General features: G+C 38.0%; 1 protein-coding gene across 2 annotated transcripts; it reads right to left on the reverse strand.

Moving 5' to 3' along the window:
- Positions 1 to 3882: 3882 nt before the first annotated feature.
- On the reverse strand, positions 3883 to 149090 carry Nrt (Neurotactin). 2 transcript variants are annotated; one of them, XM_073980656.1, is made up of 4 exons: positions 148355 to 149090; positions 54084 to 54126; positions 9178 to 9887; positions 3883 to 6029 (listed from the first exon to the last, which is right to left on the reverse strand). In XM_073980656.1, the coding sequence occupies exons 3-4, from the start codon at positions 9791 to 9793 to the stop codon at positions 4090 to 4092; spliced, it is 2556 nt and encodes an 851-aa protein (XP_073836757.1). In that variant the 5' UTR covers positions 9794 to 9887; positions 54084 to 54126; positions 148355 to 149090; the 3' UTR covers positions 3883 to 4089. The 2 variants fall into 2 exon arrangements, with proteins under 2 accessions (XP_073836757.1, XP_073836759.1); XM_073980658.1 differs by lacking the exons at positions 54084 to 54126; positions 148355 to 149090 and adding an exon at positions 37072 to 37720.
- Between the last annotated feature and the right edge of the window lie 83901 nt (positions 149091 to 232991).

The following is a 232991-nucleotide window of genomic DNA, read 5'->3' on the forward strand; positions in this document are numbered from 1 at the left end:
AAAATATTTCTATCCGTTCAAAAGTTACAGGTTTTGATCAAGAAAAAAACGATTCTGAACCACTGTGCGTCGTGGATGGGGCCGTCGTGGAAAACGATCCGAGACACACACGTCTTTACAATTAACATTTGCCATATATTTTTTAATTTTATGTGGCAGATAGAACATGAAATGGTTCATGCGAATCTGATCTATGTCTCGAAGAAATATTACTATATGTATATTTTATAGCAAATAGTTTGATTCCTTCGAGAAATTGTTCCCTGAAATTGCATGAACAAAATATTTCGGAGGTCCTTAAAGTGGTTTTTAAAAAACCTTCACAATTCAGATCCTTTTTTTAAAACTAACCGATACATACTCTCACATTTGTCTTTTGATACTAAGCGATAATTTAGAACATGAACAATTGGCAACTGCTATAAAAATAATGATTATCGTATCTAAAAAAACATTTTTTCGGAAGTTCATTTTAATATTAATTTTAATCAGTATCTCGTTGGAGTCGAGCTTAATGATCGAAGTGTTTTTGCAAGTGAAAAAGGAATGCCGTAGATTTAAACACACACAACCACCATTATGTGACTTGGTTTCGCTGTTGGTAGCAGCTCATCAGACATCTGAATTCGTAAGGTGTAATTTTTCCTGCTTATAGGCAATTGTTTCAAGAAATATGGAAAATTATACAGTCGTAGTTGGGACCGCGGTCACAACCAACTACAGAAAATTTCAAAAAGAAGGGAGACGTGTATTTGCAGTTATGTTTTGCGATAAATTTTTAAATTTTGTCTGGGAGATCGTACATAAAGTTGTCCGATGTCCACATTCGAATCTGATATTATGCAATATTACTATATGCAAATTTTATACCACATCGGTAGATTCGTTCGAGAAGTTGTTCCTTGGAATTGCAGGAACAAAAAATTCCGATAGCCCACGAAGTGGTTTTTCAAAAAACTTAGCGATTCAGCTCTTTTTACAGAAATAACCATAGTAATACCCTCAATACTATGGTTATTTCTGTTAAGTTTGTTTTCCGTTTGTAACGCATAGATATAATCATCATTTGTGACCCTATCCTTATGTACTTGATGAGGATAAAATTCTGAGTCCATCTAGCCATATCAGTCTGTTGCAATAACTTTAGCGTCCCCAAATCTAGAACGTTAAATTTTTGCAACCGAGTATCGTTTTCCCATACACAGGTCAAGTTCGAATTTTCGGTGTTTTGAGGGTTTTAGCTACAATTTTTAACCGAACCATCTGTGATTTAACATTTAAGGTTCTTAGGGGTCACAACACTGCTCCACCAAAAAATTTCAACATAGACCCATTTTCGGTATTTTGAGGATATTAGCTACAATGTTTGACGGAACTACCCGTAATTTGACATTTGAGATTCACAGTATTCAAAAAACGTTCTAACTGAAAATTTTCAATATAGTTCCAATTTTTGGTATAGACCCCATTTCACATACCTCCCGATTTTTGGTATTTTGAGAATTTAGTTGCATTTCGCTACCGAATTTGCTGTAATTTGACATTTGAAGGATCTAGTATTGTACACAACAATGCTCTGACAAATGTCAATATAGGTCCATGTTTTGGTATCGGTCCCATATAACGGTGCCTCCCTGTTTTCGGTATTTTCAGGCTTTTGGCAATATTTTTTGACGGAACTACCCGAAATTTGACATTTGAAGTTCTCTGCAGTCACGAAACCATTCCAACCAAAAATTGTAAACAATGGTCCATGTTTTGGTATAGCCCCCATATAACTGAACCTCCCAATTTCCGATATTTTAAGGGTTTAGCTACATTGTTTGATGGAACTACCCGTAATTTGACATTTTATGTTCCCTGCAGTCACAAAACTTTTCCACCAAACATTTTCTAGTTCCACACTTTGATATAGCGCCCGTATAAAATTACCACATGCCACGGTGCTCTTGAACCAAATTTAAATGGAAGGAGCTTACACCTGGGAAGTGTTTGCGGATTCTGAAACTACAATGTTCATAGATAAGAAAAATCAAAAAACAAAGAAATCGCCGGAGCGCTTTTTAAATAAATCGCGATTCAAGTTGACATTTATAAGGGTTTCTTAGGTTTCCATGATTTTGGTTGAAAACCGCAAGTCCTATCGAAAATGTTGTAGCTATGGAAGATTGACTTTTACCGTTATTGCGATATAGAGGTTAAAATTAGGACAATGGATTGACTGCATCGATACGACTTGCGGTTTCCAATCATTTTGTTTGTTTTTTGAGTTTTCTCATCTATGAACATTGTAGTTTCAGAATCCGCAAAAACTTCCCAGATGTAAGCACCTGCCATTTAAATTTGGTTCAAGAGCACCGTGTTGCTGGAAAAGAATTTTTAAATTAGATTATTTAAGCATTTGGATTATACGTGGTCTAACAGATTTTGCACCTAAAATTGTGGACAGGTAAGGAAACTACTTATTCCATTTTGGTTAAGAATATTTTATGCTCGAGGGTATACAAAGTTTGACCCCGGCCGAAGTTAACTACCTTTTACTTTTTTTATACTAAGCGATAATTTAGAACATGAACAATTGGCAACTGCTATGAAAACAATGATCGTATCTAAAAATAAATCATTTTTTTTCTAAAAGATTTGCCTATTAGGGCGAAGTTAATTTTAATATTAATTTGAATTAATTTTTCGTTGGAGTCGAGCTTAATGGTCGAAGTTTTTTGGAAGGGAAAAATGAAAGCCGAAGATTCGAACCCCCATAACCATTATGGTTTCGCTGTTGGTAGCAGCTCATCAGACAACGGTTTTTTCCATATTTACTGATTAAAATTTTTCTATTTGATATTGGTTTTAAATGCACTCGAAGTTAAAAAAAATGTTTTGAAATTTTAAAAAAAGTTAAATAAAATGTTTGGATCCAATTTTTAAACAGTTGCCATTTTTTTTTTTAATTTTTAATATGTATATATGTATATCGTTATATATAAAAAGAAAACATTTGTTTGTATACTTTTAAAGTATGTTTTGTGTTTTTTATTGGGTGTATTGTTGTTGTTATTATAATCATTGTTTGTTTTTGTTGTTGAGTTTTTTGTTTATATATAAATTACATAAAAATATGTATGTTGTTGTTGTTGCATGTACGTTGTTGTTGTTGTTGTTTATATATCTCAATTATAAATTTTGCATAAGTTATTTAATATTTTTATATAAATTTGTTTTTGTTTTTTTAGTTCATAACTTATTAAATATATATAATTTTTTGTTTTTTTGTTTAATATAAAAAATGAAAATAATATTAATAATAGTAATAATAATATTTATAGGTATAAAATTAAAAAAAACTTATTTTTAAAAAAATGTACAAAATTTTCTTTAAATGCTAATTTTTTGTTTTTGTTTTTTTCTTACTTAACTAAGGACAAAAATTGTTCTTATTTTTTGTTGTTGTTGTTGATGTTTCGAATTTGTGAAGAAGAGAATTACACGCACACGGATTTTGTTTATCATTGTGGGGGGAAGGGGAGAGGAGGTGGAGAATGAAGTTGAGGAAATGAGCAATTAAAAACTTTTTTTTTTATAAAAAAAATAGGAAAGTTAAGAGGGCAAGGATTCAAGGAAATTGTGTGTGGGTTCCTCTCCGTAATCATCATCTTCTTCTTCTTTTCTTTGCGTGTATTTGCAATTAGCCCTTTTCAAAAAAAACGTTAATCACTCTCAAAAGCCTTAAGGAAGGAAAGCAAATTAAAAACTGGAGATTCATGTTGGGGGCCCTTTTAGAGAGCATTAAATGTGATTGCCACTGGAGTTATTCCCTTAGCTGTTGCTGCTGCTGGTGTAGGCAGGAAGAGTGGTGAGTGGTCTTACGATCTCATATTGTTATTTTCTTTTGTTATTTTTGTATGTATCGTATGTATGTATATATCAATAAATCAGTCAAAAAACATCAGTCGTGTTGTGAACTTGGGCCAGCTGCCGCCTCCTTGTATGCCTGCTTACATTTCTGGTCTTTGGGAGGTTGTTTTCCTTGCGTTTTATGATCTCTTAAATCGTAATGGTGATGATGGTGGTTTCGTGGGTTTCGTTCGTTTAATCAACACGAGCATAACGCGGTACAATATCATTACTTATCCAGAAATTACAATTGGCATGATCTTCTTGGGAGAGGGGATCTTGACCCACATCTATAACTCTTCGGCGTGGATCATATGAGGGTACATTACCGTGGGCAACATAGTAGTAGAACAGCTGTTGCATTGATGAAACAAATCGCCGCTGTTCCACGGTGTGGGGTTCATAGCGACCCAAAATTGCCTGAATATCAGCATCCACTGTGGCCAACTGATCTTCACCCTCACCCTGGCTAACCACATAGAAGGGCACTGAGGGCTGGAGACGGGCATTTATCAACAATGGACAAACGGTGCGGATATCAGTGATCATGGAAACCAGTGATCGGTAGTTGGTGGCATTGTAACGTTGTATGGCCTCCTCGGTTAAATTCAAGGCTCCAATTTTAGAGTTTTCCAAAAATGAACGAATCTCCTCGGCTGTCCAGTTACCGTAACGTTTGCGCAATGAATCAGTGTGCGACTCGTGGGCAGTTGTACCCATCACCAAGAGAGGCTTGCCGGTGTGTTCTTTGTTCCAGCTTTGGGCGGGGTGTTCCTTTAAGATGTCGCCATCCAAAACCAACCATTCGTGGTGGGCTGTGGTATTCTCCTCGGCGGCTGGGATATCAGCAGGGAAATGTAACCAAGTGTCGGGTATGGCATCCCATAACTTTTCAGCTTCCACGCTACGCATACAGGCCACATCTTTGCAATCCAAAGCTTGAACCAATTCCTCATTACGTTTTTCAGATTCTGACAAAGGCTTGCCGGGCAATATGGCCGAGGCGGAGGAAATCCAGGCGCGAGTAAAGAGACCTTCAGCTTTTTTCGAAGTGATCAAGGCAGAAACCAAAGTGGCACCAGCACGATGACCCAACAGGGTAACCGACTTTGGATCACCGCCAAAGTGACGAATATTCAAGTGGATCCAATTCAGGGCAGCAATAATGTCGGAGAGGGCATAATTACCCGAAGTGTGGGGATAGGTGTCCTTGGTCAACATATCCAGGGCCAAGAAACCAAATGGTCCCAAACGGAAATTGGGCCGTACAAAGATGACATCATGGGATCGAGAGAAACGGGCAGTGGGCCTGAGTATACCTGGCGAGGGACCCATCAAGGTCTCCGCACCAATCATAACCACGACGGGTAGAGGGTTTTCATAGCGTACATGTGGTGTAACCACATCCAAATACAAACAATCTTCATCACCCACCACTGTGCCATTGCCCAAGATCTGAGTGCACACCTCACTGGTATTGTGGGCCTTCAGCGTGCCATTCCAGCACTCGTCAATGGATTCTATGGTTTTGGCTGGGCGCCATCTGCGCTCACCTACTGGCGGCAAGGCATAGGGAATGCCACGGAAAGCAAAGGCCCCATCCTCTTTTAAGCCCTCAACCATGCCACAACCGGTAACGGCATCCATAAAACGTCCTTCGCGTATGGGTGGTGAGGTTTGTCCTTCATGTGACAGGACATAACCAATGACAGCGATGAGCAGGACAAACAGTAATATACCCAAGGCAATTAATGCATCATCCACTGAACATCTATAGCTGCGCAAACGTTGGCAAAACGATATGGGCTGTTCCTCATTGTCATCGGGTGATTTTTCATCACTGGAGGCTTGTTTGATTTCACCGCTGGGTGTTTTCTTTAGCTTGCCAATGTCATCGTTGCCGTTTTTGGTGGCTGCCTTGTCCACCACATCTTGATCTTTTAGAGAGTCGTCCAATGTTTCCATGGAAGCCAGACCGGCCTTACCCATGCCCAGTTCAACATCATCATCGGATTTTTTCTTGGGAACCATGTTGGCAATGGGCAGCTTGATGGCATTTAGCAGGCCGCGCTTTTTTGGAACACTGTCGCCGGCAGCATCAGCATCTTCGGCTGCAGCAGCTTCTGCGGTGGCTTCTGTAAAGGGAAAGGGAAAAAGGGGGTTTGGTTAGAAAAATTTTCAATTTTGTGTCACAAAAATTAAACAGCTCTTTGCTTCCCAAATATCAACATATAATGGAAGGCCAGAGACTCACGGTGCGCCGGAAGCAACTTTAAATGGTGCTTACACCTGGGAAGTTTTTGCGGATTTTGAAATAATTCGCAATCAAAGTTCATCATCATTTTTAGGGGTTCTTTAGGGTTTTCACGATTTTGTTTGGAAACCGCCATACCTATCGAAATTGGTTTGGAAGAAATGTTGTAGCTATGAAAATTCTCCACAAGATTGAGTTTTATGATTTTTTCCTAGCTTTTACCATTTTCAGGATATTGAAGTTCAAATTGGGACATTATTGCCCTAACTCCATTAAATAAAAATAAAAATTTTTAGAGCCTTTTTAGGTATTTACGATTTTGCTTGAAAACGGAAAGTCCTATCGAAATGGGGTTGAAGAAAATCTTATAGCTGTGAAAATTTTCTATAAGACTGGCTTTTGCAATTTTGTCCTAGGTTGTACTGTTTTTGAGATATATAAGTTTAAATTGGGACATTGTTTTAAAGGCGGACGATGGAGTTAGGACAATGTCCCAATTTGAACTTCGATATCTTAAAAGTGGTAAAAGCTAGCAAAAAAATCACAAAGGTCAATCTTGTAGAGAATTTTCATAGCTACAACATTTTCTCTAACATCATTTCGATGGGACCTGCGGATTCCAAGCTAAATCGTGAAAACTTAAAAAACTCCTAACAATTTGAATTTTTATTTGATGGAGTTAGGCCTATAAAGTCCCTATTTGAACTTCAATATCTCCAAAATGGTAAAACCTAGGAAAGCATCACAAAGGTCAATCATGTAGAGAATTTTCATGGGTACAACATTTTCTCCAATACCATTTCGACAGGACCTGCGGTTTCCAAGCAAAAGCGTGAAAACTTAAAAAAACCCCTAAAAATTTGAATTTTATTTGATGGAGTTAGGGCAATATTTTCCCAATTTGAACTTCAATATCTCGGAAATGGTAAAACCTAGGAGAAAATCATAAACGCCAACCTTGTTGAGAATTTTCATAGCTACAACATTTTCTCTAATCTCATTTCGATAAGACTTGCGGTTTTCAAGCAATATCGTCAAAATCTAAAAAAAACCCTAAAAATGTGAAATTTCATTTGATGGAGTTAGTGCAATAATGTCCCTATTTGAACTTCAAGATCTCGGAAATGGTAAAACCTAGGAAAACATCACAAAGGTCAATCTTGTGGAGAATTTCCATAGCTACAACATTTTGTCTAATCTCATTTCGAAAGGTCTTGCGGTTTCGAAGCAAAATCGTGAAAACCTAAAAATTTTAAATTTTATTTGATGGAGTTAGGGCAATAATGTCCCAACTAGAACTTCAATATCTCGGAAATGGTAAAACCTATGTGAAAATCATAAAGGTAAATCTTGTAGGGAATTTTTATAGCTACAACATTTTCCCTAATCCTATATCGATAGGTGCTGCGGTTTCCAAGCAAAATCGTGAAAACCTAAAAAAAATCTAAAAATGTGAATTTGTATTTGATGGAGTTAGGGCAATATTGTCCGAACTTGAACATCAATATCCCAAAAATGGTAAAACCTAGAAGAAAATCATAAAGATCAATCTTGTAGAGAATTTTCATACCTACAACATTTTTCCTAATCTCATTTCGAACGGACCTGTGGTTTCCAAGCAAACTCGTGAAAACCTAAAGAAACCCAAAAAATGTGAAATTTTATTTGATGGAGTTAGGGCAACAATGTCTTCATTTGAACTTCAAAATCTCGGAAATGGTAAAACCTAGGAAAAAAAGACAAACTATAATCTTGTGGAGAATTTCCATAGCTACAACATTTTCCCTAATCTTATTTAGATAGGTGTTGCGGTTTCCAAGCAAAATCGTGAAAACCTAAAAAATTCAAAAAATTAGAATTTTTATTTGATGGAGTTAGAGCAATAATGTCCAAACTTGAACTTCAATATCTCGGAAATGGTAACACCTGGGAAAAAATCTCAAAGGTCAATCATGTGGAAAATTTCGATAGCTACAACATTTTATCTAATCTCACTTCGAAAGGACTTGCGGCTTCCAAAGAAAATCGCTAAAACCCAAAAGACTCTAAAAATATGAAATTTTATTTGATGGAGTTAGGGGAATAATGTCCCAATTTGAACTTCAATATCTCAAAAATGGTAAATCCTAGGAAAGCATCACAAAGGTCAATCTTGTAGAGAATTTTCATGGCTACAAAATTTTTTCTAATAACATTTCGATAAGACTTGCCGTATTCAAGCAAAATCGGGAAAACCTAAAAACCCTAAAAATGTGAAATTTTAATTAATGGAGTTAGGCATATAAAGTCCCTCTTTGAACTTCAATATCTTGGAAATGGTAAAACCTAGGAAAAAATTACAAAGGTCAATCTTGTGGAGAATTTCCACAGCTACAGCATTTTCTGTCATCCCATTTCGATGGGACTTGCGGCTTCCAAGCAAAATCCTGAAAACCTAAAAAAACCCTACAAATGTGAAATTGTATTTGATAGAGTTAGGGCAATAACGTCCCAACTTCAATATCTCGGAAATGGTAACACCTAGGAAAAAATCACAAAGGTCAATCTTGTGGAGAATTTCCATAGCTACAACATTTTCTCTAATCCCGTTTTGAAAAGACTTGCCGTTTTCAAGCAAAATCGCTCTGGCTATTTGTTTTGTTTTTTGATTTTTCTCATCTATGAACAAAACTTCCCAGTTGTAAGTACCTTCCATTTAAAGTTGGTTCAGGCGCACTGTGGCCTCTTTGCAACTCCCTGCTTCGTTCTTCTCTATAATTTAGCTTCTTCACAATCTTGTGAAGAATTTCCATAGCTACAACATTTTCCCTAATCCCGTTTTGATAAGACTTGCCGTTTTCAAGCAAAATCGCTTCGGCTATTTGTTTTGTTTTTGATTTTTCTCATCTATGAATAAAACTTCCCTTCCATTTAAAGTTGGTTCAGGCCCACCGTGGCCTCTTTGCAATTCCCTGCTTCGTCCTCCTCTATAATTTATCTTCGGAAAGCAAAAAGCTGCTTGAGTTTTTTTTGGCCCTTAGCCCACTTACCACTTTTGTTATCCGCCTCATTGTTGGCCGCCGATTGCTGTTTATTCTGCTTGTCAGCCGGTTTGCGCACAAAGAAGCTACGCAAACGCTCACCGAAATTCTTGCTTGGTTTCTCCTCCTGTTTCTTGGTGGATTTTTCCTCCGGCTTTTGTTCCTGTTCCTCTTTTTCTTTTTCCAGCAATTCACCCTCGGCCCCGTCACCATCACCTTTGGGTTTATTTTTAACAAAAAATCCTGGTAATTTTAGGCCGCCAATGGGTATCTTTTTGGGTTTAACTTCACGTTCTTCGCCAGACATTTTGCGTTCATCACCTTCAGTGGCACCACCGCCATTTGTTTTATTGGCCTCCGTGGCATCCTCTGGTATATCAATGATTTCTTCTTTTTTCTTTTCCACACTGGGCGAGGAGGCTGGAGTCTTTTCCGTTTTATCTGTTGTCGCCGCCGTCATTGTGGGTGTTGTTGGCTTGGAACCACTTTTGCTTTTTGTATCCTCTGCTGCGGGCTTTTCGTCTTTTTTCTCTAGCATTTTATCGGTTTCCTTGGGCTCCTCGGCCACTTCTTGTTGTGTGGTGTTTTCGCTCTGGGGGATCTCTTTTTCTTCTTGTTCTCCCATGATGATGATTTTGTTAGTGGTTTCTGTGTTCTTCTGCTGTTCCTAAAGGTTCGTTTACTAGTCTCTTGATGATGTTTCCTTGTTGAGTGTCAAGCTGTAATTGAAAAGAGAAAGCGGGAAAATTAGTTTTCGTTTGGCTTGGTCAAATTACAATTTCAAGATCAGCTGTACCTTAAAGCAAGTAGTTGTTGTTTTTGTTACTATTTTTAGAAAATTAAGGGAAATTTAGCTAACGATCTAGGATCGATGTATCACGTTTGAGTGCTGTAACTAAAATGACTAACCTAATCTCACAACAAGCCAGCTTTATATGTTCATCCCCTAATCTTTTGGTTCTCTTTCTTACTCTCTCTCTCTCTCTCCCGCTCTCACAAGGATAATGGCATTCCTCCCCTATTTGCATTACGCTGTAGTACGTGCAAGGATTTTGTTACCACCACCATGTTACCGCCTAGGCTGTACCTTATCTCTGTAGTTTGTTAATCCTTATTGTCTTACTATCTTGTATCTATCTACCTGAAGTACCTGGAATGCCAGCAAGCATTGTTAGCCTCAATCCAGGTAACAAATAATAAAAATAATAACAACTTGTATTTGTTGATTACAACAATGATGATGACGATGATGTTGCAACCAACATACGTACGGAATATGTGCCATAAGAATTTTCAATTGTGGGTTTTTGTTTACTTTTCGTTTTTTCCTCTCTTTTGTTGTTTCCCCATTTTGGAAAACTCGTAATATGGAGGGAAGTTGGGATGGAAAAATAATTATTAATTGTTTTGTGATTTTTCCCAAAACGTAACAGCCATAAAACAAGGGAAGAAATCAAGATAAGAAAAATTTGTATTGTATAGCCAGCTAGACAAGACATTAATTTTCAAAAAAAAATCCAAGGTAACAGAGAGTCAGAGAGACGGACGAACTAGCCAGCTGATAGCTTGAAAGTGCCACAATCAGTGACGTTTTGTTTTTTGTCTTTTGGATGAAATGATTTATGATGCGTTTTTTATTATTGGAAAATTGTTTTTTTTTTCGAAGTCGAAATATTGGTTAACGGTTTGAAAATAACTTATTTTTAGACGTAACCTAAACCAACTTAATTAGAAATCAATGTTTTAAGGCGTAATTGAGAAAAATCAGCAAATCATCCCATTGGTCTGGCCACCGGGCAGAGGAAAATTAATTGATTTTTAAACGAATTTCTTAATTATGAAAAAATTGAAATTTGAGGAATTAATTGATTTTAAAATGAATTTCTTAATTAATAAAAAATTGAAATTTAAGAAATTAATTATTTTTTTTTGAAAATCAGGAGGAACAAATATATATATATATATTTTGTATTTTTTTAAATTCAATAAAAATGTAATTTTAATGAAAAATTTGTATAAATTAAAATTTAATAAAGTAAAAAGTTGTTGTCAAAATATAAGAATTTTTTAAAAAATTTAAATTAAAAAATATTAATTCAAAAATATTAAATTTTGACACAAAATATTCACATAAAAAAATCTTATCCAATTTCCCTTAAAAGAAATTTTTAGAATTTTTAAGAAAAAATTTTGAGAATCAATAGATAAGTTGATTTTGAATTTAAAACCCAAAAATAAAATATATTAATTCAAAAATATTAAATTTTGACAAAAAATCTTTCTCCTCAAAGACAATTTCCATTTTTTCGAAAATACATATTTTTTTTTTAAATTTTTATTTTATAAAATATGTATGTATGTTATTATATAATAATTAAAAAAATGTTTTCGAAAAAATATAAATTATCTATAAAGAAATTTTTTTTTCAAAATTAAATATTTTTAATTATTAAATTTTTATTTTTGGGTTTTAAATTCAAAATCAATTTATCTATAGATTCTCAAAATTTTTTCTTAAAAATTCCCTTTAGGGGAAATTGCAGAAGAGTTTTTTTTTATCTGAAGATTTTTTGTCAAAATTTAATATTTTTTGAATTAATATATTTTATTTTTGGGTGACGGAAGATACCAAGCAACGGTCCTGACCGGTTTTAACATGGCAAAGCACAGGATTTATCTTGGTCCCTCTTTCATCTCAAGTAGACACTGACCTCCCCGTGGTGTCACCTGGGGAACTGCCTTTAACACCCGTTCAAGGTAGTGAGCTAACATGTGCCGCGCGTTCTCCCATAAGAACGTTAAAAACTTGGGTTTGGGCGTCGGGTTAGTACCCCTCCCCTAGAAAAAACAGCCTACTATGAAAAAACGAAAGAAAAGAAAAACAACCCCCTCTAAAGTTGACGAACCCCGCAAACGTTTTAAGGACCATGATCTGCGAATCTGCACCTGGAATGTTCGCACTCTTTATAGAGAAGGTGCAGTTTTCGCATTGGCAGACGTACTTGAAAATTACAAGGCCGATATTACTGACATACAGGAAATACGATGGATTGGGAAAGACGTCACAACAACACCAAAAGGTGACGCACTGTATTATAGCTGCCATGACGTAAAGCATGAGTTTGGTTGCGGATTTGTAGTTAGTCGGAGACTAAAAAATCTGGTATCCAGCTTCACTCCAGTAAATGAAAGACTTATTGCAATTCGAATAAAAGCTAAATTCTTCAACATCAGCTTTATTTGCGCTCATGCTCCCACTGAAGAAAAGGACGAACAGACCAAAGATATATTTTACGAGCGCTTAGAAGAAACATATGACAGTTGCACTGCCCATGACATTAAAATCATTCTAGGCGATTTTAATGCCAAAATTGGAAACGAGAATATCTTTGGCCCAACAGTCGGGAAATTCAGTCTCCCCAGTGAAACATTTGACAATAGTATGAGGCTGATAGAATTTTCAGCTGCAAAAAACATGGTAGTTAGCAGTACCAGATTTAATCATCTCGATATTCATAAGGGCACCTGGCTGTCTCCAGATAAGAAAACAAGAAATCGAATTGATCATGTTGTGATAGATGGAAGACATTCATCGAGCGTGTTGGATGTACGATCGTTCCGAGGCGCAAACATTGATTCGGACCACTACCTTGTTGCAGCAAAGGTACGTACCCGTCTAAACGTTGCAAATAAAGCACGAACAGACACAACGCGGAAGTTGGACATCGATAGGCTGCAAACACAACAGATAGCCACTGCATATTCCACTCAACTAGCCCAATTGCTTAACGCGAGCACTCCTTGTCCCGATAACATAACAACACAATGGCAACATATTGCCCACTCCATGCAAACAGCCGCAAAATCCATACTTGGATTCCAGAGACCTCCACAAAGGAATTCATGGTATGACCAGGAGTGTCGTGCTGCTACCGAAGAGAAAAATGCGGCATATAGAGCTATCGTACAATCAGTAGCAACGCGTAGCGCACGAAAGAGATATCAGGAGAAAAGGAGAGAAGAGAAACGTCTTTTCCGCAAGAAAAAGAGAGAAATGGAAAAGCGGGAGTGTGAAAAAATCGAGATGTACAGGAGCCAGAATGAAGTCCGAAAATTCTACCAAAGAGTGAAACATCAAACAGATGGCTTTGGTACAGGCACATCCTCCTGTAGAGACCAGCAAGGTAATCTGGTAACAGATACAGATAGCGTGCTCAGGATATGGAAGGAACATTTCTCCAATCTGCTGGTATCCAATAGTAGCGAAGACGATGATACCACAGATCCAATCCCAGAAGATGGTATTGAATGTATACCGCCCGGCCAAGATGAGGTAAAAACAGCAATCAACCGGCTGAAGAATAATAAAGCAGCAGGAGCCGATGGCTTACCAGCCGAGCTGTTTAAAAACGGAGGCGACGCGCTGATAAGGTGTATGCATCAGCTAGTTAGTACCATCTGGCAGGAAGAACGCGTACCCGACGATTGGAACCTGAGCATCCTATGTCCCGTCAACATGAAAGGAGATAAGACTGTATGCTCCAACTATAGGGGCATAAGTCTTCTCCCTATTGCCTATAAGATAGTGTCAGGGATATTGTGCGAACGACTAAAGCCAATGGTCAACGAAATAATTGGACCATACCAATGTGGTTTTAGACCTGGCAAGTCCACCATTGACCAGATATTTACCCTGCGGCAAATCCTGGAGAAGACCCAAGAGATGCAGATCGACACCTACCACCTTTTTGTCGATTATAAAGCAGCATTCGACAGTCCCCTCCGATCAAAGGTATTCCATGCAATGTCTGAATTTGGTATCCCTGCAAAGCTCATCCGGCTTTGTAAGATGACTAGGTCCTCAGTTAAAATTGGAAAGAATCTCTCCGAAGAATTTTGTACCAAAAGAGGTTTCAGACAAGGACACAGCCTTTCGTGTGACCTATTCAACATTTTGCTGGAAAAGGTAATACGATATGCAAATGTCAAAGGAAATGACACAATTTACACTAATAGCCACATGTTACTTGCTTATGCCGATGACATAGACATCATGGGACGATCAGTAAAGGAAGTAACTGAAAGGTCGAAGCAGAATCTGCGAAAGTGGGTCTGGCGGTAAACGGCGAAAAGACCAAATTGATGGTGTCGACGCGCAAACCGTCCATAGAGCTCGGACCAACTGTGGAAGTTGGTACCTACAATTTTGAGGTAGTTAAAGACTTCGTCTACCTCGGCACTGCCATAAACACAACAAACAACATCAGTTGTGAAATAAGAAGAAGAATTGTATTGGCCAACAGATGCTAATATGGTTTAAGTAAGCAATTTAAAAACAAAGCCACATCTCGTCAAACAAAAATAACACTATACAAAACGCTGATACTACCCGTGCTAATGTATGGCTCCGAAGCATGGGTACTTGCGCAAGCAGATAAGGCTGTGCTTGGTGTGTTTGAGAGGAAAATTCTTCGAAAGATATACGGGCCGATTTGCGTTGACGGTGAATATCGACGTCGTATGAACCACGAGCTGTATCTGCTATACAACGACATCAATATTGTTAAACGTATCGAGATGCAGCGATTGCGTTAGCTAGGCCATATATTACGAATGGGCGATGATGAACCCGCTAAAAAAGCGTATAAATTCGAGCCACATGGCGGTGCACGCAGAATTGGCAGGCCTAAGCTTCGATTGAGCATACACGTGGATGCAGAAATGAAAAGGCGCGCTATTCCATAAAGTCAAGCGAAAAACAGAGAGGAATGGAGATCTTTTCTTAGTTCGGTCTATGGAACAAATGTTCTGTAATGGGCCAACTAAGTAAGTAAGTAATATGTAAAGGGTGTTTTTTTTAATTAGATAGAACTTTAAATTGTAAAAAGTAACACAAAAAATTTAATTTTGATAAAACTTTTTTTTTATTTGTTTCAGTATACTCTGACAAATCATCATGAATAGACTCACGCTTGAACAACGCTACGAAATTATCCAAATTTACTTTGAAAATCAGTCGTCGATTCGCCCGTTGTTTTATCGCAAAATTGTGTTCAGCGATGAGGCGCATTTTTGGCTTAACGGGTTTGTTAATAAGCAAAATTGCCGCATATGGAGTGAGACCAATCCACAAGAGACCCTACAGACTCAATTACATCCAGAAAAATGCACCGTATGGTGCGGTTTTCACGCTGGTGGCATAATCGGATCTTATTTCTTCAAAAATTAGGCCGGAGCTCGCGTTACGGTCAATGGAGATCGTTACCGCACCATGATCAATGATTTTTTGTTTGAAAATATGGATGACATTGATCCGGAGGAGATGTGGTTTCAACAGGATGGCGCTACGTGCCATACGGCGAACACAACCATCGACTTATTGAAATCAAAATTTGGCGATAAGTTGATTTCGAGAAGTGGACCTGTCAATTGGCCTCCAAGGTCGTGCGATTTGACACCTCTCGATTATTTCCTGTGGGGCTACGTGAAGTCACTGGTTTATATTGATAAACCAGCAACAATTGATGCCTTGGATGCCAGCATTGTTCGTGTTATTCGTGACATACGACCAGCAGTGCTCGAAAAAGTGGCCAAAAATTGGACGTCCAGAATGCACTTCGTCAAGAACAGCCGCGGTGCCAATATGCCCGAAATCATTTTCAAATGTTAATGTTACGTATTGATCTTTCGAATAAAAAAAGTTTGATTACAATTTAATTTTTTGTGTTATTTTTTACAATTTCAAGTTATATCGGGCTTAAAAAAACACCCTTTATATGTATTTTAAATGATCGCATTCCTTTTCATAATTTTGAACGATCTTTTATCGGCATAATTAAAAAATCTAAAATAATTAATTTAGCCATGAATTAAAAATAAAAATTGAAGTATTTTTAATTATTTAATTGCCCAAACTAGGCCAATCATATATAATAAAGCTATTTTTGGCATGATAAACGACGAAGAGACCCTATTGCCATTACTAATTGACCTTTACAAAAAAGAAGAATGAAATGATTCATTAGCTGCATTACATTGCTATTTTTTCTCTCTTGTAATAAATTGCGTCAATTTGTAAATATGATTTGGGATTGAGATACATACATACTGTATTGAAAAAAGTAATTTGAAATATAATCTCTGTTTTCAAAGAACCCATCTGCCACCCCTTGCTATACACAGGAAAGAAAAACAAAAAGGTTCTCAACGAGAAAGTTCAAGTTGGGATATTTCTTAATTTCTAGATAGAAGACCAAACACCACTCACGGTGCTCTTGAATCAAATTTAAATGGAAGGTGCTTACACCTGGCAAGTTTTTGCGAATTTTGAAACTACATAGATATGAAAAAAATTCAAAAAACAAAAAAATCGCCTGAGCGCTTTTTAAATAAATCGCGATTCAAGTTGACATTTTTAAGGGTAGTTTAGGTTTTCTCGATTTTCCTTAGAAACCGCAAGTCCTATCAAAATGAGACCGAAAAAAATTTTGTAGCTATGAAAATTCTCTACAAGATTGACCTTTACGGTATTTTCGTAGGTTTTAAAATTTTCGAGATATTGAAGTTCAAATAGGGACAATGCAATGACTGTATCGCCCCTTTATAAAACAATGTCATGAAGGGTGCGCCTTAACTAACTTTTAATGAAACCCGCTTACACAGGGCAAGTTTTTGTGAATTCTGAAACAGCAATGTTCATCGATGAGAAAAATTCAAAAACAAGAAAAAATCGCTGTAGGGATTTTTAAATAAATCGCGGTCAAAATTCACATTTTTAGGTGTTTTTTAAGGTTTTCACGATTTTGCTTGGAAACCGAAAGTCCAATCGAAATGGAGCTAAAGAAAATGTTGTAGCTGTGAAAATTCTCTACAGGATTGATGATTTTGATTTGTTCTCAGGCTGTACCATTATTGAGATGAAGAACCGCAGGTTACATTTTAAGGTTTTTTTGTTAGGGTTTCGCGATTTTGCTTGAATACGGCAAGTCTTATCGGCATGGGACCTGAGAAAATCTTATAGCTGTGAAAATTCTCTACAAGACTGGCTTATGTAATTTTTCCTAGGTTGTACCATTTTTTTAGATATATAAGTTTAAGTTGGGAAATTGCTGTCATGACATTGTTTTATGAGGAGACGATACAGAATTGAATTTGAATTGTCCCAATTTCAACTTCTATATCTCAAAAGTTGTAAAACCTACGAAAATATCATTAAGGCCAATCTTGTAGAGAATTTTGATAGCTGCAACATTTTCTTTATTCCCATTTCGATAGGACTTGCGGTTTCCAAGCAAAATCGCAAAAACCTAAACAACCCCTAAAAATGTCAACTTGTATCGCGATTTATTTTTTATTAAAGCGCTGCGGCGATTTTTTTTTGTTTTTTGATTTTTCTCATCTATGAATATTGTAGTTTCAGTATCCGCAAAAACTTCCCAGGTGTAAGCACCTTCCATTTAAATTTGATTCAAGAGCACCGTGCACTTCTTCTTCAAGAATTTCAAAATAATTATTTTTTTCAATGAACCAAATATAAAATTGGACTTGAAAAATGTGCTTTGTTATTTCTTCTTTAGAAAAATTGAAAAATGTACCCTTCCCCCTTTTAATTCACAACAAAATTTAAAATAACTAAAAGTTCAAAAGTGACCCTAATTAATTACACAAAACTACAACTTGTCGTTGTAATTAACAAGAATTTGTTGAGCTGAGCATCATTGGTGGCGGTCGGTGGTGGTGACGACACCACCCCGGCAACAGTGTGTGTCATCACCAAATCATGATTGTCCAACATAGGATTTTTCCAAAAGGGGGGAAGGGGGTAAACAATAATAATGGCCACAATTGGGAAATAGAAAAAAAAACGAACGAACTACAACACAAATTATCAGCAAAAGAACGAACGGTTGTAATGCACGCAATATGTCATGCCATTAAATAGTCTAAAAGAACTAAGCTGTTCTTGACAACAACAGCAACAACAACAAATTGCAGCAATAGATGGGAGTATCATTGAAACGGATTAACCCAGAATGAACCGAAACCGAAATACAAACACGACAATAAAAAAATCATTGGGTACTAAACACAAAATATCGCTTAATATTTAGTGGCTTGAGAGCAGAGGCAGCTAAAACGCCTCCTCTCTCCGGCTCTTTAACTTGTTACATGCTAAGATTTTTTCCATGGAATGCAATCTCACAAAACAAAACAAAAAATGGGCTAATCAAACAGATCATCACTTTTTACGAATTACAACAACGAAAAAAATATAAAAATTAGGCCAAAGTAATTTATTACTGCCACATAAAATGGAAGAGAGGTCGATCGTTGGTTGCTTGAATTCATTGATCGATTGCCAGCCAAGCTGTTGTATTTCAAATTCAAACATTGATTGCAACTCCATCAATTGCCTGCCATTGGAGCCATAAAAAAATGTTGTTGCTGTTGTTGTTTTGAGGAATCATCATTAAAATCCAAGTGGAAATGCCATTATCCGCACGACACAACAGCAAACAAACGGCAGCAGCAGAGGCAGTTCATGCCATGGCGTATAAGTTAATATATGGCGGAACATAAGCGCCTCCACCCAACTCCCCTTTTTTAAATAACTGTAAATGGAAGTAGGAGTTCAGCCATGGTTTGCAATTACTTTAGCAATGGAAATGGGCAAAACAAAACAGAATAAACACGAATCCGAAACATAATTCCTTCTCCATAATGGAAAAACTGCCTGACATCACATACCACATATTTTGTTGTTGTTATTACTACTATTATTGTTGTTGTTCATAATATATGGAAAAAGGAAAATGCGACATTATGTTTTCTTTTTTGGCTGGCATTGTTTGGTTCTGGCGCCAATTTAATGTTGTTTACGTGCGGCACCTTTTTGGCGGTTGACTTTGGAAACGCCTCCTGCTGGTCTCCTCGCATGGCTATTAACAATTCCCTGACATTAGTTTTTTGGTTTAGCAACAATGTCCATTGTGACTATGCAACAAATGCTACCTGTTCTTTCGAAATTAAACAACAACAAGCACGACATGATATGCTAACACCAGTAGCTCTGCTTGTAAAGGAAGTTAATTGCCAAAAATTGTTACAAGTGTAATTGTTTGACGGCGCGACCTTTTGCCACAAAGGCAATTTTTATGCAAACAGTTCTAATGGAATGAATGTCAAATGGTGCAGTATAATCTTCATGACAGACATGTAATTAGAAGATACATACTCGCATGAATATTCTGGGAAACGCAAACCCTGAGGTGGGAGAGAGAAAAAAACAATTTGAGGGAACAACACTGAAATTGTCTGCCAAAGGTCAACTTTAATAATGATGGTGGGTGTCTAAGGTCATTATGAGTCACCGAAACAGGAAACAAAAATTGGCAAAGTTAGTTTTTTTTTGGATTTTATCATATTGTAATGATGCAAAAACGTTCTCAGTTGCAGATTAGACGGCAAGGTAAGAAGTTTGAAAGGAAGGAAATTAAGCCAATTTGGTAATTATTACAAAGAAATGAACTAACGTAGATAACATTATCCACAAACATGGACAACTTTATCCACAAAACGTGGACAAGTTTATCCACAGTTCATTTTATTTTTTCCACAAAAGTGGATAAGTTGATCCACAAACGTGGATAAAATTATCCAGATTTGTGGATAATATTATCGACCTTTGTGGGTAAACTTGTGTGGATAAGTTTACCCAAAACACGTGGATAAGTTTATCCACAATCTTGGATAAACTTATGATAATATTTGAAGATATACTTTTCAAGTTTTGTGGATAAAGTTGTCCACGTTTGTGGATAAAATTACCCAAGTTTTTGGATAAACTTATCCACGTTTTTGGGTAAACTTATCTACGTTTGTGCATAAACTTATCCACGCTTGAGGATAAACATATACATGGTAGAGGTTAAAATTATCCAAATTTGTGGATAAACTTATCCACTTTAGTGGATAATTTTAAACTTATCACGTTTTGTGGCTAAAATTATCCACGTTTGTGGATAAACGTTTATCCACAAACATGTGTGGATAAGTTTATTCACAAAAGTGGATAAGTTTATCCGAAAATTTATATAAGTTTATCCACAAACTTGTGTGGACGAGTTTATCCACAAACTTGTGTGGATGAGTTTATCCACAAACGTGGATAAGTTTACCAAAAAACGTGGATAAGATTATCCAAAAACTTGGATAATTTTATCCACAAACGTGGATATGTTTATCCTCAAGCGTAGATGAGTTTATCCACAAAAGTGGGTAGGATTATTCACGAATGTGGATAAGTTTATCCACACACGTGGATAAGTTTATCCACAAACGGGGATACGTTTATCCACAAACGTGGATAAGTTTATCCACAAACGGGGATACGTTTATCCACAAACGTGAATAAGTTTATCCACCAAAGTGGAAAAGTTTATGCACAAACGTGGATAAGTTTATCCACAAACGAGGATACGTTTATCCACAAACGAGGATACGTTTATCCACAAACGTGGATAAGTTTATTCACAAAAGTGGATAAGTTTATCCGAAAATTTATATAAGTTTATCCACAAACTTGTGTGGACGAGTTTATCCACAAACTTGTGTGGATGAGTTTATCCACAAACGTGGATAAGTTTACCAAAAAACGTGGATAAGATTATCCAAAAACTTGGATAATTTTATCCACAAACGTGGATATGTTTATCCTCAAGCGTAGATGAGTTTATCCACAAAAGTGGGTAGGATTATTCACGAATGTGGATAAGTTTATCCACACACGTGGATAAGTTTATCCACAAACGGGGATACGTTTATCCACAAACGTGGATAAGTTTATCCACAAACGGGGATACGTTTATCCACAAACGTGAATAAGTTTATCCACCAAAGTGGAAAAGTTTATGCACAAACGTGGATAAGTTTATCCACAAACGTGGATGAGTTTATCCACAAAGGTGGATAAGTTTATCCACAAACGTGGATAAGTTTATCCACAAACGTGGATAAGTTTATCCACAAACGTCGATAAGTTTGTCCACAAAAGAGGATAAGTTTATCCACAATGTGGATATGTTTATTCACAAACGTTGACAAGTTTATCCACAAACGTGGATAAGTTTATCCACAAACGTGGATAAGTTTACCCACAAACGTGGATAAGTTTATCCACAAACGTGGATAAGTTTATCCACAAACGTGGAAAAGTTTATCCACAAACGTGGATAAGTTTATCGACAAACGTTGATAAATTTATCCACAAACGAGGATAAGTTTATCCACAAATGTGGATAAGTTTATCCACAAACGGGGATACGTTTATCCACAAACGTGGATAAGTTTATCCAGAAACGTGGATAAGTTTATTCACAAATGTGGATAAGTTTATCCACAAACGTGGATAAGTTTGTCCGCAAAAGTGGATAAGTTTATCTACAATGTGGATATGTTTATCCACAAACTGGGATAAGTTTATCCACAAACTGGGATAAGTTTATCTACAAACGTGGATAAATTTATCCACAAACGAGGATAATTTATCCACAAACGAGGATAAGTTTATCCACAAACGTGGATACCTTTATCCACAAACGTGGATGAGTTTATCCACAAAAGTGGATATGTTTATCCATAAAAGTGGATAAGTTTATCCACAAACGAGGATAAGTTTATTCAAAAATTTGGATAAGTTTATCCGCAAATGTGGATAATTTTATCAACAAACGTGGATAAGTTTATCAACAAACGTGGATAAGTTTATCCACAAACGTGGATAAGTTTTTCCACAAACGAGCATAAGTTTAAACGTGGATAAGTTTGTCCACTAAAGTGGATAAGTTTATCCACAAACGTGGATAAGTTTATCCACAAACGTGGATAAGTTTATCCACAAACGTGGATAAGTTTATCCACAAACGTGGATAAGTTTATCCACAAACGTGGATAAGTTTATCCACAAACGTGGATAATTTGATCCACAAACGTGGATAAGTTTATCCACAAATGTGGATAATTTTATCCGCAAACGCGGATAAGTTTATCCACAAACGTGGATAAGTTTATCCACAAACGTGGATAAGTTTATCCACAAACGTGGATAATTTTATCCACAAACGTGGATAATTTTATCCACAAACGTGGATAAGTTTATCCACAAATGTGGATAATTTTATCCGCAAACGCGGATAAGTTTATCCACAAACGTGGATAATTTTATCCGCAAACGTGGATAAGTTTATCCACAAACGTGGATAAGTTTATCCACCAAGGTGGAAAAGTTTATCCACAAACGTGGATAATTTTATCGACAAACGTTGATAAGTTTATACAGAAACGTGGATAAATTTATCCACAAACTTTGATAAGTTTATCGACAAACGTTGATAAGTTTATCCACAAACGTTGATAAGTTTATCCACAAACGAGGATAAGTTTATCCACAAACGTGGATAAGTTTATCCACAAACGTGGATAAGTTTATCAACAAACGTTGATAAGTTTATACAGAAACGTGGTAATCCTATCGTTATGTGCATTTCACCAAACAGCAGGGACACTGTGCTACGAACAACCTAACTGTCATGCAATTTTTTGTTTAGGTTTCAAATGACACATAAATTGTGTGACACTAAATTATCGATAAAAATAACACAAAAACAAATCTCATCGATACACAACAAATGTAAACAAAACCAAACTATTTACGCGAAAACAACAAAAAACACTTGTAAAAGAGGTGTAGACAAAATTCCAGAGATACTGAGCGCGGCGACAAATGATATTAAACAGATGCCCACACCCACACAACAAACGAATGAAAGATCCTTAACAACAAATTCTACAGTAAATAGGGATTTATTATAAACAATGTCAAGAACTCGATCACCACTACCTCGCCGGCAAATCAACATCCAAAGAGCCTAATGAACAATTTTTATAGCTTCGCATGGCTGGCTGACTGGCTCCATGAAGTTCTTGCTGAAGGGTTCCTTCTACACAGCACCACGCAAAACAACGGGGGTCTTCGCCTCTTTTTACACTTGCAGTGCACGGCATAACATGGGCCCTTTTCTTCATGAAATGATGATCATTTCAAATGGCATTTTGTGGTGTAATCATCAACATTGGTTCATTTGAATTATGCCGGAAATGAAAGATATAAAACACTTGACCGAGACCCTTATGTTGTGGAGTAACATGCCACAACCGCCACCACCACCAACCACTACTACCTCCTTTAACACGTTCCAATAAAAATAAACATGCCATGAGATATACTGCACCACAAAAAATGGACATGTGGTGCATCATCACGCACACATCATCACTTGTTTGGCATCCATCGACCAACCGACCCAATATCTATCATTTTGGACATTTGGTGTAACCACCTTCTTTTTCATTTCATTGTTTTTGGTTTTGTTTGTGTGATAAGTAAACACTTGTCGTCGTTTGGTCGACCGCATTCCCGCAGGAACATCACTTTTTTGGAATTTTTGGGAATTTTGTAATTTTTGTTTTATTTACATTGTGTTCCCTTTTTGGCGGCTCATTTGTTTGCATAAACAAAACACACAAGATCGCGGCATAAAAGAGAGCCAGCCAAACAAAACATTGCACTTGTGTGCGGATGATTCCCCTAAATGTGGAATGTAAACAAATGAGGGAAAGGTACTTTGTTTTTGGGGTTGAATATCCATTTTGTTTTCAAAATAATTTACAATAATTTTGGAATAAATTTGAATATCTCAGGAGAGGGGGAGCTCATGACTTTATTTTATTAGGGTTTAATGAAAAGTTATAAATTATCTGAGGGCCTCTTGAGTTTGAGGTTAAGGCCCTTTAATAGCAGGTATCGGTATGCACAAAAGTAATATGTACTCTTCTCCATCTCCCCTTAATTGTTTGTTGTTTGTAAAGATAAGCGGAAGATACAATTTTAATTACATCCTCAATTTTGGTTAATAGAATTGAAATGTAAACGTATGAGATTTAAGAAGACATAAAACAATAAAATTTCTTTGGAAAAAAACGGGGGTCATTTGCCTCGAACGTTAACATGCAATCTGGAAAGCAACTCTTGGGTGCGCATTATTTACATAGAACATTATTAGGCTGTGGATAAGTAGGTACATATGTGTCCTTCTATGGATAAATTGATTCTATAATAGAATCTATGGATAAATCCATTTCTATGGATAAACTTACCCACATTTGTGGATAAACTTTTCCAAGTTTGTGGATAAACTTATCCACGTTCGTCGATAAACTTATCAACGTTTGTGGATAAAATTTCCAAGTCGATGTATAAAATTATCCACAATTGTGGATAAAATTATCCACATATGTAGATAAACATATCCACATTTGTGGATAAATTTATCCACGTTTCTGTTTTGTGGATAAAATTATCAACATTTGTGGATAAAATTATGCACATTTGTTGATAACTTATCCTCGTTTGTGGATGAATTTATCAACGTTTGGGGAATAAATTTATTCTCGTTTGTGAATAGAATTATCCACATTAATCTTACTTATTCACGTTTGTGCGTAGGATACTCCACATTTGTGGGTAGACTTATCCACTTTTCAGGATAAAATTAGCTACTTTTCTGGATAAACTTATCAACTTTTGTGGATAAAATTATACGCATTTGTGTGTAAACTTATCCGAATTTGGGGATAAGTTTATCCATGTGCTTGGAAACAATTATCCACGTTTGTGGATAAACAAATCCATCATTGTGGATGAAATTATCCACGTTTGCGGATAAACTTATCCACGTTTTTTGATAAAATTATCCACGTTTTCGGATAAACTTATCCACGTTTTTGGATAAAATGATACACGTTTGTGGATAAACATATCCACCATTGTGGGTGAAATTATTCACGTTTGTGGATAAACTTATCCACGTTTTTGGATAAAATTATCCAATTTGATGGAAGGGTTCTTTGTTTCAATACAAAGAACTAAGAGAACCTCAGCATTTACACTTTCATACGGGTAAAATGCGCCTCATCGAAATAATGGTTTTAGACCCCAAGTATGTTTGGACGAAATGTGTTTCAGACAATTTGGAGTCGATTGAGCAATGTCCGTCCGTCCGTCTGTCTGTCTGGCTGGAGCGCACGATAACTCTCGAACGGATGAACCGATTCAGTTCAAATTTTGGCTTTCGTAATATTTTGCCCAAACTTAGTTTAAGTTCGAAGATGGGCTATATCGGTCCACTCCTTCCGGTATCTCCCACACAAAACTTTGAATATGTTCGGAAATTTTGTGCGCACGATAAGTCCTGAAGGGAGTAACCGATTTGGTCCATACTTTGCACATCCTGAAAAGTGTACCAGACATAGATAAGGTTTCAATGTGGATTCAATCGGTCCACTACTTCGTGTACCTCCCACACAAAATTTTGGAAAAGTGGGGTTTAGGGCCATCTCTCGAATCGCTTTGATTTTTGTTTTAGCAACTTGTATTCACTGCCCCCCATACGACGGTACAAGTTTCATTAGGGGCAAGTCCATACTTCCTGAGAAAATAGCATGAAAGTTGCAAACAACACCGTGTGAGGTGGTTGGAGCGCAAGATAACTCTAAAACTTATATTCCGATTCGGTGTAACATTTGGCTTTAGTAATATTTTGTCCAAGCATAGTTTAAGTTCGAAGATAAGCCTTATCGGTACACTCCTTCAGGTACCTCCCCCACAAAAGTTTAAAAATGTTCGGAAAAATTGTTCGTACGGTAACTTTTGAAGGGAGTGGCCGAATTGGTTCATACTTTACACATCCTATTATATCTACCAGATATAGATCAGGTTCAAATATGGACTATATTTGTCCACTCCATCCGGTACCTCCCACACAAAATTTCGGATAAGTTCACTTTAAGACCTGCCTCAATTACGATGGTAAACGTTTTTTCAGGGGCAAGTCCATACTTCTTGAGCAAACATCCCGAAGGGTGTAAAAACCCCCTATGGCGCCATATGTAGTGGCTGGAGATCCACTTCCATAACTGTCAATGTCGATCCATTCTTTTTAGTATCTCCTCCGAACAAATTTTGGTCTCTAATCCTAATGAACATTTTAGTCGGTTCAAACTCCCAAAATTTAGTTTTAAAAAAATTTTATTTGAAAAAAAAAAAATTGTTTCAATATATACAGACTGAGGGTATATCTCTGTCGGCAAAGCCGACTGATACTTTTTTACTTGTTTTTATGATTGGATTACAAAACTGATATAAAATCTCATATATTAGAAAAATGTCAATTTGTGTAAAAAATTATAATTAAAAATAAAAAAGTAATCAATAAATTAGAGTTTTGGCCAGTTTTCTGAACCATTGCGCGTCGAAAGAGGGGCTCGAGCAGTACCTGCTGTAAAAATTTCAAAACTATCGGAGAGGTGGTCTTAAAGGGCGTATTAAAGAAAATAGGTCCGAAGGAATGGACCTATATACACCTTTTTCAGATGTAATTCGAATAATTTTACTTGTAATTCGAGAATTTTATTTGTAATTCGTAACATTTCATTTGTAATTCGAATTATTCCAGTTGTAAATCGAATTATTCCATTTGAAATTCGAATTATTTTATTTGAAATTCGCATTATTCCATCTGTAATTCGAATTATTTTATTTGTAATTAGTAAAATAATTCAAATTACAAATGGGTTAATTCGAATTACAAATGGAATAATTCAAATTTCAAATGGAATAATTCGAATTACAAATGGAACAATTCGAATTACAAATGAAATGTTACGAATTACAACTAAAATGTTTCGAATTACATCTGAAAAAGGTGTAGTGCACAGGGGCTGAATTTACTCCAAATTGTCTGGAAATGTTGTAAAAAGTAATCAATTGACGAGAAAATTCCATTTTAAATTTATTTTCATTAATTTGATTTTCTATTTTGCTTATCTCAGTTCAACTCCATTAAAAAAATCACAATTACAATTTAAGTCTTTTCGAAATTAGCTCCTACACAATATTGAAGTCCAACAAAATAAACTAAAGAGCATAATTTTCAAATTACTAAAGAGTTATTTTAGCACCAACCATCTCTTACCTAAACTATAGCTCATTTGTTCTATGGTAGAGATGTTGTAGTCCCTCTCTTCACATCAATAATACAACCTTCTCCATATTAAAGACAAATTAAAATCTACACTTCAATACTACAAGTTCCGTTAGCGGCTTTGCTTTTTTTGCCAACTTACCCACAAAAGAAGAAAAATAAAAACAACAACAACAAAATACTTTACAAAAGGAAGAAACCAGAAACTACTTTGAAAAAGTTTTGTTGGCGTTTTGTTTTCAATGTGTGGTGTTTGTTTCGTTTCTCCTTTAACCGAAAGGAGCCCCCCTAGAGTCAGGCCAAAGGGAAAACTACGACGAGAAGTACTTTGTTAAAGAAGAAATAAAGAAGTGGAAAGAAAAACTAATCTTTGAGCCCGGCAACAACAACAGCAGCGACAGTAGTAGAGGCAATGTGAATAACCTTTTTCCAGAGATGACTGTTGGTGGTATCCCGACAATAACAACAACAACGACGATGATGACTACGTCGACAACGATGACACCAAAAGACAAAAAACGAAATAAACCAGAAAAATTGGAAAAAAGGAATTGCGCTAGGCAGCAGCCAAGCAAAGCAATATGAGGCAAAGGCATGACAGACAGACAGATATGACGATAGACAGCCATACAGTCAGTCAGTCCAGCCAGCCAGCCAGTCAGATCTACAGACAACAATTGTGACACACAAATGTCGTATTTATGCGAAATTTGACACACATACAGACATACATACATACATATGTATTTATAGGCGAATCAGGAATACAAACATACCACCAACCAACCAATCTATTTGTAGGGATAACTGTTTATATGGACAATTTTTCATAAAGGAATCTACAACATTAGGGTGGGTCAAAATATGAAAAGATTTCACAATTTGAAAAAAAATTATGAGCAAAATTATTGAGAACAATAATACAAAAATTCGTCAAATTTCTCAGGTTATGGGAAAATAACTTCCTCGGATTTTGACTAAAAATCAACAATATGGTTGTATGTATTATGCAACAAATGGGACACGGTGCTCTTGAAGCAACTGCAAGGTGCTTACACCTTAGAAGTTTTTGCCGATTCTGAAACCAATTTGAACTTCTATATCTCAATAACGGTAAAACCTACGAAATTATCGTAGAGATCAATCATGTAGAGAATTTTCATAGCTACAACATTTTCTCCTGTCCCATTTCGATAGGACTTGCGGTTTCCAAGCAAAATCGTGAAAACCTAAAAAACCCCTAAAAAGCCAACTTGAATCGCGATTTATTTAAAAATCCAGCAAAAAACTCATTACAAATTCTCTTCTAACCCATTATTTTAATAAGGGTATGTCACCGGAAATAAGTATTTTTTTCGGCCAGTAAAAGCAGATGTGGATTGCTGTGGAACGATTCGAAAATCACAAATCGATGTTTGAATTTAGCAAAGAACTTACGGCAGATGTATCCTCAACAGTTGATGGATATTTATGGGAAGACAACGAACGGGCTTGTTGATCCAGACTTGGTTGGATCAGCCAGCCATAGCACGGAAGAAGTCTTGCGACAACGACAATCTTCCGGTTCTTCTACTTTCTTTAGCACCATTTCTAAAGAAGGTAGGAAAAGCTGTCATCCTTTTTTTTCTTTTTATCTCAATATTGACTATATACCTATAGTCTGGGAAAGAAGCACTAGTAGTACCTAGTAGCACCGATGCTGATACTCGCCTGCGTGAAAGCTTCCCTATTATCGCCCTTTGTGAAATTGTTCGAATATTCCGTGCTGCGATTGATCATCGGGGGTCATTGTAACAAGGAGAATTCTGAGACACTGTCAATTTGGATTTCGGGCTAAACAGTCAATGATGCTTACATACGCCAATGAGATCCTATTAGCAATGCATGGACCCTTTGGGAACACAGTAGAAAGAAGTCTGAATACATACACGCAGAGAAAAATATTTTTCACTTTGTTGGAACAATAATATCTATTTTTGTTCCAACAATTCATTTGTTTTGTTCAAGCATTGCAATTGCAAATCCAAAAATACCATCGTTTACAATATTGTAAAAATCATTGACAATACCTATGGTAGGAACTATCATAATCTAGAACTTTACAAAAACTATTGTCAGCCCAGAAAACCTGTTACTGAAATTTTTGATTTGATCGTATATAATTCACGTATACACTTTCCACATAACTTTGGTATAAATGTCACGTATAATATTATGAGCATTGACAGGTTTTGCCAGGTCTAACTAAAAAGACAACAAATTGAATGAAGAAACACAACGATTGGAACCTGAGCATCTTGTGTCCCGTCCATGAGAAAGGAGATAAGACTTTATTCTCCAACTATATGGGCATAAGTCTTCTCCCTATCGCCTACAAGATAGTTTCGGGGATATTTTGCTAATGACTACAGCCCATAGTCAACGAAATAATTGAACCAATTGCGGCTTTAGACCTGGCAAATACACCATTGACCAGATATTTACCCTGCGGCAAATCCTGGAGAAGATCCTAGAGATGCAGATCGACGCTTACCACCTTTTTGTCGATTATAAAGCAGCCTTCGACAGCCCGTTACGTTCAAAGGTATTCCAAGCTATGTCTGAATTTGGTATCCCCGCACAGCTCATTCGGCTTTGTAAAATGATTATAACTGACACAAGATCTTCAGTTAAAAAATAGGAAAGAACCTCCCCGAAGAGTTTTCTACCGAAAGAGGTTTCAGGCAAGCAGACAGCCGTTCGTGTGATCTTTTCAACATCCTGCTAGAAAAGGTTATACGAGAGGCAAACGTCAAAAGAAGTGACACAATCAACACCAATAGCCACATGTTAACTGCTTATGCTGATGATATAGACATCATGGGACGATCTGTAAAAGAAGTAACCGATACTTTATGAAGGTCGAAGGAGAATCTGCTAAAGTGTTTCTGGCGGTAAACGGCGAGAAGACCAAGTTGACGGTGTCGACGCGCAATGCGTCCATTGAGATAGGACCAACTGTTAGAGTTGGTTCCTATAATTTTGAGGTAGTAAAAGACTTCATATACCTCGGCACCGCCGTAAACCCAACAAACGACATCAGTTGTGAAATAAAAAGAAGAATTGTATTGGCAAGCAGATGCTAATTTGGCTTAAGTAAGCACTTCAAAAACAAAGCCACAACTCGTCAAACAAAAATAACGCTTTACAATGAAACTACCCGTGCTGATGATGTATGGTTCCAATGCCTGGGTACTTGTACTAGCAGATAAGGCACTGCTTGGCGTGTTTGAGAGAAAAATTCTTCGAAAGATCTACGGACCAATCTGTGCTGATGATGAATATCGACGTCGTAAGAACCACGAGACGTATCGAGATGCAGCGATTGCGTTGGCTAGGCCATATCATAAGAATGAGCGACGAAAACCCGCTAAAAAGGCGTATAAATACGAACCGCCTGGAGGTGCACGCAGAATTGGCAGGCCAAAGAATGGATGGCACAAACAAGTGGATGAAGAGATGACAAGGCGCGGTTTTCCAGAAAGCGAAGCACTAAACAGAGAGAATTGGAGATGTTTTCTTAGTTCGGTCTATGAAACAAATGTTCTGTAATGGGCCAGCTAAGTAAGTAAGTAATACCACTGCGCTCATCTTCCAAGCAAATACCGCAACATAAGGAATGTCATAAAACCACAACAAATATGAAAAGAAAACACAAATAACGACCAAAAACACTTCTCAGATTGTGGTGTAACTCAACTATCAAAACACAAAGAAGAATGAGAAAGGAGAAACAAATAAAGACAAGAATCTCATGATGTACATACACAAAAAAGAACAAAGATAAAAAACGGCATCGGATACCGAGAGAATAAAAAAATTGTCCAAGAAAAGAGAATAATATTGTACAGCCGACAAAAACTATTGTTGGATATGACAACAACTCTTGTTGGATATGACAAAAACAATTATTGCTGCGATTGATCATCGGGGGTCATTGTAACAAGGAGAATTCTGAGACACTGTCAATTTGGATTTCGGGCTAAACAGTCAATGATGCTTACATACGCCAATGAGATCCTATTAGCAATGCATGGACCCTTTGGGAACACAGTAGAAAGAAGTCTGAATACATACACGCAGAGAAAAATATTTTTCACTTTGTTGGAACAATAATATCTATTTTTGTTCCAACAATTCATTTGTTTTGTTCAAGCATTGCAATTGCAAATCCAAAAATACCATCGTTTACAATATTGTAAAAATCATTGACAATACCTATGGTAGGAACTATCATAATCTAGAACTTTACAAAAACTATTGTCAGCCCAGAAAACCTGTTACTGAAATTTTTGATTTGATCGTATATAATTCACGTATACACTTTCCACATAACTTTGGTATAAATGTCACGTATAATATTATGAGCATTGACAGGTTTTGCCAGGTCTAACTAAAAAGACAACAAATTGAATGAAGAAACACAACGATTGGAACCTGAGCATCTTGTGTCCCGTCCATGAGAAAGGAGATAAGACTTTATTCTCCAACTATATGGGCATAAGTCTTCTCCCTATCGCCTACAAGATAGTTTCGGGGATATTTTGCTAATGACTACAGCCCATAGTCAACGAAATAATTGAACCAATTGCGGCTTTAGACCTGGCAAATACACCATTGACCAGATATTTACCCTGCGGCAAATCCTGGAGAAGATCCTAGAGATGCAGATCGACGCTTACCACCTTTTTGTCGATTATAAAGCAGCCTTCGACAGCCCGTTACGTTCAAAGGTATTCCAAGCTATGTCTGAATTTGGTATCCCCGCACAGCTCATTCGGCTTTGTAAAATGATTATAACTGACACAAGATCTTCAGTTAAAAAATAGGAAAGAACCTCCCCGAAGAGTTTTCTACCGAAAGAGGTTTCAGGCAAGCAGACAGCCGTTCGTGTGATCTTTTCAACATCCTGCTAGAAAAGGTTATACGAGAGGCAAACGTCAAAAGAAGTGACACAATCAACACCAATAGCCACATGTTAACTGCTTATGCTGATGATATAGACATCATGGGACGATCTGTAAAAGAAGTAACCGATACTTTATGAAGGTCGAAGGAGAATCTGCTAAAGTGTTTCTGGCGGTAAACGGCGAGAAGACCAAGTTGACGGTGTCGACGCGCAATGCGTCCATTGAGATAGGACCAACTGTTAGAGTTGGTTCCTATAATTTTGAGGTAGTAAAAGACTTCATATACCTCGGCACCGCCGTAAACCCAACAAACGACATCAGTTGTGAAATAAAAAGAAGAATTGTATTGGCAAGCAGATGCTAATTTGGCTTAAGTAAGCACTTCAAAAACAAAGCCACAACTCGTCAAACAAAAATAACGCTTTACAATGAAACTACCCGTGCTGATGATGTATGGTTCCAATGCCTGGGTACTTGTACTAGCAGATAAGGCACTGCTTGGCGTGTTTGAGAGAAAAATTCTTCGAAAGATCTACGGACCAATCTGTGCTGATGATGAATATCGACGTCGTAAGAACCACGAGACGTATCGAGATGCAGCGATTGCGTTGGCTAGGCCATATCATAAGAATGAGCGACGAAAACCCGCTAAAAAGGCGTATAAATACGAACCGCCTGGAGGTGCACGCAGAATTGGCAGGCCAAAGAATGGATGGCACAAACAAGTGGATGAAGAGATGACAAGGCGCGGTTTTCCAGAAAGCGAAGCACTAAACAGAGAGAATTGGAGATGTTTTCTTAGTTCGGTCTATGAAACAAATGTTCTGTAATGGGCCAGCTAAGTAAGTAAGTAATACCACTGCGCTCATCTTCCAAGCAAATACCGCAACATAAGGAATGTCATAAAACCACAACAAATATGAAAAGAAAACACAAATAACGACCAAAAACACTTCTCAGATTGTGGTGTAACTCAACTATCAAAACACAAAGAAGAATGAGAAAGGAGAAACAAATAAAGACAAGAATCTCATGATGTACATACACAAAAAAGAACAAAGATAAAAAACGGCATCGGATACCGAGAGAATAAAAAAATTGTCCAAGAAAAGAGAATAATATTGTACAGCCGACAAAAACTATTGTTGGATATGACAACAACTCTTGTTGGATATGACAAAAACAATTATTGTAATTAACAAAAAACGATTGTTGGACTCACAATACTACATGCGGAATCTAACAATATCTTTACAATACATATTTTGCTCTTCGAATATTGTTGGATCAATCAGATTTTTTTCTCTGCGTGTATATATGTAGTTGCACTCGGTAAGTGCTTCAATAAACGGAGACTGAACCTCAATGTTGGAAAATGCGAATCTGTGGTTTTAAAGGCAAATTCAAGTCTACAGCAAAGAACTTCCGGAGATACATTTAACCATCAAAGTTGATAATAAATTAATATGATATTCATACAGGATGAAATATCTTGGCATTATCCTACACGACAGGTTCGACTTCTTCTGTCGAAGGCTAAAAAGATGAATTTTGATTGCCAAAGGTTGTTACGTATACGAGGATGTAAAACTGTCACCTACTCTTTCGTACTGGAAATGAGGATATTGGCAGCAAGCTTAGGAGTGAGGCCAACAATTGATATAAGTATAGACGTCCGCCCGACAGAGACATCTATGTAGAACGCTATAGATTTCAGCAGAATCGATGCTTTTATGAATTTTTAAAAGACATTCACAGGTTTGAATGGAAAAGCTTTAAGACTTTCCTAAGGGTTGATAGAAGAACTTCTAAAGCAGTTCTGCGAATATCAGACCATTGATTGGTCTTGCGAAATACTTACTAAAAGTGGTCTATAGACAACCGACATTTTATAGGCCGTGCAAAACGTCTTCTATCTATATATGAGCTCCTAACAAAAACTGCTAAAGGTCTTCTATGGATAGACGGTATTGGCAAAAGCTTTCTAATAGTCTTCTGTAAATTGAAGACTTTCTAATGATCTTACAGGGCACTTTAATCAAGGAAGCTTAACTAAGACCTTCTTAAGCTGTTCTATGATAAGAAGCCCTTCTAAAGGATTTCTTTAGATAGAAAAACCTTCTAAAGACCCATTATAGATAGCACGTTTTGGCCTAAGTTGCTAATGATCATCTGTAGTTAGAAGGCGTTATAAAGGCCTTCCCAAAGTGCTTATAATGCCCTTCTATCGTCAAAAGGCCTCTTAATAATCTTACAAAGGCCTTCCAAAGGTCTTCCGAGTGTTTCATGGTTAAAAGACATGCCATAGGCTTCTTAAAGATATTCAAATGGCCTTCTAACGAGTGTACACCTTGTAAAGATCTTGCTAGGGACCGTTTAAAGTCTTGGCATGACATTCCTTCTAATGATTTTCTGTGGTAAGAATGCCTTTTAATGACCTTCTAAAAATCATCTATGTTTAGGAAAGCAAAGGAATCTTTAAGGTGTTTTCTAAACTGGACTTTGTTTGAAGTCATTCAAAGGGGTTTCGTTAGATAAAGAACCTTCGAAAAGTCCTATATAGATAGCAGACCTGGATCTTCTGTAGACAGCAGACATTGTAGACACTCTAAATGGGTTTAGTTAATAGCAGACCTTTTAAAGGCGCAACAAAAACCTTCTAAGTGTCTTTTATAGGTAGCTGATCTTCTAAATGGCTTGCCAAATTCCCACACAGAAAAAAAATCCGGCCATAAAAAAAATTATCATATTGACGAAATTCGATAAAATTATTTGATCACAAACTAAAAATACAACTGATAAAATATTTCACATATTGACTAAAATATTTATCGATTTTTTATATTGAAATGATAAAATGGAATATGTAGAATATTTTGATAAATATTTTTGTTAATATGTGAAATATTTTATCAGTTGTATTTTTACTTTGTGGTCAAATAATTTTATCGAATGTTGTCAATATGACAATTTTTTATCGCCGGAAAATCGATAAATTTTTGAGAGAATCTTTGAATTTTTTTTATTAAATGGCTAAAATTTGTTTCTGTGTATTAAAGTATTTTCATGGTTAGCAGATTTTCTTAAGGTCTTACCAAAGATCAAATAATTTTCTCTCAAGGATTCACATTCGAAATTTTGCCTGTTAGGGCAAGGACCATTTAATGATAATTTTTATTAAATTTTCTTGTTGGAGTTTAGATGTTTTGCAATTGGAAAAGGAAAGTCGTAAATTGAGCCCATACAACTACCAAATTATGTGACCGGATTCGCTGTTAGTTGTTGGCAGCACATTAGACATATCGGCTGTGGGAGTGGTTTCCCTGTCATCGAACTTTGTTTTACTGCCACGAATATTTTTCAGTTCAATCTGCATGGCTTCCATAACAAACGCTTTTTAGCGCAGTCTTTGGAAGTTAAGAGTTTGGTTTTGAACGCTAACACGTCGTGACATTGTTCTAGTCCAAAACACTCTTAAGATTTTTCTATTTTTTATTATCCAAGTTCCTAGATGGAACATAGACCCACAAGGTCCTTCTATGGGTAGAAGATTCTCTAAAGGTCTTTCCAATAAACAATTTGTATGGTTATAAGACCTTCTAATGGCTTTCTTAAGATAGAAGGTCTTCTAAAAGTCATCTAAGGGCAGCAGACCGGCTAAATATAGTCTTCTATGAGTAAAAGACAGTCTAACGATCGTATACATTTCTACCTTGGATAGTAGAACTTCTACAGGCCCTCAATGGTTGGAACATCTTTATTAAAAGAAGGCTTCCTAAAAATGCTCCATGAATAGAAGACCTTTTTAAAGGTCTTCATTGGATAGAATAACTTTCAAAGTTCTTCTATGAAAAGAAGAGCCGCCAATAGATCTTCGATGGATAGGAAACCGACAAAAGGTCTTCCATGAATTGTAAATCTAAAATTCTTCTAGTTACAAAATATTGTCTAAGGTATTCTTTAGATGGAAGGCTTTATAAAGATTCCCCATAAAACTAAAAAATATTTGTCCAGAACATCCCTGAAAGGGCAAGGGGAGGCTTCTCTTATATGAATGTGGGTACACCCCTATTCATATTAGTTCATTTATATTGTCGACTCCGAACCCTGAGGAGTTTTTGCAACAGATGAACATTTTTATGTTGTCTGGCCGGAGAATCGAACCTGGCCACAAATTGTGTAAGGTAGGCCTCTTAACCGATATAGATGGAATACCTTATGCAGGTCTTTTTGTTTCAAGATTTTTACAGATTTTATTTTTTCTTCAAAGGGATTTCTTTAAAAAAGATCTAGAAGTTTTTTTATGGATAGAATTTCAAAATATGTACCTATAAATTGTTAAAAACAATCAGAAAAGTTTTGATTTCGTTATTATTTAAATTCAAAAACGTATTCATTCTTCTAAAGATCTTCCGGAAGAACTTTCACAAATGCTTAATGGATAGAAATTTGAATTAAAAAAAAAAAAACAAAAAATTATAAACCTTTAAAAACATGTCAAATGATTTTGATTTTCATTAAATCCTAAAATTTAAAAGTTCTATAAATTTTTTTATTTAAAAAACATTTACGGAGGTTTGTGGCAATTTTGGGCCAATATCACAAAGTAAAGCAATTTACGATTTGATATTTCAAAACATTTTAAAATTATTTTCATTTGTAAACAGCACCCTAATGTACGCATCCAGTAATTCTGAGATTTGTGTATGCATTTTCAAATTAAGTATACTCAGCGAAAAAGTCCGGATGATTTTTCTAGTTAGAATTTTTTTTAAGTCATTAAGGATAATTGGTTTCGTTTTGTTTTTATTTTGAAAAAAAAAAAATCAAAAAATTTCAAATTTATTTCCACTCACTTTAAAAGACAGTTCCTTGAATTTATTTCGGTATCACTCCGCTTTAAATTGGTATTTCATTCACTTTATCTTTGAAGTTGCACTAATAATTTAAAATTAACTAATTATTTCTACTATTTGTTGATAATTATTTCAATTTTTTTTTGGTTTAGTTATTTTTCCGTTATTATTTCTTTAACTTTGATTTTTTCTTTAGTTTTATTTTCTCTACTTCACAGCACCGATCCGTCGAACACCCTGCTGGAGTGTGGTGTTGTTCAATAGCGGGTAGCAGAGTTACTGTACACAAAAACGCTCAGTTGTTGTTCTCTTTTTGGGGAGTTTTTATTTTTTTCGGTTTTGGCAAATTGTTATGTTTTGACAATTTTAAGCCTTGTTTTTCAACTTTGTTGTTTTGTTTTTTCTCTTTGTCGTATTATGTTTTTCTCATACAACACTTTGTTGGTTTTTCTTTTGGGGGGAAATTTTCTCTATTGTTTGGCAGGAGCACACAACACAATGTCTTATTCTTCTTTTTGTTTTTATTTTGAAAATTTTTATTTCTATCTACAATCTATTCTTCATTCTTCTAACCGAGATTTTTATAGAAACGTACCGTTCCGTTCCAGAGCGTTGTACAAACTATTTACCGGCGCACAATCACCAGAAATAAGTAAAATTTTCTTTAGTCCAAAAAACACACAACAGGCAGCGAGAAGAGAAGTTTTTTTCAGTTGATTTCGGCAGAGTGTATGCTATGCTGTATGTGTGAGAGTGTGTGTGTGTGCTCGCTTGAGTGTGTATTGCTTATTCCAGAACAATATCCCACCATGCATCCAAACATCCAGTCATCCATCCAAGCAACCAACCATGCATGCATTCAACCAACCATCCATCCATCTATCCAATCATCCACACTCCAACGATGATACACACACACACGGTTTTTTTCCATTCTGTGTGTCCATTGGAACATAACAGAGCTCACGCAAAACTCTCGCACACAACAGCAAATGAAGAAATTAATGCAACTGAAGAGACTCGGTGCATTACGAATCGATAACGAGGGGTGGAATTGGAAATTAAGGCCATGTTTGAATATTAGACCTTCCATAGGTCTTCTTGGAACTGAAGACCTCCTAAAGTTCTTCTATAGACAGTATACCTGCTAAAGACCTTCTAGGGACTGAACATCTTCTATGGACAGAAGACCCCTCCTAAGGCCCTCCAATGGACAGAGGACATTTTAAAGGTCTTAATTTGGACAGAAGATCTCTTAAGCATCTTCTAGGGATAGACGACTTCTAACGGCTTAATAAGGGTCTTCTATGGACTGAATACCTTCTAAAGACCTCCTATAGAGGGAAGACCTTCTAAAGGACAGATGAACTTCTAAAAGTCTTCTATGTATAAAGAGTTTCTAAAGGTCTTCTAGAACAGAAAACTTTCTAAGGGGGTTTTCTGGACAGAATACCTTCTAAGGGTCTTCTATGGACAGAAGACCTTCTAAGGGTTTCTATGGAAAGAAGACCTTGTATGCATCTTCTGTGGGCAGAGGACGTTGAAAAGCCTTCTGTGGGCAGAAGACCTTTCTAAAGTGAAACAAAAGACCTTCCTAGGTCGTCTAGAGACAGAAGACATGCTAAAGGTCTACTAGGAACAGAAAACCTTCAAAAGTTCAAATATAGACAGTTGTCTTTTAGATGGTTTTCTAGGGACAGAAGACTTCTAAAGGTCAATTGATGACAGAAAATCTTCTCAAGGTCTTCTATGAACAAGAGACATTCTAAAGGTCTTCCATGTACATAACACTTCCAAAATGTCTTCTAGAGACAGAAGGCCTCCTAAGGGAGGTCTAGGGACAGACGATTTTCGAAAGGTCTTCCTTGGATAGAAGACCTTCTGAAGAAATTCTAGACACAGAAGAAATTCTAACGGACTTCTAGGAAAAGTGGTCTTCTAGGGACAGAACACTTTCCAAAGGTCTTCTATGGAAAGAAGAACATCTAATGGTCTTCTAGGAACGGAAGACCATCTGAAGTTCTCCTAGAGGAGATAACCTTCGAAAGGTCTTCTAAGGACAGAGGATCTTCTAATGGTCTTCTAGGGATGGAAGACCTTCTAAAGGTCTTCTAGGAGGGTTTTGCGTTCTAAAGGTCTTTTAGAGACAGAAGACCTTCGTAGGTCTTCTATTGACACAATACCTTCTAGGGGCCTTCTATGGACGGATGACCTTTTCTTCTTCTCGTCTTCTAGGAACGGACGACTTTCTAAAGGTTTTCTAGGAACGAAAGAACTCCTAAAGGTCTTCTAGGGACTGAAGCCATTCTAAGAGACTTCTATGGACAGAAAACCTTTTAAAGAACACCCTTCAAAGGTCTTCTATGGATAGAAGAACTTCTAATGGTCTTTTAGGAACGGAAGAGCTTCTAAAGTTCTCCTAGAGCAGAAGACCTTTGGAAGGACAGAGTATCTTCTAATGGGTTCTAGGGATTGAAGACCTTCTGAAGGTCTTCCAGGAGGGTCTTGCGTTCTAAAGGTCTTCTAGGGACAGAAGACCTTCGTAGGTCTTCAATTGACAGAAGATCTGATAATGGCCTTCTAGGGATGGATGACGTTCTAGAGCTCTTCTAGAAACGGAACACATTCTAAAGGTTTTCTAGGAACGAAAGAGCTCCTAAAGGTCTTCTAGGGACTGAAGACATTCTAACGGACTTCTATGGACAGAAGACCTTTTAAAGGTCTTCTAGAGAGAGAAGATCCTCTAAAGATCTTCTGTGGATAGAATACCTTCTGAGGGTCTTCTAGGGGCACAAGACATACTAAAGGTCTTCTAAGGACAGAAGAATATATAATGGTCTTCTAGAGACTGAAGACCTAATCAAGGTCTTCTAGGAACGGGAGATCTTCTAAAGGACTCCTAGGGACAGAAGGTATTCTGAACGTCTTCTAAAGGCCTTCTAGAGACATAAGAACTTCTAAAGGTCTTCTAAAGACTGGAGGTCCTCTATTGATCTTCTAGGGACGGTAGACCTTCTACAGGACAGAAGACACTCTAAAGGTCTTTTAATGAACAGAAGACCTTCAAAAGGTCTTTAGGGACTGACGATATTCTAAGGGCCTTCTATGGATAGAAGATCTTCTAAGGGTCAATTATGGACAGAAGACCTCCGGAAGGTTTCCTAAGGGCAGAAGACCTTCTAAAGGTCTTCTAAGGACAGAAGATCTGCTAAGTGTCGTCTAGGGACGGAAGACCTTCTAAATGTCTTCTAGGAACGGAACATTTTCTAAAGGTATTCTAGTGACAGATTACATTATAAAGATCTCCTAGGGAAAGAAGAACTTCTAAAGGCCTTCTAAAGACAGAAGTCCTCTATTGGCATTCTAGGGACGGAAGAAGTTCTAAAGGTCTTCTAGAAACGGAAGACATTCTAAAGGTCAACTAGGAACAGAAGATCTTCCAAATGTCTTTTAGGGACAGAATACATTCTAAAGGTCTTCTTAAGGTCTCCTAGGAGCAGAAGAAGATCTTCCAATGTTCTTATAGGGACGGAAGTACTTCTAAAGGTCTTCTAGGAACGGGAGAACTTCTAAAGGTCTTTTAGAGACTGAAGACATTCTAACAGTCTTCTAGGAACGGAAGACCAATCCTCTAGGGACAGAAAACCTTCCAAAGGTCTTTTAGGAACAGAATACATTCTAAAGGTCTTCTTAAGGTGTCCTAGGAGCAGAAGAACTCGTAAAGGTCTTCTAAGGACAGAAGATCGTCCAATGTTCTTCTAGAGACGGAATACCGTCTAAAGGTCTTTTAGGAACGGAAGATCTTCTAAGGGTCTTCTATGGATAGAAGACCTCCTAAGGGTCTTTTATGGACAGAGGGCCTTGTCATGGTCTTCTATCGACAGAAGACCTTCTAAGGTTCTTCTCTGCACAGAAGGGTATTCTATGGACTGAAGATCTTTTAAGGGCCTTTTATGGACAAATGACCTTCTAAGGGTCTTCTATAGGCAAAAGATCTTCTATGGACAGAGAGCCTTCTAAGGGTCTTCTCTGGACAGAGAGCCTTATCGACAGAGCATTTTATCGACAGAAGACCTTCCAAGGGTCTTCTATAGGCAGAAGATCTTCTAAGGGTCGCCTATGGACAGAAGATCTTCTAAGGGTCGCCTATGGACAGAAGATCTTCTAAGGGTATTTTATGGACAGGGGGCCTTGTCGGGGTTTTCTATCTACTGAAGACCTTCCAAGGGTCTTCTCTGGACAGAAGACCTTCTAAGGGCCTTCTATAGACAGAAGTTCTTTTAAGGATATTTTATGGACAGAGGACCTTGTAGGGGTCTTCTCCGGACGGAAGACCTTCTAAGGGTCTTCTATGGACAGAAGACCTTCTAAGGGTCTTCACTGGACAGAATACCTTCTAAGGGTCTTCAATAGACAGAAGAATTTCTAAGTGTCTTTTATGAACAGACGGTCTTGTCAGGGTCTTCTATCGACAGAATACCTTCTAAGGGTCTTCACTGGACAGAATACCTTCTAAGGGTCTTCAATAGACAGAAAATCTTCCAAAGGTCTTCTATGGACAGAAGACTTTGTAAGGGTCTTTTATGAACAGACGGCCTTGTCAGGGTCTTCTATCGACAGAATACATTCTAAGGGTCTTCTATATACAGAAGATCTTCTTAGGGTCTTCTATGGGCAGAATACTTACTAAGGGTCTTTTATGAACAGACGGCCTTGTCGGGGTCTTCTATCGACAGAATACATTCTAAGGGTCTTCTATATACAGAAGATCTTCTTAGAGTCTTCTATGGGCAGAAGACTTACTAAGGGTCTTTTATGAACAGACGGCCTTGTCGGGGTCTTCTCTCGACAGAATACCTTCTAAGGGTCGTCTCTGGACAGAATACCTTCTAAGGGTCTTCTATAGACAGAAGATCTTCTAAGGGTCTTCTAAGGACAGAAAACTTTCTAAGGGTCTTTTATGAACAGACGGCCTTGTCAGGGTCTTCTATCGACAGAAAACCTTCTAAGGGTCTTCTCTGGACAGAAGACCTTCTAAGGGTCTTCTATAGACAGAAGATATTCTAAGGGTCTTCTATGGACAGAAGACTTGTAAGGGTCTTTTATGAACAGACGGTCTTGTCAGAGTCTTCTATCGACAGAATACCTTCTAAGGGTCTTCTCTGGACAGAAGACCTTATAAGGGTCTTTTATAGACAGAAGATCTTCTAAGGGTCTTCTATGGACAGACGGCCTTGTCGGGGTCTTCTAACGACAGAATACCTTCTAAGGGTCCTCTCTGGATAGAAGACCTTCTAAGGGTCTTCTATAGACAGAAGATCTTCTAAGGGTCTTCTATGGACAGAAAACTTTCTAAGGGTCTTCTCTGGACAGAAGACCTTCTAAGGGTCTTCTATAGACAGAAGATATTCTAAGGGTCTTCTATGGACAGAAAACTTTCTAAGGGTCTTTTATGAACAGACGGCCTTGTCAGGGTCTTCCATCGACAGAATACCTTCGTAGGGTCTTTTCTGGATGGAAGACCTTCAAAGGGCTAGGCAGAAAATCTTCTAAGAGTCTTCTATCGACAGAGGACCTTCTAAGGGTCTTCTATGGACAGAGTGCCTTATCAGGGTCTTCTATCGACAGAAGACCTTCTAAGGGTCTTTTATAGACAGAAGATCTTCTAAGGGTCGTCTATGGACATAGGGCCTTGTCAGGGTCTTCTATCGACAGAAACTTTCTTAGGGTCTTTTATAGACAGAATATATTCTATGAACAGAAAAATATCTAAGGGTATTTTATGGACAGAGGGCCTCCTCAGGGCCTTCTACCGACAGAGTACCTTCTAAGGGTCTTTTCTGGAAGGAAGACTTTTTAAGGCCTTCTATGGACAGAAGACTTTCTAAGTGTATTCTCTGGACAGAAGACACTCTTAGGATCGTCTATGGACGGTAGACCCTCTAAGGGTCTTCTACGGACAGAAAATTATTTAATCGTTTTCTATGTAAAGGTCATATATTGGTAGAAGAATTTTTAAGAGTCTATTATGAACAGAAGACCTTCTAAAGATGTTCTAGAGACAAAGGCCTTGTAAAGGTCTTCTACGGACTAAAGACCTTCTAAGTGTCTTCTAAGGACAGAAGAATTTTTAATGGTCTTCTTGAGACAGAGATCTTCTAAAGGTCCCCTAAAGACAGATGTCCATCTAAAGGTTTTCTATGGACAGAAGACCTTCAAAGGTCTTTTATGGACAGAAGATCTTCTAAAGGTCTTCTAGGGTCAGAAGGCCTTGTAAGGGTCTTCTAGAGTTATAGTACCCCCTCAGGGTCTTTTAGGGACAGAATACCTCCTATAAGAGGTTTTCATTCAACAGGAAACCCTCTAATAAAACTTCCCACCATTAACTGGTAGCCCTCGTTAATTTCTCCCTGGAAATCTTTGATTCTCTGCATGTACTTTTTCATCTCAGAAAAAAAATGCTGAGGCAGTGTTTCTTTGCTACTGGAAAAATAGGGGATGTTTTGGATTATGTTGACGCACAGAGACAAATGAGCGGCGCTTATGCTTGGGTATTATGTCTCCCCGGTGGTTTGTGTTCGTTCATTCCAATTCGAAGAGATGTTCCAATATGCTATTCTGTGTGAGTGTGTATTTGTGGTGTATGAGTGTGTGGTACTATAATATTCAGCTTAATGTTGTTGAATAAACTTCAAACTACGAATCTGTATCTGGGGACCCATATTTGTGTTGGTTGGTTCTGTGGAAAATTGTAATTGCATTTGTATGAGTTTGTAGCTGTATCTGTATCTGAGTGTGTGCGTGTGTTTATGTTTTTAATAAATGTTTGTATGTAGTGAATTAAAAGCCACCCAATTTTTATTTGATTACATTTTGTTTATGTTAAACGTAACAGAGAAATAAAAAAATGGGAATCCACTGCCAGTGGATGGATGGCAAGAGCGAGTGTGAGTGAGAGACTCCCCAGCCAAACAAAAAAGGGGAGTCCGTGTCTACTGCTCAGCAGAGTTGATAGTTTATGATGCATGTTGTTTATATCAGCCTCGGCAATAGCACCCGCCATTACCCACACACACTCAGACATGTATAAAAATTACCGCGTAATCATGTTATTGAATCCTCAATAATTACATTCTTCTTCAGACACAGATTTTGATTTTCTTTTTTCTGGTTCTCTGTTGTTGTTTTTGTGTTCTTCGATATTATCCAGAAATTATTATTATGATTATTGACAGCCAAGGCAAACATGCGTTCGGTGTGGCTTGGCCATCGGCAAAGGCATATTTCATATTTTCCTGCCTGCCTGCATGGAAAACCGTTGCACAAATAATCTCTGCATTGTATTTGTACAATCGCCAGCAGGCGAGCCAAGCCAACCACACCCTGAGATTTGCTGAGGCGCATTTTGTCTGCATGTGTTCCATGTTGGCAATAAAATATCGCTTCAATTTTCTTTTCAAGTGTGCCAATAAATTTTTGCCTAATTTTTCAGGGTCAATATTGTGGATATTGCGGATTTGTGTGAGGGTTAAGGTGGCTAAATTAAATGCCGTCTGCTCGTAATTGGTGTTTAGATATGGGTGTTTTGGAAAAAAAAAGGATTTTTAATTTTTAGTTTTATAATACTACAGGGATTGAAGCATCGGGAAGCCGTTGAATTAGTGAGGTTCCAATAAATGATCGAAATGGAGCTATAGCACAATATTCCAATGTTTTTAAATGTCTTCTTTGACTAAAAGACTTTCCAAAGGCCTTTTATGAAGAGAACAGCTTTTGAAAGTCTTCTAGGAACCGAAGACCATCTAAGGGTCTTCTATGGACAGACAACCTTCTAAGGGTCTTCTATGGATAGAAGATCTTCTAATAGTTCTCTATGGACAGAATGCCTTGGGGAACACCTTCTGGGGATAGAAGAACTTCTTAGGGTCTTCTGGAGATAGAAGATCTTCTAAGAGTCATTCGTGGGCAAAGAACATTCTTAGGATCTTCTCTGGACAGAAGACCTTCTAGGGATCTTCTATGGTCGGAAGATCTTCTTAAGGTCTTCAAAGGATCTAAAGATTTTCTACGGACATAAGATCTTCTAAAGGTCTTCTTGAGATGGAAGATCAACCAATGATCTTTTTCCGAACAGACTACCATCTAAAGGTCTTCTAACGGCAGAAGACATTCCAAAGGTCTTCTAGGATAGAATACCTTCTAAAGGTCTCCTAGAGACGGGATACCTTCTAAAGGTATTTTAGGAACAGAAGGCATTCCTTCTGCAGATAGAAGATCACCTGAAAGTTTTTGTAGAAGATTTGTTTCTTCGACTAGAAGACTTTGTAAAGGTTTATGTCGACCTTTGGACCTTGAAAACCCTTTTAAAGGTATTGCAATAGATGGGAGATGTTCTCTGAGGAGCGCATTCACACGATAATTGTTTACTGCATCCTTGTGAATGCTATTCAAACCTAACCTTGAGGTACTCCTCTCCTGAGGACTCTACCGTCATTTTAACGTCCATCCCTCCATTTTCCTTACAAGGGGTTAGACTTATTACAGTCCAGTCCTTAGTAAGGAGACCTAGGTTCTGGAGCTCCAGCATCCTCAGCAGAAGTTCCTTGTCCACGGGGGGTGGGGGAACACATGCTGGGAATACCTTCACTGATGGAATCTCCGCTACAGAGAACGCGGCAATTTTTGCCCCCTCCCAAAGGTCGTTAAAGCCATTAACAGTCTTCTTAAGGTATTCTTGCTCCTGTTGAGACATTTGATGATCTTAACTCCCTTCTGAAGGAAGGCACCGCCAAACTGACGGTCACCCTGATCTACCTCAGTGGACACAATAGCTTAACGAAGACGAGTCTCAAAGGGCAACCAGTAACTTTCGCTGATTTTCCCGAAGGGGTCACCTCTGTCAATGATTGCAACCAGGAGATCGTCATCGGTTGCCACTGTGGCCGTTTTGGCATAGAGTTTCCTACATCCTTGATCACGGGCCTTGGTAGCAGCTTTTCCCGAGGAAGTGCACGCATTCTCAGTACTGGTGCTACTTCCCTTGGCTTTGCGATCAAGAACGCCAGCATAGGAGTCCGCCGTGTTGACCGCCTGGGAGATCATCGTCTTCTTTGGCGAAGGCTGTGGGCCTTCTGAAGAGCGAACCCGCTTTACAGTCTTTGGCAGTGAGGACTTGTTCGCCTTCTCAGAAGTCGATTGTGCCCCAGACGAACCTTCCATCGTGACTCCCGAACAGATTGCGCGGGTCTCCGAAACCTTTTGTTCTTCCGCTTTACCCTCGTCAGTTGGGGTCACCTTCCCCAGTTGACTACCATTACAAGAGACTTTTGGTGTCGGATTACGCCCCTTATCCTTTTCCAGTGCTTCTGATCCGGGTTCGGCTTCGGAACAGCTTTAGGTTCCACCTTACTACCAGAAGCAGGAGGCTTCACCTCACATCTCTTTCGAGTCTTTGGCTGTAGCAGCGACAGGGTCTGGGAGGAAGATTTTGTCCACCAAGAGTTCACATCTGGGTGCGTTAGGATAAGTTCTTTCGAACTTCCTAACGTACTTGAGCTTACTCTTGATGAAGGTAATCTCCCTCCTTGAATGCGAGTTCGCGTCCCTCCCCACGAACTTGCGCAGATACGCGATCGCACGTTTATAGTACCTCGTATCTGCAGCCTCTTTGGCGGATATTGCATTTAAGTCGGTGTCCGTCGATGAAGTCTCCTTGGATTCCCCAACGCAGGCCGGAGACTTAGGGTCAGTGGCTATTGTTGGAGTTTCCGTTGATTCCTCATCGTTGGCCATCGACTTAGAGTCGGGGGCTGTTGATGGATCCTCTTTAGATTCTCCACCAACATCCATTGACTTAATTGCAATCTGCCTCCGAAGCTTAGTATCGGCGGGTGCCGATACAGGACTCGACTGGATCCGATTTGTTAGGGATTGCGAACCAAGGTCCACAACCTCTTCGACCACATCACCGTCAGTGGACATGTCATCATCAGACCTCCTAGGTGACTCAGCTGGGTTCACCGTAATGTCCAGTTCGTCGTCAGTGAGGGTGAGATTATTTACCATGCCACCAGAGGAGGCATGGTCGGAACAAGTCTCTCCAGTTGGTCAAAGAGTTCCCTACTCTGTCTCTCAAGACTGTCTCCGATAACTTTGGGATTTCCGTGTATATCGTCCCCGCCCTGTCAGCCGTGGACTGATTGACACCAGTTATGGCTAGAGCGTTGTCCTTTGGAATCGCCGGTTCGTCAACTGTATTTCGGAATACATGGCTTTCAAAAAATGAGTTAGAGAATCCCACCAAAGAAGGCATTTGCAACATCATATATTGTAAATTGTGGTGGTGCCTCCTCGGCAGGATGAGATGTAATGCGAAGTAGTACTCTTCTTTTCGCCCTGACACTCAAGGGGGTGCTGGACAAATTGTCGATTAAAATAATTTGCACACTTCTTTGGAGGTCGCCAAACGTGACTGAAGTCTTATCTTTCTTCTTTCCAGAGTTCGAGAGTGGCTTTACAGTTGCCCACAATTCACTAATTCCGACTTCAATATTGCAACTCTTCATATGATCTAACCACTTGTTCCGCTTGTCCTCACTGATAAATCTATTATCTTCTAGTGGCAGCAACCTGACTCTGGGGTCACTGGGGTTGTGGAGGCAAACTTAATGCCAAATGTCAGCCATTTCGGAGGGGTATTGAGGGCACAACCTTCAAAATACCAGAAATCCGGGGGTACCGTTCTATGGGGGATATATGAAGACGTGGACCTATACCGACAAATTTCAGGGGGAAAGTTTTATACCCACAATGAAGACAAAATGCCAAATTTCAGTCATTTCGGTGGGATATTGAGGCCACAACCTTCAAAATATCGAAAATCGGGAGAAACCATTCTATGGGGGCTATATGAAGACTTGGACCTATGCCGACAAATTTCAGGTGGGAAGTTTTATACCCCCAACGAAGACTTAATACCAAATTTCAGCCAATTCGGATGGGTATTGAGGGAACAACCTTCAAAATACCAGAAATCCGGAGGTACCGTTCTATGGGGGCTATATGAAGACGTGGACCTATAACGACAAATTTCCGGTGGAAAGTTTTATAACCGCAACGAAGACAAAATGCCAAATTACAAACATTTCGGAGGGATATTGAGGCCACAACTTTCAAAATACCAGAAATCCGGAGGTACCGTTCTATGGGGGATATGTGAAGACGTGGACCTATACCGACAACTTTCAGGTGGAAAGTTTTATACCCACAACGAAGAAAAAATTCCAAATTTCAGACATTTCGGTGGGATATTGAGGCCACAACCTTCAAAATACCGAAAATCGGGAGGTACCATTCCATGGGGGCTATATGAAGGCCTGAACCTAAACCGACAAATTTTAGGTGGAAAGTTTTATACCCCCCAAGGAAGACTTAATACCAAATTTCAGCCATTTCTGAGGGATATTGAGGGCACAACCTTCAAAATACCAGAAATCCGGAGTTGCCGTTCTATGAGGCCTATATGAAGACGTGGACCTATACCGACAAATTTCAGGGGGAAAGCTTTATACCCTCAACGATGACTAAATACTTATTTTCAGTCATTTCGGTGGGATATGGAGGCTACAACTTTCAAAATACCGAATATCGGTAGGTACCGTTCTATGGGGGCTATATGAAGACTTTGACCTATGCAGACAAATTTTAGGTGGATTGTTTTATACCCCCAACGAAGCCAAAATGCCAAACTTCAGACATTTCGGTGGGATATTGAGGCCACAGCCTTCAAAATACCGAAAATCGGAAGGTATCGTTCTATGGGGGCTATGTGAAGGCCTGAACCTAAACCGATAAATTTCAGGCGGGAAGTTTTATACCCCCAACTGAGACTTACCAAATTTCAGCCAATTCGGAGGGATATTGAGGGCACAACCTTCAAAATACCAGAAATCCGGAGGTACCATTCTGTGGGGGCTATATGAATACGTGGACCTATACCGATAAATTTCAGTTGGGAAGTTTTATACTCCCAAGTGAGACTTAATATCACATTTCAGCCAATTCGGAGGGATATTGAGGGCACAACCTCCAAAATACCAGAAATCCGGAGGTACCGTTCTATGGGGGCTATATGAAGACTTTGACCTATGCCGACAAATTTCAGGTGGATTGTTTTATACCCCCAACGAAGACTAAATACCAATTTTCAGTCATTTCGGTGGGACATTGAGGGAACAACCTTCAAAATACCAGAAATCCGGAGGTACCGTTCTATGGGGGCTATATGAAGACGTGGACCTATATCGACAAATTTCAGTTGGGAAGTTTTATACCCACAACGAAGACTTAATACCAAAGTTCAGCCAATTCGAAATACCACAAATCCGGAGGTACCGTTCTATAGGGCTATATGAAGACGTTGACCTATACCGACAAATTTCAGGTGAAAAGTTTTATACCCACAACGAAGACAAAATGCCACATTTCAGACATTTCGGTGGGATATTGGGGCACAGCTTTCAAAATACGAAAATCGGGAGGTACCGTTCTATGGGCCTACATGAAGACGTGGACCTATACCGGTAAATTTCAGGGGGAAAGTTTTATACCCACAACGAAGACAAAATGCCAAATTTCAGACATTTCGGTGGGATATTGAGACCAAAACCTTCAAAATACCGAAAATCGGGAGTTACCATTCTATGGGCCTACATGAAGACGTGGACCTATACCGACAAATTTCAGGTGGAAAGTTTTATAGCCACAACGAAGACAAAATGCCAAATATCGGTAGGCACCGTTACGTGGCGCAAAAGTAAACATTTGTTTTTTGGCTGTAATTTAAAAAAAAATTAAAAACTTTGATTCTTATTGCGGATTATTTTTATTTGGCCTTTTAATTTTTTTTAAATCAAGTCGAGAATATGATTTCAGATAACACAGTTTATTGTCATTTGAGCCCTTTTTATGACATTTTCCATCACTTTGGCCAAAACTTCCGGCGATATGTCCTCACATTCTTGACGGATATTGTCTTTAAGAGCTGTTGACATAAACCCGCAACTTCAAAAAGCCCCATAAAAAGAAGTCTGGAGCGGTCAAATCAGGCGATCTTGCTGGCCAGTGCAAATCGCCAAAACGGGAGATTAGGCGGCCGGGAAATGCATCCTTGGTTGTGGCACGTGCAGTGTGTGCCGTTGCACCGTCCTGTTGGAACCACATGTTTTCCAATCCCAATTTATCAAGTTGCGACAAAAAGAACTCATTGATCATTGCTCTGTAGCGCTCACCATTCACAGTAAGCGTTTGACCCGCGACATCTTCGAAGAAAAAAAGGGCCGATGACTGCTCCAGCGAAAACAGCACAGCGACTTTGAGCGGGTGTAATGGCTCTTCATGGGTTACACGCGGATTTTCAGTGCCCCAGAAGCGTAAATTTTGCTTATTTACGTACCCGCTAAGCTGGAAATGCGCCTTATCACTCATGATTATTTTTGATGAAAAATCAAATGTCACCAATATTCCGCGTTCTGAAGCAGTGTAGCGTAACATTGTTTACTAACGTGTATTTCGCATGTATTTACTACACAAATGCCAAAACAGAACTGACATTAGGGACCAATCGCAAAATTTATAGCATTTTCTGATAGGAGGATTAATTTTGGGCCACCATGTACTAATATTTTCCTCAAACTTAAATCAATTTCGAAGATGGACTATATCGGACTTCTGGTACCCCCCTCTCACAAATGTTCAAAATTTGTGCCTAGGCACACTTTAAGGCCTGTCTTAGGATGGTTTTGAAATATTCGTCGAAGGCCTTCTCCTTGATTTTTATTACAACGATATAGGTAATTTTTTCGTGGGCCAAGTGCATGTTACCTGATATAATGACTCTAAAGCTCTAAAATGCCTACTCTGACCAACTAAAATGGCTATTCCTAAACCAGGATAACTATCGAAAGGAATCACGTCCAAAATTATATCAGTTCCAATGTGGGCTATGTCGGTCCATTCCTTGAGACACTTCTTCCACAACACTTTTGCGCTCTAATGTAGTGTAAGGCCACTTATCGGATCGTATTGAAATTTTAACATTGTGATAAAGACTTCATCACCATATTTATTGCTATTTAAAGCCAATATTTCCTGTGTTAAGGACCCCGAAATGTCCCAATATTTGGAGCCATAACTACATACACCTCTCGAACTAAAGTTTTCAGATGTTACAACATTATACTTTTATTCTTCATTTTTCTCTTGAAGCCCACTGTTTATTACTAATTCACATTGGAAATTTTTAAAAAGCCTTTTTTACCTAAAAAATTGGCTATAATCCTCTGCTGCAGAAAGGTAATGATTCGAATCGATGTTTTTTTCTCCGAGCGATGATAGTACGTCAATCTCAATCGATTTATGCCTCTTCCATCTATCACAACATTGTCAAAATAATAAGTTTATGTTTTATTTTCTATTTCACAATGACCTGAGTCTTCTTTCTATTGGAAAATGCTCACTACCATAAATTCCCTTCAGTAAAATACAATTTGTCCTTTAATCACTTTTTCGTACAAATGCGAAATTTTACGATGATAATTTGTAATTTTTCAATTGCAATTACGCCAAAAGGGAAACGTAAAATGCCGAAGTCGTAAAATTTAACACAAGAAATTATAAATCAAAACAAAACATTAAAGAGTAGTCATCTCCCTCTGGGTCCTTTTACTGAACGTATCTCTCCCTCTCGAAGTAAAAGAACTTCCATTAGATATGAAAGGGGATGGATTATGTATCCGTATACCAGGCGAGGGTATTTGCCAATGTAGTTGAAAGTGGATTATTTGCCATTGTCGCGTCGTTGTTTTTGTGTATCACAGAATGTGAGAATATCTGCGGCAACACAAAAACAAGAAAAGTGGATGAAAATTGCCATTCGTCATTCGTTGGGGGATAATAACGACGATGATGACGAAGACAACAACGTGCACAGAGCCAGATAAACCTCTTTTTTCCCTATAGGAACAAAAAATAAAATAAAAACAACAAGTAAGAAAAGCGTTAAGTTCGGTCGGGCCGAACTTTTTATACCCTCCACCACAAATTTCAGCCATTTCGGTGGATTAATGTGGCCACAACCTTCAAAATACCGAAATTCGGAAGGTACCGTTCTATGGGGGCTATATGATGGCGTGGACCTATACCTACAAATTTCTGGGGGAAAGTTTTATACGCCTAAAGAAGACTAAATACCAAATTTCAGCAATCTCGGTGTGATAATGAGGCTAAAACGTTCAAAATATCGAAAATCGGGAGATATTGTATTATGGGGGCTATATCAACACGTGGACCTATATAAACATTTTATGGTAGAAATGTTTCTTAGCCTCTGGGAACACAAAATACAAAGTTACAGCCGATTATTTGGTCAAATGGGTTTAATACATTCAAAATATATTAAAATGACGCGTACTTTATAAGGGGCCTTATGTGGGGGCTATACCAAAACGTGGACCTATATAACCCAACTTTGGTAGGAATGTTTTCTGGCCTCTGAAGACACAAAATACCAAATTACAACCAATTCTGTGGTCAAATGGGTCTAATACATTCAAAATATATTAAAATGACGCGTACTTTATATGGGGCCTTATATGGGGGCTATACCAAAACGTGGACCTATATAACCCAACTTTGGTAGGAATATTTTTTGGCCTCTGGAGACACAAAGTACCAAATTACAACCAATTCGGTGGTAAAATGGGCCAAATATCTTAAAAATACCTTAAAACGACGACGCGTCACGCGTCATTTTGTATGGGGGCTATACGAAAGCGTGGACCTACATAGCCCGCTTTCAATACCAAAAGTCCTACGTAAATATAACATATTTTCCCAAAATTTCATCAACCTACGTCAATCCGTTCGGACGCTAGAGTGATTTCCACAGACGGACAGACGGACAGACGGACGGACATGGCTATATCGATGTAGAATTGCACGCTGATCAAGAATATATATACTTTGTGGGGTCTACAATGATTATTTCGAGTAGTTACAAACGTAGTGACAAACTTAATATACCCCCATCCTATGGTGGAGGGTATAAAAATACTGAATAATAAATGAAAAAATGACTCATTTGATTACGGGCTGTTTTGTTGTTGCTGTCTTACATTTGTTATGATATCCCGACTGGGAAACAAGAAATTTGAAAAAAAGGGAAAAAGGAACCAACAATAAGATTGTGATGCCGATACCTTCTTCCATCAACACCTCTCGTGTTGTATTTGTTTATATTTTTATTTTTCTTTGTGTAATTTTCTGGGCTGCTGTTTGTACTCCTTGCCACCACATTCAGCCGAAAGGTGTTAGTATGTATGTGTGGTTCCTGGAGTTCCATCTTTTCATTTCCAATGCAAAAGAGTTGCTGCTGTTTCCTTCTGCTGCTGCCTATGATGAGTTCTTTTTAACATCTGTCAGCGAAACTTTACACATTGCGGCGCATTGTTTTGTTGGTTGGATTGATTTTTTATTTGGAATATTTTGTTTTGTTTATATTTTTGGTTTTCATCAAAAATCAACAAAAACACGCGCACAACCCAACCATTGAGACACTTGTAAAATGCTGTGGTATGATGAGAACCCCATTCGGATGCTAAATATGTGCAATGATTCTTACAAAGGAACTACGACGATGGGTAGTTATTTACAAAAAATATTTTTGTTTTTTTTTTGATCCAGAATCATGTGAAGTATGCATCAACAATGCACAGTGGGGCAAAAAAAATATTTTTTAATAGATATTCTAAAAGCTTTCCAAATCTGGAACAATCCCAGTGTCGGTTACCACCTAAGAATTGGATCTACCAAGCTAAACTGGAAATGTATTGACTTTACTCAAGAAAGGGTTCGCTGGTAGTATGTGAATGGAAAGCATGCTACAAATCTGCCAAATTAAGCCCAAGTCATAAATGAAATGAACGTATTTACCAAAGTAGTGCAGAATTACTTACCTTTCTCAGATATTTTGTGTTAGGTGAAGTCCACAGTTTTAGTCTGTAATAAAAGGAAAATAATCAATTATTGACATGAAATGAAAGGACAATTAGTCCATATTTATATTAGGCAATTTTCCTTGCAGCAATTGTCAGTTCGCTGGAGAGAGAGAGGTGAAGCATATGCTAACCCTTTGCCTCTCAACACCCTCTCTCACCGAAAAACTGACCATTGCCGCAAGGAAAATTGCCTAATGTAAATATGGACTAAGTCAATATACATACATTTGTAATTTACGAGTTATTCAAATACGAAGCAAAGTAATTTAAAGCAAGTAAAAAAAGTATCAATCGGCTTCGCCGACAGAGATATACATACCCACAGCCTGTGTTAATTGACACACGTCTTTCCCAAAAGCGTATGCATTTAGGGGATTTTCAGAATTTTGACCGACAAAAATGTGGATTTGTATTAAAGTTCGAAAGTTTTGCGGGGGAGGTACCTAAAATAATAGACCGACATAGTTCATTTTGGAAGTGGGTCTTATTTTGGAAGTCATTCGTCTCGACAGATATCGCGGCCACCAGTTACTTCAGTTGGTTTTTGGAGCATTTTATCAGGAAACATGGACTTGTCCACAAAAAACATGTTATCGCTGTAAACAGCGACACTAGGAGTACCTTCGATGAAAATTTCCAAAAAAATCCTAGAACAGACCCTTAACCGCTCTTAAAAACATGTTGGACATTTGTGTGGGTGGTAGCCTAAGGAATGGACCGATAGAGCCCACTTTTGGACATAAACTTACTTACTTACTTAGCTGGCCCATTACAGAACATTTGTTCTATAGGCCGAACTAAGAAAAGATCTCCAATTCTCTCTATTTGTTGCTTCGCTTTCTGGAATACCGCGCCTTTTCATCTCATCATCCACTTGTTTGCGCCATCTATTCCTTGGCCTGCCAATTCTGCGTGCACCGCCAAGCGGTCCGTGTTTATACACCTTTTTAGCGGGGTCATCATCGCTCATTCTTATGATATGGCCTAGCAGCAATCGCTGCATCTTGATACGTTTAACAATATTGATGTCGTTGTACAGCAGATACTGCTCGTTGTTCATGCGACGTCGATATTCACCGTCAACGCAGATTGGTCCATAGATCTTTCGAAGAATTTTTCTCTCAAACACACCAAGCACTGCCATGTCTGCTTGCGCAAGTACCCAGGCTTCGGAGCCATACATCAGCACGGGTAGTATCAGTGTTTTGTAGAGCGTTATTTTTGTTTGACGAGATGTGGCTTTGTTTTTAAACTGCTTACTTAAACCAAAGTAGCATCTGTTGGCCAATACAATTCTTCTTTTTATTTCACAACTGATGTCGTTTGTTGTGTTTACGGAGGTGCCGAGGTAGACGAAGTCTTTTACTACCTCAATATTATAGGAACCAACTTCCACAGTAGGTCCGAGCTCAATGGACGCATTGCGCGTCGACACCATCAACTTGGTCTTCTCACCGTTTACCGCCAGACCCACTTTAGCAGATTCTCCTTCGACCTTCATAAAGGTATCAGTTACTTCTTTTACTGATCGGCCTATGATGTCTATATCATCAGCATAAGCAAGTAACATGTGACTATTGGTGTAGATTGTGCCACTTCTTTTGACGTTTGCCTCTCGTATAACCTTTTCCAGCAGGATGTTAAAGAGATCACACGAAAGGCTGTCTCCTTGTCTCCTTGGACCTCGTGTCAGTTAAAGTCATTTTGCAAAGCCGGATGAGCTTTGCGGGGATACCAAATTCAGACATGGCTTGGAATACCTTTGAACGCAGCGGGCTGTCGAAGGCTGCTTTATAATCGACAAAAAGGTGGTAGGTGTCGATCTGCATCTCTTAGGTCTTCTCCAGGATTTGCCGCAGGGTAAATATCTGGTCAATAGTGGCCAGGTCTAAAGCCGCATAGGCTTTAGTCGTTCGCACAATATCCCTGACACGATCTTGTAGGCAATAGGGAGTAGACTTATGCCCCTATAGTTAGAGCATACAGTCTTATCTCCCTTCTTGTGGACGGGGCACAGGATACTCAGTTTCCAATCGTCGGGTACTCGTTCTTCCTGCCAGATGGTGCTAACTAGCTGATGAATACACCTTATTAGCGTGTCGCCTCCGGTTTTGAACAGCTCGGCTCCTGCTGCCTTATTATTCTTCAGCCGATTTATTGTTGTCTTTACCTCATCTTGGCTGGGCGGTATACATTCAATACCATCTTCTGGGATTGGGACTGTGGTATCTTCGTCGTCTTCGCTGCTACTAGATACCAACAGTTTTGAAAAATGTTCTTTCCATATCCTGAGCACACTATCTGTATCAGTTACCAAATTACCTTGCTGGTGTCTACAGGAGGATGCGACCGTACCAAAGCCATCAGTTTGATGCTTGACTCTTTGGTAGAATTTTCGGACTTCATTCTGGCTCCTGTACATCTCGAGTTTTTCGCACTCCCGCTTTTCCATCTCTCTCTTTTTCCTGCGGAATAGACGTTTCTCCTCTCTCCTTTTCTCCCTGTATCTCTCGTGCGCTACGCGTTGCTACGGATTGTAAAGTAGCCCTATATGCCGCATTTTTCTCTTCGGTGGCAGCATGACACTCCTGATCATACCATGGATTCCATGGTGGAGGCCTTTGGTATCCAAGTATGGATTTTGCGGCTGTTTGCATGGAGTGGGCAATGCTTTGCCATTGTGCTGATATGTTATCGGGATGAGGAGTGCTTTGATTAAGCAATTGGGCTAGTTGAGTGGAATATGCTGTGGCTATCTGTTGTGATTGCAGCTTACCGATGTCTAACTTTCGTGTTGTGTCTGTTCGTACTTTGTTTGCTATGTTTAAGCGGGTGCGTACCTTTGCTGCAACAAGGTAGTGGTCCGAATCAATGTTTGCGCCTCGGAACGATCGTACATCCAATCTCAACCGCAACCAAACTCATGCTTTACGTCATGGCAGCTATAATACAGTGCGTCACCTTTAGGTGTTGTTGTGACGCCTTTCCCAATCCATCGTATTTCCTGCATGGCAGTAATATCGGCCTTGTACTTTTCAAGTACGTCTGCCAATGCGAAGACTGCACCTTCTCTATAGAGATTGCGAACATTCCAGGTGCAGATTCGCAGATCATGGTCCTTAAAACGTTTGCGGGGTTCGTCAGCTTTAGAGGGGGTTGTTTTTCTTTTCTTTCGTTTTTTCATAGTATGCTGTTTTTTCTAGGGGAGGGTTACTAGCACGACGCCCAAACCCAAGTTTTTAACGTTCTTATGGGAGAACGCGCGGCACATGTTAGCTCACTACCTTTAACGGGTGTTAAAGGCAGTTCCCCAGGTGACACCACGGGGAGGTCAGTGTCCACTTGAGATGAAAGAGGGACCAAGATAAATCCTGGGCTTTGCCATGTTAAAACCGGTCAGGACCGTTGCTTGGTATCATCCATCCCCTACGTCACCCTTTGAACATAAACTATGGTCAAAATATTTCGAGCTCCAAATCGATAGCTCCGTTTATAAGATATCGCGCGTACCATTTTAGGGAATATTTTCGAACTTTTGTGAGGGAGGTACCGGAAAAAGAAGCATCACCTTCGAATTTTATCTAATATTCAAAAAAATATTACGACATGCAAAGTGTGGACCAACGCAGTATTTGGTGCGAGAGTTGTCGTGTGTAGGCCATAGGGGTTTGTTACAACTTTCGGGTAATTTTTTTTTCAAGAAGTATGGACTTGCCACTAAAAAAACTTGTGCCATTGTAATAGGGGCCTTGATTGCAACCTATTGCAAGAAAATTCAAAACGATGCGAGAAGGACCTAAACTGCACTGTTCCGCAATTTTGTGTGGGAGGTTATCGAAGGACTTGACGTGTATAGACAATATTATAACCTGTTCTATGTCTCGAAGAAATATAATGATGTGCAAAGTATGGACCAAATCGGTTACTGCCATCGAGGGTTATCGTGGGCACCACTTTAGCGAAAATTTTTGAACTGGGGAAGTACCCAAATCCGCCCCTTTGGAAGTACCCAAAGTTCAAAAATTTTCGCTAAAGTGGTGCCCACGATAACCCTCGATGGCAGTAACCGATTTGGTCCATACTTTGCACATCATTATATTATGGTCCATCTTTGGACAAAATATTACCAAAGCCAAATTTTGGACCAAATCGGTTAATCCGTTCGAGAGTAATCGTCTGCTTCAGCCAGACGGAACAGACATAGAGAGGGAAGGGCAGTGTCTGAAACGGATTTCGTCCAAACATTCATGGGGTCTAAAACCATAACTTTGATGAGTTACATTTTGCCCGTATGAAAGTGTATATACGCTCGTTAGGATAATTGCTGAGTGTTTAAAAATCACGATACATTTTTATGAATTAAATAAATTTGTTCAATTAAAATATTTAAAAAAATTATATTTCATTCAATTAAAAACTAAAATTTTAAATAATTAAAAACTACGAAAAAAATATGCGCACATAACCATTGTAGCTTACGGCGTTGTGATGGTTGCAACGTACTGAGGAAGGATCACACCAGAAGTGGAGGTGGGGGATTAGCTTTGCTATTGCACCAGTCTGTCCAATACAGACCTAGCTCGCTTGACCAGTACCTGGAATGTATGGGGTTAGCGGTCAGGTGTGGAACTGCCGTCGATAAATAGGTGTGCTCCAGGTTATAGGCCCAACATTTGCCCACTTTTGGAAGGTCATAATCGTCTGGTCTTGGGGGACTTTAATGCCCATCATAAGTTGTGGCATTCGGAAATGGCCAGAGAGATATAGTACTAGCTGATCAGATTGATAGATCTAGGTTTTGCACAGTTAATGAGTGTAATAGGTCTGCAGACAACACCATCGTCTCACCTGGTCCGACAAATGACGTCAACTGGCAACCTGTCGTTTCTCTGGGGTCATACCATCTCCCCATAATTGTCTCCATAAGCAGACCGTGTGATTTCATCACCTCTGAACGCCGAACTTTCATCAATCATGGGAAAGCTAATTTGCCTAGTTTCAGAGAGTTCATAATCACCACATCAGAGATCTACCCAACCCTTCTGATGTTCGGTTGGCAGAAAGGATGTTCTGAGACATCATGGCTTTGTGGTCGAATACCCGAAGTGAGACCAAATTTTCCAGCGAGTGGATTAGCAAAAGGGCGTGATGCGCCGCTGACCCCAGAGTCAGGGATCTGAAACCTGGAATTTAACAGGTTGGTCGGTGAACATAGGCGGAAGAAGTGGTTAAATCATCTGAAGAGTTGCAACATTGCAGACGGAATAAGTGAATTGTCTGCAATTTTGGTTAAGTCACTCACGAAAGAAGGAAGATAAGACATAAGTCACGTTTGGCGACGTTTACCTATTTTAATCGAAAGTTTGTCAAAGAGAAGAGATATCTTTCTGCCGATGATGTTGTTGTTGCTAATGTTATCAGGGACGCTAAATAATGAAAACAGTTGGGCCCTGATGGAATCTCCATGGTAATGCTGAAACAGCTGGATGAGTCAAGTATCTCAATAAAGTACTCAAACTGTAGCTGGGTGGTTCCATTACTGAAGCCAGCAAAGATGAATCATACAGACCGATTTTACTTTTACCGCCCGCAGTAAAGATTCTTGACGCTTTAATTCTCTCCAGCGGTAGATATAGCGGAGCAAGATATTAACTGTTTAACCTCTACCTCTCCTGTATTGCACATCCTCCAGACGGTATTGAGATCGTAACGTATGCGGATGATTGTACGATCTTGGCTTCAGGTACCTTCCCTGATGTCGTTTGTGAAAGGCTGAATTTATATTTGAATGATTTTACAACATTTTTTCCCAGCAAGGAATATATGAACATCTGCTACTAACTCTACGGGCACTCTGTTCACCATATGAACTGCGAAAGTGTGGTTTGGACTGAATGTCAATGGCAGCCGAATTTCGACCACTAACTACCCCAAAGCTATCTGTACCAAGGTGATATGTAGGCACAAGGTCCTTTAGTCTCTAGCTAGCAGTACTTGGGGTGCAGATAAAGAAACTTTGTCGACTACATATAAGCTATGCGCCCACGAATATAAGTGCAACGCTATGGAAAAATATTGTGTTGGAATGCCCCCCAGTTTTCACAGAGATGCAGTTGCCGATGGCATAAACCACTATTGTGTGAATGCGGTTATCGAAAAACTTTCCCCATCCATCGCAGATGAAGAGCGTCAGCTGCAACGACAAACCAGAGCAGTTTTGGCTCAACTACGCTCGGGTTGGTTTCCGTCTGAATTCCTATAGGACATGGATAGATGACACCGTGCAAAACATCTACCCAGCATGCGGCACAGGTTGTCTCTAAAAAGACTACCTGTCGGTCATATTTTAAGAACACATTCTGACATATTATATAATTATGTATATTGTTATTTTTTATTATAATAAAAATGTCAAATAATTTATTTATAAATAAATAATTAAAAATTATCGGGCCGTTTGTAAAGACTTTCTTCCGGTCACTTCTAAAGAATTCTTGGGACCATCTATAATGATTCTGGAATATAAATTAAATGAAAAACAAGTAATAAAGTATCAGCTGGCCAGATATATACCATCAGCCTGGGTGAATTGAAACATTCATATATGAACAGATCGAATACCGACTACACAAGCAAAATCCTTTCCGCAAAAATTAGGAATTCAGGGGCCCCCGTCAGGAGTAACAATCTTGACGCGATACGGGGCTTAGGTCACAATTTTCTGCGCTCGACATGTCATTCTGAATGAAGACCTAATATTCATTCTACATGACATCTTGTACACAGAAAAGGGTGACCGACCAAAGGTTATCCACCTTTGTCACAACCCAAGCAGGCGAACTGATAATCCACAGCTCACCTTTAGGTGAGTGACATATATGTATATAAATTTTTAAGATCAAGTTGAATGAGTTGTGCCGAGGATCTGAATGGCCGACAAGTGTCTAAAGAAGTCTGGTTGCTAGCAACTCCCCCTCGACGTCAGGGGCACTTATAATTAGCTTAGTCTGCGCAAGTCGTCACTGCGTACCATCCATCCCCTTAAGGCACACTCGTGGGAACAATCTATGGAAAAAATACTAAAAAACAAACAAAAACCAGAACAAAACTACCCCTCGGTTGCAGTGTGGAAACTCTTCCGAGGATGAGCTCTTAGCCTCCAGCCAGGAACTGGCAGCTAGCCAACCAAGTGTAATCAGCACTGCAAACAGCTCTGGCTCACTTCAGCAACATAAAACTAATACAAAAACTTTAACCGTCAGTCTAACAAAAAGAAAAAAAGCCCGTCCGACGTTCGTAAGGCCCTGTACCAGAAGGCAAAGTACATTCTCAGTAAAATTGCTAAGAATGCTGCAGAAGGTACAGTCCATGAACGGGATGAAGAAGACAAGATTACCTATACTAAAATCGTAGAGGAATACGAAAAAGCTAAAGCCTCCAAAAACGATAACCCAACCTCCTCCAAGCGTGAACGCTCTCGACTGCGACGGCCCCAAATTACTGCAAGGTCTGGCGAAAATGAACAAAGACGTTCCAATGGACGAATGGTCTGTAATCGCCATAGTATGAGCTTGGTTCTCTCGATAACAGAGGCCGGAGTAGAGGCACTGGAGAGACTAGGCAACAAGCTGTTCTTTGGCGTAAGGGAAGCCAAAGTAAAGATACTACGCCCACTTGGCCAGAACGGAGAAGACGATGGTGTTGACATCGACGATGCCAAAAAGCTGCTGGATAATATGCAGCTAGAGGGGCCATCAACATCATCTCCCCATTAAAACTATTCTTAATGTCGTTAAGATCAATCTGAAGCACTCTATGGTAGCTTCAGATAATCTGAGGATCCTTCTGGTGGAGGAGGATCTAGACATAGACACAGCCTTTAAAGTATCCTGTCCAATGAAACGATCGAAAAAACACTATCCACCATGGTGGACATCCGAACTGTCTAAACTGCGTAAAGAGTCACGGAAAGCCTTCAACGCCAGCTACCAAAGCGGATCCTGGCAGTCGTACAAGGATAAGCTAAAGGAGTACAAAAAAGCCATAACCAAAGCAAAAAAGCAATCATGGATTGATTTTTGCGGATCGTTAGAAAATACCAAAAATACAGCCAGACTAAGCAAAGTTATGGCAAAAGGTCATTCGAATCCTACCTATACAAAGAGAAACAACGGCATCTGGTCAGAAAACTCAGCCGAATCTCTAGAAATCCTTCTTACTACGCATTTCCCCGGCTGCTCGGACAGTAGCGAAGAAATGCGACCCATTATAGCTGCAGATAAAAACAACAGTGAAGTTGATAAGACAATAAGTACGAGTAAATTCACGTGGGCTATAAACAGCTTCTCTCCCTACAAATCTCCAGGACCAGATGGAATCATACCGAAATGCTACAATGTGCAGAGAAAATAATAAATCCGTGGCTAGTATACATTTATAGTGGATGTATATCCTTTAACTACGTTGCAACGAGTTGGAGACAGGTAAAGGTTGTCTTCATACCCAAAGCAGGAAAGCGTTGCCACGAAAATGCGAAAGACTTCAGACCAATAAGCCTTTCATCATTTCTACTTAAGACGCTCGAAATACTCATCGATGTGTATATTCGAGAAAAGATGGACAACTCAAACATCATATCTTCTAGCCAACATGCTTACATAAAAGGGCGCTCGACAGATACAGCCCTACACGAAGTCGTTAGGACTATAGAGAAGTCCTTAGAGCACAAACAATTTACTTTAGCTGCTTTCCTAGACGAAGGTGCCTTTAACAACGTCAGTACATCAGCTATAAAACAAGCACTAGATAACTTCGGCGTGGAACCACTCATCAGTAGTTGGATTACACAATGCTGCAAAGCAGAGTTATTATTGCCACGCTGGGAAACAGTACAGAGAAACTCCACAGGGAGGAGTTATCCCGCCACTACTATGGCTCCTTGTCATCAATGAAATTCTTAATAAACTTGACCACATGGTGATTAAGGTTGTTGCCTATGCGGACGATGTGGTAATACTCGTCTCTGGTTTGTTTCCGACCGTAATAAGTGACATTATGAGCGGAGCCCTGAGATCGCTAGATACTTGGGCCACAAGATGTGGTCTGGGAGTGAATCCAGGGAAAACTGAGATGGTGATATTCACCACAAAGACCAAATATGCAATATCTAATCTACCAAGACTACGAGGTCAGGTAATACCCCTATCAGATCATGCCAAGTACCTAGGAGTCATCCTAGATTCAAAGCTGGCATGGAAACGTAACGTGGAGCACCGTGCTCACAAAGCAACTGTTGCATATTACGCATGTCGCAAATTGTTTGGAAGCCGTTGGGGCCTCAAACCTAAAATGGGGTTATGGATGTACACCAGCATAATCAGACCAATTCTCACATATGAAGCACTAATGTGGTGGCCAGCAGTGGGAAAGAAAACAACACAGAAAAAACTATACAGCATACAAAGATCTGCATGCATCGGGGCGACAGGGGCGATGCGAACGTGTCCGGCCGAAGCCCTCAATATAATAATGCACATTTTGCCAATTGATTTACACATCAAAGCAACAGCAACATGTGATGTGGTAAGACTCCGAGCTCTAGGAATGTGGAGAGACAGAGCTTACGGACATGCGTGCATGCTTCAAAAACAACCATTGCTGATTATTGCGTACCTATAATGGATTTTGACCAGCCTTCGTCATTGTTAAAAGGGCCACAATAACAAACTATTGCAAAAAACTCAAATCGATTCGAGAGTAGGTGTTAAACTGCATTTTTCCGAAATTTTTTGTGGTAGGTACCCGAAGGATTGGACCGATATAGTCCACATTCTAACCTGATCGATGACTGAAAGTAATGCTATAAATGTACAAAGTATATGCCAAATTTTGTACCGAATCAATTGATCTGTTCGAGAGTTCTCGTGCGCCCCAGACAATCGGAAGTCCCTGTGTCTGAACAGTCGGACATTACTAAATCGAAACCAAATTGTTAAAAACGGATTTCGATCAAACATCATTCTAAAACCATAATTTTGATGAGGCACATTTTGGTCGTATAACGATGTGTAAAGTGTTCACCTAATCGGGGTTTCAAGTCGAGAGTTTTCGGTTTATTTTGTCAGGAAGCATGGACTTGCTCACGATAACAAGGACAATAAGGTCAAAATTCCAAAACAATTCCCCAACAGAAAACACTTTTTGTATCTCTTTGCAACCATTTCTGTAGAAAAGAGTTATACGATTGCAATCGGGAACACAAGAACTACTTTTCGATCGGATTGTGGAGCCCATTAAACTCCCTCCCTTTAAAAGGTAGATGGCATTTTCTAAGTATTTAATTCATGTAAAATTAACGATAAAATAGGACCCATATCAATGAGCTTCTAGTACAATGGGCTGCAATAATGAGAGATGTTTCCCCCTTGCCTCCAGGGCATGTTCGGGGAAAATTATTTTTTGCGATTTAGCCTAGTTCGACACTACATCCTCCTTTTAAATTCCCACTTATCACCCGCTACATCCCACTGTGCAGAAAATGTGCTCATCTGCAAATTCCTGTTTTATTCCGACTGATTTTCACACCCATGACAGTTGTTTGTGTTGCAGGATAAGCCAACAAACAACCACCACCATCATCCTGGTTTAAGAATTTTTAATTTCGGCAACATGTCGCATGATAGTCATTTGTCTAACTAACTATCTGTCTATGTAACTGTCGTTCCGTCTATCTATCTATCTGTGTGTCTATCAGTCTGTCTGCCTGTTCTGTTCATATGTTTTCATGTAATGGTGATTAGAATTATCACAGATTTGCCACGATTTCTCTTATACAACAACAACAACAACAAAAACAAGAAACACGCACACTCACTTTGGCAACGGAAGTAGGACGCACTATGCCACAGAATTGAGAGCGATTATCTATTCCGGAAAAATTTACCAAAATAGTAAAAAGAAAAGTACAGAGGAAGATGACGATACCAAATGACATTACATTGAGGAAATAAACACACGTGCTATTTCTCTGCCCCAAGGCAAATGTTTCCTGCCCGCCTAAACCCTCTATCCCATTATATCGATGATCCTATTATTTTTGTGACGTTCTGGTTATTAAGGCAATTTGTTGGGTATCTTAACGGGGAGAACTTTCATATTTCTGGTTCATTTTTGTGTCGTGCCTTTCTAATGCTCTGCTCTGGTCTGGTGTCTTCTTGAGTTATCAGTTAACGAGCAATGAACTAGAATTGTGGCAATGCTGAAAATATGTTTGTGTTTGTTGTACAGTTCTAATTTTCGAATCTTTACTGCGTTCGATATGACATTGTTAACTTTGATGCGTAATGACGTTGCATTAGAGAAGATAATTGGGTGGATAGGTGATTGGATTTTCTTGGCATGGTCATGTACATAGGTTGATAATAAGCCGTAGTGAAAGTTCTACGCATGCAGCTGAGGTAGAGCGGCAAAAGCAAACGCTGCATCATGAGTTGTAAGTTGTACAACCAGCCAGCCTGTCTTTCTTTATTATCTTCTTTGTTGTTGTGGCTTTGCAACCTATCTTCTTCTTTGTTTAGCTTTTGACTTCAGAATAAAATGTTCCGCACGCACCTATAGAACAAGGGATTACAATATGGGTGACCATTAAGGGTGTCCAAAGCCTATCAAACTACCGTTTATTACCGTTAATTGGTTTACAATGCGTTGATCATTGCTTGGAGAATAATAAACAGATGACCAGCCGCGGTAACCCCGTGCCGTGCTAAGTACAGCGAATGCGACATTAAAGTTCACTTTGCGGTAAATTCCATTGGAGGTTCTTTTGGGGTTTCTTCGCGTATGTGGGTATGTTCATGTTGTGCAATAAGACATTAAATTTTTATGACTTTTGGCTTTTGGAGTTGTAAATTGAAATGAAAGAATTTTTGCCGCAAAATTGGGGGCTTTCAGTTATGTAGAACAAAAGTTGTGAAGGAATTTTATAAAAACATTTTATGGACTTTTTAGCAATTATTAGAGAACTTGTAGGGAGTTGCCCTACTAAACTACTTACATACATATTGATATGAATCCAAAACTAATTAAAAAACTAAAAGATTATAAAATATGTATCATAAAATTTAAAATATAGAATATACACGGTGCGCCTTAACTAATTTTAAATGGAAGGTGCTTACACCTGGGAAGTTTTTGCAGATTCTAAAACTACAATGCTCATAGATGAGAAATATCAAGAAACAAAAAAATCGCCGGAGGGATTTTCAAATAAATCGCGATTTAAGTTAACATTTTTAGGGGTTCTTTAGATTTTCACGATTTAGCTTGGAAACCTCTAGTCCTATGTAAATGGGCCTAAAGAAAATGTTGTAGCTGTGAAAATTCTCCACAAGTTTTGAGATATAGAAGTTCAACTTGAGACAATGAACTGACTGTATCGCCTCCTTATAAAAATAGGCCCGTAGATCTTTCGAAGAATTTTCCTCTCAAACAACCAAGCACTGCCTTATCTGCTGCCGCAAGTACCCATGCTTCGGAGCCATACATTAGCACGGGTAGTATCAGCATTTTGTATAGTGTTATTTTTGTTTGACGAGCTGTGACTTTATTTTTAAATTGCTTAAACCATAGTAGCATCTGTTGGCCAATACAATGCTTCTTCTTATTTCACAACTGAGTTTGTTTGTTGTGTTTATGGCAGTGCCGAGGTAGACGAAGTCTTTAACTACCTCAAAATTATAGGTACCAACTTCCACAGTTGGTCCGAGCTCTATGTCATCAGCATAATAAAAGTTACATGACGCTATTGGTGTAAATTGTGCCATTTCTTTTGACATTTGCATCTCGTATAACCTTTTCCAGCAAAATGTTGAATAGGTCACACGAAAGGCTGTCTGAAACCTCTTTATAATCTTTATAATCTACAAAAAGGTGATATGTGTCGATCTGCGTCTCTTGGGTCATCTCCAGGATTTGCGCAGGGTAAATATCTGGTCAATGGTGGACTTGCCAGGTATGGTCCAATTATTTCGTTGACCATTGGCTTTAGTCGTTCGCACAATATCCCTGACACTATCTTATAGGCAATAGGGAGAAGACTTATGCCCCTATAGTTGGAGCATACAGTCTTGTCTCCTTTCTTTTGGACGGGACATACGATGCTCAGGTTCCAATCGTCGGGTATGCGTTCTTCCTGCCAGATGGTGCTAACTAGCTGATGCATACACCTTATCAGCGCGTCGCCTCCGGTTTTAAACAGCTCGGCTGGTAAGCCATTATTATTCTTCAGCCGGTTGATTGCTGTTTTTACCTCATCTTGGCCGGGCGGTATACATTCTATACCATCTTCTGGGATTGGATCTGTGGTATCATCGTCTTCGCTACTATTGGATACCAGCAGATTGGAGAAATGTTCCTTCCATATCCTGAGCACGCTGTCTGTATCTGTTACCAGATTACCTTCCTGGTCTCTACAGGAGGATGTGCCTGTACCAAAGCCATCTGTTTGATGTTTCACTCTTTGGTAGAATTTTCGGACTTCATTCTGGCTCCTGTACATCTCGATTTTTTCACACTCCCGCTTTTCCATTTCTCTCTTTTTCTTGCGGAAAAGACGTTTCTCTTCTCTCCTTTTCCCCCGATATCTCTCTCGTGCGCTACGCGTTGCTACTGATTGTAAAGTAGCTCTATATGCCGCATTTTTCTCTTCGGTAGCAGCACGACACTCCTGGTCATACCAAGAATTCCTTTGTGGAGGTCTCTGGAATCCAAGTATGGATTTTGCGGCTGTTTGCATGGAGTGGGCAATATGTTGCCATTGTGCTGTTATGTTATCGGGACAAGGAGTGCTCGCGTTAAGCAATTGGGCTAGTTGAGTGGAATATGCTGTGGCTATCTGTTGTGTTTGCAGCCTATCGATGTCCAACTTCCGCGTTGTGTCTGTTCGTGCTTTATTTGTAACATTTAGACGGGTACGTACCTTTGCTGCAACAAGGTAGTGGTCCGAATCAATATTTGCGCCTCGGAACGATCGTACATCCAACACGCTGGATGAATGTCTTCCATCTATTACAACATGATCAATTTGATTACTTGTTCTTTGATCTGGAGACAGCCAGGTGCCCTTATGAATATCGAGATGATTAAATCTGGTACTGCTAACTACCATGTTTTTTGCAGCTGCAAAGTCTATATCAGCCTCATACCATTGTCAGATGTTTCACTGTGGAGACTGAATTTCCCGACTGTTGGGCCAAAGATATTCTCCTTTCCAATTTTGGCATTAAAATCGCCTAGAATGATTTTTATGTCATGGGCAGGGCAACGGTCGTATGTTTCTTCTAAGCGCTCGTAAAATATATCTTTGGTCTGTTCGTCCTTTTCTTCTGTGGGAGCATGAGCGCAAATAAAGCTGATGTTGAAGAATTTAGCTTTTATTCGAATTGCAGCAAGTCTTTCACTCACTGGGATGAAGCTGGATACCAGATGTTTTAGTCTGCGACTAACTACGAATCCGCAACCAAACTCATGCTTTACGTCATGGCAGCTATAATACAGTGCGTCAGCTTTAGGTGTTGTTGTGACGCCTTTCCCAATCCATCGTATTTCCTGTATGGCAGTAATATCGGCCTTGTACTTTTCAAGTACGTCTGCCAATGCGAAGACTGCACCTTTTCTATAAAGAGTGCGAACATTCCAGGTGCAGATTCGCAGATCATGGTCCTTAAAACGTTTGCGGGGTTCGTCAACTTTAGAGGGGTTTGTTTTTCTTTTCTTTCGTGTTTTCATAGTAGGATGTTTTTTCTAGGGGAGGGTTACTAACCCGACGCCCAAACCCAAGTTTTTAACGTTCTTATGGGTGAACGCGCGGCACATGTTAGCTCACTACCTTTAACGGGTGTTAAAGGCTGGTCCCTAGGTGACACCACGGGGAGGTCAGTGTCCACTTGAGATGAAAGAGGGACCAAGATAAATCCTGGGCTTTACCATGTTAAAGCCGGTCAGGACCGTTCCTTGATATTTTCCATCCCCTACGTCACCCCATTTCCAACATACAGTAGTTGATATTTAAGAGGCTCGCTTATGCCTGGAATCCCTGCAACTCTGAGTTTAACCACAATTTGTTAACTTCAAATAATTACAATGTAGACCCTCTATATGCTGGAAACCTGTTCTCATTGCAACATTTTCCCATCAATTACAATAACAACAGTTCCATTCTTTTGGTCTTTCGTTTTTCTAAAGGCGACTAAAAAAGTACAATAAAATTTTTGAAGGGCTTCTTTTCAAAACAAAACCTCTAAACTTTTAGTAAAAAGACTTGGAGGAAAAAAGGTCAGACATGTAGTTGGAGAGGTTCATTATACACAAAGGCAGATGAAAATAAGTACATTTCAGTACCAGCACCACAACTACTCTATGTGTGGGAATATTTAAAAATGACCAGCTTTTTGTTGTTCCTCGTTACTTCACAAAGAAGAAGAAAACATAAACCATAAAAGAACAACTTAAAAAATCAATACAAAAGTTACTGGTACTTGCAGTAACTTCCTCCTCCTACTACCTCTGCCGTTTGGTTTGAGCACTTTCATGCCTATTATGCAAGTTAAGATTCTCAGCTCGTTACACTGCTTTTGTTCGAAACCCACATAATTTTCTGAAAAAAACGAATCGCTTTCAATTATGGAGGGTGCTGCCATTTGTCGATACTTCGTCGTGGGGCCGTATGTCTGTCGTGTCCATCCGCCCATCATTGTATGCCAATTGTGGATCCTCTCCAACCACAAACATTTCGTTCATTAATGAATGGCCCTAACTACTGTTCAACACCACAAAAACATGTGGAAGAAGTGGAGAGATTAACAACAATTTTCAAGAGAATAGAGGTGATGATTTACATTCCATATGTCTGAAAGCGAATACATTTCTATATGGAGGTCACTTCCATTCAGGGCTTATAGTATTTAAAAAAGCTTTATTCAAAAGTCTATTAATTGTCAGTTTGGTATTCGTTTTTTTTTTTGTTACTGAGTACGAAATCGAAATGTTGTTGGTTTTGTTGTTATTGTGACAAATGCCTAAACAATATTTGTAGTTTATTATTATCTGCAGTTTAGGAGCTATGCCCATTTTTGTTTGCTGGAGGTATTAAGCTGGCACAAAGAATTTGCATGTGAAAAGGTTGTCAAATGCTTTGAGGCTTTCTTTTCGCCAAATGCGAAAAATCAATGGAAAATGAAAAGAAAAACTAAAACTAAAATACACACTAATGGTATTGGGATAACATAAGAACTATCTTCTCATTTGTAAACAAGTAAGAACAGACTATAGTCGGACGGGGCCGACCATGTGATACCCTATACCACTATCCCTGTGCACTAGCTTTCCGGGCTAGCTGTTATAAGATGTGCATTAGAAATTTTACCAATTTTCACACAAAAGTTTTGATCAATTTAACCCGCTAAATATTATCCGATCATACCGTTGACTTGCACGCTACTTCTTCATCTCAAACCAAAACTACGTTTAAAATTTCGCGCCGATCGGACTATTATTGCGACCTACAGAGCGGCTACAAAATCGAACAAAAATTTTGTTTTTGGTCCATTTCATCCCTTTAACATTTCACGATCATCGCCAAAAACTAATCAGTTCTATTCTGGTCCAAACCCGACCTCCATACTAAATTTCGTGACAATCGGTCCATAATTGCGGCCTCTAGCTTGATTACAATTTTTAATGGACGGACAGACGGACGGACGGACAGACGGACGGACGGACGGACACACATCGCTAAATCGCTTTATCTCGTCGAGATATGAAGTTTGGTATACCACATGAGGGGTCTACGACGAATATTTCGCGGCGTTACATGAATTTTTGGGAAAACAAACTTATTATACCCTTTTCCACATTGTGGTATAGGGTATAAAAAATCGAACTCGACTTATTATTGTAGGAAACCTGAGGATCAGTATTTATAAAGGAATAAAGCAAGGAAAATGAAAAGCAAATATCCTCATGAGGATTGCGTTATATTTATATTTTTCATATTTAATTCTTTTTTTTTTGTAATTTATATCTTTTATCTCTTGTATTTTATATTTTATATTTTATATTTTATATTTTATATTTTATATTTTATATTTTATATTTTATATTTTATATTTTATATTTTATATTTTATATTTTATATTTTATATTTTATATTTTATATTTTATATTTTATATTTTATATTTTATATTTTATATTTTATATTTTATATTTTATATTTTATATTTTATATTTTATATTTTATATTTTATATTTTATATTTTATATTTTATATTTTATATTTTATATTTTATATTTTATATTTTATATTTTATATTTTATATTTTATATTTTATATTTTATATTTTATATTTTATATTTTATATTTTATATTTTATATTTTATATTTTATATTTTATATTTTATATTTTATATTTTATATTTTATATTTTATATTTTATATTTTATATTTTATATTTTATATTTTATATTTTATATTTTATATTTTATATTTTATATTTTATATTTTATATTTTATATTTTATATTTTATATTTTATATTTTATATTTTATATTTTATATTTTATATTTTATATTTTATATTTTATATTTTATATTTTATATTTTATATTTTATATTTTATATTTTATATTTTATATTTTATATTTTATATTTTATATTTTATATTTTATATTTTATATTTTATATTTTATATTTTATATTTTATATTTTATATTTTATATTTTATATTTTATATTTTATATTTTATATTTTATATTTTATATTTTATATTTTATATTTTATATTTTATATTTTATATTTTATATTTTATATTTTATATTTTATATTTTATATTTTATATTTTATATTTTATATTTTATATTTTATATTTTATATTTTATATTTTATATTTTATATTTTATATTTTATATTTTATATTTTATATTTTATATTTTATATTTTATATTTTATATTTTATATTTTATATTTTATATTTTATATTTTATATTTTATATTTTATATTTTATATTTTATATTTTATATTTTATATTTTATATTTTATATTTTATATTTTATATTTTATATTTTATATTTTATATTTTATATTTTATATTTTATATTTTATATTTTATATTTTATATTTTATATTTTATATTTTATATTTTATATTTTATATTTTATATTTTATATTTTATATTTTATATTTTATATTTTATATTTTATATTTTATATTTTATATTTTATATTTTATATTTTATATTTTATATTTTATATTTTATATTTTATATTTTATATTTTATATTTTATATTTTATATTTTATATTTTATATTTTATATTTTATATTTTATATTTTATATTTTATATTTTATATTTTATATTTTATATTTTATATTTTATATTTTATATTTTATATTTTATATTTTATATTTTATATTTTATATTTTATATTTTATATTTTATATTTTATATTTTATATTTTATATTTTATATTTTATATTTTATATTTTATATTTTATATTTTATATTTTATATTTTATATTTTATATTTTATATTTTATATTTTATATTTTATATTTTATATTTTATATTTTATATTTTATATTTTATATTTTATATTTTATATTTTATATTTTATATTTTATATTTTATATTTTATATTTTATATTTTATATTTTATATTTTATATTTTATATTTTATATTTTATATTTTATATTTTATATTTTATATTTTATATTTTATATTTTATATTTTATATTTTATATTTTATATTTTATATTTTATATTTTATATTTTATATTTTATATTTTATATTTTATATTTTATATTTTATATTTTATATTTTATATTTTATATTTTATATTTTATATTTTATATTTTATATTTTATATTTTATATTTTATATTTTATATTTTATATTTTATATTTTATATTTTATATTTTATATTTTATATTTTATATTTTATATTTTATATTTTATATTTTATATTTTATATTTTATATTTTATATTTTATATTTTATATTTTATATTTTATATTTTATATTTTATATTTTATATTTTATATTTTATATTTTATATTTTATATTTTATATTTTATATTTTATATTTTATATTTTATATTTTATATTTTATATTTTATATTTTATATTTTATATTTTATATTTTATATTTTATATTTTATATTTTATATTTTATATTTTATATTTTATATTTTATATTTTATATTTTATATTTTATATTTTATATTTTATATTTTATATTTTATATTTTATATTTTATATTTTATATTTTATATTTTATATTTTATATTTTATATTTTATATTTTATATTTTATATTTTATATTTTATATTTTATATTTTATATTTTATATTTTATATTTTATATTTTATATTTTATATTTTATATTTTATATTTTATATTTTATATTTTATATTTTATATTTTATATTTTATATTTTATATTTTATATTTTATATTTTATATTTTATATTTTATATTTTATATTTTATATTTTATATTTTATATTTTATATTTTATATTTTATATTTTATATTTTATATTTTATATTTTATATTTTATATTTTATATTTTATATTTTATATTTTATATTTTATATTTTATATTTTATATTTTATATTTTATATTTTATATTTTATATTTTATATTTTATATTTTATATTTTATATTTTATATTTTATATTTTATATTTTATATTTTATATTTTATATTTTATATTTTATATTTTATATTTTATATTTTATATTTTATATTTTATATTTTATATTTTATATTTTATATTTTATATTTTATATTTTATATTTTATATTTTATATTTTATATTTTATATTTTATATTTTATATTTTATATTTTATATTTTATATTTTATATTTTATATTTTATATTTTATATTTTATATTTTATATTTTATATTTTATATTTTATATTTTATATTTTATATTTTATATTTTATATTTTATATTTTATATTTTATATTTTATATTTTATATTTTATATTTTATATTTTATATTTTATATTTTATATTTTATATTTTATATTTTATATTTTATATTTTATATTTTATATTTTATATTTTATATTTTATATTTTATATTTTATATTTTATATTTTATATTTTATATTTTATATTTTATATTTTATATTTTATATTTTATATTTTATATTTTATATTTTATATTTTATATTTTATATTTTATATTTTATATTTTATATTTTATATTTTATATTTTATATTTTATATTTTATATTTTATATTTTATATTTTATATTTTATATTTTATATTTTATATTTTATATTTTATATTTTATATTTTATATTTTATATTTTATATTTTATATTTTATATTTTATATTTTATATTTTATATTTTATATTTTATATTTTATATTTTATATTTTATATTTTATATTTTATATTTTATATTTTATATTTTATATTTTATATTTTATATTTTATATTTTATATTTTATATTTTATATTTTATATTTTATATTTTATATTTTATATTTTATATTTTATATTTTATATTTTATATTTTATATTTTATATTTTATATTTTATATTTTATATTTTATATTTTATATTTTATATTTTATATTTTATATTTTATATTTTATATTTTATATTTTATATTTTATATTTTATATTTTATATTTTATATTTTATATTTTATATTTTATATTTTATATTTTATATTTTATATTTTATATTTTATATTTTATATTTTATATTTTATATTTTATATTTTATATTTTATATTTTATATTTTATATTTTATATTTTATATTTTATATTTTATATTTTATATTTTATATTTTATATTTTATATTTTATATTTTATATTTTATATTTTATATTTTATATTTTATATTTTATATTTTATATTTTATATTTTATATTTTATATTTTATATTTTATATTTTATATTTTATATTTTATATTTTATATTTTATATTTTATATTTTATATTTTATATTTTATATTTTATATTTTATATTTTATATTTTATATTTTATATTTTATATTTTATATTTTATATTTTATATTTTATATTTTATATTTTATATTTTATATTTTATATTTTATATTTTATATTTTATATTTTATATTTTATATTTTATATTTTATATTTTATATTTTATATTTTATATTTTATATTTTATATTTTATATTTTATATTTTATATTTTATATTTTATATTTTATATTTTATATTTTATATTTTATATTTTATATTTTATATTTTATATTTTATATTTTATATTTTATATTTTATATTTTATATTTTATATTTTATATTTTATATTTTATATTTTATATTTTATATTTTATATTTTATATTTTATATTTTATATTTTATATTTTATATTTTATATTTTATATTTTATATTTTATATTTTATATTTTATATTTTATATTTTATATTTTATATTTTATATTTTATATTTTATATTTTATATTTTATATTTTATATTTTATATTTTATATTTTATATTTTATATTTTATATTTTATATTTTATATTTTATATTTTATATTTTATATTTTATATTTTATATTTTATATTTTATATTTTATATTTTATATTTTATATTTTATATTTTATATTTTATATTTTATATTTTATATTTTATATTTTATATTTTATATTTTATATTTTATATTTTATATTTTATATTTTATATTTTATATTTTATATTTTATATTTTATATTTTATATTTTATATTTTATATTTTATATTTTATATTTTATATTTTATATTTTATATTTTATATTTTATATTTTATATTTTATATTTTATATTTTATATTTTATATTTTATATTTTATATTTTATATTTTATATTTTATATTTTATATTTTATATTTTATATTTTATATTTTATATTTTATATTTTATATTTTATATTTTATATTTTATATTTTATATTTTATATTTTATATTTTATATTTTATATTTTATATTTTATATTTTATATTTTATATTTTATATTTTATATTTTATATTTTATATTTTATATTTTATATTTTATATTTTATATTTTATATTTTATATTTTATATTTTATATTTTATATTTTATATTTTATATTTTATATTTTATATTTTATATTTTATATTTTATATTTTATATTTTATATTTTATATTTTATATTTTATATTTTATATTTTATATTTTATATTTTATATTTTATATTTTATATTTTATATTTTATATTTTATATTTTATATTTTATATTTTATATTTTATATTTTATATTTTATATTTTATATTTTATATTTTATATTTTATATTTTATATTTTATATTTTATATTTTATATTTTATATTTTATATTTTATATTTTATATTTTATATTTTATATTTTATATTTTATATTTTATATTTTATATTTTATATTTTATATTTTATATTTTATATTTTATATTTTATATTTTATATTTTATATTTTATATTTTATATTTTATATTTTATATTTTATATTTTATATTTTATATTTTATATTTTATATTTTATATTTTATATTTTATATTTTATATTTTATATTTTATATTTTATATTTTATATTTTATATTTTATATTTTATATTTTATATTTTATATTTTATATTTTATATTTTATATTTTATATTTTATATTTTATATTTTATATTTTATATTTTATATTTTATATTTTATATTTTATATTTTATATTTTATATTTTATATTTTATATTTTATATTTTATATTTTATATTTTATATTTTATATTTTATATTTTATATTTTATATTTTATATTTTATATTTTATATTTTATATTTTATATTTTATATTTTATATTTTATATTTTATATTTTATATTTTATATTTTATATTTTATATTTTATATTTTATATTTTATATTTTATATTTTATATTTTATATTTTATATTTTATATTTTATATTTTATATTTTATATTTTATATTTTATATTTTATATTTTATATTTTATATTTTATATTTTATATTTTATATTTTATATTTTATATTTTATATTTTATATTTTATATTTTATATTTTATATTTTATATTTTATATTTTATATTTTATATTTTATATTTTATATTTTATATTTTATATTTTATATTTTATATTTTATATTTTATATTTTATATTTTATATTTTATATTTTATATTTTATATTTTATATTTTATATTTTATATTTTATATTTTATATTTTATATTTTATATTTTATATTTTATATTTTATATTTTATATTTTATATTTTATATTTTATATTTTATATTTTATATTTTATATTTTATATTTTATATTTTATATTTTATATTTTATATTTTATATTTTATATTTTATATTTTATATTTTATATTTTATATTTTATATTTTATATTTTATATTTTATATTTTATATTTTATATTTTATATTTTATATTTTATATTTTATATTTTATATTTTATATTTTATATTTTATATTTTATATTTTATATTTTATATTTTATATTTTATATTTTATATTTTATATTTTATATTTTATATTTTATATTTTATATTTTATATTTTATATTTTATATTTTATATTTTATATTTTATATTTTATATTTTATATTTTATATTTTATATTTTATATTTTATATTTTATATTTTATATTTTATATTTTATATTTTATATTTTATATTTTATATTTTATATTTTATATTTTATATTTTATATTTTATATTTTATATTTTATATTTTATATTTTATATTTTATATTTTATATTTTATATTTTATATTTTATATTTTATATTTTATATTTTATATTTTATATTTTATATTTTATATTTTATATTTTATATTTTATATTTTATATTTTATATTTTATATTTTATATTTTATATTTTATATTTTATATTTTATATTTTATATTTTATATTTTATATTTTATATTTTATATTTTATATTTTATATTTTATATTTTATATTTTATATTTTATATTTTATATTTTATATTTTATATTTTATATTTTATATTTTATATTTTATATTTTATATTTTATATTTTATATTTTATATTTTATATTTTATATTTTATATTTTATATTTTATATTTTATATTTTATATTTTATATTTTATATTTTATATTTTATATTTTATATTTTATATTTTATATTTTATATTTTATATTTTATATTTTATATTTTATATTTTATATTTTATATTTTATATTTTATATTTTATATTTTATATTTTATATTTTATATTTTATATTTTATATTTTATATTTTATATTTTATATTTTATATTTTATATTTTATATTTTATATTTTATATTTTATATTTTATATTTTATATTTTATATTTTATATTTTATATTTTATATTTTATATTTTATATTTTATATTTTATATTTTATATTTTATATTTTATATTTTATATTTTATATTTTATATTTTATATTTTATATTTTATATTTTATATTTTATATTTTATATTTTATATTTTATATTTTATATTTTATATTTTATATTTTATATTTTATATTTTATATTTTATATTTTATATTTTATATTTTATATTTTATATTTTATATTTTATATTTTATATTTTATATTTTATATTTTATATTTTATATTTTATATTTTATATTTTATATTTTATATTTTATATTTTATATTTTATATTTTATATTTTATATTTTATATTTTATATTTTATATTTTATATTTTATATTTTATATTTTATATTTTATATTTTATATTTTATATTTTATATTTTATATTTTATATTTTATATTTTATATTTTATATTTTATATTTTATATTTTATATTTTATATTTTATATTTTATATTTTATATTTTATATTTTATATTTTATATTTTATATTTTATATTTTATATTTTATATTTTATATTTTATATTTTATATTTTATATTTTATATTTTATATTTTATATTTTATATTTTATATTTTATATTTTATATTTTATATTTTATATTTTATATTTTATATTTTATATTTTATATTTTATATTTTATATTTTATATTTTATATTTTATATTTTATATTTTATATTTTATATTTTATATTTTATATTTTATATTTTATATTTTATATTTTATATTTTATATTTTATATTTTATATTTTATATTTTATATTTTATATTTTATATTTTATATTTTATATTTTATATTTTATATTTTATATTTTATATTTTATATTTTATATTTTATATTTTATATTTTATATGTTATATTTTACATCATCTTTTATATTTTATATTTTATACTTTATAGTTTTTATTTTACATTTTTTGTTTTTTGTTTTATATTTTATTTTTTATGTTTTATATTTTGTATTTTACATATCATGTTTTATATAATAGTTTTACATATAGTCCTCCAACACCTCAAAAGATATTCTGAAAAATACTCTAAATTCCTCGTTTTGTCTTGTCGTCATTGCATAGCTCGCCATCGAGAACTCATTAATTATTTTTTAACATTTCCCAGCCATGTTCATTGAACTCTATTTCCAATTTCATTATCCATTTGTCAGATCAGTTCAATGATTTTTCATTGTTTTTCTTTTCTCCGCCTTATTATCTTTTTAGTTAAATTTATGACTCCAATATCACAGCGAATCGATACGAACGGCCGAAGCAGCTTAAGACCATAATGCCAGATCACCCCAGTTCGAATAATAAAAACAAATTGCAAATCAATTGATGAGCCGATAAAGTGCAGAGGAAGTTGGACAAAAAGAAAAAAGCAAAACAAACGTCCGCAAAATAATTATTTAACGGGATGATGAGTAAGTAGCCGATAGTAAAAAAATAAACTCTTGAGTATAGCATCCAACAATAGTCACTACTTAATGCGGCAAGCTGTAGATATCATGATGATATGCCCCCTACTTTTTCTTCTTCAGCTACATGCATTCTGCCACATACAAACATACATTCATTATTTTGTATGGCAAATTTGCTGCTTGAATGAATTGATGAACAAGAGCAAAAAAAAACTTCGTTTGTATCGCGCCTTGCATCCATCCATCGTTCATTAAAGTAATGCATGAATAGAGCATTGAACTCGGAAAACAGTAACAGAAACAACAGCGCCATCAATGAAGTGGTGGCATGCCGGCACACATTCAGATATAAGTTTGCAGCAGATTTATGCCGCTATTTGTTCGTAATGTTCTGTGCCACAAGTACAACAACGCCAAATGTAAGAGAATATTTCAATTGTTGAGTATTTTTATTTTTCAGCAGAGGGTACATTAGGCCGATTAGGTTGAGATTCTGAAGCTTTTTTGTTCAAAAAGTTTATTATTTAAAAAAACAGGTCAACAATAGGAGAACTTTAACAATAGGAGAACTTGGAATCCTAATACAAGATTTCGAGTACTCCTCTATAATAGGAGGACGACTTGAAGTCCTCCTCTATAAGTGGAGGGCGTCTTGAAGTCGTCCTCTATAAGAGGAGGGAAGTCCTCCCCTATATGAAGAGGACGAGCTGAAGTCCTTCTTTATAAGAGGAGGACGACTTGCAGTCCTTGAAGTCGTCCTCTATAAGAGGATGGAGACGTGAAGTCACCCTCTATAAGAAGAGGACGACTTGAAGTCATCCTTTATAAGAAGAGGATAACTTTAAGTCTCCTCTATAAGAAGAGGACGACTTTAAGTCCTCATCAATAAGAGGACGACTTTAAGTCCTCCTCTATAACAAGAGGACTACTTGAAGTTCTCCTCTATAAGAAGAGGACGACTTCGACTTGAAGTCCTCCTCTTTGAAAAGAGGACGACTTGAAGTCCTCCTTTAGAAGAAGAGGACGACTTGAAGTCCTCCTCTAAAAGAAGAGAACGACTTGAAGTCTTCCTCTATAAGAAGAGGACGACTGGAAGTTATCCTTTATAAGAAGAGGACAACTGAAGACCTCCTCTATAGGAAGAGGGCGACTTGAAGTCCTTCTCTATAAGAAGAGGACGACTTCGACTTGAAGTCCTCCTCTATAAGAAGGGGACGACTTCGACTTGAAGTCCTCCTCTTTAAAAAGAGGACGATTTGAAGTCCTTCTCTATAAGAAGATGACGACTTCGACTTGAAGTCCTCCTCTTTAAAAAGAGGACGATTTGAAGTCCTTCTCTATAAGAAGGGGACGACTTCGCCTTGAAGTCCTCCTCTTTAAAAAGAGGACGACTTGAAGTCCTTCTCTATAAGAAGAGGACGACTTTGACTTGAAGTCCTTCTCTATAAGAAGGGGACGACTTCGACTTGAAGTCCTCCTCTTTAAAAAGAGGACGATTTGAAGTCCTTCTCTATAAGAAGGGGACGACTTCGACTTGAAGTCCTCCTCCTTAAAAAGAGGACGACTTGAAGTCCTCCTCTTAAAGAAGAGGACGACTTAAAGTCTTCCTCTATAAGAAGAGGACGACTGGAAGTTATCTTCTATAAGAAAAGGACAACTGAAGACCTCCTCTATGGAAGAGGGTGACTTCAAGACCTCCTCTATAAGAGGAGGACAACTTGTAGTCCTCCTCTATAAGAGTAGGGCGAGTTGAAGTCCTCCTCTATAAGAGTAGGGCGAGTTGAAGTCGTCCTATATAAGAGGAGGGAGACTTGAAGTCTCCTCTATAAGAGAAGGACGACTTGAAGTCATCCTCTATAAGAAGAGGACGACTTGAAGTCATCCTCTATAAGAAGTGGACGACTTGAAGTCCTCATCTATAAGAAGAGGACGACTTGAAGTCCTCATCTATAAGAAGAGGACGACTTTAAGTCCTCCTCTATAAGAAGAGGACGACTTCGACTTGAAGTCCTCCTCTTTGAAAAGCGGACGACTTGAAGTCCTCCTTCAGAAGAAGGACTTGAAGTCCTCCTCTATAAGAAGGGGACGACTTCGACTTGAAGTCCTCCTCTTTAAAAAGAGCACGATTTGAAGTCCTTCTCTATAAGAAAGGGACGACTTCGACTTGAAGTCCTCCTCTTTGAAAAGAGGACGACTTGAAGTCCTCCTCTATAAGAAGAGGACAACTTCGACTTGAAGTCCTCCTCTTTAAAAAGAGGACGATTTGAAGTCCTTCTCTATAAAAAGGGGACGACTTCGACTTGAAGTCCTTCTCTATAAGAAGAGGACGACTTCGCCAAATGTAAGAGAATATTTCAATTGTTGAGTATTTTTATTTTTCAGCAGAGGGTACATTAGGCCGATTAGGTTGAGATTCTGAAGCTTTTTTGTTCAAAAAGTTTATTATTTATAAAACAGGTCAACAATAGGAGAACTTTAACAATAGGAGAACTTGGAATCCTAATACAAGATTTCGAGTACTCCTCTATAATAGGAGGACGACTTGAAGTCCTCCTCTATAAGTGGAGGGCGTCTTGAAGTCGTCCTCTATAAGAGGAGGGAAGTCCTCCCCTATATGAAGAGGACGAGCTGAAGTCCTTCTTTATAAGAGGAGGACGACTTGCAGTCCTTGAAGTCGTCCTCTATAAGAGGATGGAGACGTGAAGTCACCCTCTATAAGAAGAGGACGACTTGAAGTCATCCTTTATAAGAAGAGGATAACTTTAAGTCTCCTCTATAAGAAGAGGACGACTTTAAGTCCTCATCAATAAGAGGACGACTTTAAGTCCTCCTCTATAACAAGAGGACTACTTGAAGTTCTCCTCTATAAGAAGAGGACGACTTCGACTTGAAGTCCTCCTCTTTGAAAAGAGGACGACTTGAAGTCCTCCTTTAGAAGAAGAGGACGACTTGAAGTCCTCCTCTAAAAGAAGAGAACGACTTGAAGTCTTCCTCTATAAGAAGAGGACGACTGGAAGTTATCCTTTATAAGAAGAGGACAACTGAAGACCTCCTCTATAGGAAGAGGGCGACTTGAAGTCCTTCTCTATAAGAAGAGGACGACTTCGACTTGAAGTCCTCCTCTATAAGAAGGGGACGACTTCGACTTGAAGTCCTCCTCTTTAAAAAGAGGACGATTTGAAGTCCTTCTCTATAAGAAGATGACGACTTCGACTTGAAGTCCTCCTCTTTAAAAAGAGGACGATTTGAAGTCCTTCTCTATAAGAAGGGGACGACTTCGCCTTGAAGTCCTCCTCTTTAAAAAGAGGACGACTTGAAGTCCTTCTCTATAAGAAGAGGACGACTTTGACTTGAAGTCCTTCTCTATAAGAAGGGGACGACTTCGACTTGAAGTCCTCCTCTTTAAAAAGAGGACGATTTGAAGTCCTTCTCTATAAGAAGGGGACGACTTCGACTTGAAGTCCTCCTCCTTAAAAAGAGGACGACTTGAAGTCCTCCTCTTAAAGAAGAGGACGACTTAAAGTCTTCCTCTATAAGAAGAGGACGACTGGAAGTTATCTTCTATAAGAAAATGACAACTGAAGACCTCCTCTATGGAAGAGGGTGACTTCAAGACCTCCTCTATAAGAGTAGGGCGAGTTGAAGTCTCCTCTATAAGAGAAGGACGACTTGAAGTCATCCTCTATAAGAAGAGGACGACTTGAAGTCATCCTCTATAAGAAGAGGACGACTTGAAGTCATCCTCTATAAGAAGTGGACGACTTGAAGTCCTCATCTATAAGAAGAGGACGACTTGAAGTCCTCATCTATAAGAAGAGGACGACTTTAAGTCCTCCTCTATAAGAAGAGGACGACTTCGACTTGAAGTCCTCCTCTTTGAAAAGCGGACGACTTGAAGTCCTCCTTCAGAAGAAGGACTTGAAGTCCTCCTCTATAAGAAGGGGACGACTTCGACTTGAAGTCCTCCTCTTTAAAAAGAGCACGATTTGAAGTCCTTCTCTATAAGAAAGGGACGACTTCGACTTGAAGTCCTCCTCTTTGAAAAGAGGACGACTTGAAGTCCTCCTCTATAAGAAGAGGACAACTTCGACTTGAAGTCCTCCTCTTTAAAAAGAGGACGATTTGAAGTCCTTCTCTATAAAAAGGGGACGACTTCGACTTGAAGTCCTTCTCTATAAGAAGAGGACGACTTCGACTTGAAGTCCTCCTCTATAAGAAGGGGACGACTTCGACTTGAAGTCCTCCTCTATAAGAAGGGGACGACTTCGACTTGAAGTCCTCCTCTTTAAAAAGAGGACGATTTGAAGTCCTTCTCTATAAGAAGGGGACGACTTGAAGTCCTTCTCTATAAGAAGAGGACGACTTTGACTTGAAGTCCTCCTCTATAAGAAGGGGACGACTTCGACTTGAAGTCCTCCTCTTTAAAAAGAGGACGACTTGAAGTCCTTCTCTATAAGAAGAGGACGACTTTGACTTGAAGTCCTCCTCTATAAGAAGGGGACGACTTCGACTTGAAGTCCTCCTCTTTAAAAAGAGGACGATTTGAAGTCCTTCTCTATAAGAAGGGGACGACTTGAAGTCCTTCTCTATAAGAAGAGGACGACTTTGACTTGAAGTGCTCCTCTATAAGAAGAGGACGACTTGAAGTTCTCCTCTATAAGAGGAGCACAACTTGAAGTCCTCCTCTATACGAAGAGGGCAACTTGAAGTCCTCCTCTATATGAGGAGGACACCTGGAAGTTCAACGCCATAAGAATATATAATATATATAAATAAATAAAAGAGGACGACTTGAAGACCTCCTCTATAAGAAGAGGGCGACTTAAAGTCCTACTCTATAAAAGGAGGCCAACTTGAAGTTTAACTCTATAACAATAGGACGACTTGAAGTCCTCCTCTATAAGAAGACTTGAAGTCTTTCTCTATAAGAAGAGGACGACTTGAAGTCCTCATCTATAAGAAGAGGACGACTTGAAGTCGTTTTCAATAAGAGGAGGACAACTTGAAGTCTTCCTCTATAAGGAGAGGACGACTTGAAGTCCTCCTCTATATGAGGAGGACACCTGGAAGTTCAACGCCATAAGAAAAGGACAACTTGAAGTCTTCCTCTATAAGAGGAGGACGACTTGAAGTCATTCTTTATAAGAAGAAGACGACTTGAAGTCTTCCGTAATAAGAAGAGGACGACTTAAAGTCCTCCTCTATAGGAGAAGGAAGAATTCTGGTCGTCTTCTATAGGGAAAAAGCGACTTGAATTCCTGCTCTCGAGGTCTTCATTCATAAGATGACGATTCATGTTGTCGATTCTGATACATCCCAATGTACCTTCACATGGCCATTGAAAGAAAGTACCGAGGAAAATAAAGCGCCAAGTATCAACGATGAACACACAATACGTGTTGATTGCAACAACAAGTACGAACAACAAATCGACGAAGATGAAGAATTACGGACTCACAGAACAGAAGTGAACAACAACAACAATTTACAACAATTGACGATGATGTTGGAAAATTCTTTAATTACCATTTTTGAAAATGAAAAGAAGCAGAAATGCTCAATGCGCTTTACGTTTTGTGATAAATTATAAATCCCCAATGTGTAAATGATCTCCCTCTCGTGGGGAGGTTGATTGGTATAGCATCGCTTGTGGCGATCGGAAGATTAAATGAATACAATTTCAATTGATGGCATGCTTTGCCATTGGCGGCTATCATAAAATAATTAGCAATTATACGATAAATGGCAACCCTAGCTTATGGCGCTAACATTTTGCACACATAAATTGGAAATGCCAGCGAGCCTGCTTGCCTTCGATGGCGATAATCTTTGTGGGTAACATGATCTGTTTTTCGGAAAAACTGTTGTAATGTTTATTGTTTGGCACGAGTAAGCGGGAGCAAGCATTGTGGTGACTGCCGCTACTGTTTGTTCGCGGCCATCATCTGTTGACTTAGTCATCATCATCGGCTCGACGCCGGCGGAATACTCAACACAAAGTGCTAAAACCACAAAGAAACATAAACATGTTTTGTGGCCAAATCAAATTATGCTGCATGCATTTCATTAATAATTGCGGTCAAATTTTATTTGTGGTTGATGGAGGAGAACCGACACCCTTCGCTTCCTGATGCTTACAGATTTTGTAACATTATGATAAAGTGCAGTCAGCGCACCCATTAACAAATGTTTATTCTTTTTTGATATTCGATATCATCATAACTGCCACTTATTTGATGATGACGGATGGATACAAAGAAATGCCAAAAACTTTCTTCCCGAATTGGGGGAATTGGTGATGGTGGTGATGTCAATTTTTTGGCCATTTAATTTTGTGTGCCTGTTCGAATGGTGCCAACATGTCTAGCCTTTGTTTTGATGGCCTATGTCGTTGTTTTAGTGGCACTTACGAATTGTTTGTTCGAATTGCTTTTATTCTCAACCAAAAATGAGGTCAACAATTTTAGAAGTCATCACGTATGCTTTTTCCTAAGCATTGCAGAACATTGGTCTAGTGAAAGTTCGAAAAAATCTATTAAAAAGTTTTGCACATTATTTGGGGGGTATTGGGAGGGGAAAGTTGGTGCTTATTTCGTCTGCTTGCCATTCAAATAAACGGAAAATTTTCACGGATGTTTTAAGCAGATGACCTGGTGTTCTTCTGTAAGAAGACCTGGTGGTCTTCTATAAGAGGAGCTGGAGGTCTTCTATAAGAAGGAATGGAGGTCTTCTATAGGAAGACCTGGTGGTCTTCTAGGAGAAGACGACCTGGTGGTCTTTTCTAAGAAGACCTGGTGGTCTTCTATAAGTAGATCTAGTGGTCTTTAGTAAGAAGACCTGATGGTATTCTATGAGAAGACCTGGTAGTCTCCTATGAGAAGGCCTGGAGGTTCTATAATAAGACCTTGTGGTCCTCTATAAGAAGACCTGGTGGTCATCTATAAGAAGACCTGGTTGTGTTCAATAAGAAGACTTGGTGGTCTTCTATGAGAAGGAGGTCTTCTAGGAGAAGACCTGGTGGTCTTCTATAAGAGACCTGGTGGTCTTCTATAAAAATACCTGCTGGTCTTCTTTAAGAAAATCTGGTGGTCTTCATAAGAACACCGGTTGATTTTCTATAAGGAGACCCGGTGGTCGTCTATAAGTAGACCTGGTTGTCTTCTAGGAGAAGACCTATTGTTCTTCTAGGAGAAGACCTATTGTTCTTCTAGGAGAAGACCTATTGTTCTTCTACGAGAAGACCTAGTGGTCTTCTATAAGAAGATCTGGTGGTCTTTTATAAGAAAATCTGGTGGTCCTCCATAAGAAGACCTGGTGGTCTTCTATAAGAAGATCTGGTGGTCTTTTATAAGAAAATCTGGTGGTCTTCTATAAGAAGATCTGGTGGTCTTTTATAAGAAAATCTGGTGGTCCTCCATAAGAAGACCTGGTGGTCATCTATATGAAGACCTGGTGGTCTTCTATAAGACGACCTGGTGGTATTCTGTGAGAAGACCTGGTGGTATTTTGTGAGAAGACCTGCTGTTCTTCTATAATAAGACCTGGTGGTCTTCTATAAGAAGACATGGTGGCCATCTATAAGAAGCCCTGGTGGTCTTCTATAAGAAGACCTGGTGGTCTTTTATAAGAAGACCTGGTGGTCTTCTATAAGAAGACCTGATGGTCTTCTATAAGAAGACCCGATGGTCTTCTATAAGAAGACCTGATCGTCTTCTATAAGAAGACATGGTGGGTTTCTATAAGAAGACCAGGTGGTCTTCTATGAGAAGAACTGGTGGTCTTCTATGAGAAGACCTGGTGGTCTTCTATAAGAAGACCTGGTGGTCTTCTATAAAAAGACCTGGTGGTCTTCTATGAGAAGACCTGGTGGTCTTCTATGAGAAGACCAGGTGGTCTGCTATGAGAAGAACTGGTGGTCTTCTATGAGAAGACCAGGTGGTCTTCTATGAGAAGAACTGGTGGTCTTCTATGAGAAGACCTGGTGGTCTTCTATGAGAAGAACTGGTGGTCTTCAATGAGAAGACCTGGTGGTCTTCTTTGAGAAGACCTGGTGGTCTTCTATAAGAAGACCTGGTGGTCTTCTATGAGAAGACCTGGTGGTCTTCTATGAGAAGACCTGGTGGTCTTCTATAAGAAGACCTGGTGGTCTTCTATGAGAAGACCTGGTGGTCTTCTATAAGAAGACCTGGTGGTCTTCTATGAGAAGAACTGGTGGTCTTCTAAGAGAAGACCAGGTGGTCTTCTATGAGAAGAACTGGTGGTTTTCTATGAGAAGACCTGGTGGTCTTCTATAAGAAGGCCTGGTGGTCATCTATGAGAAGACCTGGTGGTCTTCTATGAGAAGACCAGGTGGTCTTCTATGAGAAGATCAGGTGGTTTTCTATGAGAAGAACTGGTGGTCTTCTATAAGAAGACCTGGTGGTCTTCTATGAGAAGACCTGGTGGTCTTCTATGAGAAGAACTGGTGGTCTTCTATAAGAAGACCTGGTGGTCTTCTATGAGAAGACCTGGTGGTCTTCTATAAGAAGACCTGGTGGTCTTCTATGAGAAGACCTGGTGGTCTTCTAGGAGATGACCTGGTGGTATTCCATGAGCAGACCTAGTGGTATTCTATAATAAGACCTGGTGGTTTTCTATGAGAAGATCTGGTGCTCTTCTATAAGATGTCCTGGTGCTCTTCTATAAGATGTCCTGGTGCTCTTCTAGGAAAGGGTCTAGTGGTCTTCTATCAGAAGACCACCAGGTCTGGTGTTCTTCTGAGAGACGACCTAGTGGTCTTCTGAGAGAAAACCTGGTGTTCTTCTATAAGAAGAGATCTGGTGGTCTTTTATAAGAAGACTTGGTGGTCTTTTAGGATAGGACCTGGTGGTCTTTTATAAGAAGACCTGGTGGTCTTTTAGGATAGGACCTGGTGGTCTTCTATGAGAAGACCTGGTGGTCTTCTATAAGAAGACCTGGTGGTCTTCTATAAGAAGACCTGGTGGTCTTCTATAAGAAGACCTGGTGGTCTTCTATAAGAAGACCTGGTGGTCTTCTATAAGAAGACATGGTGGTCTTCTAGGAGAGGACCTGGTGGTATCCATGAGGAGTCCTAGTTGGCTTCCATAAAAAGACCTGGTGGTTTCCTATGAGAAGACCTGGTGGTCTTCTATGAGAAGACCTGGTGGTCTTCTATGAGAAGACCTGGTGGTCTTCTATGAGAAGACCTGGTGGTCTTCTATGAGAAGACCTGGTGGTCTTCTATGAGAAGACCTGGTGGTCTTCTATGAGAAGACCTGGGGGTCTTCTATGAGAAGACCTGGTGGTCTTCTATGAGAAGACCTGGTGCTCTTCTGAGAGAAGACCTAGTGGTCTTCTATAAGAAGACCTGGTGGTATTCTATAAGAAGACTTGGTGGTCTTCTATAAAAAGACCTGGTGGTCTTCTGAGAGTAGACCTGGTGGTCTTCTATAAGAAGACCTGGTGGTCTTCTACAAGAAGACCTGTTGGTCTTCTACAAAAAGACCTGCTGGTCTTTTAAGAGGAGACCTGGTGGTCTTCTATAAGAAGACCTGGTGGTATTCTATAAGAAGACCTTGTGGTCTTTTATAAGAAGACCTGGTGGTCTTTTAGGAGAAGACCTGGTGGTATTCTATGAGAAGACCTGGTGGTCTTCTATAAAAAAAGACCTGGTGGTACTCTATAAGTAGACCTAGTGGTCTTCTATAATAAGAACTGGTGGTCTTCTGTAAGAAGACCTGGTGGTTTTCTATGAGAAGACCTTGTGGTCTTCTGAGAGTAGACCTGTTGGTCTTCTATGAGAAGACCTGGTGGTCTTCTATGAGAAGACCTGGTGGTATTCTATGAGAAGACCTGGTGGTCTTCTATAAAAAAAGACCTGGTGGTACTCTATAAGTAGACCTAGTGGTCTTCTATAAGAAAATCTGGTGGTCTTCTATAAGAAGACCTGGTGGTCTTCAGTGAGAAGACCTAATGGTCTTCTGTGAGAAGACCTGGTGGTCTACTATAAGAAGACCTGGTGGTCTACTATAAGAAGACCTGGTGGTCTTCTATAAGAAGACCTGGTGGTCTTCTATGAGAAGACCTTGCGATATTCTATGATGGTACTTTGTAGTCTTGCTTTATAGACTTCCAAAAGAAGAACTTGTGGCCTTGTGTCGCTATATGAGAAGACCCTTTGGTATTCCATAAAAAGACCTTTTCGATTTCTTCATGGAGAGTTTTCTATTTTATTTTGGCAATATTTTTCTCCCCTCCCACCACTATCTGCAATGTTTATTTAATCAAAAAACAATCCGCAATTCATGCACTTTCCTCCAATTGTCATTTTGAATTTTATGACTTCATATTTTTTTTGTTGTTGTTAAAATAAACACCAACAACGGACGATAAGTGGTGCTCAGCCGCAAAAATATGATATTCGTTTCCACTTAACTTCACATAATCCGCTTATCCATTGGTAAATTGGATAGAAAACAGAAAATCTCTCATTCGAATGCAAGCAAGAAGAAGTACGAAACGCAAGCGCACGCGTTTACCATCAATTTCCTACGCTTATGCATGCAGCTGCAAAGCGTCTATTCCCCCTCTCCCACATATGCGAGGGTAACGTATGGCACTAGCTGTCGGGCTTAACTCTTACTTTGAACTTGATATTGTAAAAACGAATAATGACAAAGCAGAAAAAATGCGAACTTGGTATGTTGGCGTTGCAAAATGTCATCGATAGATAAATCTGTAAAACAAACACAACCAAAAAATTAGGGTGTGGAGTATATTTTCCCTCAATGCTCGAATGCAATTTGTCGTCATTGCCGGGTGGATTTGTTGGCTTTGTTGCCTTGGCTGCTTTTGCCAACTGAGGGAAAAATGCGTATCGACGGAATTGTAATAATGGGGGACAAAAGAAAGAAAACATGTGTGCCAATCTTTGTTAGGAGGAGAGTTGTATTACTTTGTTGCTTCGTTCAATGTTGATTTAGATTAACTTTCTTCTTAAGGCTGAATTTTATTTTTGCCTGCAAAAAGTGCAAAATCATTGCAGCTGAACTGCCATGCAGCACTTGGAGTTGTAGGAAATACTTCTTCCTTTTTCATCTACCTTTAACTTCCACATTCTTCAAATTATGCCCTCAAGTCTCTACAAACAACCAACGCAATTTACGCCAATTTCCCTCCAACATCACCCACATTCATCGAAAAAGCAAACATGTGCAACCTATTTAAATAATTAGGATCCAACTTCAAACCCACATCAATGTTGCTGCAGCTCCAAACGGAATATAAATCAAGCGTAGCGGCAACAGCAACATTTTACGCCTGGAAACATATTTTATACTCAATGCATTATTCACGCAAACACACATTGGGAGGGAAGGAGTAAAGAGAACACAACGTGATAGTGAACTTCGAAACACTTCCTTAGACTTCATGAATAATTGTCGAAGTTGGTGAATGATGAAATGGCAATAAGATTTGTAAGTCATTTACTCTAAAGCATATGACTTCAGCCTCCATGCATGACGGCTTCAGACCTAAGCGACTCTTTAGTAGAGGCTACCAGTCCCAAACTGAAAGTAACTCGGTTGCGAGATAGAAACACGGGTCCATTTTCTTGTTGCTCAGGTGGAAAAGGGATTGGGTATTCCGTACGCTTCACACCCATCACAGATCTTTATGATCTTTCTGGGGTCACTTTCACACAAAAAAGGGTTGCCGTTCGCTAGAAGAAGAGAAGGGAAGATGTGGTGAATAGTTCTTGCCTCATACAGTGAGAAATCGAGTCCATGTAAACATGTTATTAAAGTGTGTAGTGTTACACCCTATTGCGCGATTGTGTCTTATTTTCACGCAATGGTTGACCAGTCCGATATTTATGGAATTTTAACTGGTAGTAGCAGTGTCGACAACAAATCTTAAAGTTAATTTATACTAAGAGAGAAATGAAACCCATACAGTGGATCTTCGAATTGTTCCTCAAAACACACAAATCTTGAAATAACAGGAAAACGATTGAAGACCCATCCTCATACAGACAACTCGGTATGGCCGTCTCCTGCAGAAAATTACTAGAAAAACTCATAAATAAGGTCTTCAAAAAAAAAAAAAAAAAAAAACAAGTACAAAAGTGTCAGTCGGCTTTGCCGACTGATATATACCCTCAGCCAATGTGAAGCGAAATTTTACATCCGGACAGATCGAATGTATTTCAGGTCTCTTCAGAATGTGGCCCTTTTTGGACATTTGAACTTGCCGACAACAATGTGGAATAGGAATTAACTGCACTTAGACACAAATGATGAACTTTTGTAGTGCAGGTACCCTTAGGGAGGACCGATATGGGCCATTTTAGAAGTTAAACTAAATGTTGATAAAATATTAGGAGATCCAAAGTGATATTTTAGTATTGCCCATGTGACTAAGTTTGGATATAATATAACGAAGACCAAATGTTTTACCAAATCAGTTGAACAGTTCGAGAGTTATCGTGTTCTCCGACCGCCACATATGGTGACTTAGGGGTTTTTTAACCTTTCGGGCTGTTTTCGCAAGAAATATGGACTTGCCCCTGAAAAAACGTTTACCGTCGTAATGGAGGTAGCGAATGCAAATCGCTTCAACAAAAATCAAAGTGATTCGAGAGCAGGTCTTAAACTGAACTTATCCGAAATTTTGTGTGAGAGGTACCAGAAGGAGTAGACAAATTTAGTCCATATTCGAACCTGATCTATATCTGGTAGATATATTAGGATGTGCAAAGTATGGATTACATCGGTCACTCCCTTCAAGAGTTATTGTGCACACAATTTTTCCGATCATTTCTGAAGTTTTGTGAGGGAGGTACCTGCAGGAGTGGACCGATATAGCCCATCTTCGAATTTAAACTATGTTTTGATAAAATATTACGAAGGCCACATTTTGGACCGAATCGACAGATCCGTTATCATGCGCTCCTACCACTACACAAGGTGTCATAGGGGCTTTTTGCACCTTTCCGGCCATTTTCTCGGGAAGTATGGACTTGCCCCTGATGAAACTTGTGCCGTCGTATGGGGGGAAGTGAATACAAGTTGTTGCAACAAAAATCAAAGCGATTCGAGAGCAGGTCCTAAACTGAACTTGTCCGAAATTTTGTGTGGGAGGTACCCGAAGGAGTAGTCCGATTTAGTCCATATTGAATTCTCATCTAAGTCTGGTAGAAATTTCACGATGTGCAAAGTATGGACCAAATCGGTTACTCCCTTCAAGAGTTATCGTGCGCACAAATTTTCCGAACATTTTGGAACTTTTGTGCGGGAGGAACCGGAAGGAGTGGACCGATATAGCTCATCTTCGAACTTAAAGTAAGTTTGGACTAAATATTACGAAAGCCAAAATTTGAACCGAATCGGTTCATCCGTTCGAGAGTTATCGTGCGCACCAGCCAGCCAGACAGACAGACGGACAGACAGACAGACGGACGGACATTGCTCAATCGACTCCAAATAGTCTAAAACACATTTCGTCCAAACGTACTTGGGGTCTAAAACCGTTATTTCGATGAGGCACATTTTGCCCGTATGAAAGTGTATATACCCTTTCTAGCCTAAAGGCTGAGGGTATAAAAAAAAAAAAGTAAAAAAGAGTCAGTCGGCTTTATACAGACAGATATACCCTCAGCCAATGTGAAGTGAAACTTTCAGCTACGGACAGATCGAATGTATTTTGGGTCTCTTAAGAATTTTGTGGCCCTTTTTGGACATTTGAACTTGCCGACAAACATGTGGAATGGGAATTCACTGCACTAAGACACAAATGTTGAACTTTTGTGGGGGAGGTAGCCTTAGAGAGGGCCGATATGGGCCATTTTAGAAGTTTAACTAAATTTGGACAAAATATTTTGAGATCCAAAGTTTGGACCAAATTGGTTGCCCCATTTATGTGATATCGTCCTAGCATTTTAGTGAAATTTTTTAAATATTGTGGAGAAGTACCGGAAGTTGTGGACCGGTATTGCCCCATGAAACTAAGTTTGAATAAAATATGACGAAGATCAAATGTTGGACCAAATCGGTTGAACAGTTCGGGAGTTATGGTGGCTGCCACACCTTTCGGGCTGTTTTCCCAAGAAATATGGACCTGCCCCTGAAAAAACTTTTGCCGTCGTAATGGAGGTAACGAATGCAAATCGCTTCAACAAAAATCAAAGTGATTCGAGAGCAGGTCTTAAAGTGAACTTATCCGAAATTGTGTGTGGGATGTACCAGGAGGAGTAGACAAATATAGTCCATATTCGAACCTGATCTATGTTTGGTAGATATATTAGGATGTGCAGAGTGTGGATTACATCAGTCACTCCCTTCAAGAGTTATCGTGCGCACTATTTTTCCGAACATTTTTGAACTTTTGTGGGGGAGGTTCCTGAAGGAGTGGACCGATATGGCTTATCTTCAAACTTAAACTATGTTTGGACAAACTATTACTAAGGCCAAATTTTGGACCGAATCGGCAGATCCGTTCTAGAGTTATCTTGCGCTCCAACCACCTCACACGGTATCATAGGGTATGGACTTGCCGCTTATGAAACTTGTACCGTCGTATGGGGGGCAGTGAATACAAGTTGCTAAAACAAAAATCAATACGATTCGGGAGATGGCCCTAAACTGAACTTTTCCGAAATTTTGTGTCGGAGGTTCCCGAAGAAGTGGACCGATTGAGTCCATACTAGAACCTTATCTAAGTCTGGTACAAAGTATGGACCAAGTCGCTTACTCCCTTCAAGAGTTATCGCGCGCACAAATTTATTTTCGAACTTTTGTGTGGGAGGTACCGGAAGAAGTGGACCGATATAGCCCATCTTCGAACTTAAACTAACTTTGGGCAAAATATTAAGAAAGCCAAAATTTGAACCGAATCGGTTCATCCCTTCGAGAGTTATCGTGCGCTCCAGCCAGCCACACAGACGGACGGACGGACATTGCTCAATCGACTCCAAATTGTCTGAAACACATTTCGTCCAAACATACTTGGGATCTAAAATCATTATTTCGATGAGGCACATTTTGTCCGTATAAAAGTGTATATACCCTCCTTAGCATAAATGCTGAGGGCATAAAAACAGCAGACATTTTAAGACTTATGTAGATAGAACAGACTTTGAAAGGGTCTTCTGTAGATAGAAGACTCCTAAAAGGGTTTTCAATAAATATAAGCCCTTTTAATGGGGCTCTTATGTAGGTAGAAGACCTCTTAAAGGGATCTCCGTAGATAGAAAGATGTTTTCTTAAGGTAGAATACCCACTAAATAGATTTCTTAAGGTAGAATACCTCCTAATACGATATCTTATAAGTATAAGACCTAGTAAAGAGTTGTTCTATATACAGAAGAACATCTAAAGGGACTTCCGTAGATAGGGTCTTCTTTAAGTAGAATACCACCTAAATCGGCCCTTATAAATAGAAGACAACCTAAAGGGTTATTATATAGGTGGAACAATACCTCCTTCAGGGTTCTTATGTTGATTGGATACCTCCTAGTCCGGTCTTTCGTAGATATATGACCTCTTACAGTATTCTTCTGTAGATGGAAGAATTCCTAAAGTGGCATTCTGTAGATAGCATAGCTCCTAATGGGGTCTTTTATAGATAGACGACTTCTTAAAAGGTGGAAGACCTATTAAAGAGGTCTTATCTAAGTATAATACTTCCTAAATCGGTATCTTATAGATAGAGGACCACCTAAAGGGCTCTTCTGTGGATAGAAGAACTCCTTATGGTTTCTTATGTAAATTAAATACCTCCTAGTGGGGCCTTCTGTAGATAGAATACCTTATAAAGTGGTCCTCTGTATGTAGAAGATCCCGCAAATGGGTCTTATGTAAATAAAAAACCTCCTGAAGGCGTATTTTGCAGAAAGATTACCTTCTAAAGCGATCTTCTGTAGGTAAAATACCTTTTACAGAGGCCTTCTTTGGGTTGAATACCTCCTTAATCATTCTCTTATAGGTAGAAGACCACCTAACGGTGGCTTATGTAGATAGACTGCTTCCTAGTGGGGTCTTTTGTAAACAGAAGACCTCCTCGTGGAATTGTTCGTAGATAGAATACCCCCTAAAAGGGTCTTCTGAAGGTAGAAGACCTCATAAAGGGACATTCAGTAGATAGAATGTATTTGATTGAAAAATGACCTCCTAAAGGGTTCTTCTATAGGTGAAAGACCCATTTAAGAGGTCTTCTGTAGATAAAATACCTCCCTAAATTGCTCTTCTTTAGGCAGAAGACCTATTAGGGAGGTCTTCGTTAGGCTGAGTACCTCTTACATCGATCTGTTGTAGGTAGAATAGCTGTCTGTAGACAGAAGACCATATTAGGGAGTCTTCGGTAGATAGAATATCTCCTCCTAGTGGGGTCTTCCGAGGACACAAGACCTCCTAAAGGCATGTTTTAGATAGAATACTTCCTAAATCGGTCTCTTATAGGTAGAAACCTACTGAAAGATTTTCTGCAGACAGAATACGACCTAAAAGGAATTTCTTTCTGTGGATAGACGACTTCCTTAAGGGTTCTTATGTAGATTAAATACGTCCTAGTGGGGACTTCCGTACATAGAAGACATGACAAGGTGGTCTTCTGTAGATATAAGACCTTTTAAAAGGGTTTTATGTACATACATTGAAGACCACTTACTTATGTAGATAGAGCACACCCAAAAAGGGTGTAGACAGAAGACCACCTAAAGGAGTATTCTGTAATAGAATATCTCTTCTGTAAGTAGAATACCCCTTAAAGTGGTCTTCTGTAGATAGAATACCTCCTAAAGGGCTCTTCTGTAGGTAGAAGACCAACTCGAGAGGTCACTCCAACTTACATCAAGTTCGAAATCAACTATATTGGACAATTCCTTTGAATATCTCCCCACTCCGCCACAAACGTTCAAAATACTTGCTTATGTATCGTTTAAGGACTATTCGAGGATAGCTTTGAAATTTTACCGATGTTAGTCCCTGTGACCCAATTTACGACTTTTCTAATATTTTTTTGTGGCCAAGTCCATATTACTTACTTACTTAGTTGGCCCATTATAGAACATTAGTTCCATAGACCGAACTAAGAAAAGATCTCCATTCCTCTCTGTTTTTCGCTTGACTTTTTGGAATACCGCGCCTTTCCATTTCTTCATCCACTTGTTTGCTCCATCGAAGCTTAGGCCTGCCGATTCTGCGTGCACCGCCATGTGGCATGTATTCATACGCCTTTTTAGCGGGTTCATCATCGCTCATTCTCATGATATGGCCTAGCCAACGCAATCGTTGCATCTCGATACGTTGAACTATATTCATGTCTTTGTATAGCTGATAGAGCTCGTGGTTCATACGACGTCGATATTCACCGTCAACGCAAATCGGCCCGTAGATCTTTCGAAGAATTTTCCTCTCAAACACACCAAGCACTTCCTTATCTGCTTGCGCAAGTACCCATGCTTCGGAGCCATACATTAGCACGGGTAGTATCAGCGTTTTGTATAGTGTTATTTTTGTTTGACGAGATGTGGCTTTGTTTTTAAATTGCTTACTTAGACCATTGTTGGTCAATATAATTCTTCTTCTTATTTCACAACTGATGTTGTTTGTTGTGTTTATGGCAGTGCCGAGGTAGACAAAGTCTTTAACTACCTCAAAATTGTACGTACCAACTTCCACAGTTGGTCCGAGCTCTATGGACTCTTTGCGCGTCGACACCATCAATTTGGTCTTTTCGCCGTTTACCGACAGACCCACTTTCGCAGATTCTGCTTCGACCTTCCTAAAGATATCCGTTACTTCCTTTACTGATCGTCCCATGATGTCTATGTCATCAGCATAGGCAAGTAACATGTGGCTATTGGTGTAGATTGTGCCAGTTCTTTTGACATTTGCATCTCGTATAACCTTTTCTAGCAGGATGTAGAAGAGGTCACACGAAAGGCTGTCTCCTTGTCTGAAACCTCTTTTGGTACCAAACTTCTCGGAAAGGTTCTTTCCTATTTTAACTGAGGACCTCGTGTCAGTTAAAGTCATTTTACAAAGCCGGATGAGCTTTGCGGGGATACCAAATTCAGACATGGCTTGGAATACCTTTGAACGCAGCGGGCTGTCGAAGGCTGCTTTATAATCGACAAAAAGGTGGTAGGTGTCGATCTGCATCTCTTGGGTCTTCTCCAGGATTTGCCGCAGGGTAAATATCTGCTCAATGGTGGACTTGCCAGGTCTAAAGCCGCATTGGTATGGTCCAATTATCTCGTTGACCATAGGCTTTAGTCGTTCGCACAATATCCCTGACAATAGGGCAATTGTAGGCAATAGGGAGTAGACTTATGCCCCTATAGTTAGAGCATACAGTCTTATCTCCCTTCTTGTGGACGGGGCACAGGATACTCAGGTTCCAATCGTCGGGTACTCGTTCTTCCTGCCAGATGGTGCTAACTAGCTGATGAATACACCTTATCAGCGTGTCGCCTCCGGTTTTGAACAGCTCGGCTGGTAAGCCATCGGGCCCTGCTGCCTTATTATTCTTCAGCCGATTTATTGCTGTCTTTACCTCATCTTGGCTGGGCGGTATACATTCAATACCATCTTCTGGGATTGGGACTGTGGTATCTTCGTCGTCTTCGCTGCTATTGGATACCAACAGATTTGAGAAATGTTCTTTCCATATCCTGAGTGCACTATCTGTATCAGTTACCAAATTACTCCCTGTATCCCTCTCGTGCGCTACGCGTTGCTACGGATTGTAAAGTAGCCCTATATGCCGCATTTTTCTCTTCGGTAGCACGACACTCCTCATCATACCATGGATTCCTTGGTGGAGGTCTCTGGTATCCAAGTATGGATTTTGCGGCTGTTTGCATGGAGTGGACAATGCTTTGCCATTGCGCTGATATGTTATCGGGATGAGGAGTGCTTTGATTAAGCAATTGGGCTAGTTGAGTGGAATATGCTGTGGCTATCTGTTGTGATTGCAGCTTACCGATGTCTAACTTTCGTGTTGTGTCTGTTCGTACTTTGTTTGCTACGTTTAAGAGGGTGCGTACCTTTGCTGCAACAAGGTAGTGGTCCGAATCAATGTTTGCGCCTCGGAAGGATCGTACATCCAACACGCTCGATGAATGTCTTCCATCTATCACAACATGATCAATTTGGTTTCTTGTTTTCTGATCTGGAGACAGTCAGGTGCACTTATGAATATCGAGATCATTAAATCTGGTACTGCTAACTACCATGTTTTTTGCAGCTGCAAAGTCTATCAGCCTCATACCATTGTCAGATGTTTCACTGTGGAGACTGAATTTCCCGACTGTTGGGCCAAAGATATTCTCCTTTCCAATTTTGGCATTAAAATCGCCTAGTATAATTTTAATGTCATGGGCAGGGCAACGGTCATAAGTTTCTTCTAAGCGCTCGTAAAATATATCTTTGGTCTGTTCGTCCTTTTCTTCAGTGGGAGCATGAGCACAAATAAAGCTGATGTTGAAGAATTTAGCTTTTATTCGAATTGCAGCAAGTCTTTCATTCACTGGGGTGAAGCTGGATACCAGATGTTTTAGTCTCCGACCAACTACAACTCCGCAACCAAACTCATGCTTTGTGTCATGGCAGCTATAATACAGTGCGTCACCTTTAGGTGTTGCTGTGACGCCTTTCCCATTCCATCGTATTTCCAGTATGGCAGTAATGTCGGCCTTGTTCTTTTCAAGTACATCTGCTAAAGCGTAGACTGCAATTTTTCTATAAAGGGCGCCAACATTCCAGGTGCAGATTCGCAGATCATGGTTCTTAATACGTTTGCGGGGTTCGTCAGCTTTAGAGGGGTTTGTTTTTCTTTTCTTCCGTTTTTTCATAGTAGGCTGATTTTTCTAGGGGAGGATTACTAACCCGACGCCCAAATCCAAATTTTTAACGTTCTTATAGATCGCGCTTTAAGACGGATTACTTCAGACCATTTCTTCAGGGTTTTCTTACTGAAAAGTACAACAATGTTGCGCTTTAATTCAGTTTAAGTTACTTCTCGATTCAAGTTGGTTTGATAGCGGGTAGTCCTTGTAATCCTGACTACAAAATTATACTTTTAATACCAATACTTTCCTAGGAATGGACCCCACAAATGTCCCTATATTAAGCGCTGCTTCTTGAATCTAATTCACAGTTAAGGGCAGGTTTTTACCGCTGGTAGTCTTTGTGTCCATATATTCTTTGAAAGGACCAAAATCCTTTCCCAAGTGGTTTTCTAATAACTGTTTAGCTTGGATCTGTCATAATTGGTCCCACAAACTCCCATAAAATACCTACACTGGAAAATCGAAAACTTTTTGTTTCTATAGAACATTTTTATTTTATTTTAATTATGGGTCTGTTTAATTGACATTTAGTTCCACTACTCCAGATTTGTTTATGTACAGTCACAGCATGAGGAATTTATACCTGTTTATCGTCACTTAAATTAAGGATTTTCTTCTGAAAGTCTTCTTAAACTGATGTATAACAAATATCTTTATTACAATTTTTCAATTTGAAAATTTCCCTAGTTTCCTTCTCTCACTTTAATAAGCCAACATTTAGGTTAATACTCCAGAACACACCTTGTTTTATATGTGAACTATATTTTAATTTTTCCAGCAGCAGCAACAACAACAACAATAACTAAAACACAGAAAAAAGAAAGGAAGTTAGAAAACCAGTTAAACAAGCCTTTGTTTTCTAATGTTGTTTAACTGTAGCTGCTGCTTATTGTTGTTGTGTTTGTTGTTGCAGGAAATCTTCTTGGAAGTTCAGTTACCACGCAATCCCTCTGACACAAAATAAGCAGAAACCAAAACAATAGCAACAACAACATTAAACTGGTACTAGGAGTGGAGTGGAGTTTTTTGTTTTTAATACAAGTACAAAGTCGTGTGGCGGCTCTCCGCACGTCTGAATGCTATGACATTCAATGTGAACTGGAAAAAAAGATGTAAAACAGTGGAACACTAAATTATTACAAAACCTCCCGGGTTTAGAGGTCCACAATTCGTATATTCTTTTTACTACCAAAGGCAAACGAAATTAATATTTTGTTGTTGTTATTGTTGCCAACTTTTTTGTTTTACCAAAGCCATGAAAAGCTAAAAAACATAACAAAACCATTAAATGTATCCAGGCGTGGCCAGGCGGCAATATGTACCTTAACTAGCCTCACCTTAGGAAAGGACTTCCTTACATGTCGCATGCTGTTGCTCTAACCTCATAATTATACAAGCAGGCGAATGTATTCCCTTCCCTATGCCTTCCTTAACTATGTTTTTCTTTTGGCCATACTTACATACCATCACATGTGGGGGCTGCGATACACCCAAAAGTTTATTGTTTTGTTAAAAATTATTCAAGCGCAGAAATTTTAGCTTCCTTGGCTGATGACGAACGACCACGAAGACGACTTTATTTTATGGTTAACAAAGTTGTTGTGACATTTATTACACGTTAACGACAACGAGAGGCGGTGAAGAGGTTACGGCGAACACGTGCGACGGACAAAGCGACAATAAAAAGCATGAAATGTTTCTGACTTTTGCACGAAATCATCAAAAAGAAGAAACCAAAAAACGCTCATAGAAATTCAATTATTCATCCGGAATTTATGGGATACATGCCACAGCTTGGCATGAGAGTTTGGTGTGTGTGTGTCGACCCGCCAACCACAAACTTGAATATTTTTATTCCCTTTGACGGGCTATGATTTAAGGGTCGCTTGGGCGCAAGAACCAGGTTAGTTAGATTTTATTACATATTCAAATGAAGTTGGCTGAAGATGTCTGAGGGGGAAATGGCTGTTGGTGGTTGTCGAGGTCAGTTATAAATTTTTAATTCTTTTGGGAATGTCAGGATGAAGTCATGTGGGTGACGATAGATATATGATATTGTCTTAACCATGGCAAAGGCGAAGACTTATGTCGACGGTTCTTCCATCATATGTGGACTCTGAGATTTAGCAACACCTTCATCCTTACCTTCTCACCTTCGTCGTGCAGTGTGTCGTGCGTGCCGCATGTTGGGAGATGTTTTGCACAGTGCGCTAGATCTTTGCCCAATAAGAATTTAGGCGACTGCAATATGCCGAGCGTAGTTGACTTAGGGGATGAAAGATAGCAAAGAACGGTCCTGCACGGCTTTAACATGGCAAAGTCCAGGATTTATCTTGGTCCCTCTTTCCTCTCAAGTGGACACTGACCTCCCCGTGGTGTCACCTGGGGTAGCTGCCTTTAACACCCGTTAAAGGTAGTGAGCTAAAATGTGCCGCGCGTTCACCCATAAGAAAGTTAAAAGCTTGGGTTTGGACGCAGGGTTAGTAACCCTCCCCTAGAAAAAGCAGCCTACTATGAAAAAACAAAAGAAATAGAAAAACAAATCCCATAAAAGTTGACGACCCCCGCAAACGTTTTAAGGACTATGATCTGCGAATCTGCACCTGGAATGTTCGCACTCTTTATAGAGAAGGTGCAGTTTACGCTTTGGCAGATGTACTTGAAAAGTACAAGGCCGACATTACTGTCATACAGGAAATACGATGGAATGGGAAAGACGTCACCACAACCCCTAAAGATGACGCACTGTATTATAGCTGCCATGACATAAAGCATGAGTTTGCATCCGGATTTGTAGTTGGTCGGAGGTTCAAACACCTGGACTCCAGCTTCACCACAGTGAATGAAAGACTCGCTGCAATTCGATTAAAAACAAAATTCTTCAACATCAGCTTTATTTGTGCTCATGCTCCCACTGAAGACAAGGACGAACAGACTAAAGATATATATCACGAGCGCTTCGAAAAAACGTATGACCGTTGCTGCCCATGACATTAAAATTATTCTAGGCGATTTTAATGCAAAAATTGGAAAGGAAAATATCTTTGGCCCAATAGTCGGAAAATTCAGTCTCCACAGTGAAACATCAATGGTTTGATGCTGATAGACTTCGCAGCGACAAAAACATGGTAGGTAGAAGCACCAGATTTCAACATCTCGACATCCATAAGGGCACCTGGATGTCTCCAGATCAGAAAACAAGACATCAAATTGATCACGTTGTGATAGATGGAAAACATTCATCGAGCGTGTTGGATGTGCGTTCGTTCCGAGCAGCAAACATAGATTCGGACCACTACCTTGTTGCAGCAAAGCTACGCACCCGGTTAAACGTTGCAAACAAAGTACGAACATAAACAACACGAAAGTTAGACATCGGTAAGCTGCAATCACACCACATAGCCACAACATATTGCACTCAACTGGCCCAATTGCTTAATCAAAGCACTCCTCATCCCGATTACATATCAGCGCAATGGCAAAGTATTGTCCACTCCATACAAACAGCCGCAAAATCAATACTTGGATACCAGAGGCCTCCACCAAGGAATCCATGGTATGATCAGGAGTGTCGTGCTGCCACTGAAGAGAAAAATGCGGCATATAGGGCTACTTTACAATCCGTAGCAACGCGTAGCGCACGAGAGAAACATCGGGAGAAAAGGAGAGGAGAAACGTCTTTTCTGTAGGAAAAAGAGGGAGAGAGATGGAAAAGCGGGAGTGTGAAAAAAATCGAGATGTACAGGAGGCAGAATGAAGTCCGAAACTTTTACCAAAGAGTCAAGCATCAAACTGATGGCTTTGGTACAGGCACATCCTACTGTAGAGACCAGCAAGGTAATTTGGTAACTGTACTCAGGATATGGAAAGAACATTTTTCAAAACTGTTGGTATCCAATAGCAGCGAAGACGACGAAGATACCACAGTCCCAATCCCAGAAGATGGTATTGAATCTATACCGCCCAGCCAAGATGAGGTAAAGACAGCAGTAAATCGGCTGAATAATAATAAGGCAGGAGGAGCTTACCGTAGGCGACACGCTGATAAGGTGTATTCATCAGCTAGTTAGCAACATCTGGCAGGAATAACGAGTACCCGGCGATTAGAACCTGAGTATCCTGTGTCCCGTCCATAATAAAGGAGATAAGACTTTATGCTCCAACTATAGCGCAGTAGTCTTTTCCCTATCGCTACAAGATCGTGTCAGGGATATTGTGCGAACGACTAAAGCATATGGTCAACGAGATAATTGGACCATACCAATGCGGCTTTAGACCTGGCAAGTCCACCATTGACCAGATATTTACCCTGCGGCAAATCCTGGAGAAGACCCAAGAGATGCAGATCGACACATACCACCTTTTTGTCAATTATAAAGCAGCCTTCGACAGCCTGCTGCGTTCAAAGGTATTCCATGCCATGTTCGAATTTGATATCCCCGCAAAGCTCATCCGGCTTTGTAAAATGACTTTAACTGACACGAGATCCTCAGTTAAAATAGGAAAAAACCTCTTCGAAGAGTTTTGTACCAAAAGAGGTTTCAGACAAGGAGACAGTCTTTCGTGTGATTTCTTCAACATCCTGCTGGAAAAGGTTATACGAGAGGCAAATGTCAAAAGATGTGGCACAATCTGCACCAATAGCCACATGTTACTTGCTTATGCCTTCATAAAGGTATCAGTTACTTCTTTTACTGATCGTTCCATGATGTCTATATTATCATGGGACGATAATTAAAAGTAGTAACCGATACCTTTATGAAGATCGAAGGAGAATCTGCTAAAGTGGGTGTGGCGGTAAACGGTGAGAAGACCAAGTTGATGGTGTCGATGCGCAATGCGTCCATTGAGCTCGGACCGACTGTGGAAGTTGGTTCCTTTAATATTGAGATAGTAAAAGACTTCGTCTACCTCGGCACCTCCGTAAACACAACAAACGACATCGGTTGTGAAATAAAAAGGAGAATTGTATTGGCCAACAGATGCTACTTTGGTTTAAGTAAGCAGTTTAAAAACAAAGCCACATCTCGTCAAACAAAAATAACGCTCTACAAAACACTGATACTACCCGTGCTGATGTATGGCTCCGAAGCCTGGGTACTTGCGCAAGCAGATAAGGCAGTGCTTAGCGTGTTTGAGAGAAAAATTCTTCGAAAGATCTACGGACCAATCTGCGTTGAGGGTGAATATCGACGTCGCATGAACCACGAGCTGTATCTGCTATACAACGACATCCGTATAGATAAACGTATCGAGATGCAGCGATTGCGTTGCCTAGGCCATATCATAAGAATGGGCGAAGATGAACCCGCTAAAAAGGCGTATATATACGGACCGCTTGGCGGTGCACGCAGAATTGGCAGGCCAAGGAATAGATAACACAAACAAGTGGATGATGAGATGAAAAGGCGCGGTATTCCAGAGTGCGAAGCAACAAATAGAGAGAATTGGATATCTTTTCTTAGTTCGGCCTATGGAACAAATGTTCTGTAATGGGCCAGCTAAGCAAGTAAGTAAGTTGAGCCAAAACTACTCTGGTTTGTCGTGGTTGCGGACGCTCCCCAGCTGCGATAGATGGCGGATGTACTCCGAGGACTTCATTCACACTATATATGCTTATGGCCTTGGAAACTGCGTCCGCGTGAATGCTATTTAAACCTGCTTGATATGCCTATTGATTCTCTCCTGTATTGTTGGACCTTTTCCTCTAGAGCGTGTATGTATATCCTCCCTGATGTGCCTGAGTGTGTCGGGCCTACACACCAGATGGTGATTGTGATGGTTCTCACGGTAACGCTCGCACAAGTACTTCAACGTAAGCATCTCATTGTGTTGCAGTACTGGAAGAATAATTGCCTCTTCATGTAGATGGTTCACTGAAGACATGAGGAGGCATCCTGTTGCTGTTCTCAGGTCGGCATTCTGACAGGTTTGAATCTTTTTCCAATTCATATCACATAATCTCGGGGACCAAACTGGAGCCGCATAGCTCACCACAAACCGACCTATCACGATATATGTGGTCAACAAGGTTTCTTTATCTGCACTCCCAGTGCTGCCGGCTAGGGACTTGAGGACCTTGTTCCTGCTTTTCAATTTGTCGCAGTTAGTTGGCAGTTAGTTAGTTAGTTAGTTAGCAGAAAGTAGTGTCGAATGTGACCCCTGTGTTGCTGTACTGGAAGAATCTTTGCCTCTTTATGTAGATGGTCCACTGAAGACAGGAGGAGGCACCCTGTTGTTGTTCTCAGGTCGGCATTCTGACAGGTTTGAATCTTTTTAATTCGTATCACATAATCTGGGGGACCAAAGTGGAGCCGCATAGCTCACCACAGACTGACCTATCACGTTATATGTGGTCAACAAGGTTTATTTATCCGCACTCAAAGTACTGCAGGCCAAGGACTGGAGGACCTTCGTCCTGATTTTCAGTTTGTCGCAGTTACTTGTCTAATATAACCTGTCTAATATAACTTCGAATATGGACTATATTGGATCATTTGTCCCTGCGGCTCCTATCAGGGCGATACAATTAGTGACCCAAAAAATCCTTGCCGGCACCAATGAAAACTACTAATTGGCACCAGAATCTCACGGTGACGGGTTTCTTCGATAAAGGATTTCCCGGAACCCCACAACACCTGTGTTTCGGTCTGCGGCCGCCACGGGACGGAATTCTGTTCAAAACAGACCTATCTCGCCTGAACCTGGCTCTAATGTATAGGGGTAGCAGTCAGGTGTGGAACTACCGAGGAAGACTTGCTCAGCCAATAAATAGCTGTACACCAGGTTACAAACCCAACATTAGCCCGCTTTTAGAAAGTCACAACCGTCTCGTCTTGTGGCATTCGGTCGGAAACGACCAGAGGACTATAGTGCTGGCTGAGCAGATTGATAGATATACGTTTCGCACGGTCAATGCGGACGGCACTACCAGCATTAGCGACAAGTGTCACAGTTTGCCAGACATAGCTGGTTCGTCAACTGGTTTGTCGAATGACTTCACCTGACAACCCATCGTTTTTTCTTGGGTCAGACAAACCATCTTCCAATAATTGTAACCATCGGCAGACGGCCGATTTCATAAACTTTGAAACCCCCGCTTTCATCAAACATGGGAAAACTAAATGTCCTAGTTTCAGAGAGTTCAATAATCACCGCTTCACAGATCTATCCAACACTTCTGATGTTCGTGCCAACCAGTGCCATTGACCCCAGAGCCAGGGAGCTGATACTGGAAGTTAACAGGTTGGTCGGTGAGCATAAGCGGTACAAGTTGCTAAATCAACAAGTTGCTAAATTGAGAGCAACGGTTAAGTTATTCTAGATCCGGGCTAAGAAGGAAAATGGGTCCTCAGTCACGTTTGGCGACGTTACGATGACAGATTCCAAAAGATGCACAATTTATTTTAATCGGCAGTTTGACGAGCACCCCGGGAGTGACAGGGCAAAGAGAAGAGTACTACATCTTCCAGCCGAGGATGAACCACCACAATTTGCAATGTATGATGTTGCGAATGTCATCACGAACGCTAAATCATCCAAAGCTTTGGACCCTGATGGAATCTCCATGGTGATGCTGAAACAGCTGGTGAGCCGGGAATCGTGTATCTCACTAATGTTCTTAACCTGTCGTTAGACACCCACATCGTGCCCCCAAAAACCGGGTAAGATTATCCCGCTACTGAAGCCAGTCAAGGATTCCAGCAAAGATGAATCGTACAGACCAAATTCGCTGTTATCACCTGTAGCAAAGACCCTTGAGGCTTTAATCCTCTCCAGCGTCAGAAATAACTATTCACCATCCGTAAACAGGAACAACGCTGCACGTCATTCACACTCCACACTTATTAGTCGAGGACTCAACCAGTAGAAGCCTTGCTGTAGGACTCTGTTGGTGTCGCTCAACTTATAAAAATCCTTTGATACTATCAAACACTCCAAGCTGTTTGAAGACATCTAGCAGGCTATATTCCGGCCAAGTTTGACAAGTTGGATAATCAATTATAAGTGTGGACGCCAGTCGTACGTGAAATTCAGGAACAACATATAGTCAGAAGATGTCTTAAAGGTCTATTGTGAATAGGCGATCTTTTGAAGGATTTTGTGGACTGACGATCTGATGAAAGTAAATTATGGATAGAACACCTCTTTACGGTCTTCTAGATACAGAAAACCTATTTGAGATATTCTAGATACAGAAGATCTTCAAAGGTCTTCTAGAGACAGAATACCTCTTGAAGGTCTTCTATGGACTGAAGACTTCTAAAAGGTCTTCTATGGACTGAAGACCTCTTGAAGTTCTCCTAGTTGCAGAAGACCCCTTGAAGGTGTTATATGGGTAGAAGAAATCTAAAAGGTCTTATTTCCACCGAATATCTCCTAAAGGTTTTAAGGTCAGAAGACCTCTTAAAGGTTCTTTGTGGGTAGAAGATCAGATAAAAACAAATTATGGACAGAACACCTCTTAAAGGTCTTCTATGCTCAGAAGACTTCCTAAAAGTCTTCTATAGTCAGAAAATCCCTTTAAGGTCTTCTATGGTCAGAAACCTCGTTAAGGTCTTCTAGAAACAAAAGACATTTTAAAGGTGTTCTATGGTCTAGAAGTCCTTTAGAGGTCTTCTATGGAGTCAAGACTTCTAAAAGGCCTTCTATGGACTGAAGACTTCTTAAAGGCCATTTATGAACTGCAGACCCCTTGAAATGCACCTAGTTGCATAAGACCTCTTAAAGGTGTTCCATGGATTAAAGAAAACTAAATGGTCTTATTGGCTCAGATTATTTCCTAAAGGTCTTATATGGTCAGAAGACCTCTTAAAAGTCTATAGTGAAGCGACGGTCTCTTAAAGGTTTTTTTGTGGACAGACGATCTGATATAGGTAAATTATGGACAGAACACCTTTTTAAGGTCGTCTGTGCTCAGAAGACCTCATAATGGTCTTCTATAGCCAGAAAGTCTCGCTAAGGTCTTCTATCGTCTGAAGACCAATTAAAGGTCTTCTATGGACTGAAGACCTTTTTAAGTTCTCCTAGTTGCAGAAGACCTCTTGAAGGTGTTTTATGGACTGAAGACATCTAAAAAGTCTTGTTTGCTCTAAGGTCTTATATGGTCATATATCCTCTTAAAAGTCTAGGTTGAGCTGACGATCTCTTACAGGTTTTTTGTGGACAGACGATCTGATAAAAGTAAATTATGGACAGAACACCTCTTCAAGGTCTTCTACGCTCAGAAGACTTCATAAAAGTCTTCTATAGTAAAAAAATCCTTTTAAGTTCTTCTATGGTCAGAAACCTCTTTACCGTCTATTAAAGGTGTTCTGGTCTAGAAGTCCTTCAGAGGCCTTCTATGGAGTCAAGACTTCTAAAAGACCTTCTATGGAATTTTGACTTCTTAAAGTCCTTTTATGAATTGAAGACCCCTTGAAATCCACCTAGTTGCAGAAGACCTCTTAAAGGTGTTCTATGGATTGAAGAAATCTAAAAGGTCTTATTGGCTCAGAATATTTCCTAAAGTTCTTAGGTGGTCAGAAGACCTCGGTCTATTGTGAACCGACGGCCTCTTAAAGGTTTTTTTTTGTGGATAAGGTCTTCTATCGTCAGTAGACCTCTTAAGGTTCTCCTAGTTGCAGAAGGCCTCTTAAAGGCGTTCTATGGGTTGAAGACATCCAAAAGGTCTTATTTGCTCAGAATATCTCCTGAAGGACGTCTGATATGGTCAAAACAACCTCTTAAAGGCCATCTATGGAAATAAAGATGATGATGAAAAAAATACATGAAAACGGGTTTAGGCCATATGTGGGGGATATACCAAAACGTGGACCGATGTGACCCATGTTTAATAAATGGAGACTCTATCTAAATGGTTGGGCGCCACCGTGGTGCAATGGTTTGCACACCCGGCTTGCACACATAAGGTCGTGGGTTCGATTCGCCGGCCAGGCAACATCAAAACACTTCAAACGGTGGCAAAATGCCCCTTACTAATGTTGGCGACATTTCCTGAGTATTTCAGCCATGAAAAAACTTCTCTACAAAAGTGGTGCCTTAGACACGCCGTTCGGACTCGGCGATAAACTGTAGGTCCCATATCATGGAGCTAATATGAATCGGGGTGCACTCATTGATATGAGAGAAGTCTCCCTTGTCCCTTATGGGATGTTTGTGGAACAATTATATATAAAAATGGTTGGTTTGCACCTTGAGTGGATTTGGGGAACCATTGTCTTTGGTTAAGGTCTAAAAAAAGTTTGTTTTGCAAACTCAAAACCCTTTTGGGATTTTGCCCAACTGACCTAATCCCATTGGCTCGGAATTTCCTATATTGTAATTACTTTTGAATTGTTTAGCCCCTTTACTTTACTTTACTTTTTTCGCTAACAACCCTGTTTTAACTAAAAGTTGCGAATTTTATAACTTTAGTCTAAATTTAAAATCACGTGACCCCAATCTAAAGGTTAAAATAATCAACCTTTGATCTGAGGCTAACAAAGGCTGTGGAAACGAACATACATACGCCTGAATGATGACTTTGAATGTCTCGAGTGTTTCTTTTCTTTACTTTTCATCAACTACTCAACTCCATTGCTGGTCGTTCGGTTGGTCGTTAGTTCATCCTAAGGCTATGAGGTCCCTTAAGCTAAAGCCGTTGCCTGTCGCTGCTGTCATAAAAACAACTCAAACTAGATAAGAAAGTAAGTACTGTTGCCGTTGTTGCTGCTGCTGTTGGCATTGCCACTGTCACTTGAGATGACGACAACTACTGCCGTTGTTGTGTGCCTGCCCCTCCGGCAACATTATTTGACAAGGCAAGAAGAGCAATGAACTGCATCAATGCAACAATAAAAATAAAATAACACAGAAAAGCAGACTCTAGTAGTGGCCCAAACGACCAGCCGACCGAACGACCCAACGAACACAACCATTAAAAACCCAAAGAGAATGGAGGCTCAAAACATAGAAAAATAAAAAATAATCAAAGGCCATTGTGGCAATGCTCTTCTCTCTAGTTTATTTCTTTTCATTTTGTACTGCACAGGATGAACTCCTTAAGATGAGAGCACAAGGCTTTTGTTATTTGTCTTCATTGACAATGTCATTACTAACCAACTATGATGAGGTTGATGAGGCTGATGCTGCTGATGATGGGTTTCCATGGATGAATAGATGGATGGATGGGCTAAAGGAAATGCCATATGATGTCAATGATGATGCTGATAGTCACGTTTAATGCCATGGCGTACTTGGCCACATTTTCTAATTGCGGTATTGCTGCTGCTACTGCCCCGCTTCTGCTGCTGCCGCTTCTCATCAATCGCAAAACATTGAATTTGCAATCACGTCCGAATGCAGGTATTTGGTTGTTCGTACATTCGTTGCACACCAAATCGAAGTGATTTATGAAGGTGATATTCTTGGTAAGACAATTGATGTCGTCTTCGTTGCCAATCAATAATTACCCGATCCTAATTTGGATTTTACTTGCAAAACCTGAAAGAGGGGAGATACAGATTAAATTCTAGGGGGAGGGAGTAGGGTCCAATTGATAATAGGATCGTTTGCCTTAATATGGTAACATAAAAATTACACAATTGAATTCAATGTGAATGTACGAAGAACAGCAACAACAACAATGTAGGATAATTACTGTGGCAAACAAAATGAGTCATTCTGAAGATGGCGACAATAGAGAAAAATAAGTTTATTAACCAAATAGTAAATTGGAGAATGATTGGACTCTGAAGATTTTCTATGGGCAGAAGACCTCTTAAAGTCTTCTAGGGACAGAAGACTACTTAAAGGTGTTGTAGAGGCAGAAGGCATTTTAAATGTCTTCTATGGGCCGAAGATCTCCTAAAAGTCTTCGTTGGACAGAAGATATCTTAAAGTTTTTGTAGGCATAGAAAATCCCTTTAACTTCTTTTTTGGTCAGAATACCTCAAAAAGATCTTCTATGGACTGTAAACATCTTGAAAGTGCTCTGGGGCCAGAAGACGTCTTAAAGATCTTTTATGAGTATAAAACCTCTTAAAGGTCCTCCCTAATCAGATTCTATATTAAGAAGACATCTTAAAAATATTTTATGGTCAGAAGATTTCTTAAAGGTCTTCCATAGTCCGAAAACATCTTAAAGGTCTTCCGTGGCCAGAAGATCTCTTAAATGCCTTATATGGTCAGAAAACCTCTTAAAAGTTTTTTATGGTCACAAGACCTAGTTAAGGTCTTTTAAGGCCTTCTATGGTTGGAAGACCTCTTAAAGATACTTTGTGGTCTAAGGGCCCCTTAAAATACTTCTATAGCCCGGCGACCTCTTAGAGGTGCCCTATAGTCTAAAGTTCTATTGAAAGGTCTTCTATATTCCGAAGAGCTCTTATAGGTCTTCTATAGTACGAAGACCTCTTAAAAGTCTTCAATGATTGAAATCCCTCTTAAAGGCCTTCTTTAGTCAGAAGGCCTTTTAAAGGTCATCTATAATCAGAAGACTTCTTAATAGTCTTCAATCGTCAAAAGCCATTTTAAAAGTCTTCTAGCGGTAGAAGACCTATTACAGGTCCTCTGCTGTCAGAAGATTTCCTAAAGGTCTTCTATAGCCCGAAAGCCGTTAAAAGGTCTTCTATAGACCGAAGACCTCTTAAAGGTCTTCTATAGGCCGAAGACCTCTTAAAGGTCTTCTATAGACGGAAGACCTCTTAAAGGTCTTCCATATACAGAGTACCTCTTAAAGTTCTTCCATGGTCAGAAGACCTCTTAATGGTCTTTCATGGTCAGAAGAAACCCTCTTAAAGGTCTTCTTCTATGGTCAGAAAACTTCTTAAAGGTCTTCTATAAATCGAATACCTCTTAAAGGCCTTCCGAAGTCCTCAAAGGTCGTCTTTAGTCCAAAGACCTGTTAAAGGTCTTCTATAGACCAATACCACTTAAAGATCTTCTATGGTCAGAAAACCTCTTAAAGATATTTTATAGACCGAAGACCTATTAAAGGTCTTTTATAGACCGAAGACTTCCTTAAGGTCTTCTATAGACCAATACCTCTCAAAGGTCTTCCATTGTCAGAAGACCTCTTAATGGTCTTCTATGGTCAGAAGACCCCTTAAAGGGTTCTATAGTCCGAAGACCTCTTGAAGGTCTTCCATGGTCAGAAGACCTCTTGAAGGTCTTCCATAGACCGAATACCTCTTCTATGGTTAGAAGACCTCTTAAAGGCCTTCTAAACACCGAAGACGTCTTAACCGTCTTCTATAGACTGTAGACCTCTTAAAAGTGTTCTATATACCCAAGACCTCTTAAAGGTCTTCTATAGACCAATACCTCTCAAAGGACTTCCATGGTCAGAAGTCCTCTTGAAGGTCTTCCATGGTCAGAAGACCTCTTAAAGGTCTTCCATAGACCGAATACCTCTTCTATGGTTAGAAGACCCCTTAAAGGTCTTCTATAGTCCGAAGACCTCTTAAAGGTCTTCCATGGTCAGAAGTCCTCTTGAAGGTCTTCCATGGTCAGAAGACCTCTTAAATGTCTTCTATAAACCAAATACCTCTTAAAGGCCTTCCGAAGTCCTCAAAGGTCGTCTTTAGTCCAAAGACTGTTAAAGGTCTTCTATAGACCAATACCACTTAAAGGTCTTCTATGGTCAGAAGACCTCTTAAAGATATTTTATAGACCGAAGACCTATTAAAGGTCTTTTATAGACCGAAGACTTCTTAAAGGTCTTCTATAGACCAATACCTCTTAAAGGTCTTCCATGGTCAGAAAACCTCTTAAAGGTCTTCCATAGGCCGAAGACCTCTTAAAGGTCTTCCATAGACCGAATACCTCATAAAGGACTTCCATGGTCAGATGACCTCTAAATGGTCTTCTATGGTCAGAAGACCCCTTAAAAGTCTTCTATAGTCCGAAGACCTCTTAAAGGTCTTCCATGGTCAGAAGACCCCTTAATAATCTTCTATAGACTGAAGACCTCTTAAAGGTTTTCTATAGACCGAAGACCTCTTAAAGGTCTTCCATAGGCCGAAGACCTCTTAAAGGTCTTCCATAGGCCGAAGACCTCTTAAAGGTCTTCCATAGACCGAAGACCTCTTAAAAGTCTTCCATATTCCGAATACCTCTTCTATGGTTAGAAGACCTCTTAAAGGCCTTCTAAAGACCGAAGACGTCTTAACCGTCTTCTTTAGATTGAAGACCTCTTAAAGGTCTTCTATAGACCGAAGGCCTCTTAAAGGTCTTCCATAGACCGAATACCTCTTAAAGGACTTCCATGGTCAGAAGACCTCTTAATGGTCTTCTATGGTCAGAAGACCTCTTATTGGTCTTCTATGGTCAGAAGACCCCTTAAAGGCCTTCTATAGTCCGAAGACCTCTTAAAGGTCTTCCATGGTCAGAAGGTATTCTATGGTCAAAAGACCTCTGAAAGGTCTTCTATAGACTGAAGACCTCTTAAAGATCTTCTGTAGACCGAAAACCTCTTAAAGGTCTTCTATGGTCAGACAACCTCTTAAAGGTCTTCTATAGACCGAAGAAGTTTAAAGATCTCCTATAGACCAAGACCACATAAAGGTCTTCTATGTTTAGAAGATCTCTTGAAGGTTTTCTATAGCACGAAGACCTCTTAATAGTCTTCTATAGACCAAAAACCTCTTAAAGATCTTCTATGTCAGGCGACCTCTTAAAGGTCTTTTATAGTCCGAAAACCTCTTAGAGGTCTTCTATGGTCAGAAGACCTTTTATAGGTCTTCTATGATCAGAACCCTCTTAAAGCTCTTCTCTAGACCGAAGACCTCTTCCAGTTCCTCTATAGACCGAAAACCTCTTAAAGGTCTTCTATGGTCAGAAAACCTTTTAAAGAGTTCTATGGTCAGAAGACCCCTTAAAGGTCTTCCATGGTCAGAAGATCTCTGAAAGGTCTTCTATGGTCAGAAGATCTCTGAAAGGTCTTCTATGGTCAGAAGACCTCTTAAAGGTCTTCCATGGTCAGAAGACCTCTTAATGGTCTTCTGTAGACCGAAGACCTCTTAACGATATTTTATAAACCGAGGACCTCTTAAAGGTCTTCTAAAGACCGAAGACCTGTTAAAGGCCTTCTATAGACCGAATACCTCTTAAAGGTCTTCCATGGTCAGAAGACCTCTTAATGATCTTCTATAGAGCGAAGACCTATGAAATGTCTTTTATAGACCGAAGACCTCTTAAAGGTCTTCTATAGACCAAGACCACATAAAGGTCTTAATGGTCAGAAACCTCTAAAAGTTCTTCTATAGACCGAAGATCTCTTAAAGGTCTTGTATAGACTGAATACCTCTAGAGATCTTCTATAGACCGAAAACCTTTTAAAGGTCTTCTATGGTCAGACGACCTCTTAAAGGTCTTCCATAGCTCTCCTCTAGATCGAAGACCTCTTAAAGGTCTTCTATAGACAGAAGACCTCTTAAAGGCCTTCTATAGTCCGAAGTTACCTTAAAGGTATTCCATGGTCAGAAAACCTCTTAAAGGTTTTTTATGGTCAGAAGACTTAGTTAAGGTCTTTTAAGGCCTTCTATCATCGGAAGACCTCTTATACTTCTATAACCCGACGGCCTCTTTTAGGTCTTCTATAGTCCGATGTTCGCTTAAAGGTAATACAAAGTCCAAAGGTCTGTTAAAGGATGGTGGTCCGAAGACCTCTTAAAAGCCTTCTATGAAGACGTTTCAAATATCTTATAGGAGCAAAAGGCCTCTTAAAGATCAGAGGACCTTTAAAGTACTTGTATGATCAGAACAGCTCGGTAAGGTCTTTTAGAGGCAGAGGACATCGCAAAGGTATTCTATGGACAGAAGACGTATCAAAGATCTTAAAGGTCTATGATCCGAAGACCTTGTAGAAGTTATCTATGTGTCAGAAGACCTCTTTTAGGTATTCTTAAGACGGAAGGCCTTCTATTGCCAGAAAGCCAACAACTACATCCACCACGATAATATGTGATAACAACTAGGTCTTAGAGGTCTTAGACGTAACTGATACCCCTGGTTCCAGAGTTAAGACTCTAGTACGGCCACTATCAGTTGGATTGGGGGATCACCTGGAGGATTGTTTGTCCAATGATTGGTATTCCAGCGTACTATGTCCAGTAACCAAGAAAGTATATTAGATATTATCGAGCGTATTGTCCTGGCCATATCGACACAATAGATGTTGTATTCGTCGATTACAAGACGACTGTGAAATGTGAGCAAATACTTTCCCTGTCATGTTTGAGAATAACAACAATTGGGCCACGACTGGCTGTTCAACTAGGAAAGAATCTTCCTTTGGTAACGTCGGATTTCTAACAAAATTGGGAGCATTAGGGACTTAGGGTGATACTTACTTGATTTACTACCTAAATTGAAACTTACTAGACGATCCTCGGACTGACCTTAAAATGCACATAGGCGTCACTTTCGAACTCATGCTAAGTAAGGTACCAGAATTATTTGTCCCATACAGAAACTATAGGGCTTGATTTAGCTGGAAAAATATTATAAAATATAATATGTTTTGACAGGAAATGGTATAAAATTCAAACCATAGGCCAATTATAATTTATAACCGAAAACTCCTCAAAATCTTTTTTTTTCAAACTATTGCACACCTCCTTAACTATTGTGTTGGAAATTATTTAATGATTTGCACCTTTTCTCACTGCAAATAACTAATTTGAAACCCATGTTTAATTTCTCATTATCAGTTTTTGTAGATAATTTTCAAAAAATTACTCCTCCCCCATAAAAAATAATTTTAATATTATTTTCACACATTTTTTTCATATCTCAAACGAAAACAGAAATTCAAATTGAAAAACATTATTAATGTGCGGCCGGCGTTCGGTTAATTAGTATGTGGCTTAAATTTAAGATAATTAAATGCAGAACCCAGAACAGCAACAACAACAACAGCAGACATGTGCAGCAGTGGCAGCAGATAGTGGAGGATAGTTGGTTCGTTTCAGTAGCTTAGCTTTGGTGACCAACCGTGCTGGGCACAAAAAAAAAAACAAAACTCTCATCAGGAAACCGAACAAAAGTAACCGCCACATATTGCGTGCATCAAACATAAATAAGTCGGTGTGTGTGTCTGCAACTTGTGGGATGTTTTTGTTGGTGTTATGAAAAATAATTGCATTTGATTTATGTAAATATGTCGATGTATGTTGGTATGTAGGTAGCTATGTATATAATTTTGTTAATTACTTCCGTTTAAAATTAAATGCAGCAGCAACAACAAAAAGAAACGAAAATTCAAGACACAAAAGTGTGGCTTTCAACGAACCATCAACAGAAAAAGAGAGAAAAAAAAAGAAAAATGGATCTGTGCCACATTAGATAATTTATGCAGTTTTTTCGGAATAATTTGTTGGTGAATATGGTGTTTGAAGAAGGTGGAGATAAAAGACCATAACCACACACGATACAGAATCGAACAGAACAAAATATGTTTCACATAAAAGGTATAAATGTTTCAATCGGGATCCTGATTTTAAAAGTAAATAAAATGTCCGTAGGTCACAAAAGAAGTTTTGAGAGTTTCCAGCGTACATTTTTGGACCTTTGTGGGAGAAAGTATCACAAACAGTGGGAATAATTATTCCACTGACAGATCTAGCCATTGAAGAACAAATTAATTCTGGGATGCAATTAAGGTACTTCCTTATAGGAAGTACAGAAAAAGTCTGATCGCTGACACATGATGTGCTGTTAGAAATAAAACACATATATGAGGTGCTGCACTCGTCCGTGCTGTATCAGGAGATTTATTTCCTTGCAGGTATCTGCTATTAAATCAATGATGAAAACATCGGTGCAACAGACAGCACCCACGTCCTAAGTGGCCATGGATGTTTCAGGTAATCATGAAATAGCAAAGCTTGGCAAAAAACTAGAGCTACTCGCAAAAACAACAACAACAGCAACAGGCAGCACCCACCTCTTAAATAGCCATGGATGTTTAAGGTCGTATCTATTCCGTTTTTGGACTTGGTTTCTCGTCCATCTGTCGGAAATGTTCAAAAGATGTGGAATATCCCAGGCATATGCCCTTTGTGAGTAACAGAAGGTCATCTAACTACAGAATACTAGTTTAGGAGGCAACTATCTACATTCGGAGGCCCTCTACTTTTTGATTGCTCCGTTAGGAGGTCTTTTACACATAGAAGATCTATTAGGAAACCTTTTTTTCTATGAAGACCCTTTTATGAAGCCCTCTATCTATGGAAGACTCTTTTAGAAGGTCTTCTGTCTATAGTAGACTCCGCTAAGAGGTATTCTATATAAAATATTACATTAGGAGCACTACTACCTATAGGAACTCGTTGTGGAGGAATTCTATGCACAGAAGTCTCCCTTGGGAGGTCTTCAATCCATGGAAAAATCCTTTAAAACGACTTCTATCCATGGACGACTCTTTTATCAGCTCTTTAGGAGGTCATCGTCCTACAGTAGGTTCCGTTAGGAGCTCTTCTACCTAAAAAACTCCATTAGGAGGTCTTCTATCTATGAAAGACTCCGTTAGGAGGTATTCTATATATTGAATACTCCTTTAGGAACACTTCTACATAAAGCTAACTACATTATGAGGTCTTTTATCTACAGATGACTCGTTTAGGAGATCGTGTATTTATGAAAGTCTCCTTTAGGAGGTCTTCTACCTACAGGAGGATCGTTTAGAAAGTATTCTACCTATAGAAAACACCGGTAGTATGTCTTTCATATATAGAACACTCATTTAGGAGAACTTCTACCTAAAGAGTAGGTCTTCTATCTATAGTAGACTCCGTCAGGAGGTCTACTATTGTAGAAGACTCCTCTAGGAGGTTTTATATCTATAGAAGACTCATTAACTAGGTATTCTTTCAATAGAAGACTGCCTTGGAAGTTCTTCTATCTATAGGAGACTCCGGAGGTCTTCTATCTATAGGAGATTCCGTTAGGAGGTCTTCTGCTTTAGAAGACTCCGTTAGGATGTCTTCTATTTATAGAAGACTCCATTAGGAGGTCTTCTATTTATGGAAGACTCCGTTAGGAGGTCTTCCATCTATGGACGACTCCGTTAGGATGTCTTCCATCTATAGAAGATTCCGTTAGGAGGACTTCTATCTACAGAAGACTCCGTTAGGAGGTCTTCTATCTGTAGAAAACTTCGTTAAGAGGTCTTCTATCTATAGAATACTCCGTTAGGAGATCGTCTATCTATAGAAGACTCCGTTATGAGGTCTTCTATCTACAGAAAACTCATTTAGGAGGTCTTCTATCTATAGAAGAATCCGTTATGAGGTATTCTATCTACAGAAAACTCCTTTAGTAGGTCTTCTATCTACAGTAGACTCCGTTAGGAAGTTTTCTCTCTATAGGAGACTCCGTTATGAGGTTTTCTATCTACAGAAAACTCCTTTAGTAGGTCTTCTCCATATAGAAGACTCCGTTAGGAGTTTCTACCATTTATAAAAGACTTCTTTAAGAGGTTTTCTATCCGTAGAAGAATCATCTACTAGGTATTCTTTCTATAGAAGAATGCTTTAGAAGGTCTTGTATCTATAGAGACTCATTTTGGATGTCCTCTATCTATAAAGGACTCCGTTAGGGGGTCTTCTATCTATAGAAGACTCTGTTAGGAGGTCTTCTACCTATAGAAGGCTCTCTTATGAGGTCTTTTACCTACAGAAGACTCTCTTAGGAGGTTTTCTATATATAGAGGACTACTTTAGTAGGTCTTCTATCTATAGAAGACTCCGTTAGTTGGTCTTCTATCTGTAAGAGACTCCGTTAGGAGGCCTTATATCTATAAAAGACTCCGTTAGGAGGTCTCCTATCTACAGGAGACTCCGTTATGAGGTCATCTTTCTATAGAAGACTCCGTTAGGAGTTCTTCTATCTACAGGAGACTTCGTTAGGAGGTCTATCTACAGAAGACTCTGTTAGGAGGTCTTCTTTTTGTAGAAGACTCCGATAGTAGGTCTTCTATCTATAGAAGACTCCGTTAAGAGGTCTTCTATCTAAAGAAGGCTCTGTTAGGAGGTCTTCTACCTATAGAAGACTCCGTTAGGAGGTCTTCTATCTATAGAAGACTTTGTTAGGTGGTCTTCTATCTATAGAAGACTCTCTTAGGAGGACTTCTATCTGTAAGAGACTCCGTCGGAAGGCCCTCTATCTGTAAGAGACTCTGTTAGGAGATCTCCTATCTACAGGAGACTCCGTTAGGAGGTCTTCTTTCTATAGAAGACACTGTTAGTAAGTCTTCTATCTATAGAAGACTCCGTTAGGAGGTCTTCTACCTATAGAAGACTCCGCTAGAAGATCTTCTATCTACAGAAGACTCTGTTAGGAGGTCTTCTACCTATAGAAGACTCTCTTAGGAGGACTTCTATCTATAAGAGACTCCGTCGGAAGGCCCTCTATCTGTAAGAGACTCTGTTAGGAGATCTCCTATCTACAGGAGACTCCGTTAGGAGGTCTTCTTTCTATAGAAGACACTGTTAGTAAGTCTTCTATCTATAGAAGACTCCGTTAGGAGGTCTTCTATCTATAGAAGACTATGTTAGGAGGTCTTCTATCTAAAGAAGACTCTGTTAGGAGGTCTTCTACCTATAGAAGACTTTGTTAGGTGGTCTTCTACCTAAAGAAGACTCCGTTAGGAGGTCTTCTACTTAAAGAAGACTCCGCTAGAAGGTCTTCTATCTACAGAAGACTCTGTTAGGAGGTCTTCTGCCTTTAGAAGACTATGTTAGGAGGTCTTCTACCTATAGAAGACTCTCTTAGGAGGTCTTCTATTTGTAACAGACTCCGTTAGGAGGCCTTCTATCTATAAAAGACTCCGTAAGGAGGTCTCCTATCTACAGGAGACTCCGTTAGGAGGTCTTCTTTCTATAGAAGACTCCGTTATGAGGTCTTCTATCTATAGAAGACTTTGTTAGGTGGTCTTCTATCTATAAACGACACCTTTAGGAGGTCTTCTTTCTATAGAAGACTCCGTTATGAGGTCTCCTATCTACAGGAGACTCCGTTAGGAGGTTTTCTTTCTATAGAAGACACTGTTAGTAAGTCTTCTATCTATAGAAGACTCCGTTAGGAGGTCTTCTACCTATAGAAGACTCTGTTAGGAGGTCTTCTATGTATATAAGACTCTGTTAGGATTTCTTCTATCTAAAGAAGACTCTGTTAGGATTTCTTCTATCTAAAGAAGACTCTGTTAGGAGGTCTTCTACATATAGAAGACTCCGTTAGTAGGTCGTCTATCTATAGAAGGCTTTGTTAGATGGTCTTCTACTTATAGAAGACTCCGTTAGGAGGTCTTCTACTTATAGAAGACTCCTCTAGAAGGTCTTCTATCTACAGAAGACTCTGTTAGGAGGTTTTCTACCTATAAAGGTTTTCTTCTACCTATAGAAGACTCTTTTAGGAGGTCTTCTACCTATAGAAGACTCTCTTGGGAGGTCTTCTATATATAGAGGACTACTTTAGTAGGTCTTATATCTGTAAGAGACTCCGTTCTTCTTTTTATAGAAGACTCCGTTAGGAGTTCTTCTATCTACAGGAGACTTCGTTAGGAGGTCTTCTTTTTATAGAAGACTCCGTTAGTAGGTCTTCTATCTATAGAAGACTCCGTTAGGAGGTCTTCTATCTATAGAAGACTCTGTTATCTACAGAAAACTCCTTTAGTAGGTCTTCTATCTACAGTAGACTCCGTTAGGAACTTTTCTATCTATAGAAGAGTCCGTTATGAGGTCTTCTATCTACAGAAAACTCCTTCAGGAGGTCTTCTATCTATAGAGGACTCCTTTAGTAGGTCTTCTCTCTACTAACTCCGTTAGGAGTTTCTACCATTTACAAAAGACTCCTTTAAGAGGTTTCTTGTCTGTTTCAGACAAGGAGACAGCCTTTCGTGTGACCTCTTCAACATCCTGCTAGAAAAGGTTATACGAGAGGCAAACGTCAAAAGAAGTGGCACAATCTACACCAATAGTCACATGTTACTTGCTTATGCTGATGATATAGACATCATGGGTCGATCAGTAAAAGAAGTAACTGATACCTTTATAAAAGTCGAAGGAGAATCTGCTAAAGTGGGTCTGGCGGTAAACGGTGAGAAGACCAAGTTGATGGTGTCGACGCGCAATGCGTCCATTGAGCTCGGACCGACTGTGGAAGTTGGTTCCTATAATATTGAGGTAGTAAAAGACTTCGTCTACCTTGGCACCTCCGTCAACACAACAAACGACATCAGTTGTGAAATAAAAAGAAGAATTGTATTGGCCAACAGATGCTACTTTGGATTAAGTAAGCAGTTTAAAAACAAAGCCACATCTCGTCAAACAAAAATAACGCTCTACAAAACACTGATACTACCCGTGCTGATGTATGGCTCCGAAGCCTGGGTACTTGCGCAAGCAGACATGGCAGTGCTTGGTGTGTTTGAGAGAAAAATTCTTCGAAAGATCTACGGACCAATCTGCGTTGACGGTGAATATCGACGTCGCATGAACCACGAGCTGTATCTGCTATACAACGACATCAATATTGTTAAACGTATCGAGATGCAGCGATTGCGTTGGCTAGGCCATATCAAAAGAATGAGCGATGATGAACCCACTAAAAAGGCGTATGAATACATGCCACATGGCGGTGCACGCAGAATTGGCAGGCCAAGGAATAGATGGCGCAAACAAGTGGATGATGAGATGACAAGGCGCGGTATTCCAGAGAGCAAAGCAACAAATAGAGAGGAATGGAGATCTCTTCTTAGTTCGGCCTATAGAACAAATGTTCTGTAATGGGCTAGCTAAGTAAGTAAGTAAGTAAGTAAGAAGAATCATCTACTAGGTTTTCTTTCTATAGAAGACTGCTTTAGAAGGTCTTGTATCTATAGAGACTCATTTTGGATATCCTCTATCTACAAAGGACTCCATTAGGAGGTCTTCTATCTATAGAAGACTCTGTTAGGAGGTCTTCTATCTATAGAAGACCCTGTTAGGATTTCTTCTATCTAAAGAAGACTCTGTTAGGAGGTCTTCTACATATAGAAGACTCCGTTAGTAGGTCTTCTATCTATAGAAGACTTTGTTAGGTGGTCTTCTATCTATAGAAGGCTTTGTTAGGAGGTCTTCTACTTATAGAAGACTCCTCTAGAAGGTCTTCTATCTACAGAAGACTCTGTTAGGAGTTCTTTTACCTATAAAAGACTCTGTTAGGAGGTCTTCTACCTATAGAAGACTCTTTTAGGAGGTCTTCTACCTATGGAAGACTCTTTTAGGAGGTCTTCTATCTATAAAAGACTCCGTTAGGAGGTCTCCTACCTACAGGGGACTCCGTTAGGATGTCTTCTTTCTATAGAAGACTCCGTTAGGAGTTCTTCTATCTACAGGAGACTTCGTTAGGAGGTATATCTACAGAAGACTCCGTTAGGAGGTCTACATTTTATAGAAGACTCCGTTAGTAGGTGTTCTATCTATAGAAGACTCTGTTACGAGGTCTTCTCTCTATAGAAGACTCTGTTAGGAGGTCTTCTATCTATAGAAGACTCTGTTATGAGGTCTTCTACCTATAGAAGACTCTCTTGGGAGGTCTTCTATATATAGAGGACTACTTTAGTAGGTCTTATATCTGTAAGAGACTCCGTTAGGAGGTCTTCTTTTTATAGAAGACTCCGTTAATAGGTCTTCTATCTATAGAAGACTCCGTTAGGAGGTCTTCTATCTATAGAAGACTCTGTTAGGAGGTTTTCTCTCTATAGAAGACTCTGTTAAGAGGTCTTCTATCTATAGAAGACTCTGTTAGGAGGTCTTCTATATATAGAGGACTACTTTAGTAGGTCTTCTATCTGTAAGAGACTCCGTTAGGAGGCTTTATATCTATAAAAGACTCCGTTAGGAGGTCTTCTATCTATAGAAGACTCTGTTATCTACAGAAAACTCCTTTAGTAGGTCTTCTATCTAAAGTAGACTCCGTTAGGAACTTTTCTATCTATAGAAGAGTCCGTTAGGAGGTCATCTTTCTATAGAAGACCGCTTTAGAAGGTCTTGTATCTATATAGACTCATTTTGGATGTCCTCTATCTATAAAGGACTCCGTTAGGAGGTCTTCTGTCTATAGAAGACTCTATTAGGAGGTCTTCTACCTATAGAAGTCTCTGTTAGGAGGTCTTCTACCTATAGAAGACTCTCTTGGGAGGTCGTCTATATATAGAGGACTACTTTAGTAGGTCTTATATCTGTAAGAGACTCCGTTAGGAGGTCTTCTTTTTATAGAAGACTCCGTTAATAGGTCTTCTATCTATTGAAGACTCCGTTAGGAGGTCTTCTATCTATAGATGACTCTGTTAGAAGGTTTTTTCTCTATAGAAGACTCTGTTGAGAGGTCTTCTATCTATAGAAGACTTTGTTAGGTGGTCTTCTATCTATAGAAGACTCCGTTAGGAGGTCTTCTATCTATAGAAAACTTTGTTAGGTGGTCTTCTATCTATAGAAGACTCCGAAGACACCGTTAGGAGTTCTTCTATCTACAGGAGACTTCGTTAGGAGGTCTTCTTTTTATAGAAGACTCTGTTAGGAGGTCTTCTATCTATAGAAGACTTCGTTAGGAGGTCTTCTATCTATAGAAGACTCTGTTATCTACAGAAAACTCCTGTAGTAGGTCTTCCATCTACAGTAGACTCCGTTAGGAAGTTTTCTATCTATAGAAGAGTCCGTTATGAGGTCTTCTATCTACAGAAAACTCCTTTAGGAGGTCTTCTATCTATAGAGGACTCCTTTAGTAGGTCTTCTCTCTACTAACTCCGTTAGAAGTTTCTACCATTTATAAAAGACTCCTTTAAGAGGTTTTTTGTCTGTAGAAGAATCATCTACTAGGTTTTCTTTCTATAGAAGACTGCTTTAGAAGGTCTTGCATCTATAGAGACTCATTTTGGATGTCCTCTATCTACAAAGGACTCCGTTAGGAGGTCTTCTATCTATAGAAGACTCTGTTAGGAGGTCTTCTACCTATAGAAGACTCTGTTAGGAGGTCTTCTATCTATAGAAGACTCTGTTAGGATTTCTTCTACCTAAAGAAGACTCTGTTAGAAGGTCTTCTACATATAGAAGACTCCGTTAGTAGGTCTTCTATCTATAGAAGACTTTGTTAGGTGGTCTTCTATCTATAGAAGACTCCTTTAGTAGGACTTCTATCTATAGAAGAATCCGTTATGAGGTCTTCTATCTATAGGAGACTCCGTTAGGACGTCTTCTATCTTTAGAGGACTCCTTTAGTAGGACTTCTATCTATAGAAGACTCCGTTAGTAGGTCTTCTTTTTATAGAAGACTCCGTTAGTAGGTCTTCTATCTATAGAAGACTCCGTTAGGAGGTCTTCTATCTATCGAAGACTCTGTTAGGAGGTCTTCTATCTATAGAAGACTCTGTTAGGAGGTCTTCTATCTAAAGAAGACTCTGTTAGGAGGTCTTCTACCTATAGAAGACTCCGTTAATAGGTCTTCTACCTATAGAAGACTCTGTTAGGATGTCTTCTATCTAAAGAAGACTCCGTTAGGAGGTCTATCTACAGAAGACTCCGTTAGGAGGTTTTCTTTTTATAGAAGACTCCGTTAGGAGGTCTTCTTTTTATAGAAGACTCCGTTTGTAGGTCTTCTATCTATAGAAGAATCCGTTAGAAGGTCTTCTATCTATATAAGACTCTGCTAGGAGGTCTTCTATCTATAGAAGACTCCGTTAGGAGGTCTTCCATCTATAAAAGCTCTATCCATAGAAGACTCCGTTAAGAGGTCTTCTATCTATAGAAGACTCCTTTAGGACGTCTTCGATCTAAAGAAGACACAGTTATTAAGTCTTCTATCTACAGAAGTATCCGTTAAGAGGTCTTCTATCTATAGAATACTCCGTTAGGAGGTCTTCTATCTGTAGAAGGCTCCGTTAAGAGGTCTTCTATCTCTAGAAGAGTCCATTCTTCTACTAAAAGAGGATTGCTTTAGGAGGTCTTTTGTTCATAGAAAGCTCCGTTAGGAAGTCCTCTATTTGTAGAAGTCTCCTTTAGACTCATCTATGCAGGAACCCTTTGAGGAGTTCTTCCACTGCCACCGTGGTGCAGTGGTATGCACACCCGCTGTGCATTCAGAAGGTCTGCGGTTCAATTCCCAGGCCAGGCAACATCAAATTTTCTACGGTGGCAAAATACGCCCCAGTAATTTTGGCGATATTTCCTGAGTATTTCAGTCATGTAAAACTTCCCTACAAGTGGTGTCTTAAGCGGTGTTCGGATTCGGTGATAAACAGTAGGCCACCACATATCATTGAGCTGAATATGAATCAGGGAGCACTCCCTTTTTGTGAGATCTTCTGTTTTATTCTCTTATCTATAGCAGACTCTTTTTGGAACTGTTTCATTTGAAGAAATGTCCTATAGGAAGTCTTCTATTTATGGTACACAATTTAATATCAGCAAGACCACTAAACTCAATGTACATCCTCCCCAAAAATTCCAAACAAATGTTTGAAACGAAGTTGTTTAAAATTAAATAAAATGTTTTGTTGTTGTGTTTTCATTTAATTAACTACAACTTCGAATTTAACACGATTCTAATAAAGATAAGTGACCCGTTCACCCGGTCGTTAGACTCGGAAACTATGTCATTTCTAACTACTCTACAATTCAATTCCATTAAAAAAGAACATTTGGAAGACAGACAGACAGACAGGACGGACGACATAACTTGAAGTACAGAGAACATGTAAAAGTTGCATCAAACTAATAAAAAACGACTACAACCAACAACAACAACAAAAAGATAAATACAATAGAAAATTTACAACAACCACAATAAATAAAACCAACTAAATTCCAGTGCAATCCTAAATGCTCGGAATTGGATTCTCAAGAAACTACAATAACGTTTTAATTAACACGATGCGACGAGTCGGTGGGAGAGTGAGTTGACGGGTTGGTGGGGACACATTGGATGGAAGATGTACTCGAAGACTCTCAAGAACAATAACTAAAGAATTTAACAACTTTTTTTTCTTTTCTGTAATGTTGAATTGTTGTTTGGTGTTGGCTGTTGAGAGCGTTGTATTGTTGTTTGTTTTGTTAACTGAGTTTTTATTGGCATTTGATGTGCGATGTGCGTTGACCCCTTTTCTGTTCTTCTTTTCTTGTTGTTTGTTGTTTTATGAGCCAAAGTTTGTTGGAATTTTGTGTTGTTCGTTCTTGTGTTCCACTGCTCTGCACTTTGGCCAGACTGCAATGCCATGTCAAATCGTGAGCGTATTCATAGTACCCTACATCCGTTAAAGGTTCAACAAAGCGAATATTCATGCCACCACCAGTGTGAGTCATTTAAGTGTTGAAAGTATTGTTGTTGGTTATCAAAATCTACTCTTTGTCGTTTTTCTCCCACCCTCGCAACAGACAATGTCATTTATCAAATGCACTCAGCCATATCTTGAAATGAAAATGTTGCAGTTTTCCTGTTGTTTTTCGCCTGTTGCAAGTTCGTTTTTTGTTTTTTTTGCCGGTGTTCTTGGTTAGGTAGTGTTAACATAGGGCCAAGCTTTTTATGTTCTCCACAAGGAGAAATTGTAGTCTTTGAAAATATGGTTAACCAAGCAGTTATGTTACATTAGAGGCAAATTGTTGAGGGGTTCAAAAACGAATTTTTGTGACTTTTTGCGTGATATGACGGAATATTTAAAACGCCTCATACAGCGACGCACAGTGTCACGACCGTGGCCAAAAATGGTCAAAACCAAGTACTTCCGAGTACGAATTTATTGATGAGAAATGATAGTAAACATTTCAATTTGAAGGAATTTGAAGTATGGTATTGATATGTCAAGTAGTTTTTTCTATGTGAAGGTTCAAATCCGATAATTGTTGGAAATATGCATTTTTGTCCTTATTTTACTAAAATTAAAAACTTTTATTATGCTCCAATATTTTCATATTTAAAGTAGTTTATCGTTCTAAAATAAGTTTTTACAGTTGCTTTGGATGTAATAAACGCGAATTTACATTTGTTTAGAAGTAAATAGTGATCATATGGTGTTTACAGGTACCCATGTCTGTAGTACTTAGTACAAATTTGAAAATTAGTAGAGTGGGAAAAAATTGTATACAAGTGTATATCGATATTATGTGCTGTTTGAGTGGTGAAAAGTTAGTACTTTAAACGTATAAAGGTTTCAGCTGCAGAGGTTTGCAGACGAACATGTTATTTCTCTTTTTCAGTGACCACCTCACTCAGGTGTTACCCCCTTTTTAATAAAGCATTTTGCGGGGTTGGCTATTGCGCTAAAAAGAAAATACGAGGACCTATACCGACAGATTTCTGGTGGAAAGTTATAAGCTCCAATGAAGACTAAATACCGATTTTCAGCGATTTCAGTGTGATAATGAAGCTAAAACCTCCAAAATACCGAAAATCGGGAGGTACCGCCCTATGGGGGCTATATAAAGGCGTTGACCTATGGAGACAAATTTCAAGTACCCCAAACGAAGACTAAGTACCAAATTTCAGCAATTTCGGTGTAATAATGTGGCTGAAAGCTACAAAATACTGATAAACGGGAGTTACCGTTCTATGGGGGCTATATCAAAACGTGGACCTACACCCACAATTCTCTGTTGGAATGTTTCATCACCAGTTTTCAGTATTTTTGGTTGGTTAGTGTGACTAAAACTTTCAAAATACTGAAAATCGGGAGATACTGTTCTATGGGGGCTATATCAAAACCTGGACCGATCACCCCAGTTTTTTGCCCTGAAGATTGTAAGCCAATAATAGGTCCGTGTACCAAAATTGATGCACCTACGATAACTCCTTCTATTTTTGGCCACAGTTAATACGAACTCGCGACATAGTGAGACGTGCGGCCGAGTGCACTCGTGAAGGAAGAATGTTGCGAAGGCAATACCAAATTTCCATTTTTTAAGCTGCATCGTCGGCGGAAGAGCTCCTGTATGGACCAGGAATAGATGACTCCTTGTAATTTTACCAAAAATACATTTTTATACCCTCAGCATCTATGCTAACGTGGGTATATACATACACTTTCATACGGGCAGAATGTGCCTCATCGAAATAATGATTTTATACCCCAAGTATGTTTGGACGAAATGTGTTTCAGGCAATTTGGAGTCGATTTAGCAATGTCCGTCCGTCTGTCTGTCTGGCTGGTGCGCACAATAACTCTCGAACGGATGAACCGATTTGGTCCAAAATTAGGCTTTCGCAATATTTTGTCCAAACTTAGTTTAAGTTCGAAGATGGTTTATATCGGTCCACTCCTTCCGGTACCTCCCCCACAAAAGTTCGAAAATGTTCGGAAAATTTTTGCGCTCGATAATTCTTGAAGAGAGTAACCGATTTGGTCCATACTTTGCACATCGTGAAATTTTTACCAGACTTAGATGAGGTTCCAATATGGACTCAATCGGTCTACTCCTTCGGGTACCTCCCACACAAAATTTCGGAAAAGTTCAGTTTAGCACCAGCTCACGAATCGGTTTGATTTTTGTTGCAGCAACTTGCATTCACTGCCCTCCATACGACGATAAAAATTTCATCAGGGGTAAGTCTATACTTCCTGAGAAAATAGCCTGAAAGATGCAAAAAACCCCAATGACACCGTGTGTAGAGGTCAGAGCGCAAGATAACTCTAGAATGGATTTGCCGATTCGGTCCAAAATTTGGCCTTCGTAGCAGTTTGTCCAAACATAGTTTAAATTCGAAGATAAGCCATATCGGTCCGCTCCTTCAGATACCTCCCCCACAAAAGTTCAAAAATGTTCGGAAAAATTGTGCGCACGATAACTCTTGAAGGGAGGGACAGATGTAATCCATACTTTGCACATCCTAATATATCTACCAGATATAGATAAGGTTTGAATATGGACTATATTTGTCTACTCCTTCTGGAACCTCTCACACAAAATTTCGGATATATTCACTTTAAGACCTGCTCTCGAAGCACTTTGATTTTTGTGGAAGCGATTTGCATTCGCTAAAGTTTTTTCAGGGACAAGTCCATATTTCTTGGGAAAACAGCCAGAAAGGTGTAATAAACCCCTATGTCACCATATGTAGCGGTCGGTGAGCACGATAACTCTCGAACTGTTCAACCGCGTCTTCGCCATAGTATATCCAAACTGAGTTTCATGGGGCAATACCGGTCCACAACTTCCGATACTTCTCCCCAATATTTAAAAAATGCTATGACGATATCACTTGAATGGGGCAACCAATTTGGTCCAAACTTTGGATCTCCTTATATTTTGTCAAAATTTAGTTTAACTTCAAAAATGGCCCATATCGGTCCTCTCTACAAAAGTTCAACATTTGTGTCTTAGTACAGTTAATTTCTAATCCAGATTTTTGTCGGCAAGTTCAAATGCCCAAAAAGAGCCACAAGACCTTAAATACATTCGATCTGTCCGTAGGTGAAAGTTTTACTTCACATTGGCTGAGGGTATATATCAGTCGGGAAAGCCGACTGACACTTTTTTACTTGTTTATTCATGTAAACCGAAATAAAAACTTAAAACGCGTTTTTCACGAAATGCAATTTTTAAAATCTGTGCCAACGATAGCTCGAAAACGAATAGACCGACCTTCGTATATTTTAGTGAGCTTATTAAATACATAAAAATCTTGTCTTTAAGCGAGACAGTTTTTTTTAATTTTTTTGGGCGATTTTTGGGCAAAGATCGTTCCATGTTTTCGTTAAAATCGAAATTTTGACTTTTACAGGTCACTATTTTTGTTAAAATAGATTCTTGAAAATTCTGTTTCGCTTAAAGACAAGATTATTAGGTTCTTAAAACGCGCACCAAAATATATGAAGATCGGTACATTCATTTTCGAGCTAGCGTTGGCACCGCAAAACGCATTTACGCACAAAACTGCCATTTACCACAAAACTGGGCAATATTTTTCAACAACAAAAATTCCAAAGGTAGTTTAAGATGTGCTCTTTCATAGGAATAAAAGATTTACCTAAAAATATTGGTAGTTTTCTGTGAAAAATTATGAAAATTGTGTTTTTTGGCCAGCACAACTAGGGATAACCCCTTAAGTAGTCTCCAGCATGATTTATACACTTTTTCTTGCGTTCAAACCTATTGGCGATGCACTATTTCCACTCCGATTGAGACACCTTCAAAACATGGTTTTTGAACGCTTTTACAGCATCTTCAGGCAACAAAAATTGTTGACCACTCCTTATCTTCTTGATGTGCTGGAATCAAATGAAGTCATTGGATCCCCAGTCATGGCTGTACGACGAATGACCCATCAATTCCACGTTTTGTTCGGTCAAACAGGCGCTGGTTTGAATCTATGTATGAAAGCCCACATTGTCATGATGCAGAATGATTTGCCTTCTCTTGTTCGTTTTTCGAACTTCTCATGAGAATTCAGGCAAACAAATTATAGTGCACCACTCCGAATTAACCATCCTACACTTCTCAAGCTGTATAGTCGCCACACGGTCAGTTTTTCTGAAGAAACAGGCAACCTTTTGCTTCGAAGTGCTTCTTACATGAACAACTTTCGTTTGATTTGGCTCGCTTTCGAAGACCCAAACTGCCGATTCCTGCTTTGTTTCAGGCTCCTAAGCATAGATCCTAGATTCGTCGTCTGTGACAATCTTATAAATGTCGTTTGAAGCACCGCGATCGATTTTTTGCTCAATTTCTTTGAACCAATTCACAGGAGCCTTTTTTGAGCGATTGTCCAATTTTTCTGGATCTAACTAGAAAAATCTATTTTTGCGGCCAGGTGTTTATGCAATAACAAATGTTATTTGGTGGAAGAAATGCCCAAGGATGCCTCTATCTCATGGTATATAATATGACGATCTCAACGACAGATTTTGGGCGATCCTCACGACCATCGTTTTTTGGCGAGTGCCGACCACGGTTGAATTTATTAAAACAGTTTTTCATAGTGCTATATGATGGTCCTTTATCGACATACAAAGATTTAATTTGATATATACACTCTTGCGGTGATTATCTACGTCAAAAGTTATGAAAAATTCTTAGACGAAAATGTTCACAAGTAAATTCAATTTTTTCGCGAAGTGATTTTTATAAGTCGCTGTAAACAACACATAGCATGGTCGTACGACAAACTGTCCTGAGTAAGTCTAGACTAAAAACTGTCAAACTATCCAAAAAAATTTCAATCTTGTAGAGAATTTTCACAGCTATAAGATTTTTTCTAGTCCCATTTCTATAAGACTTGTCGTTGTCAGGAAAATCGGGTAAGCACCTTCCATTTAAAGTTAGTTCAGGCGCACCGTAATGGTTAACCAAGCGATTATGTTACATTAGGGGCAAATTTTTGAAGGGCTCAAAAACGACGTAGGCAGAAATGCGTCTCGACACTATTTAGGGGGGCCACTTGACAAAATTTGAGCTTTCAAAATGTCTGGTTACAATGGTGGCCTCATTAGAGAAATAATTTATTTTGATTTTGACAAAAACTCAAATAAGCCTCCTGGCAAAAATAAAAATTCAGAAAAGAAGTTAAAAGGAGTAAGTAAGTATTGGCCAGCTTTGCCGACAGAGATATACCATTAGCCTGTGTGAATTGAAACTCTTCTTTCAAAAAAAAAAAAAAACGTGTGTATTTAGGGGGATTTCAGAGTTTTGGGCGTATGAACTTGCCGACGAAAGTATGGATTTGGATTAAAGCTCAAAAGTTTTGCAGGGGAGGTACCTAAAGGAATGGACAGATATAGATCATTTTGGAAGTGAGTCTTATTTTTGGAGTCATTCCACTCGATAGATATCGCTCCAACCAGTCATTTCAGTATGGTAACCAATTTAGACCTTTGGACTATATATCAGGAAATGTGGACTTGGCCACTGTAAACAGGGAGAATAAAATCGGTAAAAAAAATTTGAACATTTATGTGGGTGCTAACACACGGAGCGGACCGATAGGGCCCACTTTTGAACATAAACTAAGTTTGGGCAAAATATTTCGAGATGCAAATATTACGATATGCAAAATGTTGACCAACGCAGTATTTAGGTCGAGAATTGTCGTGCACACTAGCCACTACACATGCTGGCCTTAGGGTTTTTTAATCTTTCGGGTCATTTTCTAAAGAAGTATGGACTTGCCACTAAAAAAACTTGTACCATCGTAATTGGGGTCTTGAGTGAAACCTGTTGAAAGAAAAATCAAAACGATTCGAGAGGAGGTCCTAACCTGCACTTCTCCGAAATTTGGTGCGGGAGGTATCCGAAGGAGTTGACATTTATAGTCCATATTCAAATCTGATCTATGTCTCGTACAAATATTACTATGTCCAAAGTATCGTTTGCTGCCTTCGAGATTTATACTGCACACAATTTTAGCGAAAAGTTTTGAACTATTGTGTGGAGGTACCCGAAGGAGTGGACCGATATGGCCCATCCTCGAACTTAATCTAAGTTTGGACAAAATATGACGATACCAAAAATTTGATTCGAATCGATTGATCCGTTCGAGGGTTATCGTGCCCACCAGCCAGACAGGCTAAATCGACTGCAAATTGTCTGAAATGAATTTCGTCCAAACATACTTGGGATTTAAAACCGTTATTTCGATGAGGCACATTTTTAGTCGTATCAAAGTGTATATACCCTCAGTATAATAACATATACTGTTGTATTAAACACGATCCGAGAAGTAACATAAATTTAAGTGCAAACGTGTTGAACTTTTGTGGAGGAAGTACCGGAAGTAAAGGTCGGAAATAGTCCGTCTTAGAACTTGTTCTAAGTTTGGGAGTCACTCTTTTCAACAGTTATCATTTTAGTTGGTCACCGTAGGATTTTTATCACAGAAAATGTGGATATACTCATTGTAAGCCGAACGTCCTTGTCGTACTTTTGTTAAAAATTTCAAAGTGGTCTTCGGACAGGCCTGAAAATGCATCTAAGAGAAGTTTCCGGTATTTTTCATCTGGGAACTTGATATAAGTTTGAGAGAATTTTTACGATATTCCGAGGTTGGACTGGTGGATTGTGCCCACCAGCCTTTTTTGTTGGGCACCGTTGGTTTATATAAGCTTTTGAACCAGAAAGCATGGACAAACATTTGTCGCTGTAAAGAGGGCCTCCAAATGCCCTTAAATTTCATGACGCTTTAAATTTCAGTTAATCCCCACAACGTTTTGAAAGTTTTTTTGTACCATCGTAATAGGACTTAGAATCACAATAACATGCAAAATGTTTAAACTGTTATAGCAAAGATCAGTTTGGAATTGGAATTTTATTTCGGGCCACACCTTTCAAAAATTTTCGCAAAAGTGAATTTTAAGGTCATGTCTCTGTAATGGGATTCTCTAACGCATTTTTTGGTTACTGACAAAAATCTGTAAAATTAAAACTCAAAATTATGAATGAAAAGTATGAACAAAAGTAGACAACACTGTTGCTATCGTTAGGACTTATCGACAAACTTTTTTTGGTTGCTAACTTACCGGCAAATTTCGTTAATTACCGAAATTATAAGCATTTTAATTTTACCGATTTTTGTCTATAACCAAAAAATGCGTTAAAGAATCCCACTACAGAGACATGACCTTAAAATGCACTTATGCAAACTATTTGGAATGGTGTGGCTGACAATAGTCCCTATTCCAATCTGACCTATGCTTGAAACAAATATTACGACGTGCAAAGTTGGGATCAAATCGGTTACTCCCCCACACAGTTATCATGTGCACCATTTTAGCCAACATGTTTGAACTTTTGTACCGGAGGTACCCAAAGCAGTGGACCGTAACGGATCATCTTTGAACATAAACTACATTTGAAAAAAATATTACAAACTTAAATCAAGTTCGCAGATGGAATATATACGTTCAATCGTTCGGTACCACCTCTGCTGATATTTTATTTTATACAGTTTCATAGGCTGCGGATATTTAGATTGCAGCAGAACCAACTGATTTATTTACTTGTGTATAAGAATTTTGTATAGCAAGTCAATTCCTGGGTATTGTTTCGAAAACTTTCGTTTCAAAAAGAAATTCAATTTCAAATCCAAAGCTTAAAATGTTTATCAAGATGTGATTTATGGGTATCTACTTTATAAGCTTCCCTCCATGAAAACGTATTTAAAATCTGATTAATTGAATTATCCCGTTCAGACGAAACAACTAAATAATAACAATATTAATTTCAAAATTATTTTCAAAAGTCATTAATTTTTACAAGCAAACAATTGTTGAATTTTAAATTCTCCATTTGAATGGTGGCCAAGCTCAGCTATCATTCCAAGTCTTTTAAATGGATTTTCTTTTCATTTTTGAATTGGTAATTAATTGCTTCAATACCCCCTCCCAATTAAAGATAATCCCCCAGCAAACACCAGGGAGGTAGGGGAAAAACACGCACACAAAGACACCTAAATACATGATGAAAATACCACATAATAGAATTACTACGTTAATGATCAAAGCACGGCAGGAATACAATTGGAAGACAAAAAGAGGAACACTTGACTTTTCTTCTTTCATTTGTGGGTTCTTTTCTTTTTTTTTTGTGTGGAAAAAGAGAAATTAATGTTTCATTTGATCAAACGCTTATTGTATGTTGATATGTGTGAATAAAACGAAAATTGTCTGTCTGTTTGTCCGTCTAAGCTGGTCGGTCGGTCCATCATCTAATGTAAGGAAAGGGGAAGCGAACCCCTCCAACGAGACAATACAAATCAAATGAACATTTGTTGGCTTGGCTGGTGGAACAATCACTGTCACTGCTTGCTGGCTGGTCGACTGGATGGCTGAGACGATATGCAACCAAGCGACCGACCAGCGTACTCATACAACAGTGACGACGTCAAATAGACATACAAACATTCATCACCCTGCTGTTGTTGCTGCTGCTGCTGCCTCTGATTGTTGTTAAAGAACAATAAAACCATAAAAAAGACACGAAACAAAGGTACATTGTCTAACCGTTCGTTAGATTCTGCTTGCTTTTAAGCCGTCAAAGTTACAACAGTTTGGGATCATTGCACTGAGAGAAATTTCCTATCTGGAGGACAACAGTTTTTTGAGCAGTTTTGTCTATGGAAGAAATTTAAAATAACAAAGGGACAATAACATATTAGCTCAATGCTATGAGACGAGCTTTTTATCGCCGAATCCGAACGGCGTGTCTTAAGACATAACATGTAGATAACTTTTACATGATTAAAATACTCAGGCAGCGTCGGCAGAATTACGCTGAGGTATATTTTTGTCATCACTGAAAATGTGATGTTGTCTGGTCTGGACATTGAAGGGGTTACTCGCAGACGTGAGGCCTTCAGAATTTATGCTAACGAGGGTATATACACTTTCATACGTGCAAAATGTCCCTCATCGAAATAATGGTTGTAGACCCCAAGTATGTTTGGACAAAATTTGTTTCAGACAATTTGGAGTTGATTTAACAATGTCCGTCCGTCTGTATGTCTGTCTGGCTGGAGCGCACGATAACTCTCGAACGGATTAACCGATTCGTTCGAAAATTTGGCTTTCGTAATATTTTGTCCAAACTTAGTTTAAGTTCGAAGATGGGTTATATCGGTCCACTGCTTCCGGTACCTCCCCCACAAATGTTCGGAAAATTTGTGAGCACGATAACTCTTGGTTCATACATTGCACGTCGTGAAATTTCTACCAGACTTGGATGATGTTCCAATATGGACTCAATCGGTCGGTCCACTCCTTCGGGCACCTCCCACACAAAATTTCGGAAAAGTTCAGTTTAGGACCTGCTCTCGAATCGCTTTGATTTTTGTTGTAGCAACTTGTATTCACTGTCCCCCCATACGACGGTATAAGTTTCATCAGGGGCAAGTCCATACTTCCTACACCGTGTGTAGTTTTTGGCACGCAAGTTAACTCTCGAACGAATCTGCCGATTCGGTCTGAAATTTGGCCTTAGTAATATTTTGTCCAAACTTACTTTAAGTTCGAAGATGAGCTATATCGGTCCACTCCTTCAGATACTTCAACCCACAAAATTTCAAAAATGTTCGGAAAAATTGTGCGCACGATAACTCTTGATGGGATCGGTCACTCGCGTCGACGCCATTAACTTTGTCTTTTCGCCAGACCCACTTTTGCTGATTCTCCTTCGACCTTCTTAAAGGTATCAAGTTACTTCCTTTACTGATCATCCCACGATGTCAATATCATCAGCATAAGCAAGTGACATGTGGCTGTTGCTGTACATTGTGCCATTTTTGTTGACACTTGCATCTCCTTTAACCTTTTCCAGCTGGATGTTGAACAGGTCACACGAAAGGCTGTCTCCTTGTCTGAAACCTCTTTGTCTGAAACCTGAACTGTTTGGTGAGGTTTTTCCTACATTAACTGAGGACTTAGTATCAGTTAAATTCACCTTACAAAACTTGAATGAGCTTTGCGGGGATTCCAAATTCAGACATGGTTTGAAATACCTTTGAGCGTACGGGGCCGTCGAAGGCTGTCTTATAATCGACAAAAAAGTGGTAGATGTCGATTTGCATCTCTTGGGTCCTCTCTCTCTCTCTCTCTCTGGTGGACTTAACAACTAAAGCCGCATTGGTATGGTCCAATTATTTCATCGACCATAGGCTTTAGTCATGCGTACAATATCTCTGACACTATTTTGTAAGCAATAGGGAGAAGACTTATGCCTCTATAGTTAGAGCATACACTCACACACAGTATCCTCAGGTTCCAATCGTCGGATACTCGTTCTTTCTGCCAGAAGGTGCTAACTAGCTGATGAATACACCTTATCAGCGTGTCGCCTCCGGTTTTGAACAGCTCTGCTGGTAAGCCATCGGCTCATGCTGCCTTATTATTCTTCAGCCGATTTATTGCTGTCTTTACCTCATCTTGGCTGGGAGGTATACATGCAATACCATCTTCTGGGATTGGGACTGTGGTATCTTCGTCGTCTTCGCTGCTATTGGATACCACCAGTTTTGAAAAATGTTCTTTCCATATCCTGAGTACACTATCTGTATCAGTTACCAAATTACCTTGCTGGTCTCTACAGGAGGATGTGCCTGTACCAAAGCCATCAGTTTGTTGCTTGACTCTTTGGTAGAATTTTCGGACTTCATTCTGGCTCATGTACATCTCGATTTTTTCACACTCCCTCTTTTCCATCTCTCTCTTTTTACTGCGGAAAAGACGTTTCTTCTATCTCCTTTTCTCCCGATACCTCTCTCTCGTGCGCTACTGAATGAAGACTCTACATTGTAGAGTAGCCTTATGTAGCGTATTTTTCTCTTTGGTAGCAGCACGACACTCCTGGTCATGCCATGGATTCCTTGGTGGAGGTCTGTGATATTTAAGTATGGATTTGGCGGCTGTTTACATGGAGTGGGCAATAGTTTGCAATTGTGCTGATATGTTACCGGGACAAGAAGTGCTTTGATTAAGCAATTGGGCCAGTTGAGTGGAATATGATTTGGCTATCTGTTGTGATTGCAGCTTACCGATGGCACACTTTCGTGTTGTGTCTGTTCGTACTTTGTTTGCTACGCTTAACCGGTTGCGTACCTTTGCTGCAACAAGGTAGTGGCCCGAGTCTATGTTTGCATCTCGGAATGATCGTACATCCAACACGCTCGATGAATGTCTTCCATCTATCACAACGTGATAAATTTGATTTCTTGTTTTCCGATCCGGAGACAGCCAGGTGTCCTTATGAATGTTGAGATGTTTAAATCTGGTGCTGCTAACGACCATGCTTTTCATCAATAGGCTTTAGTCATGCGTACAGATATTTCACTATGTAGACTGAATTTCCCGACTGTTGGGCCAAAGATATTCTCCTTTCCTATTTTGGCATTAAAATCACCTAGGATGATTTTAATGTCGTGGCAGGGCAACGGTCATAAGGTTTTTCGTCCTCCTCTTCAGTGGGAGCATGAGCCCAAATAAAGCTGATGTTGAAGAATTTTGTCTTTATCCGAATTGTAGCAAGTCTTTTATTCACCGGAAGATTGAGGCCAAAACCTTCAAATTACCGAAATCGGGAGGTATCGTTCTATGGGGGCTATATAAAGGCGTGGACCTGTACCGACAAATTTCTGGGGGAAAGTTTTATAACATCGACGAAGACTAAATACCAAATTTCAGCCATTTCGATGGAAGATTGAGGCCAAAACCTTCAAAATACCAAAAATCGGGAGGTATTGTTCTATGGGGGCTATATAAAGGAGTTGACCTGTACCGACAAATTTCTGGGGGAAAATTTTATAACATCGACGAAGACTAAATACCCATTTTCAGCCTTTTCGGTGGGATATTGAGGCTACAACCTCAAAAATACCGTAAATCGGGAGGTACCGTTCTATGGGGGCTATATAAAGGCATGGACCGATATAGCCCATTTTCAATACCAAACATCCTAGGAGTGATAGAAAGTTCCATAACAAATTACAAAGCTCTATCTTAGAACTTGCGAGTTGTATCTTGATTGCAACAGATAGATAGACGGACAGAGGGACGGACGGACGGACAGAGGGATGCACATGGTTATATTGACTTAGAATTTCATGTTGATCAGGAATATATATTTTATGGGGTCTCTGACGAATATTTTGGAATGACAACTATAATTTTACCCTCTATATTATGGTGGAGGGTATAATGAATGTGATGAGCTTCGTCGAACCAATCTCAGTGACCCCTGAGTTGGGGAACTGTTATTGGAAGTTAATAGGTTGGTAGGGAAGCATTGGAGTAACTAGGGGCTAAATCATCTCAAGAATTGCAATATTGGAGCCGGAATAAGAGAAGTCACTCGCGAACCCACTCGCGAACCCTGAAAATCACGTTTGGCGTGTGGCCCTGACTGAATGGACGATATGCGTAAGCTGTTTTAATAGAGCACCCCGTGAGTGGTAGGGCGAAGAGTACTAAACCACCACACCGAAGAGGAACCACCACAATTTACAATAGATAATGTTGTAAATGCCATTCGGAACGCTAAATCATCCAAAGCCTTATGCTCTGACGGTATCTCCATGGTAATGCTGAAACCGATGGATGAATCGGGAATTGAGTATCTCACCAAAGTGCTCAACCTCTCACTAGTCACCCATGGCATGCCTGAAAAATGGGTAGGGTGGTCCGGCTACTGAAACAATACAAGGATATAAGCAAAGGTGGCCCTTCAAAGTCTCTTGAGGATTTACTCCTCCCCAGCGTCAGAAATAGTTACCCAATCGCCGATCATCATCATGGGTTCAGCAAGCACCACAGCAAAATAATAACGCTATACACCATCTCCACACAAATTAGTGGAGGACTCAAACAGAACAAGCCGTGCGATAGGACAGTGTTGGTTGGCGTTGGACTCATTAAGACCTTTGATACATCAAGCACTCTACGCTGTTTGAGGACATCGAGCACAGTTACCTCCGACCAAGTTTGAAACGTTGGAATTCAGTTGTACGTGGAATGCAAGAACAAGAAATCGAAGACCCATAGAGTGAAACAGGGAGTTCCTCAAGGTGGGGTGATATCTCGGGAACTCTTCAACTTCTGTCTCCCTTGTATTTTACCCCCTCCAGACGACATTGTGATCGTTCGGTACGCCGATGATTGTACCTTGGCCGCATGTAATTTTCCTAATGTTAGTTATGAAAGGATAAAGTCCTACCGCCTTTTTACGCTCCGGGAATATGTAAATATCCACCACTAAGGCTACGGCAGCTCTGTTCCCCGCATGGACTGCGGAGTTGAACACACAGTTGAATGTCCTGGCAGATGGTAACAGAATTCAGACACTAACTACCACATGATTCTAGGTGAAACATTCGAACGCGAATGTTACAGCTATCTGCGACAAACTGAGATGTAGGAACAAGGTCCGCAGCACTTGCACAAGGAAACTTTATTGACCACATAAAATACGATAGCTCGGTCTGTGCTAAGCTATGCGATGCTCGTATGGTCCGTGAATATAAATGCAACGCGATCGAAAAATATTTAAAACTGCCAGAACCCGGGGTGCCAAGTTGGTGGTTTTCCCGCTACTTGTGGTGATTTTTGATGTACAAAAACCACTGTTTAAGCGGGAATGTCAACTGTTGTAAGGTAAAAATCGTGGCTGTAGCGATTTTTACCTCGGAACAGTTGGCATCCCTGGTCAGAACGCCGACCTGAGAAGCTTCCCGATAAAACACAAAACTTGTAAAGGTTCGATCAAAGTTGCATTCTGCTTATTAAGACCAGCTGTGCATACCATTGTCACTGTGGTGCAATAGTATGCACACCAGCCTTGAACGCTGAAGGTCCTGGGTTCGAATCCCCGACCAGGCAAAATCAAAAATTTTCAACGGTGGCTAAATACCCCTCAGTAATGTTGACGACATTTTCTGAGTACATATTTCAGTCATGTAAAACTTCTCTACAAGTGGTGTCTTAAGACACGTCGTTCGGACTCGGCGATAAACAGTAAGTCCCATATCATTGAGCTAATATGAATCGGGGTGCACTCATTGATATGAAAGAAGTCTCCCTTAGGATGTTTGTGGAACAATTCTATAAATTATAATAACCCAAAAGTGTTTGATATCCCAACTTGACATAGAAGATAAAATTACAAGATGTCTATTTATGTTGTGGCGAGCAATTGTTGTTTTTCTTTGTTGTTAATTTATCTTCACATAAAACAATTAAAAAGCAACAATTTGCTTCGGAGTGGACTAAAAATATAACGCACGACCTCCTTGTTAATCAACATCAGCAAGAAGCAGAAGCAGAGTATTGACGCACAAAGTGTTCTCGTTATTTTTATTACAGGCTGCCAAGCAGGCAGCAGGCTGCTTACAAATGACAACGCCACAAGACACTTGTCCCATTCTTTGTCATTTTTACAAACCCCCCATAGGCGGAACTTTACAAGTTCTTCTATTTTAAAGTACAGTTTGGTTTTCAAATATAATTTGCATTGACTTTAATGGAAATTTATATGTCGCACGCAATGAATGACACTTTGGAACGAAGTAGGGACAACAACTTCTTTTCATAGATACATTGCCGACCTATGTTCTCTGGCATAGAAATGCAATCAACAAGAAAATGGAACAATCAAAGTGCAAATTTTCCACAGACTTTTTTTGTAAAATGATATGGGGGAAATTTGTGTATTAGGTCAGGTTAGTTGTGCGTAATGTGCAAGGAAGTTTGTGTGGTGATGGGGAACAAGTCAGAAGATTATATGTACATGTAATATGAATGAATACTTAAATAGATCCATTCTGAAGCTACAGATTTTATGTTTGTTTCGGACATAAGGAGTAGAACGTAGACGTCGATCAGAATTGATGTTATAGGAAACATTGAAGGATGACTTAAAAGTACCATAATATGCCACACTTATATCACTGATCTCAGGTTGTAGTTATAAATGGAAGGTGCTTACCTTGTTGAAGCAAAGGTACGTACCCGGTTAAACAGAGCGAATAAAGTAGCAACAGACACAACACGAAAATTAGACATCGGTAAGCTGCAATCAGAACTGATAGCCACAGCATATTCCACTCAACTGCCCCAATCAGCTCAATGGCAACGTATTGCCCACTCCATGCAAACAGCCGCAAAATCCATACTTGGATACCAGAAACCTCTACCGAGAAATCAATGGTATGACCAGGAGTGTCGTGCTGCTGCCGAAGAGAAAAATGCGGCATATAGGACTACTCTACAATCAGTAGCAGTAGAGCGCCAGAGAGGTATCGGGAGAAAAGGAGAGAGGAGAAACGTCTTTTCCTAAGGAAAAAGGAGAAAATAAAAAAGCGGGAGTTTGAAAAAATCGAGATGTACAGGAGCCAGAATGAAGTCCGAAAGTTCTACCAAAGAGTCAGGCATCAAACTGATGGCTTTTTTACAGGCACATTTTCCTGTAGAGACCAGCAAGGTAATTTGGTAACTAATACTGATAGTGTGCTCAGGATATGGAAAGAACATTTCTCCAAACTGTTGGTATCCGATAGTAGCGAAGACGGCGAAGATACCACATATCCAATCCCAAAAGATGATATTTAATGTATACTGCCCAGCCAAGATGAGGTAAAGTCAGCAATAAACCGGCTAAAGAATAATAAGGCAGCAGGAGCCGATGGCTTAGCAGCCGAGCTGTTTAAAACCTTAGGCGACACGCTGATAAGGTGTATGCATCAGCTAGTTAGCACCATCTGGACGGAAGAACGAGTACCCGACGATTGGAACCTGAGTATCTTGTGTCCCGTCCATAAGAAAGGAGACGAGACTGCATGCTCTAACTATAGGGGAATAAGTCTCTTCTCCATATTGCGCCTATAAGATAGTGTCAGGGATATTATGCGAACGACTAAAGCCTATGGTCAATAAAATAATGCGACTTTAGACCTGGTAAGTCCACCATTGATTGACCAGATATTTAGCCTCCGGCAAATCCTGGAGAAGACTCTAAGATGCAGATCGACACCTACACCTTTTTGTCGATTATAAAGCAGCCTTCGACAGTCCGCTAAGTTCAAAGGTATTCCAAGCCATGTCTGAATTTGGTATCCCCGCAAAGCTCATTCGAGTTTATAAGATGACTTTAACTGACACTAGGTCCTCAGTTAAAATAGAAAAGAAGCTCTCCGAACAATTCAGTACCAAAAGAGGTTTCAGACAAGGAGACAGCCTTTCGTGTGACCTGTTCAACATCCTGCTGGAAAAGGTTATACGAGATGCAAGTACCAAAAGAACAGCCACATTCCACTTGCTTATGCTGATGACATTGACATCATGGGACGATCAGTAAAAGAAGTAACTTGATACCTTTACCCTTTCGAAGGAGAATCGGCAAAAGTGGGTCTTGGAGTAAACGGCGAAAAGACAAAGTTGATGGTGTCGACGCTCAGTGCGTCCATGGAGCTAGGAACAGCAGTGGAAGTTGGTTCCTTTAATGTTAAGGTAGTAAAAGACTTCGTCTACCTCGGCAACGCCATGAACACAACAAACAACATCAGTTGTGAAATAAAGAGAAGAATTGTGTTGGTGAACAGAAAAAAACAACGCTTTACTACACCTAAGTTACTAGGACACACACCTATCTTCAGCATCTAGGTTCCTTAAGCCATCTGCGATGCGTAATTTTATGTTCCATAGCTTGAGAGCCTTCAGGGACGCCTAACTTTCGACAGAACCAGTCCTGTAAGACTGGGTTCAAGTTCTCTAGCCAACTCTGCTGCTTTCCCGATAGCTGGAGTCTCTGATCATAAGATGCTACAGATATCGTTTAGCTTATTTAAGTGTTTGATGACTGGACACTGGCGCTAGTGCAAATGAGAATTACCTTCAGCCCAAATATCTCAGCTTGGAGTACTTACAGAGTCAAACCTGAACGCGTTTGGTATATAATCACTCGGCACGTTCCTGGCCCGCGAAGACTAAAAGCCGAAGTTTATCCAAAGGTAGGAGTCTGATGATGCCTTTTGATTGTTCAGGAGACAGCACATGTCTACCATACGACTTCTTTCCTCAGCGACACACAATGGACACATGTGCAAACATCCCAGAATAATGCGCTCCGAGATTCCACGGTTCAATGAGGAGACCAGGAAATTGTTAGACAGACAACAGTTGCCGCAGGCTTCCTAACAGCCATCAAACTGTGATGGAGGATCCACCTCCCCGACACATCCATCAGGACTTCAGGTGCTTTTGTGATGAAATTCAAGATGGATGTCAACCGATTGTCGATAGCGAACTCCATGAAAGCCGTGATTCAACAGGCGTCCTACGAATCGATAAACGGCTTTCGTGCGGTGAACGGCAACCGCAAAGACGTTTCATTCTTGCACAACTTCGCTCCGGGTATGACAATATTCTCAATTTCCATAAAGAACGATAAATATGTGGTCATACTAGTTTAGGGCCCTTCTTTATAACCTCAGCATTTATGCCACTTTCATACGGGCAAAATGTGCCTTATCGAAATAATGATTTTAGATCCCAAGTATGTTTGGACGAAATTTGTTTCAGACAATTTGGAGTTGATTTAGCCATGTCCGTCCGTCTGTCTGGCTGGAGTGCACGATAACTCTCGAAGGGATCAACCGATTCGGTCCAAATGTTAGCTTTCGTAATATTTTGTCCAAACTTAGTTTAAGTTCGAAGATGGGTTATATCGGTCCACTCCTTCCGTCAGCTCCCCTACAAAAGTTTGAAAATGTTCGGAAAATTTGTGCGCACGATAACTCTTGAAATAAGTAACCGATTTAATCCATACTTTGCACATCGTGGAATTTCTACTAGATTTAGGCGATGTTCCAATCGGGCCACTCTTTGGAGCACCTCCCACACAAAACTTCGAAAAAGTCCAGTTTAGGACCTGCTCTCGAATCGCTTTGATTTTTGTTGCAGCAACTTGTATTCACTGCGCCCCATACGACGGTATAAGTTTCATCAGGGGCAAGTCCATACTTCTTGAGAAAATAGCCTGAAAGGTACAAAAAACCCCTAGGACATCGTGTGTAGTGGTTGGAGCGCAAGATAACTCTCGAACCGATCTGCAGATTCGGTCCAAAATTTGGCCTTCGTAATATTTTGTCCAAAATTAGTTTAAGTTCGAAAATAAGCCATATCGGTCCACTCCTTCAGGTACCTCCCCCCACAAACGTTCACAAATGTTCGGAAAATTGTGCGCACGATAACTCTTGAAGGGAATGACCGATTTGGTTCATACTTTACACGTCCTAAAATATCTACCAGATATAGATCAGGTTCGAGTATGGACTATATTTGTCCACTCCTTCGGGTACCTCCCACACAAAATTTTAGATAAATTCACTTTAAGACCTGCTCTCGAATCCCTCTGATTTTTATTGAAGTGACTTGCATTCGCTGCCCCAGTTCCAACGGTAAAAGATTTTCAGGGGCAAGTCCATACTTCTTGAGAAAACAGCCCGAAATGTGTAAAAAATCCCTATGGGACCATATATAGTGGCTGGAGAGCACGAAAATCTCTCGTACTGATCAACCGATTTGGTCCAACATTTGGGCTACATCATATTTTGTCCGGTCCACAACTTACGGTACTTCCCCCCAATATTTAAAAAAATGCGCGATATCTCTTGAACGGGTTGCCCCCTTTGGTCTAACGTTTGAATCTCTTAATATCTTGTCCAAATTTAGTTTAACTTCTAGGGTACCTCCCCCACAAAAGTTCAACATTTGTGTCTAAGGGCAGTTTGGGGTCGGTTCGAAGATCCTTTGGAAATGTACACCGATGCTACTCGTTGTGGTCCTGTTTACAGCGATATTATGTTTTCCGTGGACAAGTCCATGCTTCCTGACAAACTGGTCCAAAAGTTATATGATAACCCACTGAAATGAGCGCGATATCTATCGAAAAGATATGACTCTAAAATAAGATTCACTTCCATAATGGACTATGTCGGTCCATACATTTAAGTACCTCCTCCGCTACACTTTTGAACTTTAATCCTAATCCACATGTCGGTAAGTTCAAATGTCCAAAAAGGCCCACAAAATTCTGAAAATACGCTAATACATTCGATCTGACCGTAGATGAAAGTTTCAATTCACATCGGCTGAGGGTACATATATCACGGTGCTCTTGAAGCAATTTTAAATGGAAGGTGCTTACACCTGGGAAGTTTTTGCGGATTCGGAAACTACAATGTTCATAGATGAGAAAAATCAAAAAACACAAAAAAAAAAAATTGCCGCAGCGCTTTTTAAATAAATCGCGATTCAAGTTGACATTTTTAGAGTTTTTTTAGTTTTTCACGATTTTGCTTGGAAACCGCAAGTGTTATTGAAATGGGACTAAAGAAAATGTTGTAGCTATGAAAATTCTCCACAAGATTGACATTTATGATATTTTCGTAGGTTTTACGGTTATTGAGATATAGAAGTTCAAATTGGGACAATGCATTGACTATATCGTCTCCTTATAAAACAAGGTCATGACTACAATTTCCCAGCTTGAACTTATATATCTCAAAAATGGTACAACCTAGGAAAAAATTACGAAAACCAATCTTATATAGAATATTCACAGCTATAAGATTTTCTCTAGTCCCATATCGATAAGACTTACCGTTTTCAAGCAAATCGTAAAAACCTAACAAAAAACCAGAAAATGTGACCTGAACTTCTATATCTCAAACACGGTAAAACATACGAAAATATAATAGAGAACAATTTTGTAGAGAATTTTCACAGCTACAAAATTTTCTTTAGCCCCATTTTGATAGAACTTGCGGTTTTTAAGCAAAATCTCGAAAACAAAATAAACCTAAAATGTGAACTTTGACCGCGATTTATTTTAAAATCCCTACAGAGATTTTTTCTTGTTTTTAAATTTTTCTCACCTATGAGCATTGTAGTTTCAAAATTCGCAAAAAAATGCCCAGGTGTAACCGGTTTTTACTTAAAGTTAGTTAAGGCCCTCCCTGCTTAACATTGTTTTATAAGGTAGCGATAGAGTCAATGCATTGTCCAAATTTGAACTTCTATATCTCAATAACGGTAAAGCCTACGAAATTCTCATAAAGGTCAATCTTGTAGAGAATTTTCGTAGCTACAAAATTTTCTTTGTTCCTGTTTCGATGGGACTTGCGGTTTCCAAGCAAAAAAAACTCCTAAAAATGCCAACTTGAATCGCGATTTTTTTAAAAAGCGCTGCGGCTATATTTTGTTATTTTTCTCATCTATGAACATTGTAGTTTCAGGAAACTTCCCAGGTGTAAGCACCTTCCATTTAAAGTCGCTTCAAGAGCACCGTGCTATGTCGGCAAAGCCGACTGATACATTTTTGCTTGTTTTATTGATAGGTTCTTCAAGTGGTAGCGATGCGAAAGGTCATTTATAGTGAGGTTATCGATACGATCCGAGAGCGCATCCATTCGTTACGACCTGTGTTTTAAGTTTCCCCGAGAAACTTCATGTTTTCTAAAAGTGGGTTCGCAAGAAACCTGTCAGGTTCAAAATTATTGTGTTTCCTCACCTCTTCTGGGATCTAATCGCGACTCACCAGGTCTAATGCCTAACTCAAATAGACTCCATAAAACATTGCTGCCCTTAAAACCGAATGGTATTGTACACCCACTCCTAAAATTGCGACTCACTTCTCTCGACTCCAAAGCCAACAGAAAAACAAAGCATTTATGTTGTAGATGGATGCAAACAATAAAATTAATGCAACTACCGGTGTGTGCACTGATGCATGTCATGTTGTAGCAAGCTGTCTATTTATCTTCCAGTTGAGAACGAGGCGCAACGAGCAAATGAAAAATACAAGCAACAAAAACAATTGACATTAACCCGAAACAACAAACAAACGCTTGCAAGCACCAGCCAGCCAGTGCCATACCTTCGCAACCAACAGGCAACAGCCAGCAAACATGTCTTTCGTTAACATCATCTTTGGAGACTCGTTTGGCATAAATCAAGTTCTAATAGAACGGATATCCTCCCATCATAGTGCTTCCCCAACGCTCTCCTTCCCTATTCTTGCCTTCATCATTTATCTCCCCAAATGCAATTATCATCCAATTATTCTCTTACTTACCCAATGTCAATGCTGCAACTAACAACACACAAGGAGGCTGGCAGGCAGTCAAGTTGATGGCTGATCGGTCGGTTAGTTGGGTGGCAGGCAGATAGACAAAAGACAGTCTAAACAAATTTCTTTAAATTTCCCAAACACTTTAAGTGGCAAAATGGGGAAGAAGAAATCTATTTCCGATAATTTTGTTGGGATGTTTGTTTTATTTCTTCTTCTTTCTTTGGCTTTCTTGTTTTTTTTTTTGTTTATAAAACACTTTAACACTTTCTTTTTAAACAACTCCTTGTCGCATGGCAGATACAAACAAACAAATAGCGAGACTAAAGACCTTTGTTTTGACACCCAAGTTTTACTGAGCTCACACAGTTGGAATGAATCAATAAAATGATTTGTTATTCTTTTTTTTGTGTTTTTGTTTATTGTTATTGATTTCTTTACAATTTTCTTTCGTCTCCTTTGATCCTTATTTCTCTTCACACATTTGTGTGTATGTTTGTTATCATCACCAACTCGCAACAACAATTAATTAATTAATTTCCTCACACCAAAAAAATGGGGGCGAAGAAGGAGCGCAAAGAACTTCTTAATTTATTTGAACTTTTCCGTGAAGCACACACACAATGGAACACCCTCTCTATAAAAAAGTAAAAGCACCACAAATAGCTTTTGCAACGTTTTCCGTTTTTGCGAAAAATCCACTACCGTCAACTAACGACTGTTCACATCGAATGACCAGAGCAAAGTTTTGTGCAACTTGTTCAGCTTGCGGCTTTGTGCAAAAACCATCCAAATGAATGCCTCAACAGGCCAGGAGAGCCACAACTTTTTATCTCTTTTGGCAATTCTCTGTACTTTTTCTACAATTACTTTAGGACTCAACAAATATAACATTATTTCATGACTCTTTACAGTGCATGCAACTTAAGAGTTGCATTACTCGCTGTATGTTACATAGGAAGAGATGTGCAACTTCTAATTAACATTACAACATAGACAGGGACTCTTTGAGCCTCTCCTACTCAACTTATATTTAAATAAAAAATCTATTAAGAAATGTTAGGCTTCCTATATACTGGAGATCTATTATAGTCGTATGAACGTTAAAAAACTATGGTCGTTTTCTCGTAAATAAAAAGTAAAAAGTTTTAGCCAGCTTTGCTGACAGAGATATACCCTCAGCCTATATAAAATGAAACACTTTTTTTCTCAAAAAACTTATGTATTTAGCTAGTTTTCAAAGTCATGTGGATTAGGATTAAAGTTCAAAAGTGTTGTGGAGGAGGTACTTAAAGAAATGGACCGACATAGCCCATTATGGAAGTGGATCTTATTTTTGAAGTCATATCTTTTCGATAAATATCGCTCCCACTAGTCATTTCAGTTTTGACCAGTAAGCCAGAAAGCATAGACTTGTCCATGGAAAACATAATATCGCTGTAAACAGGACCACAACGAGCACCATCGGTATACATTTCCAAAGGACCTTCGAACACTTAGACACAAATGTTGAACTTTTTATGGGGGAGGTACATAAATAGAGGACCGATATGGGCCAGAAGGTAAATTGGTTGTCCCGTTCAAGAGATATTGTGCATACCATTTTAGTGACAGTTTTAAATATTGGGGGGAAGCTCCGGAAGTTGGGAACCGGTATTGCCCATCTTCGAACTGGAACTAACCTTGGACAAAATATGACGAAGGCCAAATTTTGGACCAAATCCGTTGATCAGTTCGAGAGTTTTTGTGCTCTCTAGTCACTACATATCGTCGGTGTCATGCTTAAGTGTTCCATACGCCATTTGCCCGTTTTGAGAACTTATGACACAAATGTGAAATATTGTAAATCACAGGGAACAAAGTGACAAAAAAATTTTCCATCTTTGCCTCAATAAATTAAATACTTCTAAATCGAAAATTAAAATTCTGATTTTTGAAGTGTGTTTTTAAACTTGTAAGTTTTTAAAATATTAATTTCATAACTGAAAAAAGTTTATGCTTTCCCGTCGAGGTGTGGATATTTCGAAAACCAGAGCAGATAGGAGAAAGCCGACTAGAAATTCAGAAAGAGCATACCGGAAAACCCAAAAAATGGCGTATGGAACAGTTAAGCATGACACCGACGATATGGTGACATAGAGGGTTTCAACACCTTTCGGGCTGTTTTCTCAAGAAGTATAGAATTGCCCCTGAAAAAAGTGAAGTGGAGTTACCCGAAGGAGTGGACAAATATAGCCCATTATCGAATCTCATCTATATCTGGTAGATATATTTGGATGTATAAAGTAAGGACCAAATCGGTCACTCCCTTCCATAGTTATCGTGCGCACAATTTTTCCGAACATTTATGAACTTTTGTGGGGGAGGTACCTGAAGGAGTGAACCGATATAGCTTATCTTCGAACTTAAACTAAGTTTATGCAAAATATTACGAATCCCACAATTTGGACCAAATCGGCAGATCCGTTCGAGAGTTATCCTGCGCTCAAACCACTACACACCGTGTCGTAGGGTCTTTTCGCAACTATCAGGCTATTTTCTAAGGATGTATGGACTTGTCCCTGATAAAACTTATACCGTCGTATGGAGGGCAGTGAATACAATTGGTTGCAATAAAAATCGAAGCGATTCGAGAACAGGTCCTAAACTGAACTTTTCCGAAATTTTGTGTGGGAGATACCCGAAAGAGTGGATCGATAGTAACTCTCGATACTTGGGGTCTAAAACCATTATTTCGATGAGGCACATTTTGCCCTTTGAAAGTGTATATACCCTCGTTAGCATTAATGCTGAGGGTATAAAACATTATAGAAGGGTCTTTCGTATATAGAACAGAAGGACTACCTCTCTACAAAACCTAAATGAGGTCTTGCATAAACCAATATACTTACTTAGTTGGCCTTTTACAGAGCATTTGTCCTATAAGCCAAACTAAGAAAAAAAAAATTCATTCCTCTATATTTTTTGCTTTGCTTTTCCAATTTTGAATACCTCGTTTTTCGAACTCGCCTTCTACTTGTTCGCTGCATCGAAGCGTTGCCCTGCCAGTTCTGCGGCCCATCTTTTACTCCTTTTTAGAGGTTTCATCATCGCTCATAGTACGGAGTGTATACATATTAAGTTTGTTTTTATACCCTCAGCATTTATGCTAACGTGGGTATATGCACTTTCATACGGGCAAAATGTTCCTCATCGAAGTAATGGTTTTAGACCCTCAAGTATGTTTGGACGAAATGTGTTTCAGACAATTTGTAGTTGATGTAGCCTTGTCTGTCTGTATGACTGTCTGGCTGGCTTGTGCGCACGATAACTCTCGAACGGATCAATCGATTCGGTTCAAATTTTGGGTATCGAAATATTTTGTCCAGATTCGATTTAAGTTCGAAGATGGGCCATATAAGTCCACTCCTTCAGGTACCTCCCCCACAAATGTTCAAAAATTGTCGCAAAACTTGTGCGCACGATAACTCTTGTAGAGAATGACCGATTTGGTCTATACTTTGCGCATCGTGTAATTTCTACCAAACTTATATGAGGTTCCAATATGGACTCAATCGGTCCACTCCGTCGGGTACCTCCCACACAAAATTTTGGAAAAGTTCAGTTTAGGAACATCTCTCGAATCGCTTTGATTTTTGCTTTAGCAACTTGTATTCACTGCCCTCCATACGACGGTATAAGTTTCATCAGGGGCAAGTCCATACTTCCTGAGAAAATAGCTATGACGCCGTGTGAGGAGGTTGGAGGGCAAAATAACTCTCGAGCAGGTCTGCCGATTCGGTCCAAAGTTTGGCCTTAGTAATATTTTGTCCAAACATAGTTTAAGTTCGAAGATAAGCCATATCGGTCCACTCCTTCAGGTACCTCCCCCACAAAAGTTCAAAAATGTTCGGAAAAATTGTGCGTACGATAACTCTTGAAGAGAGTGGCCGAATTGGTCCATACTTTACACATCCTAATATATCTACCAGATATAGATCAGGTTCAAATATGGACTATATTTGTCCACTCCATCCGGTACCTCCCACTCAAAATTTCAGATACATGTTCACTTTAAGACCTGCTTTCGAATCACTTTGATTTTTGTTGAAGCAACTTGCATTGCTGCCTCAATTGCGATGGTAAAAGTTGTTTCAGGGGCAAGTTCATACTTATTGAGCAAACATCCCTGAAGTTCTAAAAAACCCCTATGGTACCATATGTAGTGGCTGGAGATCCATTCTTTTTCGTATCTTCTCCGCAAAACTTTTGATATTAAATCCTAATCAACATTTTTGTCAGTTCAAACGCCCAAAATTTTTAAAACTCCCTAAATACATGCGTTTTTTGGAAAAAAATTGTTTCAATATACACAGGCTGAGGGTATATCTATGTCGACAAAGCCGACTGATACTTTTTTACTTGTTCGAACTCGCCTTCCACTTGTTCGCTGCATCGAAGCGTTGCCCTGCCAGTTCTGCGGCCCATCTTTTACTCCTTTTTAGAGGTTTCATCATCGCTCATAGTACGGAGTGTATACATATTAAGTTTGTTTTTATGTGTTTCAGACAATTTGGAGTTGATGTAGCCTTGTCTGTCTGTATGTCTGTCTGGCTGGCTGGAGCGCACGATAACTCTCGAACGGATCAACCGATTATGTCCAATATTTGGCTTTCGTAATATTTTGTCCAAACTTAGTTTAAGTTCGAAGATGGGTTATATCGGTCTATTCCATCCGGTACCTCCCCCACAAAAGTTCGAAAATGTTCGGAAAATGTGTGCGCACGATAACTCTTGAAGGAAGTAACCGATTTGGTCCATACTTTGCACATCCAGATTTAGATGAGGTTCCAATATGGACTTAATCGGTTCACTCCTTCGGGTACCTCCCACACAAAATTTCGGAAAAGTTCAGTTTAGGACCTGTTCACGAATCGCTTTGATTTTTATTGTAGCAACTTGTATTCACTGCCCCTATATAATGGTATAATTTTCGTCAGGGGCAAGTCCATACTTCCTGAGAAAATAGCCTGACAGGTACAAAAAAAAGCCCTATGACACCGTGTGTAGTTGTTGGAGCGCAATATTTTGTGCAAACTTAGTTTAAGTTCGAAGATAAGCCATATAGGTCCACTCCTTCAGGTACCTCCCCCACAAAAGTTCAAAAATGTTCGGAAAAATTGTGCGCACGATAACTTCTGATGAGAGTGACCGATTTGGTCCATAGTTTACACATCCTAAAATATCTACCAGACAAAGATCAGGTTCCAATATGGACTATAGTTGTCCACTCCTTCGGGTACCTCCCACACAAAATTTTGGATAAATTCACTTTAAGACCTGCTCTCGAACCACTCGATTTTTTGTTGAAACAACTTGCATTCGCTGCATCAATTACGGCAGTAAAAGTTTTTTCATGGGCAAGTCCATACTTCTTGAGAAAACACCCCGAAAGTTGTAAAAACCCCATATGGCACCATATCACAGTGATGCCGATTCTTTGTAAACGTGGACAAAAATAGAGGGAGTTGATCTAGATTGATGCACTTTTGTACAATTACTTTTGACGGCATAGGAATGAAAAATACCAACTTTGGTCCATATCGGTTCAGATTTGGATATAGCCCCCACATATATCTCTTTCCGATTTTGCTGTAACTCGGTCAATTTTTATTGAATGTCCGTCAAATTTAATATGCGATATTTTCTTAGACTACTAATTAGTTTTACCGATTCTAACAAAAATCGGTTCAGATTTGGATATAGCCGCCATATATATCTTTCCCCAATTTTGCTATAACTCTAAATTTTTATTGAATAGCCTTTAAATTTAGTATGCGATATTTTCATAGACCACTGATTAGTTTTACCGATTTAAGCAAAAATAATTTTGCATTTTGACTTTCCAGTGGACCAACTACTCCATGCAAAAAATGTTCAATATAGATCCACGTTTAGCTATAGACCCCATATAAAGGTACCGTCCGCACGTCCGGCGTGCGTGTTATAATGGGAATAACTTACAGGGTGGCAGGTAGGGGCAGCTGGATTTCTTTTTATCGTAAACTAGAGACTTTCCCCTGTATTTAAAAAAAATACGGGCTTGCCCTTACGGGGCCTTCATTAGTAAAACTCAACATAAATTTATAGTAATGATATTAAAAATAGCACAAAAAGTGGTTTACAAAGAATTTATTTTTAGGGAAGTTAGAAAACGAATTTTGAATTTGTTTCTTTGTAAGAATATTGTCAATGCCATCAGATATAAGTGTGATTTTGAAAATTGTACATTTACCTCTCCAATTTTTTATAATTTCACTTATAAGCTTTGAATGCTTTGCAGATCTATTTTACGTTTTTAAGGCACCACATACAAATATCAACTTCTTCGACCTAACTTGGCATAATACTGCTGTAAATTGGGAAAAATAATACTGGATATTAACAATTTAATGTGTTTAGAGAATATTTATTTCAATTGCAATCAAATTTGACGCCATAAATTTTTCGATTTTTGTCCACGGGCGGAACCACAGTGCATATGCAGTGGCTGGAGGGCTCGAACCAAATACGGCGTTCGTCCACACTTTGGATATTGTAATATTTCTTCGAATATTAGATGAAATTCTAAGGTGGTGCTTATAGGTCCACTCCTTCCGGTACCTCCCCCACAATAGTTCGAAAATATTCGCTAAAATGGTACGAGCGATTTCTCATAGACCGATTTGGTCCAACTTTGGATCTCTAAATATTGTCTAAACTTAGTTTATGTTCAAATTTGGGCCATATCTGTCCAATCCTTGTGGTACCACCCACCCAAAATGTTCAACATTTTTGTGTGGTTAGAGGATCCTTTGGATATTTTTACCGAAGGTTTTCCTAGTGGCCCCGTTTACAGCGATATTATGTTTTTCGCTGGCTAGTGTGATAAAAAAAGTCCTATCTATCGATATCCCTTCAAATTTTAAAGCTTTAGTCCTATCCCTACTTTTGTCGGTGGTATATCTCTGTCGGCAAATCCGACTGATACTTTTTCTGTTTGTAACACATCGAACTAAACATTTGCGACCCTAAAAAGTATACATATTCTTGATCAGTATAAATTTCTAAGACGATCTAGCCATGTACGTCTGTTGTAGTCACTCTAGCAACCGCAATAATTGAGATAGAACTCTACAATTTGTCTTTTTTCCGTAGGCAGGTCAATTTCACAGATGGGATATATAGGTCCACGTCCCCATATAATCGTACCACCCGACTTAAGGTATTTTAGGATTTTATCTAAATTTGTTGACCAAACTAGCTGAAATTAGGTATTTGAGGTTCTTAATGGACTAGAAACTTTTCCACTAAAAATTGTCAAGATTGAGTCCATACTGGAACCTCATCTTAGTCTGGTAGAAATTTCATGATGTGTAAAGTATGGACCAAATCAGTTACACCCTTTATGATTTATCCTGCGAACACATTTTCCGAACATTTTCGATTTTTTGTGGGGGAGGAACGGGAAGGAGTGGACCAATAAAACCCACCTTCGAACTTAAACTAATTTTGGACAAAATATTACAAAAGCTAAATTTTGGACCGAATCGGTTGATCCGTTAGAGAGTTATCGTGCGCTACAGCCAGACAGACGGAAGGACATTGCTAAATCGACCCCAAATTGTCTGAAACGGATTTAGTCCAAACATACTTGGGGTCTAAAACCGTTATTTCGAGGAGGGACATTTTTCCCGTTTGAAAGTGTATATACCCTCGTTAACATAAATGCGGAGGGCATAAAAATTTCTCCATGGGTGTAACGTGGTTTTGTCGTAGGCGGGGGTAAACTTAGTCGTGTCCAGGGTCGCCATATAATTGTTCCACAAACATCCCAGATGGGACAAGGGAGACTTCTCTCATATCAATGAGTGCACCCCGATTCATATTAGCTCAATGATATGGGACCTACAGTTTATCGCCGAGTCCGAACGGCTTGACTTAAGACACCACTTGTAGAGAAGTTTTACATGACTGAAATACTCAGGGAATATCGCCAACATTACTGAGGGGTATTTTGCCGCCGTTGAAAATTGTTTGATGTTGTTTGGCCGGGGAATCGAACCCACGACCTTCAGCGTGCAAGGCGGGTGTGCATACCATTGCACCACGGTGGCACCCCACCATAAGGGCCCACTAAACCTTAAGGAATAATAAGACGAGTAATCTCCCTTTCCTGGGGGTTAAATCGGATTTTTGTATTTTTGTATGTATAACCAATTTATAATCTACTGATGTTTAAATACGATAAGAATGTTCGGTGATTCGGCGTTCAGGGTTCGGCCACTCGGTGATTCGTGTTGTAGATGTTCGGCCACTCGAAATTCGTCTGTGTTCGGCCACTCGGTGATTTGGTGTTAGGAGTTCGGCCACTCGGGGTTCGTATATGTTCGGCCACTAGGTGATTCCGTGTTCGGGATTCGGTGTTCGTATGGTTGCTCGGACCCTCGCCTCTCGTGCTGTACGGGTTCGGTCACTCGGTGATTCAGTTCTAAATTAACCTCTACTGTATACTACGAGTACTGACTAGTGGAACAACACCCGAAGGTGGAGTGGAACAACACCCGAAGGTGGAGTGAATGTATTAGCCACCGCACAAAGGGGATAGCTCTCAAAAATACTTCCCAACACTCTGTACACTCCTGTGTAAGTTGAAGGACTACGAATGCTTAATTGTACTCAAGCCCGTGTAACTAGCTCCCTGATTTATTGAAACATTTCTTAAAGGCAACAATCCTACCTACCTAAAAAATAATGAACACAATATCTGTTATAGTTTCCGAGAAGTAACGATTTCTTGCTCCAGAAATTTGCAAAAATTGCGTATTTTCCAAAATTACCGTCTTTAGGTGCATGCCACCCCACGTCCACACCTTCCAATATTTTGACCTCGTTTTTTGGTTTCAATATTATCAATATGTTTACTATCGAATACCATTTAGAAATTAACAAGCGGTTTTGGCCAAGAAAAAATGGTGTTTTGGCCAGGAAAATCGACTCCTGAACCACTGTACGGTGGTGACACCCATGCAGGTACTACATCGACAACATCTTGTTGTATGGATGTGCCGGAAAATCTTCGCCTCCTCATGAAGATGGTCGACAACAACAATTAACAAAAACAATTATGTGTTTGTGTTCGTGTAGACTTCAGACTTCCTTGCCATCACCTGGATCCACCAAGATAACAAAATTGGTCTACAGAGACATCGCATTGACCACCTTTGTGTGTCTGTTGTTCGGTATTAGAAAAAATAGTCAAGTATTTGATTTTTGCTGAATTTATAGCCGGAGTAAATGATGTCGAAACTTTTCTCAATAATTAAATGAGAGATCACAAACAATCTGCTACAAATGTACTCGTTTAGGGACTTTCAATATGTGGAACGCTTTTGGCCCATTATTTTAGGAAGTATGGGATTACTCCGGCAAAAATGTACCGTCGTAAAGGAACGCAATAACAACCTGATAGAAAAATGTTCAAATAGATCCGAGACGAGTTCTCAAACTGAACTTTTACCAAATTTTGTGTGGGATGAAGTTCTATAAGTAGAAGTCCTATATAGAATTTTCATTTAAGGGGTTAGGGCCACTTATTGAGCACGAAAATTTAAAATTTTCTTAAATTTTTTTCAAAGAAATGTAAAAAATTCTTTAGAATTTGTATTCATCTGATAGTTCACACCTTGAGCTAATTCCGCATTTTTTTGTTGAAAAATACGAAACACTATTTTTACTAAATCAGTTTGCGGTGCCCACTGTAGTTCGAACACGAATAAAACGATCACCATATGTTGTTTTTTTGGGATCAATTAGAACCTTATAATCTTGTACTTAAATGAAACGGAATTAAACAAGTAAAAAAGTATCTGTCGGCTTTGTCGATAGATGTATACCCTCACCCTTTGCGAATTGAAATACCTTTTTCAAAAAAAGTATGTATTTAGGGGGTCTTCAGATTTTGGACGTGTGTACTTGCCGACAAAGATTAGGATGGATTAGGATAAAATCTAAAGTTCGGTTCGGGAGTTGTCGTGCGCACCAGCCACTACACATGGTGGCCGTAGGAGTTTTGTACAGCTTTCGGGTCATTTTCTCAAGAAGTATGGACTTGCCACTGAAGAAACTTGTACGATTGTAATAGGGGCATTGAGTGCAACATGTTGCAAGAAAAATCAAAACGATTCGAGAGGAGGTTCTTTCCTGCACTTTTCCGAAATGTGGTGTGAGAGGTATCCGAAGGAAATGACATACATATATAGTCGATATTCTAATCTGATATATGTCTCGTAGAAATATTACAATGTCCAAAGTATGGACCTAATCGGTTACTACCTTCGAGAGTTGTGGTGCGCACCATTTTAGCAAATAGTTTTGAATTTTGTGGGGGGATGTAACCAAAGGAGTGCACCGATAAGGCCCTTCATAAAACTTGATCTAACATTGGGCAAAATATTACGATTGCAAAATTTTGGATAGAATCGGTTTATCCGTTCGAGTGACTCAAACATTAAAATGTGATTATCTCAAAACGGGAAAATGGCGTATGGAACACTTAAGCATGACACCGACGATATGGTGCCACCATACACCTTTCGGGCTATTTTCTGAAGAAGTATGGACTTGCCCCTGAAAAACTTTTACCATCGTTTTTGAGGTAGCTAATGCAAGTTGCTTTAACAGAAATCAAAGTGATTCGAGAGTAGGTCTTAAAGTGAATTTATCCGAAATTTTGTGTGGAGGTACCCGAAGTAGTGGACAAATATAGTCCATATTCGAACCTTATCTATATCTGGAAGATATATTAGGATATGTACAGTATGGACCAAGTCGGTCACACCTTTCTGGAGTTATCGTGCACAAAATTTTTCCGAATATTTTTGAACTTTTGTGGTGAAGGTACCTGAAAGAGTGGACCCAATATCTTCGAATTTAAACTGATTTTGAAAAACTATTATGATGGCCAAATTTTGGGGCGAATAGACAGATTGTTCGAGAGGTGTCTGCGCTCCAACCACTACACACGGTGTCATAGGCGTTTTTTTGCACCTTTCAGGCTATTTTCTCAGGAAGTATGTTCTTGCCCCAGATGAAACTTGCACCGTCATATAGAGGGAGGTGAATACAAGTTGTTACAACAAAAATCAAAGCGATTCGAGAGCTGGTCCTAAACCGAACTTTCCGAAATTTTGAGTCCATATTGGTAGAAAGTTCACTATGTGCAAAGTATGGACCAAATCAGTTACTCCCTTCAAGAGTTATAAATACGTGCTGAGGGTATAAATACGAACGAAGTTCGGAACATCCGTTTTCAAGCTACAGTGGGCACCGCATTTCAAAATGCCATTTTGATATAACCGCGGTTCAAACTTCGATGTTGCATACAGATCACAATGAATTTTCTCTTTCTAACGCTTATACTTACTTACTTAGCTGGCCCATTACAGAACATTTGTTCTATAAGCCGAACTAAGAAAAGATCTCCAATTCTGTTTACTGCTTCGCTTTCTGCAATACCGCACCTTTTCATCTCTTCATCCACTTGTTTGCTCCATTTAAGCTTAGGCCTGCCAATTCTGCTTGCACCGCCATGTGGCACGTATTTATACGCCTTTTTAACGGGTTTATCATCGCTCATTCTTATGATATGGCCTAGCCGTCGCAATCGTTGTATATCGATACGTTTATCTATACTGATGTCGATGTATAGCAGATACAGCTCGTCGTTCATACGACGTCGATATTCACGTTCAACGCAGATTTCGCAGAATTTTCTCTCAAACACACCAATCACTGCCTTGTCTGCTTGCGCAAGTACCCAGGCTTCGGAACCAAAAATCAGCACGGATAGTATCAGTGTATTTAAAACGTTTTTTTTGACAAGATGTGGCTTTATTCCTAAACTGCTTACTCAGACCGAAGTGGCATCTGTTGGCCAACACTATTCATCTTCGTATTTCACAACTGATGTTGTTTGTTGTGTTTACGGTGGTGCCGAGGTATACGCAGGAACCAACGTCAACAGTTGGTCCGATCTCTATGGACGCATTGCGCGTCGACACCATCAACTTGGTCTTTTCGCCGTTTACCGCCAGACCCACTTTAGCAGATTCCCTTTTGCAAAGGTGTCAGTTACTTCCTTTACCGATCGACCCATGATGTCAATGTCGTCGGCATAAGCATATAACATACGGCTGTTCGTGTATATTGTTCCAGGATGGTGAAAAGATCACACGACAGGCCGTCTCCTTGTCTGAAACCTCTTTAATAATAAACTCTTCGGAGAGGTTCTTTCCTATTTTAACCGAGGACCGAGTATCAGTTAATGTCATTGTACAAAGCCGAATGAGCTTTGCAGGAATACCAAAATCAGACATGGCTTGGAACACGAAAAAATGGAAGGTCGATCTGAATTTCTTGTGTCTTTTCCAGGTAAATATCTGGTCAATGGAGGATTTGTCCGCTCATATCTCAGCTAATTTTTGTCCCATCGACTCGTATTTTTTTGCAATATATTCTATTCTAGCTGTGCTTTTAAATGAACCATGTAAGTGGCCATAACCCATTAATAGAAAACCTATGAAATATCAAATTAATGGCTGTTGGTATCCAGCAGTGACGATTGTGCCGCAGCACCAAGCCCTGAATATGCTGTGTATTGCCATACAACTATGAGATCAAGACAGAAAGAAATTGTCTGAAGAAACTTGAACATCATAGACGACTAAATTAAAGTATCAATTGAAGTCGATTTAACCCTGACCGTCCTTTCGTCTGACTGCCTGATGCACACGATAACCCTAGAACGGATCAACCGATAGGATCCAACATTTTTATCTTGTAATATTTTATCCAAACTTAGATAAAGTTCGAAGATGAACTATATCGGTCCACTCCTTCGGATACTTCCACCACAAAAGTTCAAAAATATCGAAAGGATTAGTACAAACTTTGAACATCTTGTCTTCTAGACATAGGATAGATCAGTACTGCGATTCTCTAACTTATTTTTTCGAGTTATCGACAAAAATCGCCAGCATTAAAACATTCCGCTTTGCAGAACAAAGAAAAAACGTCTATTAAAGTCAAATAATACAAGCATATTGTTATATTTACTTATGTAAGTATATAATTTCATTTGCATATTTATATAAATGCAAATACTATATGCACATAAGCACATGGCATGAGTGTATGCACTCATCATATATTCATTTGTAATACATATGTAAGCAATCAACATACACATGTTTGAATCTATGTATGTATTTCGTTTATATGCAAATGTACACATACACAGATGGACACTTGCACATGACCATATGTTTGGGTGGCCCACTCCGGTGTTGCGAAAAACATACCAACTAACCATTGTGGGATGCGATGGACAAGTTTACAGAAGAGTATACAGAAATCAGGCAGGCAGTACACAGAACTACCGACCAGTAGCAGGAGAAGCGCTAACGGCTGTCGTCTATCTGATTGTTTGTTTTATCGATCGAATGTTTGTTGTTTTTTGTTTCTGTATTTTTCTTTCTTCCTTTGCTTTGGTTTGCTCCAGAGACCAAGCAACTGCTGTGGATTTGCTGTCTATTCATTGACTGCTGCGTCCAACTCCATTAACAATGGTTGGTGGTTTATTTCACCAAGAAATCATTCCCAACAACCACCACCAAACCAAAAGAACGGAAAAAACACAAAAGAAGAAATTTTGTTGTGCCAGACTTTCCCGAAGCAGGGGGAGTAGACAGGGAGGGCGTAACATCGGACATGCTAGCAGCATAAAACCGAACCATTTGCACTTGCATTTGTGTAATGCACTTTCTCATGGAAACCAACCAGACTGACATACACTCACACTCTCGCAGAGACATACACACAACTCCTGCTAGTGTCCTGTATATTGTTGTCAAAGACCCTGCACCTCCCCCTGCATTTCCCACTCAATGCCGACTTTTCTAAGGTTCTTTAGAACATTTTATGTTTTCTCACGTTTCACTTGGAAGTATGACTCGCAAAATGTTGTTCAGTAGTGACAGCAGAAAGTTCGTTCGTTCTTTCGTATGTGTGTAGGTGGTGCAGTGTGCCGCCTGCCAACAACAATGAGCTGCGCGACTGGGCGCATAATGGCATGTCTGGTTTCATTCGGTTTCTTGGTTGCAATCTATCCCATATCATCCCTTAATTTTGTGCACACCATAACACCAACAACAACAACCACAACAACATGGAAATTAATCGATATTTAGATTTATGTATTACTCATCAACATCATCATCATCATTGATTTCGAACACGTGAATCATAATATTTCAAACTCAGACACAAGACACATTTCAATATGACTTCGTTCGGGGGTATTCATTCGCTCCCTTTACCCCGGTTATATGGTTCGATTGATGCATTAAACTTAAATTTGAATTATTATTTGTATATGTGCTTTGGACAAAGTGGATTTTTTTGGGGAAAACAGTTTCGAACCTAGGGCAACATATCTATCCACATTTCAATCAATTTAACTTCAAGCCATTCAGGGGCGCATATCTAGATAGACGTACGGAACGCATGTATAGATATGCCTGTTTGGTATATTGATAAGCTGGGAATCAATATATCTAATTGTTGTTTGTTATTATGTCTGTATGTTCGTTCTTCTGTTCACTCTGGCTCTGGGTCTATCTGCAGTTCCAGGAAAGTGGCTAATTCGATGGGATGTAACCACAGATCCACTTGTTTGGCTGGGCAGACTGGCGCCGCATAGCTTACCACAGACCGACCTATGGCGTTATATGTGGTCAACAAGGTTTCTTTATCTGCACCCCGAGTGCTGCCGGCTAGGGACTTGAGGACCTTGTTCCTACTTTTCAGTTTATCACAGATAGCTGCGGCGTGCGCGCACGACTTGAAAGTAGTGTCGATTTGCTAATCCCGTCGCCTTTGCTGGGAAGTTTGGTTTTACTTCGGGTATTCGACCAGCTGGGATATGGCGAGCGGCTGCAGCAGTGATGATGTCTCAGAACGTCCTTTCCGCTACCCGAACATCAGAATGATTGGGTAGTTCTCTGAAGCGGTGATTGGTGTACTCTCTGAAACCCGGCCAATCAGCTTTCTTATGATTGACGAATGTGCGGCGTTCAGAGATAATGAAATCGGGTGGTCTGCTAATGGAGACAATTATATGGAGATGGTCTGATCCCAGGGAAATGACGGGTTGCCAGGTAACGTCATTTGTCAGACCAGGTGACACGATGGTTATGTCTGGCGAGCTGTGACACTCTCCTCTAATTCTGGTAGGATCGTCCTCATTGACCGTGCGAAACGTAGAGCTGTCAATCTGCTCAGCCAATATATCTAATAGGCATTTCTTCTGAGAAATAGTCTAGGGGTCAATATTCAAGGAAACGAAGAAACGAGTACATATTCTAATTTATCCACGAGGGTGGATTATATTTTTTAAACTATCAACAAATGTGCATTTATGGTAAAGAGGGTATATACACTTTCATATATGCCTCATCGAAATAATGGTTTTAGACCCCAAGTATATTTGGACGAAATCCGTTTCAGACAATTTGGAGTCGCTTTAGCAATGTCCGTCTGTCTGGCTGGCTGGTGCGCACGTTAACTCTCGAACGGATGAACCGATTTGTTCCAAAATTTGGCGTTCGTAACAATTTGGCCAAACTTAGTTTAAGTTCGGAGTTGGGTCAAATCGATACACACTTTCAGGTACCTCCCCCACAAAAGTTCGAAAATGTTGGGTATTGTGCGAACGATAACTCTTAAAGGTAGTAACCGATTTGGTCCATACTTTACATATCGTGAAATTTGGGCTCTATCGGTCCACTCCTTCGGGTACCTCCTACACAAAATTTCTGAAAAGTTCAGTTTAGGGCCTGGTCTCGAATCGCTTTGATTTTAGTTGTAACAACTTGTATTTGCTGTCCCCATTCCGGCAGTAAAAGCTTTTTCAGGGGCAAGTCCATATCCCGAAGTTGTAAAAAGCCCCTAAGACACCAAATGTAGTGGTTGGAGCGCACGATAACTCTCGAACGTGGTGCAAATTTTGGCCATCGTAATATTTTGTCCGAGCTTAGTTTAAGTTCGATGATGAGCCATATCGAAGATGAGCCATCGGCTCAAAAGTTCGAATATGTTCCGAAAAAATTGCGCGCGATAGCTCTTGAAGGGAGCTACCTGATTTGGTTCCTACTTTGCACATCGTGACATTTCTCTAATTTGTATATGAGGTTCCAATGTGGACTCCGTCGGCCCACTCTTTCGGTTACCTGCTATGTGTCTTCAAAGATGTCCCCAATCCATTGAAGGCGGCTCGATGACAGCCCTTTGCGATCATCGACGACATTTTCACACAAATATCGCAAACCTTGTGCACAACGAGTTGAGCGACAAGGTACGCGAAGTTGTCTTCACGGACGATAGAATGAACATTAACTTGTACCAAGGCACATTGCAAGACATTTTCTTTCACAACGTCACGCATCGCACATGGAAGAGTGACAAATTCGGTGACACCGCCTTGGTTAAAGACAATTTTGAAATTTTTCGTTGATGAAATGGTCATCGCAGATTCAATTTCCAACTGGGTTTTTGAGAGCTACATATTAAGTTGTGGTGGCTAATACATACACAGGACTTTCGAGTCAGCAATTCCAAAAGGCCTTCGGGTCGGCTGTTCGACAGAGCCTTCGCGTCAGCAGGACCTTCGGGTCAGCTCTTCCGTAGTTAGAAACCAGTAGTAGTGCATGGTAGAAAGATGACCATAACACTAGACTAAACCCGAACCCATCGTGTCCCTGAGCATCATATGCCGAACTCCGAACCCATCGTCTTCCCGAGCATCAACAGCCGAACGACGAACTCATTGTGTTCCCGATCATTAACAGCCGAACTCATCGTGTTCCCGAGCACTAACAGCCGAACGCAGAACCCATCGTGTTCCCGTACATCAACAGTTGAACGCCGAGCATATAGTGTCGCCGATCATCTACAGCCGAACACCGTATCCATCGTATCACCGATTATTCACAGCCGAACACCGAATACGACGTGTTCCCGATCGTCCACACACAAACGCCGAATTCATCCTGTTCCCGATTACTTACATCCGAACACTCAATATATCCCCAATTATCTACAAGTCGTTCAGCAACCGCTTAGCATCCCGAGCCGAGCAAATATAACTACCAACAAATCGTCTAGAGCAGAACTCGCCAACCGACTAGTATTTAATCAATAAAGAACCAGATTTAGCCCCTAGTCTTCTAATTTCGTAAGGTATAGTGGGTCCTTGTGGAGACCCTGGACGCGACTGAACTTACCCCAGCCGACGAGAAAATCACGTTAGACTAACTCTGTGGTCACTGGGATTGGCTCGACGAAGCTCATCTAATTCAGTTGATAATACCGTCCACCTACTGGGAAATTTGGTCTCACATAGGTAATTCTACCAGCAGGTTTATAGCAAGCGGGGAGCTGAGGAGTCCACACCTAGACCAGTCGGTTATTACTTTCCAAAATCGGTCTAATGTTGGCCATACATTACACCTATTAATTGGCGGGATGTATACGTTAAGCTACTCTACCTCGGCATTCTCACATCGCCATGTACGGGTAATTAGTACAAGCTCAAGCAAGATAGGACTGTATTGAAGAGACTGGTTCAATAGGAAAGTTAACCCCCCACCTCAACTTGTGGTGCGAGATTTCGTCAGTACGTTGTAACCTATCACAACGCTGTAAGTGGTTGTTGTTGAGCTTGGTTTTCTGCACCTCATAAAGACACAGATCTTACCCCGGTGCCAATTGCAATTAAATTGTAAAAAGGATGCACTTTCAGCGATTGGAACAGCAAGGACCGGTGTTGAGAGCTGCATGTGCGGTTGCTATTCTGTTGACGACGACTCACTGATGACTGTGTTTACGCAGCAATATAGTCCCTACGGTAGTCCCTCACATGGACAAGTCCTGAACACCGCCTGAGATGCACCCACTCCCGACATATATTGGTGCCACGGAATCTCAATGGTAATGCTTAAGCAACTGGATAAATCCGGGGTTGAGTATTTAGAGCAGAGGTGAATCGTCAGACCGATTTCCCTCTTGTAGCCAGTAGCAAAGATTCTAGTGACACTACTCTTCACCATAATGATAAGATGTTTCCAAGTTGAACAACATCAACTTGGATTCCTAAAAAAGCACAGCACCTCAACAACATTACAAGCCATATCCACACATTTCAGTCGAGGACTGAACCAGAGCAGATCGTGCGTCCCAAGAGTTTTGGTGTCTCTTGATCTATCGTAAGCTTTCGATACCGCCAACCATGCCAAGCTGTTCAAGGACATAGAGGAGACTTCGCTACAGTCGTGTTTGAAACATTGGATATTCAATTATATGCGTGGACGCGCAAGCCACAGTTATTTGCGATAAGATCAAAACGAGGTCCTCAATTCGCTGGCCGCCGGCACTTATAGTGCTGACAAAGAAACCTTGTTGACCACTTAAAAAACCAATAGGTCGGTCTGTGGTTAGCTATGCGGCACCAGCATGGTATGCAAATGATAGATCACAATGACACCAGTGGACCATCTTCATGAGGAGACGAAGGTTTTACCGTTGCATCAGCACAACAGAATGTTATCGATGCTGCTTGGGTGTTATAGTAGTGAACATCCCTGTCACGATTTAATGGACAGGCTTCCTGGGTGGGGAGAGATCTTCATGATCTAGTATAAACGGGAACCTCTACACCAACGAGCCTATCAGGCACGCTTGGATAGCATTCAGACTGATACAGTCGCGCAGGCAATACAGATCGCAACAGAAGAACCCCAGCTGCCAAGGCAAACACGAGTGTTTTTTTGGCCCAGTTAAGATCCGGACGATGCAGCCGCCTCAATTTGTATAGGGCCCGATTTGATGCCACGATACCCAAAACATGTCAGGCGTGTGGACTGGAACCAGTCCAAGTTGCAGAATTTTTGAGTTTGGATACCGTGGACGAACATATTTACAACAACAACACATGCCGTTTGTCATGGTCACAATGTACTGAAGATGGCGGATTAACTTTTCTATTGCATCAGTCTGTTCAATACAAACCTATCTCGCTTACGCCTGACTCTAATGACCTGCACATGGAATGTATTGGGGTTTCAGGCAGGTGTATCAAAATGGCGGCCCAAAGAACAGCAACAGAGTGCCTTCTAATGTCTTCAGTGGATCATCTGTATGAGAAGACGAAGATTCTATCAGTACATCAACAGAGCAGCATGATTTCATTGGCATGTCTGGGGGGATCTTCACGATATGGAAAGAGAGGTCCAACGTCACAAGATATCCCCTATCAAGCAGATTTAAATAGCATTCACACGGATGTAGTCGCAGATGCCATAAACAACTACATCAATGGAGAGAAAGGAGATAGAGAAAATGTGTCAGATTCTCTTTATGCATCCCTGAACTACATTCCCCATCTATCGCAGCAGAGGGTCATTACGACAAACCAGAGCAGTTTTGGCCCAACTAAGTTCGGGATGGTGGTGTAGCCGTCTGAATTCCTATAGGGCAAGGATCGATGTCACCGTACAAAACATCGGTCCAGCATGCAACACATACCCGCACGACACGCTGCACCTTTTCAACTGCCCTGCCAATACCACTCAACAAACTCCACTAGCTTTGTGGTTACAACCCATGGAAACAGCCAAGTTCTTAGAACTGGAGATAGATCCAGTACTAGATTAATCAGAAAAACGAACATACAAACATATCAAATACTGTTACTGGAGCACCCAGGGAACCCATGGTATGACCAGGAGTGTCCTGCTGCTACCGGAAAGAAGAACGCGGTATATAGGGCTACTCTACAATCAATAGCAACACGTAGCACACGAGGAAAGTGTGGGGGAAAAGGAGAGAAGAAACGTCTTTTTCGAAAAACTGAGAGAAAAGAGAAAGGCATCAAAAATTGAGATGTACAGGAATCAGGATGAAGTCTGGCTTTGTATAGATATTTACCCTACGGCAGATCCTTGAAAGTACCCACTTACCATCTTTTTCTCGATTAAAGATCAACCTTCGATAGTCCCTTACGTTCAAAGGTATTGGAAACCATGTCTGAATTTGGTATCACCGCAATTCTCATTCGGCTTTGTATGATTACTTTAATTGATACCCAGCAGTTCAATACCAAAAGAGGTTTTAGACAAGGAGACAGCGTTCCGTGTGATCTCCAAATTGTTATACACTCAGCCTTCAGGCTACGGAGTCTATACACAGTGTATATTATACACATTGCTACGACCAAAAATGTGCCTTATCGAAATAATGGTTTTAGATCCCAATCATGTTTGGACGAAATCTATTTCAGACAATTTGGAATTGATTTAGCCATGTCCGTCCGTCTGCCTGGCTGTCTGGCGCACGATAACCCTCCGTACGATAACCCTCCAACGGATCAGCCGATTCGAACCAAATTTCAATAGTAATATTTTGTTCAAACTTAGTTTGAACCTCCTTCGGGTACCTCCTCCACAAATGTTCACTAAACTTGGTCATAACTTTCCTGGTTTAAACGTTGTTCGTCATATTATTTCTTACAGACTTGAATTATGTCCGAAATATTGACTACATCCGACCACTCTTTGGGGTACCTCCCACACAATTAGGGACTCGTCTGGAATCGTTTTTAAATTTTTGGCAACATGTTGTGTATGCAAATCCATACTTCCCGAAACACTCAAAAAAACCTATAGACGTCAGAAATATTGTGTTTGCTTCTTTTCTGTAGGTCCGAGGTTGAGGGTATATCTCTGTCCTCACAGCAGACAGACAGATACTTTCTTACTTGTTTGAAAATGATGTTGTGCAAACGTACTTGGAGTCTAAACCCATTATTTCGATGAAGCACATTTTGGACATTTTGGTCGTAAAATGTGTATATACCCTCTTTAGCCTCAAGGCTGAGGGAATAAAAAAGAAGAAGAATAATAGTATTGGCCAACAGATGCTACTTTGGTCTAAGTAAGCAGTTTAAAAACAAAGCCATATCTCGTCAATGAAGAATAAGAAACATTAATACCTACCTATGCGAATCTATGATTCCGAAGCCTGGGTATTTGTGCAATAAGGCAGTGCTTGGTGTTTTTGAGAAAAAAAATGTTCGGGTAACATACATAAAAGATAGAGGAATCAATATAAATTCAGGACTTTCCCATGATTAAGTAATCGTGGTGTTTGCTACATCACTTCGATGATCATTTGCCACTGAAAGTACAGTTTAAACATAATTGAGTCAAACTTACGAAATGTTGTTTTATGTTATTCTCAGAATTTCCATTATAATCCTCCACCCTCTCCGGTTGTGTTCTATCCGCGACCCTTCATTAAAGAAACCTGTGAACATTAAAATTCCTAACCAAAGTAAATAAGGTTTCCTGTGGACGCGCTTGACCAACTATTTTCAGAGGTATTTTTTATTGTGTATAGCTCTACTCTGTCTGTCCATCCATCTGTCAACTTTTTTTTGTGTTCGCTTGTTTATTTTTGTTGTTTTCCCGTAATTATCGATTAAAAAGTGTTTGTTTTTCGATTGTGTGTTTTTGTTCGTTGTTTATTGTCTTTTTTGTTTGGGGGGTGCAATGTAATTAACAAAAGGAGCGGGTGATTATTTATCACCGATTTTCACGCGTTCGTTCAGAGGCGACATACCCACATTTGAATAGCAGCTAAGCTGGGAATAGCACACATTTAATGGACAATCAAACAAAAAATAATGGACAGACTGACCTGACCGTCCAAATGATCGCAACAACATACATTCTGTCTTTATTCATCATTTGTCACTTTTGTGACTGACACTTGAAGAAGTGTCACAATCTGTCACTTGGACACTTGCATACATCTACCACAAAATGACCAGGGGTTTTACTGTTGGTGTTGCAGAGGGGGAGATAGGAAAAACTATGAATCTACAATGTAGATTCTACATTTTTTAGGTGTGTTTGTTGTTAGTGTGCTTTGTTTACATGTGTTTATGCGTTTGAGTGTGTGTATTTTATTGCTGTTGTTATTGTTCGTTGGTTTTTTTAATGACCACTGTGCTCGGTCATCGGAAAATTTCAATAATTTCTAATGTTATGTTTGTTTTTTTTACGAGGTGTTAGGGTTTTTTTATGTTTCCAATACTTTTGGTATTTTTCGACCAAATAAAATATAAATTATTATATCCTCAGCATTTATGCTAACGAGGGTAGTATACACACTTTCATACGGGCAAAATGTGCCTCATCGAAATAATGGGTTTAGTCCCCAAATATTTTTGGACGAAATCGGTTTCAGACATTTTGGAATCGATTTAGCCATATCCGTCCGTCTGTCTGGGTGGTTGGAGCTCACGATAACTCTAGAACGGATCAACCGATACGATTCAAAAACTGGCATTCGTGATATATTGTCCAGACTCAGTTTAAATTCGAGTCATATCGGTCTAATCCTTCAGGTACCTCCCTCACAAAAGTTCACAACTTTGCGCTAAAATGGTATACGGTTTGGTTCATACCTTTGCACATCGTGAGGTTCGAATATGGACTATATCCTTCCACTTTTTCAGATACCTCTCTTGAATCGCTTTGACGACGGTACAAGTTTTTTCAGGAGAAAACCCATACTCCCTGAGAAAATGGTCGGAAAGCTTTAGAAAAAATCCCTATGGTACCATGTGTAGTGGCCGGAGCTCAGTATAATAGTTTAAGTTCAAAGATGGCCCGTATCGGCTCACCCCTTCGGGTACCTCTCAAACAAAATTCGGAAAAATAAACTTTAAAGGCTGCTTTCCGATCGTTTTGATGTCTAGCAGGTTGTCCTTGTGACCCCCTTTGCGAGGTACAATTTTTTCCGGGGGAAGTCCATACATTCTGAGCTAATGGCCTAAAAGCTCCAAGAAACTCTGACGGCATCAACAACGTAACTCTAGCAGCGAGTTTATGATTGGTCAAAACTTTACACATCGTATTTTTTCATCCCGTCATGTATCACGTTAGAATATGGACTATATCGGTCTCGTCTTTCAGATACCTCCCAAAGAAAATTCGGAACAGTAAAGTTTAGGGGCTCCTTTCTAATAGTTTTGAATTTGTTTTTTCAACAGATAGTCCTTGTAGTTCATAGATAATGGGCTAAAAGCTCCAAGAAACCCTGACGGCATCAACTAAAATGGCAAATCCGCAACACAACTCTAGCAGCGAGTTTCTGATAGGTCCAAACTTTGCACAAAGTATTATTTCATCCCGTCATGTATCAGGATGAAATATTGACTATATCGGGTACCTCCCACACAAAATTCGGAAAAGTAAAGTTTAAGAGCTCCTTTCTGATCGTTTTGATTTTTTGCAACAGGTTGTCCTTGTGACCCCCTTTCCCGGGCGAGTCTATACATCCTGAGATAATGGTCTAAAATGTCGACTATATCGGTCTCGTCCTTCGGGTATCTACCACACAAAATTTGGGAAATGTGGAGTTTAAAGTTTTTTTTCAAAAAGTTCCTCTTGTAGGTCCTGTTACGAAGGCGCATTTTTTTCCGTGGCAAGTCCATACTTACTGAGATAACGGCCCAAAATGAGCATTGCAAGGATACCAAATTCAGACAAGGCTTGGAATACTTTTGAACTTAAGGGGCTGTGCAGACAGCTCTTGTGTTAATATCTGGTCGATGGTGGATTTGCCAGGTATAAACCCGCATATGTATGGCCCAATTATTTCGTTGACCCTATGCTTTAGTCGTTCGCACAATATCCCTGACACTATCTTATAAGAAATATGGGACAGACTTATGTCCCTATAGTTAGAGAACACAGTCTTATCTCCTTTCCTGTGGACGGGACACATGATCCTCACGTTCCAATCATCGGGCACATTCCTGGCGGATGGTGCCATGGAACTGATGTATACACCTTATGAACATGCTGCTTCCAGTTTTGATTGGCTACACTGATAAGTCACCGACTCCTGCCGCCTTATTCTTCTTCAGCCAGTGGATTGCTGTCTTCGCCTCATCATGGCCGAACGGTGTACACTGAATGCCAGCTTCTGGGAATGGATCTGTGGTATCAGGAATGGATCTGTAGTATCAGTTTGACTGACGTTTCACTCCAGCACAACACTCCTGGTCATACAAAGGGTTCCCTCAGCATTTATACAAACGAGCAAAACGGGCAACATGTGTCTCATCGAAATTAAGGGTTAAACCCCAAGTATGTTTGGACAAAATCCGTTTCAGACAATGTCCGTCCGTCTGTCTGGCTGGCTGGAGCGCACGTTAACTCTCGAATGGATCAACCGATTCGGTCCGAAATTTGGCTTACGCAATATTTTGTTCAAACTTAGTTTAAGTTCGAAGATGTGTTATATAGGCCCACTTCTTCCTGTACCTCCCCCACAAAAGTTGGAAAATGTTCGGAAAACTTGTGCGCTCTATAAATCTTGAAGGGAGTAACCGATTTGGTCCATACTTTGCACATCGTAAAATTTCTACTAGACTCAAAATTTCGGAAAAGTTCAGTTTAGGAGCTGCTCTCGAATCACTTTGATTTTTGCTGTAGCAACTTGAATTCACTGCCCCCTATACGATGGTACAAGTTTCATCAGGGGCAAGTCCATACTTCGTGAGAAAATAGCCTGAACGTTACAAAAATCTCCTGTTGCACCATGTGTAGTGGTTGGAACTCTCGAACGAATTTGTCGATTCGGTCCACAATTTGGCCTTCGTAATATTTTGTTCAAACTTAGTTTAAGTTCGAAGGTAAGCCATATTAGTCCACCCCTTCAGGTACCTCCCCCACAAAATTTCAAAAATGTTCGGAAAAATTGTGCGCAGATAACTCTTGAAGGGAGTGACCGATTTGGTCTATACTTTACACATCCTAATATATCTACCAGATATACATAGATCAGGTTCGAATATGGACTTTATTTGTCCACTATTTCGGATAACTCCCACACAAAATTTCGAATAAGATCACTTTAAGACCAGCTCTCGAATCCTTTGATTTTTGTTGAACTCAAATTTGCTCCCTCATTACGGCGGTAAAAGTTTTTTTCAGAGGCAGAAAACAGCCCGAAGGGGTAAAAATCCCCTAAGACACCATATGTAGTGACTGGGGAGCACCATAACTCCCGAATCGATCAACCAATTTGGTCCAAACTTTGAATGGCCTATATAAGTCCTCTTCTTTGGGTACCTCTCCCACAAAAGTTCAATGTTTGTGCCTAAGTGCAGTTAAGGCTATGTTTGAAGATCGTTTGTAAATGTATACCGATGGTGTTCGTTCTGGACCTGTTTAGAACGATATTATGTTTTCCGTGGACAAGTCCATGCTTCTTTGCATACTGGTCCAAAATTTATAGGATGACCCACTGAAATGACTAGTGGGCGCGATATCTATCGAAAAGATATGACTCCCTAAATAAAATCCACTTCTGTCGGTCCATACCTTCAAGTTCCTCTTCCGCAACACTTTTTAAGTTTAATCCTAATCAACGTTTTTGTCGGCAAGTTCAAATGTCCAAAAAGAGCCACAAAATTCTGAAAATACCTCAAACATAGGCAGATAGGTAGATCTCTGTCGGCAAAGCTGACTGATACTTTTTTACTTGTTTTATGTTTGTTTTTCTTTCCGGGTATATTTATTGGTCTAGGAATGTGGATCCTTCGATGGGGGATGTTCTCCGAGTACCATCTGTGTGAATGCTATTTAAATCTGCTTGATAGGCTTGTTGATCTAAGGGGTTTTCTCTTGTAACGTAGGACCATGATTAGGATGGCTCTCACCGCAACACGCGAGCAAGTACTGAGCTAGAAGATTATTCGTCTCCTCATGTGTATGGTCCACTGAAGACATGAAGAGGCATTCTGTTGCTGTTCTCAGGGCCAGACAACACTGGCGCCGCACAGTTTACCATGTGGTCAACAAGTTTTTGTCATCTGCACCATAAGTTCTGTCGGCTAGAGACTTCTTCATACATCTCAGTCGCAGATAGCTGTGACATGCGCGAACGACATGAACATGCTGTCGAATGTGACCCCTAAAAATTTAGGATAATTGGTGCTCAGAATTCTGCTACCATCGACCATAACAATCAACTCCGTGCTCACCTCTGCCGCCCATGTAGTGAACAGAGTGACCGTAGATGATGACTTTCTTTCTGGTGAATTTTCTGTTTTTTCCTACGAGTTCCGACTTCTTGTTTCTGAATTTCACGTACGATTGGCGTACACACATATAATTGATTATCTATCCCAACGTTTCAAACTTAGCCGGAGTGCCTGACTATATCAAAGGCTTTTGATAAGTCGAGCGCCACCAACACTCTCTTATCGCTCGAATTGTTCTAGTTGAGACCTCAACTGATATGTGTGGAGATGGTGTGCTGGTTGCCGAACCTATGTATGCTATTTAATGTTTTTCCTGGGGAGGAGTAAAGCCTCAAGAGTCGTTGCTACAAACACAAAAAAAAACCAAATCGGTCAGTACGATTCACACTTACTGGGATCCTTAACTTACTTCAGTAGCGGAACCACCCTCCCAATTTTTCAGACTTCGTTCACTAGCGACAGGTTAAGAACTTTGGTGAGATATTCAACTCCCGGCTCATCCAGCTGTTTCAGCATTACCATGGAGATTATAGTAGGACCCAACGATTTGGAGCTTTCCTAATGGCATTTGCAACATCATCCATTGTAAATTGCGGTGGTTCTTTCTCGGCGGGAAGAGATCTAGTGCGATATAGTACTCTTCGCTCTATCACTCTCGGGGTGCTCGACAAATTGTCCTTTATTAAAACTATCGCAACTCTTCGGATCGGTCAGCGTAACTTCGCCAAACGTGACTGGGGCCCTATCTTCCCAGTATTCGAGAGTGACTTAACCGGTGGCCACAATTCACAATGTAGAAACTCTCCACATGTTCTAGCCACTTGTTCCGCCAACCTGTTAACTTCCAGTGTCCCTTACTCTGGGGTCACTGGAGTCGGCTGGACGAAACTCATCCCCGCCTCTGCTGGGAAATTTGGTCTCACTTCGAGTACTTGACCAGGAAGTATACAGCGAGCGGCTACTGCAGTGCTGATGTCTCGGAACATCCTTTCTAACACCCAAACATCAGAAGGTTTGGGGAATTAGCTTTCCTATGAGGTGATGAAGTCGGGCGGTCTGCTGATGGAGACAGTTATGGGGAGATGGCCTGACTCCAGAGAAACGACGGGTTGCCAGGTGACGTCATTCGTCAGAAAAGGCGACGCCATCGGTAAAAAACGATCATCGAAAACACAAAAATGTTGAACATTTGTGTGTGTGGTACCGGAAGAAGCACCGGCAGGGCCCAGTTCTGAACATAAGCTAAATCTGGACACAACATTTCGAGATCCAAAGTTTGGACCAAATCGATTGCTCCGTTTATGAGATATCGCGCGTAACATTTTAGTGAATATTTTCGAACTTTTGTGGGGAGGTACCGGTAGGAGTGGATCTATAAGCACCATCTTGAAATTTCATATCGATCATCCAAATCGATCACTGCCTTCGAGAGTTATCGTGCGCACCATTTTAGCAAAAAGTTTTAAACTTTTGTTGGAGGAGATACCAAAAGGAGTGGACTCATATGACCCACCTTAGAACTTGGTTTAATCTTGGGCAAAACATTATGTCTGTTAAATTTTTGGACCGAATCGCTTTATCTTTTAATGAGCTCCACCCACTACACGGGCCATTTTTTGGAAGTAAGCTCTTGCCCCTGAAAAAACTTGTAACGTTGTAATGGGGGCAGCATATACAAGTTGTTACAACAAAAATCAAAATGATTCGAGAAGAGGTCTTAATCCACACATTACCGGAATTTTTTGTGGGGTAACCGAAGAAGTGAACCGATATAGATAGTCCATATTCGAACTTGATCTATGCCTGGTAGAAATATTACGATGTGCAAAGTATGAACCAAATCGGTTAGTCCCTTCGAGTGTTATCGTTTGCGAAAAAATTTTAACTTTTTAACTTTTTTTGAACTCCGAACTAAAACTAAGTTTGGGGAAATATTACGAAAACCAAAAATGCGCTCCAGCCAGACATCCGGACGGATGGACATTGCTAAATCGGCTCCATTGCTAAATCGGATTTTGTCCAAACATACTTGGTGTCTAAAACCATTATTTCGATGAGGTACATCGAATTGTATATAGCCTCGTTAGCATAAATGCTGAGGGTATAAATAGTCCCGGAGATATCGCCTCTTGGTGAACTCCAACTTTCACTCCTCGTGGCGTTGACTAATATTGTCCTATTGTCCGGCTTGTTCTGGTTGAGTTCTCCATAATATGTGTGGAGATGACGTGATTGTTACTGTAGGTAATGGTGGATAGTCCTGATGATGACTACAAAACTACAATTTTTCTAGGGGAAGCCAGTACATACATCCCGAGATATGGGCCGAGAATGTCGCAAAATTTAGGGTCATTCATATACCTTCCTGTGGCTATAATTATAATTATTCTACCACAAGAACTTATAGGGTAATACCTCTGTACTTTCTTGGTCAATTTCCGGCAACATAGCTGATGTGATTTATAACATGAAAGAGAGAAGGAATTCATTCGAGAGAGATACGTAACCGGAAATTGGTATTGTACGACTTCGTTTTGTTTTTTGTTGCATTTCATTTTGTTTATTTTAGCTGCAATGGTTCGGTTCTTTGTATTATTTGCCGATTAGTGAGTACGGCAGTCAGTTACACATACAGCCATCTAAGCCAGCCAGCCAGCTGTTGTTGACCGGTTGTTGCTGTTCCCTTCCCTTTGCCTTTGTTGTGTAAAAAATAAACAAATAATTTGTATGTTTTCTATTCGGTGAATAACAAAAACGACAGAGAGAGAGAAACATATTTCAGGTGGATGAATGGTGGGAGAGAACATCTGCATACAGACGACCGTGTGGAGCACCACTGGAAATACTTATTGCAAAAAGGTGGTTGCAGCCGTAGAATGTTCTGTACCTGCCTGCTCGACTGCCCGTAGCAATTAACATACAAATTAGGGGGAAGTAAATCCACTTGAATGTGTTACTGGCAACCCGTGAGGTGATTATGGGCACTTGTCCACTAGAGAACAAGTGGATAGATAGCCTGCAAGGCACACAGTAGGAAACTTTTTGTTTCAAAGTTCAAAATCTCTTTCACATGAGAAAGGTTTATTGACCACACAATAATAGTTTTCGTCAAGTGCTTTTTTAGATAAATTAAAACAACTGAAGATAGGCAGTACTCAATGGAATAATAATTAGCTTTACTTTTAAGAGGACTTCAAATTAAAACAAGTAAAGAAGTATCAGTCGGCTTTGCCGACAGAGATATATCCTCAGCCTATGTGAATTGGAACTTTCATCTACGGACAGATCGAATGCATTTATTGTCTTTTCAGAATTTTGTTCAAAATTTTTGCGGAGGAAGGAATGGACCGACATAGTGCATTACGGAAGTGGATCTTATTTTGAGAGTCATATCTTTTCGATAGATATCGTGCACACTAGTAATTTCAGTGCTGGACAAGTATGCCAAGAAGCATGGACTTGTCCACGAAAACATATATGGCTGTAAACGGGACCACAAAAAACATCATCGGTATAAATTTGCAAATGATCTCCGAACAAACCCTAAACTGCACTTGGACACTAATGTTGAACTTTTGTGGGGGAGGTATCCTAAAGAGAGGACCGATATGGGCCATTTTAGAACTTGAACTAAGTTTGTACAAAATATGAAGAAGGCCAACTTTTGGACCAAATCAGTTTATCAGTTCGAGAGTTATTGTGCTGTCCAGCTACTACATATGGTGCCATAGGGGTTTTTTACAACTTTCGGGCTGTTTTCCTAAGAAGTATGGACGTGCAACTGAAAAAACTTTTACCGTTGTAATTGAGACAGTGATGCCTAGTTGCTTCAACAAAAATCAAATTTAGTCAAGAGCAGGTCTTAAAGTGAACTTATCCGAAATTTTGTGTGGGATGTACCCGAAGGAATGGGCAAATATAGTCATATTCAAACCTGTTCTATATCTGGTAGATATATTAGGATGCGTAAAGTATGTACCAAATCGGTCCATCCCTTCAAGAGTTATCGTGCGCACAATTTTTCCGAACATTTTTGAACTTTTGTGGGGGAGGTACCTGAAGAAGTAAACCGATATGGCTTATCTTCGAACTTAAACTAAGTTCGGACAAAATATTGTGAAGGCCAAATTTTGGATCGAATCGGCAGATCCGTTCGAAAGTTATCTTGAGCTCCAACCTCTACACACGGTGTCATAGGGGTTTTTTGAACCCTTCAAACTATTTTCTCAGGAAGCATGGTTTTGCCCCTGATAAAACTTGTACCGCCGTATGGGAGGCCATGAATACAAGATGTTACAGCAAAGATCAAAACGATTTGAGAGCAGGTCCTAAACTGAACTTTTCTGAAATTTTGTGTGGGAGGTACCCGAAGGAGTGGACCGATTGAGTCCATATTGAAACCTCATCTAAGTTTGGTAGAAATTTTACGATGTACAAACTTTGGACCAAATGGTTACTTCCTTCAAGAGTTATCGTGCGCACAAATTTTCCGAACATTTTCGAACTTTTGTGGGGGTGGTACCTTAAGGAGTGGACCGATATAACCAATCTTCAAACTTAAACTAAGTTTGGACAAAATATTACGAAAGCCAAATTTGGACCAAATCGGTTCATCCGTTCGAGAGTTATCGTGCGCCCCAGCCAGACAGACGGACGGCCATTGCTAAATCTACTCCAAATTGTCTGAAACACATTTCGTCCGAACATACTTGGGGTCTAAAATCATTATTTCGATGAGGCAAATTTTGCCCGTATGAAAGTGTATATACCCTCGTTAGCATAAATGCTGAGGGTATAAAAACGAAATTAAGCGAAGAATTATTTTAGAATTATTTTAAAGTTGATTAATACATAATGTTTTGAAATAGACCGATAGGGCCTCATTGGCCGTGCTTGTTCATTAGACCGACCCAAAATCATTATAAATATATGAAATTTTATGACGATTGGTTAAGGTTAACACGTGCCACCCGGGCGATATTTATTTCCATAGTAATTTGTATTTGCCAAAGGTGCATGGTGTTAATGTAACATATTGATATAGCAGGCACATACGCAGGGGATCCGTTGTTTAGGTTTCGTATTGTCTAGGGCATGGGTATTTAGCTGTCACCAAAGCTGACTTATAATTTTCTCCACGATGTTAATTGTATTTGTTATACCCATAGCCTTTAGGCTAACGAGGGTATATACATTTTAATAGGCCCCAATTGTGTTTGGACGAAATTCGTTTCAGACAATTTGGAGTCGATTTAGCCATGTCGTCCGTCTGTCTGTCTGGCTGGCTGGTGCGCACGATAACTCGAACGGATCAACCGACTGAGTCCAAAATTTGATCTTTGTAATATTTTATCCAAACTTTATTTAAGTTCGAAAATGGGTCATATGGGTCCACTCTTTGAGGACCTACCCTACAAAAGTTTAAGACTTTTCGCTAAAATGGTGTGCGCAAAAACTTCCGAAAGTATTGGCACATCTTAAAATTTCTACCAGACATAGATGAGGTTCCAACATAGACTATCGCTACACTCCTATGGACTTCCAACACACAATTTTGGAAAAGGTGCAGTTTAAGACCTCCTGTCGAATGCGTTTGATTATTGTTGTAACAACTTGTATTCTCTGCCCCTATTAACCCGGTACAAGTTTTGTTCAAGGGTAAGTCCATACTTTCTGATAAAATGACCCGAAAGCTGTAAAACCCTATGGCACCATGTGTAGTGACTGGAGCGCACGATAACACTTGAACGGATGAACCTATTTGGTTTAAAAGTTTGCCTTCGTAATACTTTGTCTAAACTTAGTATAAGTTCGAAGATGAGCCGTATCGGTCCACTCTTTCAGGTACCTCCTCCAACAACTTTCAAAACTTTTCGCTAAAATGGTGCACACGATAGCTCTCAAATGCAGTAACCCATCGTAATATTTCTGCGAATCTTAGATGAAGTTCGTATATTGACTATATTGGTCCTCAGTGTGCCTCCCCCCACAAAAGTTCAAAATGTTTGTTTAAGTGTAGTTTAGGGTCTGTTCGAAGATTCATTGGAAATGTATACCGATGTTACTCCTTGTGGTCCTGTTTACAGAGATATTATGTTTTTCGTGAGCAAGTCTATGCTTCCTGAGTAACTGCAATGATTAACTATCTGTCGAAATCACTCCCCGATGCATTCCTTCAGGTGCCTCCTCCGCAAAACTAAAGAGCTTTAATCCATATAATTTGGTCAGTAAGTTCATACGTCCAAAAAGAGCCACAAAATCTGAAACCCCCTTAATACATAATTATTGGGGAAAATTATTTCGATACGGGTGCCACCGTAGTGGAATGGTTTGTACTCCCGCCTTGCACTCAGAAGGTCTGCGGCTTGAATCGAAGGCCAAGCAACATCAAATTGTCAACGGTGGCAAAATACCCCTCAGTAATGTTGGCGACATTTTCTGAGTATTTCAGCCACGTTAAACTTATCTGCAAGTGTCTTAAGACACTACGTTTTGAGGGTATTTTGTCTCTTAAAAAACCATAGCAGGTCTTTTGTCCATATAATACCTTTGAAACGTCTCTTGTCCACAGAAGACCTATAGAAGGTCTTTTGTCCTTTGGAAGGTCGTTTGTCCTTTGGAATGTATTTTGTCCTCTAGAAGGCCTCTTGTCTTTTGAAGGTCTTCACTCCATAGAAGGTCGTCCATCCTCCTCCATGGCAGACCTTAGATGGCCTTTTATCGATAGATGGATGATTTTTATGTGGCGTTTGATGAATGCCGTCAACGGAGATCTGTAATTGTATTTTTCGGTGGTCGGAAAAGGTGCAATCGTTGTATACTCTCCACAAACCCTTTTTAGGCCCCTGGAATAAGACGATGTCAACTTCGAATTCCGTTAGAGCTAGAAAGGTGTTCGGCAGCAACCGCTTTACAGCGGTGCACATTAAACTGCATGATGAGAAGTGACTGTTGCCTCTATCTTCTTTCTTGATACGATGCGAAATCTAATCCATGCCGAACCAATAAGGAAAGCACTAGTCTCCAGATGGGCCAGAACGTCAGCTTTGTAGAGGATAGAAACGTGCCCATCACGCGACTCGCTCCCACATCTTCATCTCTCTGAGCCTAAAACCGCTGCTGGCTGCAATATTTTCAACTATAATATTATAACCTGCGAAAAGCATTTATTGCTATGAACTAAAGCAGCGGTGAAAGGACACACTTTTGAGATATGCCCCATCGAACCGATTTCGTAATGGAACTCTCTCCTAAGCGCGAATTAATGATACTGCTTTCAATCATTCCATCGACCCGCCCAGTCAAGATATAGGAGACACCCAATTCTTCTAAAGCACTGTAAATTGATTCAAGCTTATCGTTATTAAACACCCCTTCAACATCAAGAAGGTCGCCAGTGTGAAGTTCGATTCTTCCAGATTCGCCTCGATGTACCCCCCTATGTCATGTAGAGCTGTTTCGATAGATTTCCTTTGGGTTTTTGCTTCAGTGCTTTGCTAAACCTGATTGGCTAAAACTAGATCAAATTAACGCTGAGCGTTGTACTCACAACTCTCGATTTTGAAGTCGGACACACTCGCTGTGTACCAACTTCGCCTTTGTATAGGACAAAAGCATGCCCATCACGCAAATCATTCCCACAGACCACAGTCTTATGAATCGAATGCATAACCTGAGGACTTAACCCTAGGTGTCAAGCAACTCTCGAAATCCTTCAGAACCCCTTTGAGGTGTGCCCAATTAAACCGATTACCTAATGGAACTCTCTCAGAAGCGCGAATTAATGATTCTGCTTTCAAACATCCCTTCGACCCACTAAGTCAAGATAGCGGAGACACCTAGGTATTTCAAATCACTGTGAATTGATTCAATCTTTTCGTTATTATGCACATCGAGGAAGGCCGCCATTGTTAAGTTCAACCCCTCCAGGTTCCTCTCAACGTAGCCCACAACGTCATGTAAAACGGTTTCGATATATTTCCCTTTGATCTCAGCATGCAAGGCTTTTCTAAACCAGGTTGAGTAAAACTAGATCAAATTAACGCTGAGCGTTGAACTCACAACTGTCTATTTTGTAGTCGGACACACTCGCCCTGTACCACCGTATTCATTACTCAGTAATGAGTAAATTAAATAGTTTTTACTTGTAAAATTTGAAGGAAGTAATCCATTTTATTATAGCGTACTGGAACGGAATATTCATTCGGCTCCTGTGGCTCCCAAAGTTATGGTAGCATGGTATCTAAAATTGCAGGGTTACGGCAAAAGTTCGGCGCGGCTGAAGTCTATTCTTAGCGTTCCGGAGATGATCATCTAAGTAAGTACGGATGGTATGGTGGTATGCTATGCTATGGGTGACCCTGTGAAATTATAGAAGTTACCATGATACAATTTAGTGTATACATTTTAATTCTATACATTTTTGGAAAATTCTACCAAAATGTGTTAATATCAATAAAACATCTCTAACATCATTAACCATAAAAGACATTTTTCGCTTAACCGGAACCCATAATCAATAAAAAAAAGTTCATAAAAAATCTCCCTTCAAATCAAGATGTAAGCATGATAAGCTTTATGCTGGTCGTTTGTCAAACTCTTCATAATAATCCATAGGGGCAACACCATCGAAGTTCATGGTTCAAATATAATTAGGAAGGGGAGACGGCGATAAACCACAGCAGTCCACAATTCAAGTGAAATCATAAATCGAATTATGGGTGTTAATTTGATTTTCAATTCGATTTCAGTCAGCCAACCAGTCATTCGTTCATTAATTATGGGTTTCATATTCAATTGACAAAATTTGAAGCCTGACAGGGTAAACTGAAAATTGCATCTAAACAAATGTGTTGGTGCTTTGGCACTTTTCCGGCCCAACACCACCAAATAAATTATGTAAGTTTTTCTGATCTGTCCCTCCAAATGTTGCCATTGTTTTTTTTGTAACTATTTCGTGTTTTGTTTTATAAAATTTATTATCGTTTACATTATTGAAATACAAAATGTGAAGCTTATCAGCCGCCACATCTCTCTCGCCAACAAATGCGCATTTGGAAATTCGGATTTGTATTTTGTTATTTTTTATTCATTCAGATTGCATTATTTCATTATTTCAATATTTATTTATTTTTTGTTGGTGTTGTTAGTTGGGCTGCTGGTGCGGTTGTAGAACAAATGTTTGAATTTATGGTCACATTAATTGTTCCCTGATTTTTTGTTTTCTGATTTGCTGCACTTGAGCCATGGCAGCTGTATTTATTGATTGGGTAATGTAACCTCACTTTTCATTTGTTATCGAATCTGCTGGTACCAAGCAATACTCAAATGACAGCTACAAATTGACACAAATAAGCTATGAAAGACGAAATCAAAATCTCATTGAAAACGAGGAAGAAATTTAATGAAATTAATTTCTCCAATGGGAAAAATCTGTCAGTTCAAAGAACTTTTAAGAGGGAAAATGGAAGTGTGTTTACATGAACGAACTATGATTTGAATACAAAGCACTGATGTAACGAAGGGAGGAGGAGGGTACTAGAAGTTGTTTTTGCTTTAAAGTTTAATACAATAACAAAGAAAAATTGGAATGGGGAGAATAGAGAACATACCACAAAGGCTAAAAGACACAAATGGAGTAATATGAGTGTGAGCAAATCGAGATGTAGGGGGACGGAATTAAGTTTAAGATATAGACAGTTTGCTAAGGCTTAATATGGTTTTACAATTGGACATTTTTGCAGCAGGTTATCCTCCCGGCCCCTTTTACGACGGCAAAAATTGTTTCGTGGGCAAGACCATACTTACTCATGAAAGAAACTTACGAAATGACCATCCAATTTAGCTAAAACTCTGCAAAGCGTAACCTTCATTGAGTTCCAAGAACGTATTCCCATAAAAGTCTAAAATTCTTGCTTAATGTAACTCTACCTACATTAGGCAAATATTTGCTCCAGCGAACGGCATTGTGCGCTTACTGAGATCAAGTGGGTGTTAGTAATACATTGAATTTATGCTCACTTGCTCTCAAATATTTGCCTAATGTGACCTTACCTTTAGGTACACTTTAAGGGTACTCGAGGATAGATAGTTCGTTATAAAATATAAAATGTAAAATGTAAAATATAATATATAAAATATGACATAAATCAAGTAAAAAAGAATCAGTCGGCTTTGCCGACAGAGATAAACCCTCAGCCTGTTTGGATTAAAATACTTTTTTTCCAAAAAAAATAAATAAAATAAATAAATAAAAACAAGTAAGAACTCCACCACAAGTTGTATTGAAGTAAAATGGAATAATTAGTTTGCTTTCGTGTATGAAGAAGACTTAATACTAAATTTCAGCAATTTCGGTAAAACAATGTGAGGCACCGTTCTACGGGGGCTATTTCAAAACGTCGATGTATACCGACAAATTTCTGACGGAAAGATTTTAGACTCAAAAAAGACTAAATACCAAATTTCCTACATTTCGGTAAGAGAATGTGGTTAAAACTAAAAAATACCGAAAATCAAGAAGTAAGCTTCTATGGGGATATAGGAAGACGTGGACCTATACTGATAAAACTCTTCTGGAATATTTTATAACTCTTGGTAGACGAAATTATGAATTTCAGCCATTACGGTTGGATATTGAAGTCACAATATTCAGTATTACGAAAATCCGGAGGTACCGTTCTATGGGGGCTATATCGAACCGTGGACCTATACCGAAAAATTTTAGTCAGAAATGGGGCAATATGAAAGCGTGGACCAGTACAGACATATTTCTGGCGAACAGTTTTATATCACATTGAATACTAAATACCAAATTTCAGCCATTTTGGTGGAATATTGAAGACACAACCTTCAAAATACGAAAAATCGGGAGGTACTTTTCCATGGGGGCTATATGAAGGCGTGGACCTATACCGACAAATTTAAAAGGGAAGTTTGAGTACCCCCTACAAAGTCTAAATACCAAATTTCAGCCATTTCGGTGGAATATTGAGGCCACAACGATCAAAATACCGAAAATCGGGAGGTACCGTTCTATGGGGGCTATATGAAGGCATGGACCGATGCCGACAAAGTTCTGGGGGAAAGTTTTATACCACCAACGTAGACTAAGTAACACATTTCAGCCATTTCGGTGTGAAGCTAAAACCTTCAAAATACCGAAAATCAAGAGGTACCGTTCTATGGGAGCTATATGAATGTGTGGACCGATACCGACAAAATTCTGGGGGAAAGTTTTATACCCCTAAAGAAGACTACGTACCAAATTTCAGCCATTTTGGTAGGATAATGAAGCTAAAACCTTAAAAATACCGAAAATCGGGAGGTACCGTTCTATGGGGGCTATATCAAAACGTGGACCGATATATCCCATTTTCAATACCAACCATTCTGCAAGTAATAAAAACTTCTGTACCAAATTTTGACTCTCCATCTTTAAAATTGCGGGTGCCACCGTGGTGCAATGGTATGCACACCCGCCTTGCACGCAGAAGGTCGGGGGTTCGATTCCCCGGCCAAGCAACATCAAACATTTTTCAACGGTGGCAAAATACCCCTCAGTAATGTTGGCGACATTTCCTGAGTATTTCAGCCTTGAAAAACTTCTCCACAAGTGGTGTCTTAAGACACGCCGTTCGGACTCGGCGATAAACAGTAGGTCCCATATCTTTGAGGTAAATATGAATCGGGGTGCACTCATTGATATGAGAGAAGTCTCCCTTGTCCCGTATGGGATGTTGTGGAACAATGTTTTTTTTTTTTTTTGTTATCTTTAAAATTGCGAGCTGTATTTATAGGGTCTCCGACGAATATTTCGATGTGTTACAAACGGAATGACAAATTTAATTATACCCTCCATATGGTGGAGGGTATAAAAATAAAACTATTGTATTTATTGAGGCTTTTAACATTTTGGGCGTATGAACCGACAAAAATATGGATCGGATTAAAGCTCAAACATAATATCGCTGTAAACAGAACCAGTAGGAAAACCTTCGATTGGACAGATAGGGCCCAAATTTGAACATAAACCAAGTTCCGACAATATTTAGAGATCTAAAGTTTGGACCAAATCGGTTGCTAGACGTAGCATCGCGCGTACCAATTTAGCGAATATGTTCGAATTTTGTGGGGAGGTAGGTACCGGAAGGAATGGAATTTCATCAAATATTGGAAAAAATATTACGATATTCAAAGTGTTGACGAACGCAGTATATGGCGCCAGAGGGGTTTTTTTACAACTTTCGGGCTGTTTTCGCAAGAAGTATGGGCTTGCCCCTGAAAAAAAGGTTTACTGTCGTAATTAAAGCAGCGAATGTAAGTTGCTTCAACAAAAATCAAAGTGATTCGAGAGCAGGCCTTTAAGTGAATTTATCCACAATTTTGTATGGGATGTACCCGAAAGAGGGGATAAATATTTTCCATATTCGAACCTGATCTATATCTGGTAGATAGAGTTTAATGAGTCACCATTAAATTTTATTTTTATACCCTCAGCATTTATGCTAACGAGGGCATATACACTTTCATACGGGCAAAATGTGCCTCATCGAAATAATGGTTTTAGACCCCAAGTATGTTTGGACGAAATGTGTTTCAGACAATTTGGAGTCGATTTAGCAATGTCCGTCCGTCTGTCTGTCCGTCTGTCTGTCCGTCTGTCTGTCTGGCTAGTGCGCACGATAACTCTCGAACGGATGAACCGATTTGGTCCAAAATTTGGCTTTCGCAATATTTTGTCCAAACTTAGTTTAAGTTCGAAGATGGGCTATATCGGTCCACTCCTTCCGGTACCTCCTCCTCAAAAGTTCGAAAATGTTCGGAAAATTTGTGCGCACGATAACTCTTGAAGGAAGTATCCGATTTGATCCATAATTTGGACGTCGTGAAATATCTACTAGACTTAGATTCGGTTCCAATATGGACTCAATCGGTCCACTCCTTCGGGTACCTCCCACACAAAATTTCGGATAAGTTCAGATTAGGGCCTGCTCCCGAATCGCTTTGGTTTTTGTTGCAACAACTTGTATTAATTGCCCCCCATACGACGGTACAAGTTTCATCGGGGGCAAGTCCATACTTCCCGAGAATTTAGCCTGAAAGATGCTAAAAGCCCCTGTGACACCGTGTGCAGTGGATGGAGCGCAATATAACTCTCGAACGGATCTGCCGATTCGGTGCAAAATTTGGCCTTCGTAATATTTTGTCCAAACATAGTGTAAATTCGAAGATAAGCCATATCGGTCCACTCCTTCGGGTACCTCCTCCACAAAAGTTCAAAAATGTTCGGAAAAATTGTGCGCATGATAACTCTTGAAAGGAGTGACCGATGTAATCCATACTTTGCACATCCGAATATATCTACCAGATATAAATCAGGTTCGAATATGGACTATATTTGTCTACTCTTTCTGGTACCTCTCACACAAAATTTCGGATAAGTTCACTTTAAGACCTGCTCTTGAATCACTTTAATTTTTGATGAAGCGATTCGCACTCGCTACCTCCATTACGACGGTAAGAGTTTTTCAGGGGTAAGTCCATATTTCTTAGGAAAACAGCCCGAACGGTTAAAAAAATCCCTATGTCACCATATGTGGCGGTCCAACATTTAGTCTCCGTCATATCCAAACATAGTTTCATGGGGCAATACCGGTCCACATCTTCCAGTACTTCTCCCCAATATTTAAAAAATTTCAATAAAATGCTAGGACGATATCACTTGAATGGGGCAACCAATTTGGTCCAAACTTTGGATCTGCTAATTTTTTGTCAAAATTTAGTTTAACTTCTAAAATGGCCCATATCGGTCCTCCCTAAGGGTACCTACCCACAAAAGTTCAACATTTGTGCTTTAGTGCAGTTAATTCCTGATCCACATTTTTGTCGGCAAGTTCAAATGTGCCAAAAGGGCCACAAAATTCTGAAGAGATCTTAAATACATTCGATCTGTCCGTAGGCGAAGGTTTCACTTCATATTGGCTGAGGGTATATATCTGTCGGCAAAGCCGACTGACACTTTTTTACTTGTACTTGGCCCGATCTCTATGGTCGCATTGCGAGTCGACACCATAAACTTGGCCTTCTCGCCGTTTACCGTCATACCCACTTTATCAGATTCCCTTTCGACTTCTGCAAAGGTGTCAGTTACTTCCTTTACCGATCGACCCATGATATCAATGTCGTCGGCATAAGCAAGTAACATATGGCTGTTTGTGCATATTGTTCCACTTCTTTTGAACTTCGAGTCTCGTATGACCTTCTCCAGCAGGATGTCGAAAAGATCACACGAGAGGCCGTCTCCTTGTCTGAAAACTCTTTTGGTAATAAACTCTTCGGAGAGGTTCTTTCCTATTTGAACTGAGGACCGAGTATCGGTTAACGTCATTCTACAAAGCCGAATAAGTTTTGCAGGAATACCAAAATCAGACATGGCTTGGAAGACTTTTGAACTTATAGTGCTGTCGAAGGCTGCTTTATAATCGACGAAAAGATGAAAGGTTTCGATCTGCATTTCTTAGATCTTTTCCAGGTTTTGTCTCAAGGTAAATGTCTGGTCAATGATAGATTTTCCCGGTCTATAGCCGCACTGATAGGGTCCAATAATTACATTGACCATAGGCTTTAGTCTCTCACACAATATGCCAGATACTATCTTATATGCAATAGGGAGCAGACTTATGCCCCTGTAATTGGAGCACACAGTCTTATCTCCTTTCTTGTGGACGGGACACAGGATGCTCAGGTTCCAATCGTCGGGTACGCGTTCTTCCTGCCAGATGGTGCTAACTAGCTGATGCATACACCTTATCAGCGTGTCGCCTCCGGTTTTGAACAGCTCGGCTGGCAAGCCATCGGCTCCTGCTGCCTTATTATTCTTCAGTCGGTTTATTGCTGTCTTTACCTTATCTTGGCCGGGTGGTATACATTCAATACCATCTTCTGGGATTGAATCTGTGGTATCTTCGTCGTCTTCGATATTATTGGATAGCAACAGGTTTGAAAAATGTTCCTTCCATATCCTGAGCACACTATCTGTATCAGTTACCAAATTACTTTGCTGGTCTTTACATGAGAATGTGCCAGTTCCAAAGCCATCAGTTTGATGTTTTACTCTTTGGCAGAACTTTCGGACTTTATTCTGACTCCTGTACATCTCGATTTTTTTACACTCCCGCCTTTCCATTTCTCTTTTTTCCTGCGGAAAAGACGTTTCTCCTCTCTACTTTTCTCCTGATACCTCTCTCGTGCGCTACGCGTGGCTACATATTGTAGAGTAGCCCTATATGCCGCATTTTTCTCTTCGGTAGCGGCACGACACTCCTGGTCATACCATGGATTCCTTTGTGGAGGTCTCTGGTATCCAAGTTTGGATTTTGCGGCTGTTTACATGGAGCGGGTAATATTTTGCCATTGTGCTGATATGTTATCGGGACGAGGAGTGCTTTGATTAAGCAGTTGGGCCAGTTGGTTGGAATATGCTGTGGCTATCTGTTGTGATTGCAGCTTACCGATGTGCATGCATGTCTTCCATCTATCACAACGTGATCAATTTGATTTCTTGTTCTTTGATCTGGCGACAGCCAGGTGCTCTTATGAATATCAAGATGATTAAATCTGGTACTGCTAACTACCATGTTTTTTGCAGCTGCAAAGTCTATCAGCATCATACCATTGTCAGATGTTTCACTGTGAAGACTAAATTTCTCGACTGTTGGACCAAAGATATTCTCCTTTCCAATTTTAGCATTAAAATCGCCTAGTATAATTTTAATGTCATGGGTAGGGCAGCGGTCATAAGTTTCTTCTAAGCGCTCGCAAAATATATCTTTGGTTTGTTCGTCCTTGTCTTCAGTGGGAGCATGAGCGCAAATAAAGCTGATGTTGAAGAATTTAGCTTTTAATCGAATTGCAGCGAGTCTTTCATTCACTGGGGTAAAGTTGGAGACCAGATGTTTTGACCTCGGACCAACTACAAATCCGCAACCAAACTCATGCTTTGTGTCATGGCAGCTATAATACAGTGCGTCACCTTTAGGTGTTGTTGTGACGCCTTTCCCATTCCATCGTATTTCTCCTTTTTTTATCTGCTAATGCGTAAACTACGAACATTCCAGGTGCAGATTCGCAGATCATGGTCCTTAAAACGTTTGCGGGGTTCGTCAACTTTAGAGGGGTTTGTTTTTCTTTTCTTTCGTTTTTTCATAGTAGGCTGTTTTTTCTAAGGGAGGGTTACTAACCCCACGCCCAAACCCAAGTTTTTAACGTTCTTATGGGTGAACGCGCGGCATATGTTAGCTCACTACCTTTAACGGGTGTTAAAGGCAGTTCCACAGGTGACACCACGGGGAGGTCAGTATCCACTTGAGATGAAAGAGGGACCAAGAAAAATCCTGGGCTTTGCCATGTTAAAGGCGAACAGGACCGTTCCTTGGTATCTTCCATCCCCTACGTCTCCCAAATATAAGTATAATATACAAAATATAAAATGTAAAATAAAACAAGTAAAAAAGTGTCAGTCGGCTTTGCCGACAGAGGTATACCCTCAGCCAATGTGAACTGAAACTTTCATCTACGAACAGATAGAATGTATTTAGCGTCTGTTCAGAATTTTGTGGCCCTTTTTTCAACATTTGAACTTGCCGACAAAAATGTGGATTAGGAATTAACACAAATGTTGAACTTTTGTGGGGGAGGTACCCTCAGGGAGGAGATCCAAAGTTTGAACCAAATTGGTTGCACCATTCAAGTGATATCGTCCTAACATTTTAGTGACATTTTTTAAATATTGGGGAGAAGTACCGGCGGTTGGGGACCGGTATTGCCCCATGAAACTAAGTTTGGATAAAATATGACGAAGACCAAATGTTCCACCAAATAGGTAGAACAGTTCGAGAGCCACATATGGTGACATAGGGCTTTTTACATCTTTCGGGATGTTTTCCCAAGAAATATGGAACTGCTCCTGAAAAAACTTTTACCGTCGTATTGGAGGTAGCGAATGCAAATCGCTTCAACAAAAATCAAAGTGATTCGAAAGCAGGTTTTAAAGTGAGCTTATCCGAAATTTTGTGTGGGAGGTACCCAAAGGAGTGCATAAATATAGTCCATATTTGAACCTGATCTATATCTGGTAGATATATTAGGATGTGCAGAGTATGGATTACATCAGTCACTCCCTTCAGGAGTTATAGTGCGCATATTTTTGACGAAAATTTTTGAATTTTTGTGAGGGAGGTACCTGAAGGAGTGGACCGACATGGTTTATCTTCGAACTTAAACTATGTTTGGACGAAATATTACGAAGACCAAATTTTGGACCGAATTGGAAGATCCGTTCCAGATTTATCTTGCGCTCCAACCACTACACACGTTGTCATAGGGGTTTTTTGCTATCTCAGGAAGTATGGACTTGCCCCTTATGAAACTTGTACCGACGTATGGGGGACAGCGAATACAAGTTGCTACAACAAAAATCAAAACGATTCAAGAGCAGGTCCTAAACTGAACTTTTCCAAAATTTTGTGTGGGAGGTACCCGAAGGAGTGGACCGATTGAGTCCATTTAATCTTCATCTAAGTCAGGTAGAACTTCCACGATTTACAAAGTGTGGGCCAAATCGGTTACACCCTTCAATTTTCGAACTTTTGTGGGGAAGGTACCGGAAGCAGTGGACCGATATAACCCATCTTCGAACTTAAACTAAGTTTGGGCAAAATATTACGAAAGCCAAATTTTGAACCGAATCGGTTGCTCCGTTCGAGAGTTATCGTGCGCACCAGCCAGACAGACGGACGGACGGACAGACATGGCTAAATCAACTCCAAGTTGTCTGAAACACATTTCGTCCAAACATACTTGGGGTCTAAAACCATTATTTCGATGAGGCACATTTTTCCCGTATGAAAGTGTATATACCCTCGTTAGCATAAATGCTGAGGGTATAGAAATATATTTACTATATAATTAAAATTATAAATGTTAATTTGTAATTTAAATGTCTAAATTGACTGCAAATTATCTAAAACTGATTTGGTCCAAACAGGATTGGGATTTAAAACCATTACTTCAATGAAAAACATTTTTTTTATTTTATTAAAGTAGCTTTAGTTTTCTGCACAAATGAAAATCTCTTTAGTCCAACTATATTGATTTGTCTTCATTTGTTTCACAATCGAAAATTCCTTCCTACATTACACCCTTAAAAAATTCTGCACTACTAATCCTTTTGAGTCATCATCGGGATTTCCAATGTAAATAGTGAATGTCACATGGCAATTGACCCAATCTCCCCAAACTCAAAAATCAATAATTTTTTATGAATCAACAAAACAGCTGTTCATTGAAATTTAAAGACCCATCATTAAGCCTACCAAAGAAGCCATTATCATGCCCAAGAATGTCATTCTCTTTTTTGTCTTTTGTAGTGGAATAAATAAAACTACTGAATTTCTGGGATTCTCCTCAATAAAAAAGGGAAAGTTTACAACAACAACAACAATAGTGCCAACAACAAAAGAAAGACTTAAAAGAGAATGGTTGGTATTAAATTACATCACAATAAAACATAGTAGATACGAACATACAAACAAACATGTGTTCATTTGTACATCGCACATACAAAGGATAACAATGGAGAAGGGTTCCTTGCAACGCCACCAAAAAAATCCATTCATTGCTTTATTCATTGAGGGGAATTGGAAAACAACCCTTTTGTGTCACGTTCGTACAGTACCACCTTGTTCCGAATACCAACAAAATGTTTGCCCAGATAGATAATCTAACAAACAAGGTACATGCAGACATACATACGTTCATACATATTTACATAGTTTACTAACTGCAAATAGCTCGTTAGCGTAGCGTAGAAGAACCGAAATACAGGATTTTTAAGTTTTTTTTTAATGTTAACCAAAAACGTCACATTTGAAAATCCGACAGCTGTTCGTTGTTGCTGCTGCTGCTGGTGGCACGCTCTAAACACACCGGCTTTTTTATCAGATAATCGAACATTTTCAATTGATCCTGGATCAGAGGACGTCCGTCCTGTATTATTGTTGTTGGTTGTGGCGATGATCGAAATTGCGTTTTTATCGAACGAAATATTTAAGGGGTGTTATTTCAGATTCGGATTGACTGAATGAATGTGCAATGTGCATTCGTTGTATGTTTATGTACGAATGGATGTTTGTTTCCCTGTCTATCAATACAGTAGTTAATTTAACTGCACAGTGGATACACACGACAACATTTTTGAAATATGTAAGTATGAAAAATTTGGTGACGTAGGGAATGAAAGATATCAAGCAAGACATCTGGCTGGCTTTAACATGGCAAAGCACAAGACTTATTTTGGTCCCTCTTTCATCTCAAGTGAACGCTGACCTCCCCGTGGTGTCATCTGGGGAGCTGCCTTTAACATACGTTAAAGATAGTGACCTGAAATGTTCCGCGCGTTCACCCATAAGAACGATAAACACTTTGGTTTGGGCGTCTGGTTAGTAACCATGGTATGACCAGGCGTATCGTTCTGCAATCAGTAGCAACCCGTAGCAGACGAGAGAGGCATTGGGAGAAAAAGGAGAGGGAAGAAACGTCTTTCCCGTAGGAATAAGAGAGAAATGGAGAAGAGGGAATGTGAAAGAATTGAGGGCTACAGGAGCCAGAATGAAGTCCGAAAGTTTTACCAAAGAGTGAAACATCAAACTTATGGCTTTGGTACACAGGCACATCCACCTGTAAACACCAACAATGTAAGTGTGTTAACTGACACAAACAGTGTGCTTATGATATGGAAAGAGCATTTTTCCAAACTGTTGGTATCCTACATTTCTCAAGCCGTATATTCGCCACACGGTCAGTTTTGCCGAAGAAACATGCGACCATTTGCTTCGAAGGTCTTCTTCCATGAACAACTTTCATTGGATTTGGCTCAATTTCGAAGACCCAAACGAGCGATTCCTGTGTTGTTTCGGGCTCCTAAGCATAGATCCAAGATTCGTCATCTGTGACGATCTTATAAATGTCGTTTGGAACACCGCGATTGATTTTATTTCCAATTTCTTTGCACCAATCCACATATGCCTTTTTTCAGCGATTGACCAATTTTGCTGGATCTAACGAAAAAATCCATTGCTGCGGTCAGGTGTTCTTGCAATATTAAATGTTAGTAGCTGGAATAAATGCCCGAAGATGTCTCTATCTCACGGTATTTAACATGGCGATATTGGATTATTCGTTCACGCGCGGCTTAATTTTTTTTGTGGCACAACTGCCGGTTTTGGACGACCCTGACGACCTTTGGTTTTTTAGCGAGTGTGCGTCACGATTGAATTCATTGAAGCAGTTTTTCATAGTGATTATCCACGTCGAAATTTATGAAAAATTATCGGACCAAAATGTTCACACGTAAATTCCATTTTTTTTTGCAAAGTGATTTTTTCAGGTCACTGTAAACAACCCCACACATGGTCATATGTCAAACTTACCCGAGTACGGTTAGACTACAAACTGTCAAGCTTTCAAAAAAATATCACATGACACCTGGCGACACTGAGAGTTGCCTAGGCCAGAAGGTTTTCGAGTGACCCTCGTACAAAAAGCGTTTGTATATCCACAATTTTGTATTGCAAAATATTTGAATTGTTGAAGAATTTAGGGATATTTTTATTGACCAAATATGTCTTATTGGAAGAAAGGTGTTAAAAAAGTACTTACTTAGCTGGCCCATTACAGAACATTTGTTCCATAGACCGAACTAAGAAAAGATCTCCAAATCTCTCAGTTTAGTGCTTCGCTTTTTGGATTACCGCGCCTTGTCATCGCTTCATCCACTTGTTTGCGCCATCTATTCTTTGGCCTGCCAATTCTGCGTGCACCGCCATGTGGCTCGAATTTATACGCCTTTTTAGTGGGTTCATCATCGCTCATTCTTATTATATGGCCTAGCCAACGCAATCGCTACATCTCGATACGTTTAACTATATTGATGTTGTTGTATAGCAGATACAGCTCGTGGTTCATACGACGTCGATATTCACCGTCAACGCAGATCGGTCCGTTGACCTTTCGAAGAATTTTTCTTCCAAACACGCCAAGCACTGCCTTATCGGCTTGCGCAAGTACGCAGGCTTCGGAACCATACATCAGCAGTGTTTTGTAAAGCGTTATTTTTGTTTGACGATTTGTGGCTTTGTTGTTGAAGTGCTTACTTAAGCCAAAGTAGCATCTGTTGGCCAATACAATTCTTTTTATTTTACAACTGATGTCGTTTGTTGTGTTTGCGGCGGTGCCGAGGTATACGAAGTCTTTTACTACCTCAAAATTATAGGGACCAACAGTTGGTCCGATCTCAATGGACGCATTGCGCGTCGTCACCATCAACTTGGTCTTCTCGCCGTTTACCACTAGACCCACTTTAGCAGATTCTCCTTCGACCTGCATAAAGGTATCGGTTACTTCTTTTACTGATCGTCCCATGATGTCTATATTCTATATTATTGGTGTAGATTGTAGCACTTCTTTTGACGTTTGCTTCTCGTATAACCTTTTCTAGCAGGATGTTGAAAAGATCACACGAAGGCTGTCACCTTGCCTGAAACCTCTTTTGGTACAAAACTCTTCGGAGAGGTTCTTTCCTATTTTAACTGAAGATCTTGTGTCAGTTAGAGTAATCTTACAAAGCCGAATGAGGTTTGCGGGGATACCAAATTCAGACATTGCTTGGAATACATTTGAACGTAGCGGGCTGTCGAAGGCTGCTTTATAATCGACAAAAAGGTGGTATATGTCGATATGCATCTCTTGGGTCTTCTCCAGGATTTGCCGTAGGGTAAATATCTGGCCAATGATGGACTTTCCAGGTCTCAAGCCGCATTGGTATGGTCCAATTATTTCGTTGACCATGGGCCTTAGTCGTTCGCACAATATCCCTGACACTATCTTATAGGCAATAGGGAGAAGACTTATGCCCCTATAGTTGGAGCATACAGTCTTATCTCCTTTCTTGTGGACGGGACATAGGATGCTCAGGTTCCAATCGTCGGGTACGCGATCTTCCTGCCTGATGGTGCTAACTAGCTGATGCATACACCTTATCAGCGCGTCGCCTCCGGTTTTAAACAACTCGGCTGGTAAGCCATCGGCTCCTGCTGCTTTATTATTCTTCAGCCGGTTGGTATACATTCTATACGGCGGTATACATTCTATACCATCTTCTGAGATTGGATCTGTGGTATCATCGTCTTCGCTACTATTGCATACCAGCAGATTGGAGAAATGTTCTTTCCATATCCTGAGCAAGTTATCTGTATCTGTTACCAGATTACCTTGCTGGTCTCTACAGGACGATGTGCCAGCTCCAAAGCCATCTGTTTGATGTTTCACACTTTGGTAGAATTTTCGGACTTCATTCTGGCTCCTGTACATCTCGATTTTTTCACACTCCCGCTTTTCCATTACTCTCTTTCTCTTGCGGAAAAGGCGTTTCTCTTCTCTCCTTTTCTCCCGATATCTCTCTCGTGCGCTACGCGTTGCTACTGATTGTAAAGTAACCCTATATGCCGCATTTTTCTCTTCGGTAGCAGCACGACACTCCTGGTCATACCATGAATTCCTTTGTGGAGGTCTCTGGAATCCAAGTATGGATATTGCGGCTGTTTGCATGAAGTGGGCAATATTTTGCCATTGTGTTGTTATGTTATCGGGACAAGGAGTGCTCGCGTTAAGCAATTGGGCTAGTTGAGCGGAATATACTGTGGCTATCTGTTGTGATTGCAGCTTACCGATGTCCAACTTCCGTGTTGTGTCTGTTCGCACTTTGTTTGCTACGTTTAATCTGGTACGTACCATTGCTGCAATAAGGTAGTGGTCCGAGTCTATGTTTGCACCGCGGAACGATCATACATCCAACACGCTTGATGCATGTCTTCCATCTTTCTTTGATCTGGCGACAGCCAGGTGCCCATTTCTTTTCTTTCGTTTTTTCATAGTAGGCTGTTTTTTTCTAGGGGAAGGTTACTAACACGACGCCCAAACCAAGTTTTTAACGTTCTTATGGGTGAACACGGCACATGTTAGCTCACCACCTTTAACGGGTGTTAAAGGCAGTTCCCCAGGTGACAAGATAAATCCTGGGCTTTGCCATGCTAAAGCCGGTCAGGACCGTTCCTTGGTATCTTCCATCCCCTACTTTACCCGGTGTTAAAAAGTGCAAAACTTAATTTTAGGGGGAATTGATCCATCTGTTTTATTCACATACATATTTCTCTACGAAACCACTGTTCTTTTTCCTTAACAACTAATAGGGTAGTAAATCCATCCTAATGGTTGTTATTGGCTTTGCACCCCTTTTAAGGGTTGCACCATTTCACTTTCTCGCTGTAAAATGCATTTCTCTCATGCCAAAGGACATCGATCGGGGGATGGGGAATGAAGAAACAACAAAAAAACAGCAATGTTAAATCCTACATTTGGAGGGTGCTTTTTCTTGCTTGGCCAAATCTCAGACAACAATACCTTCTTTCTACATACATACATTTCAATGTCACCCTTAATCGCTTGTCAGGATTTATGAGCTGCATTTTCCAATTGTAAAAAAAATAATGGAACGAAATCCAATGCCGTGCAATAAATCGAAACAGGCACACACACAGGCATTGTATGTTGGGAAAAGTTAAATTTTTTCTACTCAAATGTTGTTGTAGTTTCAGCATGTTTTTTTATCGTTTGACTATTTTACCAGAATCCTTAAATGGTTGTTGTTGCTACTGTTCTTGGTCTCATGAACTTTTGCCAAGGTTGTTGAAATGTGATTTTTTATTTTGTTGTAAAAAATCTGAATCTGTGAATGTGTCACATGACCGGCTTGGAGATTTGTTAAGGTTTTCATTTTCTTGTTAGGCAAGATGTCTGTTTTTTTGACGTTTACCTCACATCTGTCATCCTGCGCACATTGCATTTCACATTGAGAAGGTCAGAGACTGGGTTATCAGTCAGCCTTGGTTGGGAAATTAATGCTAAAAAATAGATTAATTTTAATTTGAAATAAGTAAAAAAGAATAAATCGGTTTGGTCGGCAGCTCTATTTCGTCAGCATATGACTGTACCAAATATATATAAGAGAAAAGGTTGACCTAAATATCATTTCCGTAGGTGACAAAATACGTTTTGAGAGTTTTCAGCCTTCAATATTAGATGTTTGTGGCGGTATCGAAGGCTTTTGATAGACCGAGAGCAACCTCCACGCCTGTATAGCCCTAGACTTGTTCTGGCTCAGTCCTCGACCGATGAATGTTGATATAGCATATAATACTGCTGTGGTACTGTGGACTTTCCGGAAACCGTGCTTTATCCCTCAACACACTACTTATTACACCCCTTATATTATCAGATTCCTATGCCCAAATCTTTTCGTAGTCGAATCCAGAGCCGGTGTTGAGGCATTTCGTAATATCTGTATTATACCCTAGACAGACGGCAGAGTTAATTTGCATTAAAAATGTCCTAATTTGAATTAATTTTTCACCCTGACAGACGATAGTATCTGCATTTATGAAACAGCTGTTTGTGTTGTTTGTTTGTACCCAGCAGACCATTTCATAAAGCTTTACAAAAGTTCGCCGAAATATGAGAAACAAATACACTTTCTACCTTTGATCTTTTCACCACAATGAAGCAACAATAAATTTAATTTCTTCGCGATATTTTTGAGTCTTTTTAATATTATAAAAATATTGCAAAACTTTAAAAAAACATTTGAGGAAGATATAATTTTCGATAGAATTGGTATGGTGGGTAATGAAATTTTTTGTGAAAATAAAAATTTGAAAAAGAGATTTGTTAGAAGGCGTGGAAAACGATTAGCTGCTATTCTACTCGCGAAAGACCACTACTTATTTTGAAGAAACGCGAAAATTGCTGATTTGCTTTCCATTTTTATTTTCTTAAACATGGAAATTTGACAAAAGACAATTGATTTTCAACAGCATTGCCATATTGAAATTGCTAAATTCAGTTTAAATTTCCTTTGATTTTGTGCATTAAGAATGTGGATAATGCTCGAATTAATTTGAATTAAGGCAGTTAATGCAAATTAACGCTGCCGTTTGTCTAGGGTATTAAGGATTATTATATCTGTATTTAACTTATAAAACTTATAAAAACTTATAGTGGCAAATATATATATTTTTTTATTATTTAAAGTTTTCCGATTAATTTTGAAATTTACTAAAACTATAATAGAGTAATATTATTTCTTTCAGAAACGTAACTCCATTCCCATGACATTGTGGTGAGTATGTATGAGTGTATGCTTTGCATGTTTTATAATTCAAATAAACAACTTTTAAATTATTCAATTTTATGTACAATGCCATCTGTTGGTTAAAACAGAAACAGCTATAGTAAAAATAGTCAAGACAACAACAACAACAATGTCTTCACTATTCCACAATAGGTGGCGGTAAGAGAAAAAGGAAATTACAGTATAGTCTGAATTATTGTAAATTCTTAAAATGTACAATAAGCCATAACTCAAAATGAATGTAGTCATTTTATAAGTTATTAAAAACATAAAATATAATATATAAAAAAATACAGAATATCTATATATATAAAAGAGCTTGGTGATGAGTGAGTGAGTGACTGACAGATCATCGCCCAGACGAAACGGCTGAAGCTAGAAGCTTGAAATTTTGGGTGTGGGTTGCTGTTGGTGTGTAGGGGTGAGATAAGGCTGGGTTTTTGGAAATTCGAACTGGAAGGGTACGAAAAGTACTAAAAGGTACTAAATATGGTACCCTTTGTATTAGGCAAGCGGGAAGAGCTAGAATTCTGAAAATTGGAATGATGGTCACTGATGGAAAGTTAGAATGATGTACCAAAGGGTTTTTGAAAATTCGACGTCTAAGTGTACTAAAAGTTACCAAATTTAGCACCAATTGTATATTTTGATCGGGTGTAGCTAGAATCTTGAAATTTGGTATGGAAAACAAGGTTGGAAAGTGTTGTTTAAAAACGGAAATGGAATTTGGGAAAAGTACTAAATGGTACTAAATTTTGTACAATTTGCATTTGGGTGAACGGATAGAGCTGGAAACCTGAAATTTGGAATTCAGATTACTGTTGAAAACGAAATGAGGGTCGTTTTGGAAAATCGTACTTATGTGTACGAAAAGTACTAAATGGTACTAAATTTGGTACAATTTGGATTTTGGTGAAAGGATAGAGCTAGAAATCTGAAATTTGGATATAAGATTACTGACGGAATATAGGATTGAGATATTGGGGTAGTTTTTGGAAATTCGTACTTATGTGTACGAAAAGTACTAAATTTAGTACAACTTGAATTTGGATGAACGGACAGAGCTAGAAACCTGAAATTTGGAATTAAGATTACTGACGGAGTATAGGATTGCGATATGGGGTAGTTTTCGAAATTTGTGCTTATGTGTATGACAAGTCCTAAATGGTGATGGAGAGTTATAGAGAGAACCCTTTGGTATTGTTTTTGGAAATTCCACCTATAAGTGTACGAAAAGTACTGAAAGTTTCTAAATTTGGTGCCAATTATATATTTTGAGCAGATATAGCTACAATCTTCAAATTTGGTATGGGAATCAAGGTTGGGAAGTGGTGTTGATATAAGGAAATGATTTTGGAAGTTCGTACTTATGTGTACGAGAAGTAATAAATGGTAGTAAATTTGGTACAATTTGGATTTGGGTGAACGGATAGAGCTGAAAACCTGAAATTTGGAATTTAGATTACAGTCGAAGTGAAATATGGGGGTAGTTTTGGAAACTCATACTTATGTGTACGAAAAGTACTTAATGGTACTAAATTTGGTAAAATTTGGATAGACCTGGAAAACTGAAATTTGTAATTAAGATTACTGATGGAGTAAAGGACTGAGGTAGTTTTGGAAATTCATACTTATGGGTACGGAAAGTACTAGATGGTACTAAATTTGGTACAATTTAGATTTGGGTGAACGGATAGAGCTGGAATCCTGAAATTTGGAATTAAGATTACTGTTGGACTGTAGGATTGAGTTAGTCTTGGAAATTCGTACCTAAGGGAACGAAAAGTACTAAATTTGATACAATTTAAATTTAAGTGAACGGACACAGCTGGAATCCTGAAATTTTGAATTAAGATTTCTATTGGGGTGTAGGATTGAGCAAGTTTTGGAAATTCGTACTTAGGGGGTACGAAAAGTACTAAATGGTACTCAATTTGGATTTGGGTGCACAGCTGGATTTGGGTCCAGAGCTGGAATCCTAAAATCTGGAATTAAGGTTACTGATGGAGTGAAGGATTGAGGTAGTTTTGGAAATTCGTACTTATGGATACGGAAAGTACTAAATGTACTAAATTTGGTACAATTTGGGTGATCAGATAGAGCTGGAATCCTGAAATATATAATTAAGGTTACTTATGGGGTGTAAGATTGAGGTAGTTTTGGAAATTCGTACTTATGGGTACGGAAAGTACTAAATGGTACTAACTTTCGTATAATTTAGATTTGTGTGAAGGAATAGAACTGGAATCCTGAAATTTGGAATTAAGATTACTGTTAGACTCCAGGATTGAGTTAGTCTTGGAAATTCGTACTTATGGGTACGGAAGGTACTAAATGGTACTAAATTTGGTACAATTTAAATTTAGGTGGACCGATAGAGCTGGAATCCTGAAATTTCGAGTTAAGGTTTTTTGTGGAGTGTAGGGTTAAGGAAGTTTTGGAAATTCGTACTTATGGGTACGAAAAGTACTAAATGGCACTAAATTTGGATTTGGGTGAACGGAGAGAGCTGGAATCCTGAAATTTAGATTACTGTTGGAGTGTATGACTGAGATAGTTTTGGAAGTTCGTACTTATGGTTACGAAAAGTACTAAATGGTACTAAATGTGGTACAATTTAGTTTTGGGTGGACGGATAGGGTGGAATCCTGAAATTTAGAATTACTATTGGAGAAAGTTATTGAAATTCGTACGTTCATACGAAAAGTATTAATGGTATTATTGAATAGAGATGTAATTCAGAAATTTGGTATTAGAGACCCTCTTGATGTGTAGGGTTGAGATCAGGGTTTCGGAGTCGAGGTATTTTTGGCTCGAATCCAACTCCAGACGAGTTTTTTTCACGACTCCGACTCCGGATCGACTCCGAGAGTAAAATCCTATACCACTAAAAATGAATAAAATTTGCACAAATTGTTAACTTTTTCCTATATTTTGACCTATATAGGCTAATGCGTTATTTTTCCTTACATATTCATTAGAATGGATATTCGTTCGCATACATTCGAACATATCAATATTGTTTCTGCCGAAACTTACATTAAAAAACAGCAAAGTTAGAACGTTTTTGTCGGTTTTCCTTTCTTGCACGAGTATATTCTGGACGGAATTCTTCCGCGTGAGAAAATCGTTAAGCTTTCAAAATAACTGAAAATGAAGGAGCAATACAAATCATAAGGACTACATGCAGAACAATTTTAGGCAATTCATGACCAAGTTTCAAACAGGATGTAAGCCAACATTTTAGTGTGCTTAGCCTTAAAAGGAGACCCCAGTTGTAAAGTTCAATAACAGCCATTTTTCTTGATTTTTTTTTCCGAGAAAACTACGTAACTTTTTGGCAGTTTTGTTTTCTTCATCTGAAAGAGAAAAATATTAAGAAGTTTTGAGGCCGTCTACGAAACCCTGTTTTTATTAAAGCATTGTGGGATGCCAACTTTAGCTCGAAAACTAATAAACCAATTGTCATATATTTTTGTGGCCGATTTCGAGAAAAACACAGTATATGCTGCAAACAAAATAAAATAAATTGTTCCAATCCAACGCTCACACTAAGGCAATATTGTTCCGATCGACTTAAAAATTTTACTACCTATTCTATGATATTTATACATTCTACTTTTTTCTGAAATTTATACACATTTTTAACAATGGTGTGGAAATATTTGAGATATAGTGTGTATTCTACCCAGCACGTAGGCAGATGGAAGTTTTCGGGAACTGAAAAATTAGCACACGATGAGATTTCGTGCATGAATCTTAATTCGATTGTCATAGAGCATTATTTTTTAAAGAATTTAATTTAATTAAATTTAAAAAATCAATTGGATCAACAAAATAGGGATGAATAGACTACACTTCAGAGGATAGTAAATATCCTGTGAATCGTCCCTTAACTTAGTATAATATACAGTTTGCATATATGTTTTCTTATACATTTCTATTAAAATAAAAAATTATTTTTAAAAAAATGTTCTTGTACCAATTTTTATACCCTCAGCCTTTAGGCTATGAAGGGTATATACACTTTCATACGGGCAAAATGTGCCTCATCGAAATAATGGTTTTAGACCCCAAGTATGTTTGGACGAAATGTGTTTCAGATAATTTGGAGTCGATTGAGCAATGTCCGTCCGTCTGTCTGTCTGTCTGTCTGTCTGTCTGGCTGGCTGGAGCGCACGATAACTCTCGAACGGATGAACCGATTCGGTTCAAATTTTGGCTTTCGTAATATTTTGTCCAAACTTAGTTTAAGTTCGAAGATGAGCTATATCGGTCCACTCCTTCCGGTACCTCCCCCACAAAAGTTCGAAAATGTTCGGAAAATTTGTACGCACGATAACTCTTGAAGGGTGTAACCGATTTGGTCCATACTTTGCCCATCGTGGAGCGTGGGGGTACCTCCCACACAAAATTTTGGAAAAGTTCAGTTTAGGAACATCTCTCGAATCCCTTTGATTTTTGCTTTAGCAACTTGTATTCACTGCCCTCCATACGACGGTATAAGTTTCATCAGGGGCAAGTCCATACTTCCTGAGAAAATAGCCTGAAAGTTGCAAAAAACCCCTATGACACCGTGTGAGGAGGTTGGAGGGCAAAATAACTCTCGAACAGGTCTGCCGATTCGGTCCAAAGTTTGGCCTTAGTAATATTTTGTCCAAACATAGTTTAAGTTCGAAGATAAGCCATATCGGTCCACTCCTTCAGGTACCTCCCCCTCAAAAGTTCAAAAATGTTCGGAAAATTTTGCGTGGTCCATACTTTACACATCCTAATATATCTACCAGATATAGATCAGGTTCAAATATGGACTATATTTGTCCACTCCATCCGGTACCTCCCACTCAAAATTTCGGATACATGTTCACTTTAAGACCTGCTTTCGAATCACTTTGATTTTTGTTGAAGCAACTTGCATTGCTGCCTCAATTGCGATGGTAAAAGTTGTTTCAGGGGCAAGTCCATACTTCTTGAGCAAACATCCCTGAAGTTCTAAAAAACCCCTATGGTACCATATGTAGTGGCTGGAGATCCATTCTTTTTAGTATCTCCTCCGCAAAACTTTTGATATTAAATCCTAATCAACATTTTTGTTAGTTCAAACGCCCAAAATTTTTAAAACTCCCTAAATACATGCGTTTTTTGGAAACAAAATTGTTTCAATATACACAGGCTGAGGGTATATCTCTGTCGGCAAAGCCGACTGATACTTTTTTACTTGTTATGTTATACTTCTATAAAAATTTTGCCCGGAGTTGGTGTCGCAATGAAGCTGGGATTATATAACTAGTGTGTGAAAAGTACAAAATTGCAATAAATTTGGTATTGGGCTAAGGAATAGAAATGGAATTCTGGTATATTATTTATTTGTCAGGTTCATTGTTAGAAGTGGTCGTACAATAAATGTACTAGAATTATTAAGTAATACTAAATATTGAAGCACTGGTATTGAGTGAATCGATAAATGAAATTTATTTTGAGGATCACTGTTGAGATTAGATCAGAATGTTTATTAAAATCCACCTTTAAATATATGAAAGGTTTCTACATGTAATACCATTGACATTGCGTGAACAAGTAGAGCTAAAACTGTAACATATGAGCTAAGGTTGTAGATTCTAAAAATTGTGCTGAATAATGTACTATTGTTTCTATGTTAACACGAATTCGGTTTCTAAATAATGTAATAATTGTTCCACAAACATCCCAGACGGGACAAGGGAGACTTCTCTCATATCAATGAGTGCACCCCGATTCATATTAGCTCAATGATATGGGACCTACTGTTTGTCGCCGAGTCCGAACGGCGTGTCTTAAGACACCACTTGTGGAGAAGTTTTACATGGCGGAAATACTCAGAAAATGTCGCCAAAATTACACTGAGGGGTATTTTGACACTGTTGAAAATTTGATGTTGCCTGACTGGGGAATCGATCGGTTTTCTACATTTTGATATCACAAATTCCAAAATTCGGTTGCAAAATGTTGAGATTCGAACAAAACGTGTACGAACAGTACTAGAAAGAAATTAAATACCAATTCAAATAGGTATTAGTACATAAAAATTTTCAGTGTTCATCATATTAAATATTGATTATTGGTATATTATTCCTTTTCCGCATACGAAGTAGCGGGCATTTTGCTAGTAAGATATAAAATATTAACTAGAAAATATAAAAGATAAAACATAAAATACAAAATGAAAAATATAACAAGTAAAAAAGTATCAGTCGGCTTTGCCGACAGAGATATACCTTAAGCCTATGTGCATTTGAATGTATTTATGGTATTTTCATTATTTCGTGGCCTTTCTTGGACATTTGGATTAGGATTAAAGTTCATAAGTGTTGCAGAGGAGGTACTTAAAGGAATGGACCGACATAGTCCATTATGGAAGAAGATCTTATTTTAGGATATATCATCCACTAGTCATCGTATAACTTATGGACCAGTATGCCAGGAAGCATGGACTTGTCCACGGAAAACATAATACCGTTGTAAGCAGGGCAACAACGAACAGCATCGGCATACATTTACAAAGGATCTTCTAACAAACCTTAAACTGAACTTAAAGACAAATGTTGAACTTTTGTGGAGGAGGTTCCCTAAGGTACCTCCATTTTAGTAGTTAAACTAAATTTGGAAAAAATATTAGGAGATCCAAAGTTTGGACCAAATTTGTTCAAGAGATACCATACCACTTAAGTGACATTTTTTAAATATTCGGGGGAAGTTGTGGGCCGGTATTGCCTATCATCGAACTGAAAGTATGACAAAGTATCAGGAAGGCGAAATTGTGGACCAAATCGGTTAGTTCGAGAGTTATCGTGCTCTCCAGCCACTACATATGGTGCCATAGGGTTCTTTTACACCTTTCGGGCTGTTTTCTCAAGAAGTATGGACTTGCCCCTAAAAAAACTTTAGCCGTCGCAATTGAGGCAGGGAATGCAAGTTGCTTAAAAAAAACAAAGTGATTCGAGAGCAGGTCTTAAAGTGAACTTATACATAATTTTGTGCGATAGGTACCCGAAGGAGTGAACAAACATAGTCCATATTCGAACCTGATCTACATCTGGTAGATATATTAGGATGTGTAAAGTATGGACCAAATCGGTCACTCCCTTTGAGAGTGCGCAAAAATTTTCCGAACTTTTGGGGGAGGTACCGGAAAGAGTGGACCGATATAACCCATCTTCGAATTTAAACTATGTTTGGACAAAGTATTACTAAGGCCAAATTTTGGACCCAATCGGCAGATCCGTTCGAGAGTTATCTTGCGCTCCAACTTTGTGCAACTTTCAGGCTATTTTCTCAGGAAGTATGGACTTGCCCCTGATGAAACTTGTACCGTCGTATGGAGGGCAGTGAATTCAAGTGGCTAAAACAAAAATCAAAGCGATTCGAGAGATGGCCCTAAACTGAACTTTTCCGAAATTTTGTGTGGGAGGTACCCGAAGGAGTAGACCGATTGAGTCCATATTGAAACCTTATTTAAGTATAGTACACATTTCACGATGGGCAAAGTATGGACCAAATCGGTTACTCCCTTCAAGAGTTATCGTGCGCACAAATTTTCCGAACATTTTCGAACTTTTGTGGGGGAGGTACCGGAAGCAGTGGACCGATATAGTCCATCTTCGAACTTAAACTAAGTTTGGATAAAATATTACGAAAGCCAAAATTTGACCCGAATCGGTTTATCCGTTCGAGAGTTATCGTGCGCTCCAGCCAGCCAGCCAGACAGACGGACGGACATTGCTCAATCGACTTCAAATTGTCTGAAACACATTTCGTCCAAACATACTTGGGGTCTAAAACCATTATTTCGATGTGGCACATTTTGCCCGTATGAAAGTGTATATTAGGGTTATGACTTTTTGAAATTTTTCCTCAAAAACGATTTCCTGTAGCAGGGATGAATGAACTTTTGCCTATGAATCAGTATGCTATCGTTTATTCCATTGAAATATAAAAAAAGTTCACGCACAAATCGATTTAAAAAAAATAATTTTTTGAAAAAATATATGAAACTAGCGGACCCGGCGAACTTCGTCTCGCTATTAAGGAATAAAATTTCATACAAAAAGTCAATTTTCGATTTTTCCAATTTTCCGACTTTTCCAGAGGGATTTTCCAAAATTTTCTTCCGCAAAGACCTTCTCCTCGAAAATGCGAATAACTGACAAAAAAATTTACAGAAATCGGCCTAGCCGTTCTCATTTTATGAATTACTATACATTTTTTACACCATTTTTATATATATAGATGAAAAAAAATTTTTTTTTTTTTTTCAAAAAATTATTTTTTGTTTCACGGATGAATAAACATAAGCCTACTAATAACTATAATAACGTTTATTTCATTCAAATATTAAAAAAGTCGCGAAAAAAGTCACTTTGAAAAAATTTTAAATTTTTTGTTTTTTGTTAAAAAATTATATTTTTGAATAAAAGCGTTTTCGACTTTTTTACGATTCACAGAATTGAAGAAAAATAGTTAGAAATAAATTTTATGTCATTTTAATTATCTCATGTGGCTCTAAAGTTTATTTTCAATTACATATCTGTTTTCAGTGACTTCAAAAAATTGTCCATAATTTTGATAAATTCAAATTTTAAAATCATTTTGTGCGTGAGGTCTTTTCACCGAATCACCTTATAATTAAGATTTTATGTAATCTTATGGCAAACCTGATCACGCTATGATACAGGGATATGAGGTTGTAAAAAAGTCATAACCCTAGTGTATATACCTTCGTTAGCATAAATGCTGAAAATCAAATGTCGTTCGTTGGTAATGGCATCAGTTGAGAACGGTTGGACCGATTTGGATAATTCTTTTTGTGAAATGTTCGCCATAACCCGACTTAGGTTTTCATGCAAAGAAAATTTGACCAAGCCCACTTTTTCAATTTTAATTTTTTATCTTTTCTACAAAAACTACTTAACCGATTTTTCTGAAATTGTCAGGGAATGTACAAGGATGGCCCCCGGTTAAAATGGGCTACAATTTTTGTTGAATTTCGGAGGGTGCGGGGTACTTCCCATATACCCTATTTCTTTAAAAATGCGATATCTATATAAATAAAAATCAAATGTCGTTCGTTGGAAATGGCATCAGTTGAGAACGGCTGGACCGATTTGAATAATTCTTTTTTGAAATGTTCGTCATAACCCAACATAGGTTTTTTATGCAAAGAAAATCTGATAACACCCACCCTTACGCCCACTTGTTTCATTTTTAATATTTTCTACAAAAACTACTGAACTGATTTTCCTGAAATTGTCATGGAATGTACAGGGATGGCCCCCGGTTAAAATAGGCCACATATTTTGTTGAATTTCGGAAGGGGCGGGTACTTCCCCTATACCCTATTTCTTTAAAAATGCTATATTTACAAAAATTACGAATGTATCGGTTTGGAAATTAATTTGCGAGACAATTGTGGTTGTGTCTCCGACCTTACATACTTTTTAGGACCCAAAGACTTGACCACGTCCACTTTTTAAAATATGTTACATCTACAAAACCACTGCACCGATTTTCGTGAAATTTTCAGAGAATGTACAGGGATGGGGCCCGGCGAAGATTGGGGTACTTCACTTTGCCATATTTAACAAGTAAAAAAGCATTAAGTTCGGCCGGGCCGAACTTTTCATACCCTCCACCATAAAATATTCATTCCTGTCCCCAACTTTAAGTGAGTACGTTAAAATGTCAGATAATGTACATAAAATGCTTTATTCGGGAGGCCCTTTTTTATGGTGCCTATATCTAACTGTTGACAATTTTTGGTGGGCTAGAAATTGGGAGGTACTGTTATATAGGGGTTATAATAAAACATGGGCCTATGTTGAAATTTTTTGATTGAAGCCTTTAATGTCAAATAACTCCTAATTCGGTTAAAAAATTTAGCTAGAATCCTCAAAATATCGAAATGAACGAAAATATGAACTTAAATGAACAATTTTTGTTGCAGTATTTTTGTTTACTTTTAAATTTCAAATTACAGAAAGTTCGTCCAAAAAATAAAGTTAAGGTACGGAAAATCAGGAGGACCTACGTTCGGTTAAACATTTTAAGTAAAATCCTGAAAGTACCGAAAATCGGGAAGTATCGTTATATTTGGGCTATGTTGAAAATTGTTGATGCAGATGTGTGGTGACCACTACAACCTTCAAATGTCAAATTACAGTTAGTTCTGTTAAAAATTGTAGCTAAAATTGCCAAATTACTGAAAGTTGGGAGGTACCGTTACATTGGAGCTATATCCGAACATGGACCTATGTTGACAATTTCTGATGGAGAGGTGTTGTGACCACTAAGAACTTCAAATGTCAAATTACTGCTAGTTCGGTTTAATATTGTAGCTAAAATCATCAAATTACTGAAAATCGGGAGGTACCGTTATATGGGGGCTATACCAAAACGTGGACCTATGTCCACAAGTTTTGTCACATAAGTTTATTGACATTTAAGAACTTCAAATGTCAAATTATAGCTATATCGGTCTGAAAATGTAGCTAAAAACGTCAAAATACCGTAAATCGGGGCTACCTTTATATGGGGGCTAAACCAAAACGTGGACCTATGTCCACAAGTTTTATTAAATAAGTTTAACGACACTTAAGAACCCTAAATGTCAAAATATACCTAAGTCGGTCTGAAAATGTAGCTAAAACCGTCAAAATACCGTAAATCGGGGGGTACCGTTATATGGGGGCTATACCAAAACGTGGACCTATGTCCACAACTTTTGTTATATAAGTTTATTGACATTTAAGAACCCTAAATGTCAAATTATAGCCACATCGGTCTGAAAATGTAGCTAAAAACGTCAAAATACCGTAAATCGGGGGCTACCGTTATATGGGGGCTATACCAAAACCTGGACCTATGTCCACAAGTTTTATTAAATAAGTTTAACGACACTTAAGAACCCTAAATGTCAAAATATAGCTACATCGGTCTGAAAATGTAGCTAAAAACGTCAAATTACCGCAAATGGGGGGGTACCGTTATATGGGGGCTATACCAAAACCTTGACCTATGTGCACAACTTTTGTTATATAAGTTTATTGACACTTAAGAACCCTAAATGTCAAAATATAGCTACATCGGTCTGAAAATGTAGCTAAAAACGTCAAATTACCGCAAATCGGGAGGTACCGTTATATGGGGCTATACCAAAACGTGGACCTATGTCCACAACTTTTTTTATATATGTTTATTGATACTTAAGAACCCTAAATGTCAAATTATAGCTAAATCGGTCTAAAAATGTAGCGAAAAACGTCAAAATACCGCAAATCGGGGGGTACCGTTATATGGGGGCTATACCAAAACGTGGACCTATGTCCACAACTTTTTTTTATATATGTTTACTAACACTTAAGAACCCTAATTTTCAAATTATAGCCAAATCGGTCTGAAAATGTAGCTAAAACCGCCAAAATACCGTAAATCGGGGGGTACCGTTATATGGGGGCTATACCAAAACGTGGACCGATATAGCCCATCATCGAACTTGTCCTGCCTGCAAACAAAAGACGCATTTTCCCAAAATTTCAGCGTCCTATCTCCATTTTTGTGGATGCTAGAGTGATTACCACAGACGGACGGACGGACGGACGGACGGACGTGCTCATATCGACTTAGAATTTTACCCTGATCAAGAATATATATACTTTATAGGGTCGCAAATGAGTATTTTAATGCGTTACAAACGGAAAAACAAACTTAATATACCCTCCATACTATGGTGGAGGGTATAAAAAAACGCCATATATTTTTGAATAAACATCAAATGCCGACATAAACCAACTTAGGTTTTTCTTTTTCTAATTTTTATACCCTCAGCATTTATGCTAACAAGGTTATATGGTAATATTCAAAAAAGTTTTACAATCGTTGAAGTTGAGGTTCACCATTTAATAAGTCGCGAACTGTTAATATATTTTATAAAATATGGATACATTTACATATATTAATTGAAGTGTTTTAGCCACGATCTCATAATATGGACCATAACAAATAATTTTCGTGGAAGCTGCGTTGGTGGTAATATAAAAAAATGGGAAAATGTGTTGAAGTAAACAATTTTTTTTGTGTTCTTTCTTGATTTCTGGCCAAACCACGCAAAATTCAAACCTGTGCTCAAAAATAGAACTAAAGAATACCCCTTGGGAAACATGGTTCTAGTGCATGACTTTTCGATATATACACTACATCCCACTAAAATCGATGCTGACATTTTGAAGTTTTGATTTCAGTGTTTTTCGAATTTTTCTTATAATTATATGGTGCAACTGGATAATATTTTGAAACTCGCGATTCCACGTCGTTCGATGTATATCTCATGAGTGTGCTCCGTACAGCTTCCTAGTAATAGGAGTCCAAAGGCCAAAATTTGGTGCGTAAATTTTCCGAAAAACCCTATTTTTTGGCTTTAAAATTTACAATTGTCGTACAGGTACCCCTGAACCCCGCGTGATTTTAGTTTTTTTACGTGCCGGATCTAATAAGACCTTTCGCGTTCGAATCCATGCACTAAAACGCAGGATATATATACCTTGAAAGTAGGAAATTCTGCAAAAATATATTTTGACAATTCCGCGAATTGAACCGCGATTTTCTTTGATTATTTTTACATAAATGTAATCCTTTATACGCGATTATAATATTTGCCAAATAGAGGTGTCACAAATTACAAAGATTCGGGGGTAATATCCCAAAATAGGATGTGGTGGCACATCCGCAGTTCTTGACGAATCTGTCTAAAATCATTTATATTGACGTATTTTTAATAGGCGGCCATTGAAATCGGATGCGCATCGCGCAATTTTTGCCCACTTGAATGTTTTTTGAATAGTAGGATGCAACTGATGGCACACTTTGGCCGCTGAATGAAACATGGGAAAATCCATGCATTTGATAGACATGGACTCCCTGTATCCGAAAAGCACATGCACCTCGACTGATTTAAACGGATTCGCGAATTACACGCTTTTTAACTTTTGTGTTTTTTCTTTGATTGTGATTTCAATATTACTCTGTACTTCTTAACTCTATTGCTTATCATTCTAAGCAAATATACTTATACTTAAGCAAATATATTTTTGAAATAATATTTCCACAATAAGTTTTTGTCTTTTGTTGTTGCTGTAATATGCATCTTATGAACCCAATCTTTATAATTTTTGTCTCACATATTTCTATGCGTTGTCTAGACTCCAGATGCTGTAGAAATTTTAAATTTATTTTTTCGAGATTTATATGAACTCTAAGTTAGAATAAATTAAATTTACTCTAAGATTTTTTCATTATTTGTTGATCTTCCGCGAAAATAAAAAAAATTTAGAAATATTTCAACATCAGCGGATAGATATAACATTCTGTAAACGCTTTATACATATATTTTCTTATTAAAACCCAAAGGGAATATTTAAATATTTTTTCTTTATAGAGCAATAAAACCCCCTATAACTTTTGGGTGCAGCATCCAATTGTATGAACGCGAACATATTTGAAACCACAATTTTTTTTCTTAACCTAAGTCCCAAAAATCGCGGATGTGCTCGCAAAAAAATTGTAATATTTTTTTTTTTTTTGTCAACCTAAGTCCCAAAAATCGCGGATGTGCTCGCAAAAAATTTGTAATATTTTTTTTTGTCAATGGTATTGAAAAGGAAATTTGAAATTTACCATATACACTTTCATACGGTCAAAATGTGCCTCATCGAAATAATGGTTTTAGACCCCAAGTATGTTTGGAGCAAATGTGTTTCAGACAATTTGGAGTCGATTTAGCAATGTCCGTCCGTCTGTCTGGCTGGCTGGTGCGCACGATAACTCTCGAACAGATGAACCGATTTGGTCCAAAATTTGGCTTTCGCAATATGTCGTCGAAGATGGGTTATATCGGTCGACTCCTTCCGGTACCTCCCCCACAAAAGTTCGAAAATGTTCGGAAAATTTGGGCGCACGATAACTCATGAAGGGAGTAACCGATTTGGTCGAAAGTTTGCACATCGTGAGAAATGAGGTTCCAATATGGACTCAATCGGTCCAGGCCTTCGGGTACCTCCCACACAAAATTTCGGATAAGTTCAGAATATGACCTGCTCTCGAATCGCTTCGATTTTTGTTGCAACAACTTGTATCCACTGCCCTCCATACGACGGTACAAATTTCATCAGGGGCAAGTCCATACTTCCTGAGAAAATAGCCTGAAAGTTGCAAAAAGCCCCGATGACACCGTGTGTAGTGGTTGGAGCGCAAGATAATTCTCGAAGGATTCTGCCGATTCGGTCCAACATTTGGCCTTCGTAATTTTTTGTCCAAACATAGTTTAAATTCGAAGATATGTCATATCGGTCCACTCCATCAGGTACCTCCTCCACAAAAGTTCAAACTTTTTCGGAAAAATTGTGCGCACGATAACTCTTGAAGGGAGTGACCGATGTAATCCATACTTTGCACATCCTAATAGATCTACCATATATAGATCAGGTTCGAATATGGACTATATTTGTCTACTCCTTCTGGAACCTCTCACACAATATTTCGGATAAGTTCATTTTAAGACCTGCTCTCGAATCACTTTATTTTTTGTTGAAGCTATTTGCATTCGCTACCTCCATTACGACGGTAAAATTTTTTTCAGGGGCAAGTCCATATTTCTTGGAAAAACAGTCCGAAAGGTGTAAAAAACCCCTATGTCATTATATGTGGCGGTCGGAAAGCACGACAACTCTCGAACTGTTCAACCGATTTGGTCCAACATTGGATCTTCGTCATATTACATCCAAACTTAGTTTCATGGGGCAATACCGGTCCACAACTTTCTGTACTTTTCCCCAATATTTAAAAAAATGCCACTAAAGTGCTATGACGATATCACTTGCATGGCGCAACCAATTTGGTCCAAACTTTGGATCTCCTTATATTTTTTTTCAAAATTTAGTTTAACTTCTAAAATGGCCCATATTGGTCCTCCCTAAGGGTGTCTCACCCACAAAAGTTCAACATTTGTGTCTTAGTGCAGTTAATTTCTAATCCAGATTTTTGTCGGCAAGTTCAAATGTCCAAAAAGGGCCACAAAACTCTGAAGAGACCTCAAATACATTCGATCTGTCCGTAGGTGAAAATTTCACTTTACATTGGCTGAGGGTATATATCTGTCGGCAAAGCCGACTGACACTTTTTTACTTGTCAATTTAAAAATTTTCTGCAAAAATCTACAGAAAGTATAGGGATGGCCCCGGAAACAGGCTACATATTTTATTGAAATCCAGAGGGGCGGGATACCTCTCCTATGCGACATTTTTAAAAAACGCTATATTTGCAAAAATTACGCATGTATCAGTTTAAGCATTTACGGATTAATCTACATTCTTGGTACTTCTTTGGGACCTAAAGAGCCGACCAAGCCTGTTTTTTTTTTTTTGAAATTTTTGAATTTGACTGATACTTTTTTACTTGTTTTAAATGTTATATCTCCAATATTACTGAAACGATTGCCATCAAATTTGCAGCAAAAGCTCAATGTTTGCTGTTGTTATGTATATTTGGTGAATTTCGGAGGAGGTGGGGTACCTTCACCATGCCTTTCATTTAGACGCTATATGTCTAAGCCAAACTTATGAAAATTTCAGAAAATGTTCAGGAATGTCCCGCTGTTCAAAATGCTATATATGTATGTATTTGTAGACGAATTTCGGAAACCTATTGTTTTATAATCGCTGTATCTGCTAAACTTATGGCTTGCAAATTAATTTTCGAGACAAGGGGTGGTTGCGCCCCGATCAAGAAAAACGATATTTTTACAAATTTCCTTAAATGGTGAGGTTCAACGGTCCATCAGGCATGAACAACTAAAACATATAAATCTCAATAAGCGGGAGAATTCCACTTAACCATTTTTTAACGTTTAACTTTTATAATTAGGATAAAGATAGGGGACATGGACGATAATAAATCTTAAACAGCATCAATTTAAATTGATATACATATTTAAATCCTCCTCGGTTTGACAATGAACCGAAGAAGTGAGGTAGAAAATACATATTTTTAAATTGTCAAGCATAAAGCCCATAAAAAGTCGTCATTAAAACTCATTACGACGGGCCAGCAACGCGGTAAAATCTAAAATATAAAATATAAAAAAATGCTCCCCATTGCCTCTATATAAAGACTTTCCGTTAGATGCCTGTAAAGGCTGGATATATTCGAGTGGGTCTCAATTCAATATCTACAACCTGTCTCCATGTCACATTAAAGTTATTTAGTATTAATTAGTTGAAGAAATGTAATTAAAATATCTCAATAATTACCTGTAACCGTATTACCAATGCTGAAAAAAAAAACAGAAAACAAATATTTGTATTACAACACCATTTATCTTATAACGGAAATTGAATACAAAAAACAAACACGACAATAAAACTTGCTGAGATTTTAACATCTTTTAGTTGTCATTGCATCTGAATTAGTTCATGATTTACAGATGTTTTGGTGATTGAGAACATGGATCATGGAATTCGAAATCACAATAATAACGTGAATTGCATCATTCCAATCTCTATCTCTTTCTCGGTGTTAGGCATGATACGTATGTCCGACAATTATCTATTTATATCTAATAGTATTGATTAGGATGCACTTAAATAAGAGGCATTTAAGTGCAGGCTTTGGCGGCATTATCGTGAAATTATTTTAAAACATTTTCAAATAAACGAACATTATTTTTAATTTTATGATTATTAATTATGTCCGAGATCAATAAAATTGTTTACGTTAATAGCTGACGCTCACGCTAAGTGGGCTTTGATAGCTAGCTAAATATCAGTTGGAACATCACGACCAACGCTGGCTGCTGCACATTTTAATATTTTTAATTTTTACTGCCGAGAAATTACTATTAATTAATTTGTTAAATCTAATTTATGCCATGATTTCAACAGCAAAGTGAAAATAAATAACAAAATAAGTGTTATATTTAATTTCATTACTAAATGTTTATTAACAAATAAACATTTTAATCGTTTAATTATATTATTTATTTTGTAATAGGCAATGATGTCAGGTGGCAGGCAGGTAATGCTATAAATCAATTGGAGTATTCTAGATTTAATTGTGTAATACACGACGATTGTGAGGTTATTTAGGGTCCACAAATTTGTTCGCATCTGGCAAAATAGTTGGACTTGATGTTCACAAAGGAACCATTTGTGTGTGGTGTGCTTTTGTAACCACCCAAGAGACTTTCTATTGGTATCAATGAATGCAATCGCATTTTGTCATTCGGAACGGAATAAAAAGTTCGTTAATCATAAAATGCACATTTAGAAAGGAGCCTGAACACACCCTTTCCTCAATAGCAAATACAAAAAAAATATAGGATCTCTAATAAGACCTTCTCACATAAATTCAAAACACTTGTGAATAGGAATTGAGTGTTTGTTTTTTACTTTTCTATTAAATATAACTTATTAAAATGAGGCAAATCACAACAACCAAACCAGTTTTGAATTCTTATTTGTATATTATTCATAAATTAATTTGCATTTGGATCGATATTCCATAAAAATACTATATATTTGACATAAAAACACACATTGAAATAAATATATTTGTCTTAATACTGTTCTAATTGCTTACACACATGTCAACGATAATGTGACATTTTGCTAACAATTTAATATCCAATAATTTTAGTCGTCGTACATATTGACAACATTCCCATAAACCAAACACACAATTAACCAATCGAACCAATCGACAGACTAGCGGTGCGGTGTTACAATGCCTTAAATATGCAAAAATTGTTAATGGTATTGGAATTTTGTTAAACTCTATTATTTGTCAATGGAAATATGTTCAAAACTAAATTATTGGTCATTATTACAACTTTATTTAGAATTTTTTATAAATTCTATGGAACAACAGAAAAATGTTGTTTGAACGACATTCACTTTTTTTCTGTCGAAAGGCCTGTAAAATATTGAATATTGAAATGATTTACAATACTCGCACAATGCGCATTATTCAATACAACAACACAATTCAAATATGCCGGATATAGACAAATACTTACATCATTATCATCGGTACGCATGCGGATTTAGAAAAATAAAAAAAAATATTTCTAACGGATTCAATAACCCGGTAAACAAGTTAACAAATTGTTAACATTGTTAGCTGTATTCGAAAATATTAGTGGGGGTCTTCTCAAGAAATATTTAAAAGATGACCACCAGGCCTTCCGACAGAAGACACAAGACCTTCCTATAAATTACCATAAGAGTTTTTAGAGCTTTGAAGATGAATTTATAGGTGGCGAAAGTGGGGAAGGTCTCTACAGACAGACAACCAGGGATATTTATTAATGGACAATGGCGTATTTATAGATGGGCAACATGGAGTCCTTCTAAACGCACAACAAGAGTCTTCATAGATGGCCTACAGGGGGTCCTTATATATGGACAATAGATGGGCAACAGGGGGGTCTTTATAGACGGCAACTGGAAGTCTATACAGACGGGCAACAGGGGGGTCTTTATAGACTAGCAACATGGAGACTTTATAGTCGGGCAACAGGAGGAGGTTTTTATAGACTAGCAACAGGAAGTCCTTACAGACAGACAGCAGGGGGTCTTTATAGGTGGACAGCAGGGGCTTTATGGATTGGCAGCAAGAAATCTTTATAGACGGCAAACAGGGGGTATTTATAGACGGGCAACAAGAGGAGGTCTTTGTAGACGGCCAACATAGAGTCTTTATAGACTGGACAACTGGAAGTCTATACAGACGGGCAACAGGGGGGTCTTTATAGACTAGCAACATGGAGACTTTATAGTCGGGCAACAGGAGGAGGTCTTTATAGACTAACAACAGGAAGTCCTTACAGACAGACAGCAGGGGGTCTTTATAGGTGGACCGCAGGGGCTTTATGGATTGGCAGCAAGAAATCTTTATAGACGGCAAACAGGGGGTATTTATAGACGGGCAACAAGAGGAGGTATTTGTAGACGGCCAACATAGAGTCTTTATAGACTGGACAACTGGAAGTCTATACAGACGGGCAACAGGGGGGTCTTTATAGACTAGCAACATGGAGACTTTATAGTCGGGCAACAGGAGGAGGTCTTTATAGACTAACAACAGGAAGTCCTTACAGACAGACAGCAGGGGGTCTTTATAGGTGGACAGCAGGGGCTTTATGGATTGGCAGCAAGAAATCTTTATAGACGGCAAACAGGGGGCATTTATAGACGGGCAACAAGAGGAGGTCTTTGTAGACGGCCAACATAGAGTCTTTATAGACGGGCAACAGGAAGTCTTTACAGACGACCAGCAGGGGGCTTTGTGCATTGGCAACAGGGAGTCTTTATAAATGGAAAACAGAGGGTATTTATAGATGAGCAGCAGCAGGGGGTCCTTATAGATGGACAACAGGAGGCTTTATGGATGGTCAACAGGGAGTCTTAACAGACGCGCAGCAGGGGTCTTTATAGATGGACAATAGAGGCCTTTATGGATTAGCAACAGGGAGTCTCTATAGACGGCCAACAGATGGGCAACATGGAGTCTTTATAGACGGACAATAGGGAGTCTTGCAGACGGGCAACAGGGGGTCTTTATAGATGGTCAACAGGGGGCTTTATGCATGGGCAACAGGGAGTCTTAACAGACGGTCAGCAGGGGGTCTTTATTGATGGACAACAGGGGGCTTTATGGATTGGCAACAGGGAGTCTTTATAGACGGCCAACAGGGAATATTTATGGATGAGCAACAGCAGTGGGTCTTTATAGATGGACATCAGTGGGCTTTATGGATGGGCAACAGGGAATATTAACAGACGGTCAGCAGGGGGACTTTATAGATGGACAACAGGGGGTTTTATGGATTGGCAACAAGGAGTCTTTATAGACGGCCAACAGGGGATATTTATAGATGAGCAACAGCAGGGGGGTCTTTATAGATGGACAACAGGGATGGGCAACAGGGAGTCTTTACAGTTGGTCACCAGGGGGTCTTTGTAGATGGACAAGAGGGAGATTTATGGATTGGCAACAGAGATTCTTTATAGACGGCCAACAGGGGATATTTATAGATGAGCAACAGCAGGGAGTCTTAACAGACGCGCAGCAGGGGTCTTTATAGATGGACAATAGAGGCCTTTATGGATTAGCAACAGGGAGTCTCTATAGACGGCCAACAGATGGGCAACATGGAGTCTTTATAGACGGACAATAGGGAGTCTTTCAGACGGGCAACAGGGGGTCTTTATAGATGGTCAACAGGGGGCTTTATGCATGGGCAACAGGGAGTCTTAACAGACGGTCAGCAGGGGGTCTTTATTGATGGACAACAGGGGGCTTTATGGATTGGCAACAGGGAGTCTTTATAGACGGCCAACAGGGAATATTTATGGATGAGCAACAGCAGTGGGTCTTTATAGATGGACATCAGTGGGCTTTATGGATGGGCAACAGGGAATATTAACAGACGGTCAGCAGGGGGACTTTATAGATGGACAACAGGGGGTTTTATGGATTGGCAACAAGGAGTCTTTATAGACGGCCAACAGGGGATATTTATAGATGAGCAACAGCAGGGGGGTCTTTATAGATGGACAACAGGGATGGGCAACAGGGAGTCTTTACAGTTGGTCACCAGGGGGTCTTTGTAGATGGACAAGAGGGAGATTTATGGATTGGCAACAGAGATTCTTTATAGACGGCCAACAGGGGATATTTATAGATGAGCAACAGCAGGGGGTCTTTATAGATGGACAACAGGGATTGGCAACAGGGAGTATTTACAGACGGTCACCAGGGGGTCTTTATAGATGGACAACAGGGGGATTAATGGATGGGCGACAGGGAGTCTTTACAGACGGATAGCAGGGGGACTTTATAGATGGTCAACAGGGGGCTTTATGGATGGACAACAGGGAATCTTTACAGACGGTCAGCAGGGGGTCTTTATAGATGGACAACAGGCGGCTTTATGGATTGGCATCAGGGAGTCTATATGGACGGCCAACATGGGGATATTTATAGATGGACAACAGCAGGGGGTCTTTATAGACGGACAACAGGGGGCTTTATGGATTGGCAACAGAGAGTCTTTATAGATGGCATCAAGAGGTCTTTGTAGACGGCCAACATGGAGTCTTTACAGACGGGCAGCAGGGGGTCTTTATAGGTGGACAACAGGGGGCTTTATGGATTGGCAACAGGGAGTCTTTATAGATGGGCATCAAGAGGAGGTTTTTGTAGACGGCCAACATAGAGTCTTTACAGACGGGCAACAGGGAGTCTTTACAGACGACAGCAGAGCGTCTTTATAGATGGTCAACAGGGAGATTTATGGATTGGCAACAGAGATTCTATATAGATTGGCAACAGGGGGTCTTTTTAGATGGACAACAGGGAGTCTTTACAGACGGCAGAAGGGGGACTTTAGAGATGGGCAACTGGTGGTCTATATAGGCGTGTGACAGTTGGTCTTTATAGACGGGCAACATGGAGCCTTTGTATACCAACAACAGGTGGTCTTTATAGACGGGTAAGAGGGAGTCTTTATAGGCATGTAACAGAGGGTCTTAATAGACAGACAACAGGGAGTCTTTATAGATGGTCTTTATTGACATCCAAAAGAGTGTCTTTATAGGCTGTAACAAAGAGTTTTTATATGACAGGATACAGAGGGTTTTTATAGATGGGCAGCGAAGAGACTTTATAGAGGAGCATCATGTAATCTTCTATAGATACACAAAGGGGGTCCTGATATACGCGACGGACAGCAGAGAGACTATTGACGGGTATGAGCCGATTTTTCACATAGCCCACAGTAAACTCGATCCAATATTGGAGTGAACTGTGCTAATTCCAACCGGAATTAGTTCTGACTACTTCAGGGAATGTTGAGAGTATATAATTTGGAGAGGATTGACGATATTGCTTTGGATACCTTGCATCTTGGTTCATTTGATCAAATTTGGCTGGCCTTATCTCGACAGCGCTGGTCTACCAGAGAGTCTTTTTAAACGGGCAATAGACCAGTCCATAAGGTGACAAGGAGTCTTTATAGACGGGCAACAGAGAGTTTTTTATAGACGGGTATAAGTGTAGGAAGACAGCATACCTAGGACATGTTATGAGAAACCCCAAATACAAGTTGCTACAAAATATACTACGGACAACTATTGCTGGCAGACCGGAAAGAGGAAGAAAAGAAACTATATGGTTAGACAATATCCAAGCATGGACTGGAATTCGGGATTCTGTAAGACTTCTAAGTGATGCTAAAGACAGGGATGCCTTTGCAGAGATCCTGAAAAACATATGAAATTTTAATATCTTAAGCACATAATTAATTTTTGCAATATTGTTTTGGTCGCCTATAATTCGAAAACCGAATTGGCAAATAAAGAAGAAAGAAGATAAGTGTATCATTATGGTTAGGGTACATAGGATTTTTTATAGATGAGCAACAGAGAGTCATCATCTAGGAGTATCAGGTAATTTTTATAGATGCAGCAAGGAGATCCTGATGTGCGCGTAAGAGATGGTCCTTATTACGATCTGCAGATTATTTTATAAACTGGTAACAGAGATACTATAGATGATTGTAAGGAAGAGCTTGGTCCGCAGTAAACTGTTTTTATACCCTCAGCCTTTAGGCTAAAGAGGGTATTTACACTTTGATACGACCAAAAATGTGCCTCATCGAAATAATGGTTTTAGACCCCAAGTATGTTTGTACGATATCCGTTTCAGACAATTTTGAGTAGATCTAGCAATGTCTGTCCGTCTGTCCAATTTTGTCCAGATTCGATTTAAGTTCGAAGATGGGCCATATAGGTCCACTCCTTCAGGTACCTCCCCCACAAATGTTCAAAAATTGTCGCAAAACTTGTGCGCACGATAACTCTTGTAGGGAATAACCGATTTGGTCCATACTTTGCACATCGTGTAATTTCTACCAAACTTAGATAAAGTTCCAATATGGACTCAATCGGTCCACTCCTTCGGGTACTCCCCACACAAAATTTCGGAAAAGTTCAGTTTAGGACCTGGTCTCGAATCGCTTTGATTTTTGTTTACTCAAGTTGTATTCCCTGTCCTCTATACGAAGCTGCAAGTTTCATTAGGGGCAAGTCCATACTTCCTGAGAAAATAGCCTCAAAGTTACAAAAAACCCTGTGACACCGTGTGTAGTGGTTGGAGCGCACGATAACTCTCGAACGGATCTGCCGATTCCGTCCAAAATTTGGCTTTCGTAATATTTTGTCCAAACTTAGTTCAAGTTCAAAGATGGATTATATCGGTTCACTCCTTCCGGTACCTCCCCCACAAAAGTTCGAAAATGTTCGGAAAATTTGTGCGTACGATAATTCTTGAAGGAAGTAACCGATTTGGTCCATACTTTGCACATTATGAAATTTCTACCAGACTTAGATGAGGTTCCAATATGGACTCAATCGGTAAACTCGTTCGAGTACCTCCCACACAAAATTTCGGAAAAGTTCAGTTTAGGACCTGCTCTCGAATCGCCTTGGTTTTTGTTGTAACATATTGTATTCACTGTCCCCTATACGAAGGTACAAGTTTCCTCAGGGGCAAGTCCATACTTCCTGAAAAAATAGCCTGAAAGTTGAAAAACAAACCCTATGGCAGCATGTTTATGGGTGGAAGCGCAATATAATTCTCGAACGGAAATGCCGATTCCGGCCAAAATTTTACCTTCGTAATATTGTTTCCAAACATAGTTTAAGTTCGTAGATAAGCCATATCGGTCCACTCCTTCAGGTACCTACCCCACAAAAGTTCAAAAATATTCGGAAAAATTGTGCGCACGATAACTCTTGATGGGAGTGACCGATTTGGTCCATACTTTACACATTCTCATAATATCTACCAGATATAGATCAGGTTCGAATATGAACTATATTTGTCCTCTCCACCCCGTACCTCCCACACAAAATTTTAGATAAGCTCACTTTAAGACCTGCTATTGAATCACTTTGATTTTTGTTGAAGCAACTTACATTCGCTGCCTCAATTACGATGGTAAAAGTTGTTTCAGGGGCAAGTCCCCTATGGCACCCCCATGGTCTGTGTCGGTCCATTCCTTTAAGTACCTTTTCAATTTGCACAGGCTGAGGGTATATCTCTGTAAGCAAAGCCGACTGATACTTTTTTACTTGTTCGTTTTTTGATTGTAGCTATGAGTTCTCTTCTTTGATTCATTCTTGTCAATACTTCGGCATTTGTCACGTGCGCAGTCCATGGTATTTTTAAAACTCTGCGGTAGACCCACATTTCTTCGTATATCAGCAGCTTTAATAGTCCACGTCTCCACGGCATACAGTAGAACTAACCAGATGTAGCATTTTATAAACCTTGCTTTTGTTTCGATGTTTATATCATGATTGACAAGGATTTTCTTGCATTTAAAAAATGCATCTCTTGCCATCTCTATCCGACATCGTATTTCCATCGAGAAATCCCATTGGTCATTAATAAGTACACCCAGGTATTTGAAGGTCTGTACTCTCTCCACATATGCATTATTTATTTTTAATTTAGCTTCATAATGTTGATTTTTCTTACTAACAATAATTAGCTTTGTTTTGTTAGTATTAATTTTTAGTCCATATGATTCGCTACATAAGTTGAGTTGGGTTACTAATTTTTGGAGTCCTGATATACTATCAGCGATTATAGTAGTATCATCTGCATATCTAATGTTGTTTATAAAGTTGCCGTTTATTTGTATTCCTTCCCGGATATTTGTAGTGGATTCTTGAAAAATTCTCTCTGAGTATATATTAAATAGGAGTGGAGATAAAATACATCCTTGTCTGACTCCTCTTGATATTGATATCTCATCTGTCTGATTTCCATTGACATTTATCTGTGCAGTTTGCTGCCAGTATAAGTTTTTAATGCACCGGATTTCTTTATCATCAATTCCGATAGACACAAGTATTTCCATTAACTTATCGTGTTGCACTGTGTCAAATGCTTTCTCATAATCTATGGCATTTTTGTATTAGGACCTGGACACAAAGTAGAGCTTCTCTCGTCCCCATCCCTTCCTTAAAGCCAAATTGATTTGATCCCATAGCTTGTTCGCATTTTTGATATATTCTTTTGTGAATAATTCGTAGAAATATTTTGAGGGAGTGGCTCATTAGACTGATTAGGCGGTAGTCGCTACACTGTTTGGCGTGACTTTTTTTAGGAATCGCTATAAACCTTGATTTAGCCAGTCTTGTGGGTAGAAGCCTGTATTGTATATGCGGTTCATCAAACTTGTCAAGAGATCAATGTTATTTTCGTCAATCATTTTTAGCAATACAGCGGGAATTTCGTCTGGTCCCGTTGCATTCCTATTTTTCTGTGATGTTATAGCACTTTCAACCTCCGTCTTCGTGATACTTAATCCAGTCCAAGGTTCTGGTGTTTGGTCATTAAAATATGTTCTGTTATTATCAGTAAATAGATGTTCGATATACTCCTTCCAAATTACTTTCTTCTCTGATTCTTCAAACACTGCTTCATTTTTGTTGTAAAGAATTGGCGAAATTGTTCTGCGATATATTCCTGCTGTCTCTTTCAGTTTTTTGTGCAAATTAAAATCGTCGTGCAAGCTTTGCAATTTTTCTATTTCCTGGCATTGGTTATTTAAATGTTTATTTTTTGCAGCTCGAATTTGTATTTGAATTTCTCGGTTCAATTCCCAATACTTTTCATAGTTCGAGTTTTTATATTGCCGTCTTTCGTTTAATAGTTCCTGAATTTCATTTGTCATCCAGAATTTTGTTTTTGGTCTTACGAAATTTTCCAGCGTATTTTTTTCCGATGTTATGTATAGTATTTTTGATTTTATCCCATATATTTTCCACATTTTCCCTATGGATGTCATTTAGTTCCCAATTAATAAGTCTTTTTACATGTACTTTAGTGGCTGGATCGTCAAGTTTACCAAGGTCAAGTGTTCGATGTTGTTTTTTCTTCAGCGGAGCCCTAATTTTGATGTATATATTGGCCATAAGGAGATTGTGGTCAGATGGTACGTCTGCTCCTGGATATGTAGATACTTTCGATACTGAATTGGAGTAACGTTTGTTAACCAGAATGAAATCGATTTTGTTTCTTATTATGTTTCCAATGCTATCCTGGGGGGATTTCGAGGTGTAGAGTCTTCTAGCTGGTAGACAGAACATCGTGTTTGTTATCTTCATCTGGTATTCTTGGCAGAACTGTATGAGTCTGTCACCTTTCTCATTTCTTTCTCCCAATCCATATTGTCCAGTAACTCCTGTTACTGCCTCTTTAGCGTTAAAGTCGCCTTGGATGATGGTTATTTCATGTTGTTTTGTCAGATGTAGTAATTCTTCGATTTCACTGTAGAACGCCTCTATTACTTCATTGCTTTTGTCCGACGTTGGAGCATAAACTTGAATAACATTGATGTTGAGAGGTTTTGCTTCAATTTTTATAATCATTGTTCTATCAGATTTTGATACAAATCCTAAAACATTTTTAGCTATGCGGTCTGTTACAATTACTCCAACCCCATTCCTATGCGTTTTGTTGAGATTGCCTGAGTAAAACATTTTCGAGTTTTGCGATATAAATTCTCCACAATCTGGCCACCACGTTTCGCTTATACCAAGTATATCAATGTGAAGTCTTTTCATTTCGTTTAGAGTATTAGCTAGTTTTCCAGCTTCGTAAAGACTGCGTACATTCCATGTACCGATGTTAAGTTTTGATTTTGTGTTACCTCCGGGGATTCTTAGCAACCCTGTGATGCCGGAGACTAAGGGCCGTGTGTTTTTTTTTATATTCATGATTGTATGGTTTTCTAGGGATAGTACTTCAGTGGTTTCCCGTTGCCTTCTGAAGGGTTTAGAATTTTCCTTTTCTGTATTCAGCCGCTCCTCCTGGAGTTCAGACGCTGTTTGTTGCCGCTCAATATGAGACAGACGCCGCTTTAATGTGATCAGTTCATTCGCCGCAGTTGTAGATAACTCGCACCGTTGACTTCCCACGTTGTGGATTGTTCTTAGCTTCAGCGTTCACCATCGACCTTACCGACATGGCTGGCCCTACCAGTAGCTACGCTACCGCCGGTATCGCTCTTAGGATCTTCACGCTTAATAGACCTCCCCATCGCGCTTGAGATTACAATCCATCGAGGAAGGAAATCATACTACCAGTCGCAATTTTAAACGGATCGACATGAAATTTCGGTGGTTAATGGGGTCCCGGAAGGGAAGAAGACTACATATTTTGGTAATGGCCAAAAAACTTATTTGGAGAAAATGTCAACGCATAAAAAGCAGATATCTCAGCCTCTATAAGGGGTATACTAAAAGCAAAACCAAGACAAAGAAAATAGAAAATATCACCTTTATAATGAAGTAAAATATGTTGTCGTAGGTGGTCAAACAACCAATATATCGCAATAGTCGCTAATGAAATCCAACATTCATTTTTGCGATTTTAATTATAATGATGAATATCACATCTTTGGTTGGGGACCTTGCAAAAGCAAAGCCTGGCTATGAAAGTAGAAAATCCTATCTTTGCAATGATGCAGTAGTAGTACATCCCATTTTTCCATTTTTTTTTTTCACTTTTTTAGTAATCACGCATAATATCACCTTTATTATGATGCAAAATAGGTTGACGCACATCCCATTTTCCCGTTTTTTTATTTCAATTGTACTGACGAGTAACTCAGCATTGGTTGGATGCGTCTCAACAATGAAGATATGCTCCCAATTGCTTTACCAAAATTGGTGAAATGTTTGTGATGTTGAAAAAGACTCTGGGATATCCCAATTTCCAATTTATGCAATTTTATTTCCATGTCAGATATTTCTGCTTCTATCGGGCATATTCCAAGGAGAGAGCCTGATACTGAAACTGAACCATCGGAGCTTTAAATTAATACAAAATGTGGCATTTATCGTAAAATATTATAATATTTTGAAGTTTTTACTGTAATGACAAATATTTCTGCTTATATTTGGTGTATTAAAGATTCATCAAGAAGATCAGCAAAGCTTTTAATCAGTCCCAAGTAGATGTCGGCAGTAGTCAAATATAAAATTAAAAGCCACATAGGTGAACATTTTATTATCTCCCTAAAAAAACTGTTTGCGAGTGAAAGGCTTATGCACAGGTGTAGTGATAGCCGGCCCCGTCCCGTGTATAGCCTTTTCTCATTTCCTTTTTTCGGGAAGCATTCACATTGAATATACGCCTCTAAGGACCATACACTCCACGTCAGTAGAATAGAACACCTAAATTTTTGTTAATGTTAGCTTATTTATCCCAAAACGAATGAACCTACGTTTTTAAGTAAGGATTTCAAGTCTATGATGTTCCGTATCAAACACAGAAAAAATTATGTTTCTAGCTTTTCGCGAAATAATTTTCTGAACCATTTTTCCGTTAGTACTATGAAAAATAGGCATTTATTTTTGGTCATCAGGATAGAAAATTCATTTTATTTTCGCGAATTTTTGAGATATTAACGCCGAATTTTATTTCAGTCGATAAGGCGGCCAAAATAACAGCGTAAAAGTGTTTAAAATGACAGATAATTGAAACATCTGGGAATATCAATGGGAGTCGGTCCACTCCTTCGGGTACCTCTCACACAAAATTCGTAAAAAGTGAAGTTAGAGCTCCTCTGGCATTGTTTTTATTCTTTTTTTTCAGTAGGTTGTTCTAGCGGCCTCATTTACAACGGTACAATTTTTTTACGGAGCAAGACAATACCTCCTAAGATAATGGCCCAAAAGGTCCAAAACCTGCCGACACATACTAAAATGGCTATTGTGCAAGATAACTCTAAAATTTCTTTCAAACTTAGTTTAAGTTCATTTAATATTTCGAGTCCTTTATGAAGAAGTTTGGCTACTAAAAATGTTTGGTATATGTCATTGATTTTGTATAGCCCCACATTATGGTACGTACAGATGTTAAAGCAAACACGTGATACAAAATCAATATATTTTGTATACGGCATAATTATTGTGTTTGGTTCGGAATTGTTGGTTTTTTATCAGTCGCTGAGGCTATATCTCCAAAATGTGCCTCATCGAAATAATGGTTTTACCCCCTGTTTTTATACCCTACACCACTATGTGGGGAGGGTATTATAAGTTGGTTTTGGCCAAAAAGTTTGTAACGCATCGAAATAATGGTCGTAGACCCATACTTATATATACCAAAATGAATGTCTCGACGAGCTGAGTCGATCTGGCTATGTGTGTCCGTCCGTCAGTCCGTCCGTCCGTCCGTCTGTCCGTCTGTCCGTCTGTCCATCTAAACCTTGTAATCACGCTACAGGTCGCAATTTTGATCGGATCGTCACGAAATTTTGGATGTTGATTGGGGTCCCGGAGGGGAAGAAGCCTATTGATTTTGGTGATGGTCGGATAATATTTAGGGGTCGGAATGGGCAAAAAACTTATGTGGATAAAACGACAACGTTTTTTTCCAAAGCTGATATCTCAGCTTCTATACGGGGTATACCAAAAGCAAAACCTGACAATAAAAGTAGAAAATATCGCCTTTATAATGATGTAAAGTAGGTTCTCGTAGGTGATCAAACAACGAAGATATCACAATAGTCGCAAATAAAACCCCAATTTTCATTTTTGCGATTTTAATTATAATGACGAATATCATAGCTTTGGTTGGGGACTTTCCAAAAGCAAAGCCTGGCTATGAAAGTAAAATATCCCATCTTTACAATGATGAAAACTAGGTCGGCGTAGGTGACCAAATAACGGAGATATCGCAATAGTCGGTAATACATCCCATTTTTCCACTTTTTTGGAAATCACGCTACAGGTCTCAATTTTGATCGGATCGTCACGAAATTTTGAGGGTTAATGGGGGTCACACAGATGAAGAAGCCTATTGATTTTGGTGATGGTCGTATAATATTTAGGGGTCGTAATGGGCAAAAAACTTATTTGGAGAAAAAGACAACGTTTTTTTCCTAAGCGAATATCTCAGCTTCAATATGGGGTATACCAAAAGCAGAACCTGGCCATGAAAGTAGAAAATATCGCCTTTCTAATGATGTAAAGTAGGTTCTCGTAGGTGATCAAACAACGAATATATCGCAATAGCCGCTAGTAGAAACCAACTTTTTATTTTTGCGAATTTAATAATAATGACGAATATCACAGCTTCGGTTGGGGATCTTCCAAAAACAAAGTATGACTATTGAAGTAGAAAATCCCATCTTTACAGGGATGCAAAGTAGGTTGGCGTAGGTGGCCACATAACGGAGATATCACAATATTCGGCAATACATCCCATTTTTTAATTTTTTTTTGTAATCACGCTACAGGTCGCAATTTTGATCGGATCGTCACGAAATCTTGGTGGTTAATGGGGGTCCCAAAGAGAAGGAAGCCTATTGATTTTGATGATGGTCGGATAATATTCAGGGGTCGGAATGGCCAAACACTTATTTGGAGAAAGGTCAACGTTTTATTTCAAAGCCAACATCTCTGTTTCTTCAAGAGGTATATCAAAAGCAAGGAAAGTAGAAAATATCACCTTTACAACGATGTAAATTAGGTTGTCGTAGCTGCTCAAACAACAGAGATATCGCAATAGTCGGTAATGCATCCCATTTTCAGATTTGCTACAGTTCGCAATTTTGATCGTATCGTCACGAATTTTTTGGAAGTTGATGCGGGTCCTAAAAAGGAAGAAGCCTATTTAGTTTGGTGATGGTCGGATAATATTCAGGAGTCGGAATAAGCGAAAAGCTTATGTGGAGAAAAGTCAACGTTTTTTCCTTATGCGAATATCTCCGCCTCTTGTTGGAGTATTCCAAAAGGAATATCCGTCAATGGAAGAAGAAAAGATCTCGTTTATATTGATGCAAAGTATGTTGGCGTAAGTTAGCAAACCGAGATATTGCAAAATTCAGTAATATACCCAATTTTTCAATTTTTTGTAATCACGCTACAAGTTGGAATTTTGATCGGATAGTGACGAAATTTTGGGGGTAGATGGGGGCCCCACAGAGGAATAAGCCTATTGACTTTGGTGATAGTCGGATAATATTTAGGCGTCGGAATGGGGAAAACTCATTTGTAGACAAATTCAAAGTTTTATACATTGTAAATATATGGGCTTCCAGTAGGTGTATTCCAACGGCAAAGTCTGTCAATGGAAGAAGAAAATATTACCTTTACATTGGTGTAAAGCAGGTTGGCGAAGGTGGTCAAACAAGGGAGATACTACAATAGTCGGTAATGCATCCAATTCTTCCATTTTTTGTAATCAAGCTACAGGTCATAATTTTGATCGGATGGTCACGAAATTTTGGATGCTTATGGGGGTCCCAGAGACAAAGAGGCATATTATTTTTGGTGGTACTCGGATTATATTCCCTAAAAGAAATGTTTACCAGTGAAAAGCCTATGCACAGGGGTAGTGGTGTAGGGTATCACATGGTCGGCCCCGTCCCGACTATAGCCTTTGCTCACTTGTTGTAACTATTTTTTGTTCGTTCGTCCATATTCGCAATAATTTAGGCATCCATAACTCAACCCCTAGATAACATACAGACCTAATTCTTCGTAGACACGTTCTATATATAGTTAAGAATTCCTCATTCAAAAATCAGCGTTCCACATTTGAGCTAAGGCGAGTAAATCAATCTACAAAATTTGACAATTCGTGTGAGAACAATATTTTTTTAAAAAAAACAGGGGGTTAGACCCGAAGTATGTTTGGACGAAATGTGTTTCAGACAATTTGGAGTTGATTTAGCCATGTCCGTCTGTCTGGCTGGTTGGAGCGCACGATAACTCTCGAACGGATCAACCGATTCGGTCCAAAATTTGGCTTTCGCAATACTTTGTCTAAAATTAGTTTAAGTTCGAAGATGGGTTATATCGGTCCACTCCTTCCGGTACCTACCCCACAAAAGTTCGGAAATGTTCGGAAATTTTGTGCGCACGATAACTCTCAAAGGAAGTAACCGATTTGGTACATACTATGCACAATCTGATGTTTCTACCAGGCTTAGATGTGGTTCCAATATGGACTCAATCGGTCCACTGTTTCGGGTACCTCCCACACAAAAGACTTGCTTTCGAATCACTTTGATTTTTGTTGTAGCAACTTGTATTCACTGCCCCCCATACGACGCTATAAGTTTCATCAGGGGCAAGTCCACACTTCCTGAGAAAATAGCCTGAAAGTTACAAAAAATGTCCCTATGACGCCGTGAGCAGTGGTTGGAGCGCAAGATAACTCTCGAACTGATCTGCCGATTCGGTCCAAAATGTGGCCTTCGTAATATTTTGTGCAAACTTAGTTTAATTCGAAGATAAGCCATATCGGTCCACTCCTTCAGGTTCACAAAAGCTCAAAAATGTTCGAAAAAATTGTGCGTACGATAACTCTTGATGGAACTGACCGATTTGGTCCTTTCTTTACACGTCCTATTATATCTGCCAGATATAGATCAGGTTCGAATATGGACTATATTTGTCCACTCCTACGGGTACCTCCCACACAAAATTTTGGATAAATTCACTTTAAGGCCGATTCGAATCACTTTGATTTCTGTTGAAGCAACTTGCATACGCTGCCTCCTTTCCGTCGGCTTCTTAAGAAAATAGCCTGAAAGGTGCAAAAAACCAATATGACACCGTGTGTAGTGGTTGGAGCGCAAGATAACTCTCTAACGGATCAACCGATTTGGCCCAAAATTTGGTCTTTGTCATATTTTGTCCAAACTTAGTTTCAGTGCAATATCAGTATTTTCTCCAATATTTACAAAAATGTGACTAAAATGGTATGCACGATAAACCTTGCGGGGCAACCAATTTGGTCCAAAATTTGTATCCCCTAATATTTTGTCCACATTTAATTTATCTTCTTAAATGGTCCATATCGGTCCTCTCCTTAGGGTACCTCCCCCACAAAAGTTCAGTATTTATGTCTAAGTGCAGTTTACGGTACGTTCGAAGATCCTTGGGAAATGCATGCCGATGCTGTTCGTTGTGGTCCCGTTTACAACGAGATTATGTTTTCCGTGGACAAGTCGATGCTTCCTGGCATAC

Source organism: Musca autumnalis, unplaced genomic scaffold (assembly GCF_047663935.1).
Source record: "Musca autumnalis isolate F117 unplaced genomic scaffold, ASM4766393v1 scaffold_4, whole genome shotgun sequence".
Taxonomy (NCBI): domain Eukaryota; kingdom Metazoa; phylum Arthropoda; class Insecta; order Diptera; family Muscidae; genus Musca; species Musca autumnalis.

Bases quoted from the DNA above. Each gene is read 5' to 3' on its own strand.
- Nrt (XM_073980656.1), bottom strand. From the start codon at position 9,793: ATGGGAGAACAAGAAGAAAAAGAGATCCCCCAGAGCGAAAACACCACA. The intron at 6,030-9,177 runs GTAAGTGGGCTA...TTCCCTTTACAG, and splicing joins TGAGGCGGATAACAAAAGTG to AAGCCACCGCAGAAGCTGCT.